This window comes from Acomys minous (assembly GCF_964271855.1).
Source record: "Acomys minous genome assembly, chromosome: 9".
In the NCBI taxonomy this organism is placed as follows: Eukaryota; Metazoa; Chordata; class Mammalia; order Rodentia; family Muridae; genus Acomys; species Acomys minous.
The window spans coordinates 8,806,175-9,068,580 of record NC_140490.1 but is presented as its reverse complement, the minus strand read 5'-3'; the positions used below and the strand labels follow the sequence as shown (position 1 = coordinate 9,068,580).

At 52.5% G+C, this 262,406-nt stretch overlaps 2 protein-coding genes, 1 long non-coding RNA gene and 1 pseudogene across 17 annotated transcripts; 1 reads left to right on the top strand and 3 right to left on the bottom strand.

The window, feature by feature from the left end:
* Positions 1 to 9,086: 9,086 nt before the first annotated feature.
* PPIF (peptidylprolyl isomerase F) lies at positions 9,087 to 15,169 on the bottom strand. Its single transcript, XM_084794823.1, has 6 exons — positions 14,872 to 15,169; positions 13,732 to 13,762; positions 13,162 to 13,250; positions 11,706 to 11,802; positions 11,177 to 11,252; positions 9,087 to 9,996 (listed from the first exon to the last, which is right to left on the bottom strand). The coding sequence occupies exons 1-6, from the start codon at positions 15,061 to 15,063 to the stop codon at positions 9,861 to 9,863; spliced, it is 621 nt and encodes a 206-aa protein (XP_084650949.1). The 5' UTR covers positions 15,064 to 15,169; the 3' UTR covers positions 9,087 to 9,860.
* A 26,260-nt stretch (positions 15,170 to 41,429) lies between these two features.
* On the bottom strand, positions 41,430 to 245,763 carry ZMIZ1 (zinc finger MIZ-type containing 1). 9 transcript variants are annotated; one of them, XM_084795985.1, is made up of 24 exons: positions 245,475 to 245,763; positions 201,786 to 201,912; positions 167,948 to 168,027; positions 136,747 to 136,855; positions 132,481 to 132,594; positions 127,147 to 127,252; positions 72,393 to 72,537; positions 65,131 to 65,245; positions 64,046 to 64,263; positions 63,032 to 63,230; positions 61,840 to 62,130; positions 58,910 to 59,092; positions 58,139 to 58,216; positions 57,321 to 57,495; positions 56,731 to 56,872; positions 54,994 to 55,204; positions 53,806 to 53,911; positions 53,143 to 53,303; positions 52,216 to 52,283; positions 51,888 to 51,956; positions 51,271 to 51,515; positions 49,873 to 50,039; positions 46,679 to 46,933; positions 41,430 to 45,245 (listed from the first exon to the last, which is right to left on the bottom strand). In XM_084795985.1, exons 4-24 carry the CDS (start codon positions 136,804 to 136,806, stop codon positions 45,138 to 45,140), a joined length of 3,216 nt encoding a protein of 1,071 aa, XP_084652111.1. In that variant the 5' UTR covers positions 136,807 to 136,855; positions 167,948 to 168,027; positions 201,786 to 201,912; positions 245,475 to 245,763; the 3' UTR covers positions 41,430 to 45,137. The 9 variants fall into 9 exon arrangements, with proteins under 9 accessions (XP_084652111.1, XP_084652115.1, XP_084652112.1 ...); XM_084795989.1 differs by having other exon boundaries at positions 61,840 to 62,112; positions 245,475 to 245,762; XM_084795986.1 differs by lacking the exon at positions 245,475 to 245,763 and adding an exon at positions 224,978 to 224,997.
* Positions 105,520 to 107,727, bottom strand: LOC311604999 (annotated as a pseudogene). Its single transcript has 2 exons — positions 107,668 to 107,727; positions 105,520 to 105,874 (listed from the first exon to the last, which is right to left on the bottom strand). The product of its transcript is annotated as an uncharacterized misc_RNA (transcript).
* LOC311605462 lies at positions 245,650 to 254,055 on the top strand. 6 transcript variants are annotated; one of them, XR_014781960.1, is made up of 3 exons: positions 245,680 to 245,768; positions 247,202 to 247,251; positions 251,899 to 254,055. It is a non-coding gene; the product is annotated as an uncharacterized lncRNA (long non-coding RNA). The 6 variants fall into 6 exon arrangements; XR_014781961.1 differs by lacking the exon at positions 245,680 to 245,768 and adding an exon at positions 246,214 to 246,679; XR_014781959.1 differs by lacking the exon at positions 247,202 to 247,251 and having other exon boundaries at positions 245,650 to 245,768.
* Positions 254,056 to 262,406: the final 8,351 nt, after the last annotated feature.

Sequence of the window (262,406 nt, the reverse complement as noted above, 5' to 3'; positions counted from 1 at the left end):
CAAGAAGAGGATTTCCACTCATCCTTGGATGTGTAAACGTCAGGCAGGCTGAGGTCGGGTCAGTTTAGCCATGTAGGGAAGTGGAGGGGACCTGACAGTGCAGAGCGAACAAAGGACTGAATGACTCTTGTGTGAGCAACTCCGCAGCTGGTCACTTGCCAACTGCTGGGGCCTCAACTAGCACCTAGAGGGGTGCCCAGCGGAGCATATGCGATGTCTGTCTGAGAGCACCCTATGCTCTGCAGGGCTGCCTTCTAGGCCAGGACTGCCTCCCCCATCACCCATCTCTCTGAGGCGCCACTCCCTCAGCATGCTATGCAGATAAAAGAGGCCAGGGAACATGAGTTCCAACAGCTGCTAGGCAGCAGGACAGGCCTAGGGGAGGTGACCCCTGTCTGCAGCTTAACTAGCAACACTTAGCTCAAGGCAGTATGAGGGAGTGGGAAGGAGAGTGAGCCTTAAACCCAGGACCCCTGTGATTTCTGCTCACTGGGTGCCCAGCCTCCTCCCTATCTGTTCCAGGAATGCCCCGTGCACGTCTGTACGTGAGTGTTTGCAAGTGCACTCAGTGCCCAAGCATGTGTATGTGCATGTGTGCACATGCACGAACATGTGTGTGTGTGTGTGTGTGTGTGTGTGTGTACACGCTTGTGTGTACATGCAGTGGAGGGTGCTTTGTGTTCCATGGAAAGAAAACAAACCCAAAGCAAACACAGGCTGGATTTCGACACTTCCCGAAGCTGTGGAAACCAATAATTCCCCTGGATAGGAAGGATTTCCGGCTGGACTTAATGTTCATGTCCAGAGGCAACAGCCACTAAGGGCCTAGAAGAGAGCAGCAGCCACCAAAGAAGGGGTCTTGGAGGGATGTGAGAAGCCAGCTCAGCTCTAAGGACAAGCTAGGGTGCCCAGAAAGGACAATCCTTCCTGATGTCACACACTGATTGGGCTTGTGGCAGAAGCAGGAGTTGATCCTCTAGTTGTCCCCTCCCTCCCAGGCTCTGGCAGCTATCTGCCATAAAAGGGGGAAATATGCCAGTGGGGCAGGTGGAGAAACTGAGGCTGGAGAGTCCTGATGCCTACAACTGTAGTGGGGTCTCCAATTATCATCAGCTTCTTTGGGGCCAGGCTTGGTACCCCAGAATTGAGCTGGATCCAGCGTAAGATGAGCAGCCAGGACCCACGGGTGTCCAGGTGTCCTGACCCCCAGTTCTTTATGACCTGGAGGCACCAGGGTTGGGCATCCAAGCAGCTACTGGCTGGCCAGAGTGCCTGAGCCTGTCCCCCCTGGCTGGTGGAAGAGAGGCTGAGATGGAGGCGGGGGCGGGGGGTGATGGCTGGGGGTGGGCTTGCTTCTCAGGAGTCAGGCCTTCTGGCTGTTCCCTCAGAGCTCTGGCCGCAGCTAGGAACAGCCTGTCCTGGGCTCAGGGCCCCTTAGCACTTCCCCCTTCATCTATCCTGATGCTGGAGTCCCAGGGGAGGTGTTAGAGGTCTTGGCTCCCATGCTCTACCCTCACTCTCAACCCTCCCCCACTTGTGTGCATAAGCACACAAACTCACACTGCAGGCCAGCTAGCCTCCTGCAGCAGTCTGAGAACCCTTGGGAGGTGGGGGTTGGGGTGCTCTTGGTGGCGGGGCTCTAACTGATGGGGGAGACTACCAGCCAGTATGCCCAAACAAGCCTTCCCCTTCCCCTCCTAACCAATGCTTTCTCTCAGGAGTAAGGAAGCTTTGGAGCATAAGGGAAATGAACTTCCTGTGGACCCAGCTACCTCTGTTCCCACAGGCTGCAAGTCCCTGGGCATCAGTGGAAGATCTGAGATAGGGAGGAAAGCCAGGGCCGGGCCCTGAGCCCAGCGGAGGGAGAAATCTCCTCCACAGTTGAAGGAATCATCTTTGGGGAGCTGTGATGTCATCGGGTTCACATCTACTGGCTACTGGAGTGTCCTAGGTGAAATGAGACAACTCCTTGCCTTGCTATCCGATGCCAGGGAGCTCTGAAAAGAGACTGGCAAACAGATGGCAGTGACTCAGAGCCGGTCTGGTAACAGGTTGGTTGTGCTGCTGTCACCATCTCTGTTGCCATTCCTGGGTCAGAGGTGAACCCAAGGCAAGCCAAGCCAACTAGGTCCAAAGTGGCCAAGGGGCAGGAAGTGAGGTGGGCCAGATACCGGGCTATCCAATTCATACATATCATCTGTTTTGGTTCTTGTAGTCACTTGTGAATAGGGGGTGGGGGAGGGTAGGATAGAGGTGGGAAAGCTAAGGGTCAAAGGGGTTGGGGGGCTTGAAAAGCCCCTTTCTACAACCTCTCAAAATTGCTTCTCCACCTTCACCTCTACCTCCAGGAAACAGCAGAGCCCAAGGCTTCTTCCCAGGTGGCCCTAAATTCCACTGGCCTTCCCCCAGCCCCCTGTGCCCTGTCCTGATCCCACACTCCTTCACTCACCCTGCTCACTGGGAGGCTGACTTCCTGCCTTGCTCAGGGAAGAAAGAGCCTTGGACCTGTCAGCTCTCTTTGGCCCACAGACTGTTCTCACTTCGCCAGGCACACACCCTGTTAGTTCCATTCTTCTGCCTATTTCCCTGTTGGTGTTTGGCAAAGAACCTTTGCCCAGCATGTCATAGAGACTTCCATGTGTTCCTTGCTCTTCCACACATGCCAGACCTGAATTTACCCTGCTTTGGGAGTTGAGCTGGTGTGCGTGCTCTCTCTCTCTCTCTCTCTCTCTCTCTCTCTCTCTCTCTCTCTCTCTCTCTCTCTCTCTCTCCCCCTCTCCCTCTCCCTCTCCCTCTCCCTCTCCCTCTCCCCCTCCCTCTCCCCCTCCCCTCACCCCCCTCTCCTTTTGTACCAACTAGCTAGTCTTTTGCTGCCCTCTGGTGGCTAAATCTAAGAGCTGCCATTTCCTGCCGGCAGGCAAGTTTAATCTGTAAAAGACAAAAGGGAAGTTCCTCTCTTGTTTAGGGAAATGTGTGCGTGTGCAGGTAAGTGCTAACAGGTTGATCCTGAATGGCTCATTTGTAACCTCATTATCTTCCTCCTTATCTGTCCCCAGCACACAGATCTATGTCTCTCATCTAGCCGCTGGCAGCGTCTCTTTGACAGATACTCTATCAACAGAACCTCAAGAGAGAACCTTCAGCATTCTCTTCCCCCCTCAGATATCGCTTTCCCTGTGCAAACAACTGTGCTCTTTCCACCTCCTGATGGGGTTCCATCTTGTAGGCTCACCACTAGGAGGAGTGGTACCAGGAAAACCCTCCAGAAACTGGATCTGGGACTTGGAGGAATAGCTGGACTAACCTGCCAGTGGGAAATGGCATGCTAGCAATCCACGGCACTCAGTGACATCACAATTAACCATGGGATCACCTATGATCACGTGACAGGAGAAGAATGTACCTTGAGAGGCCAGCTGTCTATGGCAGCTGACCATATGACAGTAGGGATGACCATAAGGTCTGTGATGTGTGAGTTCTTTTGAGGATGCTTGGTTGATTACCGATAGAAAAGGAAGCATTTTTACCCTTCAGTTCTCAGCATAAGTTCAGACTGAGGGAGGACCCAAAGTCTTCTGTAACAGGAAAAGACTCTCTTGCACACACTGGGCTGATTTCACTAAACATGAAACACAATCGTAACTGTGTAGGTGGCTGAACCATCGAGGCCTTTTGAAGTCATGGTCTCATCAAGATTTTGATGTGAAAGACCATGACGAATGGAGTCCTGAATTTTAGAATGGGGACATGTGGATGGATCCTAACAAAACCAACAACCTGAACTCTCAAGGACCTGTCTCACCCTTGCTCATCTGTGTCGGAGGAGAACCAATTGCTTTGTGTAAAAATATCATAATTAGGGCTGGAGAGATGGCTCAGCAGCTAGGAGCCCTTGCTGCTCTTACCGGGGTGGGGGTGGGGTTCCCCGCACCAATACCATGCAGCTTACAACTATTTGCAGCTCTAGTTCCAGGGGGATCCGACGCCCTCTTCTGGCCTCTGCAGGAATTTCATACACACAGTGTACGTACATACACGCAGTTCCCACCGCCATCACCACAGAAATCTTTTTCTAAAAATCCCATGATAAACTTATGTGGGCCAGACACTTTGAAAGAGGATGCCAAAGACCCTCCACAGACCCCGTAAGTTGGTCAAAAGTTAGCCTCTTCCAGAAGTGCAGAAGGATCCCAGAGGAAGCAATTTGCATACCAAAAGTATTAGAAGACCCTGCTAAGACTTATTTTTAGCAGACTTGGTAAGAAACAGTTCACATTCCATTCAATTCACACATCAAATGGTTGTTAATATGGTCACGGTCATATGCAAGAGCTAACTCTTGAGCATTCCCGCATTGTATAAAGAAAGCTCATCGTGCTTGCTGCTCTCACAGAGGACCCAAGTTCGGTTCCCAACACCCATGTCTGGTGGCTCACAACCGCATTCAACTCTAACTGCTGGGGATCTGACACCCCTCTTTTGCCTGTGAAGATACTCACAGCCCTTATATGCCGTTGTGAGAAGTTTTGCCCTGGAAATAACTAAGCCGTGCCTCACCTCTCCTCTCTTCTCCTTCTATAATCCTAATGACAAACCAGAGTTTGATTCCACCACAGACCCCCCTGGGGGAGCCAGCAAGTTTATTAGGGTTATTTATAGAGTGCAGGAGAGAGCTTATGGGCTGGAGTAGGGGGCATCTAAAGGAGCTGCACTGGAAGGTCTATGTCTAACATAGGTTGATAGCTTCCCTGTGGCTTTACAGATGGAGACCCCCCTCCTTCTAATCCTCCCCAGCCTATACACCAGCCCTTTCCTGAGACCCCCCAAGGCCATGTACAGTTTAGGGTGGAGCTTCACACAGAGAAAGTGACTGGAACTCAGGAAAGGGGTCCCCTGACTGTCAACAGTCAACAAGCCCAGCTGTGATAATCTTTCCTAAGCAGGTACAGCTGAACTCATTTTTGGGTGTCTTCAATTTCTGGTCGGAATTAGTAACTGTGCCTGAACATCCACACAACTTTTAGTATGGGTTGGCATTTCTCTTGGGTAAATGATGACCCTGTTTAATCATCCAAGGGACCATCAGGCTGGACCATCAGTGCCTGAATGTACCCACATCCTTCCAGACACTTGCTACTCTCTGACCTTTTCTATTACCCATCCCAGTGGGTGTGAAGCATCTCATTGTAGTTTTGATTGCATTTCCCTGATAACTAACGATGTGCCGTGTCTTCTCGTGGGCTTACGGCCACCTGTATATCTTTAAAAAAAAAAAAAACCATTTATCTGCTGTTAATATGTATTATAAGCACACAAATGTGTGGAGGGCAGAAGACAACTTTCAGGAGTTAGTCCTCTCCTTCCTTCATGCAGGGCCTAGGGAGTCAACCTGTCATCAGGTGTGAGAACAAGGCTTCGCCTACAGAGCCAGGTTTCCCTCTGATCTCCAAATGATGCCCTATTCTAACACACACATCTCTGCCTCTTGGAATCCTTCCATCTCATCTTCCACTTATTCCCTGAGCCCCCTGGGGAGGGAGTGGAATGCAGATGTACCATTTAAGGCTGAGCACTCCACAGTCACCTGGTCTCTGTGCTTTGACCAACTGTGCTCGGAATTAACTGACATCCTTTATGGACTGCATAAAGACGCTTCTCTGAGCCGGGAGGCGGCAGTGCACACCTTTAATCCCAGCACTCTAGAGGCAGAGGCAGGTGGATCTCTGTGAGTTTGAGGCCAGCCTGGCCTACAAAGCGAGTCCAGGACAGCCAAGGCTACACAGAGGAACCCTGTCTTGAAAAAATAAAAAGAAGCTTCTCTGATGAGGGGTGAGAGTTGCACTAGTCTATGTGTATAACAAGTATTTAGAAGGCAGCTTGAGACTATGTTTCTGTGTTTTGCAAGTGTTTCTTCTGTTGTGTCAAGATCCTGCAACCCACACAAGTGTGTGTATGTAAAATTACAATGTAATATTAATTGATCTTTCTGATGTTAAGCCAGCTTAGCATCCCTGAGTTAAATCACTGGTTTTGCCTTTAGTAGGCTCCAGCTGGGCTAAGTTGTAGTTCAGTGGCAGAATGCTTGTATAAGGCCTTGAGTTTTGACCCCCAGTACCACAAAATACACACACACCACCATAAATAAATAAATGACTCAAGAGCAAAGTGCTTTTTACTGTGTCCCATGGCATGCACCCACAGTCCCTGCTATTTGGGAAGCTGAGGCAAACTGATCTGAGGGCATGAGTTCAAAACTAGCTGAGGCAACAGAGTGAGACCCCATCCTAGTACTTGGGGAGGCAGAGGTAGGTGGACCTCTGTGAGTTCGAGGCCAACCTGGTCTACAAAGCAAGTCCAGGACAGCCTCGGAAAACAAAGAGAAAGAAAGAAAGAAAGAAAGAAACAAAGAAACAAAGAAAGAAAGAAAGAGAAAGCCGGTTCGGGATCTGCATACTCTCCCAGGATCCTGAGTCCCAGGTTTTAACCCTTGTTACATTTAGGAAACATTTACTAAAATGGTTTTTCATGGAGCAAACTCCCAAAGAATCCAGAAATGTGTTAGAGCAATGGCTCCCAACCTTTGTAAATGCTGTGACCCTTTAATACAGTTCCTCATGCGACAGTGAGCCCCAACCATAACATTTCCCTACTGTTACGAGTCATAATGCAAATATATGACGTGTGACCCCATGTGAAAGGGTCGTGACCCACAGGTTGAGGAGGCTGTGTTAGAGTCTCACCTGCGCTGTACTCGAAATGCCAGGCCCCTGTTTAACCCATTTCTACTCAAGGTCCGGAAACAGGCAAAGGTCATTGTGTGGTGACAGAACTCAGTGGCTACCTAGATGTCTAGGGTCTGAAAAGACAGTGACGCTTTGTGTCTTAGCCGATGCTCATTTGTCAGTGGATAGATGTAGTCTTCAAAATTCACAGATGGTACAAGTAAAAGGTGTGAGTTTTACTCTATGCAAATGTTACCTCAGTGAAGTCATTATGAAAAGCTACCATGCATCTCAGGAAACTGATGTTTTGGATTTTTTTGAAACATAAGGTATCACATGCAGGCTCACCACTTGATGCATGCATTAGGTACTGAGGGCTTACTGGCCAGCAACAAGCCAGGGTTTTCTGTGTTACTTATAATGGTGCTGTGTGTGTGTATGCACGCGCGCGCGCGCACACACACACACACACACAGGCACACATACATGACCTCTGCAGAGTACCAAGAGAACTGCAGAGGATGACTTTGCTTTTGCCTTTAGGGAATGGTTTCTAGAAAAATCTGCCCCCTGCCCCCATGTGTTATCTTGGTGGTCCTGAACTCACTTTGTAGACCAGGCTGGCCTGGAACCCACAGCGATCTGCCTGCCTCTGCCTCCCGAGTGCTGAGATTAAAGGCATGTGCCACCACGCCTGGCTTTAGAAAATTCTTGTATGCTTGCTGGGCCCCTAGATTCCACTGGATGGAGATACAGCCCATACATTCTCAGGAAACACAAACTCTCCCATCTTCCAACTCTGAGACCCCTCAGAAATTGACAATAGGCAGGTCACAGCTCAAGGAGCACTGGCTTTCCCTTTAACTTATCACTGGTTACCTGGGGCTGCCTAGGTCAGCAGAGAACTCTAGAGACAGCAACAGCACACCTTTGACCTGTGCTCTGGGAAACAGTAGCCTCAACAACAGACCACCCACCCACCTAGCATCGGCAAGGCCTGGACTTCACTCCAAAGTACTAGGGGGAAAAAGCATAAATTTTAACGTGAGTAAATATATAGATTTATAAATAAATAAATATTTTAAAAAACACTATTTTTTAAAGTACATGGCTTAATGGGGCTGGAGGCTGGAGACAGGCCTACAATGCCAGCTACTCAAGGCAGCCACAATCCAACCTGCAGCCTCCTTTACTCATCTGTCAGCTGCTGTGTGACACGAGCAGTTATCAGCCTATTATTCAGCAGAGACTGCTTCTCAAATGGAACCCCTTGGCAGCTTCAGCATAGAAAGAACTGGAGAGCAACACGAGGACACGGGCCTCGGGCCACACCATCACACCCAGGTGTTCTGAGGATGCCTGATACTCTCAGAATTGCTTTGAAACTACTAGTCCAGCCAAGCTCCCAACCCATGTAGCTGAGTTGACTTCATGGAAACTCCATGATTCTGAGGAACTCAGCCTAGCCACTATGACCTCAGAGTGACCACACCCACCCATAGCTGCCCATCGCCTGACTCAGGGATTCTATACGAATGAATGCATCATTCACCCCAGCCACAGCCCAAATTCCTTGTCCAGGAGCTCCTGACTTGCCATGTCCCTGCCTACCTACGCAAACTCTTAGTCATGGACTTGCTCCAACCTTGCCTTCCCCCAGACTTCAGCAATATGAAGAAGTCCAAGTTTCAGCGGCCTGGCCCAAGAATGGCCAAGGAAACTCATGCCTAACCTTTGGTGAGCTCAGCTCCTTGCTGAGGCCAGCACCCTTCCCTAAGGATCTCTGACACATGGGAGATGTCATCTCTTGTCATTACCCAGAGCTTGCTATGATGACACATCCATGCACCTGACATGAGTCTGCACACATTCTGCAGCCGAGGGAAACTGAAGCTTGTTCGCTGGGCAGAACTGGGACTCTGCCAGGAGGCAGCGCTCATGGTGGGGGACTGTGGAGGCTGCGTCCGGATCCTCCCTCCAGCAAGATGGCAGCCAGGATGCTCTCACTGGTCTCCAATCCAGTAGCTGGGATCACTACACAGAATGTTCTACCCTCCTTAGCACAGGGCTGAGGGTGTGGCTTATATACAGAAAGGCCTTAGCACCATAAAACAACAAAACAAATTGTTCAAAGCCCAGAACTTTACACATGGCGACTCAGGGTTAGCTCCCACTGGATACAATGGTGCATGCCTGGAATCCCAGCAACGTGCAGGAGGATCAGGAGACATTAAGGTTAACCAAGGCTACACAGAAAGTTCTAGGCCAGTCTAGACCACAGCAAGACCCTGTCTCAAAACACAAAAAAACAAAACAAGCCCCAAATACTTAGGTTTCTGATTTCCTTCTAAAACCAGAGACAACTTTTTTTTTTTTATAGAAAATAGGATTTATTATCACATTCGGGATAAATACAAAGGATTGTTCCAGAAATCCTTTGCATATATTATTGATAGATTAGGTTTATTCAACATACAGAAAAAGCAAAACCTGCCAGAAAACACTTTCTTCCTGAGAACAGCATGGACATGGGCAGTTTCTGTAAGTTTTCAACATGGAAATTCACATTGAGCAGACAGACCCGGATGATCACAGGTCTGTTCCCAGGTCCAGCTGTTTCCATAAATCACAGCAGCCAACCAGCAGGATTCACAGTAGCCGGGAGGAACTTTCACAAGAGCCCTGAGTTATGTTTCAGAAGCCAGGCTCAGGGGGTTGTGGCTTGCGCCAACTCAGGCCACACACGGTACAGTGCAGTTAGTGTCACAGCTTTGTTTCTGTGAGTTCTTATTAAATTATTGCAACAAGGAAGACAACAATAAATAGCAACTGCTGTTCCCACTGGTCTAGGAAAAGTCAAGATCCTAGCTGGTCAGTGGTGCCAATGTCCAAGGCACACATAAATTGCAATAGGGGGGACACTTGTTGAGGGTACTTGGCCCGATGGCCACACTGATGCTCAGATATAGGATCTGAGGAAGGACAGACAGTTGAGAGCAGTTGGTCCTGTGGAGGACCATGTGGCCTTCCTCGTACTCAGTAAGGGGATATGGGCACAAACAGTTCTTTGGAGTACCCGGATGAACTGACACATGGGAGGCTGCTTGGCTGCTACTGCCCTAGCACCTGGGCTGTGAGTTAGCTTAACTGGCCACAGTCCGTGATGACAATCTTCTTAGACGTCTTTCCACTTTTTGAGCCGAAGGATTCTATCTTCTTCACAACATCCATGCCCTCTTTGACATGGCCGAACACGACGTGCTTGCCATCCAGCCTGTGGGGAAAGTTGAGCCAAATAAGGAGACACCCAGCGCCCTGGCCACTCAGCACAGAGGTCTTTGCCAAAGGTACTAATTCCCAAAGGAATAGCCTGCCCCCCCCCCCAAAAGCTTAGTCAAGCTTTGTGAGCTCCTTAACTACACTCCAGTGGATGCCTGGCTCCCAAGACAAGCTCTGTCACCCTGGGCTTAGACCTGGCCGATTGGTCTGAATCTTGGTGACCTTACTGGTGAGAAGTGGGCTATTCTCGCTACCCAGGAAAATGACAGGCATGGACACTCAAAGGAGCAAGACTTTTGTGTAATGGACACAAGGCACGGCTTCAGCAGGCAGGCTGGGCACTAGGACACGTGTGGGAAGCCTGAAGGTGTTGGGCAGCTCCTGATTTGTGAGTTCCAAGAACACAAAAGGGACTTAGCTCAGCTCCAGCAAAGCCAAGAATGACAATGGCAGGGGGTGAGCGTGGGGGTAGGGGTGGGGGTGAGCGTGGGGGTAGGGGTGGGGGTGAGGGGCAGAATCGCAAGGTCCATTAAAGCTTCCACAGAAAGAGCAAAGAAGATGGAGCCAGCAGCCGCACGTCCAGCCCTGACAGCTTTGTGTGGCTTGGAAGATGGAGAAGGCTAGCAAATGTCATCCTATCACTTAGGATCAGCCGTTGCCTCTGAACTCCAGGGGCCTGAGGTCTGGAACACTGAGGACTACGCAGAGAAAGGTGCTGCTTAGTGGAAGCGGCATTCCTAGACAACACAGGCCTGTGGGAGAGGAGGCTGGGAGCCATGTGCAGCCACGCTAATGGTATGTGAGGAAAACCTGCTGCAATACCCAGGCCTCCATAAGCACATTCTGTGAAGGTGAGCCACAAAAACACTACGCCAGGCAAAGCAGCTTCTGCTGGGACCACCAGGGGTCACCTACTGAGACATGACCCAAATGCGCCTGCAGGTGTGACACCAATCAAATTCTAGCCCACGGCACCACTGGGAAGCACAGGTGTGACAGAGCCACAGAACAACTCAAACTGTCCCCCCAATTCTTCCCCTATCTCTCAGACAGACACACAATAAGAAGAAAGCTGCTGGCCGACAGCAGCTGATCCAGCTACACGTCGCCCTCCCGTCTACGCACAGACTTCCTGTAGCTTCGTTCTCAGAGGTCCTGTACCAGGAAGTACTCACCAGTCTGTCTTTATTGTGCAGATGAAGAACTGAGAGCCATTGGTGTTGGGGCCTGCGTTCGCCATGGACAGGACACCTGTAAGACAGGCACAGGTGAGCTGTGTCACTCCGGAGGCATCTCACCTGAGAGGCTGCTCGGAATAGCAGGTGGCTCGCACTCCATCAAGGACAGATGAACCTGCAGATCTTGGGACCCGAGAGAACCAGTGCTGACATCAGTCCCTGGAGCCTCCTGTGCTTTCACTTCCAGGTAGCTTTCAAAGGGGGGAGGCTGGGGTGAAAGGGACTTTGGGGAATCTCAGTGGGGGAGCTGATGGAACCCCAGCTATGGTCTCTGGACTCTCCCACACTCCACCTCGGGTTCTGCTTAAGGATTCCCCGACCAAGTCCCCATAGGGACATCTGTCTGGTTTTTGTTTGTGGAGACAAGTGTCGCTATGTAGCCCAAGATGGCCTTAACCTTTGGAGTCTCTTGCCTCAGCTTCCCGGAACTGCAGAGAGCAGCGGAGAGGGGCTCAGCCCCACGTACCTGGCCCCACGTGCTTCAGCGTGAAGTTCTCGTCAGGAAAGCGGCTCCCGTAGATGGACTTGCCTCCTGTGCCATTGTGGTTGGTGAAGTCGCCAGCCTGTGCACAGAATACCTTGTAACTGGTTACCAGACAGCGGCAGAGGGACAGTGAGTCCCCTAAGAAGGCAGCCCTCCAACCCACTCAAGGTCTACCTCAGGCAAAAGGGCCACAACAGCCATCCAGTGACTGAGACAAAATGGGCAAAACTGAAGCCAAGCTTCTCTATCTAGAACCATGCCATAATGAGTCTGGCTTCCGAACAATACGTTTCTTGTCTGAGCTGGTTTTTCGGTAAACCTCAAGAATCAAGCCTGAGGTGTTCTGATTTTCAACCCACAATTCCTAAGGGGGCCACAAGCACGTGGCCAGGGCTCCTGTTCTCAGAGCCTGGGCTGGAGGAGAAAACCAGTTCCCTTTCTTTGCCCCAACATCACCCTCCCCAAGCCCAAGGGTTGGGTTCGTAGGGGCTGGGAACTTTCCTCAGAGCCTGCCCGAGGTCCCGGCAGCCTGGGAAAGAGCTGCATGGAGATCCTGCCCAAAAGAGGACAGGAGCAGTCCTGTGACGCGCTGGCCACGACCACACTGTGGTTTCCTTGAGATGGGACCCTTAAGTGAGAGGTGCAAACTGCCCTGTCCAGCTAAAACATCAAATAAGATATCCCCAGTCACCTTGCCTGTGCCTCCAGAGACCACCATTCCAAGCCATAATGGGCTTCCCCAACTTCCAAGCCCCTTCCGGACTCCAGTTGCCCACCTTAGTGCCCTACCTCACCCACCAACCCCAAGTAGAGCTGAGAGCCCCTGTAGCAGAAAGGTCACAGGGCTTGGGTGGGTTCAGCCACAGCCCTGTCCGCCTCTCCTTCTTCACTTCATCATACCCAATGTGTAACCAAGCACTGCAGAGTGACAGCAGGCACAATCCCAAGCCACTGCTACTTGGTTACAGTGGAGGGAATAGGCAGATAGAACTTCAGAGAGACCATGGCATCTGTGCCCGCCTGCAGCTCTCCTGGTTTCCACACGCCAACCTCTGACCTTGAGTCTGCATGTGAAGTCTGTATTGCCAACACCTATCCCCAAACCAGATGCAGCAATATTTACATGTTTATAATACAAGAAGAGCATATGAACTAAGCAACCTGCTCATTTAGCCAAGAAAAGACACCTTCAAAGTCTGGGCATGTGTAATGCTGCCTGAGCCAACTTCTCCCCACACTCTGTCTTGTTCTATGCCCAGCACTCAGGGGCACCACAGAATGCCAAGACTAGAGGCTGTCCAACCCTTCGAAGCCTCAAGGCCCACCCCACCAGCAGCCCTCTGCTGTGCCCTTCCCAGGGCCAGGCTTATCAGTGATCCCAGGCTCCCTTCGCCCCCACTGCTGGCTGCACTCACAGTGGAGGCTGTGTTCCTATTACCTGGCACATGAAGGCTGGGATCACCCTGTGGAAGGTGGAGCCTTTGTAGCCGAAGCCCTTTTCCCCAGTGCACAGGGCTCTGAAGTTCTCTGAAGAAAGAGGGAGAGGCAGTTAACGGCAGGCCAGCCCTCTCCCTGCCAGTCCCCCAGGTGAGGAGTGTGTGGAATGACCCTGCCGCTCCTCCGGAGTCCGTTCCTGAGCACACACTTCCCTGCCTTGCGCCAGCAGCAACCACTGTGACTAGAACACAAGCTCTAAGCTGTGCTAGCCAGGATAACAGGGCCAGGAGCCCAAAGACTATGTACCTGCCCTGCGCTGCGCTGTGCTGTGCTGTCGTAAAGGAGGAGGCTATCTCTGGGAGTTTACACGGGTCTTCTGGTTCTGAGATGTCTAGCAACTCTCAGATTGGCTAGCAGAGCTGACAGCAAGGTCCAGAGAGGGACAAAATGCTGTCTCGGGACACCCAGCAGCTGTGCTTACTTTGAAACGTCCATTGTCATAGCCTGAGCTCTAACTGCCCCTCCCTCCCCTAAGCCCATCAGCCTTGCTCACTTTCCACCTCAGCCTTACCTGCTGTCTTTGGCACGACATCTGCCTTTAGCTACGGGGAAGGAAAAGGAACAAAAAAGGATGGTTAGTCCGGAAGCAAGTACAGGCAAGAGCTCCCTCACCATGAACACCCAGTGGCCAAGGAATCATGAGGACGAACCACAGGCCCATTCCTTTCCTGTGACCACCAACCCTCCTAGGAACAGCCAGGGAAGCTATCGTTTCTGGCAGCTGCTTCCTGAACCCAAGGCTTGCCTCGGTTTCTTATCTATCAAAAGAGACCAGTGTCATCCTGGCCCACTTCTGGGACCGAATTGGCAGCTGGAGGCCCTAAGTATGAGTCCCCAGGGCCAAGAGTATTATATCAGAACCAGTTGACGTTCCTCAGCGCAGAGGAACCTCACAGGAGGGAAGAGGAGACAGTTAAGGGACATTTACAGCTTCATCTAAGCCTGCCTCTTTCTCTCAGCTTCTCTTAAGAATTCTTCTTCACCATATGGGGTTGGGGAGTGCTCCTCTTTTTTTCCATACGGGGAAACCGAGGCATAACAATACATATCAGCGCCCCCTAAATAAATCAGTCAATCAACACAACTGGTCCTAAAGGCAACACTAGGGCCTCCCCTGATACCTTGGCGACTGTTTCCTGCTTTTCTTTTTAACGGTGGAACAGGGACCTAGTGCTGAGTGTCCAACCTAACCTCAAAGTATGGAGAGGGTTGGGCTCACAGTCCAGAACCTTCTCTCTTGCATTCCCTGGTACCTCTCCTCCAATGTAGCCAGGCCTTGGGGGTGGATCCGGAGTGCACTGGCCAAGCTCAAGCCACCACGTGAGCACGTGGGCAACACCTGGACCTTGACACCCACCTCAGAGCTGTGGGTACAGCCTGGGACCCAGAGGGGCTAGGGAACCCACCGTCCACCCTGTGGGCTGTCACGCAGTGCGATCTGACCTTGACCTTTTCCTCCGCACCAGCCCACCCTCTCCCCCCCACACCCCCCAGGGGTTTGAAGAACCCTGGAACACACCAAGCTGGGCCTCCTTCTCTGAGACAGGGAAACTGAGGGCCAAGGTTTGGAACTGTGAGACCCAAGGTCACCCGGTGTGCCAGGCACAGTACACAAGGGAAATCCCATGTTTGCCCTACGCCCAAGCCTCACCTCCAGAACCACGCGGCCGAGCGGCTGCCCATCGGCGCCCACGTCCAAGTACACAAGCGGGTTCCGGGAGGATGAGTTCGGGTCTCGGGCTCCGCCGTCGCTGCACGCGCGGGTCGCGGAGAGAAGCAGCGGCGCGGAGCGCGGGCTGGTGAGTAGACCGAACAAGCGGGGGCCACAACGCAGAGCCAGCATCGCAGTCGCGGGTCCGGGCAAGGGCGCGCGGAAGAACTCACTGGAGCCACAACCAAGGTCGTACGACCCAGGAAGCGATACGAAGGCCCTGCGTCGCCGCCTTTATTGGTAGGCTGTCTTCGGGACCACGCCTCCGCCACGCCCCCTAAGAATCTATTCGCTAGCGTCCCCTGCTGGTTGCAGAAGGCGGCCGCAATTAGCTCGTGCATTGTGCCCTACTCCAACACACAGAGTGGGAAGTCCTTTCAAAGCACCTCCCCACTGAAAGACGTGGGGGATATGAGGTGGATTAGAAAGGGAGAGATAACAGAAAGAACAGAGAAGCAGAGATACCTTCCAAGACATGCACAAGGTGGCCTCAGGTCTCCTGTTCCTGGCCTGAGTCTGTCTCCATTTGTTTCTAGAGACCTGACTCTGGGCCAGCAGGACTGAAAATGCAGTTTGCCCAATTTGCCAGATTTATCTGCCAGGCCTCGTTCCCAGGGTGACTCCTCCTCCCCGGCCCACACTGACAGCCCTTGTCGTCCCCACTATCTCTAGCCAGGCCAGGAAAGTGCTGGGCTAGATCTACACCCACTAGCACTCACTGGGAATACGCCTCCTTGCCAGCTGCACCACACCTGCAGGTAACTTGTTAGGTAAACGTCTTAAGCAACCATTCTTAAGAGATGCCAGGAAGTCGGCAGTACACAGGAAAGGAGCCTGCAGCAGAGCCACAGCCAGGCATTTGACCCTTTGCCTATTGGGCATAACAGCAAACCCTGGTTCCCTGCCTTTGGCTTGCACCAGTCCCTGGGCACTTCCATCAAGGGAGCAATGTACCCTGCTTTCTAGTCACACCTGTTCTAGGTAACTGTTAACTGTTAAATGATGCGCCACGGACAACAGTGATGGGCCTAACCTAGACTGAATGCAGACAGTATGTATTAAGAGTGGGGGGGCCTGGGGGTAGGGGGGAAGATTTCTACTGCAAGGTCTCAAAGGTCTATGAGAGGAGAGGAGAGGAGAGGAGAGGAGAGGAACTGAGCCTTGGGAGTTGGGGAGCCTGGCCTGCCCCATCCAAGAGTCAACGTGTGGGAATGTGTGCAGGAGCCAGGCTGGTCCAAGCAAGTCCGTGAAGTCAGGACACGCTCCCTGCCTCACACACATGTCAACCTGACCCCTCCCCCCCCCTTGTGAGGGTTCACAGCCCTCTGCTTTGTGCTACCGGCCTGATGGGTTCTTTGCCAGGCCCTAGTCTAGGCTGGGCCTCAGTCAACGCCACAGAGTGCCCCGTCTCTTCTTGTCAGTGTGTATATCAATATTAGCTGCCTGCATGGTTCTCTGCGCTGGCTCTCTGCTCTGCCTGAGTCATTGGCACATTTCCTACAACTATGCCACAGCAGTGCACACTTGGACTTGAAAAGAGTGCGGAGGGATCACCACACTTGCCCTGCTAGGCAGCATCCTAAAGCTCCCAGGCTTCCTGGAGCCAATTGACTCCTATAGCCTTTAACATACACAAAACGGGAATCATGGAAACTAGTTGTCTTTCAAGCCTGCAGAGGTGGGGCTGGGGCTCAATCTATCTCCTACTGTGATAAAGTATGTCCAAGCCCATCCCAGAAGAGAGCAAGCCTTCATTCGCATGTCTCCTTCCTCTCGCACAGCCTCCCCTAGCCTAGACCTCACCCACCAGCTTAGCATACAGCCTGGGAAGAGGAACCCTTTCCCAGGCCCCACACTGTGGCAGTGTGTTGGGCCTCTGAGACCAGTCTGTGTGACTTCAAGGTCAGCGGTATTGCATGCCAAGGCCTCCTGACTGTCATGGGGAGCTAAACTAGGACAGGGAGAAAGAGAAGCCTTGGAGGGACAGTGCAGGAAGACAGAAAATGAGGTAGCCAGGAGTTGTAAAGCCCAGAGGACAAGGGAGGTGATTTCTACCTCGGGGGATCAGCCTGGACATGACCACCTCTGAGTACGATGGGGACACAAGAATGTGAAGACATCATTCTGGGGTGGGGGAATGAGGCAGCAACAGCCCAGGCTGGGGTTAGTCAGGGCATCTTTGAGAAAAGGCTGTGATCTTAAACACGAACTGAAAATGCCATGAGAGGCTAATCGTGGAGGTCTCTAAAGGCCAGGCTGAGGCTGGATGTTGTGGGTGACACTGGGGAGCCCTAGATGGGACAATGCTCCCACTTCTACTTTCTTTCATTTGTGCTACTCCTTCACACTCGTTGGCAAACATATCATCACTCCCCTTGTGTGTGCCAGAAAAAACTTCCATTGTCACCACAGGCTGGGCTCTGATTTCATTCCTGCCTGTCCTGCCCTCGGTGGTATCAGGAGAGGCAGTCCCTCAGCTGAGCTGTGGTTAAGGACATGCCCAGCCCTGAAGACAATAGGCCCAGCTGAGATGACATACTCCGCTGGCTCCCCAGCTGCTTATAGACTAGGCCATCTTCAGAAGTTTCTCCCCAGACTGCCCAGGTGGCTTCTTATTCAAGAGTGCTGACAGCTGATGGCCCCAGGGACCCTGTAACAACAACATGCTTGGACCTCATGGAGCCAAAGAAACAATCAGGAGAGACTGGGGTCAAATTTGTCTTCTGGAGTTGCAAACTCAGGTGCTCATGGGAGCCAGGAGTAATGGGAGCTGGGAAAACCAAGAACCCAGTGGCTGAGGCATGCTCCAACTCAAGAGGCTTCGGAGGTAGAACTCTGGGAGCAGCATGGCCAACTAGGCCTTCACATTGTCCAGGAAGAGCGGAACATTTCATGTACCAACAAATCTCTTTTTAAAAATTTGTATGTAGGTGAATCACTGTGAGTTCGAGGCCAGCCTGGTCTACAAAGCGAGTCCAGGACAGCCAAGGCTACACAGAGAAACCCTGTCTCAAAAAACCAAAAATAAATGAAATAAATTAAATAAAAATGTATATGTATGTGTGTATTTCTGTGTGGGTATGCACATATGAGTGCAGGCACCCATAGTGACCAAAAAAGGGCATCAGATCCCCTGAACAATTGTAAGCCACCTAAGTTAGGTGCTGGAAACTGAACTTGGGTCCTCTGGAAGAACAGCAAATGCCCTTAATGATTGAGCCATCTCTCCAGAGCCTCTCACCTTTTGAGTCAGGCTCTATGTAACCAGTGATGACCTTGAATTTCAGACCATCCTGTCTCTCTGATCAATGTTGGGATTAAAATTATGTACCATCACACCTAGTTTAAATTGTGTTGGGGACCAAACCCAGGCTTCATGGACGCTAGGCAAACATTGTGACAATTGAACCACATTTCCAGGCTCAAAATCTAATTTTAAGGATGTTGGAAACTATTTCCTTTTTCCTTCCTTTCTTTTCTTTTTCTTTGGTCATTTGAGACAGCTTCCTGCTGTACAGTGCTGAATGGCCGAAAACTCACTAAGTATATCAGGCTGGTCTTGAACATATATAAATTCTCCTGCCTGTGCCTCCCAAGTATAGGGACTTCAGGCGTTTGCCACTTGGCTTAGCTTGAGAATTAATTTTAAAGTAAGATTACACACACAATGAGCCATGAAAAACGGAGCCAGCACATATACATGAGGCAGGTGCAGTGCGGTGCGGTGCGTGCAGGGGTGTGCGGCACAGGTGAATGCTACAGCCATCATGTGACTCGGGGTTGTCTAGAGAGGCTGTGCACAAAGCTCTAGGGTGGCAACAGGTGCCCGGTGTGGGCACAGGGTGTGGTTTTGTCCTGAAGGCTGTGTAAGTTCACAGAGGCGTTTTGCTTCCTTTTGCTCCTTTGAGCCTCCGTTTCCTCATCTGTACAGAAGAGTTAGTAATACTGATCTCAGAGGATTGCCCCTGTTAAAGAGAATGGAACTTGAACAGATGAGGGGCTCAGTGAAGGGATACGTGAGAAATGAATGAGTAAATGAATGAATACCTTTCTGTCCAGGCCAGGGGAGGAATTAGATAAGGGTGGGGTCTCATTGCTTCTTGGTGTTTGAGAGTCTCATCCCATTATGTAGCCCTCGTCAGCTCCAAACCTATGGTCCTCCTGTTCCTTGAGCACTGGACTCGTAGGGTGTCCCGCCACGTGGATAGGAGGTGGATTTGAAAACATGATGTTAGCCGGGCATGGTGGCGCACGCCTTTAAGCCCAGCACTTGGGAGGCAGAGGCAGGCGGATCACTAGTCCGGCTGATCTCTGCGAGATATACACATCTCTCTGTTATATCTTATTTAATATATAGTGTATATTATATATTGTATGATGCATAATGTATATCTTATCTAATCTAATGCATATGCCTTATCTAATGACCTGATTGTAATGAACAGAACACAGCCTATGGAAAAGGATTACCCAAGTTCATCTGCGAATCTGTGATTTCTTCTCTGACCTTGTGTTTTGCCCACCCACCTTCTTTCACTGTCTCCCTTCTGAGTCCCTCTTTCTCTTACACACACACACACACACACACACACACACACACACACACACACCATGGGGTGGTGGACAAAAGCACCCTAGCAGGAGGCCCTGTGCAGAGGGGCCAAAGCCTTACAGGATTTACACACAATCCTTGTATCTTCTGCGGCCTTCCAACCATCATGTGTGTTTAGAAGTTGATCCTCCACTCCAGAAGAGCCTTGGGGTCACTGGAGCCCCAGGGCCCTCTGTCCTATAGCCTCCTGAGCAAAAGCCCCCAGCTGACCCATAGCTAGATGCGTGAGCTGCAGAAACTGGAATAAAGCATATTTGTCACTTGAAGCCACTAAGTGTTAGGTCACTTGCTCTGCAGCGAAGGCAGCTTAGCTAATCTCCAAAGCATCCTGCCCAGCCACAGCCCTTGGAGGATCCCATTGCTCCATACCTGCCACCTCAGCAGGTGCTGTCACCAGCTGCTCTTGACGGGAGCACATGGGCACAGGCAGGGAGAACGGGCTCAGCAAGACAAGACTTGCTTATCTCTGGGAAAGCATGGAGCCCATTTGTCTTGTTTTTCTACAGGAAATGAGCAGGGGGTGGGGAAAGGGAGAGTGCTGCAGGAAGCCTAAAGGAGGCTAAGCTGAACTGATTGGAGTAGCACCTAATTTATTGACACCATGCTAGGCTTTGGAACAAGATGCCATCCCAAGCCTCAGAACAGCCTTGGAGAGTACTGTCCCTGTCCTACAAGTGAAGGAATGGAGGCCCAGAGAGGGTTAGCTATTTATTCAAAGTCTCACTAGGATGAAGTGGAAAGCGGAGTTCTTCCCAGCTTGTCTCAATTGCGTGTCTTTCTGGAGAGCTGGTGGGTCCTCTGAGGTACAGGATGTCAGATGCCATCGCTCCATATAGCCTGGCATTACTTAGTCACATAGATTCATGGTCTCAGTTAGTCTTTTTGGGGGAAGTGGTGGTGGTGGTTGTGGGGGACAGAGTTTCTCTATGCAGCTCTGACTGTCCTGGAACTTACTTGAAACTTACTAAACACACAGAGATGCACTTGCCTCTGACTCCTGAGTGCTGGGATAAAAGCTGTGTACCACACCTAGCCCAGCTAGTCTTGATAACTCTGTAAGGAGGGGTTCCAGGAGGTTGGGTTAGACTTGAACCCAGGCCCAGTTCAGTGCATGCTCCTCTTAGGGCCACACTTTCTTGTCCTCGAGAATGTATATTACCAGTCCTCAGCCATGTGGCCTCCAACAGCAACACAGCACATAAGCCTGCTGCCCTGGATACACACAGTTCACACCCAGAGCCAACAGAAAGAGCCAGCTCAGATTTATTCTTTGCAGGCAACATCCCCACCTTTATTTACTTTTTATGCTTTATAGTAGCTCTTTCAGTGTGCTGGTATCCCAAAACAAGGGTCCCACTGCCAGGTTGCCTAGGTATGAGGCTTGGGCCTTTGCCAGTGCTATTTCATCAGAATTTGCCTGAGCTCTGCCCAGCACCACAGAAATCCACAGCCTGCAATTCTGCAGCCTCCCTCCCTCCCTCCCTATGGTCTGCTGGCACAGGCGGTTTTCTTCAGTCTACAGGCTTGGTCCTCTCAGTGTAGCTTACTAATAGCAACATTGGAGGCCTCTCCTTACTCTGCTAGAATAACCCTCCTTCTCTCCACAATGTAGAGAGTATTGTCTACTTTCAAATCACTACTACCCACCATTGGCCACCAGTATCTGTCTTTTCTTCCCATTAGAATAAGCTCTGCAGGCTAAGGTCTGGGTAAAAATAATAACAGGTGCCCATTGTATATAGCTTCAAAAAGTGCACACCACAAGCACTTGCACTTTTTCTCAACCCCTGCCTGGCCCTAGAGAACACATACTAATGCAATGAAGCTTTCTAAATGTGGCCTCTAAAACTTATGGGAGTGACATGAGCCAGCCAAGGCTAACTGGCTTTTCCTAACAGTCTGTGTCTAGGCCAGCTCTGCCTAGGGCCTGAACTTTACTCTTCCTGCTAATGCTGTTGGTGTTGAATTTTAGTTGAATCTCAATCTCCGTGACAGACATCTCTAATATTTAACTATCAAGGGCTATATTCCTAAGATAGAATGTGTATATCACAGGTCCTGAGCTCACCCAGGTACCTCGGGAGACCACATAGAGGCCTCAGCTCCATGAAGGCTGTCCAATGCTTCAGCCAAAGTCCCCAGGGGAGGGAAACAAGGACCCTGTGAATAAGAATGTGGAGATCAGGCTGCACTTATCTGTTTGCTGAAGGGGGGTGGGTGGGGGTGGGGCAGGCTGCCACCTCCAGAGAGACAAGAGCTACAAGGAGACAGAGTCACAGTGGTCCACCATAGACCGGACGATTAAGTTTGCATTAATTTAGCTGAAAGAGCTTCACATCAGTTGGCAATACTGCTGCACTTTGCAGTTGTAAGCTCCCCATGGCTGAAGGTGTGCAAGAAAATACTACAGATGGGATGCTTGTCTAGGGTGTGGGGTAGTCCAAGGTGACCTGGGAAGTGCCAGTTCAGTGAAGCTTCCCTGGAGGAGCATCAAGTGCAGAGTATGGCCTCCAAGTGCGCGCTTAAAGCCTTCCACTGGCAGATTGGCCAACAAAATACAATATGAAACCATAAAAGCTGGGAGGAGATGCTGGTCCAGTTGGCGGTTTCTAAAGAGCCCGTGCTTTCGAAGCATGAGGTATAAGCATGGGGGCTGTTTGGAGACACTGTTAGTTTCCCTTCTCACGACTGTGGCAGAACACCTAACAGACACAGCTTAAGGGAAAGGGGCTTGTTCTAGGTACAGCCCTTTATGACAGGAAGCCATGGCTGCCAGGGACAATGCTGGCCAAGGCAGAAGGAGACTTGGTGGCAAGTCTTATATCTTGGTTGATCAGAAAACAGAATAAGACTGGAAGCAGGGTCACTTTCAGTGTCTACTTTCACCAGCCAGGACCTCCCCAAAACAGGGTCACTATCTGGTAACCAAGTGTTCAAACCCATCAGGCTGTATGGGATATTTCAGGCCCAACCCCAATGGTGGCACACCTTTTCAAAACATCTATGTTGCAACAGGTGCCACAGGCACGACGGGGGCAGAGCAACCTGGGTTTCTATCTTTCTTGTTTTCCAGTCCCTCCGTGTTAGGAGTCAACACCCTTCAGAACAATGTCAAGGATGCCAGTGTATAGTATTGAGATTTGAATAAAACTTCAGGATCCAGATAATCGGTTTGAAAGTTAGTCGTGCTTGCTCGGCCACCCTTCCTGGCTGACTTGCATCTTCATCCACCCTAGACCTGCCGAAGACTCTCAGGTGGAAGGAAGAAGGGGGTGGGAGGGAAGAGAGCGCATCTGACCCATGGGAAAGAGTGCCAAGAGAACCCCAAACAGATACATCCATGCCCTTGTTTCTGTGCAGATCCTAGGTAGGCCAAAGTTGCAGCGTACCCTTCCCTGTGTATCCGGCCACGTAGGCATCCAATACTTCCCCGGTGTATTAGTTACTTTTCTGTCACTGGGATAAAACACCATGATCAGAAACCATTTATAAAGGAGGGGTGCATTTGGGCTTAGGGTTTTCAGAGGGATTAGTGGCCATCGTGGTGGGGACACAGAACACCAAGCAGAAGGCACAGCAGCAGGAGCAGGAAGCTGAGGGAGTTCCTGTCCTCTAACAGAAGGAGAGAGAGAGAGAGAGAGAGAGAGAGAGAGAGAGAGAGAGAGAGAGAGAGAGAGGTGTGACACAAGGTTTTAAACTCTCAAAGCTCACCTCTAGTGATGTGCTTTCCCAACAAGGCTATCAGGTATGATAGTGCACAGCTTTAATCCCATTACTGGGAAGGCAGGCAGATCTCTCTAAGTTTGAAGCCAGTCTGGTCTACACAATGAATTAAGACAGTCAGAGAGAGACCCTGCCTCAAACAAACAAGAGCAGTGCCACCAACTAGGTCCAAGTGTTCAAATATGGAGCCCAGTCAAGCTCCCCAGGAATAGTCTCCCAAATGGTCCAAGAAAACTCTGAGTAGACCATAAACCTGGAGCCTTGGAAGCCTTGTGCTTGGGTCAGATGACAGTAGAGACTATGCAAATGGACCAGGACCAGATGGGAACAAGGACCTTGGATGGAACCCTCTAGGCATCAGCAAGGACAGCTTTAACCAGTGCTGCAGCCACATCGCCTTGCCCTTCTTGAGCTGTCAAGGGCTGAGAGGCGATGTTGGTGGAAAGACAGAAAAAGATGCTGAGCGACCCCAGATGCCAAATCAGCATCCCTGGAAAGCATCGAGTCTCATTTGACACCATTGGCCTGGACACTGGTTCACCATTTCCCCCTAAAATGCCTTTGCCCTGTCTGTGGCTTTCATCTGCGGCCGGAGGCTTCCTTTGAGACAAGATGGCAGTCACGCGAGTCCCTTGCTCATACACTCCCTGTCCGTAAAAGCCCGGGATATTCTCGGAAGCTCACAGTCCAAGTGTTTGGCCCTGAGATGTGCCCCCCCCCCCACAGGACAATAACAGTGGCAGAGGTGCTATGCCATCCCTCCCAGAGAATCTCTGATGGTTGGCTTTGGCTAGAGGGCTCCCAAAAGAGTTGTGAACCTATCCAGATTTGGGTCATCCTAAAGACACATTCCCATAAGCCATCACCCTTGGTATTGAAATCCTTAAACGTGAACATCTCTAAAGTATAAAATCCAGAAAGACTAAAATCTTAAAATTATAATTCCAGAAAAAAAAAAGATTTAAAGAAACTCTTTTTAAAAAACTATTTGCCTTTATTTTATGTGTATTGGTGTTTTGTCTATGTGTATGTCTATGTGAGAGTGTCAGCTCTTGGAGCTAGAGACAGTTGTGAGCTATCATGTGGGTGCTGGGATTTGAACTCAGGACTTCTGGAAGAGCAGTCAGTGCCCCTAACCTCTGAGCCATCTCTCCAGCCCTTATTTTGACAAACATGAAACTATAACAGAATGCTTCATCAGCCACTTTATACAAGACTACACACAATAATATCATGCATTTTGTGGTGTAGGAGAAGGGTGTATGTGGGTATATGTCCATGTAGGTGCACATGTACATGTATGATCATAAATGTGAGGGCCAGAGGTCAACCTTGGATGTCATCCTCAGGAGCTGTCTACCTTATTCCTTTGAGATAGTCTCCCATTGGCTCAAAGCTCATTGAGGTCACTTGCTGTCCAGTGGGCCCCAGGTATCCATCCTCCTGCCTCTGTCCTCTGGCTCTGGGACTACACGTACACAACCCCTACATATGGACTTTTAAAAAAATGGGTTCTAGGGATTAAACTCCAGTCCTCAGGGGCTGGAGAGATAGCTCAGAGGTTAAGAGCACTGTTTGTTCTTCCAAAAGTCGTAAGTTCAATTCCCAGCAACCACATGGTGGCTCACAAGCATTTATAATGAGGTCTGGCGTTCTCTTCGGCTGTGAGGGATCACATGCATGATAAATAAGTAAATCTTAAGACAAACCAAACCAAACCAAACCAAACCCTCCCATCCTCATGCTTTCATGACAAGTACTTGCACGGTCAGCCCTGACATGCTTTTTTTTTTTTCTCCAAGCATAAATACTCAGGGAAAAAAACAATGACAGGCACACAGTTATAATCATGATGAAAAGATAAACTTATTATACAGAATAAGTTCAACAAGCTGATGTATGAACGCACATCACTAGGGTTGGTAGTTGTGCACATCTACACTTATAGCTGGGCTATCTGGACCACTGTGATACACAGTCTGTATTTTGATGAATTCAATTAAAAAAAACACTCTACTGGTCACCACTGTGTAAACAGATCATTACAGAGCTGAGATCTTTGATAAATGCTACCTACACCAGGAACTTCTTTTTCCTGTATGGACGACCTTTCAACAAAATGAATCAACTTCTCTAAAGTCATTCTATAATTTGTAACTTGAGTATTAGAAATGCTTCGGAGATAAATAAATAGCACAGTGAATCGTGAAACTGAATGTTGGTGGTTAAAGCAGTAGGGAAACAAAATCATAAAAATAGCAAAAAACTAAAATGGAAATTAGCCACATGACACAGTGCGTTACCGGAACAAGTTACAGACAGATGTAGAGTCCGTTGCTGACAGCTGCCTGACTTCATGGTCAGATTTTGTAGTATTGCTGGGTAGTTGTTTTATTACTGTTTTAGGGCTCAACTCCCCACAGATGGCACATTTACACTCACTGTCTATGTGACTGTTGTTTTTGAAACTCCTCTGTGATTTGACGTACGTTGACAGGAGCATTCTCTGTGACATTTTCCCATCTCCCATGCCATGTTGTTTAAGTCGTGTGAACATCCATGCCCTGGCCCTTACATGAAGACCACAGAGGTGGCAGAGGCGTTGCTGCTGACAGAGGGAACACGGCACATGTGCCATCACCTCCTGTGTACATGGCTATGTTCCAGCCAGTCAGAAGCTTCTAGAATTCCATCTGCTGGGAGGACAAGAGAGACTTTGGGGCATGGATGGGGTGTGGTGTTTGAGATAGACTCTAATATGCAGGCTGGTGTGGCCTGGAACTTAATCTTTTGGGGTACTGGGGATTACAAGTGTGGGCCACCATGCTGGCTCCAAACAGCACTTTTAAAGCCCATTGAAAAAATCCTATGTATGTGTGTGTTTGTGTGTAGGTTTTTATATGTGATTGTTGGTTTCCCATAGAGATCAGGAGGCACAGGACTCTCCAGAACTGGAGTTACTGGTGGTTATGAGCAAACTGACATAGGTTCGGGGAGTAGAAGTGGGGTCTTCTGCAAGAACACCAAGCTCTCTCTCTGTCTCTGTCTCTCTGTCTCTGTCTCTCTGTCTCTCTCTGTCTCTGTCTCTGTCTCTCTCTCTCTCTCTCTCTGAAAGAGCAGTCAGTACTCTTAACCCCTGAATGCCAAGCTCCCATAATTGCTAAATCTCTCCAGCCTCTAGAGGGTACATTTTTTAGACTGAAGTTTTCTTAGTTGCCTTGTTGCATAACCAACCCCATCCTCAGAATGCAGCTTTTTGCCCTTTTATCCACTCCCTTTTCTTTCTCTGCAGGAATTGTGGTTTTTCAGGATTTGAGCTTTCTGGATTTCAACATTCCAGATTTCAGTCTTTCCAAATTGTGATTTTCAGGATTTAGGAATTTCTATTTCAAAGGCTTTCAGTTTCTGAGATTACGACATTCTGGACTGTGAAGATTAGGATCAGCTCCACAGGCAGAGGAGCCTGCTTCTTCCTCTTTCCCTTCCTCCTTCCTCCTACCCCGGCCTTCTCTTCCCATTCCTGCCACTCAGTGTCAGCCTTGACTCACGGCCTGGCCTCTCCCCAACTCTCCTTCTCCCACCTACCTCTTCCTCTTATGTAAATTTCCCTCAGGTTAACCCTGGAGAAGGCTGGCTACCACTCAGCCCTGGCTACTGCTCACAAGGGATGCTTGCCTAATGGGCCCTGCCAGATGCAGCGCCACACCGAAACGGACCCCAATGAATTGGCTCGTGAGCAGCATAGTGACATGAAAGACATTTCAGGTTCTGCCTTACTTGCTCACCTGAGAAGTGCTAGCCTTCCTGCCTTATGCTCACCCCAAACTGCTCTGTCCCCAGCCCTCACCACCACCCCACCTGCACCAGCCGGCTCTTCTCTGCTGGGGTGCCCCCACAGGCCTGCGAAGAGCTCCCTGTCAGTCTTTGGAGGTCCTGGATTGTCTTGCTGGAGAATGCTGGCATGCTATAACTGAGTGACACATGGGAGGAGGTTTAAACCTCAGAAGCATATTGTTGCCCAGTGCTGGGGGGCTGGGAGTGAGGACCCTGCCCCAACGTCTCTCCTAGTATCTCTTTACATCTCTTTCTGAATGCCAGCCTGACCTAAGGTCCAAATTTCCTCTTCTTAATTTATCTCTGTTTGGTCATGAGACAGGCCCCTGGGATTTGTCTCCTTTCAGAATTAGCCTTCCTTCTGATGGCAGATTCATTCAAGTCTTTGCCCAGGAGGTTCCTTAGCTCCCCGGAAGGATGCCATTTGTAAATGTGTGAAATGTATGGTCTTTTCTATCAAAGGGTAAAACAAGACACAGAGAAGGCATTGCCATAACCCAGGTCCAGCCTCAAAGTGGGCGTGGCCTTTGGCTCCTCCCTCTCTCTGACCAGACTTCATCCAACTCACTCTAGCCCATTTACCCCCTCTCTTTGGTGTCAGGCTTTGTGCCGGGTTCTACACATGCCGCTAAGCGAGACAGGCCAGGTCCCTGCTCCCAGAAAGCTTATAGTGAAAGCAAGAGGAATGTGCTGATTAAGTGATGTTAAAACCTAATAACAGAAGGTGTTAATTAGACACCAGTTGAGGTATTCCCCATTCGCTGAATACTGGCGCCCCATTAGTAAAGAAAGGTGGCAAGATAATTAGCTCCAAAGTTTACCAGCTCCATTGTACAGATGAAAAAACTGAGTCACTGAGGTTAGCCTTGATGTCCTAGTCCTTTCCTCCTCCATTGCTGTACTTGGGCTCCATGCCAGGGAGCAGGAAACAGAGGCTGTGACTGAGCTGGGAATCCAAGAGAATGGCAGGGGCGGCTGTCTGTGAGGTAGAAAGGACAGCTGAGACAGGAAGTGGGGCTGCCCCTGTTGCCCGCAGCAATCCCAGCATAAATTGTGTTGGAAGCACTTTGTGGGATCCAGCAGATAGGTCCTATGGTTCTTTTGTGGTGGGGGTGACAGCTCACCTGACATACTGAAGGGTCACCACAAAGCTAAGGTCCTGAAGTGAGACCCCCAGGATCACCCACTGTGATTGACACCTGGACTATCCGATGAGTCTTCTCTATGGTCCCTGTACCTGTGGGAACAGCCCTTGGCTGAAACTCTGTATCAAGAAAGATGGTCCTAAAACACAGTCTGCTCCCCTGTGACTATGATACACATCTGTGGGATGGGGGCAGATGGGTCCCTTCTTGGACATTGTCCTTCCACTGCAGGGACCATGGAGAGGCATGGGTTAGGGGGTCAGATGGCCTGATGCACACCTAGGTCCTTCCTGGTTCCCTTGGTGACTTGTTGAGAGTCAGTTTGTATTGCCTTAATCATCCTAGAATCAGGCCATCCTCTTAAGGTTGCTGGGGTGATGGGGAGGCTATGAGTCAAGCATTCAGTTTGAAGCCTGTTTAGAGAAAGGTTAGGAATGATCCTTGGTTCTTGCTCTGGTCCAACACATCTCTCAGTCAGCCATGGACTTGTAAAGGGGCTGGCAGCAAGCCAAGGGGGCTTTGTCATCCCGATGCTCTGAAAGAGTGAGCAGGGCTCACTCTCAGGTGATCTGCTTGTTTGAGGCATCCAGTCACCAATGACATGAGTGGATGTGGTTCAGATCTGGCAGCACCAGAGCGAGAGGGGCTATGTAGAAAGTTGTTCCACCCCCCCACCCTATGCCACCCCCGGTGTAGATAGCCGGGCAAGGGGAGAGGGAAGAATTGTAGAGTCTGAGGTATAAGCAGCCAGCTCAGCTTCCCCAGTGTTGACTTGTCCTCATCTCACAAGTCACTGAGGTGTTGGACTGTCACTCAGTCCACCCTACCCCCACCTGCTTGTCACACTGATCACTGTGTAAAAGTCTTGTTTGCCAAGGCTCCTGTCCTGCCTGGCGCCAGCCTGGCCATTGGGTTCAGCTGCTGCCTAGGGCTGTTCCCACAAGCCATCTCTCCAACAAAGGGCCAGTGTCCTCAGAGGACAGGTGCCACCCAGGCGAGATGAGAAGGAGGCCTGTCAGGGAGCTTTGGGCAACAGGACCTGCCTGGTAGAAGATGAGGCCTGTGTGTTATTTGTGGGTTTCTTGACTTTGAGCCTCTGTCCCTAGGAAGAGGTCATAATGTGGGGGCAGGGGCTAGGGCTGGGCCATTGAGCTGTATCTGCCAAACTGGTGTCCAGAGCCTTCCAGGAGTAGCACCTCGGGCCCAGGGCCCTTTCTCAAGCCTCCAAGATCTACTATGACCTGAGACTAGAAGCAAAGAGCTGAGAAGGACACCCTATTTTTTAGCCAGGAAGGAGACCTCACACCCTCATGAGAGGGTGGTCCCCTCCCATGGGGGGGAGAGATGGTCCCCATTTCTTCTCTCCGCTCCTTCTTGTTTTCTTTATCAGCTTTCTCTGTTTGTTTGCTGAAACTCCTGAGCCTTTTCTGCTACTACAATGGGTCCCACAGGACCAGCCTTCAAATGTTCACAAGTGATCTGTCACTGTGCCCCACTGGGAAATACTTCTCTAAATACAGCCTGGTCGCAGCCAGGCTTAGCTCACTGCTTGGGTAGTGCTACCCACTTACTTCAGGTCACATCAATAAAGGCTAAGCATCTAAAATGATAGCGGTAGGGATCAGCTTTTCTGTGTGAAGCTCAGACCTGGGGGAATTGGACTTTACAAATATTGGGAGCAATGTCACAAATCAAGGACAAATAAATGGATCTTTCAGAGAGCAGTGACTGATAGTCACAGACTTCACAGGACAACATGACAGGATCAAAATCTGTTCAGAATTTTGTTGATGTTGTATTTCAACCCCCCCCCCCCAGTACGTCGTAAGCTCCTTGAAGCTGTGTTTATCTTACTAACTCCTCTACCATCTCGAGCTTACCTCTGGCCATCATTCACCTCAGGGTGGGATATAATACACAGCCAGATAAACCAATGGATGGATGGATGAATGGATGGATGGATGGATGGATGGATGGATGGATGGCAATGGAGGTGAATGGAATGGGGGAAGTGGATGGATGAGTGGGCAGGTAAACTGATGGGCAGAAGGATGCATGGGTCAGCTTAGATAAAGAAATGTCTCAGGTACAGAAAGAAGGAAGGAAGGAAGGACAGAAGGATGAATGGAAACTAGAGTGAACCTGGCCAGCACAAAGCCTGGGCTTCTCAAAGATTATCTACAGAGGGTGCAAAAGACACTAAAAGAGGCAAGATGGGCAGCTTAGACTCCTGACACCAGTGACTTCCATTATCAAAAGACTCAGAAACTGAGGTTAGGGGTTGGGGGTGTAGCTCAGTTTGTTGAGCGTTTGCCTAGGATGCACAAAGGCCTGGGTTGTTCCTCAGCACCGCACCGAGTTGGCACGGTGGTGCATAGCTACACTCTTAGCTCTCGGGAGGTGGAGGCAAGGTCACTTTTGACTATGGGGCAGTCTGAGGCCAGTTTGGGTTGCCTGAGACCCTATTAGAGGTGGGGTCAGGGTTAGGGTAATGAATAAAAAGAAGAAGAAAAAAACCAGTGAAGTTAAGAAAGAAAGCCACAAGGGAGGAGATGGATATTCAAGATCCATCCATCCATCCGACCAAAGGCCTATGCAGTATAAATAAAAAACTATGATCATCAAGGAGGGTATCAAGAAAAGGTCAGGTTAGTGGTGGCGCACACCTTTAATGCCAGCACTCCAGAGGCAGAGGCAGGCAGATCTCTGTGAGTTCTAGGCCAGCATGGTCTACACACTGCATTTCAGGACAGCCAGGGCTGTTACACAGAGAAACTCTGTCTGGAAAAACAAAGCAAAATATGAAAAGAAAGGAAAAAAAAAGAAAGAAAGAAAGAAAGAAAGAAAGAAAGAAAAGAAAAGAAAAGGAAAAGGAAAGCAAGGAGCCATGCAGAAAGACTTGAGTCTCTAATGACTGCTCACAAAAAGCACTTAGGTGACTCTTAAGCACATGAGAGGAAGCCACATAGCATCCTTAGTCATCAAGCAAAGCAAAGCGAGGCCCACTGAGGTCACCTTAGACATCTGCACAACAGCCAGAATGGACAAATGCTGGTGGGCTGTGTATAGCTGGAACTACCCTACATCGTAAGTGTGAGTATGCACAGGTACAGTTACTATAGGAAATCCTTAGAGTTATCTAGTACAGCCAGAAAATGTGCTCATGTAAGTCCCAGAAATCCCACTCCTAGGCACACATCAAGAGAAGTGTCTTTATGTAGACAAGTGTCTCTACATAAAGTTAATAAGAACCCCAAATGGGGATCAGCCCAAATGCCCATGAACAGTATGGTGCTATCACTTCCACACAACAGACTACTGCTCAGCAAGAAGGGATGCACTGAGACACAGCAGCGTGGATGACATTCATATAAGCACTATAAGGGAAGAAAAATAGCCTGTGTTGGATCTCTGTGAGTTCCAGGCTCTACAGAGCAAGTTCCTGGACAACCAGGGCTGCACAGAGAAACCTTGCCTCGAAAAACCAAAAACCAAAACCAACCAACCAACCAACCAACCAAAAACTCCCCAAAGCAAAACTTGTGTGTTCATCTTGAGAAGTACAAGAGCTAATACTAACCTGTGGCAACATAAGTCAGAAATAATGGGTTGGGGGCTGCCTAGAAGTATCACAGGGGACACTTCTGGAATCTTGGGATTGTCTCCATATTGGGGAGTATGTGTGTATGTGTTTTATCAGACTTGGCTCTGAAGATCTGTGTCCTCTGTGTATTTTCATACTAGACCTCAAACTCTTCCTTTAACCTAGGGGAATTCAGTGTGTGGTGTGGAAAGGGAGAAAGATGGTGGAGCCCGAGTGCTCTCTTACCCTCCGAAGACTTGTGGTTCTCAGGAAGGAAACCCAGGGCATCTTGACACGAGGTCTATTGTATGAGAAGAGACTGAGTTTTGTTGGAGGCCAGAGGGCTGGACAGATGCTGAGGTCCTGTAGGAAAGCCTATGGGATGGGGAAAGGTCATCACACTTGGGACTTTCCCCGAGGCCTGCGCCCCAGGGATGCTCACCTCACTTGGAGAGGCATGCACGCAGAACTGGGCACCTCATGCCCCACCTTGCCCTGCCCCAGAGGCCTCATGAGCTTCCGCTTCTCTCCCGGGACTCTGGATCTATGCTGGCTGCTGTGTTGGCAGGCTGGAATAAAGGCCAGGTGTCCCTCTCCTACCACAGGCTGTCTTAGGACGCCAAGGATGAGACGTAGATCCAAGAGGCTCCATTCACAGGCTCTAGGGACCCCAACTATCAGTTAGCCCAGGGCCCTGGCAAGTCCATGCTGCTTCTCCCAGCAGGAGGCACATCTTGGAAACTCTGATGATGTCATGGAGGCCACCTGGGCTGTTCTTCTCGTGAATCAGGTTGTGTCACAGGATGCTGACCCAGATGGCAGCCTGTAAAACTTCCCTGTTAAAAGAGCAGAGGGCCTGGTTTCTTTTGGCAAGAAGCCACAGTAGTAAGGGACTGGCTGAGGGATTTTCATGGGTGCTAAGAGGGAAGGCTTGGTACCCCAACTTCCTTCTTCAGCTGATCAGACTAGAGCCTACACTGTCCCCAAACCTCCATAGCAGCCTCTCGTCCATCCTTTCTCCCCATCATACCCACAAACCAGTCCAGGTTGCAGCCAGCTCTGCGCGTTGGAACTGCAGGAGGTCCTTTGCTGTACCCAGCCCTAGCTTCTCAGTGCTCTCATGGGATCATCCCCTTCCTTTGTTCAGGGAAAATTGACAGTCGGGACATGTAAAAAGCTTAATAGCGGAGCTTTTAATAAGTGCATACTCTTGGCCAATCAGTCCAAGCCCAGACTGCTTCTGTGACAGGGGAAGAGGCCCTGTGCCCTCTTTTAAGCATGCACCCTGTACCCTCAACAACCTATGTGTTGACTTTCACCCCACAAATGAAGTTAGCTTGTTTGTAAGTACTACTAAAATAAATAAATAAATAAATAAATAAATAAATAAATAAAATTTAAAAGGGGCCCTTAGCCAGGGTCAGTGGCAAACACCTGTAATCCCAGTGCTCAGGGAGGCAGGGGCATTTGGATTGATGTGAGTTCGAAGCCAGCCTGGTCTACTGAGTGAGTTCCAGGACAGCCAAGGATACAGAGTGAAATCCTGTCTCAACAAAACAAAACAAAACGATTCTCAAAGCCGGATTCATCACCATCATTGTCCTCGTCTACAGGCAGAGCAGGCTTCCTGCCACCTTCAGATACTCTATGTAGCATCACAGCTCCGAGCACTTGCCCACATGCTTTCTTCTCCAGGAATGCTGTTCACCTCATCTCTGACTCATATTTGATGACCCAAGTCCCCTGACAGCCTTCTCTTCTTGCTTCATTTGGATGACACGCAATTATCAGGCATCTGCCACGTGCTGGGTTCTAGGTTAGGGACCAGGAAATAAACAGGAAATAAAACAGGCTAAGCATCTCATGAACTGATGCGTTGAACAGATAGTGACTACATACTTAGTAACATGCCTGGCACCCAAGTCTCTGTTCTGCTCTCCCACGTGGCTCTGTGTGTATCTTATTTCCTCTCTGCCTTCTCTGGATGTGTGTAAGTCAGCAGTGGGTCTCTGTGCCATGGCTGAGGGCTCCCTAGGGGGTAAGGACAGGCCCAGGTCTCCTGGGCATGAGAGCAGGGGCGATGTCAACCCGCACAGGTACAGAGCCCTGCCATGGCTCTGGTTCACCTATTTGTATACTTCCCCTCTTCGGCAAGTGCTGACGACGTGGAGAGAAGCTGAGAACACAGGATGATGGCTGCCTGGAAGGGTTCAGAGGCCTTGAGAATGACTAGAGCCCACAAGGCCACAGATCTGAAGAGCTGGGACAAGAAGATGACTTAGCTCATTGACTAACATGGGCAGTTAGCTCTCAGTAGCCTGGCTCCCTCTGGAAGCTGAAGACTAGAGTTTTCTACCCCATTCCTCAATCGGTGACTTGAGACTTGAACTCCTGTCTCTGTGTAGCCAGTTGCTTGTGAATAAACTCTTTCTTTGCAAAGCTGGTTGTCTTAGAGTTTCTATTGCTGTGACAAAGCACCATGACCAAAAAGCAAGTTGGGGAGGAAAGGGTTTATTTTGTTTACACTTCCATAACATAGTCAGTCATTGAAGGCACTCAAGCACGGCAGGAACCTGGAGGCAGGAACTGATGCAGAGGTCATGGGAGGGGGGTGCTGCTTGTTCTTCATGGTTTGCTCAGCATCCACTTTTGTTTTTCTTTTTTGTTGTTGTTGTTTGTTTTTTTGTTTTGTTTTGTTTTGGTGTTTTGAGACAAGATTTCTCTATGTAGCCCTGGATGTCCTGGAACTGGCTCTGTAGAGCAGTCTGGCCTTGAATTCAGAGAGATCTGCTTTGCCTCTGCCTCCTAAGTGCTGGGCCACAATGGGCTGGGCCATCCCCGATCAATCATGATAGCCTGACCTCCAGTCCAACTGTATGGAGGCATTTTCTCAATTGAAGTTTACTCCACTCAGACGACTATAGTTTGTGTCCAGTTGATGTAAATCTGAACAGCACACATGTCATCCCAGGGATGGATGGGTCAAACAGGCCTGATTGGCTTGCAGGAGACAGCTCTCTGAGCCTAAAGCTCCAGTCTCTTCCCTGCCTGCCTTTGCATGCAGACCCTGTGCTACAGAGGATGGATGCCAGTGTAGTCTCAGAGATGGTAGGTTAAGGAGAGGGAACAGACACTGAGCCCATGGAAAGTATCACATGCTTCCAGGGGCCTCTGAAAGCGTCCACAGCCACTTCCTGCCACCTTCTCCTCCCACCATCCCACTCACGCCCTGCCTGCTTCTGGGACATTCCATCTTTCTTCAAAAGCATATCAAAACCTGGTACCTTTCTGGATATGCACTCTGCCATTGGGCTCAAGCATCTAACCTGGACTGTACCTGGGGAGGGGAGGGGAAGACAGGAGGAAGTCCCCCCCCATCTTCTTTGAACTGTGCCCTTTTGAGATTGCTGCCACGTCTAGCATGGCAAAGATGGACTCCCTTCTAGGGAAGGGCTTGTTTCCCTGCAGTCAGAGCTTCAAGCAATAACTACTGCTGGGTGTGTGGCCGGGCAACGAGACTGATTCAGCTAGTGGCTCTCTTTTGAGATTTCATATGAGATCAGCCATATGTAGGTGACTCACACGCAGGTGACCTCTCACACTTGGCTAGTGAAAAGAATACAGGCTCCACGGGCATCACACTCTTTCTTTGGGGTCTTGCCACATGACAGCTGTAGACACCTGAACTTAAACATTGGGGGGGGGCTGAAAGTGAGACATTTCATTTCTCTGCTCCACACAAGGGTAACCCCTTTTCTGAGGATGAGTTTGAGTGTCTGTGCTCAGAGAGTTTCCACTTCTGTCTGCTCTGAATCAAATTGTAAGGACTCTTCTCCTTGAATCCAAAAACAAAATGGGGGGCATCCTAGAAAAATACTTTGCTTAATTCTTGGGTTTCCTCCTAAGTGACAGCAATGGAGAGACGTCTCAGTATGAAGATATATATGTGTACCTACACACACACACACACACACACACACACACACACACACACTCACTCACTCACTCACTCCCCTCTGTTATTACGGTCACTCAGAACTTTTCTGATTCTCATATTTGTTTCTGGTGGCCAGTGTATCCAGGTGGTCAAGCCTTGCTCTCTAAGCCAAGAGCTTGTAGCCTTTTCTTTCTGAAGTCAGTTCTTACCTATGGGCCAAAGGACAAATTGAAAGCATTACATAGGCGTTTATATACTTATTAATAACAGAACAGCTTAAAAGCAAAACCTTTGTTATTGTTATTCTCTGTGTGTGCCTGCATGTTCATGTGTGTGATGTATGTATGAATGCATGTCATGGTATGCTTGTGGAGGTCAGAGGAATATTTTCAGGAGTTGATTTTCTCCCTCCACCTTGGGCTCCATCCTGGGCTGAGAACTCTGGTCTTCAGGCTTGCAAGGCAAGCACTTGCACCACTGGCCCATCTTATCAGCCCCATAAGCACCACTTTTTTTCTTTTTAAAAAATTGTTTATGTATTTTTATGTATATAAGTGCTCTGTCTTAATGTCAGAAGAGGGATCAGATCCCATTACAGATGGTTGTGAGCCACCATGTGGTTGCTGGGAATTGAACTCAGGACTTTTGGAAGAGCGAGCAGCTGGGGCTCTTAATTACTACACCATCTTTCCAGTTCCCATAAAAAGTATTTCTAATGTGGGGATGCCAATGCTAGAAATCTGGTTAGACGTGGAGCCCAGACTTTTTGTTGTTATTGTTGGTTCTTGCCACCCACCAAGAGAGTCCTTGAGGCATCTTCTGGTAGGCCTGCCTTTTACTACAGTGATGGAGGTCTATGGTGGTGGGGAACAGCTTTACCTATACCTTTAACAAGACCAATTGATGGCTTTCAGTAGGAGGTGAGGTCAGAACTGTACTGCGGGGTGCAGTGGGGGTAGAAGGACGGAGCTGACATTCATCTCTCCTGTACCAGTCCTGAGCCTGGGCAGGTCCTGCTTACTTTCCAAGCTTGTTTTCTAATTCTCCTCCACAGCCTGTCAGCTCATTAACCATCACATATCTTTTCCCCTCAAGGTAATTACAGCTGTTTTCAGTCGCTGCCTCCCAGAGCTCCTTGATTGATGGACAGCATAGGAGATTCACTTGTCCGTCCCGGTCAATCTCAGGATCCTGGATTTCCACACTCACTTTTCCTGGGATAGCTGCTGTGGTCCCAGGACCTGAGACCCTCCTCAATGTGGTCTGGGCTTACTTGAGTGCTTGGGTGGGCCCAGGAAACTCATCCCTTCTTATTGAGGTGGGATGACACCACTGCAGTAGTCATCCATGGGCTCAGCCTGACTGAATAAATGAGGGGGTCTGTTTGTGCAATTGTCTCTCCAGTGGGTGAAGCAGACTATGGCGGAGACTCATGTCATCCTTGTTTATAGAAAAGGGACACCACTGGCTCCTGTCACTGAAGAAGACACGAATGGGTATAAGTAGGGACATGGCTACAGCAGGGGCAGCTGCTCCGTGGTCCATCTCAGTTTACCTCAGGGACAGGCTGCCACCCAATGCCTGGGGGCTGCCAACGTCTATCTGCTACTGATGCTGAGTCTTCATTGTCACTGGGTTGGTGGTTCATCTCTGGGATCAGAGCCTGCTTCTGAGGGACGATCGCAGTGTCTCTTACCTATGGCCCCTAGGAGCAGAACTGAAGCAGGTGTTTAATTCAGGGTCTTTAGGTTGTGACACCCTTTGTTGACTGAAAAGGAAATAGATGGGAAGAGAAATGACATTGATTGCATGCCTCCTTCACTGGGTCTAGGCATTACCCAAACAGGTCTCCCTCAGGAAGTTCTAATTGGGTTAAAAGAAATGTGGGAGAGTTCCAGGAGGTCAAGCTGTGACTGTGAGACGAGAGCCATTGTGTCTGTCTACAGAGTCCCTGCGGATTGGGCCAGCAGGGTTTATCTACTGTCACCCCCCCCCCCACATCCCGCCAAACCCCACCCCGAAGTGTTGTATAAGGTAATCACACTGAGGTCCAAGGAGGAAGTGAAATACTAGGAATGGTTCCAAATGGAACTGAGCTCACTTTGAGGATGAGCACTGAACGTATGTATGTACGTATGTATGTATACGTGTATGTTTTTGTTTTGTTTTGTTTTGTTTTGTTTGAGACAGGGTTTCTCTGTGTAGCTCTGGCTATCCTAGACTCACTTTGTAGACCAGGCTGGCTTCAAACCCACACAGAGCCAGGTGTGGTGGCACATGCCTTAATCTCAGCACGTGGGAGGCAGAGGCAGGCAGACGACTATGAGTTCGAGGCCAGCCTGGTCTACAAAGCAAGTCCAGGACAGCCAGGACTATACAGAGAAACCCTGTCTCAAAAACAAACAAACAAACAAACCAAAAAACCAAAACCCAAACCAAACAAGAACAATAACAAAAAATCCAACCAAACAAAAAACAAACCCACACATATCTGCCTACCTCTCCTGAGTGCTGGGATTAAAGCTGTGTACCACCACACCTTGCTGAATCAATATTCTAAATGGGTGCCAAGGCAACATAGTAAGATCTCACTGTGCAGACATGAAGGTATTTGCTGAGATCTTGAGAAGGGTGGGTCTGTAACCCTGACTGGGGAGGCCAGGGAATGAAGAATGGCTAGACACTAAAGAAATGAGATACACATGGATACAGAAATGCTAGGATCAGGTGGGCTATGTGCATTCTGAGTGCACTAACGACTGCAACCACAGGGACCCTCAGCCATTTATTATGCACAGCACAGAGGGCTGGGTTAGCTAGTGTTAGTAGGAGGCCTCTGAAGTGTGAGTCTCGGGCTGTAGACAGGAGGAAGTGGCCGTTGCTAGTTTCCATGCACATCGGAACACTAGTAAAACAACACAAGCCTTTGCCTTTCCAAACGACCCAGGGAAAAGGCTTGGCTAATTACTTCTCCTGAGTCCATTTCCTGGTCGTTGACATGGCTGTCTCACGTAAAACCATACACATTCACTCAGAACTCCACTCCCTCCCTACAGGTGTTTATGCTTTATCAGAGGGGGGGGGGAATGGAGGGGGAAAAGGTAGGGGTGGGGGAGGGAGTTGGGAGACACTTAGGAGGAAGGCAGAGCAGGCAGAGGAGAAAGGAGCAGGCACAGGGTTTTGGTGAGTCTCAGGAAGGTCTGCTGGGGGACTGAGCTCACCCTGTTGAGGGGTCACCCTTTGGTTCCTTTTTGCAGTCAGTTGCTGGGTGTGGGCGGGTGGGGTGATGGAAGGCAGCAACCCCCCAGGCACTCCCTGCCTGTACTACACAGGGTGACTGTACTATACAGGGACCTGGTGGGCTCCCAACAGTGGAGAACAGGAGGGTCACAGTAACGAAGGTCTCACTGGGCTGGAGAGGTGGCTCAGCAGTTGGGAGAGCTTGTTGCTATTGCAGAGGACCTGGGTTCAATTCCTTGCACACACAGTGGCTTACAACTGTTTATAACCCCAGTTCCAGGGGATCCAAGGCCATCTTCTGGCTTTCATGAGCACACATGGTGCATATAAAATACATGCAGGCAAAACACTCAGACACATAAAAGAATTTTTTAAAAGTCTCACCAGACCAAATAATGGTGGCCAAAGTCCTTCATCCCCACACTCAAGAGGCAGGTGCAGGCAGATCTCTGAGCTTGGGGCCAGCCTGACCTACATTGAAAGTTTCAGGCTAGCCAGGGATACATAGAGAGAGCTTATCTTTGGATTTAAAAAAAAAAAAAAAAAGAGTTCCACTCTAGGACTAGGTGTGTGGAGGATGGCCCCAGGGGTGAGCCCCTGTTGCTAGAGACTGGCCTTTTTGCTCCCCTCCTCATTAGATTTATTATTTTTAACTTTGCCTTGGATGATTTTTCTCACCTCACAGTTAGGCCTCCCATTCCACAAGAAGGCTGCCTGTCTCCCTAGGCATAGGCTGGCCCAAGTCTGCCGTGAGGGCTTGGGGAAGCCACAGGCCTGTGTGTCTCTGACAGCAGACTGTTAAGCTAAAAGAGGCAAGTCTTGTCTTTAAAGCGAAGGCAGTCTCCTACTTCTCTGCTCAGTTCCTGTCTTGAAGGCCATGGGGCTCACAAGTTTTGTTTTTAACCACAACCCACAAGAAGAGCAGCAAGTGCTCTCAACCACTGAGCCATCTCTCTAACACAACCTGAAGAAGCAAGTATGCAGACACTCCCATCCCCAACCCTCATAGCTGCCTGACATCCTTTCCTTTCCCTGTAGGGACCCTCCTTCTTGTCTGTTTTACTTAAAGGGCCTGTCATGCTCCAATGTGCTTATTTCTCAACTCCTTGTAAAGTCACTGATCTAAGGCATCTAAGGGATGCCCGGTGTAGAGCTCCCCTTATACCCAGGAAACTCTCCAGATATCCTAGGCTGCTAAGGACAAGGCTGCCAATGCTGCCAGATGCTGCCAGAAGGCTGCAGCTTAGCAGCAACTAGGACTTCACTTTTAATGCAACTCTTACTCTTTTAATCTCTGGTTTTTTTTGTTGTTGTTGTTTTGTTTTGGTTCTTTTTTTTTTTTTTTTTTTTGAGACAGGGTTTCTCTGTGTAGCCTTGGCTGTCCTGAACTCCCTTTGTAGACCAGGCTGGCTTTGAACTCACAGAGATCTGCCTGCTTCTGCCTCCCGAGGGCTGGGACTAAAGAGGTGTGCTACCACACCTGGCTTTCTCTTCTAATCTCATCTCCCATTCAAACTCTGGCCACCTTATCAGTCCCTGTTTTCCGTGGAGGTGGTGCTTCTCAGCGCTCCAGGTCCCCACAGGCAGCCAGCCAGCCTTTCAGCCTCCCTGGCTCTTGTGAACACCCACCCACGCCACCCCACCGTTCTCAGACACCTGATTCACACTAGTGGATCTATTTGGGAAGCCTGCTGAGCTGTCACTTCCAGTCTTTGCGGGGTGGGGTGGGGTGGGGTGGTGGGGGGAGGCTAAGGGCAATGACAGCTACTGGCCCTGCCAATCAGATCTACTTCCTTCTGTGTTGCATACACAGAAGTACAGTCTGTGCTGAGTGTTAGAAATGTGGCCTGGAAGAGGTGGGAACCCATGTAAAGTGCAGTCACAAAGTAAACTCAAGTCTGTTTGCAGTAGAGCAGGGAAACCACTAGTGGGGAGAAGCCAGGTGGCCAAGCCGGGCTCTGCAGCCTTCTGGGAGAGTGGTTATTAAGGCATTTATGAACTATAAGGCATTTATGACTTGACATGGACAGGCTCCTGTTCCTGGTCTTTCAGAGACTCTGCAAGGGCTCTTAGGCAGCCTGACTCACAGATGGCTTAAGGATGTAGCACCCCTCCAGGACCTGGCTCTGTCTAGGGTCCCATATTTAGCCAGTCATCACGGATTTTTGTCCCACAAGCTCTCAGCAGGGCTAGGTGGAGATAGGGTCACAGCAGGAGGGACCAATGCCTGGGGCTCTTTATATTCACATGGGTTCCTGGACCTCAGATAGGGGCACTAGGGCAAAATTCTTCCAAGCCAACACCCAAAGCATTCATTGCTTCTGTTTGTGCACAGACCAACAGGATAGGGTGGTGGTTTAAAACCAGAGCCCGTTCCCTCAGACCAGTCCTTAACACCCACAAAATAGCTAACTCACCAGAACCTTCGTTTTTGTCAATTTATTTAGAAAAAAATTAACATGAGCAAATGAGATACCTCAGTGTTACAACAGAGTATAGAAATGCCTAGCAATAATCAAATAATTTGATCTTTAAATACAAAATAACCACATGAACACCTAATATACAGGTTTCATCTGAATACATATTTATTAGATAAATATTAGAGGTCACATCATCTAACTACATACAGCTTTGCAAGACTAGAAATCACAATTAGTTTTCTGACCAGTCGAAAGTATGAAATGATTGCAGTGTACATACGATGTACAAAGACAATGGCGGTTTCCGTGGACATCACTTCAGGCTGCACGTGTGGGTGTGGATGTGTGTACGTGTGAATCACCTGTGATCATGATATCAAAAACTTATACAAAGTATGAATTTGGTTACAATTTTCTTCTGAAATCCCCGTTTCCTCTTCATTGTTTCCATAGCACCCTAAAAATACACAGGTGGCAGGGCTAGGACACCGAAGGTAAATAGTACATGTAGGTAGGTAAAATAAAAACAGAACAGAACAAAAATGCCTTTCCACACAGGGGCAGAGTATATTACATGAGACAAAGGCGGAGTCACAAACGCTAACAAACGGGATCTAGTATTCCACATAAGATGGAGTTCCAAGCCTTTTGTTGTTTTGTTTCGTAAAATAAAAACAATACACATTCCGAGAGAAATGAATGCATCTTGTTGACATGTCTATTTCTCATTTACATATGTACACACGTCCCTTGAGTCGCCCGCTGCTCACACTGTCTTATCTGGATGGGTCAGGCCCGAGGGCCCACTGGGAGCAGACCTGTAACTCTCTGGGGCTTAGGGCTTCCGTTAGGGAGAAAGTATTAGGAATCTTTTAAAAAATAAAATGGCTACAGGGGATATGAGACATGAATAAAGCTTCAAACCAAGAAGATGGGGGTGATCGCCTGTGCGGGGCCTTCCCATCTGCCCATGGACTGCCAGCCCGTTTTGTTGAGTGGTGGCCAGTACATGCCTATGGGTGAGTTGCTCATTGCGGTAAAGTGGCTTTGCTGAGACCTCATTTCTGAGGCTCTTATGGCTCCAAGTTATTGTCAGAAAGGTCTTAGGATCTTTCCAGAGCCTAGGCCGGCCTCTGCTTAGAGATGATGTCATCTTTACCTGCAGCTGTCACTACCAAGGCATGGCTCCGGTCCCAGATATCTTTGTGCCTCTCTCAAACCCTGGATGAGCGCCAACACCTCTCTGGAAGGATATTGCCAGAGTGTGGGCTTCAGGCTCTGTGGTGAACTTGCTGGTGGACACTGGCCTGGGAGGCAGCCTAGGAGATCAGCCTCAGGTGTGAACGGAGAGATGACAGGAGAGGCCAGGGCTACAGGGAGTGTCAAGGCCATTTGCATTGGAAAGCTGTGGGAAACCTGGCCATGCTTTGACAAGAACCAACAGGGACCCCAGGCTGTTCTGGGGCACAGTATCACGGCAAGAAGCAGGAACTTGTGAGAAAGGCATCTTTTCAGTGGGAAGCTGAACAGTCTATACGGTCCGACAGAGCATGGCCATGTGCCAGGACACAGGCGCTGGGCAGGGACAGCCACACGGTCCCCGATGTAGCATTGCCTCTACCATCTGACTGAGAGTGGTTCTCAGCAGCGGCTTGCCTGGTCTCCCAACTTGAGCGTGGCCGCCTCTTCTGCTCCTCCCTCATCTGTACAAATAGCCCTGGTTGGTTGGTTTTGTTTGTTTGTTTGTTTTTTGTTGTTTGTTTTTATTTTATTTTATTTTTTTAAAAAAGGACTCAGGTTTTGTCATCGAGTCAAGATATTTTAAAAACACCAGCAAAGGCTATAACCAGGTCATGAAAATGTTGAATATTATCAAAGACGATACTAAAATATTCACAAAGATATTTACAAAAGCGATTCTTAAAATAATTGATTTGCATACTGAACACAGTTTGAAAAAACCTCAACAACAGGACAAAGGAAGAAAAGGGGTAGGGTGATGGCAGCTTTCCTTGTGCCGTTTTTTAGGGTGACAGTAATTCAACAGTTAGGGTCACCTTTCTGGTTCAATCTATTTAAGAGTACCAGGGAGCACAGAGGGAGACCAATGAGTGATGACAAATGGAGGACACTGACAGTGGACAGGAGGCAGGAGAGGGCCCTGGGTGGCAGCATCTGAGAAAGGAGGAAAGAATTTACAGATGGGACTCAGACTACTGGACAATCCGGCATCACCATAGGCCATGGGGCTCAGGGGACACAGACCAGCCTGGAACAAAGCAGGCGAATGACAAGCCAACAGGGGGACTCTTGAAGCTGAGTGGAGTCCAACAGCACAGGGCCAGAGGCTGCACTTGCTGGGTGAGCAGGAGTGTGGAGCGAGCTCTGGGAGGAGGGGCAAATGCTGTAAGCTGCCTGCCAAGATATCCTGGTACACACAGCAATGGCCTGGGGCTGGAGACAGAGGCGGCCTTGAGTTGAGAACCTGCTGGACCAGACTGATAGGCTTGGAGAGACATGGATGCGCTGGACTCTTGTTGTGAGTCCAGTTTCTGACTGAGTGCCTGTGCTGCCCAGCCTCTCTACCATGTACCCCACAGCTATCTGGGGGAGGGAGAAGTAGGACCCAGAGCGAAGTGGGGTCCCACTGAATAGTCTTGGAGAGGGAGGGTATGAGAGGAAGGAGGAAGGAAAGAGAACACGGAGGGAAATGGTTTGCTTGCTGCTCAGATGAAAACTTCCTTTTTCTTCAGTGACTTCAGAGCTTTCCGCTGTGGTCATTTAAAAGCAGGGAGTGGCTTGGGGCAAAGTTGCAAGGCTTTGGCTGCTCCTGCTGGGTTCTGGCTGACATCTTCCTAGAGCACCCCATAGAGGGCGCGTTTTGGTGTGGTGCATACTTGCTTGCGCACGTGCTCTCTGCTCCCCAAAAGGCGTAGTCGAGGAGCCCACCCTATGCATTGTCTTGGCTTCTGGGAAGGCCCTGACCTGTTTCCCATCAGTCCCTACACAGGAGTGGCAAGCCCTCTCAGACACAGCACTTTGTCCCTGTTCTGCTGAGAGAGTGTTTACAGGGCATCTTGGCTTAGAAGTCAGAGGCCAAAGCCACGACCCTTGGCCCTGAGGGATGTTTTCCTTCCTTCCCAGAGGTTTGTGCTTTTCTGTGTGTGTGTGTGTGTGTGTGTGTGTGTGTGTGTGTGTGTGTGTGTGTGTGTGTGTGTGGTCTTTCTCACTGCTGCAAACTGTCACCACTCTTCCAAGGCTTGTCCACTGCTCTGGCCTCGGGGAGGGAGCGCAGGCTTCTCTTGGGTTCCAGTCATTTGAAGGAGGCTCTGGGCCAGGAGGCAGGGCTATGGTTTCAAAACATGGAAGAACTTTGGGACACTGGAAGGTCGGTCGTTTGGAGTCAGCACACATGGAGGGGCCTAAGTTGCCATCGGCATGTCTCTTGCTGGGCCTGGATTCCCTCAGCTGGGGTTCGTCTTCCAGGGGCCGTCTTCGGGCTTGCTCTGGGCACAGGTCCCAGAGCATTCAGGCAAAGAGGACTGCAGACCCACATGGCCTTCCCTGCCTAGTGTGCTCTGCTCAGCCCCCCAGCCTGAGGTCCTGGTGTGGGAGGTCCTGAGCCTGGGCTCCTGGGAGGAAAAATATGTGGGACGGCTGGGGTAGGAGGGCGTAGTGGGGAGGGCTGGCCCCAGGGGGAGGGTGGCCTTCAGTTGTTCTCAAAGAGAGACAGGAGGTCATCGTTGCTATTGCTTGGAAGGTCGGGGGGGTCCAGGTAGGACAGGAGCTCATCAGGGTTTGTGAGTTCCGGCAGTAGCTAGAAAAGAAGAAGCCCAATTGAGGTGGCTGAGGGTGGTCCAGAAAAAGGAGAGAGGGGTCTCTCTGGCCTGCTCACTTCCTTCCACTTGTCTCCTGGGGGGTTCTACCTCAAAGACGGAAAACTAACAGTGTCAAGACTGGGTCTGAAGCTGGCTACAAAACCAGTCCAGACCATTACACCTCTCCTGGGGTAGGCAAGCCTATCCTCAGCAAACGCCAAGGGCAGGGAAAACCTCAGCCTATCACTGGAGACCCACTGGGCTGATCTCTTCTCTCAGTGTCAGCCTGAAGGCAGGGTAAGGGCTGGGTTTCCTTTTGGTTGTTCCTCTGTCCTCTCAGACCCCTCCCATGAGCAGCTTTGGGTCACCCAGCTCGCTGGCATAAGCCATCTGGCTCTAACCACGAACACAAGGCAGGACGTGGGAAGACCAGGTGGTCTCCACAGTGCTCGCCTGCCCTAGACTTCTCCCAGAATCTAAGTGAGTTTATGGCTGTCTGTCTGTCCTGTCTTGTTCCTATGGTCCCTACATCCTATGTGACACCCTTGGAGTATGTATGCCACGTAGGGGCAGAGGAGCTCCTGACTCGAGAAGCATCTTACTCACTGGTCTGGCTAAGGGAGGAGAAACCAAATCTTGGGTGGGAAACCAAGATTATCTGCAAACCAAAGACAGCCAAATTCTCCCGGCTAAGAGCTCTTTGATGCCACTGGGGTGGATGCCCAGTATCTAGAGATGCAGACTAACTACAGCTCGTAGCTCCGGGAGGGGGCAGAAAGGGCAGATGTCTGGCCCCGCTCCTTCTAGACCACCGAGAACTAAAGATGATGAGAAGCCCTTGAGTCTCAGCTTCCAACTTTGACCTTGTCTCCCCAAGTCATGCCCTCCCCCCACCCCCACCCCCCACCTCCTGTCCTCCCACATGGAGGCTTCTTGGAGTGAGCAATGGAGCAAGCGGAAGCAGGGAATGGAAACACATGGACAAGGAAACCGCAGGCAGACAAGACCAGCATGGACGATGGTGGGGGCGTTATTCTTAGCCCTTCCCCTGCCCAGGCCAGAAGGTAGATACAGAAATAGCAAGCTCGACATGGGGGTGTGGGGAAGGGGGTGGGAAGAAAGGCAAGGACCCTCCTGCACTATCTCCAAGGCCTCGGCCAGAGGGACCCTGCAAGGGCCTAGGGAGAAGATGGGTAGGTCTGGGGAACAGCATTATGGGGCCAAGGGGCTGATGGGTAAGGGTGGGCCTTGCATGACACTGCCCCATATGGGACATCCTAGTGCTAGAGTCAGGGGAGACTGGCTGGGGCCCACCCACCGCCCACCCACCTTTCCACCCGGGGCCTTGAGCCCATAAGTACCCCCCTTCTCTCGGGAAGGTCCTGGTGCCATGCCTGGCCCCAGACCAAGGTGTGTGGTGACCCCAACTTACATCCAGTGAAGGTTCCGGCATGTCGGATGCTCCCTGTGCTCCGGCCTGACCCTCTAAGGCTGAGGAGGGGTTAAAGGTCAGGTCGCTGTGTGGATGGTTGCTGGGAGCGGCCTGTGGCGGCTGCCGGGGAGGCTGGGAAGGAGGAGGAGCCCCACTGTGATGTAATGGAGGCCCTGCCTGGCTGCTGGGGTGTGGTACGTGCAAACCTTGTTGTATGGAGGGGTGGGGCTGGTCAGAACTGCCAGCATGGGGCATCTGTGGAGGAGGAGAGAGTAGGAGAAAAGAGAGGTGAGGTGACAAGGCACAACGACGGGATGCCTGGAGAAAATGAAAACCAAACAAACCGGGAAGTAACGGACCCCAAACAAGGGCACCCCTCACAAAGAACAATGGTCTGGAGTACGGTAGAAAAAAAACAAAAACAAAAAAACAAGAAAGAAAGAAAAAAACTTATCCTCTCCAGAAACTGACAACCAGGAAGGCTGTGAAGGGACACGTGGGGAAGAGGCCTCACTCTGCACAAAGCCTGGGAAGGGCCTTGAGCCAGGCACAGACCAGAGAGCCTCCCACCCCCACACTGTCACAACGAACAACAGCGAGGGCAGAATGGACAAGCAAATGGACGTGTTTCTGGGAAGCGGGTAGCTGCTGGCAGCGTGGTGCAGGCCCCCCCAAGGACCAGGGCAGTGCAGAGCAGGCGTGGACACGGCACGGGCAGGCGTGCAGCTCAGGATTGGGAGTTTGACCCCCAAGTGGGACCCTGGCTTGTCAGTAAGGAGGAGACAGGTGTTCTGCCTGCCTCCCTCCCAGGACAGAACTCATCTGAGGTCAAAATGGCAGACTGGGGGTGGGGGGCATTTCAGGGTACTGCCTTCTCCTTGATTAGCAATGGGCTTCATGCTGGGGATGGCGAGGAACAGGGCTGGGCAACTCTAAAAGGTTAGCTAGGGAATTTTATCTCTTTTATTTTACAATGCACTGAAAATCAGCTAGCTGTGGGTATACGGGTCTTTATGTAAACTTGTGTCTGGTAATTGCCATTTGCTGTTCTAAGAAGACCCTTCAAAGCAGAAGGCCTGAGGCTGTTCAGTACATCTCCAGCCAAGGCCCCAGTCTGCTCTGTACATTTGAACAGGGCCACCATCCCCCCGCCTCCCACCCCCCACATACTGTGGAAAAATAAATCAGCTTGGTGACCAAATGCTTCCTTGGTCTCAGGTGACTTTCATCCCTGCCCTATCTCCATTTCTGGGTTCTTCCTTGCACGGTTGGCAAGGGGCAATCATGTCACCCTTGGTCTCCCAGACCTCTGTTCTTCCTCCCATTTCTGCTAGAAGCCGTTCCCTATGTCTGCTGTGATCTGGTCTCTACCAAAAATCCTGGTTGTACCCTTTCTTAGTGGGGACGCAGGGCTCCAATGTGACACCAGTATCACAGTGCTCCTCCAGCCCAGGTCCCCAGGTGACCCACATGTGTCATGAGATGAAGGGGCTGGAAGAAAAGGCCACATAGTGGTCAGCTGAGGGTCCTCCACTTGTCCTAGTGGTACCCATCCTGAGGAGGCAGGGAGGAACTCCACACTCCCATCAACAGCTCAGCTCAGGGCAGAAACCTCAGGTCCTATCATATGGCTGTCTCCTTGACCTTGAAAAGAGCTAGACTGTTTCACGGCTCAGAGACCTGCTGTTGCATGTGCCAATCTACCGCCTGGTGTGGGAGAATTCTTGGGCAAGTCAATGGTTGGCTGGAACCCTCTAGCCAATCCCGGGCTGCCTGAGAACCCTCCGGCCACCTGCTCAGCCCCCATGGTACAAATGCATTCCTGGGTCTGGTTGCTTTCTGGTGAGTTAAAAGAGCTGAGAAAGGACCAGGAACACCTTTGAAGAATCCCGGGGTGACCTCTGAGGTTGATTCAGCTTTGTAGAGTTTTGGGGGCAGGATGAGCCAGAAGCAAAAATGCTTTGCTTGTATGGCCTTCCCTACCGTCTTCCAGGACTAGTGGCTGTGAGGGCTTAGGGTATACAGTATGTGTGGGTGACTCCTAGCTGTGGAATGCTGCGGTCCTGGGGAGCTTAGAGACCAGTGGCTACAAGTTGAAAACCTCACAGGGCACTTTTTTTCCTCTGTCTTTTTCCCTTTGAGGCAGGCTCTCACGTATCCCAGGCTGACCTCAGACTTGCTACGTAGCCAAGGATGACTCTGAACTTTGGACGCTCCTTCCTCTGAGTTTTGAGACTGCAAGTGTGTACCGTGTCCTGACTGCTTACGCAGGGCTGGGGGAAGCACTCTAGCAATGGAGCTGTATCGCCAGCCACAGTACTCATTCTTAGAGGGAGTCAGGGATGTGAGTGTGACACCTTCCTTCTAGGCCGTGTGAGAGATGAGAGGGCTCCTGTAAGTTTTCTGACAGAGGTCCTCCAACCCCACTACCAGGCACTGTGGAAACTCTGGACCCCTCTCTGGCTGGTATTCTATCTGTGGCCCTTAAGGTGAGAGACCAACATGACTGAGGCCTTACAGAACCCACGTTAGCCACTGGTTATCCCGACCCAAGGGGCATTTGCTACACAGAACATTCAAACAGAGGAAGGGATCAACGGGATGGCTAGCTCTCTTGCCACTGTTGCCAGAGCCACAGGCAGGCATGGCTTGTGCTTAGCTCTGGGCATCTTGCTCCAAGGAGGGTGTCTCCAGTCATAGGGAACATTCCAATAAGTGGGAGACGAGACAAAGCAGGGCAAGTCGTCAGGGAGGTCAGATGTCCTGGGACCTCCTTTTTGGAAGGTGCTGGAGAGACCATGCACGAATGAAGACTCAGTCCCAGAGACTAAATGCCCGAGCATGGGAGCTAACTTCAGGGGGCTGGGATCACAGGCATCAGTGGAAGAGGAGCTTGGAGGTGCTACATGTGGATGCAGGCAGCAGCCTGGAACTCACTGAATTTCAAGAGGGTCCAGCATCCTCAAAGAAACAGCCAAGTTGACAGGTACAGACCAACCATGTCAGCTTCTCTCACTTCCTCCTGAGCCCCCACATTTAATTCTTAGCTTTCTTTTTCATTGAGGAGGGAGCCAGGTTACCCACATCACACAAAGATCCCAAGGGAAAGCCCTCTGCCCCAGTTAGCCTCAGGTGAGGCTGGCAGGAGAACATGGGCGAATGGGAAGGTTGAGGTACGAGCTGAAGGTACTCACAGTTTCCTGCATGGGGTGACTGAGGGGTTTCTCAAGGGCGGCCATGTTGTTGGGCATGTCCGGTGGGTGGGAGAGCTGGGGGGGCCCGTGCATGAAGTCATTCATAGATGTCCCTCCGGGATTCCCATGGGGGAAGTCAAAATTGCCATGGCCCTGGTAGTTGTTTCCTGGGATGGGAATAAGATGGGGATGGGGAGAGGTCAGCCAGAGGGAAGGTGGCTACCCTCAGCTGACAAGAGTATCAAAGCCAAGTTCTTCCCTTCCCTCGAGACAGGCATGGCTCCTGAACCATTGTTTCTAGTTAAATGATGGGCAGTCATGCTTTTATCTCATGGGCTGTGGCATCCGATGTATGTGGTAAAGCACCCCAAAAGGTGTGTGCTAAAGCCACCCACCAGGTGTGTGTGCAGCTCTGCTGTGACAAAAGGTCAAGCAAGAAGACGACACTGGAAAGAGGCTCAGGCTCAGCCTATAGCAGAAGCTGCAGGCTGTTGTCTATTGGGACCACATTTCCTACCAAGCCCAGGCCCAGGGGCTGTTCTGCTCTCTCCAAGAACACCAGGTCTAGGTGACAACCCAGCCTGTCCTGCCACTGTACTCACACCCACAGTGAGACACAGAGAGTCGGAATGCTGGGGTGTTGGGGCCCTTGGCATAGGCTGTAGGACTCACACCAGTAAACTAATGACTTGAGTCTGCTAATCAGTCACCCGGGCACCTTGGAGACCTAAGGTTAGGGATCTGAGTGACGGGGCCATCATCCTCAGGCAGAGGGTAGGATGTTTTCTGGGAACCAAGTGGAAGGCAGCAGGGGTGATGTCTGAAGTCTAGAACAGCTGAGAGTAGGGCCAAGTGATAGCAGCCTGGGTAAGCAAATGCTGGGCCTCTGGTACCTAGGCTCTCTCTCTGGGCGAGTGGGAGAGTCCAGAGGGTTTGGCTGATAGCCTGGCAGAGCAGGCTTAGAGCAGGCAAGACCTTTGGGCTTAGATCACTATTCTCCCACGTCTAGGGAGCTGAGAACTATTTTTAGAGGGTGTGTCCCCTCGGGTTCTCGCTTTCATTTTTAAGACTTACTTAACGTGTATATGAGTAATGTGGGTATGGGTGGCATCTTTTGCCAGCCTGAGGGAGCCTTGGGTCCCCTTGAACTGGAGTTATGGTCAGCCGTGAGTCCTTATGTGGTCCTGAGAATGGAACCCAGGCCCTTTGCAAGAGCCACAAGTGCTCTTAACCATTGAGCCGTTTCTCTAGGCCCACCCTGCCTTTCCTTTCCCATTCGGTACCCGCTAGCATCAGCCCAGAAATCCCAAGGCCCTGATGGACCCCCGGCTGTCCTCTTCTCCCTCCCTCCCTCCCTGCCTGCCTCCCTCCCTCCCTGGCCAGCATCACCTTACATACCTTGGCTGCTGTAGTCGTTGGAACCGGTGCCCCCAGGAGGAGGTGGGAGGGGGTAGGGTGAGGGGCCAGGGCCCAGAGCGGCAATCATCTCCATGACATTGGGCATGATCATCTGGCTGGGGCTCATGGTTTTGAACCGCTTCGAGGGGATGCCATCAGGGTCGTCCTTGATGTGGAGGTCTGACTTGATGGGCACTGGCCGCCAGCTGCACGTGGGGTCAATGGTGACCTCTTCAAACTCGGAGCTGGCGGGGAGAGCAATGGTGGAGGGACTGAGGCTTAAAGTGGCTAGCTTTGGAGACAAGAGGCCAATGCCTACACATCTCCTCTGTGTCAGGACTGTGCACACCCAGGACAGAGGCCTGGAAGAGGTATTCACATCTTGTTTGGTGAGATGACAATATCGAGGCTTAGAAAAACAAAGGGGTTGAGCCTGGGGCTACTGACCCCAAGACATTACCCGTGTCCCCCAAAGAGGAGTTCCTGCACTGGCTGAGTTCTGTCCCTAAGGTCAGGCTGCAGATTGGTGCCTGGACAGGGAAGTACTCAGGACTGTCTGTGTCTCCCCTCTCTCCTCCAAGCCAGGCCGCACCTCTCTAGTAGGGGGCTTCACTTACTGTTGGATGGCATTCAGGATCCCCCACATATACTGATCCACCTCCAGACCTTCGAGCAGAGCAGTTTTACTGGAAGAGAAGAACAAGGCTTGGTCTTTGCTCCTGGAGACAGGACACAGCCCACCCATCTCCACTGTCCTGCCTCTGATGACACAATGGAGGTTGTATACATGTGTATATGCGGCACACCTGAGTGCTGTCTATTAGTGAAATCCCAGAGCCACGCCTTTGTAGGGGGCTCATTTTGTCTGAAGGGTGGGTAAAGCAGCTTAGAGCCCTAAGAAGAGACCAGAGGGTACCTCCTCTCTGCAAAGTGGGTATCGCTTACTTGCACACAGGACACCTCCAGGTCCCTCGCTCGCAATTCAGTTGGAGGTATGACTCCAGGTCAAAGCACTGTAAACGTAGGTGACAGAGAGATAAGTAAGATCAGCATTGTCAGAACATGCTTTGCCATCGCGCTGGACTCCTAGGACTGTCGGAAAACACTTTGCCATGGTTCTGGACCCTCAGGAAGGCTTCAGTAACCAGGAAGAGCTCTTCTGTTGCTCACCCCACAGGACAGCCATGCCGTGCCTGCCACTTCCACGCACCAGCCCTCACACATCACTTCCCTGTCTTCAAAGAAGCCCTTCTGGCCTCTGCACCCCAGGCAATTCTCACTGCCTTTGCCTCTTACTGAGGGCAGGGACTGTGGATTCTGGCATTCTCCTTAGTGCAGGGACCCAGGGTGAATCTGATCAAGGCCATCAGTCTGTATCAGATAAAGCAACCATATCGCATGTCCACACCTCCGCACTCAGCGGGAGGCAAGTCCTGTCTGCCACTCAGCTTACAGGATGAACTGTGCTTCACCGTGAGGCAGACGATGGTGTACCTGGGCCCTGTGATTCTGTTCTGGGACACACATCCTGGGCAGCCCCTGCACAATGGGTCTTTGCTAGCTTGGGTTGTCGCTTTCCCAAACTTGCTCAGAGCAGGTTCCTAACTGCCCTGTGGTGTCCAGCCAGGAGCCTCTACTGGTCTTCAATTTTTGTTTGTCTAAAACTATTTCTGCACCATTATCCCTCCCCGGAGCCCCAGAGATGGGCCCGAAGGAGAAAAGAAGACCCAGAGAGCAAGTAGAATTGGGTGCCAATGGCCACACTGACCTTCAGGGTGAGCAACAGGCCCCATGGGCCCCTCATCCTACCCCTTGTCACCCTGCCAACTCTGTGCAGCCTGCCTCAGAGGTGCACTTCCTGGGACTGCTCACCTGCACGTGCTTGCAGTCATGGCCTCGAGCAGGCAGCTGTATGCGCCGGAAGGTGATGGGGCACTTCAGAGACACCTTGATGGCGGTCTGCTCCACACCGTCCTCCCCGTTGAGAGTTGTGTTGCCCGAGGAGGCAGCCACACTGCTGAAATTCCGCTTGACTGTGGGGTAGGAGGCACAGGGTGAGGGCTGGGTGTTCTGCTCAGGGGTTGGAGCTAAGCGAGCTCCTGAACACGTCCTGGATTCCCCGCACCTGCATTCCACATGTGATGCATGCAGTGTGCATGTGGGGGAGAAAGGCTTGAGGAGATTCCCTTTTCTGAAGAACAGACCCCACCCCTCGATAGGAGCAGGGACTTTCTGCAAAGCTTGCAGAAACCCAGTCTGGTGCTGCTCCTCTGATTTAACTGGGTCAGCAAAAAGCCCCCTCAGGCGCTTTCGCACTTAGTACTGCAAGTATGGGAATAGAAATCAGACGGCATGGTGGTGTTCAAGGTCCTGAGGTGGGGAAACACTAAGGGACAGAGCTATAGGGAAGTGGGGGGTGGGGTGGGGGGGTGGGGGCTCCCACCTCCCACAAGAGGTGCTCCAGGGCTTGGCATCCTGCATTTTCACCTCTTGAGGCCGGCCCCAGCCAACCTGTCCCAAGCCACCCAAACTCACTTTTTGTGATGCAGTGCTCAGCAGGCAGTAGGCGCTTCTTGAGGAGGCCCTGCAGCACAGAGCGCACGGAGGGCCGGTGTACCAGCTGCAGCACGAACAGGTGGGACTGCAGAGAGAACAGAGGGGCTCAGTGCGGCCCACAGTTCCCACACCTGCCTCATCCGGAGCATATATGGTCCAGGCTACCCCATGCCCAAAGATCTTCAGGATCTCAATGACACCTCTCTAGAAGAGGGTATCCCCACGACCCCGGGAGGAGGAGGGGCCTGGAAATCAGAATTAGGCCCAGGGCTGAGAGTGTGGGCCTCTAGAACAACTGTCCTAGGCTAACATGGTGGATTTTTTTTTTCCACCGAAAAGCCTCCTGGCTGAGGTCACAGTACACATGGCACCAGGACGAGAACCCAGTAAATTTACTGTTTTCCTATTGTAACCTTCTTGTCAAGTGGGCCCATCTCTGCCATCCCTCCTCCAGGAAGCCTTCTAGGACTGTGCACCCCAACTCTTCATGCTATGGCGGTGCAGCCTCATGAAGCACCCCCATCTTAAGTAGTGTCTGATCTCTGTGGCCTCATCGCCTCTGCATAGACAGATGAGACCAGAGTGTTTCCTTTTGGACTCTTCAGAGACACCAGCAGAGGAAGGCAGGCAACTTATTGCCCTGTAAGTATCCCAGGGAAGGCCTGTGTCTCAGGCTCTAGGGACAGGAGGAGAGTTCCCCCCAAGCCATGTGTATAGGAGGGATATGCATATGTGCCTGTGTATGCATGTACGTGTGTGTCCATGTGCACACGTGGGAGTGCATGCATATATATCCTCCCCACAGGCCCCACTGGATAACAGGAATTGATTTAAATTCACATTTAGCAGAGGTGGGTCTGGTGGGGAAAGGTGGTGGGAATATGAAAATTTCATGCAAACGGGTCAAGAGTAGATCACAGCTTTGGCCTGGCCATTAGAATAGGGATGGTTGTGCCTGAGATGGAGGCTGCAGTGGACCAGCATGGACGTATGCAGAGGACCAGTGGAGGCTGAGTGCAAAGGGGAAATGGCTGAGTCTAATGGAAGTGGCCAGAGTACTGCAGCTTAGATCACTTTGAAGATACTGAACAATGTCCCAGGGTTTGGTTGGGGCCTCCCAGGGAGGCTGACGGTGTGCTCTGTGTCCTGACTGCCCGTTCTACTCACACAGCAGCAGGCGGTGACAGTGATCTGGATGGTGTTGCGTCCAGGCTGGCACACATGCTTGAGGTGCAGGGGCTTGTGGGAGGTCTTGTTGTCACCTCGCTCGATGGTGAGGGGTGTGGCGTTGACGCTGACCTGCACCGAGGCTGGCCAGTTGGTGTTCATCTGCCGGTCCTCGTGGTGGTAGCACTTGAACTGCAGCTCCAGGTCTGACCTGGGGAAGGCAGAGTGGGCATCAGGATCCTGAGTTCTCAGGGACCCTAGTCCTTGGCCACAGCCTTTCCCTGCTCCCTCAACCTAGAGTGGTGGTTCTCAATCTTTCTAAAGCTGTGACCCTTTAATACAGTTCCTCATGTTGTGGTGACCTGCCCAACCATACAATTATTCTTGTTGCTACTGTTATAGATCTTTTCTCTTCTTTTTTCTTTTTTTTTTTTAAGATTTATTTATTATGTATACAGTGCGCATTAGATCACATGATAGATGGTTGTGAGCCACCATGTGGTTGCTGGGGATTGAACTCAGGGCCCCTGGAAGAGCAGACAGTGCTCTTATCCGCTGAACCATCTCTCCAGCCCCATAGATCTTAATGTAAATATCTGATATACAGGATGTCTGATATACACTCCCCTCAAAGGGGTCGTGACCCACAGGTTGAGAACCACTGCCCTTGAGAGTCTCCCCTTCCTACAAATTGACATCCATCCTAATATCCTAAGCCCTTGCATTTCCATATCCTACACCTCAGCCACACCCACATCCCAGGATGCCCTGCCTGCCTAAGAGTGACTCCTTCCTTAAGCCAGGGTCAGAAGGACAAAAGGACAGATTTTGTGGGACAAGACAGGCAGCAACACCAACTGTGGCCCTCTTCAGGCGGTGGCAGGAGCAGCATCTGTGTTTGTCTGTGTGCCCTGAAGTCTCGGGGCCTCCTCACTTAGCGTCTCAGCTCCTGTGTCCTGAGAGCCTACTTGGTTTTTGTTTTTGTTTTTTTGCCCACTGATTGTCCAAAGCTGTGAGAGTTTGAACAGAGGCCCACTTCCAGCCCTGAGGAGGCCTTCCTAGGCAGCTGTGTTGGGATGAGGCTCCATGCCAAGCTTTGGGTGATCCTTGCTTAATGACCAAAGACCTAGGAAGGGGTTTTGGAATCTAGAAGCCCCCAGTTCAAACCTTAGCTCTACTTCTTGTTGTGAGAACTCACATTCTTTAAAATACTGCTCTAGTCTCAGTTTCCCCTTCAATCAAAAGGAAAAGCATTGCCTCTTTCAAGATCTTGGAGGTCACACACAGAGCCTGGCCCATGCAACTTGAGCACAACCCTGTGGGTTGTCACATCCTTGCAATATACAGAGATTAATAGGCCTACCTAGCCCCCTGTTCTTGGCAGCCTCTTCTCCTCAGACTGCCAGCTCTGACCACATGAGCCATGTTCGAGTTGATGTTTTTCCCTTTCGCTAACGCATCACCTTGGGATACTCTCTTCCCAGCCTTCAGGGCTCTGCTAGCCTCCTCACCCTCCAAAACGTCCAGCCAACACTAAGGACTTGGGTAACAGCTGTTCCCAGCTGTTGATGCTCGGTCCCTCTCCAGTGGGTTCCCCGTGACATTTTCAGGGCCTTGCCTAGCACAGGGCCCTATTGACGATGCTGAAGAGGTGACAGTGACAGGAAGCTACTGCCAGCACCTGTGCAAGACCACTCCAGAGCCTGGGGTAGGAAGTCACCATGCAGGTTACCTCACCTCCACATCAGCGTCTGGTGAACCGTGGGCCGCAGGTGGAACACGTGGTTGCTGACGGCCAGGTTGTGCTCCAGGCGGAAGGGCTCCAGAACCACGCCATCCCGCACGGGGAACGTGAGCCGTAGCTCATCATTGTGGTTGGCTGGGCAAAGACAAGGACCATATGAGTGGCAAGCACCCCTACCTTACAGTGCTGGGGACGGATGGGACTCACTCACCCATGCGACACTGCCTTGGGAAGCATGCTCAAAGACCACAAACGTGGGCCAAGAGTCACAGAAAGCGTGGTGTGTCCGACCACATGGCTGAGAGCCTGTGGCTTCCTGTAGCTGAGCTGGCTCACCCTGCCCTGCAATCCCATTTCTCTCACTGGCCTCTCCGTACCTGAAGACCTAGGATCTTCCTGGTGGCCAGAGGCAAGGGTACCACCACACTAGATGTCGCTGAGAGAAAAGGATGCTTATTCTCAGCCCTCCTGCCCTTTCTGCATAGCTCCCACGCTGGGTAGCTGGCTTCTGAGCCCTCTGACCTTGCTCATTGGAGGCCTCCAGACAGAGGCAACGGAAGAACGGGTACTGTGGACTCCTCACCTGGGGGTGGTGGCAGAGCGCTCATATTTGGCTTGATGTCAGGTGGGAAAGGTGGCTTGACATCTTGGCTGGGGGATAGGTAGGGAGGTATGCTACTCCCGGGCGTCATGGGGGGCGTTGGGTTCCCTGGAACGGGTGAGTGGGGGTAATTTGCCACAGGAACTGGCCTGGGAGGCTGGAAAAAGACACCAGAAATAGGTTATGAACTCACGGGGAGGTAAGTCAAGGGAAGGGAAGGTCAAGCTGTGGATATATACTCTATCTGTGTTAAAGTCCTAGCCTAGGGCTACCCCTCATCCCAACGGGGGGGGGGGGGGGCTCTCTCCTGCAGGATCCTCCTCCTTTTGGAGGACAGGAGGGACTGGGAAGGACCTTGTCCTTGTCCCTTTTCAAAGTCCACTCTGTCAAGCCCTTCAGTGTCAGGTACATTTGGGGGTTCCCACAGTCAGGGGTCAAGGAGACACAGGCTCAGTGTGCTAGGGACTTGTTTAACCTACACCAGGAGGAAAGGGCAGCTGCCCCCCGCCCCCCCATTGCAGTTCTAGGTCACATTCCTTGGCCCTGTTTGGGGGAGGAGTCCCAGTCCCTGGGGTCCTTTCTCCTCACTGTCTTTGTCTGGTTTTCTATAGGGCCCATTCTTGTCCTTGTCACTCATTAAGGCAGTGAACTCTAGGTCCTGGGTAAAGCTTTGCCTCAGCAGATGGCCAGGGAGTACACCTCTCTCCTACCGTGGACCCCTGAAAACATGCAGAGATGCTGGTGCAGGAAGGCAAGGAGTGCTCGCTCGAGCCTGCTGATAGCTGCTGAGGGTCACTCACCCTGTTGACGCTCCCTTGGCTGTAGCTGCTGTAGCTGCCTCCAGAGAAGGTGTTGTTCTGCCCATTAAACTGTTCTGGCTGTTGAAATAAAACAAGACAGTGCAATGAACAGAGGGCAGAATAGGCGTCCATGGCCCGACTCCCTGGGAGACATGCGTGTGCTGGGGAAGAGGGTACTAGAATGGGGTCTCCAGGACCAGGGTGGAAAGCAGAGGGGCCTGAGCTTTGCCTCTTTTGTTCACAGACACAACTTCAGCAAAAAGACTCCAAAATAGCAACAGATAGGGGTGCTGCAGTCTGAGCCAAGTGGTAAGCATAGGCTGCCGCATAAAGTACGGAGGGGTTTTCCCTTCTGAGAACGTATTTCGCAATAACCCACTGGAAAAGGTTAAACGCCCGAAGATCTTTATCACAGCAGCATTGTAAAAGTGAAAAATGAGAAGTGAACCTCCAACACAGAGAGCAGGGCAAGCTATGGTGCTGATCGCCTCCATGGGCCGCTAGCCAGCCATTGAGACAAGGATGGAGACAGACCATAGCAACAAGCGTACAAGTGTTGGGGGTGGGGGCAGGTGGGGGGGGACCTCAAGATCACAGTGGCACTTACACGTTCTGTGAATATAGAAAGGAAAGCTACTGCCCGAGCCCATGGACACAGCTGAGCTCCCGGAGAAAGGCAGGAATGTCAACCCCCCCCCCGCCTCGATTTTAGGAATATATAGAGCGTTAGAGCACTGCTGAGAGTGGGGGTGCCCTGAAGATGGGACTCACCTTGTAATACTGCCCCATGTTGACTGTGGGGGGTGGGTACTGCCCGGTGCTGGGTTGGCTCGGCATCCTTTGTCCAGGGTAGTTGGGAGATGTGAGTGGCCTTGGGGGGTTAGGGGTGGGGTACTGGCCTGGCTGGGTGGGGAACTGGCTGTTTGGTCCATATTGCTGGTTTCCATAGTTGGGCTGTAGGAATGGAGAAGGGACAGGGGCAGGTCAGTGGTGATGTACTCATGCGGCAGGTCTGGGCCCGGCTTTTTTCTTTTTTTAAGATTTATTTTATTGGTGGGCATGGTGGCGCACACCTGTAATCCCAGCACTCGGAGGGTGAGGTGGGGGTGGGCAGGCATGTGGCTCTCTGCGAGTTCGAGGACAACATGGTCTACAAAGTGTGTCCAGGACAGCCAGGGCTACACAGAGAAACAATGTCTCAACACGGAACAGATTTATTTTATTGCCTGCATATATGTATGTGCAGTATGTGCATGTCTTGTGTCTGTGAAGGTCAGAAGAAGGTATCAGAATCCCCAGATTTATGGATTTATGGGGGTCCTGGGAACTGAACCTGGCTCCTCTGCAAGAGCAATTAGTGTTCTTAATCATTGAGCCACCTCTCAGCTCCCCAACTCTCTTCTTAGCTATGTTGTCTCCTACCCACAAGATGCCCTCTCTACCTGTCATAGGGAGAGAATGAACCAGAAAGTACTGGAAGCCTTTGCCTGCACTGACATCCAGGGACACCACATTCTGCATGTCCGGATCATAGGCCACCTCTCCATAAAACTATTCTTCTGGAAGCCTATGCCCTAAGAACTCCATGGATGTTTAGGGCTCCTCAGCAGCATGCCTTAGGGGTTCAATCCTAAAGCACTCCTCTGTTTCTCCCAAAGCCTGTGTCTCCTAAGGCTGTGTTCCCCATTGTATGTCCCAATGTGCCAGGGAGATGCAGGTAACAGAATTTTCTTCCAAGAGGTGACAAGCCCTACAGAGAGGCTGATGTGGAGAGTACTGTCCCTATGTCCTACACTGAGCAAAACATATACCCAGTGTCCCGTTCTTAGCAGTGTCAACCCACTATCTACACAGCTGCGGGAGAACTAGTCAGTGAGGGCGATGGCATGACAGCCCCTCCTGGAGAGGTGACTCAGAACAGAGGCAGTAGCACCTTCTGCCAACTACCCTGGAACAGTGGATGACCCGAGCCTTCCTGTAACTTAGGTAGCCAGAGCCAATGGTTCCCTGCCTGTCTACTCAAGAATATTCAGTCTAAGAGTCTCTCATCCTCTAGGCTCAAACCTAGTTGGTAGCAATGCTCCACTGCCTTGAAGTACACATCAGAGTGGGCAGTGCTCGAGAACTTTCCATGACTCTCACTGTGGGGTGAAGGGCCTGGTACTTGTGTGTCCACCAGGCTACAGAAGTGTTAAAGGGGACCAGATAACATGACTCCACCTGCACTAAGGTGGTACCTCTGTGTGTGTGTGTGTGTGTGTGTGTGTGTGTGTGTGTGTGTGTGTGTGTCTACTGCCTTGAAGTACACATCAGAGTGGGCAGTGCTCGAGAACTTTCCATGACTCTCACTGTGGGGTGAAGGGCCTGGTACCTGTGTGTCCACCAGGCTACAGAAGTGTTAAAGGGGACCAGATAACATGACTCTGCCTGCACTAAGGTGGTACCTCTGTGTGTGTGTGTGTGTGTGTGTGTGTGTGTGTTTGAGATAGGGTTCTCTGTATAGCCCTGGTTGTCCAGGAACTTGCTCTGTAGACAAGGCTGGCCTTGAACTCACAGAGATCCACCTGCCTCTGTCTCCTGAGTGCTGCCATTAGAGGCGTGCATCACCACCACTTGGCTAGGTTGTACCATTTCTATCAAGGGATGAGCATGCCGCCATGAGGCGGAGGCCAGAGCTCCAGACAGGGCCCCACCCAGCCTTTACAACACGAACCGGCTGGGCAGCAGCAGGGTTTTGTGGCAGACTCCTTTAGTGAGAGCAGAGGGCCTCAATGCAGGGCTCTCGATAACCAGTTCTTCTACAGCCTCACCTCAGCTCAGCAGCCTGAGGCGCAGACATGCATGCCCAGTGCAGCCAACAGACTATCAGGAGGGTGAGGGTGTTAAGCGGAACAACTGTGTGGGGCTGTGCTCTGGGAATGAAGCCAGTGGCTTAAGGCCCCACCCCAAGGGTAGCCAGGGATAGGAGGGGGCCCATTGGCCTGTGAATTTCTCTCCCTGAACAGGTACCCTCTGGGTTGAGGCTCAGGGCTTGAGTGAGCCTCCTGGGCATATTGGAAGCATGCAGCCTCGTGTTCTTGAGACTCAGGCTTAGGACACCTGCACCAGTTATCACATCTAAACTCTGTGAAAGAGGCTGCTGAAGGGACCTGTGTCGACAGAGAACTTATGCTTCTGGGGATTAGAAATCTGCTGAAGGCCACAGCCTTCACCAGCCAGAAGGATGTGATCCGAGAAGATGAAGAGCTGGGGTGCCATGCTTAAAAAGGAGCATCATGGGGCATGCATGCTAAAGACAAGCTTTACTGGGGTGAGGTGGTGACACCTGCCGGGCCAGGATCCTGGTTTCTGTGCTGCTTAGTTTTCTGAGTGTCACTGAGACCCGGTGATATCTGGTACCTCTGCTGGGAGACCCCAGAGTAGGTATCTCGCCCAGTAGAGCAACTATGATGGAAGTAAGCCCAAGCGACACACTGCCTGCCATCTGATGGCCTCCCTGACACAGTCTGTACTAGAGGGTTTGTTTGGCAGCAGCGTTCACTCTCTAGTGGCTCTCTGCATTGGGTCCTCACCCAAAGTCATCCAGTTAGTATTGAGCCTGGACAGGAGTGAGTAGTCATCACAGTGTCTGCTTCTACACTTTACCACAGTCCCTGTGTCAATCCCCTCCTCTCCCGTCCCCCACCTGTTGTCACACTTACCTCTCCCGGGTATGGCCTCTTTATGCTCTGAATAGGAAGGGACTGGGGCCGGGGGCCTGGGTAGGTCTGCTGGGGCATCCTTTGCCCGTGTGTGCCAAAGGGGCTGATGCCAGGTGGTCGGGGCTGGTTCATGCCCATGGGAGGGCCGCTCATCCCCGAGGGTGTCATGCCAGCTGCCATGCTGGCAGGGTTCATGCTGCCCCCCATGGAGGCAGGCCCCCGAGGCCCGGGTTGGTTCATGAATTGGCTGTTATACGCCTGGGTGGGACCCATCTGGAAAGAGGAACACACCTTCAACGGGAGAAGAAGAAAAAAAAAGAATAAAATGCCACATGCATTGAAAGTGCAGGAAGGGAAGGTTAAGGGGCTGAGGGGAAGGGACACTTTCTCATGTGCCTGCAGCTAGGAACCAGGAGGTCTCAAAGGACCCAGTCCTCCAGGGCTCACTACTGCCCTCTGCAGGTCTCATGGGAAAATGCAGCTGGGGGTTTAGATAGGGCAGGGAGCAGTCACTCTGATGCACAGGCAGCATTCCCAGGGAAGCAGGCAGGAGACAGGGAAGAAGGCAGGAGACAGGGAAGAGGGCAGGGATGGGAGGGGTACAGGGAGGACACAGGAAGAGGCGGATGAGGATGGAGGCTGAAGCCCTTTCCTGAAAGCCTTGGCCTTGCCTTTGGTCAGCGGCCAATGGAGATACCTCCCACACTCCCACCCCACCCATACACTAAGTGTGATTAACCCAGCCCGCTTCCTCCTGCCCACCCCATACCCTTCCTCTGTGCTTCTGCCCTGCATGGTTGTGGGGTTCCCCTTTTCACACCCCACCCTGTCCTTCTGAAGGTCATAGGATCTATGATGAGGCCTAGGTGAAATCCACAGAATAGGTTAACAGACAATAACGGCCTCAGAGGTGATTGGGAACACACTAGTAACAAAGCCATTTTAGGCACGGAGCCCACTGTTTGGGTAGCAGGAACTGAGACCAACAGGGTACTTCTTCCTCCAAATACACACATGAGCTACCAACCCATGCAGAGCAAAGCACGTCAAACACCCCTGCCACACCCAACCATATCACCACACCCATGCCCTGACATACACCCTTCTAGGGGCTTCCAAGGTACCCATGGCACCTTATATTCAAGATCTCCCCAGACTGGGTGAGGCCAGACCAGGAGGCAGGAACCCTTACCGGTCCATACTGGTTTATATCCTTGTTCTGTGTCTCTTGCAAGGCTGCCACTGTAGCTGTGGCAGTGGCCGTGGCTGTGGCGGCTGCTGCTGCTACTGCAGCTGCTGCAGCAGCAGCAGCTGGTTGGGTGAAATCAGCAGGAGGTCGGGTGTGTGGAGGGATGCCCATGCCTGCAGGGGCACTAGGACCCCCAGGGTAACTGTGGAGAAGGAGGGAGGGGTCAGAGAGTGATCTCAGGCTGACCCTGGGACAAGCCCGGGGGCCAGGAGGAAGTCTACGGCTGTAGCCACACAGGCTGTGCACCTAGCTTGCAGATGTGAGGCCCTGGATGGGATCTGGGACTCCTGGGGTTGGCAGCTGTTCTTGCTACTAGTGATGACGAGGCCACTTGTTCCCTGAACCTTTGCTGGTGCTAGGACATTTCTGCAGCCTCTCCACTTTCCCTTGGCCACCACAGCTTAACTTCTAGTGGACCTGAGCAACGTATGGTGATGTGCGTGTGGCAGAGGTGTGGACATGCACTGGGGAGTGTGAGACTCTTGTTTTGAACTACAAGGAACCTAGCAATTTTGTCCCTAGAGCTAGGTGGACTGAGGTCAAGGTGGCTTAGACAGGGGAGGACAGCTTGCCTGTTTCTGCCCCTTCCTCACAGCAGTCTGAGGCTGGAGACTCTAGTTTCCATTTCATCCTTCCTCTATAGGTCAGAGGCAGAGGGCTTTCTGAAGAAACTTTGGACAGGAGGGGCCCACTGTCACTGCTCTTCAATTCTCCCAATTCACCACATTGTCTTATAAATCACAAAGACACAAGGCTAAGAAGGAAGTGACAATGTAGCCTTTGTGCCCCTGTGGGGCTGATGACAGCCTGATTTAAGACACATGGCAGAACTGTCTTCCTATCCTGGGCCAGGCAATGTGGAGTTGGAATTCAGAGTCAGAGTCCTTCCTGGATTTGGGAGGAAGGCAGGGCTAACATTCCACCAGAGAAGGGCACCACACCAGGTTGGTCACTTACCTGGCTCCGAAGCCCCCGCTACCAGGGTAGCCGGGCCGGCCATACATGTTGGGCTGGATATAGGGCTGTGCGGGGCCAGCTTTGGTGGAGAACTGCTGCTGCTGCCCTGCGAACTGCGGGGAGTTGAGGCCGGGGTTGCTGGTGCTCATGCCCGATGCCATGGGGTTGCCACCTGGGTTCATAGGGTTGTTGGCATTGGCCATAGGGTTCCCAAGGACCTGCAAGCAGAGAGAATGGCTGTTATCGAGGTCAGTACCTGAGGCAGTGTGGAGAAAGAGGAACAAGAAAAGAGTGAAACATGGCAGGGAGGACACAATGGAGTAGGGGGTAGGGGTGGGGGTGGGGTGGGGGGGCGGTGTGAATAGTCCGCAGATCACACAAGGGATCAAAAGGAGTGGGCTGAGAACTTCAGCCAGGATGGAGTGAGGCAAAGGCATAGCCAAGGTTCACAAAGCTAGCTCAAGTGGCCCCCAGGGCTCCAGAGAGGGCTATGAGGCAGGTCAGTGGCACTTGGCATACACTAGCCTACTCAGGCCCAGCTCTGCAACCGGGCCCGGGGGCCTGGGGGCTGGACACAGAGGTCCTGAGCTGCTGCTCTGAGGGTCTTGGTCCAGAGTTATCTGTGGAGACCCCAGGGAGGCATGATAGCCTCCTCCAGGGTGGCCTGGCCCAGGTCCAGCCGCGGGAGACCCTCTGTTAGGACAGAGGTGAGGAGAGAGAAAAGAAGAAAGAAAATAGGCTTGTTGGGTTAAGGCACACTTTACTGAAAGGCAACATCATGGTTCTGTTGTTTACACAACTCTGAGTAAACCTGGTCTCAGAAGAGCACTTGTGGCCAGGCAGTTGAAAAGCTCCCTTTTCTATCCCACAAGGCCCTACAATGGGGATGGTGTCCCTCATGAGGCAGATGTGTACCCTTCCTAGAGTGATGTGGTCTGCACCCAGATATGTCGTGAGACTCTCCTCAGACAGTGAGGAGGGCTGTCATGGCGTGGCTCACTGGAGAATCTCCCTCTCCACCTTGGGGAAGAGTGAGACACCTATGCCTAGAAGGGGCCATGGCAGGGGATGGGACAGGTTCTTACCTGACTCTGGGATGTGTTGGTCACTCCCCACACTGTGGTGACCACGGAGAGGGAGCCAGGAGGCTGATTGGTGTTCTGCTGCCACGGGACAGAGTCATAAGGAAATGACCCATCACTGCAGAGAGAGAAGAGGTCTTTAGAGCTAGGGCAGGGATGAGGTGGCTTCACCTCAGCATCCCAGATGACCAAGCTCCAGGAAGCCCCAGGACTCCAGGCTTATGACAGCACTTGATACATAAAAGATGCACTTTCCACGGAAAAGGGCCAGACAAAAGGACCCTCCCCCGTCACTGCAGGGACCATCCCTGTTAGGTTGCTGCCTTCACTGGGCCCACAGAGCAGTGTGGCCTGAGAGCTCACTCTAAGCCCCCTCTTCAAGCATGCTGACTGCTTATGACCCTCCAGAAACAGTCAGGGCCTTGGCACTGTCTCCACCGGGGGACAGCCTGGTTCCAACTTTACAGAGGCTGGAAGGGCCTATGGTGGATCTTGCTTTCGGCACCTCGTGACAAATTAGCTGCTGAGTCTCACTGACCTGGCTTTGGAATTCAGGTTTAGGTCACCCTGTTACCCTTCCTCTGGGCCCAGGACCAAGCCTGCTTGGGAGCCCCTTCCCCCACCCCTTAGTCTTGTATACACCCCTGCTTGGCTAAGACCTTCCTTTACCTACAAGTCAGCACCATCAGCTTCCAGTGCATTCCAGAATGATCTATCCCACCAACTCATTCCCAGGCCTGCACCACGCCTCCTCATCCATCCCTGCGCTGGCCACTGATACAGGGAGCTTTCCAGGGAGCCCACACACATTAGAAGCCAGGAATCAACCTCCTCTACTCCAGGCTCAGGCTAGGAAGGCCTTCCGGGCAGCCAGGGTGGTGTGGGAGGAGCTAGAAGGGCCCAATGTGATTCATAGCATTAAGACTTGCCAGGGTCCCCAGGCTCACTGTAGTTGACCTGCACTTCCTCTGTGAGAGCCATAAAACACTGTACCTGTGCCTCAGAGCAGCAGAGCATCATCTCTGACACCCTCTCCCCTGGATCCACCTCCACTGGTCTGAGCTCACTTCCTTCCTGTTTCTCTGGAAAGCCACCTCTTTGGACAGCCTTCCCGTTTCTCGTAACATAGAGAAGCACCCAGCCTTGTCTTTTACGTATTTTTCACAGCACCACACCATGTTCTTACTACACCTTTGATTATTATCTTCCCAGCCTCTACTCCAGAGTCTAGAGTGAGATGAATCCAGCAGTTTTGTGGGACAGAGGGCAGTAAAGGTCAACGCACAAACTAGCCGGCCGGCGGCCAAACCTTGAACAAGTCCTGAGCATGGAAAAGCAAAACTTGTATTTTCTAGTGACTGAGCTCTGTGGCCTCGGCTCTTGTTTTTTCATGGTGGTAACAGAGTAACTCTACCTCAAACTCTTTTGGATCCCTGCTGCCTGGCCAGGTATCAGCCAACCTGGAAAGCAGTCCTGGACTCACCCCTCACGAGCTCACCCACAGGTCTCCCTTGGGGGCAGGTTCCGGCATTCTCATTTGTGAGAAGAGCCTTCAGTGCCACCCCCAAATACAAAAGTGGGTCCTGATGCCCAGTAGCATGACGGAGCAGATGACAGTGATGAATGGGGTTGTAGCTCTGTTGGGAGAGTGCTTGCCTCGCATGCACAAAGCCCGGGCTTTGATCTCCAGCACTGCGCAAACATCTTTAATCACTTTATGATCTCAGAGGAGGAGACAGGCTAACCAGAGGTTCAGGTCATCCTTGGCTACATAGAAAGTTTGAGTCTAGCCTGGGTTGTATGAGGCCCTGTCTCAAAAACCAAAACCAACCAACCAACGAACCAACCAAACAAACAAAATCCTAAACCCAAACTACACAACACAGAACACAATAGCCCATGGTGCGGATCAATACTGTTCTCTCAACATATCTGCCACAGTGGAGCATCAGTACCAGGAGGCTCAGTCAAGCACCTAAGTATGAGCACAGACCTTGGGGGCTGAGCAGGACATACTCCAAGAGAGTAAAGAGCTGTCCTTAAAGTGACACAGGCTCATTATTCTCAGAGTCCAAGGGGGAAAGAGCAGGGATAGAATGGGGAGAGAAACAGGGCATTGCTGACTGGACAGAACAGGGCCCGGTGGCACAGGTAGCTGACTGGGGACTAAGTGAAGCTTAAGGCCAGGCTAGAAGGGGCATCTCCAGGGAGGGGCTGAGCCACAGCTTGCACAAGGGGTCTGGCTGGGAGACCCTTCAGGACATGTTTTCCCAAAATAAAGAGGAGACCCCTGGCCATCCTTTGTCCTGCTATACTCCCATTTTGGGTGTGCTGGACAGACACAGGCTCTGGAGCAACCTAAGAAAGCAAAAGTCCCTCGCCCCGCCCCCCCCAACTGCTTCACAAACTTCCTACACCCTTCCAGGCCAGGGTTGGGCTCATGGCAGCTGGGCAGGTTGGGGGGGGGTGCCTGTCTCTCACCACCTTGGTTCCCAGGCTACTGCATCTAAGGCCCCTACCACCTTCAGCACCACAGCTGAGCCTTGTGGGAGGAAATCAGCCTCTTCCTGTCCCACCCACAACCAACAGAGAACAAAGCGAGCCAACATTCCCAAAGTGGGCACTCCCCTGCCTGGCTAGCAGGTTCACTGTCCCAGAACAAAGGTGGCCATATTCTCAGAACGCACAGGGCCTATTGACTGCTGGATGCATACTGGAGAAGCAAGTGACAGGCACAGAGGAGGGTGGCCTCAGGTCTCACGACAGAAGTGGCATCCACCTTCACACTGTGACTCATCGTCTTGTAAGGGCTCTCAACTCTATAGGCACTCACAGCATCGGGCCTGTGATGTGTCACCTCTACCCCTGTCCCTGTGTCCAAGACCAAGGACAAACCAAGCTCTTGTGCTAGTAGGAAAAAAGAGCTGGCTGGGGAGGAGACCAAGTGACAAAAAGACTTGGGGAGGGGGTGGGGAAGGGGGTGTTGCTCTGGGAAATATGTCCCAAGGCCTTTGGGAGAGGATGTAAGTACAGCCCAGCAGGAAGCCAGATAGAACTCTGGACTCTCGGTGGCCCCAGCTTTCTTCTCTGGCCTTAAAAGAAATACAGGCAGTGCAGTAGTGCACAGCTTTCATCCCAGCACTCAGGAGGCAGAGGCAGGTGGATTCCTATAGGTCAGAGGCCAGCCTGGTTTACATAGTGGGTTCCAGGTCAGCCAGAGTTACATTAGTAATACCCTGTCTTGGAAAAAAAAAATTATTTTGCGTTTGCACAAGTGTGGGGACATGTACGTCACAATAAACATGCGGAAGTCAGAGGACAACTTGCAGGAGCTGGTGCTCTCCTTCCACCATGTCGGTTCCGGGAGATCAAACAATCTAGTTGTCAGACTTGATGACAGGTACCTTCGTCCACTGGGCTATCTCAGTGATAGCCCATTTTGCTTTCCTTTTAAAAACAATTTTCTGGGGGGCAAGAAGGGTCTATTACCAACAGAGGCCGGCACGGCTATGCAAAAAGAACTATGCATAAGAGTTGAATATTTTAATCTTTTTGTTTTTTTAGGCAGGGGTCTCACTATGTAGCCCAGGCTGGCCTTGGATTTCTGATCTTCCCGCATCAGCCTCCACTGTGCTGGGACTATTGGTAGGAGTGCCTTTGGTTTGCTTTCTGTAGTGCTGGCAATCAAACCCAGGGCCCAGGGTCACTTTACCACTGACCCACACCCTCTGTCTGTTCTAAAGGGGCAGTTTTCACCCATCTTACCTATTAGCTGGCAATGTCACAGGGCCTATCACGGGGGATATCAAGCTAATGTTTGCTGGACACACAAGTCCCTGGGGCTCCCTATGTACCAAACTCAGTCCTGATATTCTTCGTACAGATGAGGAAACTGGGGGTCAGAAACTGGTGCCCAGTCTCACAGCAGGCAGCAGCCTGGCTCCAGCCCATGTCTCTATCCAGCACACAGGGCCTTCCTTTGGATGTCGCAAATCCCTGCCCCTAGAGGTGGAGCGAGATCACCCCTGATCTCAGAGGCTCCCGCGGCTTTGATTGTAATCAAATTAATAGATAAACAAGATTTATTAGACTCTTAATTAGCTTTGCAACACCGATTTGCATAGAGACAATGTGCTAATCACAAATGGCTTTTTAAAACCACTCATTAGAAACCTGGATGAGGAAGCGGAAGTTGGGATGAAATCCAGATCACCTCAGGGACACTGAAGGTGCCCTTCTGCCCTGGCAATGGCCAGATCCTCCAGGCTCCTCCTGGCTTCCATACTGGAGTTATGGGGCGGGGGGGGGGGGGGGGGGGGCGGGAAGGCCTGTAAGATGTTTCTGTGGCTCTTTGCTGAGTGGAAGATGACCTTGGTATGGTCAGCGGTGAAGCTAAGTCAGGAGCTGAGGGCTTTTATAAGCTATAGTTGGTTCACATTCTTCATGAGGTCACAGTTACACTCACAAAATGCTTTGGGAGCAGCCTGGCTCCTCCCTACATTTCTCTCATGGTGATGGATAGCATCATATCTCTTTGGGACTTCAGGAGCTCAGAGAGGTCAAAGGCTTTGGCTGGAGGCACAGAACAGTCCAACGGGAGAGAACTTGGGTTCCAATTTGTGGCCTCACACTGTGGCACCACTGCATCTCCATGGCTTGCAGTGGATATGGTAGTGGCTGAGCCATGACAATACTGAGGTCCCCAGGGGGCCCTCCAGACCTCCAGGTGTAGGTAGGATTTCCAGTGCCCCGGTTCCTCCCCTCTGCTTGTCTTCAGAGCCTTCAGTTGAGGATCCAGAGTCTCTAAACCCCTGGCTCCTCTGGGTACCACATTCCAGACTCCCAGTGTACAGACTGCATTCCATCCTCAGTAAGAAGACAACAGCCTCTTTGAAGATACCAGAGTCAGTTTCTCAACTGTTCTCTCTTCCACTATGCTTCCGTGTTTAAGAATTTACATTAGAGGTTTAGTAGGTGCTGGGGCCCTCCAGAGTTCCCCTGGAAATGAGAGATTTCTTCCAGAGGAAGATGCATGAACTTTACGAGGAAAGGCCACTGAGTGTTCTCACCACAGTCTTGGGTTTGAAGAAGGGTCAGGTACTGGCCATTGTCTACCAGCTGCCCTCCTGTAATGTGGCAGCAGTATGGTAATTACCTAGGGCAAGTCTCCAGCTCCCCAGGCTGTCTCTGAAAGGCCACTGGAGGCCACAGAATACATGCCTCTCTGATCTTGAATCTTGTAGACATCTCAATGGACCTTTAAGGGCCCAAACCTGTCATGGTAGCAGAGGCACCAGGACCCTGGGTGCTGGCCAGTGGCTTTTCACACACACAGTGCTTTTAGCAAAGCCAGTTTGAGGTCACAGAATGCAAACTGCCTCTCCTCAGCCTTGGCTCCTCCATGGCCAGGGTACCTTTTGGAACCCTCTAACATTCAGCCCCATCTACTCTCCTCATAGACTCAGGACCCAGGCTTCCCTCTTTGGGCCAGGATCCTTCCCCTTCTGCTGGTAGATTGAGCTTCTAAGTTAAGAGACTCCTCGCCTTTGTTTAATGACAAATAATCCGTAGGAAGTCAACTTGATGAAGACCTAGCAATGGACTGGTTGTGGTCAAAACCTGCTACACTCCAGGGCTAGAATAGCCCTGGCCAAGCAGCTCTGAGATAGGTCACTAGTGGGAAGCTACAATGCTCTGGCCTATCACCATCACCCTCAGTAAAATGACTTGGGCAAGAAAGTTGGGAGGGGCCTGTTAATGGGGGGATGAGAGTCAGGATGGTTCTAAAGAGCAGAGGGCTCTGCCGAATTAGCAAGACATAGCTGAGTATGAAAACACGCACGCACGCGCGCGCACACACACACACACACACACACACACACACACACACACACACACACACACACCCACCCCTGTAATCCTAGCACTAGAAGGCAGAGGCAGGAGGATCAGGAGTTGGAGATCAGCCTAAGCTATTGACGGAGACTGCCTTTAAACACCAAATGAAGCTGTCAAGCTAAAACATCATCAGATCAACTGTCAAAGTCCTGTTCACCGACAGCCTGACCAGGGATAAGGACTGGAAGGTAGAAGGAAGCAGGTTTGTCTCTTGACAGCAATGGCTGTCAACTAAGGGGGCATCCCTACTCTTCCAAATGTGCTGGGTGTTCTTGCTGCTGCAATGCTTAGGGATGGGGAGGCAGCCATCAGAGAAGCAAGGTAGGCAGAGGGGGGCGCATGATGCCAAACACCTTACACGACCCCACTGCATATAGCTACTTAGGCCAAGTGCCAACCCTTAGGAAACACTGTCACAGAAGGAAGAGTCTGGAGTATCAGAGCCTTGTGAGGCAGTGTACTGGACAAGATAAGGGCTTGCTGTGCTCGTGGTAGGTAAACACATAGCTGGGCCATCCCGGCCAGGCAGGACACTTGGCTTTGATGAGCGCTGAGGTCCTCTTTGGTTCTGACAGTTAATTCGATTTAGAAGACAAGGTTGACACTGAATTCTGGCAGCGCCTGGGCCATGCAGTCCAGAACTGACTACAGCATGTTCTGGGCTGTGAGTCTTTCGGCCAGGCAGGATAATGAGAGCTGAGCTGACTGCAGAGGCCCCAGTCATTAGCGAGGACCCACAAGGGGAGTGCAGACAGCATGACGGGCCCTGTTGTTGCAGGGTCAGCCCACATAATACGCAGAGCATCAGCTCAGCAAGGCGCCTGCGAGATAATTAACAGGGAATTGCCAGTCTCGCCACGTGCTTTTCTGAGCTGGTGTAGGGCAGCCCGGCCAGTTCCTAGGTGCTTGGCAGCCCCTGGCAAGCCTGTTCCTGCCTAGAATCCAGGGTTTTGGCAGACCCAGCTCAGCTTCACTTGCTCCAGTATGATGGGTGTACACTGGTCCTGTTCCATTCTGAGGTGGGACCACCAGCCCTGGGATGTCCCAAGATCCTACTTGGTTTCCCTGAGAGTGCCCAAGTACCAGCTCTGGATAGAGGGAAAGCTCTGAACCCATAATACTTAATGTTGTACTGGAAGCTATGTATCTGAAGGACAAAGTGGCAGGGAGCAGGGAAAACCAGCCCCCTCATCCCTGCCCCATGGGAAGAAGCTACACCATTTAGGAGGATTTAAAGGCTTCTCAGAAGCCCCGCCTCCAGGGCTTGCACTACAGGAGGTTTCTAAGCAGACCCGGGTACCAAGAAGCTAGACATGCTCAGTGCCTGTCTGCGTGTAGCCCATCCCTGGAGGCACGTGGACACTCACCTGTGCGACAGAGTGGGTTTCATGGAGCTCAGGGAGTTGAGGGGGGGCTGCATGGGGAGTTTCCCAGGGGGGTCGTTCTGGCGGCTCTTCTGATGTCGGAGCAGCAGCAGACGGCCAAGTTCTTCACACCAGGAGGACAGCAGGGCTGCAAGAAAGGACAGATGGTCAGTGGGCACACTCAAGCCTCCTCTGCACACTTCCCACACAGGGTGTTTATGACGCTGGTTTTGCTCCTGGGAAACTTGCTAAGGTTCCTTTCGGGGGGGGGGGTCTCAGTGTTTAAACTACGAAATGGGCTAATGCTCTTGAAGGAGAAATCAAAACCATCTGTGCCAAGAGTCCACCAGAGGGGCCAGTTGGAATGGCCACCAGGTGGAGAGGCACCAACGAACAGTCTGGACAATGAAGAGGACGGTATAGAGACGGAGCCAAGGGTGGGGTGAGGAAAAGGGCCAACAGTGGCCTTGAATCAGGATAGGCACTGCTGCCCCCCACAGACTTCCAGGGGACCCCATTACGCCAAACTCAAAACATTTAGTGTTACCTGGCTTCTCACCTTGGAGATGTTAGAAACTGTAAGGTGCAGATACAACTTATGTCTTTTTTAGAGCAACTGAGGACCCAGGGGCATTCACCATGCTGTCTGAAACCCCTAGCCAGAACTCTCCTGCTGAGTACACATTGGTCTGTCTCTCTCTCTTCTCTGTCTCTGTCTCTGTCTCTGTCTCTCTCTCTCTCACACACACACACACACAAACACTGTTGGACTCAAATGCTTGGAAGGATGAGAAGTTTCCATAGCAGAGGGTGGCTGTGTGTGTGTGTGTGTGTGTGTGTATACACGTGCACATGTGCCTATGTGTGTGTGTGTATGTGCTAAAGATGGCCAAGTCAGTGTGTGCAAGTGTCTCTGTTACCAGCCCGAGTCTCCAGTGAACCAATGCTGGGGAAAGAGTTTTCCTCTTAGCATCCCAACATACCCACTAGGTACTAAAAGCCTCCTAAGATCTTTCCACGATACAGTCAAGTGGAGGGGCGGGACATGGTAAGGCTGGGCTTGTCACTGCCTTTCTGTATGATCTACCTCTAAGCCCCAGATTGCTTGAAGAGAAAGAGGGGTGCAGATTCTTGTCCTGTGGCTTGGGCATATGATGTCACTCACAGTAGTCAAAAAGAGAGTGATTAGTAGAGATGGTGTCCCTGCCCTGGGAGAGACCCTACAGAAGATGAAATGTCTTCAACAGCTCAGACTCTACTTGGCCTTCACCTCCTGGCTCCTCCTGCTTAAATAAGGAGCCTGAAGTCACCACTGCCAGTCCAGGAAGAATATGCCCAAAGGCACGATGACCAGGAATGCTGAGTATTTCAAACTGCAAGGCCCTGTTAGGTCCTCCCACCACTCCAACTGGTCTCACTGGGGCTGCCAGGTGCTCACTCCACTTGGAGGTGCACAAAAGTGCCTTACCAAGGAGGGAAGTGGGGTACCTCTTTCATCCCTAGAGACTGAATGTGCAGATGTACTTGTCCCTCTCTGTGGTGCCCTCGCCATCACCAGCACAGGGAGGAAAGCGAGTATAAGCACAGGACCTTAGCCCCAATATCCATCTGCTGGGAAGTGAGTGAGACTCTGAGTAACTCCTAGAGGCTCTTACCCAGCACACACCGGACATGGCAAGAGGGAAAGCTGACCATCCAGAAAGGCTGGGGCCAGGCACAAGTGTGTTTTCAGATTGCTCCAATCTTGTCCAGGCCCTGGTTATGCTTCTTGCACAGGGGACCTGGCCTCTGGAAGCTCCGGCATTTGCATGCCAAGCATGAGGCCCGAAGGGTTGCAGCTCCAAGAGGCTTGCTGCCAGCACAAAGGACAGATGCATATTGGCTGCTTGAGCCCTGCCTCACTCTCTTAGCCTTCCCTGCTCCTCTGGGTGCCAGGGAGGCCACTGTGGGATTCAGGGCTTTCCTTGGTTACCACAGACTACCCTACAGGTGAAGGGCAGGCTTGTTCGCCTGTCCTAAGTAGTGTAGTTTCTGGAAAGACAATTAAGGTATAGTATTGGCCATGGAAACCGGAAGGCAGTTGGTGGGATATGTGTTAGCTTCATGCCTGGAAGGCCACAATCCTGTGACCAAGAGGGAAAGAGGACCCTTTTATTCCCACCTTGGCTGAGAGCCTGGGGAGCACAGAAGTTGACAGCAGTCCCCTCACAATGGCCAGGAGCAATACGCAGGCTTATGAGGGCGCAAACCAACAGGCGCTATTTGGAGACAAACACCACATGGAAATTGACAGCCAAAAAGGGAGTATGGGTCTATTTAGAGACAGGCCAGGCAGAAGCCCATGGGGATCGAATGACCTAGCCAGATGGGTCGAGCACACTTTGACCTGGGAAGGGGCCCCCTGCTTCCCTAAGGCAAGTTTTGCCTGCTTGTCTCAGCACTGGCTTCAGCCTGTGTACTAGCTGGTGAAGCTGTCCCAGGAGGGGTAGCAGAGACAGTTCTGGTCATACCATGTACCCCTTTCTGTGGTAGATTGTTCAAAACTGCCCCATCAACTATCCAGACAGTCAACACTGCTGGCCCTTGCCTTATCCCAAGACACATGTTCATACAGGCACATGAATACACTGTCAACAACAGCTAGGGTCCAGGGAGGCCTGCGGTCTAAGACCCAGTAACATTCAGAGACATGAAGACAGTGGCACCCACTGCCCCCTCTGTTCTGGAAGATTCCATGGCAGGGTTTGACTGTCCTGAGGGTAGGATATATCCACCTACAAACTTGTCTCTTGTATACAATGCTTGGGGAGAGGTCCCCACAGGTCCCTTTCTTGATGCCTGCCTGGGGCAGGCTTTGCACACCTTCCAAGCACTGAGGTGGGTAAGCCCTAGGAGTCCGGCCTCTTGGATTGGAGGGGCCCAGTTTCCCTCACTAGCTTTTCGGAACACTGTAGCAGGCGTTGCTCTAGCTAACTTCACCATGTGAGCAATGGGGGGGCTGCTTTGGACCCCAACTGCCTCCTCGGAGACTCAACCCAGACTTCAAACCATTTCCAAACACACATAACACAGACACATCTAAAATGACCAAACGAGGGCTGGCAAGCTGACGCAGGGGTTGATGGCTTGAATTTCATGACTGAGACCCACATGCTAGAAGAAGAATCCACGCATGCATTGCCTTCTGATCTCCTCATGTGTGCTGTCTCTCTCTCTCTCTCTCTCTCTCTCTCTCTCTCTCTCTCTCTCTCTCTCTCTCTCTCTCTCTCTCACACACACACACACACACACAAATGTCGATAATTAAAACAAATGATCCATTGGACACCATGGGGGCAATCTCTGGCTGACCCAGTACTCACTCTGCAGAGCAGGCTGACCTTGAACTCAAGTTCTGCCTGCCTCTCTCTCCTTAGCACTGGCATTAAAGGCATACCGCCTCCATGTGTGTGACTGCCCACAAATACTAGCTGGCATTTTATTACTAGGCTCCATACCAATCCATTCCCATCTTAGGCGCCAGAGTGCCTGTTTTAATTTGACAAACAGCTGCTGAACACCTACTGAGTAGAGGGCTTTCTACACTAGGTAAGACTCCCTCGTATAAGCCAGCATGCTCGGAGGCTCCTCTGTACACACCTATAGGGGCCAGCTGCATTCAGGGCAATCTAGGATCAAAACAGTTCTACCTGACAGCTCTGAGGCCTTTAACTAAGCACTCATTTGTTCTCTCTAGGCCTTTATCTGCCAGCGGGTCTAACACTAATGCCTGTTCTTCAGGGTCACTATGATGCTTCAATGACACTGATACAGATAAAGTACTTAAAACAGTGGCTGGTAGATAGAGGGGTCTGGGTACCATGCGGGTGGTTGCTACAGTGCCCCTAGGTGGACACCTGCAAATGCATCCACCCTGCTTGGGCAGGCAGGAGAGTGTCTTGGAAATGGAAGATGGTCTCTCATTTCCTCATTCCTAGTGTTTATTTTGTCCAGCAGCTTCCAGGCCTCCCACTCCAACACACCATGACATTCAGGTCTTTTGGCCTGAATATTCTGCCCAGAAAATACTTCTTTTTGTCCTCCCTTGCAATGTTGTGCTCCTCTGATGGCGGCTTCCCCAGGAAGGCCTGGGGTCCCTTCCAAAGGTGCTCACATAGCCCCCGGTGGGTACTAGTGGGGAGCAGTAGCTGGGAGCGCTATGCCCGAAGTCCTATTGTTTTCTAGCTACAGTGCACCACATGGATTGTGTCTCAGCTTAGGGCTCATTTCCAATCTAGAAGACAGACTTGCCTGCTCTGCAGAGCAGATGTGATGCATCGTATCCCTAGGAAAGTGCAAGTAGATAGAAGCCAAGAAGGTGATGGGATGGGAATGGGGTTAGAGGGCCAAGGATTCCATGGTGCATGTTGTCAAGAAAGGCAGCCCTAGCAACCTAGCAGTCACCACGTAACCGGTGGGAGACCAACACTGAGGAACCAGACCACTACTGTGTGACACCTAGACAAGGTCACAGGGCGCTGCGAGGATGGTCTGAGTCACGACCCGGAAGTACAGGACGATGGCAGGCACACGGTCGGTGATTGTGTGCTCGGCAGATGATGATTAGCATCGTTCCCCCATAGCTGGGGTGACAATAAGGCAGGCCCTGGGGTCTTGGCATATCTGTCTACTTCTGATCGCAGGGCAGAGTCAATGTCCTGGGTGGGTATGAGCTCCAGACACTCACAGGAGACCTGTGGCTAGACTGAGGCCTCGGGGCAGATGATGGGGCCATCTGTTCATTCAACACAGGCTCTGCATTCGGCCCTGCTCTCCCTCTTCTCCCTGAGCTGCCAAAGGGCAGAAGAAGGGCAGCCAGTGTCCTACTGTGAGACAGAGAGTGAAGGGCAGATTCCTATCCAGGTGCAGCTGTGCCTCTTCAGCTGACACAAAGCCATTTGTTGTCCCAGAAGAAAGGTGTTTCTGTTCTCCTGTGTCCCTGAGGAGATAGCTAGGTTCTTTATACCGGTGGTCCTGGGGAGTACAGTAAGGTGGCATGCTCATGGCTTCTGAAAATGAAGACAGAGAGATGATGACTAGGCTCCAGGAAGTGCGTCTGAGAGGGTATGGAAGAGCCAGGTTCTCCACATCTACCTCTTCAAGATCTTTCTAGCAACAACTCTCACAAGCAGGTACCACTTTGTCCCTTAGGGCAAAGAAAAGGGAATCTAGGGTAAAGGTAAGGCAGGGTGGAATGCAGAGCCCTAGGCCCTGACTAAGCTCGTGACCGACCCTAGGTGTGCCTTCCCTGGGGACATGGACAGGCCCCATATCTGCTTCTGTATCTGCCCCTCCTAGCAGAGAGAGATGGGGGAGGAGGCAAAAGGCAGAGGCAGCAAGGCTCTAATTTGGGAACTGCCTGGACACCTGGTGGAGCTTCAGAGACCAGCCTTTGGGTGGCCAGTGAGGCTGGGATCCAGTTGGGGTACAGGGAGCAAAGGCTGGGTTTTAGCATCTAAGACAGCAAGCACATGGGGGGAGGGGAGGAGGGAGAGGAGAGGTTGCCTCTCACCAGGCTGGGTTGGGCTTGAGCTTGAAATGTTGCAAAATACCAGAGGCAGCCAGGACAGTCACAGGGAAACAGGCTCCTGTGCAGCCAGGCAAGGCGCTCTGGACACAGGCCTGGGCAGGACCAGATGCAGGGCCTGAGCGGCACTCTGGAGGTGATCAGAGAGCCCGGGGTGAAGCTGAATACAATAATCTTTATCCAACACGCTGCCACCAGGGAATGCAGAGTGAAAACAAAGGCATTCTGAGGAGCACAAAGCCTTCCTACGGCTAGAAGACAGCTGGGAAAGAGGGATGTATGTGTGCATGGGTCACAGCAGGGACAGCAGGAGTGGCTTCTGAGACTCAGGACACTCAGGAAGGACTCTGAAGCGGCCAGGAAAAGGTCTGCAAGACACAGGAGACTCCTTCTCCATACATCATAACCTAGGAAGACGAGGAAGCTAGGAAGGGTCGTTACTCCAATAGATAGCTCAGTCACACATTTCAGATGCACAGGGGACGATGACACAGCAGCAGGATGAGCTAGGCACTTCCTGGTGAGTCAGAGACAGCAGAGCCCCCACCAACATGTCCACTCCAGGCCCAGAAGCATCCCTAGCTATCTCAAGAATTTGTACCACTGCCCTTGTGTAGCCAAATGGTCACGGTGTGCTGATGGTCTCAGCAACCAGTTCTCTTAACGCCTTGCCTGCTCCAAGCTCTGCAATGGTTCGCAACAGGACCACCCACCACGTGCCATGAGTCACATGTCTGTCTCCCAACTTGCCTGTCAATAACCCACCCTGCTTTGCATAGTCAGGATAAGCTGCATGGACGCAATTGGGCCCATGAGTTGGGCCACCCAGGAGACAGACATGAGACTGGAGGGGCGCAATTCCATAGTCCCCAGCTCTCAGCGTAGCATTTAGTAAGAACTACGCAGCTAACACATGACTAACAGGTTGCAGTGAGTCACAGACAGAAATAGCTCAGTACGTGAGAGTATGGAAGACGGTCAGCCACCAAGCACTCTATCTGAAACCCAGGCTGTAGACTGACTGACTGTAAGGCCCCTGAATGCGATCCAATCTCCACGGCGCTGTCCCCATATTAAAGTCTACTACAGAGTCCACTGACACAGGTCATGCCATGCACACCCACAGGGTAATGAGACCAAATGTAAGTGCCCTAGAGAAACATCAGTGTAGGTGACATGAGGACAACTGCCACCTTCATGTCATCTGCTCATGGGCTGGCACTAGTGCTCATGGTGTCTGTACATCTCCCACGGTTGGGGTTGGGAGATAAGCTCTTATCCCTTTATGTAGGGTCAGGTAACACTCTCACATCCTCCTCTTTCATCTACCAAGCACAAGGTCCCTGTCCTACGACTGGAGCGTTTGCGAGCCTCTTGCTTGGGCCAGATCCGCTAGAACTCACCAGGGATACACTGGCCTGGGATCATCCCTTCCTTCTGTATGTAAAGATGAGGAGACAGTAAGAATTCCTCTTGTTTACAGGCCTACTCTGAGGAGCCCCAAGACAACAGACCAGACTGAACTTTGGATGCTCAGGTGAGAAGCAGCAAGTCCCCTCCCTCCGGAGGTTGACATTGAGCAAGTTCACAGACAAATGCTGATACCACACTGGCAGGTAGAATATCCTGCAGGATAAGTCGGACTGGTTTTCCCTGCTGAGCTCCTCCTCTGTAAGGCCTTCCAATGCTGAGACACCTGACAAATAGAAAAATGGACCTGGTCCTTTGTGGATCTGTCTTTCTCAAACTCTAGAAGAATCACACAGATGTACACAGATGCTAAAAACTGCCCACTTGGCACCTTTATGCTTAATGCTCTCTGGGGTGGGCAGTGCCATCTCTGGCACCTAACAGGGTCCACACCCAGTGCTTCTCTACAAGGCTGTACACCACCCCACATCTCACCTTAACACCTACCTATTCTTGCCTCAGCTCCTGTACCCAGAGTGCCAGGGATCAAGCTGGTGACACCCACCCTCTGTAAGGGCACTGAGCACAGGGCCTGGGACAACCTCTACAGCCACTCTCTCTGGCAGAGCAGCTTTGGGAGGCTCTCAGCATCCACCTAACTGTGCCCTGAAAGAAGCGGGAGGGTGACAGGAGCCAGGGCTCTTCTCCCAGTGGAGTCGGGCAGTTGGACCCATAACCTGAAGAACAGAAATGTCCACAGAATTGTCACTCGGTTTCCTTGCCACAGCAATGACTGGCTGTTTCCTGCTGGTCTCTGGAGGCCCCCTCTGCTGGGCACCTCAGAAATGGAGAGACATGACTCCACTCCCTGCCGGAGAAGGAACCCACAGAGGAAGCACGTGACTATGAGACAAGATTCTAGTCTTGGGCTGGGGCAGGTTGCTCTGAGTCACTGACTCTCGGTAATGCAGCCTTAGGCTGTGCAGGCACATCTGTCTACAGGTGGCCTTTCTGACCCTGCTCACCCTGCTGCGGGATGGTGAGGATCTGCCAGGGGACACAGAGACAGTACTTCCTTCTCTTCCCAGCTACGTCACGCCCTCAGCTTCTCAGTCTCACCTCCTGTGCCTCAAAGGCTGCCTGAGGACGATACTGTATTGGAGGAAGGGGGGGGGGGGTAACTGGTAGATTCAAAGATGACTGTAAGACAGTGGCTCTGCCACTGGTGCACAGGTCTTCCCTTTAATGTCCATGGTGCGTGACATCATATCTGAGAGCAGACCTGTCACTAGGAGACACTGAAGTACCATCCTAGTTTCTCATCTGAGCTGAGCTCCACACCAACTTCCTGTGTGACCATGAGCAACTTTTGTCCTTTTTCTAAGTGCAGAAGAGCATGCGGTTGGGTGGGAGGGAAGTACTCTGCAGCCTTAGCAAAAGGGGTCGGGATTTCTCCATGGTCACCGGGAGCTGGACTTTGGTGGTGCTGACAATAGGCCCTGGTTTTCTGTGCTGGAAGCTCTGAGGGGGGGGCGGGGCGGGGGGGGGGGCGGGGCGACGGACTGCTACACTGTTGCCCTGCCTCTCTCTGTAAGGCCCTGGCCTGAGCTTCAACAGCTCCTGTTTTCTCAGACATCCTCATCGTCTGTTCCCTGTTCTACCATCCCCATCACCATGAGGCAAGAAGGGCAAACCCAGGAGGAGCTGCTTGCTGGCACACTAGCCGAGAACGCTATCATTTACCCCTCACTCTGAAAGGAGCTTAGGCTCCACAGGTAAGGACTGGCTAGGTGTGCAGCCTGCCTGGGACATACACATGAGTTCTCTGACAGCTCCTCAGGCTGCGGCAGTGTGGGCTCAAAGGATCCTGTGGTGTGGCCCTGCCTTGGGTAGCTTCAGGCCATCCCCACCTCCACCCCCACCCCAGCTTCCAGAACACTCCTGCTCACACCCACGCCCCTTTCCCAAGGGCTCTATGGTTGGCAGAAGCTGGAGTCTCAAGGTGTGTGAACACACCCTGGGAACTGAACTCTGAGAGACCTTGGAGCCTGCAGGGCTGATTCCCAAACCGGTTTGGCCATTCCTTGCGTTGTGGAGGCTGTCCAGGCGGAGCAAGAAGGGACCCAAGGAGATTGCAGAGGAGCTGAGCCTCTTGGGGCCTCAGAAGCACCCGGTCTGAAAAGTGCCCTGCCCACCTCCCAGTTCCATCGGGCTAGCCTTATATAATTCAGGCTCAAATCCTGAGACCCGCCAGTGCAACGTCAAGAAAGAGTGTGCTTTCATCAGGAAGAGAGTGTCCTACCCTTAAGACGGTTCCACCTCTGCAAAGTGTCCTCTCAAAGTGCTGTGGACCTGAAGATGGGCTTAGGCTGGGATGTGAGCCAGCAAGCTGCTGCTGTTGGCTGAGAACAGCTGGCAGGGAGCCACTTCTGGAGACTTCCCTTTTGAAGCAGTGGCTCACTGGGTCCTCCCACAGATCCTCCTGTGGGCGGACAGTTCCAGCTCCTATCCAGCACAAGTCAGGAGCCTGACTCAGGCCACTGCTTAGTGTGTGACAGGTCGTGACCTTTGTCATCTTAGGCTGTAGGGATGGACATTTGCTGGCTAGGGGTTGCAGGCAACTACAATGGGAAGTGAAGGAACATTTATAACACAGCAAGGGGCCTAGTGAGATGGTTCAGTGGGTGAGGGTGCTTGCTGCCAGGCCTAACAACTTGAGTTCAAATCAGCTGTCCTTTGATTTCCACACACAAACATATAAACGTAAAAAAAAAAACAAAAAAGACAACAGGCCGGGCCTTAAGTCCCAACACTCAGGAGGCAGTGGCAGAGGCGGGACAATTTCTCTGAGATTGAGGCCAGCCTGGTCTACATAGAAAATTCCAGGCCAGCCAGGCTACATAAACCGTATCTTAAAAACAAACCAACAGCAATGCAAGCACTGGAAATGGTAGCTCAGTTGTAGAACATGGCTGAGGCTCTAGGTTCAATCCCAATTACTACAACAGACAGACAGACAGACAGACAGACAGACAAAACAAGTGTGCAGCAGAGAGGAGGAGACCCCGAGGAGGGAGGTGACTATGGTCTGCCTTTTAGAGCCTTGGGCCGATGCCCATGACAGACCTCCTCTTAGGACACTTCAGTGTTCTTGAGGGGCTACTTGAGGATTCTTGTCCTGCCCCCCTGCAAGCCCTTCTTGCCCTAAGGAGCACCTGGCTCAGCGGCCCTGAGGTGGCAATGAGGCAGGAGAGGGATGAAGTCAGCCGGCCTGGGAGACCATGACACCCTCTCACCCAGGCCTGGATCTCTAAGGTGAGAAAGGAGCCCTGCTTTGTTTTGCCTAGACCTGCAGCAGGAATAGTCTCAAGAGGCATTTTCCTTTCTGCACACGCTCTCTCCTGCAGGCTAAAACACCACTATCCTCTGCTCAGGGAACTGGGGAGCTAAGTAAGTGCTATGGGGGCCTCTCTCTCCCTGGGTAATTTGAGACATCTCAGTACCCTGAGGTAAGAGGCTGGAGTGAGCCCCACTTCTTCCTCAGCACAGAACCCCAAAATTTCAACACAGCAGTAGCTGTATGACAACAGACCACACTTTTGTGTGCCGGCTTACACTGTGTCCAATCCCAGGGGAGCCAGCGACCAATGGTTACTCCAGGGCTCCCCAAATGGCAGAGCTCATGACACCAACAGAGAGGCTATCTGGGGTAACTAAGCCTTGGGAAGATGATCACCCCACAGCAAACTTAACCATCAAGGCAGTTCCCCAAACTCAGGGGGCATGGAGCGTGGTGACAGGTATAGGTGAGATTTGGGTGGCAGCACTCACGAGTGACTGAGTTTGGGTAGACTCAGGAGCACTTGCTGGCCAGACCCTGTACTATCTGCCCTCTGTCTTTAGGCCTCACCCACCACCTCCTGCTCTGCCTGGTGCCAATTAAGTTTTAGACTTTTGGGATCCTGGTGCGAAACACAGATGGGCCCCCACCCCCAGGCTATGAGGTTGGCTACAGTCACTATGGGACAGACAGATGTGCTTCTTTAGGCAACCTCACAGTCCTGGGGCTCCAAATGTGGCCAGCAGGGGTGCCTCAGAGGCTCCCTCTTGCCCAGTCTTCAGGTGGGTTCTCCACCCAGAACTGCGTGGCTATGGCCGGCTTCCTACACACCAAACGAGAGCACAGTCTCATTTCTACACCCTCTCTGCTGGACTTTTCTACATCTTTCTGAAAAAGCCTGATGGAGACACTTGACTGGGAACCACCTGTGTCTGGCTGTGTCCCCCTTCTCTCCAGCTGCCCATCAGGGTTGGTAGGTCGGTAGTCTGCTGCAAGAAAATGCCAGACTCACCTCTTTATGCCACTGGATCTTCTTCTAAACCACAGCAGTCCCTTTTATAGCCCGGAGAAACATTCTGGGACATGTCCCAGAATGCCAACTACCTGTTCAGTCATAGACAGCCATGGTTTTAGATAGTTGTCACCTCAAGCAGACCCTCAAAGAGAGCTTGTATAATACAGTGGAGGGTGGAGCAAGCAAAGCGATTTTTAAGTTTTTTTTTAACCTAATATACTTCTCTGTGGGCTTCTTTAAATATGCAGTCATCTTGTTGCAGTGAAAGTAACTCTACTGACACCAGGGGTGGGGCTTCCTGGCTAACCCTGTCACTCAGCATGCAACACACCAGTGTGACCTGGACAGGGATATCCCAGAGCAAGACTGAGCCATCTGGATTTCCGGGTCAGACTTTCTTCTTGTCCAGTCCTTCGGATCGTCTGGAAGGCTGGTTACAGGGCAAGCACTAGACTCCCATCCCTGTGTGCTTTCTGACTCAGTACGACCGAGGTCAAGAATCTGCATTGCCATCAGGTTACAGCGAGGTGGATGCTCTCACTTAGAAGAGCTGCGTGAAATGTTCCCTCAAGTGCCTCGGGAGTGGATCTGAGCGACTCACCCTTCTCTCACTCACTGACGAATGTTCAAACGGCCTCTTGGGTTGCTGTTGACCTCCCCTGACCTTTGCATCCTGTCTGCAGAGGTTTGACCTTGGACCCTCTCTGAAAGAAAGCATCCTGGGCTGGAGACAGGAGTGGGTGGAGCCCTGGTTTTACGGAACAAGGCTTAGGTGGGGTATGTACCTGCCTCACCTGCAGGTGACCTTCCTGTCTACACAGGCGTTCTGGTGGCATGGTGGCACTAGAGGTGGAGAGCTTGACTCAAGTCAGGTCCTATTCTGGTGACTCTGCCTGATTGAAACAGTCTGACTGAAGCTTCTCTATTTGGGAACCATGGGTCTGTCCCTAGCAGCTCTCAGTGCCACCATCAATAGCTGGTGGAGTGGCACTGAGTACTCTGCCTTGTGGCCACAGGGCTGAGTCAGCTGTGGGGTCTCAGGAGGGGCCCCAGGTAAGGCAGGTTGTGATGGGGGAGGGCAGACCCAAGACAGACAGCAGACCGGGCCATCTGCTGTTCAGTCATTCTCAGCTCCTGGTTCCTCTTCAGAGCCTCTGGAGGAGGCGACCGTCATTTGTTTAGGCCTCTGCAGTGTTTAATCACCACACAGCACTCCCTCCGCCCCTCCAGCTCCTGCTCCTGCAGGAAACAGCTTTTGCTTCTGCCTCTGATGGAGGCCATGAAAAATTAACAGAGCTTGAGGAGAGAGAGAGAGAGAGAGAGAGAGAGAGAGAGAGAGAGAGAGGGACAGAGAGAGAGAGAGAGAGACAGAGAGAGAGAGAGAGAGACAGAGAGACAGAGAGACAGAGAGACAGAGAGACAGACAGAGACAGAGACAAAAACACTGTGGCGGGAGGGTCTGGGGCTGGATGGCCAGCTGCTCAAGCTGAGTGGGCCAGCAGGGCAAGCTTGAGGCCAGAGGCGCTGGTCTGGCCAGACAACTGGCAACCTAGCAAGGCCACAGGGTCATGGATGGTGGTCAGTCGGCCGGAGCAAGTCCAGGGACTCTCGGGGAGCCAGACTTTACAGTTTGGAGAATCTGAGGATGAGAATTCTTCCTCTGACCTTAAAAGAGCCAGGTCACGCAGGCATGTGCCCTCAGAAGGTCAGCTGCAGATGCCTGACAAATCAGAACATCCCTCTGCTGCAGTGTCCTGACAGTCCTGGGAACCACTGATCACTATGACTATTCACCTGGCCCCCAGAGACATTAAGGGACCTGCTGAAGGACAACCAGCAAGAACAAATGGCAGGGGCATCTATCCTCTTTGAAGGAGAAAAACTACGTTTTATTTGCAAAGTCCATAAATATATGCCCCTTCCAGAGCAGACACTCACAAAGGCAGGAAGAGGGAGTAGGCTTGAGACCCAGTGTTCTTCCAGTACCCGATCCGCCTCCCTGCCCTCTCTCTGAAGAGGCCATGCATGCGCACAGAGTAGCGGAAACAGTGCCATTCGACCCCTCTCCCCAGTTCCTCTCCCCAGGGACTATAGCTGCTGCAGGCTACCCCTCACCCCCCTTGCAGGGTCTTTCTATCATAGACTCAGAGCAAAACTTTTGAACTCTACCCAGACACTCATTTTGGGGTGTTCCTTCACCAGCTGACCTCAGCCAGGGCTTCCTCCCAGGCACTGGACTCACCTGCCTGCCAGCCCCTGCTTCATTGTCTGCTGCCATCTGGTCACCTGCTTCTTAAAACTTCATCTTAGCTGAGGGATTCCAGTCCCTACCTGAATGACAGCTTTCCAGTGACAAAGTTTCTCTGTGCGGCTTCTACCACCACTTTCACAGTGACGAAGGAACAAGCACTACTGGAGGCTGCGAGGTGTGTGGCAAGGCAGGAAGAAGTCCTTTCTACGAGTTGCATGAATCCCTTTTCAAGAATGGGGACCTGAGGCCAAATACATCGTCAATTCCAGAGGACAGGACTCTCTCTTCTATGCTCTCTATACACCTTGTCTCTTTCAAGACCCAGCCTTGGGACTCTGCTTGTAATTCTTTCCTCATGACACACACACACACACACACACACACACACACACACACACACACACCACACACCATTGTCCAGATGGTAAGATTGGAAGACTCCCTTGTCTGAGGTTCACAGAAGACTCTCCAGGAAGGTTCCCTGCACTAACGCAAAGTTGAACATTTGTCAACTACAGAGAAAAACTACAACTGAAATGTCCCATTAAGAAAGTGAAAAGGAAGCTGAGTGTGTGTGTGTGTGTGTGTGTGTGTGTGTGTGTGTGTGTTGTGGCAGTGCACACCTTTAATCCCAGTGCTGGGGAGGCAGAGACAGGCAGATCTCTGTGAGTTCGAGGCCAGCCTGGTCTACACAGTGAGTCCAGGACAGCAGGAATACAAGAGAAACCCTGTCTTGAAAAACAAACAAATAAACAAAAAAAAAAGGAAGGAAGGAAGGATGGATGGAAAGAAGAAAGGAAATGAAAAGGCCAGCTGACTGAAGCAAAGGGCAGAGACTTGAGACAGAAGAGAGGAGCCCATGTTGAAGAGCTTGTCTCCCCAAGACAGTGCAATGACTCAGGAAGGCTTCTGGAAAGAGGTGGAAGTGGATTTCATGTTAGCCACTTCACGTCTCCTCTTCAGCCTCTGAAAACCCAAGACAAAGAGCCCAGGCCCCACTTCCCTGCTCCACACAGAGATAACCAAGCAAGGAAAAACAAACTAAAGAGCTCAGGAGCCTGGTGGGGCTTTAGGAAGTTTGACTCGACAGGGCAACAGCATTTAACAAGGCTCACGTCATCTATCACTTGGGCCCAGACATTTAGATACCCGGCATTTGATTAAACTAATATAGGCGGCTGGGCGAGGCATGGCTGGGCGCTCCCTACCCTCGCCTACAAATTAGACCGTCACACACAATCCGATTACCTCGACTGCTGCATTTATCTTGAGAGAGGGGGCCATCCATCACTCCTCACGGCTGACTCTACCCGCCCCATGCTAATTCCATCAGGATGGGAGTCAAGTTTGTCCCAAAGCTGCATTCAGGTGATGTTTACTCATTCATTTATTCATTCGACATTGGTTCAACACCTCAAGTTACCCAGGAAGGGTAGTACAGGCTGTGCCTTCAGTGAGCCCCCTCAAGTGTCGTGGGAGAGGAAGGCTCTACACTGGTCAAAAGGCAGAGTGCAGCAGGCAGACCTACCTGTGTCCCAGCTTGCCTCCAGCTCAGACCGCCCATGGCATGTCACCCACCTAGTCCTCAACGTCACACTTGGGAAATGGTTCAATAGCATAGTACAGCACTGCCATGGAATTTCCCCAACTGTGGAGATGTTCTAGCTCTGTGCTGCCCACAGCCAAGTGGTGGGGCTACGTGTGGTTGTGGAGTACTTCGTCTGTGGCCTGCGACAGAGGGGTCAAGCTTAAGTCTCTTTAGGTTTAATTCACTGAATTCAACTGTCGATGGCCACCTGGGGCCCCTGCCTCTCAGTTTGCCAAGCTAGATCCATCAGCTACTGGGAAAGAGAAAGCTCAGTCCTCAGCATGCCCAGGGCAGAACGGGACCCCAGACGAATGCTCACAAAGCCTGGATCCTTCCTTTCTGGATCTCAGGCCAAAGATGGCTATTCACTGTCTCACTCACTTGTTGGTCAGGAGAAAGTCAGCAGGACCAGAGGCTAAGTGCACTGTGCACAGAGGCCACACAGCCGGCCTTTCAATGCCAGAGCAAAGCTGGTGGTGGCTGCCGCTACCCCCTTTCCACACCAAGCCTGCTCTAGTTCTCAGGCCAAAGCTTTGCAGTCCAGGACAGAGATGGAGAAGCCACCACAACGTTTAGTTGTACCAGGTACAGATGGGTCTTCATCCTGAGGCCGAGCAAGAACTCTTGGAGAACGGCAAGCCCAGCTCTGATGTCTAGCAGGTAGGTGGAGCTTTGGCTAACAAGGACCTGAGGCCTGTTGGGAATTCTGGGCCTGACTCTGACCCTCAGGCTACCCCTGGAGAAAACCACTGTATCTTCAGGATACTGGGGATGAACTGGTGAAAGAGCAAGTGTGTACTTACTACTGAGAACTCTCTGAGGCCGTGGGCAGGGCACGCACCAGGCAAAGACCAGGCCTTGCTGAGGGCTGCGACAGTAGAGAGATGGCGACTAGGGACAAGCTGTAGAATGTCATTCTGATGACCCCACTCCTCACATAGATGGACCATATGGCCTGGACCAACCCACCTCATCTGGCAGCTTTTAGAACTATAAACCAGGGCATAGTCACAAGTATGCTTGAACCTTCCTGTGAGGACCAGACAAGACGTGCCAAGCAGTCATTGTCAGGGGTGGATTTGGCTCCACCTGGCAGAACAGGAAGACTGTTCTTGGTTCCTGGGAACTTCAATGCAGTCCCCTCCCCCTCTCTCCCGCCCTCCTCCTCTCCTCTCTCTCTCTCTCTCTCTCTCTCTCTCTCTCTCTCTCTCTCTCTCTCTCTCTCTCTCTCTCTCTCTCACACACACACACACACACACACACACACACACACACACACAGTCAAGACTTAGACCTAAATGCATCCCGCTGTCGGAGACTTCTCAGAAACACATGCTGGAAAGGAGCAGGCTTGAACTACTGAGGCTACCAGCAAGCCACTCCTCAGGATGCTGCCCTAGATGGTGTGTGGGAGAGACCTGGATGGAGCCCTACCACTGGGCTAGGAGATGGAGAGGGAAGGATGTGGAGAAGGGGCAGATCAGAAAAGCCTAGAGAGAGGAGCTGACCTGAAGAGTCGCAGGTGAAAAGGATGCTGGGAGAAAGGACTGTAGGCGATTAGGCTTTCAGAGAGCACACTCCCACAGGTTCACTTCTTTATTCTGTCCCGGTTTCAAGGAATACTTAGTCACTCACACATTAATATAAACAAGTTTACAACAAGTTGTGCCAACACAGGCAAGGAGCAGTAGTTGAAGGGGGAAACTGGGTATGGGGGAAAAGCGGTAGCTCTCCCTGTACTTTCTTAATTTCCAAGGAGGCACTAGGGAGTGCCTTAGTGGAGGCCCTCTGCTACCAGGACCACCAGAATTCCCTCACCCTTCCCCAAAATGCCAACACTCCTTTGTTGCCACTTAAACCAATTTGGGGGTAATTCTGCAGGCAATTGTCTTCCGATTTACAGCTCGGCTCTGTGATTGCATCCAGGCTGATGGTTCAGGCCGTAATTGTATGGTAATCACTTCTGTTTATGATCGATGCGGAAATCACTATTGTTTTCCAGCAGGCTTGTTAAATCCAAGAAGTGCAGGGGTGGGCAGGGAGGGTTTATTTCTGAGTTGGAGCCTAGAGAAGATGAAATTAAGTGTAGCAGACCAATGTGGGGGGGAAGACACCCTTGTCTCAGAAGCACAGGCAGTGATAGGCAGAACACAGGAAGGCAACGGAGAACAAGTTGAGACACAAGGTGCCCCTGCTAAACAGTTTGATAACTAGTCTGAAACTCAGATCCACAGAGAGATGTCTAGAGGGAGCCCACAGTCATACAGTAAGAGGTGAACATGGGGGTCCACTGTGGGGGCTCTTTGGTACACCCACCCCCATGCTCACACTTATGAGCCCTACAGAGACACAGAACAATGAAGCTGCCAGATAGCAGGTGGGCTACCGGCTGCCCCACTTGCAACCTCATGCCTTCCCCGTCCTAGGACTACACACGTTTTTCTTGCCCTTGTCCTGAGATCGCCTACCTGCTGTCTGAAACAAGGTGGCAGATGGCACCTGGGGGCCCATGTGGCAGGAACAGGGCAGTGTTGTGAGCCAAGCTGCTGTCTGGGGGAGGGAGGACAAGGGGAGCTGCCCACCTGGTGGGCAGAAACCTGAACCTCCCAGAGGCCATCGGGAATGGCCCTGTGATGGTTGGGAGGGGTGGGGAAGGCCAGGCAAAGCCTTCCAAGGCCGTTGTAGACACCTTGAGGCACAGAAGGATGGAACCAGCCCAGGTTGGAGGCCAACAGCCCTGCAGGACATGAGCAGGCACCAGCTGTCATGTGCAGCTCAGGCAAACCTGGATGTTGCAGGCTGAGCTTGGCCGCGAGGCAGATGGTTTTATGAATGCACAGCCTTCCTTGCAAGCAAGAGCGAATGAGACCATGGCACTCTGGACTGAAGACTGGAAATAGGGAGGCACACTGCTTTCCAAAGACCTCAAAGCAACACTTCTGGCCTCTGTCATGTCTTCTCTGAGGAGTCTTGCTCACCCACTGGACGCCACAGCACCAACTGTCATCATTAGCATTGGGTAACTGTGGTAGGCTGCTTCCCCTTGGCTCAGCAGTGAACCTCAGTAAGTTCCTAGCTGCAAAGAAATGTGCTTTCACTAGCTGCCTTCCCAATGGCAACCTGGGCCCAACGCCACCCAGATCTCACTCTGTGCCTTTGCTCACAGCCTGAGTGCTAGGCTCTGCTTCTGTGTCCTGTGCTGTCATAATAATGATAGGCGGGGACCTGAGATCATGGGCAATAATCTGAGTTTGTGTATTGGCAGCGTTGGGCCCAAAACTCGAGCATGTTGGGCAAGAGTGCTCTGCCAGTGAGCTACATCCCAGCTCTTATTTACTTTGACTTAAAGTTGTTACAAACAACTATTTTAGCCCATTCCCCTGCCTCAGCCCATTCTTGAATGGAGAGGGCTACCCCCAGTAGCCCATTAGGCTCCAGACCCCAAATTTCCACCACTTAGTCCTCCCACAGGCACCCCATCTATGCTGTACCACGCTGGACCCGTGTGTGTGTGTGTGTGTGTGTGTGTGTGTGTGTGTGTGTGTGTGTGTCTAGCTGCCTTTCAGAGCATAGCAGGGCATGGCAGAACACTCCAAAAAATCCTAGAAGTAGAATGAAAGTTCTTCACTGAACTCATAAGATTCATCTTAAACAGGCTACTTCTCCCTAGGGGACTTTTGTTTTCTGAAGTATGTAAAACACGACATAGTTATTTAATATTCAAAACAAAATCAGTTTAAAAACATGAATTTTAGCTACAATTAAGCTTTCTAAGTGGAGAGATAAAACCCAAGGTGGGGAGCAGCATAGCTTTTGTTTTTGTTTTCCTTTTCTTTGGAGGTTGGAGTGCACTTGTGTGTAAAAGCAGTGTGTGCTTGGCTGTTTGTAAGTGGTGTGTGTGTGTGTGTGTGTGTGTATGTATGTATGTGTGCGCGCGCACACATGCACGCACTGGGGCATCCACATGGACCATATTTGATACAGTGTCATGACTATCGTCTTTTGGGGTCATGGTGTCATCCTCTCCTGAATATAGGGGCTCCTATCCAAGTCCCAGACCCCAGTGGAAATTCCGTTGTCTGGATTGCCAGGTCTTTGGGCACTGCCAGGGAAGCAGACAGAACTTGCCAGGGTCTCTTGATGGTGTGGGACAGAATATGTGAATTGAGAAAGCTAGACAGCCTGCGGCTCTACCTGACCGTCCACACGCCCTGGCCCCACATGCCCCATTAGTCCACATGAATACCTCCTTGTCTGCTGATAGGAAAGTCCCTTTTGAACCATGAAGAGCTCTAGGAACATCTACTGTGGCAACTTGTCACTGATCTCTGACCTCAACTTGTAATCTGGAGCTTTGGGTCAGGTTTAAGATAAGGCCAAATGAGTGCTGTCTCTCCTTATGCCCTGTGGTAAGAAGACTCAAGGTAAGATGCTGAATTACTATGGAGAGACTCCCTCCATCCCAGGCCTCCCCAGGTGGCCATGTCCAGAGGCACTGAGTTTTAAGGGCTCAGAGACCCGCCTCACCAGTGTCTTTTTAATTCTAGTGTTAAGCAGGAAGAGGAATGGACAGGTCCATTTTTCAGATGGGGAAAACAGAGGCCCTGTGATGGAAGCACCTTCTGTTGGATGTCCAGGTGCTCTGATATAAAAATGTGGAAAGTATCTCTGCACAGGTGGCTGTGATGACATGCACAGTTATCTTCCAGTCACTGGAGATGGGAGAGGAAACTGTGGGTACCAAGACATGGTCGGAAAAGCCATAGGATACTCTTTCCCAAGGCCCGAGAGGATCACAGTGCAGTAAGATCCCCAAAGATGAGGCAGCCTACCTCAGCCTTTCTATTCCTGAAGTCACCCTAGCTTCCTAGGCTCCCTGCCCCCATTCTGAGAGCCACCTCTGGGAGCAGTACCCATAGGAATACTTCTCCTAGAGTAGCGGCAGGCCTGCCTTCCTGTGGGCGTGGTTCAGGGATTGCTAGCACAGAGAAATGGGCAGCTGGGGCTCATTCCTCTAGCCTTACACTGTGGTACCCACACACTGCATCCTTTGTGCCAGGCACACTGATTGGTCACATCCAAGTGTGCACAAATCCATGCCACCACCACCCCAGAGCCATCTAATGGATTCAACTTGGAAATGTCCTTTGCTCATCTCTATGGACACACACACACACACACACACACACACACACACACACACACACACACACACACTCACACTCACACAGAAACCCATGTAACACTTGCAAATGACCTTCTTATCTAGCTCATCTCTAGCACACACTCTCTGCAACAAGCCTGCCCACTTTGCCTCCTGATTTGAGTGCTGCCCTGCACATCATGTGCCTTCCAGTGGCCCTGGGGACTTTAAACTCCCAAGAGGGCAGAGGCCCCACCCAGACCCTGTTCTTTGTTTATTCACACATTCAAAAACATAACTGCTTGCAGTTCACCCACCTGGATGCTAAACACACAAACGTGGATGAGTTACATTGATGCACTTGGAAAACACTGTTCCTGCACAAACCCAGGGAATACTGAACAGTAGTAACAAACTGAGTGCCTTATGGGGGCCACAGGTATGAGTCAGGAATAAGGCAGGACAGAAAGGGCATCCAGGGTCCCCAGCAGAATGTCAGGGACACACACTGGGAGGGTTATACTTTACTGGGGAGGCACGGCTGAAGGCATGCTGTTAAGATCTCAAGTTCCAGGTTATCTGAGTGGGGGACAGCAAAGTTTCGGTTAACAAGACCCAAGGCCAAGGAAGCTGGTCTGCGCAGGCCTTTATAGGGGCTGGACGTCTATTAGGAAAGAGTTCATGGGGTACTCTTGTAGGTGGAAGATCCCACAACCTGGGAAGAGACCCAGATAAATCTGTCCCAGGGGTTGCCACTGGAGAAGAGGGATTTTACCTAGGTCATTAAAGAACCTTCCATGAGAGAGCCAAGCACAAAAAGCTGAGAGGATTACCAGCCCCCGATCAGCTTGGCCCTGGTGAGACTTGATTCTAGCTCAGGTGGGTAGGCTGGAGAGACCCAGAAGGGGTGTTTTTCCTGTACCCCAGTCTTCCTGCTCCCCTGGGCGTTTGGGTGGCAGCAGGACTAGGAAGGAGACAGATCCTATGCTGTGCCCATAAGGGAGGCAAATGGAAGGGCCCTTGCTCCTTTCCACATCCCAATGATGTCTGGGAGCCTCTTCAGTCCCCAGTTCCCAGTTCCTAGTTACTAGAGACCCAGTGGTCATGGCTGGGTGTGGCCCCCAGCGGGTTGACCAGGGGTTTTATGTACTGGGCGCTGACTTCTGCCAGGGAACACTGGAGGACAATGGCTGATAAATAAGAAGCACCCCTCCCCAAACTGTCCTCAGCTCTCTGCAGAAAAGACACAACGCTTTCCCCTGCAGACACTGTAGGAGCCCTGAACTCACAGTGACAGGCCTGGGGGGACCCTAGGGCAAGCAAGGCACCCAAATTCTCAGGTTCAATGGAAGGTAGGAATTCTGCATGGCCACTAGTCCATGTCAGTGCTTGGCAAAGCAACAATCTTAGAGGAGAACAGAGGATGCGTGGCTAGGCAGTGTGTGGGGCAGGAGGGTGGTGCACTTCCAGAGGGTTCTATACAAATACAGAGATTTATTGCAGAGCTAGAAGGACAGCTAATGGTTTATCAGAACTGACCAGGTTTTTGCCCTTACCTCTTTAGGGGTACAGGATAAAAAGAATCACCTCAACATAGCTCAGCTCACAGATCTTCTGCCTAGGTAGCCATAGGGTTCCAGACCATGATGGGCCACAAATAGATCCCAGAAAGATGCTCATGTGAAGAATGCCAGAGGGCCTTAGGAGCCCAATGTGTACACTCCCACCCAGCTCATGCCTCAGGAAGGAAATGAAAGTGGCTGCCAGCATTTGGGTACTTCCTCCACAGCTAGGACATGAGTTGGGACTTCCCAGGCCTAACCAGTCCCCAGTTTTGGCCCTGCAGCTTTACACCAGGACGGTAGGCAACAAGAACACTGTCACTCTCTCCCACACCACTCGGGGATGTCCAGGTGTGGTGGCCATTCAGAAGAAAGGGATGGCACTTCTATACACAGGAAACTGAGGCCCAGACAAGGCTGTGGGCAAGGCAGGTCAAGAGAAAACCTGATCTTTCACGCTTAGGAGCAGCTACTTTTGAAACTACAAGAGAGATCTGAGTAGAGCTGTCATTTACTGGGTAACTGCTATATTCCAGACACAGAGCTAAGTGCTCCACAGCCCTAGGGCCCACTGTAACCTGCCAGGCAGGCTGCGCAGCTGTTTTATTGATCAGGAAACAAGCTTGAATTAGGTGACCTACCCAAAGTCACCCAGGAAGCTACAGATGTGGGTTTCATAATTACTTTCTAACACGGCTTAGGAATACACTGGGTGAGCCTGTTTTAAGAGGCTTACATGTGGTGGAATGACGGTGGTGACAGGGGTGGGTGTGTGTGTGGGGGTGTGTGTGGGGTGGAGCAGGCAGGTAGGTTCTAGCTTGTGAGTCTGAGGCCCCCTGCAGATCCTACTTCCCACAGAGCTCATAAGATCTCTTTGAGAGCCCTCAGTAACTCTGAGACATCAGAACTTCCTGCCTTTTTGCATGGTTGCTACCCCATTCAATGTGGTGTCCACCAAGAACTTCAAATGGAGGGATTGAGGAACTGAAGACTCAAAATGATCTCATTTTAACTAATACATGTAAATAGCTACACATGCCCGGCCATTGGTGGCACGTGCTTAAGTCAGCCTGGGCTACAGAGTGAGAACCTGTCTCAAAAACATAACCCCCAAATTTAAACGAAACACAACAGGTAGCTACGGAAACCACTTGGGGTAGTGTAATAAATCATGAAAAATGGGGTCTCCAAGACATCACAAGTGCACAAGACATCTTGGCACTCAGAGCTTAGATCAAGAACCCAGCTACACGCACATGCATACTCTACAGTGATCCCGCCAACTTTTGTGGCTGTTGTTGTTTCAGACAGGGTCTCTGTGACCTACCCCAGCATCAAACTCATGGCAATCTTCTTGGCTCTGCAGGATTTCAGGCCTCTCCTTTACTTCCTGGATGACCACTTCACTCATCACCAGCCTGTGTGCCCTGGGCTGGCCATGTAACACAATTATGAGGCACCCAATATTGACATCCCTCATACATAACCTGTCTGCCATTACAGTCAGGCAGCAAGGTGACACCCTGTGGGTATGTGATCACAGGCTGGCATGTCTAACCTTTTGAGATTGTGACACAACAGTCATTACAAAGCTTACACTTGAAAACCGTATGATAATATCACACACACACACACACACACACACACACACGCACGCACGCACGCACCCTGCAAACATATCTCTTAATGTTTTAAGTAATTTAATGTGTTGGGCTGTATTCATTCTGCACTATCCTCAGCTGCCTGTGCCGCAAGTGGCTCTGTGTGTGCTAGTGGCCAGAGGTAGCTTCCTGGGTGGCGGCCTTTGAGCAGTGCCTCCACCCAGCAGAACTGAGAGAGGAAAGGGGGCTCCTACTTTGGTCTGATCTCTGCCAAGTACGGAAGGTGTGAAGTGTTACTCTGTATCCAGTGAATCCCATTGTTTACTGACTATGTGTCAATCACGAATAAACAGAAGGCCAAGGGCAGTACAGTCTGCTTAGCTTGTGAGGAGAGGCCACACAGGTTCAACCTCCAGCATTGCAAAGAGAAGAAAACGCCAGAGAGGAAGGAAGAACGAAAAATATGGGAATGTGGAGGGGAGGCAGGAAGGGAAGAAGGAAGTAAAGGAGGAAGAAGGAAAGAAAATCAGGCAGGTTCTGGGGCTTGCTTCTTCCTTCCTCTTTGAAAGCTGCCTCTCCTCTTTTTAAAAAACCCTACCAAGGGTAACTAGGGATGGAACCAGATGTTGTAGAATGTTCTCTGTATATGGTGATTCTACGACAAACTCTTGGGAGACAGACGAGGTCCTATAGATCATGAGTTGCCTCAGGCTCTGACCCTGGAGACAGGGATTAAATCCTGAGCCACACTGGGAAGTGCTCTTTTACCTGTCCCAGCCCTAGCCTTGGGGAAATGCCTTCGCTGCAATAAAACTTCCCAGACCTGCTTGGAACCCAAGGGGCTACATGTCCACACAAAAAAGACCCTGTTCTCCCTCTCTACCACCAGCCCCCCTCTCTTCAGGAGAGCTGCCAGGGGTGGGGGTGGGGTGGGGTGCAGATCTGGACAAGTTCCAGCAAGTTCCCAGAGTTCTGGGGAGGTAGAGCACCGCTTTTGACCTTTACCATGACAACTACAAAACAGGAACCCTGTGACTAGAGAGGGCTTTTCACCGTCAGCGGATGTTAACTGCCCTTTTCTGCGATTCATGCCTGTAGCTCAGCAATACTACCTGGACTTCTTGGGAACTGCAACTCCAGGGGCCTCGGTGGCTCCAAAGCCTTCCAAGGCTCCCCACTGTCCCAGGGAATCAAGCCTGCGAGGGCTTCAGGTTACTAAGCTTCCTTTGGAGGTTCTGGTCTTCCTCCAGGCTCCTCAAGCACCACGCCTTAAGCCACACTCACCCACACGACATTTACTACTACCCTGCTCACTCATTTCTGGGAAAGTTCAAGCTGATCCCAGCCCCAAAGTCAGCATTTCCTGCTACATTCTACAACCCCCCACCCCTGTACGGGCAGGATAGAGCCGTCATATCAGAGCCCTCTGCCCCACCCTCATCCCAAGGTGACTTGTCAAAGGTCACGCACTAACGCTACACCACACTTCAGATACGATGATTACATTGTGTTATCCCGAGCAAAGAATATGTGGGAAGCTCTTCCCAGCTAAAAACAACCATGGGGGTTGATGGGGGGGGGGAGGTCCAGCCTCAGAGGCAGGGCTGTCCTGTACAAGCTCTCTCACCTCCCACCCCCAATTCCTCATGCACCAAATACAGGAAGCATCCACTGTTGCCCTAGACTAGGCCTCACCTCCTGAAAGTAGGGTTGTGGAAGAATCCATAGGATTATGCAGGTCCAAAGATGGCCCAAAGCGGGCTTCTGGCAAAAGTCAGGGACACAGCTAGGCTGGCCTCTGTAAGAGGAAATTTGGACCCCTCCTGAACTTCCTGGATGGCCATTGGCAGATAACCCAGTCCCAGGACGCTCATATAGTATAGGAAGGCAGGGCTTGGCTTCCGGAATCTCCTTGGAGGGGTCCATAGCCAGTGAGACTGAAGAAAAAAAGATCAGCCTGTAGCGGGCCCGTTAACAGGGCTACAACCTGAGTGTGCAAACAAAGCCCCTCTCAGCCTTCATATTCCCCTAGATGGGTCTGGAAGACTCCCTTTCAGGTGTGCAGAAAGCCATCCATCCCTTCAGCTAGCCCAGGGCCTGGGGAGGTCAAGACTAGAGTGGGGTGAAGTGCTGAAAGGTGGAAGGCTCAGGACACAGGGACAAGGCTGCCAGCCACTAACCTTGCCGGGCTGAAGCAAGGGAACAGGAAAAGAAAGCAGCAATAGTTAGCTTCCAGCTCTCAGGGAGGGATCTGTAGAAGACCCTCGCTCCATCCTAGGCCTGCCCTGCTATGACCTTGGTCCCTTGTCCCTGGGTGGTGGCTGTCATCTGTCCTTCCCAGCCTAGAGGCACTGCTCACGAGCTCCCTTGGAAGCTGGATGTGCGTTGAGGGTGGGGGCCTTGTTTTTCCCTGAGCATGCTCCCTTGGGAGGTGGCTGCTGTTTGAAGGCTCTGGAGAGGTTCCCAGGCAGCTGAGGCTTCTGGGGAGTGCCAGGGCAAGCAAAGCCCAGAGGGTATGCTATGATACCAGCGGCAGTAGGCCCTGGTGGACGACAGCAAGGTGTGCACTGTACCATTTGCCAGACCTCTCTCTCCCTGGGGCTCTCTCTGTTGGTCTCTCTTTCCTTCTTTCTCTGGGGGTGGCTTCAAGCAACCGGGCTACCTACTCAGAGATGAATCCCTTTCCTTGTGGAGGAGTTGGTCTCTCCCGAGGGACCAAAGCCTCATCCAGCAAGGTAAACACCTCCCAGGTCCAGAGTACCTTTCCCTTTGCTTCCAGCCCTGCCAGTTCAGAACTGTCTGTTCCCAGGACCGCCCGATCGATACATGACTTCACAGAGCCTGACGCCTTGCCGGCACCACGACAGTCCTCAGGGAGGCTGCTCCTGGAACTGCTGCCCATCCATGGCCCCTGGCTGACCTCTGTTGCGCAGCAGAGCACTGGCAACCAGGGGCTCACACCTTCTGGCAAAATTGAACCCCCACCCCACCCCCGGTGTTAATTGGGAGCCCTGGCTAGTCTATACCTGCCCCCACACAGAGGCTGCCATGACTCAAAATGTTCAGAACATAGAAAGCTTTATCTTGCACTGTTTCAGGGTGGGTTTCTACTTGAGGGTAGAAAACCTCAAGTTTTCTACCACTAGGAGGCTGTTTTTATAACCCATGGTGCTCAGTAAACTGGCCACTAGCCTGTGTGGCTAGTGAGCATCGGAAGTAAAGCCAGTGCCAGTAAGAAAATGACTCCAGCTAGGGATGTAGCTCAGTTGATACAGTGCTTGTCTACTGTGCAAAGAGCACTTGGTTAAGCACTAGTCACAAATCGAACAGGACCTGGACACACATGCCTATAATCCCAACACTCAGGAGGAAAAGAAAAGAACTAAACAAATCTTTTATTCTTAAGACAGTTTAAACGTAGAGGCAGCCATATATGGTTAGAGGCCACCATATTGGATGGTAGTTTTCCACTGAGCTCAGCCTCATGGGGGTGACCTAGCAAAGGCCACCGAGAAAGAGTCAAAGTAAGACTCTGGTTAACTACTCTTCCCCCCCCCTCACCCCCCAACCGGGGAACATGGCTTTCAGTCTGAGCACCTGACGTCAGCTCAGAGACCCATCTTAGACTTCCTAGGATCTGCAAATAGCTGGGAGTTCAGTAGGCTCTCAGCCCACACCCGACAGAGATATGGGTGTGCTCTTTCAACCCTGCCGTGTGGGCTCTGCACCTTCATGCAATCGCTCAGCAGTCACTGAGGATCCACTCACTGGCAAGCACTGTGGTGAGCAGTGGGGTGTACACGGTGGCAAGGACTCAAGGCTCTTGCCTTTAAGAGGCTTGATCATAAAGTCAAGGCCTTGCTCCAGCAGAAGTTATGGCACATTATTATTCCCCCACAGCCGAGACTGCTTTCTGGAGTGCATGAGGCTGTGAGGGGAAGTGCTCATGGCTGAGGGAGGCAGTGCAGGGGAGAGTAAGAACAAGCAACATTAGGAAGCAAGCCTCAAACTCTGTGCAGGCGGTTGTTTCCGGTACAGACTCAGATTCTCACCAAAGCTTCGCCGTTTGGTGGTTTCTCACTAAGGAAGTTTGGGGTAAAAATAGCCCCAGAGGGACTCGATTCCAGCTACTCATAGGGTAGTCACTGCCTAGTTAAGAAATAAAGGTGGGGGCAACTTACTATAAGCCATATAGACCTTAAATCTCAATACATTGTGCAGTGGGAGATGAGCTTTGGACCTGGAGCCCCTGAAATGGAGAAGTCTCTCTATACCCTATCCATGTTTCCTGGTGACATGGCCTTGTGCCCTCCTTGGCCTGATTTCTGGCCCACTCTCAAGGATGGGCTGTTGTGAAATACTGGTACCAACACTTTGGCAGCTGTCTCACAAAATCTCCCTCTTAGGAAAAAAACCACCTGCTATGCCCAGGCCCATTGACAGTTAAACCTGGTAGTGAAGGACAGGGCACCTGGGTGGGGGTGGGGAGGGGATGGGGGGGGCGCTGTAAGACCTGATGCTCTCCTGAAGCCCATCTCAGGAAAGCTATCTGCCTCCTAGTCTTACTGCAGTTGGCTTACAGGTGAATGAATCAGGGACTGGGAATGGGAATTATCCATGCCCTGGGCACAATAAACACTAAAGCCATATGCTGGGGACTTCAGGCAGCTGCTTCTTAGCCCCTGCAGTGCTCTCAGAAACCTCTCTGCAAGGTCTTGTAGAGGATCCGCACAGCCAGATGTCAGCCACCACCACCCCATACACAGACAGGGCCCCCTCTTGGGTCTCTAGTGCAGACTGACCTTCCTCTTCCTCCTCCTCCTCCAGCAGCAGCAGCAGCAGCAGCACCCCCCTTTCCAACAAACACTTGTCAGACTCTGTTGTGGACCCATCACCTCCGGGAAGGGAGCCCAGGAGGGATGGGAGCCTATGGGTCTCTCCAGCACCAAGGATTCTTTCGGACAAAGGAGTAGCTTTAAGTTCAAACCCTTAGCCACTGCCTCTAACCAAAGGCTTCTGGGCTAGTTCTTTTTTTGTTGTTTGTTTTTTGTTTCTTTTCAAAGGAAACCTACCCAGGGATGAAGCATTGTAAAATGTCTGCTGAGGAACCAACACTTCACCTTTAGGAAGGAGGTGTGGGGAGTACTCTGTCTGGTGCCCCCATCCACCCTCGCATCCAGAGGAGGAACCAAGGTCTCCTCATTGGGTGAACAAAATGGGCCTGATGCACGCTGAAGCCACTCTCTCGGCCAAGCCTCAGGCTGACACCATGCAGCACACGGTGCTACCCACAATGCACCGGCTCTCTGTCACACACACGCACGCACACTCACCCCTGCGCCCGGAGGGAGCCGGGGGGCTCAGCCCGCGGGCGCCCCGCGCCGACCCCTCCAGCCCTACACTCACCTAGAAGTTGCACGGTCCGCGGTCCCGCCCTGGCACCCCCGGAGGCTGGAGCCCAGCCCGCGGCGACCGCGGCGAGCGACTCCCGTCAGGGATCAGCCGGCACCGAACAAAGGCTGCAGGCAGGCAGCGGGCGCCGCCTGCATCCCCGCTCCGCGCCGGGGCGGCGGCAGCGGCGGCGGCGCGGGGGCCCCGGGCGGCTCCGGCGACCGCTCGCTGCGCGCTGCCCGCTCCGAGGGCGCTTCGGCTCCCGCGCTCCCGCTAGCTGCCGCCCGCCACCGCCGCCGCTGTCCGGCTACCGCACCGCACACATCAATTATTCATCGCCCGTCTCCAGCTTCCCGGGCGAAGCCAATCACAGGCGGAGGCTCCGCTAATGGGGCCGCCGCCGCCGAGGAGGCAGCCAGCCGCGCGCCCGGGCGCAAGCGACAGCCCTTCGGGGACGGGGATGGGGACCGGGGGCGCGCGGGGGGCGGGGGCGCACTGGGCGCGCAGGAGAAACTTCCCACGGCCCGCTGCGCTGCGCCGCGCTCCCGGACCCCGCGGGCGTGACCACCCAGCCTGCGTGCCGCCGCGTGGGGCCGGGGGCTCGGGGGAAGCCGGGCGCGCCGCGACGCGGGGGAGGGGAGGGAGGAGGAGCGCGGGAGGACGATGAAAGGCGAGCGGCCCTGCCTCGGCGTCTCGGGGGAGCCCTCCCCGCCCCGCGAGCCTCGCGCCCGCACCCCCGCCCCGCAGCCCGCACTCACTCGCGTGCGCAGCTCGCTGGCCCAGCTACTTCACTGCGAGGGAGCGCTAGTGACTAGGGATCGGAGGCAGCTCACATTTCAAACTTGCAGGCAGGGGTGGTGCTGGTGCACGCCACCGCCAGAGCAAACGCACTACCCGACGAGTGGAGCTCCAGCCTCAGGGCGGGGGCGGCGACCAGGCCCCTCTCCCTCCCCCGCCTAGGCAATTAATTGGAAGCAACACTTGTGAGAGTGGGGCTCCTGGAGTGCTGTCACCTGAGGGGGCCTTCGGGAAGGCGCTAGCAGTAGATGACTTCGGGTGCCTCCCGCCCCAGCCGGCGAAGCTTCCCAAGTGGTTATGCTAATGAGGGTCCGCAGCCGGGCCCGGGTGGCCTCTGCCGGGGGAGGGGCGGGGCAGGCTCGGGACATCTAGTTGCAACCTGAGTTTAAGGGGTTTTCTGAACTGGTTAGTGGGGGCGGAGAAAGTCTCCAGCTTGGCTTCTTACTACCCTGGCACAGAGGGTCCCTATCGCCCCTGGGATTCCCCGAACACTGGGCCCAGGGTAGGGTGAACCAGGGCACGTACTCTTTGGCTCCCGGACTTTGGGAGTTCCTGTGCCCCGCAGCTGACGGCAGGAGGGAAGCCGGGGGCGGCTACTGTGTACGGCCCCGCCCCAGCTCTGGGAGCTGCCGCCTTCCTGACACTGCATCCTGTGGTGGCCACGGCCTCTTCCTTCCAACCAGTAGTCGCAAGGGCTCCAGGCTTTCGGTGCTTGTCCCTCCCACTCCTCTGCACCACAGCACTCCTGGAAACCCTTTTGCTGTCCTGCCCAAAGAGGTCGGCTCCCCTCCCTCTTTGGAGGGCTCTACCCACCTAGATCACTCACTAGGGAGAAACTGTTTTATAACAACCCCCTTCCCGCCCACTCGCCAGTGAAAGTTGTTTGAATGAGCTCCTAACTGCCCCAATTAGGAAAGTAGGTAAGGCCGGTCACTCACCCTCAAGAAAGGCAGCCAAGAGAGGCTTTAAATTCTCTGCATTTGGACACTGATCTCGCCAGCATGGGGAATTGACGACCCCCCCCCCCCGCCTTTGCCTTTGAGGGTCCTCGTTATGGCACACGCCCCTCCACTCTGAGTTCCTGACTTGCCCCTCAGCGTTTCTGCTTGATTTGCTGCCCGCCGCGGAAGCGGCAAGACAAATCACTCATCTAGATATTATGCTCTGGCTCCTTGTTTGACATCAGTCGTTAGCAGGCTCTAATCCCACCCACTGCCACTTGAAATATCACTTTCGGGATGGCATTTGGAAATGCAGTTGTCATGGGCTTTCCCTCCCAGGAGCTGGTTAAATGGATTAATTCCTACTTCATAACTGGTTTTTTTTTTTCCTCCCCCCACAAGAACCAGCTTCTCCAAGCGAGATTAATTAGCATCTCCTTCCTGCAGGGCCAACCTTGGGGCAGTGGCAGGGATGGACTGCTCTCTGCTGTGCTCACATTTCAGGTGGGGCTCACTCTCATCCCCTCCTGTATTATTATGGCGTATTCGAGGACATTCATGTACTCACTGGGGTATTTACTGACCACAGAGATCTGGGGCTCCAAGAAGATGGGTGAAGAGTCATCTTCCCCCACTGCTCAGCATAGTCAACAAACAGTGCAGGGGAAGCTTGGAGACACAGGTCCCCCAAGGCAGACTTAACAATATCAGGACTCAAGTCTTAATTAACCAGACTCCAAACACCAAAGACCCTAAATAACCAGGAACTGCGCCCTCCCAATCATCCTAAAGTTTTGTACAATTACATTTTACAATTTTCATCTGATTCTTAGGGTCTTTTTGGTCGCCAAGGGCTTACCATATGTGGCAGCAGGATGCACTAATTTTACAAAGATAATTCTGGAGCAGGGGAGATGGCTCAGAAGTTAAAAGCATTTACTGCTCTTGTAGAGGACCTGGGTTCTGTTCTCAGCACCCACACGGCAGCTCACAATCATCTGTAACTCCAGTTTTAGGGGGATCCACTGCCCTCTTCTGGCCTCTGAGGACACCAGGAACACAAGTGGAATACAGACATACTAGCAGACAAACACATTTATACTAACACACACACACACACACACACACACACACACACACATAATCATTTCTACAGGTTGAGTGAGAATTCATGCTGGAACTGAGCAAAGTTTACACTTAGGGACAGAGACTTGGAGGTGACAACCCTTTAGAAACTACAAAGAGACAATCTCCAGTTGTCTTTGCCTCCTGATTGCACCTCCTAGTTCTCCTAGGGACCCACTTCAGAAGCACCAGAGTGGGGCCCAGAGGAGAGAATTAATATGCAAGATTCAGGGTTTTCCGAGGTAACCCAACGTGTGCATGCTCTTCAATAGCATATTTACATACTTAAGAAAACAAATTGTTTTCAAGCACCCATTCATCAGTCCAAACTAGCCCCTTTCACTTGCTAATTTCTAGGCTCTCAGCTCCAGAATCAAGTCCCTAGCGGCCCTCTTGGTTAGCAGCCTCCTTTTAGGATTGCCGCTTGGAGTCTACAGAAACGCCAGCACTCTACACACTATCTTCTTTAGAAGGACTTTCCCGGACATGCTCCAAGTTCCACTTCTCTAACTTCCAAAGATTTGCTCAAAAGCCCGGGGCTCACAGGCGCTGCTCCACCCCCCACTCCCCCACCCGGGCTTGCCTTGATAAGGATCTACAGCAAAGAGGCCCGCAGACAAAGGCATCCCGCGACTCCACTCACTGGAGCTCAGCAGCTCTCTGAGTGACCTCAGCAAGTCCGTCGCCTCCCGCCCCCCCCCTCCCCACTCTCCCCCGGGGCACACGGGGGCGGGGGGAATGACTAGGGAGGAAGAAGAAAGGAAGAAGAAAAGAAAAAGGCGAACTGTAGCCCCATGCTGTGGCTCCTTGATAAATGTCCGCCAGGCTCGCGAGGGCTGACCAGGATCAATAGCGAGTGTCTGAACTCCAGTTGTGGGCCAATAAATACAGTGCTCGGGCATGGCTGGCTGGCTCGGGAGAGGGAACGCTTTATCCTCTAGTGTGGCTGTTGGGAGTGGGGTGTGGGGTGTGGAGTGGAGGAGTCCACCTCTGCAGGACCCAGAGAGGAGGGGTGCTAAGGGAGATAGAAGCCAGGACACCACTCCCAAGCTTGGGTCAAAGGAGGGACGTTCTCCACCTCATTGGTTAGCTGGAATCAGTCTAGAAAGAAAAGGAACCAAGACATCTACTTGGAATGCAGGCGACCCAGGGGCCAAAAGTGGTTGCAAGTTGGGTCACCTCTCATATATAGCTTTTTTTTTTTTTAATAGTGGGAGGCTTAGGGGCTCAAAGGCCACTAGAAGTTAGGAGAATGAAGGAAGGAAGGAAGGAAAGAAGGAAGGCAGGAAGGCAGCAGGCCTGGCATGCACAGTCCAAACTCTCAAGACAAGGAAAGACCAGGAGAGGCAGAACCATGGGCCATGCTGTGGCTCAGATTCTGAGCATTGGGTTCTGAGCCTCAGACATGAAGTAGTTTGCGGACCCAGTGGGGTTGAACGAGGATCCTGATGACCTGGAGATGTCACTTTTGTGGACTCGGGCACCCAGTGGAAAGAAAGGTAGGGTGAAAAGGGAAGTCCCAGGTGGGTGTGTACCTGGTCCTTGGGAAGCTTGAAGAAGGGGGGGGGGGGTAGACAGAAGGGAGCGCTGCTCTGAAGCACCAGTGCAGAGAAAGGGTCACAGGGCACCAGGCACAGACAGCTAAGGATCAAATGACAGCATTGAATATGAGTCACCTCCTGGGCTCTGCCTCTAGGGACCACCGCTCCTGGGCTTCGGTCTCCTTTTGCATGGTTAGGACACAAGGACACACCCTCGAATTATGCTGTCCCCCGTCCTTAGCCCTGGCGAGCCCTTCTTAGTTCTGAAGATAGAAAGCACAGGTAAGGTTTGATTTGTGACCACTACGGGGGCCTAGAAGTTCACCTACACCAGGGGCACAGGGCAGGGGCACCCGAGACTGGGTTCCCCCTCTAACACCTGGCCACTGAATGATTGATGGCCACCATGTAGGTCCCAGCAGTTTCTGAGCACAGACACACAGCATCCCTACTGCCTTCTTTGGTTAGGGGATTACTATTTGTCATACAGAAGATAAAATAGGGCTAGAGAGGCCAGGTAAAGTTTGGAAAGTATCTAAGCTACTTGTGAGCCTTGATATACCCTCAGCATCCTACAGATGACACTGCCCAACATGGGGAGGCCTAGATTCAACACTGATTGTGCCCACTTGGGCCACACAGCCGGTGGCGTAGTGAGCAGAACTCTAAGATTGCTCCTAGAGTACCTCTTTGTAAAGCCCAGCACTTCACCTACTTGCTGTTGGCAGGGTCGGCTCCACCTGAGATCACGTGGGAAGGAGACCTCATTACTTCCCTCCTCCCATCATAGTGCCCCCTGGCTCTTCCTGGAATCGCCTCTGGCATGGCTCCTCATCCCAGACCCAGGCGGCATTCTCAGAACCCTGCATTTGGCTTCTACCCAAATCCTATAATCATTTCATTTTGAAAACAACACCAGCCCCCTGTCCCTCACCTCCACTCAGCACGTCCGAGAAACCCTACAATTTGCAGGTTATTGGAGATCCAGGAAAGCCTCCCGCAGGGCTGTCAGTGGCGGGGACGGGGTGGGGTGGGGGGGGTGGGGGGTGGGTGGGACACGCTTCATGCGCTAGCTCAGAATGGCCCCTTTAGGCTTGGGGGACTGCTTGCCTCCTGAAGTGCTCAGCTGCCAAGGAGGCCAGACCGAAGCTCTACACTTGTGAGGACCACTGCTGATGGTGCGCCTGACAGGCGAGGGCGGGAACTGGCCCCAGGGCTGGTGTGGAGGCAGGAGGAGAGCCGGTGTGTTCTTGGACTCACTGAGGGACTCGGGAGGCAGAGGATTTTAGAACCAAACATTGGACGAGACAAGGGCTTTCAGAGTCTACTAGACCAAAGAAGACAACCGAGATAGGCTGAGAAGCCATGGTGTTGGGGTGGGCTAGATGCCTCCCCAAATGTTGAAGTCCCCAGGACCTGTAAAGGAAACCCAATTTAGAAACAGAGTTGTGGCTGAAGATCAAGTTAAGATGAGGTCATGAGTGTGGGCCCTGGTCCAGCATGGCTGGTGTTCTTGAGAAAAGGGGACATTCGGATACAGCAAGCAGACACGCGTATCCTTTTCAAGGAGGAATGGGAAAGAGTGTGGAGGCCTCAGAGACTGCAGCAGCCTCATAGGCCTAGCTGAGGAGTTCCTAGTAGCCTGGAGAGGGGGCCTAGGGTTGCTCCTTCCCTGGCACCTACACAGTGGCTTGATAGGACCCACACTTTTGGTCTTGGGTCTTCTGGTCCCCCAAAATGTGAGATGGGTAATGTGCCATAATGGTGCCAAAGCACCATTATGGTATGTGCTTTGAGGCCTTTATTAATGGCAGCCCAGAAAAGTAATACAAGGTGATCCTTTTGAAAGCTAAGGCTCAGCCCATCCTGATTGCAGAGATTCTGGCCCAGTCAGTTCTGATTATCACCCATGATGTGGGTCTCAGTCCCTATGGCCAGTCACTGCTCTAAACCTAGCGCTCTGTTGACACCGCTGCAGGCTTCCTGCTTCAGACAGCAGAGTTTACCATCAGGACTTTGCTACTTGATGCAGGTTCTCCCTTCGCAGGGGAGCCTTCCTCAGCCATACTGTCTCACACTGCATTCCTTCCTGCTTCATCCTGTGCTTCTTTCCTGTCTTAGCTTTGCCACTCAGATGTTTCAAGTATTTTTTTTTTTTTTTTTTTTTGGTTTTGTTTAACTCTGTCTCTCTGGCCAAAAGGCAAGTTCTTTGTCAACCAGTCCGTTGTCTGGTATGAGTTGTGTTGAAAATATATAAACGTGTCCCTCGGATGCTTAATAAATTCTCTCTGTATAAAGGAGACCAAGAAAGGCTGCCTGAATTAATGAGGGAGTGAAGAAATGAATGAATGTGCAGTGGTTAATCACAGGCTCCAGAGATCTGCATGTCCTCACTACCTGGGCCTGCCTACCCAGGGACTAGGCGGCTAGCCTGCTGTCTGGCAGAACACACTCTATTTCCCAAGGAGGAAGTCTGTTTGGACAGGAAGCTCAGACAAAGGGGCCGGGAAGTGGTGGGTGCATGCCACATGAGCCAGGCTGCTAATGAATCTTTTCCCATTGCTAGAGTTGCCTTTGAAGGGAGGGGCACAGAGGCAGCTCGGATGTTCATGCTTCGGCAGTCCTGGAGGTTTTATTGCTTCTCCCAGGACGCGGCTTTGATGGAGGTTTCCAGATGGCTCCAGGCCTGGACCCACGTAAGTTCCTTGGAGCTGGAAATGCAATTTCCTTTTCCTCCAGAGCTGTCTGTCTGTCTGTCTGTCTCCTTGCGTTATTGAACACCTTCTAGTCTGTGCAAGACAGCCTGGGGGATAGCACCTACTTTGTACAGGATGAAAGTGAGGTTTAGATAGGGAAAAGACTCGATGTTACAACACACACTGGTCAGGCTGCGGACCCGGCAGGGCTGCAACACAGGCTACCCAGCAGCTCATCTTTTTAAATGAGGAAGCAGAGCTCAGAGAGGCCCAGGGGCTGCTTCCCATCACACAGCAAATTAGCAGCTAGGAGACATTCTGCATCCCTGAGCCACTTTTCCTAGCGCTGTGCTTTTTGCTAAGACCCCATGTAAAGAGTGGGGGGTCTTCCTGGGAATGGTGGTGACTGGCTTGTTAGCCCAAGTGTGTAAGTTGAGGGTGGAAGTGGGGGCCGGGTGGGAAGGAAAAGGTGGGGACAACACAGGAGTACCTGTCCTGGAAGGCTTAGTTTCTGAAGGCTTGGGGTGCCAGAGATGGAGACCACAGAGGTGAATTGAGTAGGGGAGCATGCCCCAACACCTCAGGCTTCTGGGAAGAAGTTTCAGAACTCTGCAGGCCCATGACGTTTGCCAGGAACCTACACCTGGCACCACTTCTCCCTCTTCTCTCTCTGTCTGGGGTGAGAAGGGGGTCGCCTGCCTTCGGCTTCTTTCCAGTCCTATTTCCAACCGTGGCTCAGGTGAGCCAGCCGCTTCTTCCTCTCCCCAGTGTGGTCCCAGATGTCCCCCACCTCCAGTGGCTCTGGACGTGACCAGACAGGCCATGCAGGAATGTCTGTCTGGGGAAAATCTGAAGGTGGCTGCCAGGGCAGGGCAAGGAGTGGGAGGCCCGATGTTGAAATCAGGATCCTTGGAGCTGAGCTCAGCCTAGCAGCAGATGCCTGGCAGGGAGAAAGCTCTGTGGGTCTGCTGGGGGACCAAGAGTGGGCCACCATCCTTCTCTGGGCCCTGGTCTCCTTTCACTGACAGGGAAGACAGCTAGTATGGTTTCTGTACACCTCTCTTTCTGATGAAGGACGCTGGCTTCCCTAAGTCTGGTTGGGGAAGCCCCAAGAAGCAGTCACCTCATTGAGGTGACCTTGCTCACTTCCTGGGAAGGTGGCACTGGGCTAGGCAAGAGACCCACAGCATACATCATTCTGTCAGGACCAAGAGGCTGCCTCCAAAGTAGCAGACTCACATGATTCTTTTCCCTTTCCGTCTCTCAGAGCTTGTTTATGGGGATCTAATTCTGTTAGACTAGGGACTCCATAGAGGTAGGAGCTCGCTCTATCTGTTTTGTTCACTGCCACATCCCTGATGATTTTGTGCCCAGAGCAAAACAGGTACTGGACAAATGCTTATTGAATGACCAATAGCTTAGTGATAGAATTTCAGCTTTACCTTTTACTGTCTATATTCCATGATTATCCTATAAATGATATGTATTTTTTTTAGGACTAAAAAAATAATCAACTTTCATTTTAGAATTAGTTAAATCTAAAGTAAAGACTTTTTTTCCTTTGTAAAAAGTGCTATATATAGTATTCATAACCAGTAACTTGGGTACACGTATGAAACAACTTATCACCAACTGAGTTGCATATTGATGGCCTGGGGTGAGGTGTGGCCAGTGAACATGGTGGAGAGCTGCCCTCTATCTCTCCCACATGTCCGGCTTCCACCCCTGTAGAGTCCCATCCATCCCAGTCTCTAAACTGTTTTCTGCCTCTGGTCCTCTAGCTCGCTCTTACCGGCTAAGGCTTCTTCTAAAAGTTGAAGCTGACCATGTCACTCAACTTGTCTAAACAGTGCCCTTGCTTTCTACAGCTGCAAGGACCAAGTTCCGAGGTCCAGCTTCTTAGACTGGCATCCATGGCCTCAAATGGTGTGGTCCTTGGCTTGCACGGCTCTTGTCTGATTCTTGCTCACTGTAATGCTTGTGTGTATGGACCCCGCCTTGCCTACTCTATTCGTGTTACTGCTCTCTCTACATTCCAGTTAATGTGCTGGACAACAGCTGTTGGCCATGTAGGAGTGGCAGGGCAGAGGAGCCTCTCAGCCCCCTGTCCACCAAGCTCTGGGATGTTCCAAGGGTCGACGAACAATGAGTCCCCGCCAGCAACCCAGGCTGTCGAAGAGGCCTCACCTGTGGGCCACTGTGGTCTGGGTACACTATTGTCTGTGCACAATGTCCCTCTGGAATTTGTGTGTCCCTCTAGAAATCTACTGTTATGAGACTATGGAGAGGCGGGGCCTTTGGAAGGTGAGAAGGTCATGAGGCTACCCTCAGGGAGGAGAAGATTTCCCTGATGAAGTGGATCGAGGGAGCCCTGTCATTCCACCTGCTGGGAGAGGTTGCAGGAAGAAGGTGCCACCAGACGCCAAGGGCTCTCATCAGGCCCATATCACAGCCTCTGTGTCATGAGTTGGACACTTCTGTTGTCCACCCAGGCTGAAGGGTTTTGTTATAGCATGTTGCACACTGCCTGCTTTCCACTTCAGTTTACTCAACTGGGATGCGCAGCATGGCAGCCTTGGGATTCTAGTCATTTCTGCTGAATGCTCTGGAACACAGAGGGCTCACGCCCACCTTGGGTTCCAGACAGACCTGGGAGCATGGCATGTAATTGAATTTGGTCTAATTAACTCATTGAGCCAAGGAACAACCATTATTGACAGAGCCCTGGGTATCAGGGGTGGCTGGAAATTAGGAGCCGGGAGATAGCAACCAGCTTCTCCAGGCACCCACACCCTCGGAACCCTCACACCTCCTCAGATGCTAGGAACCCCAGAGGTAGGTGGCACTGCTCTTAGTATACAAAACACAGTAAAGAGATTGGAACTCACATCCTTTGTACCCGGGGGCCTCCGGCATGTGTTCTCCCTCTTCCTCACCCCCCTCTCAGAGCAACTTTGCTTTTGGGGGCATATTCTAGCAATAGTTACTTCCTCGGCCATGGCTTCCCAAGTTTTCAGCCACCAGCTGCCTTTACTGCCCTTTGTAGAAGCATCATTAGAAAGCTTGCTGTAGGGCGGGGATGTGCCTCACTCACAGTGTACGCTGTGTCCAGCATAGGGCCCGGCTCACAGGCCTGTCAGGATGGGGCAGGGGCTGCTTCAAGGCCAAGCGCTTCTTCAGATACGAGCCCTCAACCTGAGGTGAGGAAGAAAGGCTTGGAGTCCCACATGAACTGCATGAGTCTGGGAACCCGCAGCCTCTGTGTCTTCTCTGAGGTCACGTGAGCCAGCAGGCTCATTAAGCAGAGACAAGCCTCTGCATCCTGACTGGTATATGGAAGAAGTTCAGGACAGGTCAGTCTGAGTCGGTGGTCCACTGGCCCACTTCAGCCCCTCTGGATGTTCCCAGACTTCCAAGCATCTTCCTCCCTCCTTTAAGGATACAGCCTGAGCTGGGGCTCAAGTGTGCCTGGGTGTGAATTCTAGTCCTGCCATTTGCTCCTTGGGGGCTCTCCAGCATGCCACTTGCCTCCCTGTGCCCCAGCTTAAGATTTTTATAAGAAACAAAGGAGAGAATGAATGTGTCATGCTTGCACAGCACCTACAGCACGGTGAGGAGTCAATAAAACCTGCGAACTAAGCAGCCTGACACCAGAAGTAGCTCAGATTTCTAGGTTTAAGGGGCAGTAAAATATGTGCATGTATATACCCTTGGAAGGGGGCTGAAGTCTAACGCTAAATTAATTCCCAAATCAAGGCACCCTATATGTAAACAAGATGAAGGGAAAAATTTTAACAACACAGTGTACTTGTTAAAAATCTAAAGACAGGGGCTTATATAGGGAGGTAACCACAGGATGTAGCCGAGGGTGACTCTGTATTCCTAGCTTTCCCACCTCTACTGTTGGAGTGCTGGGATGGCAGGTGTATGACACCAAGTTTGGTTTTTTGATGTCCTGGGGTTCAAACCCAGGGCTTTGCGCATGCCAGGCAAGTGCTTTATCAACCAAACCACATGTCCAGTCCTGTCCTGGCTTTTGTGACCTGTCTCATGGGTTTGGGTGTGGAATTTTCCATCTATGAGCATTTAACAGCCAGGCATGGTGGTGTTGGCCTGTAATTCCAGAGTCTGGGAGAAGATATTAGGAAGACCAGGAGGAGTTCAAGGCTAGCCTGGATTATATAAAATCTTGGCTCAAAAACAAAAAACAAAACACAAAGAAACAAAACAAACAAACAAAAAACAACCCCCCAAAACAAAAACAAAAACCAGACAACAACAACAAAACCCCCCCAAAACAAACAAACAAACAAAGAAAAGGCCCCCACCACTTTAAAAACAAACAAACAACTCTTAAAATACTTGGGACTGTTAGCAGTGACAGGAAAAACAAAGGTAGTAGCCATTGTATGGTGTTAATCTAGCTCTACAAGGGTCAGGGATGTGGGGGAGACCTTGTTTCACTGTTTGTCTCTGCTCAGATCAGATAGGAGTTGGGTCACAAACCCTCTGCACCCCAACGCTCCTGCCAGAGAGTAACAGAAGCAGGAAGTCCATCATGTCATCACGACACTCATTATGTCATCCCCAGCAAGACGTTGCTGTCCTGCCTGACCTTCCTGTTACCCAGGGTCTCCTCTCTCACAAGAGATTCTTTCTAGTGGGTGAAGGAAAGTATCCTGTACCTGTCAGTCTCGGCGGCAGAGAAAGCACAGTGTACCCCCACAGCATCCCATTCCATCTTCCACAAACACAACCCCAGGAGGGAGGGATCATAGTTCTGTTTCTTGATACACCAGAGTTGGTGCAGAGTGGTAACGGTAGTTTTCTAAAGATACACAGCAGCGAGGGCTGGGGCTGTGTGCCCTGGCAGGTTGTGTGCTCAGTATGTTTGAGGTTCTAGGTTTGAGCTTCAGCACCAGTTAAGTAGGTAAGTAAAGTCACATCTCAAAAGCAGACGGGAAGCTAAGGGCAGCCGCCACCGCTATGAGCTTCCCCAGATGGAGCCTCCTTGTCTCATCCTTGTCTCTCAAATCCTTTAAGTCCAGTGGCTGCACCCTGGTCACGGAGAATCAATACACTGCGGTGGTCAGGACATGGCCGACAACAAGAGACCTATTTACTTCCTTATAGAATCTGAAGTCCTGGCAGTTCTGTGGGGGGGGGGGGGGGCGGGGAGGCATGTGCACTGTACCCTGTTGTTCACTGCACAAGGATGCTCACTGCAGGCGATCAGAACGCCAGCTCACTTCTGGAACCTTCAGCTGAGACGCCTTCTTTGGGTTGCTTGCTCAGCTAGGTGATAGGAGTCGCACATAGAGCTAAGGGAGCTCTCCCTTCCCAAGGGAGGAGCCTAGGACTAAAGCCTTAAAATTAACCAGGGTCCAATTTGGGTTCTAAGGCCCTGGGGCTTGGCATCCTGCTTCCATATTCAAAGGGAGAGCCTCTCTTTCTTTTTCTCTACAAGGTCTAGCCTTAGAAAAGGGGCGGGGGCACTTGAATCTCTCTCCAGAGATCACCAAGTTGCCTCTGCACACAGGAGAGCGCACACGGATGCCTGGCCATCCTCACTGGACTTCACAGCAGTGCATCCGGCTGCACTCCTCAGGGAAGGCAGCATCTCCATCTTCTCCCCCAAACCTGTCTGCATAGTTATGCATCCTGACTTCAGGGAGGGAGTGACTGCAAATATCTGGGGCATATCTGAGAGCCTGAGAGCGGGCGGGGGGGGGGGGTGTGTGTGTGGAGGGGTTAGGCCCAGGGAAAAAAAAAGACTTTAGGGACTAGGACTATATGTTTGCTGTGTTACTTCTGTGGCTGAAAGCAGTCAGGAATAGGCAGAGCTAAGCAGCAGTGGGCATCCTGGGGTTGTCCCTCAGTCAGAGGAACAAGATGTGATGGTGACTTCAAGGTGGCGCATAGCTGAGCCAGCAGGGCCATGACTGCAGAGCGCTGAGATCCCTGGGGGACAGGGGAAGACAAAGAAGATGAACAGAGTGGGCTGGGCGGGGTTGGGGCAGGGACAGAGGTAAGAAAAGAAATAGAAACTACAAGAGGAAGGGACATGGAGAGAGGGGAAGGAGGGGCAGGGAGAGGTGGGGGGGGGTTCTCAGAAAGAAGCCTCAGGCTCCCCCAGGAAATGGAGCCTCCCCTGGCAACCCCAACATGAGAGTAGCACACCATCAGGGTGCAGTCACTTGGTTTTGCCTCCACCTAGTCCATCTCCACCCATGTGACCCTGAGCATTAGACCGTACTCCTATGGGCCTAAGTTTCCGCATCCAGAAAAGGCCAAGTGTTCCATCACAAGCTGCTATGGTAGAATGTCAGAGGACTGTTTCCCCACGCCCACAACGGTCTCATCCCCTTTGGCTCCATCCTAGTCTGGGTTAGCTTCTTGCTAGACAGCCCGCAGGAGCTTCTCCATACCCCCTACACCACCCTACCTGGGCCATGTGGCCATGTTCCTCCTAAGCATGTCCCTGCCTAGTCCCAGTGTGTGAGCTCTTTGAAGGTGCAGACAATCTCGGGGCACACAGGTGCTTACGTTGCAGGGGTGATTTCAGCTTATTTTCAGCAGCGAGTTTCTGCTGACTATAATTACGAGGCAGTTTGAAAGGCAGGCTCCTGGTAATTCCTGTTTCCTGCCAGAGACAATGGTGTCTCTTCATTCCAAACAGGTGAGACTGGGTCCTCTGGAATTCCCTGCAAGGAGTCCAGCCCCTGGGCAGTGTTTCCCAGCTGGCCAGCCTCAACAAGCCTCCATGTTCCTAGGAAGGTTATGAGGCATCTGCTAATGACAAGCCATTGGCCAGAGCTCTCCTCCTGTTACAGCAAAGGCAACTGACACAGTCAAGGTGGTCCTGCTCCCTTCCAGCCACCTGCCTGGCCACCACCCTGTCCCCAGAGAGGAAATTATCACTATGCAGAGCTTCCACTGCAAAACACAAACACCTGGTTGCCTGGGCAGCACCTTGCCAGGGTGACAGGATCCAGATGGTCCCTCGAGAGATAGCAGGGTTGCCACGGAAACAGAATTGCCGCTTCTCTAGCTGGAGACCTGGATTCTAGATGTACTGGACTCCAAATTGAGAGAACGGAGGTGATTTCCACGAGGCAGGATCAGTAGCTTTCTGGCCTGGACCACAAAGCAGGGCTTTATAAATGAGCAGCCCTCTGGTATCCAGTGCTTTTGGTAGATGCCACCTCCCGTGGCATACTTTGTCACACACTAGGAAAGACTGGGGCTTCAGGATAAGGCAAGGGTCAGGAAGATGGGGGCGGGGGGAGGATGATGCATCAGGTTGACCCCACAGCCTGAGCAGGACCCCTGCTCTAGGTGGGCCTCACTTTGTTTTCTCCTTCTGAGTTTGAGTATCCTATGAGCATCCCTGTCACAGAAGCCACTGGGATCTGAGGAAGATCACTGGAAAGAGGCAAAAGAAGGGCTGAGGCCCCCAGGCCAGCATCCAGTCTCCAGGACCTAGTTTCTGACATCAGTCTGCATCAGCTGGAGAGAAGGCAGATGTGCTTCCTCCTTGACACAGTGACTGATCCCAGGGAGGGAGGGGAAAGAGGGAGGGGCCAAGGAACAGGAGGCGGAACGCTGTGGCTGGAGTCAGCAGGCCAAAGCGACACCCTCATTGGTACTGGCTTCTTTCTGGCCTTGTTATCAGCATGCCCACTTTCCAAAGCCCTGTAATAGGTTGGGTAGGATTGTGATGTCCAGCCCCAAGGTTGATTAAAGAAAGAAAGAAACAAACAAACGAAAACATAAGACAAAAACAAGCAAAACACCCAGCATGGCACCAGACAGGAGCTCAATAAATGTTACTGCCTCCCTCCTTCCAATCTTGAGTTCTGAGAACGTTGCTGGGAACACCTGTTGAGACAGAGCTCTTGCCTAGGGCACAGACTGGGCACTGCTGGCCCTGTCCTGCCTCCCACGCTAGGCCTGGCCTCCTCTTCACCAAGGGAGGAGATACATACTGAACTCCATGGAAACCACAGCCTAGAGCTTTCTGTACTTGGAGTCACAGAGAGTGCCCACTCCTGTGCCTCCCCTAGATAGGTGCAGCTAGCATTTTACCTTGCTTGCCACTGATGCAAACAGGCCCTTTGCGTGTCAGCCCCCAGCTTTAGTGCTCCCCTAGGTACCACAGGAGACTGGATACCAGTGTGCTGGGTAAAAAAAAAAAAAAAATGGATGACAACACATAGCCATCACCAGACACCAGGCTCTGTTCTAAGCAACTCTGCACAGGCCAATCAGTCCAAACCTGTGATGTTGGCACTGTTAACAGTCTCCCTTCTCAAATCCACACAAAGGTTGGTAACTTTTTCAAGATTACACAGCTGGTAAGTAGGGAGCTGGGTGGCATTCAGAGACTGCATGCTTTACTGCTCCTCTTCTGTATGAACTAGTTCAGTGGTTGCTAAAACGAGTTCTTGATGCCAATTAGTGCCATCCCAGTCTCTCTGTCCTTCACCATGAGTACCAAATGACCCCAAAGATGGGAAGGTGTTTAACCTATAGCAGAGACAAATCTCTGCCATATGCAAGAAATTAAGGCCATCTGGATAGCTGGAGTCATTAACATTTCTTATTATTTCTTATTCATTTATTTTATGTAGCCCAGGCTGGCCCTGAACTTCGTATCCTCCAGCTGGCCCATATTCTTTTCTTTTTCCATTTTTCTGTGAATATGTGAGGGTGTGTGCATACATTCCATGGCATGCATGTGGAGGTCAGAGGACAACCTGCACCATTTGATTTCCTCCATCTACCACGTGGGTTCCAGTAATGGACTCAGATCATCAGACCTAGTGACAGCCACTTTTACCAGCTCAGCATCTTGCCTTATCACCACTGTTAGAGAGAGAGAGAGAGAGAGAGAGAGAGAGAGAGAGAGAGAGAGAGAGAGAGAGAGAGACAAAGAGAGAGACAAAGAGAGAGAAAGAAAGTGTGTGTGCATGCATATATTTGTATGATAAGGATGGCTATATGTGTGTACATGTTCATATGTTAATGAATGTGCATGCTATAGCACACACATGGAGTCAGAGAACAACTCCGAGTCTCAGTCTTTGCCTTTCACCTTGTTTGAGTTGCTGGAATCCTACAAGCTTCCGTCTCCCACCTTGGCCTCCCATCATGCTACAGGGACACTGGGATTATAAACAGATGTTGCCGCACTCATCTGTATGTGGGTGCTGGGGATTAGAACCCAGGTTCTCAAGCTCTCCTTGCAAGTGCTACCCCAGGGCCATGTGCCCAGCCCCACTTCTTTTTGAGAAAGGGTCTCCTGCTACCCAGAGTGGCCTCAATCAAGTCTTTATGTTGCTGAGACCGGTCTTGAACTCCTGAGCCTCCTGCTTCTATAACCAAGTGCTGGGGTCACAGGTGTTCCCCACCATACCCAGCAGACAGTCTTGCTTGATTGAGATCCGGCTCACATTAACCTCTCTAAACTTCAGCCTGCTCACCTACGCCGGGCAATGGATGAGAGCAGCAGGCACCACGGCAAGGATGAGTGACGGCTGCCCACTGATCTAAGGTTTGCTGTGTTACGGCTGAAAGGGGATATAAACTAGATTCTGTCCTAATCCAGATGCCCTTTCCTGACCTGCCCTGGCTGTACATCTAAACAGGCAAGACAGATAATAACTGCTGATTCTTGTCTGCCTCTTGCAGAAGGTATTTACAAGGCTGCCGACTCGCAACACTTGCTAGGAAAGTTCCCATCCCAACTTGCCCACTTCCTGCCAAGCCCCGGATCCATTTCACCCTCCTGTCCTGGAAGCCCCAAGAGTCCCTCTACTCTGTGAATGCTAAACCTACCTTAGGTCAAAGCCTTGGCTTACTTGATCCTCTTACATTCCTGGTTAGCATTAATGGCTGTGGTTGGCTTTATTAAGCCACACCACCTTGCAGTACCAGGGGACATCAGAAGGGAACTGTCAGGACCTGTGTCCTGAGGGTACCTTTGGGTTGGGAAGCTGAAGGCGGGTATAGAAAGGAGTCACCTGTAGGGTGACAGTGCTTTGGGTTCTGCATCACCAGAGCGCCCTTCTAGCTACTTGGAGTTCCTTGCACCTACAGAGAAGCAAAGGTGGCCTGGCCAGAGCTCTGTCCCCACTTCTGTGCCTGTTACCTGGGGAGAACTTCAGTGTCTTCCTTAAAGCCTACCTTGGGGCCTGAAGACTAGTGAAGAGCTGTGGTGTGTGTGGCACTCCTGTTATCCGTCACCCACAGAACAGAAGCATTCATTTATTTCAAACCTCAAGAGCTTGGCCCCCCATTCCCCACCCCATCCCACCCCCGATACGCATCTGCACCCTGTGCTTATAGTGGGAGCCCCAACACTCTTTTCCTGTTTGGTATTTTTCAGGCTGAAAAGCACTCAACAACTCCTGGCTCTTTCTTTCTCTTGCAGCCATGAAATGGTATGGATGGCTCATATGGTAGGAGAACTCGAAGCCGGATGGAATATATGTCCAGTAAACTGCCATCAACCACAAGACACGATTTAAATAAATGGTCCCAAGTCCCCATGAGAAGAAAGTGGCTTTCACTGGTTTTTTTTTTTTTTTTAAACAATTTCTGAATGTCGAAAGGGTGGCTACTCCATTGTAGCTAGTGACATATAAAGCAAAACTCTCAGTAATGCAATCAAATTTGACTAGACTGGAATCCATCCAGGTCATGAGAGGGGTAAGAGGAGTCTTATGGGGCCATATTTGCTCCCTGCCACACTGCACACAGTGACCTAGCAAGTGCCTTTACCCTCAGACAGAGCTAACTCTGTGTTGGAAGGCCTATCCACCTCCTCTCTGACCTCAGACAGCCATCCACTAACGAGAGCCAAGGGATGGTGGATAAGTTCTTCCCCCATGGCTCCTAACTGGTAAGGGCGAGGACTGAGTTCTGCCTATCAGAGTTGCAGGCAGACTGAGCCTCAGGAGTCCACAGCAGATAGCATGCCTAACAGCCATATTTCACTGAGGCCTCTCTCTCTCTCACCCATGCTATTTCTCCCATCATGCTTTCTACAACATCCCTTTACACCCCCCACCCCCCACCCCCCCCACCCCCCGCCACCTCCGAAGAGGGGGTGGGATCATCACTGCAGGATCTGCTTTCGGGTGGGGGTGGGGGGACCCATGTCAGACACATGCTGCCCAGCAGGAAACCTTCAGTAGCCTGGCCTCCGCTACCCCAAATATCCTTGATCCCTTCCCCTCTGCTAACAGATCCCAGCGTGCTTCTAGCTGAGAAAGCTTGGCATCACCTGGCAGGGTCACAGCCACAGACACCTCCTACCGTGGGTGGATGCCCTCATCTCCTCCCTATTCCCTTTGGCCTCTCGGTTAAGATGAGCCTGCCTTGTAGACACCTGGCTGAGCCTCAGGCGGCCCTGGTCTTGCACAAGTCTCTGTTGCAGGGTGGGGAGGACTGAGCTAATTCCATGAGAGGCAGGAAGAATGGCCTCCTGACAAGAAGAGGCCTGTCCCCTCCGGCTCTTGGGGCACCAATGCATGCTGCCTTGTGTAGGAAAATAGCCGAAGCACCCAGGGGTTGGTTCTGTTCTCACCACCCCTACCAACTCCAATGAGCTCAGCACAAGGGAAAGGTCACACACTCAGCTGCCTTGTACTAGATCTATTTTGTACATTAATATTTTGGGGCAGTACCTATTTTCTGGGCCTAGTGTACTCATAGGCAATTTCTGTACCTGACAGGTCCCCCCGCCCCTGTGTGTGTGTGTGTGTGTGTGTGTGTGTGTGTGTGTGTGTGTGTGTGTTTACATACACATGAGAGAGAGAGAGAGAACATGTATTCCTAAATAAATAAATACAATCTGCTGGGTCCATATAATGCTACTTGTACACATGTTTTCAGGGCTGACCTTTAGTGTTAGACAACCAATTGATGCGCTCTTCCTTGGTAAAGTTGGATGTTCTTAAAAGGTGAACCTGATGACGTCCCAGGCACTTCCACACAGCTCTTGTTTTTAGTGGCCACTGTGGCTGTGGGGAAACTCAGCTTTTTCCCTGAGTGCAATGCTTTTCCCACATCTGCCCCATTTCTGACATGGATCTGCCCCTTCTGCAACGTGAGGTTTTAATACCCCGGGGAGCATCCTCCCCCCGCCCCCCCAGTTCCTTAGCCTGGGAATGCTGGGTCCACTGGTTTCCTCCCACTGTCCCTCTTTCTGAAGAGCAGAACAAGGTCATCGGGTCCCAGGCCACATTCCCTCAGGGAACTGGGAGTTGGGGGTTGGGGAGGAACCAGGGCCATTGCCCCAGGACAACCTGTCTTCTTGGGTCACTCATGATCATTCAGAAGGAGGGATAGTTTCCTGGAGCCCAAAGGTGACTCTTTGGCAAGCAGATTTGGTCACTAGCACCGAGAACCACACAACTATACTCTGTCTGGCCCTCTCAGAGCCTCAGTTTCCTCCTCTGTAAATGGGTGTGCTAATGAGAGTCCCAGTGACCTCTCGCATGGCACTGGGCACATAGGTTTTGACCACTACACATATTAGTCAGTTCTCAAACTGGCAATAAAATCCAAAGCCAATTCCATGGGACCTGGCCTGAGAGGGACAGAAGGTCCTGCAGGAGGAAGGAAACCACGTCCTCCCCCACATCCCAGCTCTGCAGAGAGTCCACGTGGTGTCCAGGAGGAAATCTGTCCCTGGCCTTGAGAAGGTGCCCCAGCCTGCCAGGCGGCTGGTGTTTCAAGGACAAGGCCTTGCCTTCCTGCTATCTCTGGGGGAGCTGGCAGCCGGTAACAAATCCCCTGCAATTTGCACCCACCAATCCCGCTTGCTCACTGGGCGGCCGCGAGCCGTTTTTCACGCGGAGCTGCACACAGCTTTGTCTTATGGAGACAGCTGTGGCGGGTGTCCCTGAATGGGGCTATTTGTCCTCCATGCTGAAGGAAGGAAGCTGAGTGCTCTGTTGGGGTGGGCAGAGACAGAGAGTGGGGAAAGGCTGTAGGGGGAGCATGAAGGTAGAGACAGCAGCCATGACACTAAGAGAGACCAGAAGTGCTGGCCACCATGGAGGTGTCTTAGAGCCATTATTTAGCTAGGTGGCTGCAAGAAGGCTTGTTTTCCAAGACAGCGGGGCCCTGGTTTATGACCTGCTTTCCCTATTGTAAGGAGTCCTGTGTGCAAGAAAGTTGAAATGACCTGACTGGCTTTGGGAGCCTGTGTCCCATCCCAGCCCCACAACAAATGAACTAAAGGGCTGCCACACAAGCTAGTGTAGAAGGCTCCATTCCAGCCCTCCCAATATCCCTGAATTAAGGGCTCTAGGATGGGACCAGTGTCTCTTAAGAGCTTTTTCCATATGTCACAGGCAGAGAGGGGAAAGGCACGTCTCAATGCCTTGCCTCTGCCCAGCTGACATCTCCCGTGGAGGTGATGAACACATCACACACCAGGGAAGAGGAGCAGGAATATATCTGGGGGACTTAAAGCCAGCAAGCTGCATTGTTTCCACTCCTGTTTTGGGGCCTGGGCTGCTGTGCTGGTAGGTGAGAAGGAGTGCTTAGAACCAGACATAGGCACGCCCACAGTGCCAGGCTGGGGGTCAGATAGTAGGTAGGAGGTTAAGGCACATCACTTGTCTCAAAGGGGGGAGCCCACTAGCCCTTATCTATCTTGAGAATGCAGACCCAAGGTTCCTGTCCGAAGGAATTGAAAGGTTTGCGGGACAGTGCTAGCCCACAAAGAGCAAAGGCAGGCAACTAACTAACAGGCATTTTCTAAAGCCACCTAGCGGTTCGGTGTTCACATCCAGTCCTGGGCAGCCTGGCTGTGCTCTGGTTGGCAAACATGCTCTGCCTGTCAGGGTGGCCCTGGGTATCCTTGATGCCTCCCACACTAGCTGGGTGCCCACACTTCCATTCTGCCAGTAACACCCTTAAGAACCCACAGTCTTGGCTATGTCAGGGAGAAAGAAGAGGGCAAGAAGAAGGAGAAGGAGAAGAAGAAGAAGAAGAAGAAGAAGAAGGAGAAGGAGAAGGAGAAGGAGAAGGAGAAGGAGAAGGAGAAGGAGAAAAAGAAGAAGAGGAAGAAGAAGAGGAAGAAGAAGAGGAAGAAGAAGAAGAAGAAGAAGAAGAAGAAAAGCAGCCTGCATTCCTGTCTATGTCCCAGGCCCACTGTGGCTTGGGTGCATCTTTCCTTTGGTCTCTGGGCTGCTTTCCTTATGGGCTCTGACATTCTCTATTCTGTTATTTTGTTGTGTGCTTTGGCAGCTGAGAGAGTCAACTGAGGTTACATAGATATACTTAAGCACAGATACCAGCAGAGGCATGCAGACGACTCTTAGAGACCTCGGACATGGCGACTGTCTGGTACTTGCACCCATGTAGGCTGAACAGAAGGCTGAACCACTGAGTGCCTAAGAGGCTGGCATTTCAGTACAGTCTGCCAAGTGACTCTGGGCTGGCATGTGGTGGTGGAGGGGGGGCTGGCGGGCACTGCTGTAGTCTGGGAGGTGTCAGGTGTGGGGGGCGGGGGAGCTGGGCAGGTGACCTTCTATGCTGGGAAAGGGTAGGGGGTGGGTGGGAGGGTGCAGCTGGCCCCTCAGGAGCCTCAAGATGAAGATGCTGAGTGCATGTGCGCACGCGTGCTCCTGCTCCCGTGTGCGCAGAGGCTAAAGGCTGCAGCAGAACAAAGAGCTGGGGGCTGGGCATCAGAGGGCCCCACGTGGAGGCAGCTGCCTGCTGTAGTGTCTGGGCTCTGCTCTTTCGTCTCTGTCTCTCTCACGTCTTTGCCATACAGTGCTGCCCCCAGGCTTGAGCCTGCTCACAGTCACCACCCTGCTCACTGTCACAACCACACATGCAGCCCAACTCTCTGCCAGCATTCTTGACAAAGCATCTCTCCTCACGGCATGATCTTATTGCGTGGCCTTCTTGGGCCCCAGCCCTGGCCTCCTGACAGGAGAGACAGACGGCAGAGGGGTGGGAGAGGTGCCTCTAGATGCATCCAGCCGCAGACACACACACTGCTCAGCTATTCACAGTTACAGTCATGCACCACCCCCAGAGCCCACACACAGCTGTGCATACCCACAGGTCTACATGCATGAAACCCCTCCACTATACACGGAAAGTCTCATCAGACACAAAAATGTGTACACACTCCACACAGCCAGACATACCAGGCATGAGCATACAGGCAGATGGTATTGCAAACAAAATGACCAACATACATACAATGTACCCACACATCACACACACACACACACACACACACACACACACACACACACACACACAGAGCCAGAAATATCAGGCAGGAAGATGCCTTGAACACACTAATAGTAACACACACACACACACACACACACACACACACACAATGCACATGTGCCTGATTCATAGCCACATACCACACATACTTGACATAAAGTCACGCATGCACGTACAGCCACACACATGTACAGCCACATGTACCTACTGTGGGGATAAAGTCTGAGATGCAGAGAAACTCAAAAAGGCATAGAAAGTTAAGGAGGATAGATATGGTCAAGAATAATAAGGAAGGGACAGCCAGCAGAGGCCCCTGGGGAGGAAGGACAATGCCCCTTCATAGGTAAGCTAGATAGAATGGTACCTAGGCAAATGGAGGAAGACAGCAGGGAGATCATCTCGGGTGGCACAGGCTGTGAGCACAGAGTGCCAGGGCCAAGGCATCTTGGGAGGTTAGGAAGGCCACATGCACCTGAAGGAGGTTACATCTGGCAATGGACCCACTTATCTACAGAGCTAAAGGAAGAGAGGTGCCTTTTGGCCAAAGGAGAGGTCAGGAGATATGTTGGGGACAGACACATGGAGAAGAATGGCATCTACTGGTGCTCACTCTGTCAGGTGCCATCTGGCCTTCTTTCTCAGCCCACACTGAGGGAGCCCTCTGAGTTCCCACAGGCAGCTGCGCAGCAGGTGGGCAGGCCTCGGACCCCAACTCTGAGGCAGGCAAGGTGGCTGAGACATCGAGTCTGTGCCCTGGCAAGTCCTTCACCCTCTGAAAGAAACTAGTTGTTGGGACCTCCCAAGGCTGGCCTCTCCTCCCAAGCAGGGGATGCCCTTGCTTCTTAAAGGCACCCCTAGGAAAGGTGGCGAGTCACGGCTGTCCGTTCCGATAGGTTTGACTCCTGACAAGGGAACAGTCTATGGTTGCCAAGCCACAGGCATGCTGCACTACCAGCTCCCAAAGGAATACACAGACAAAGGAGTACAGGGACACCAGGCCCAGCCCAGGAAAGGGGTGCTGCGAACTGTGACCTTGCACTGCTGGTATGCAGACAGAGGAGAGAACAAATCCCCATTTCAGAATCGTGCTGCAGAGGCCTGTGCCAAGTGAAGAAGAGCTTGGGTCCTAGACGAGGAGAACAGAGACCCCTCAGGGGTCCCCCTAGATCCAGTCACATCTAGGGTCAGCTGTGACGGAGCAGGCAAAGCCCTCAGGGGAGGCTGGAGTTCTAGTCCCAGCCGGATCATTTGGGAACTGTGTGACCGCACACAAGCCACGAGACCTCTCTGAACTTCTGCGTCCTCATCCATAAATGTAGACAATCTGTGTCTTACAAAGCTGAGGTTTACAGTACTCCATGGCCTATTGTATGAGCCATCAGGAGAGGTGTTCAGGGGCCCCAGGGGGCAGGTCTCATAGGGCTTGAATCCTCCCTCCCCCTGCACTAAGGAGTAGCTCTGGCTTCCAGAACAGCCTATCTTGCCATTGGCATTTTTCCTCTCTGCCTATATCATCTTTCTTGACATTTGTCTGTTATCTATCTATCTGTCTTCCATCCATCTATGTATCTATCAGTGTATCTATCTATCTATCTATCTATCTATCTATCTATCTATCTATCATCTATCTAGCTATCTTCCATACAAGGGAGATGGAACCCAGGATCTCTCTCATACATGCTAGGTGTCCTGGTTAGTTTTCTGTGAACTTGACACAGCTAGGGTTATCTGAGAAGGAAGAACTTCACTTGAGAATATGACTCCATCAGATTAGCCTGCGGACAAGTCTGTGGGACATTTTGTTGGTTAATGATTCATGTGGGAAGGCCCAGTTCACTGTGGGTGGTGCCATCCCCATGCGCCGCATGGTCCTGGATTGCATAAATACTGAGCAAGCCGTGAGAAGCAAGCCAATAAGCAGCATTACTTCATGGCCTTTACTTCAGTTCTTGCCTTGAACTTCCAGCCGGCAATTCTTCCTGATGGCATAGGGTTCTCGGGAAGTGGAAATGACTCCTTTACTCTCCAAGTTGCTTTTGAGCATCGTAGTTTATCACAGCAATAGAAAGCAATAAGATACTAGGCAAACACTGTACCACTATGCCATGCCCCAGTGCTCTCCCTAGAGCTCTGCTGCTGGCCCCTGTGTCCACACTGCCCCCTGCCCCCATGCAATTTACTCCTAGTACTAGCAGAGATGGTTGTCACAGAGTGGAGATTTAGGCATGTTCCCATTACCCTCAGGATGGAGAACACAACCTTTAAGACAGGGTCTACGCGATTCAGCTGCCACGGACTTCACCAGCCTCCCTCTGGCCATGTGCTCTTCTTGCCTCTAGGTTTCAGAAGCACCATCCTTGCTTTAGTTGTGACACAAAGCCCTGCTCCCCCCCACCCAAGGCCCTTTGCGCAGAATGCTCCTTTCACCCTTGAAGCTGTCGTCACATATTCAATTCTTTCTCAACTCCGGGAAGCTTCCCTTGACCCAGCAGAGTGTGCGCCTTCCAAGCCTTCTCCTACACTCTTCTCTCATAGCCCTCAGCACAGCTTGAACGTGCAGACACTTCAACACATGTGCACAGCTGCACGTGCACGCGCCTGCACCCTCCCACACACATCGTAGTCATTTGTCCACTTACTCTGGATCAATAAAGAATGCTAGTATTACCCTGACACGATATTGGGCACTTTACTTGTTTCTAGAACCTGCCGTGACCCCTGCAAGGCAGGTCTCACTACCATTCCTGCTTTCCCAAGGAGATCAAACACTCAGCAAGAACAGACCAGATACTCAGCTGTCTGAGTTGTTTAAAATCCCAATGTACCTGTTGCCCACACACATTTAGGAGGCTGACAGCAGATGCAAAAGTGGAATTTTAAAAAATTGAGATGGGGGGGTCTATCTTTTTTGCCCAGGTTGCCCCCAAATTTCAGTAACTGTAATGCGGTCCCTCCGAGACAGAATGCAGGCCAGCACCTCCCCCAACCTCTGTAAAACATGGGCTCAGGAGCCCCATGCTGTGGCCAAGTCTAAATAAACAAGGTTTGGCAGAAAACATTTTTAGAAACGCTAGATTGACAGGCTCTTTTTTTGTTTTGCTTTAAGTGGGTGTTGAGTGAGCGAGTGAGTGAGTGATGTGTAAGGATCACTGTGCATGCTAGCTCTGCAGTAAAGACCTGGCTATGTGTAGCTCCACGACCAGGAAAACTTCTGCTTCTCTGAACCTCAGTCTCCTCACTGGTGCAATTAGATAAATAACACAAAGCTTCTGCCAAGTGCTCACTGCAGTGACGGAATGACAAGATGCCTGACTTGCCTTCAGCACAGTGCCTATACTGGCGTGCAGGCTTCCTGAGAGTGGTGTGCTGTGCTGGGAGACAAACAGGGCTGAGCCCCACCTGTAGGCTGTAGAGCTGATGGCCTCAGCCACTCCTCCTCAGAGGCTTGAATCATCCCTGGGCCCATGGAGGCTCTCCCCACCTTCCAGTTCACCTGTGGAGCCCCAGACAGGTACTTACCAGCAGACTTGGGGGTGAACTTGTCTCGATTGGCAGCACACACAGCCAAAAGTCTGTAGCCCAGGTCTAGGTCAAACCCTTGTTGGGCAGCCACGCGGCTGACAACCTGACAGCAGGGAAAGAGGAAATTCAGGTGAGTTACCATTCCCTCAGAGCTCTGAACATGAGTAAAGACATATACCCACTGCATAATGAGACAGGGGAAGCAGCCAGGCTATGGCAGGGGCGGAAAGCCAGCCAGGACTCTAGTCGGTCTCTTTCAGTGGCTTGGATGATGACCTAGCTAGCCATTAGCTGGAGCTGTAGTATCATCTTCACTAGTCGGGCCCCTGGCTAGGCTCTCCACATCATCATATGGCTCCTCAACTGACCTCCCAAGTCCTGGGGCCCAGGATGTTTCTTTCCCTTCAGCCTTCCCCCAGCATGTGAGAGCTTCTGTCTCTACCTCTGCAGGTGCTCAAGACCTCAGCTGCTCCCAGGCATCAGCACATTTTGGGGTGTCTCCTGGAGATGCCCCACATCCCCTACTGTCCCGCATCAACAGCCACAGTGTGAAAAGCAGGGACTAGGGATTTGCTGTTCTTCCCACGGTTTATAGGCAGTTTCCTAGTGTATACCAAGGGCTCCTGGACCAGGGAGATACCTGTTTCTGCAGATCATCACATCTCAGCCTAGAAACGCAAGCTCCTATATTCTGGATCTCAGCCTGGGATCTGACTCAGCACCAGGCCCTTAGAGTAAGCTTCTCCATCTCATCCATCTTGAGAGATGGGAGCCTTGTAGGGTACTGTGTGGAGCCGGGGTGCTCCAGGAACTGAAGAGAGAGAGAGAGGCCCTGGAGGCTCCTGCATCTGACTTTGTCCCTGGGTGACCCACTGCTTGCAGATTTGCACTCCCACCTCATTAACAGTGGCAAAAAGGAAGGAGCTTAGAAAATGTAGTCGTGCAGGAGAGCAGCTGGGGAGGCCATGGCTGAGTGGGAAGGAATCTTTCCTCACGCAGTAGCTCCAGCTGCTGAGGAAGGGAGCCTCAGTCCTCAGGTCTCTGAGGGGCTACCTGCTTGGATGCTGTCAAGGTTACAGTGGGTTTGGCCTGGTATCCAGGGCCATCACAATAGCATCCTACTGTTGCTATTTTTTCTGTCCACTTTGGGGGCTTGCCACAAGGGCTCTGTGGCTGAAAGGGAGGACCCGTTTGATGCCCGTGAGGGCATCTCTCCTTTTCCTTTCTTCCCCCACCCTGGTCTTTCTTTCTTTGGAAGGGTATCCTGACGTAGCTCAGTTTGGCTTTCAGCTTTTGATCCTCTTGAGTGCTGAGACTGCATAGGTACCACCATGCCTGCCTCCATCTCCTCATTTAAAGGGAAGGGACACAGAAGGTCAGATGGAGTGTAACAGAATAAGGGAGGAGCCAGCAGAGTGCCTTTTCCTAGGACCTGCCACAGCAGACCTCTGGACCCTCTGTCCCTTCTCCTGGGAACCCCCTGCAGGGCCAATGCCAGCCAGGATGCAAACAGAATCCTTCCATGTTCCCCGGCCTCCTTGCTGGGCTCCCTGGTTCTGTGCTTGTACCTGAGTCTCTAGCCACCTAGAGTGGGGCCTCCTCACTGTCTGACTCAGCCTGGATCCCTAATGCAATCTCGCTTATGGAGGTTTTCAAGTTTGTAATCAGGTTTTCAAGGGAGCGGGGAAGGTTCTGGACTTTCTGAGCTGTAGTGTAGATGTTGCCTGTGGTGCTTTCCCCTTCTGGCACAATCAAGGAGTGCAACCATGAAGTCACAGTGTTTGGACTGGTACAATGCTGAGGTCTACGCTGGGGGACTGTTGATGCCATTAACAGTATCCTGAGAACTTGGCTCCCAGGGGACGAGGGTGCAAGATGTGCGTGTGGTCCAGGTAGTTTAGTCAATGAAGGGTTAAAGCTGTCTCCACCTCCAAGGGAGGCCCTTGGGCCTTGGGTCAGGAAAGCAAGGCAAAGGTTTCCCTGCCTGGCCGGATACTGGCCAGTCTTGTTGCTCTGGTTTAGAAAACTAATTCTAGCTGAGTTGAGCAAGAGAGGCCAATGAGCCAGTGGGTCTGCTCTGGCCAAGTCTGGCATACTAAAGGGTCTTTGGGCTCAGGCTGTGTATTTTTGTTGCTGAAAGAAAGGTTCTGCTCAAGATTGTACAATAAAGGTGTGACAGAGCAAGCAAGCTGGAGCCAGTGACACTAAAAAGCCTCGTGTGTTGCCCAGACCCTGTCTGAGTCTAAGCCCCCAGGAGAGTCTCATAAGGTATGGCCCATTTGGCCATTGGCAAGGTGTAGCTTTCTGGGCATCTTGTATCTCAGAGAGGCCTGCTGTACTCTAGTGAGGGCCCTGTGGTTGCCCTAGACTGGATGCATGCTAGAAACCAGCTAGTCTAAGGCCGGTCTGCTGGGCCTACCTGCCAGGTACCGAGACCTTGAGAGGGGTCACAGGCTGAAAACAGTGTACCAGAGACAGGATCAGGAGGGAACTTGTCTACGGGAGTATATGGTCCTGCTGTTGCAGCTGCTTTTCTAAAGTTAGGTATGAATCTGGGGTCTGCACGTGCCCCTTGCCAGTCATCTCACTTTACTCGATTACCTACTTCCTGGGCCTCAGTTCCTTCACCTGTGAAATGGGTACAAATGCTCCCATGGCTGGTGGATTGGAATGAGTTCAGACAGGCCTCCAGGGCTTGGTTCAGGTGCCCTGTGGCCCCACAGCCCCACATTTGAATTGAGCCGGGGCAGCTTAGAGGTTGGTGGCAAAGCAAAAACAAAAAATCAAAAACCAAACCAAAACAAGATAAAACAAAACACCTGAAAAATCAAAACCAAAACAACAAAAACCCCCTCCATGCCCATTTGTTGCCTGCTGCTGAGTGGTTTTTAATTTATATCCTCAAAGTAAGCCGATCTGGAGGAATTTGGAACCAGCTCCCAGAGGTCACTGAGGGAACTGTGTCAACCTTCAGGCTTAGCTGCCCCTGGCTAGGGAGGAACCCAAGCCTGCAGTCTAGTGTGTGTCTGGGAGGGCTTAGCTTCCTTGCCTTAGCATTTCTCTCTTCCTGTGGCAGCACTGGGATGAAGGCGGTGACTTCCTTCTCCGCCTACCTGGAAGGTTCTTCTTTAGACACCATGAAGAAAGAGCCTCAGAAAACCGATTGGACTGCCAAGGTCAACTTCTGTGACCTTCCTCTCTCCAATTCCTGCTACAGCAGGCTCTCCTAAACTCACCGGGGGCTGTGCAGTGGGAGGCCATGTTTGTGGGAGTGTCAGAGGGGCTTTCAAGGGCTTGCTTTGGTTGGGAGGCATGCAACTGGGGGGTGGGTGGGGGAGGCGGGGAAGGAGCAAGCACATCCTGGGCAGGTAGTGAGGGAGCCCAGAGAACTGACATAGAGTCTCTGTCCACAGTGTCCTCTGCCTGGAAAAACATATCTTCTCTACCCAGGCAGCTTTCAAGGGGTCCTCCTCAGGGAGCCCCTCCTCCAGGAAGTCCTGTGTTGCTGCTCATTCCCAGGAGACATGCCCCCCCCACAGGAAGCCCTGCTTTGCTGCTTACACACAGGTCAGAACCCCCCCACAGCTCCTCCTAACTTGAGCACAGCTCTCAGTCCCCTGCTTCTTTGCTACCCGAACCTGTCCCTTCCAGCTGACATGGAGGCTCTGTCCTCCTAGCCTGTGGGTTCTTTCCAGGGAACAAGAGCTTCTGAATTCCTACTGTGTTCCAGGGCTACTGTGGTAGTCCACTGAAGGCACCTGGTAAGTGTCCGCTGAATGAATAGATGAATGACAAAGCCGAGGCAGTCCATCCAGGCTGGCCTAGGCCAGTGTCTCCCCTCAGGTCCATGATCTAGGCAAGGCCAAGCTTGGGGTGGTATGCTGGGGTAGCATATTAGATCGTTTGATGACATACTGTGCATGGCCCCCACCCTCTCTTCCCACTACAGTTACAGGAAACTAGGGTAGGAACTGGGGCCTGGGCAACATCTGGCCCTCTCTATGGGGCTTAGGCTGGACCCAGATCCCACAAAGAGGATTAGGCAGTTGTGGGGAGAGGGGAGCTTGGGGGCTGAAGGACGAGGAAGACAGGGCCATGCGGGTGGCTTCAGTGAGACAGATGGGGCGGCTTCTGAGGGAAGAGCCCTGGCAGGAGGGACTGCAGCATCCCCTCTTGCCTCAGAGAGGCCCCACTCAGCTAGAGACTAAGCCGCCTTTAAGACTGGGTGGCATAGCAGTCAGTTCGGAGTCTGAGCATCCTCCTCTGGGCAACTGGAGGGACAGGTGGATTCTGGGAGGTGCCATGTGCTACAGGCAGCTTAGCCGTTCTCAGAACGAGAGAGGCCAGGGTGGCCACTCGGGCTTCTCCTCCTTAGCCACAGCTAAGGCTGGGCTCTTTGCCTCCCTCCCACCTGGAGCACCTCAAGAGACACCATTTCTGCTTGACTATGCATCTATCTCCAGTCTCCATTCTGCCCTCAGGACATGCAGGCTCCCCACAGTGTCAGCCACACTCCCTTTCCAAGCCCATTACAGGCATTCTGAGGGACTGTCCATGCAGGCTTCATACTTACAAATTCAGGGCACATGGTTGCGGGACACTGAAAAGCTACGGGAGACTCCCAGATGGTTCTATTTAGCCTCATGTTCTGGGCCTCAGGTTCAAGATCCTGCCCAGTTTTCTGGATACCAAGGGCCTTTGCACATGCTGCTTTGTGGCCCAGGGATACCCTGGCTGAGGCCAGCAGCCTGGTAAGCTGTGGCATATGGATGCATGGTTTTGCATGACTAGCCCCACCTCCCAGCTGGCAAAGACCCATGTTCCATTCTTGTCACCTACTCCGTTTTCACAGTCATCTCTCCACACTGCCGCCCCTTATTAAGAAATCAAATTTAATAATGTTTTATTTATCTTGGGGCGTCCAGAACTTGGCAGAGGGGACCACACATGATAAATGAGGGATGAATCATGGTCTATTTGTCCAGATGGATGAATGTAACAGGGGTTCAATACATGCTCTTGAGTGGACAGGACAGGTGAGCACAGGGGCGCTCAATAGATATACAGTAAATGAAGGAACAAATGGCTCTGGAAAAGGAAGGCAGAGTCCTTCCAAAGTCAAGCTGCTCTGCTTCTGACGGAGCGAGGAAGCCACACACCCCATGAAGACTGTCTCCATATCAGACCTGGGTGGGGTGTACCTGCAGGGCCAGCTTGCAGCATGGGCAGCTGTGCCCGGCATTTGAGGTCCACAGAAAGGCATGTGGACAGGGTTTCTGGCTCTGCATCCATGCTTCCCAGTGTGCTAGGTGGGGAGAGGAGAAGACTCACCGTCAGGCAGCCCATGAGGCTCTGCTCAAAGGGCCGCTGGAAGGCTCGAGGGTCTCCACACCAATCCAGGAGCTCCGTAGCAGCATTGTGGAAGTTGGCGGGGTTCTGTAAGTGCTGTGAAAGAAGAGCAAAAAGCTTGAAGCTGCAAGAGGAGGCCAGGGAACAGATGACCCCTAGGACTGGCCAGAAACAAGACACACAGAAAGGGGCAAAAGGTAAGCTGGGCTCTCCAGCTTTCTCAAGCACCCTCTATGCAAAGCCTGGCCCACTGCAGCAGGATGAGAGCCAGGGCTAGTAAAGGCCAGGGCCACCAGACGTTCAAGTGGATGCAGGGGGCTGGGAATGAGTCTTAGAGTGGTTGGAAGGTGGTACGTAGTCTCCGTACTTGAGACCAGCAGGCCCTGGAGATGCCTTCCTAACAACGCATCACCTCTCACCCAGGTCCTCCCTTTGAGTGTCAGGGGAGGGGAACCATGCAACTGGGAAGGACTCGGCACATCGTGTATGCTATATGGTGTATGTGGCTTCGTGCTCTTAGCTTCCAAGCACCTCCGGCTCTCTAGGCCTAGGTTTTCTGGGCACTTTGGGAGCCTCTTCCCCCTGCCTCACATAGAGGAAGTCAGAATCCTGGGGCCTTTAGAATTACTTCAGGCCAGCAGGCTGCCAGCCTGGAGAAATTAAAAGTTCTCACTTCCTCCTTAACACTGACCCTCGGCTTCCTGGGTCCTTGTCATTTGGCACTGGGACCAGGAGATGGAAGATCAGGGCCAGGAGGCGAGTTAGAGTCACAGCTGTGATTTACAGCTGACACTTGGTCTAGTGGCAGGTGTGGTCGGTCCTACAGTGTACTGCCAAGGTCCAATAGAAACCAGGTGCACCCAGACAGGATGCTAGCATCTCCAGACCCCTTGGTATTGGTAGGGCAGCAGGACCTCACTGGCCTAGATAGGCCTGTAATTCCCTGGTAGCATGGGTCCGTTCATAGCCAGGGCAGCATGGGCCTTGGAGCTGGCATCTCTAAATGAGGCTGTGGGAGCTCCTCTGGGATCAGGGCTGTGGGATCACTCTGCCTGTGCCCCTTATTAATCTAGAATGGTCCCTCCACCCCTCCCAGATCCAACCATCCATCTGTAAGATGAGGCTGAGAGACCCCCATGTGATCATGGGAATTTTGGTTCCTTGTGCTTGTCACAGTGTGGTTCATGCAGGGACAGGCTTACAGTGAGGAGGAAGTGGACTCAGTGAGAGCATCCCTCTATACAGATAAAAAGACAGCTAGAGGGGAGAAAAGGGGCAGGTGACCAGTAATAGAGCCTGTGCTACAGGGACCGGGTGAGGATTAAACAAGACTGGGCTAGGGGTATGTGGTCTGGATAGAGTGCCTGGCAGGTGAGGTGGTTCCACACGGGGCTAACCTGGGCTCTGCCTCAGGCTCTCAGAGGCTCCCAGCCTCCCCTGAGGAGCCCAGCTGTGTGAGCCTCCCAGGCTTAGCTCTCTAAAGGTAAAGATCACCAAGGCAGGAGGGACCGATGCATACACCGTCATGCCTTTGGGAGGGTGGCTGCCTGGCCTTGCTTCTGCTTCTGAATCTGCCTCTACGGAGGCTCTATGGAACTCTGAGGGCTCTGATGGAACAATGCTGCCCAGAAGCTCCTTCTGGCTTGCACTCCGCCTGACAACCAGGTGTTTCATTTATTTATGTGATGCCACAACCAATCAGCAGTGTCAGCAACCTCCGCACACGCCACTCTCAGGTGGCCATAGTAATGTCACTTAGAGATCTGAGCTCCTGAATGGCCTCTGATGCTGATCCCCCCAAGCCTGCTCTTGCTCAGGCTCTAGTTGAGCACAGCATTCTGTCTCTTGCCAGCCTGTATCTCCCTCCTTGCCAGTCACAGCTGGCTCATTATGAGGTGCATCTCATAGATGAGGTGAATAGTAGCACCCCTTTAGTTGGCTGTTGCCTGGAGCTCTGTGGCCTCAGCTGAGGCCCTTCTCTCTGCTCTGGTTGCTGGTCTCTGCGTCTTATGGCTTAAGTACATAAAAGGACACAAGGTGCACACCTGGCTCAAACCCCACCTCAGCCACGGAGTCATGCAGCCCCAAAGACATTACTGATCCTCAGAGCTCTAATCTGTCAAATAGTGGTAGGGATTGGGGTGGTGGTGGTGGTGGTGGCGGCAGCTTTTAGGGCTGTGACCAAGTGTAGAAATGTGAGAGAAGCCTGTTACAGAGTGGGGACAGATACGGCTGACGGCAACTGGTGTTTTCATGCAGGGCCCTCCAGAGCACAGAGGCAACTTCCTAGGAAGCCCTGGCTCCTCGACTGAACCCGGGAAAGGTCTGAAAGGAGCGGTGCATGAGTATCCACCTCTCCTAATGACAGCGCCTCTCCTGAGGCCAAGCCACCTGGCCACTTTACAAGGGACCCCAGTGGCCAAGGGAGTGGCCAGGTGAGGGTTAGGATGAACAGCCTATAGTAGGGACACACTTTGAGCCATTGGCAGAGGCTTCAAGCTGTGGCTGGTACCAGAGATCAATGGCCCGTTTCCCATCAGAAAGCTCACCCATCTCCAGAATTCCTCAGGGGACTGGAACTATATCCACAATTACAGAGTGTGGTGGGTGGGCAGTGGGCATGCCAATGCTCCCCAAGCAGGGCTGGCTCCCCAGGAGGTGACAGATTTGCCATATCAATCCAGCTGCCCGCCGGCCTCTCTGTGATTCACACAATTCATCCAAGTGTCTATCCATCCACCCAGAACAAATCCATCCATATATCTACCTGCCCATCTGCCCATTCGTCCATTCATCACTTTATCTATCCCTTTGCCATCCACTCATTCATCTGCCCATTCATCTAGAAGCCAATTTATCGAGCCAGCCACCCATCCATCCATCCATCATCTCTATCCTCTCACGTATCTAACTCCCCGGCCATATGTCCATCTACCTACTCATCAACCATCCTCTTATGTGACCGCTTATTGGTCCACCCGAAAGACTATGGCCCCATCCTGGATGGACACACTATGAACTTTGAGACCCTCAAAGGAGGAGCAGTATATGGTAAGGTTCTGGATGATGACCAGGACGCCCCTGAGCTCAGGCAGAGGGTGTGTGCTGATGCTCCTAAGGCTGTCTAGGGTCTGGGGAGGTTGCTGGGCCTAAAAAAACCTAATTCACAGAGCGGGGTTCCCCCTGTGGCACTGAGCATCAGGAGTTAAGACTCACACCTGGTGAAGAGGAAGCCTTTGTTCTCCCACCACCAAGAGGCTAAAGAAGAGGAGCAGCCAACCAAGAGGGCTGCACTGTGCCAAGGCGTTCGACGCCAGGGGCTGACGGAGACTGGGATATGGCTGGGAAGGGTGAGGTAGGTGCTGAAGGTCCAAGATTGTGAGGCCCGGGGTGGGAGCCACAGCCTGCATCGGCCAGAGCCCAGCCAGCAGACACATTTGCCACTCGTACATGCAAACACTCGCCTTTCTATTCTGATTAGGTTTTGATGCCTGAGACTCCACAGGCCTTGGCTGGATCCAAAGGTAGAGCATCATTCACAGTCATCTCTTAGGCTGTCTAGTGAGAGGTTCCCTGTTTCCCAACAAACCCATGCCAGGGATGCTGGAGGTGAATTGCCTCTGGGACTCAGAGTGTGGGTAAGCTGGGGTAACCCCTGACAACAGGGTGAAGTTGTCTTAATACCACTGAAGCAATGTTCCTGTTCTGTGTCTCAGTTTCCTTTCCTGTAAAATGACTTGAGTTTCCTAGAACTCTTCCTTTCCTTGTAACTTTTTGACACAGAGTCTCATACAGACCATGCTGGCCCCAAACATGCTGTGTAGCTGGATATTGTCTTGAGCTCTGCTTCTATCTACCTAGTGCTAGGGATCACTGAAGTGTGTCACGGAAAGGCCATACCAGGCCCTTTCTGTTTACTGTTAGCAAACAGCTGGAGCAGGGAGGGGCCTGGGAGCATAGGTCTGGGAAGGGAGGTAGCAGAAGGTGGACCCTTGTGTTAGGGACCTCACTGTGCGCCCACACCCACCACAACTCAAAGCATGGAAGGCCAAGCTCAGAGATGGCAGGGCACTGGTCCAAAGTCACACAGCTGGGTACAAGTGAGGCAGGGCTAGCATTCATATGTGTGTGAATCTAGAGCTAGGCTGGTACCCAGGGACTGTCCTGCTGCAGCACAGGCCTACCCCCTGCCTTTCCCATCCACCCTGCTAGCTGGCCACACCCACCCTGCCAACTGGCCACACCCACCTGCTTGATGCACTGCAGACGGTCATTGGTCTGCTGGATGTGCCTATCCATAGAATTCATTCTGGCCGGTTCGCTAGGTTCTACCCGAGAGCCATGAACGTGGTCCAGCCTGAGGAGAGAGGAAAGAAAGTGTCACTTGGGTGGGGCTTCACCTGACAGCCTCACACAGCTTCTCAGCTACCCTCCCACTTCAACATCAGCAGCCCCTGCCCTAGAGGCCCTGGGTGCCCAGCTTTATCTTAAAGAGTTTGCCAGCAAGAAGGTAAAGGTGGGGGGTGGGGGGTGGGGGGTAGGGGTTGTGCTTGTATTATTCCTCCATCTTTGCACGTCCTGCCCTCCTTTCACTGTCCTGGCACCTGTCAAATCGTTCTACTCCCTGACACCCAACTCCTTGTTCATCATGTCTTTATCATTTCAATGACTGTCTGTCTGTTGACGTGCTGGATAGTTTTTATGTCAACCTGACACAAGCTAAAGTCGTTTCAGAGAAGGGAACCTCAGTTGGAAAAAGGGCCTCCATAAGGTTGGGCTATAAGCAGGAGAGCCCCTGGGGCAGTCTCTTAATTGGTGATTGATGAGGGAGGGCCCAGCCCATTGTGGGTGGTGCCATCCCCGGGGCTGGTGGTCCTAGGTTCTAAAAGAAAGCAGGCTAAGCAAGCCATAGGAAGCAAGCCAGTTAGCAGCGCTTGTGTGCCCACCCCAACCCCCACCCACACCCCCTCTTGGTTTCCTGCTTTGGCTTCCCTCCATGAGCTGTGATTCAATGTATATAACCTAAATAAACCCTTTCCTCCCCAAGCTGGTTTTGGTCGTGGTGTTTCATCACAGCCATGGAAACCTGACTTAGATAACTGGTCCATCCATCCATCCATAGATCCCTATACCCATCGCCCACACTGTGAGCTTCCATCTTCTACGCACTCTGCTTCTACTTGCTTGGGAATGCTGCAGGATCTCCAGGGCTGAGGCCAGGGTTAGGCCTACGAAAATGATACGATCGGCCGGGCGTGGTGGTGCACGCTTTTAATCCCAGCACTTGGGAGGCAGAGGCAGGCAGATCGCTGTGAGTTAGAGGCCAGCCGGGTCTACAAAGTGAGTCCAGGACAGCCAACGCTACACAGAGAGACCCTATATCGAAAAACCAAAAACCAAAATAAAAAAAAAAAGAAAAGAAAAGAAAAGAAAATGACACGATCTTCCAATGTTTAAGGAATTCTTGGCACACATGTGCGTAATCGCAGCATTTGCAAGGCTGAGGCAGGAGGATCAGTTTTGCTGAGACTCTATCTCAAAAGAAAAAAGCCTGCATTTACCCTAGGTCATGCCTAGGTGACAATGGGTTGAGCTTCTCCCACCAATGGTCAAGGCCCAGAGCATTGACAGATGCCACAACTGTCTCATGCTTAGTACGGATGAGGACACTGAGACTCAGTGTATCCAGGACAGAATCCTGGCTTTCCTCTTCCAACCTATGAAATAGGTTCTGGGCAGTGCCTGGGGCGGCAGTGGCGGATGTGTGTGTGTGTGTGTGTGTGTGTGTGTGTGTGTGTGTGTGTGTGTGTGTGTCCTTGCTGGAGGCGAGTAGGGGTGCAGAATACCTTGGCATCTTTAGGAGTCCTTCAAGCACAGGCTGTCTCCTTCTGAGTACATATGCACAGACACTCAGTCCGGATTCAGGTGACCAAGAAAGGCTCTTGGGGCTCGGAACAAACCACAAGGAAAGCAGGAACAAGGGGAGGCCCGGAGGAGAAGTAGGCCAATGGTACACCGTCTCCCAGGTTACCTTGGCTCTTGGCAATATTTGAGGGTCTGTGAATGATCATCCCACTCTAAATATGGTCAAGTAATGGCATCCAGGGTCCCTGTAAAGTGTGTGATTTCTAGGGCTGGAGAGATGGTTCAGTGGTTAAGAGTATTTGCTGTTCTTGCAGAGGACTTGGGTTTGGTTCCCAACACTCATATGATGGCTCACATCCATCTGTAATTAAAGTTTTATGGTATCTGACACCCTCTTCTGGCTTCCTTGGGTACTAGGCATGCACGTGGTATAAGGTGTGTGTGTGTGTGTGTGTGTGTGTGTGTGTGTCTGTCTGTCTGTCTGTCTGTCTGCCTGCCTGTCTGTCTTCTGAAGCTTGCTAGGACAAGGACACTGAGTCAAAGGAACCCAGAAAACCAAGGCCAGGTCAGCTGAATAAGTGGCTGGGGGGAAGGACAGGAGGGAAGCACAAAGAAGCCCCAGGTTTGGGGCTGGAGAGATGGCTCAGCAGTTAAGAGTACTGACTGCTCTTCCAGAGGTCATGAGTTCAATTCCCAGCAACCACAGGATGGCTCACAACCATCTACATCTATGTGATCTGATGCCCTCCTCTGGCCCGCAGGTGTACATGCAGGCAGAGCACTATATACATAATAATAAATAAAAAAAGTATTTAATTAAAAAAGAAAGAAACCCCGGGTTTGGAATAACCAGCACCCCAGTTCATAAAATGGACTAAGCAGCCAGCAGGGGGCACTGTAGGCAAAGCACAGCACCCTGGGGACAGGAAACTGACGCTGCAGACTCTCAAGTCCTCTGGGCACCTCTTCCCATCACTCCAAAAGCTGAGAGATGCCCTTAGCCAGGAGGAGCCCCCTGAACAGTCCTCTTTGGCCTCAAAGCTTCGGTTTCCCCATGAAGAGTAGACAAGAGCATGATGGAGGCCCCGTCAAGCTCTGCCTCCGAGGAAGATCTTCCAGGATGACCATGCCACTTAGGGCCAGGAACACTGAGAGGCCTTGACACATGCCTGCACATGTCTATAGTTTCTGTAGTCTAAGGGTGCTCTGCCCATCCAAAGAAGCTTCTAGCAAATATGAGGAGCTTGCATCTCCCTGGCCAGCAACCTTTGGGCCACAAGGTCTCACTTCAAGAGGCAAAGAGCAAAGAGACACAGGACCATTCTAGATCAGGCTAGCCTCTACAGGGTCTGTGGACTCACAGATCCACAGGACATCAGTGGGGCAAAGTTGTTCCCAACCTGGGAGTCCATTTGGGAAACCCAAAACCCACAATGATTTTGTCCAACGTGATATGGTCTATGTCTGTCCAGGTCAGGGTTCCAGGCCAGGCTCCATTTTATGAAATCAAGATGTGACCAGCTGCACTTCCAACACCTGTGAGACCCATAGGACAGCAGCTGTCAGGAGACATTAGAGACAGGAAACAGGAAGGTCCCTCCCTACAATACACACAATCTTTTTGTAGCTCGGATTGGTCTCAAACTCACGGGCAATCCTCCCTCACCTCCCCAGAGCTGGAATTACAAACACTCAGCTATCACATGTTTCTATTTATAAAATAAAGTATCTGGCTGAAGAAAGAGACCCACACAGGTCAGGTGACATGCAGTACACTTATTTTCCTTTTTTTTTTTTTTCCCCAGACAAGGTCTTTCTATGTAGCTCAGGCTGGCCTTGAACTCATAAAACTCCTACTTCAGCTTCTTGAGCCATCATACTTAGCTGAGTTGTCATTTTTTAAACTGCTCATATTGACAGTGTAGAATGGGGTCATTAATATCAGGAATGAATGGATATGATGGGTCTGAATTCCATACGTCACAGGGCAAGGGCTTGGAAGCTAAGGGCCTGAGGAGTGGTTAGCACCAGGCAGAAGAAACGGGACATGGAGGGGACAGTCTGACTTCCGTACATGCTGTTTTTATTGGCAGCCCAGTTCTGAGGCAGGGCTGATTTTTCTCAATTCGCAAAGCCTTCAGGAGGCGAAGTGCAAGGAAGCTGCTGGCTGGGCTAACTTCTGCCGCCGTAACCGTTAACACACTGTTCTTTGCATGCCTCCCAGACTGATGGCCACAGGCCCCTGTATAGTCCCAATCTCAAGCCATGACTGCGACCCAAAGGGTGTCCTTGTTCCCCTCAACCTGTCAGAAGCCAGTTGTTTGCAAGGCGACCCCAGCATAGCACCCTGCTGTTGGGAAGTGGTGAGCCCTCGGCAGCCAGCAGAGGTCGCCACACTGCCACAGAAGCACTGCTCAGCTGGGTTCGCCTCCAGCTGCCTTTGAAGTCCTGACAAAACCCACAGTGGCTGCTGCTCTAGCACCCAGGCAGATCCAGGCTCTCTACCAAGCAAGAGCAAGGTCTGGCAGCCTCTTCTACTCGGCTGCCCTCTGAGTGAGCATGGGCTCAGCCGGGGCAAAGCCTTTCCAGTTAGCCTAGGTCTGCAATGGGTGCCTGCCCTGCCACCCTCCCACTGTGTGAACAGGGCAAGAAGCCTGGGCCTCAGTTTCTCTGTCTGTAAAATGAAAGACTGGGCTAGCCATCGTCCCCTGGCAGCTTGCCAAACTCCAGCATCTCAGGCCTTTAGCTGCCTGGAAACTCCACCTCAGTGGGAGCAGAACATTCAACTTTAAAAATGCTGGGGAGCCTGCAGCCTGGAAAGCTCCGTGAATGCCAGCCCCGCCACTCTCCCACCCCACTGCCAGATGGCCCAACACCCCAGTCACTGCCTCTCTTGAAGAGATGCCTGGCCAGGGCTCATTACGTGTATGGAAGCTTTCAGGTGATGCCACGGTAGTCGGGCTGAGTCTTTTCAGTCTCCAGGGGGTGGCCATGCTGCGAGAAGCTTCTGTTCCACTTGTCATCTCCTAGCGAGGCTCAGATCAAGCCTGCCCTGTGTGCCTCTCTGAGAATGAACCACAGAGAGCAGAAGGAACTAAGAAGTCAACTTCTCCAACTACATCTGCAGCAGAAGAGAGGAGACAGAAGCCTTAAATAGGCAAGAACCCTCTGGCTGTCTTACACACAGGGCTCTGCCCTGGGGTCTTCCCTGGATACAGGAACAGAGAATTTTTACTGTACCACAAGCCCCTGGAGCCCTTTACAGCACCCCGGTGTGGCAGGACCACTTCACGAGCATCTTATAAACAATGTGTTTTCTTTTCTTACTTTTTAGCCCTAGCTAGGAAACCTGAGCACCTCCAGGTGTAGGTGGTTTTGCGCTGTGCTCGCACGTGCTTACCCCTCTGCACACTTCATAGCTAGTATGTGCACACATGGGCTGCTGGCCCAGATGCACTCGAGCACACACATCTCCTGACAGCTTGCACAGCCAAGTAGCACATCTCTGGGGAGCTGTGTGAGCAACGGTGTGCAGAAATGATTCAATCACCACGCGCATCTGCAGCTCCAGTGGGGAGGGGGAGGGGGAAAGGGAGGCCGCAGGGGTGGGAGGTTCTACCCACAGCCTGAGTAGACACTGTGCTCTAAAACAGGACCAGGGCTAGTCAGCCGGGATGGCCTTGCTCTGGGGGAGAGAGGGGGTGGGAGAGAGAGAGAGAGAGAGAGAGAGAGAGAGAGAGAGAGACAGAGACAGAGACAGAGAGAGAGGAGAGATATTGAGATTGGGGAAAGAGAGGGGAGGGGAGGGGAGGGGAGGGGAGAGGTGGGGAGGGGACGGGAGGGGAGGGGTAGGCTCTAGGGTACCATCTGAAGCTGTCCCTTCAGCTGCTTTAGGTTTTAAAAGGGATAGAACTGATGGAGCCTGGGGATGTAGCAGCATCACCCATGGCCTTCCCTGGCCTAGTCCCCACCTCCCACCGCTCTTAGCTCACATCCCAAGCCCCTCAATTGGGCGGCTGGCTGACTGACTCCTAGTCTGAGCTCAGAAGACACTCCTACAGCTTTGACTCGGCCTGGCCATCAGGTCAGAATGCCTGCCTTTTCATTCATCAAGGTCCAGCGAACTGTGACCTGCCAAGTGGCACTACTCACTCACTCTACTCCTATCCCTTCAGCATCCTTGTCACACACCTGTCCCCCCTTCATCTGAGATGTCTGGCAGTTATGCATCTTAAAGCTGTCACCGAGAATGTGCTCACCTGAAGGACAGACAAAGGTAAATGTGTGCCTATCGGCTATCGCTAAGGTACTGAGAACTGAAATCTTAGCTGTAACCAGGGGATCTTGGGACTGGGAAGTACTAGCCATCTAGGACAGTGTTCTTAAGGAGTGACTCGTGTCCTGTGGGTGAAAAGGGTGACTTCAGGTAGTCTATGGGCAACCGCTTTCCATTTTCATAGTCAAGTCTTGGGTTTAGGAAAATGACCAAGAGTGAGTTCATGGGCCTTATTTAAGATGGAGCTAAACTACTTACCCGCGCCTGACCTAAGTGAGCTCAAAGGTCATTTTGAGTGTAGTCATAGTTGAGAGTCCGGTGGGGTGGAATGGATGGGACTGAGGTTAGGGAAGCTCTGATGTAGACTTCTGCCCTCCTCATCTTAAAAGGGAAGCCATGGAAATTCAGAGAAGCGTGTGGGAAGCCAAGGCAGATGGCGGGAGTGACTGTCTTTGGTGTTCTACTCCAGGGGAAGGAGGGCAGGCAGGAGCCAGAGGAGCTGCTGGGGACCAGCTGTCCTTCACTGTAGCAGGCGGTGAGGACAGGCTTTGGGTAGGCAGGAGGCCTGTACAGGGCGGGGCTCCAGTGGGTGGTGGGCTGTGAGCCAGGCCTTCCTGGCTGTGGGCTGTGGGAAGGCCCTTTCACCTCCTGAGCCTGTGTCTTCTATGGGAGGACAGGAAATCTCCCTTCCCTGCTGGGCGGAGAAGCTGAGTGAGCAGAGACCCTTAGGAGAGGATTCTGAATGGCCCACACCTGCTTCCTCTACCCAAGCAGGGCGAGCACCCGGTGACCAGGCTCCATAAGGCCCGCACCATCTGGCCAGTGGCTCCAGATGCTTCGAGTCCATATTGGAGGTTTCTGGAAGGGTGGGCCCTCTTCTCTTAGTGACCAAATCTCCCAGCACCCACCTATCCACAGGAGAATCCACTGTTGATGTTTGTTAAAGAAAAACCAGTACAGCCTTGGCTTTCAGCATTAGGGTCTTGAAGGGCGGTCCCACCTCGCTATGTCTAGCATTCTAGTCTAAAGGAGTGACACACACTGGAACATGGCCCTGAGAATTGGCAGCCACTGTCCTTACCCACACTAGGCTGAAAACTGCACTACATCTGGGCTCTTTGTCCTCTGGGCACAGGATGCCTTAGCAGCCTTGTAGACCTTCAAGCCCAGCCCTCCTGTTCCCTCTGGGCACATTCTACGTCCTTGCCTTGCCCTGTCTCCCTCAGTAGGCAAAGAAGAGCTGGTCAAGCCTTGGACAAGGCCTTTGGGGCTCCTCTTCTCCCCAGAGCCAGTCCCCTCACTGAGCCTGCAAGGAGCAGACACTAGGTTCTTTGTGCCACCTCACTTAGTGTCACCTCTGCTTTGACTTATGTCCCAGTTATCATGGTCCAGCCACAGAGAGGAAACCGAGGCTCTGAGAGGCCCAGTGGCTTGCTTAAGGCCACAGTGCTGGGAAGTGGCGCCGGGATTCTGCCCCTGTTCTGACCACAAGAGCCTCTGTTGCACAGGAGCAAGGTGGGTCTTCCTCAGCTGGACGCTTCCTTCCCAGCCCACTGCCCAGAGCAAGGAAGTGACCATCACTGCTGCACACAGACTAAAAGGTCTGACACCGTCCAGGCCACAGTGTCTCCCAGAACAGCAGTAAGCGCACAGAGGCCCTGACCTGGCTCTGCCTCAGGCTCCCGTGGCCATTCCAAAGTCTCAGATGCCAGGAAGTGGGGAGGGGCTGGGGAGGCTCTCAGGGACAGAGAAGCTCGAGTCTTCCTTCTGAGGAGTATGCTCAGGGCAGACGCTCCTACAGCTCTAGCTCTGGGCATAGAAGTTATTCTGACTGTCTTCCTACCTCTGGCTCCCCACACCTTTAGCTCTGTAAGGGTTAGTAGGACTGAGAGCAAGACTGAAAGTAGAACCATCCCCAACTCCTGCACCCTGGACAGACATGGCTAATCAATTACGGCACTCTTCTTGCTTAGCCGGGCCAGACATTGACAGAGGATTGTCTACCAAACCATTTGCCCATCCACTCTTCGCTAACCCAGAAAATGAAGACTTTCAGGTGAGTCATCTTTGTGTGTGTGTGTTGTGTGTGGTGCTAGTGTATGTTTGTGAGTATTCAAATGGAGTCAAAAGGTTTACATGGGGCGCCTTTCTTCAGTTTCTTTCCACCACTACCACCACCACTACTATTGTTTATTATTATTATTATTATTATTATTATTATTATTATTATTATTATTATTTTATTATTATTATTATTATTATTATTATTCAGAATCTCTCACTGGAGCCAATGAGCTTTAGGGATCTGCCTGTCTCTCTTGCTGCCACACACCAATGCTGGGTGATAGGCTTGCACCACTGTAAATGGCTTTTATGGAGGTTCTAGGGGTCTGATCTCAGGTCCTTGTACTTGTGTGGCAGGCATCTTACTGACTGAGCCATCTTTGCAGCCCTGACTGACTCATCTCTAAAAGGAGAGTGAAAAGGCCATCAGGTAGCCCACACACCTACTTCCAGATTCCTGACTCAGTGTGCTTTCCTGATCCCAGAGTGCGACCAAGGCTCTTTTGAAGCCTAGAGCTCCTGCACAGAGGGGTTACACAGCCAAGCAGCCTCACAGCACAGCTGCACATCTGGCCTTATTATTCCATTTTGCAGATGGGAAAACTGAGGCTTGTCACGACTGTGCTATTTCTCTCAGCCAGACAGAGGTGTGGCTGTCCAGTGGAGCAGCTTCATGAGTGGAGGCCAGAAAAAGAGGACAGTTGAGAGGTGAGTGCGGGGAAGGCAGTATGAGTTTTTAACCAGTGCCATCTCTCTAGCCCCTCTAGCAGCTTCTGTCTACCTCTGCCTGTCAAATTTCTCAAAGACTATTTTTGTTTTTAAAAGGAAAAGTATCAGAAGGGAGACAGATTTGTGCTAAAAGTGGCAGAGAAAAGGCAAGCAACAATTCTCATGGCTTAGACCTGGAAGGGCTCTGGGGAAGCGGTCAGCCTACCTGACATTCACAGCTGAGGAAACAGACCTAGGAGAGGTGGGTACTGGCACAGGAGAACCTAGGCCCGAGTGCCCAGCTGCCTCGAGCGTCTCAGCTCTCCCTAGCCCCTCACAATCCCAGTTGGCCCTTGCAGATGCCGGTCTAGGCTAGGCTGCAGTCACTCCACAGTCAGCTGCCACAGTGGGATGCCTGGAACTGCCAGCCCATCGGGTAGGGCTATGTGCCCACGCCAAGGGTGGCAGGATCAAAAACCCTGTGCCCACAGTGAAGCAGCAGTGCTTTCCCTGCAGAGCTGTGAGCCCAAGCTGTCTCTAGCCCCATCATACTGTCTAGCATCTTGTTAAAGCTCAGGGAGTCTCTGGGGTGTGAGGATCTCAGGGGACCAAACCACTGCTGTCTCTGTTGGGGGGGGGGAGGGGTGCGGGGATAAGTGAGACCTTACTTCCTGCCTGGCAACAGCAATAAGAGCTTCCACTAGCTGCATCCTGTGGTTCAGAGAACACTGGGGTGTTCTGACCTTCCTGTCATCACCCAGTCTTAGATAGGCAGAGTGGCTTAGTGGTAAGGGCAATAGGCCACTGAGTTCAAATCCTGCCCCTATTATTTGTTGGCCTCTGAGGCCTGGGCTGGGCTGCAAACATGAAGTAGTGATGACAGCAGCCACCCAGGGTGCTGGGCTCACTCAGTCAGTGAGCTACTGAACACGAATCTCCATCCAGCCCCACCTACCAGCTCTGCACAGGGCCCCTGGCCCTTCTGGACAGTATCTGTGAAGGGAGGGGACAGCAAAGCCTGGCGCCTGCTGGGCAAGGCTTACATGCCATTACTCTGAATGCTAAACATTCTAAATCGGAGAAAACCCAACAACCTAGTTTTTAAGCCTGGTTCCTAAACTTGCTCAGCTTGTAAACTGAGGCTGCCAGGAGGAGGGACTAAAGCAGCATCCCTCTTTTTAAAGATTTATTTTTATTATTTTAATTATGTGTACATATGTGTGTGGGGGGGTGGGAGGGTATATGTCTATGAATGCAAGTAGCCACAGAGGTCAGAGGGGTCAGAGTCCCCTGGAGCTGGGTTTACAGACAGTTGTAAACTTCCTGCTGTATGTGCTGGGAATCAAACTCAGGTCCTCAGGAAGAGCAATATGTGTGTTTAACCACTGAGCCATCGCTCTAGGCCCCCGACCCTCATATCTCTTAAGAGAGCCTCCACAGGGTCTTGGGGGATGTGGGCGAGTGGAAATAAAAGTGAGGCAAGGCCAGCTCACCAGCAGGAATACTAGGCAGAGGCACTGAGTGGGAAAGGGCAGGTCTGTAAGGTTTCAGTGTGGATATGAAATACAGCAGGAACTGTGAGACTCGTGAGCTCTCCAGGCCGGGGCCTGGGACTCACGTGGAGCGTCTCCAGGCAGGCAGTGTCTGCCTTGAGGAAAGGAAGCCAGAAAAGGCCCACTGAAGGGTTTAGTTAAGAGGGGGGTTGGTCAGTGGCTGTGATCTGTCCGTTGTAACAGGATCCCTGGAGGTCACTGTGAAGAACTGAGGCCCAGGTCAGATGAGACGCTCTAGGTTTTGTCTTCCTGGGATATAGTCCTCTGCATGTTCCCACACTGCTTTGAATGCTCGCCATCTCCACGGGGTTTGCATTGTAAGAAACACACCCCTTTCCCTGGACACATTAAAAAACTACATAAGCATGATGCCCCCAGAACTCACTTTGAGAAATGCTGACCACCCCTCCTACCACCCTTCAACACCCCCTTCCCCACCCCCACTCCAAAGTCTCTCTGGGAAAGAGAAGCCCTGGGAAGAGCTGAACCCTGGGTCCTGGATCTAAGACTGTGAGAAACTTCATGAGTGACCACTCCTCATGGAAATCCGTTCCCCAGCAGGGCTGCCTCAGGCTGGGAACAGAACATCAGCCACTTCCTGGACCGGCAAAGGCCCTATGAGCTAGCTAAGGAGCAGACCAGAGCTGCTGAGGCTCCTATCCCTCCCTCTCCCACCCAGGCAAAGGACACAGGAGCCAGGTGTATGAGGCCCAGTGGCCCAAAGAGAGAAAGCTTTCTCCCCAAGGCTGTATGTGTGTGTGTGGGTGGGTGGGTGGCCACTCTGCAGCCTCGGCTAACTGTGAATAGCAATGCGAACAGGTACACCTTAGCCACCACTGCCAGGCTCACATTTGACATTTCATATAAATTGTAACAACACAGCCAAAGGCAGGTCGACTAGTGCCATCTACTGATGGGAATGCACAGGCAGCAGAGAATAAAGGAGCATAAAGCCTGCCCCCGATCAGGAAGCAACACTAGGATTTGAACCCAGGTCTCTCAGGTGAGTGCAACAATCTGTATGTGGCCCCCACGGTCAGGAGAAGTCAGTCACAAAGAGCCAGCTCAGGTTAGGATCCACGGACAGGGGTCCATAAATGGGTGTTCGTGGTTTTAGGGGGTGAGGGATGTCACAAACACACCTGCCTATGTGCTGTGTTGTGGACATGCCCTTGACCTCTCTGACCCCATTCCCTTAGCTTAGATGGCACTATACATAGTGTTTGCGCCGACAAGCTCCTTGGGGGTACATCTTCTCACCCAGTTCTCACTCCAGCCCATTGGGGGGGTGGATCTCACTGCCTGTTCCTTATAGTAACCAAGGCCCAGAGACATCATATAACCTTGCCAAGAACACATAACTGGTGTGTGTGTGTGTGTGTGGCTGGCTGTCTGACTGGCTCCAAGGGCTCTGGCTTAATCCCACAGCGACAACAACTGCATCTACTTGTCTGGTAGCAGCCTATGGCAGAAAGGGGAGTGTTTGAGGGCTTCCTGATGGGCTCATCCCCATGTTATCGATGGCTGAGGTGTTTAGCCCCTTGACTCTGGCCTTGGTGTGAGGAGGGGTCTGGGTAGGATAATTTCTAAGGAATCTTCTAGATTTAAAACTTTGAGATAGGCCAGAGAATGATAAGATTGAATAAAAACGACCATGGACTGGGGCTGGAGAGATGGCTCAATGGTTAAGAGCACTGTCTGCTCTTCCAAAGGTCCTGAGTTCAATTCCCAGCAACCACATGGTGGCTCACAACGATCTGTAATGTGATCTGATGCCCTCTTCCGGACTGCAGGTATACATGCAGGCAGAGCACTGTATACATAATAATAAATAAAGATTAAAAAAAAAACAAAAACACACAAACGACCATGGACTCCTGTGACTTCTAGAAGCCTAAAATGCAGATGAGGCAGGGGAGTTGTCCAGAGGAGGCAGGGTACCCCACAGGCTTTCTGGAAGAGGAAAGGGTACAGCTAGGCTCCAAGGGCCAACGCATGGGATGGGCAGGAAGGTGAGGTCTGTCCTAGTTTTGCAAATACAAAGCTCAGGGGCTGTTTTGGCTAATCCTGACTGATCAACCTGGCAAATGCTACGGGGTCTTTGTTAAAGGAGAAGGTGAAGAATGAAAACAGGGCTCTCGCTATTCTCCATCTTTTAATTAACACGCCCCGTGGCCTTGCATGATCCCCTGTTTCCACTCAGTCTTCTAAAAATCCCGAAGCCCGTTTCTGACCTGTGATTTCCTATTGCTGTACGTCTCTATAAGCAGTGTTTTAGCTTAAGTGGCAGTTGCATATTAATTACAAAGTTAATTATGTGCTGTGTAATCATGCTGTAATTCATTAGTTTACTCTACATTCTGAGAGCCTTGTGCTAATAGCAAGAGCTGACAGGGCGTCAGGAACATCCACGTGAGCCTAGAATGAGGGTGCAAAGGCCTGGAGACCCCAAGACACTTCCTTGAGCTCTCTTGTGGTGCCTGTGCCTGACTGAGTGCTTCACATGGCTGGAGCTTGGGGCTCTTGCTGCCTGACTGATGGTCACACTTCCTGGACCACATGCTGTCTACAAGCCTGCTCCCGACAGGGGAAAACCCAGCTGGGGCATGTTTGCTTCCCGAGGAAGTTTAGGAACAGGAAAGGGTTTGTTTAAAATGACTTATGGAACAGGGAGTCACTTGTAGGTGACAAATTAACTCCTCAGATCTCCAAAACAAAGTGGTCCGGGGAGCTCAGGTCAGGGAGAAAGGCTGAACGACAAATTGGTTCAGGCTCTAAGGAGGGAGGGTCTGACTGCTGTTTGGACCAAGGGCTCTTTGTAGCTTCACTCTCTTCTACTGAACCCTAAAAGTCACTAGCAACCCTCTTCTAGCCAGTCTGAGTCTCTTTCTCTTTGCTTCCCTGCTTTGTTTAGTCCTCTCTCAGCAGTGCCCAAGGAGAACAATGGGTCCTTCCTCAGGATTCTTTTTAGAGCAGGACAGTGGAAGGCAGAGAGAGGCAGGAGGATCTCTGTGAGTTCAAGGCCAGCCTGGTCTACAAAATTGAGTCCAGGACAGCCAGGTCTACACAGAGAAACCCTGCCTCGAAAAACAGCAGCAGCAGCAGCAACAACGATTCTCTTTAGAGGATGTGGTGATGTCCTCATAGGCCCAGGTCTATCTGTGACCATCCTGTGACAGGAATAAGGCACTCCTGTTCACAGCTTGCCAGCTCTGGGATGTCCCCAGCTAGTCTTTCTAATAACCAGCTCTTCCAAGGCCCCGTGTTGCCAGCAGCTGGAGAATCATAGTGACCCTCCAATGGCTTTTAAATGCCTATGTGAATAAAGACCCCCCCCACACACACACACACAGACCTACACCCACACACACACAGCTCTGCAAATCTGCAGGTCAGATTTCAAACTCCAGTTGCAGGAGAGGGAACGACCAAGGCTGTGACCTGCCCCGGACATAGCAATCTGGTGGCCAAGACCCTCTGTTTTCCAAATATAAAGCGGCTTGTTTATTTTTTGCTGACAGCTGAAGGGGAGAAAGAGGTGGAAGGCCTTTCCCTTCTGGCTCTAGTCAACAAGAGCAGAGAAAGACTCAGAATCCCAGCTGGCACGGGAGGGAGATAAATAAGAAAAAACAAAAACCGCGTCCTTGCACTACAATGGAATGTTTTAAAGAGAGGTGGAAAATGCAAGGTCAGGGGCAGAGCTCATTTTCGGGCATCTCAGTGGGCTCGGGGAGGAGGCGGGATGCTGCCGCCTGGGCGCTTTCAGGGGCAATCAGTTTTGAAGGGAACTCATTTGGGGGTGGGGGTGGGGGTCGCAGGGAGGGGATGCATCTCAGCAGCTAAAGCACTGGTGTTGATTTCCTTTCCAGGGAATACTGGTTTCCCTGGCAACAGAAAAGTCCAGCCCCCAAAGTTCTGACTGGGAGACTAGGCTTGGCCTGGGATGCTCCCCGACAATTATCTGAGGCCAAGGCTTCCCTGTCCCGCTTGCCCCAGCAGCGAGATGGGGAGAGAGAGGTGTGAAAGTGCCAGCTCTGCAAAAATATAGCCACTGCGCCCCATCTCGCCCCCACCCCAATGCTTGTGCGAGCGGCTACTCATCCTTAGATTCATCGCTTTCCAAGGCTTTATGGCTGAGCAGGTAAAAATGCCAGCAGCAGCTTGGAAGCAAGCCCACATCGACAGCACCTGTGGACCCCAGGAGGCAGTAAAGGCACAGGAGTGGGAGGCAGCTCTGGGCCATTAAGGGCTGGGCTTTGTGCATGGTACACTTGAGCTCTGACACAATGACAAGAGGACCTGTGTGGGAGCAGAGCAGGTCTGATTCCTCCGCCCCCCCCCCCCGCCCCTCTATCCGTGCTCCTAGATGTCCCGGATTTAAAGCTCATTTTCCCAGAGAGAAATATTACAAGGTCTGGCCCGAGAAGATGCCATCCGTGCATCAGGTGCTGGAGGAAGGAGACGAGCCCTGATGGTATTTGCAGAGCACTTATCCTGAGGCTGCCACCGGGCGCTGGGCTAAGTGCTTGACATGCATTATCTCATTTAACACGCTCTCCAGCTGCCCGGCAAGGCAGGCACAATTATCCCTCACTGGAAGGATTATATGACCTGCCCAAGGCCACCCAGTAAGTGCATGGCACAGCCGTGACTCACACCTGCCCCTCTCCAAGGCCCATTCTCACGGGAAAGGGGAGGGCAATTGGGACGGGAGAGACAATATGGCTAGTGGTTTCTTCCTCTGTGGAGAAAGGGAGACAGATGTTCCTAGACTTTCCCCGTGGCTCCCCTCCCCAGAGCGTTTCCCTGTCCTCTGAACATTCGGTACACTGTCCTTCTCCAGGAAGACAGGCCACAGAACAGGGCCACCTGGAGGCTTCAAAGCAAAGCTCCAGTCCCTGAGGCCACCTCCAGCACACACAGTAATGGTGGCCATGTACCAAGGGCCTCTTACTGCATGGTCACAATCCAGCTCATAGGGCAAGGGCTGGGTGCTCAGATAGGGCCAATAGATGATGACGATCAAACCTTCGCAAGCTCCCATTGTGTTTCCTGTGTTGTTGTTAGCATCCTGTAATCATCTTTTATTTTATTCTTTCAACTATGCCATGAAATAATACCATAAGTAGTAGCCTCATTTCAGAAATGGGGAAACTGAGGTAGGAAGCTTTAAAAGCCATACAGCCAAGAGCACACGAGTAATCCTGCCTATCTCAGTCTTGTCTCTCTGGTTCTGGGCCCATTAGGTGGCAGCTAGGATCTCTAGGTTTTCCCTCCACAATGTTCCCCTCCCTTATGAAGTCTTTGTTGTGCTCTAGAGAACACCAAACAGGGATGGCACTTGTGTGTGTTCCCGTGTGCATGCTCCTGTGCGTGCTCCTGAGCCTCCAGCCAATGCTGCATGCAAGATGTGTGTGCCACTGATTTATAACCATCAGAGAAAACAGAATTGCAAATCTCACCCACAATTTTTCCTTATCGGGATGCTTGCAACAAGCAGACACATCATGAATTCTCAAGAAAACAGGCGGGTCTCCCCCAGCCTTGGCTCCCTCCACCTCCCTGTTCCCCTTAGCCTGTAGTGAGTCATAGGTTGGCTCCATGAGGTCCCTCTGGCTGCCATCAGAAGGCCACACAGGCTCACACAGGAAGTGGTGGTCTGTCAGGACTACTAGATCTTCAGTGGCACAGTCCAGGAGGGCCTTAAATACCAGCAGCCAGCAGAGCAAAGGCCCCCTGAACAAGCATTACAGTCAGCCAGCACCAAGGGGCCAGTTGCGGCTCCATCACTTCTTCTAACATGACTTTACGTGACTTGGGTTCCAGACTTGAGCAGAGAGAGAGCCTTCACTCAGAACCATTCTACCATGTTCCTTGAGTCACGGGTTCTTCAAGTTTTCAAGCCCCTTAGGCATCCTCAGGCCCTACCATAGGCATATATATTTTGCTGTATCCTTTAGAGGGACTGGGTCACTCCACAGGTGTGTGGCCCCACCCCAATTGGTATGTGATGGGCCCCTGGGAGACTTTTCAGATCACACTGAGTGATCACACTGACTGCAGTTGACATCGTCTCCTTCAAGCTCACCCTAGGTCTCTGCAACTGAAGGGGAAAGAGAGGCTCAGTCCAGGTGGGGTAAACCAATCAAACACCACCTTCCCCAGCATCTTGGGATGCCGAGTGGCCCAGGATGAGGCTGCCCATTGGGCACCAGGAATGGCCTGATCCTGGCTCTGCCTTACCTGCTGTAAATAAGGCCAGGCGGATGAGTCTGATGCCCTTTCTAAGTTTTATCATGTGATGCGATGTGTGTGTGTGTGTGTGTGTGTGTGTGTGTGTGTGTGCGCGCGCGCGCGCGCGCGCGCGCGCACAGATGTGTAGTTTTGTGTGCATTTGTATGTGCAGGTCACAGGACAACTTTAGGCATCATTCCTCAGGCACATCCTCCCTTTTCTCTGAGACAGGGTCCTCATTGTCCTGGAACTTTGCAGAGTGGGCTAGGCTACCTGGTTAGTGAGCTCCAGTGACCTGCCCGTCTCTGCGTCTCACCTCGACACACCTGGGATTACAAGTAAGTACCACGGCACCCAGCTGCTTCTGTGGGGTCCTGGGATCTGAACCCAGGTCCTCAGAGCTTCATGGCAAGGGCTTCACTGAGTGAGTCACTTTCCAGCCACAGTCCTGTCTTTTTTGAATTTGGAAAAATCTGAAACTAGATTTGTCCTTGGGTTCATTGAGAGGATTAAATCATCAGAGTAAAGAGAGACCCTGGCCTTCAGGAGAGGCATGGATAAACCTAACACACACACACACACACACACACACACACACACCAGAGAGAGAGGGGAGGGGAGGGAGGAGAGAGAGAAGGATAGCATTCAGTCAAGTTGCAGGAGTCACGAGCCAAGCCCAAACAGCACCACTCCCCACCCAGAGTGAGGTGTCTCTCTCTGGCATTGCACCAGGGTCTGGGCTCCTCCTCCCCAAGACGCCCTAAACCCCAAACCTATAATCCCCAGCTGGGAAAATGACAGGCTTGCCCAGCAGCCGCCCTCCAAAGTCCTGTGGGTGGGGAGCCGAGCTGTAGCCCTGGTGGTGACTAGGAGGAAGGCCCAGGATACACAGCCGTGGAGTCATGGGAGGTCAACAGCAGAGGAAGATGCCATGGGGATTGTGGGGAGAGAAGAAATGATGGACGAGGCCTGGGCAGGGTCAGCAGAGGCTTGTCACGCTTGATCTGAGACTAAAGCTCAGGGTACAGGCCTCAGACTCTTGAGGCAGGATGGCCAGCCTGTGGGGGCAAAGTCAAAGCACTGCTCTCTGGCTTGTCCCTGGGTCTCTAGATGGGCTCCAGAGCCTGCATTTGACAACAGCCTCTGGGATGGATTTGCAGCTTGCTTGGGAACCCTGAGTGGCCTCTCTGCAGTCTTTCCCGTTCACATATCCCACTTGGCAGAAGGGTGGGGCAACTCCAGGCCATCCACTCTGCCTCTGCCTGCCTCCTTAGAAGTCATAGGCCCATTTGTGGGTGGGGCCACAGGGATGACCCCTTGCCCCACCCCTATGCTCAGAGAGAAGAGTTCAGGCCCGGAGCACACACAAGAGTTCCTCCCTAGCAGGGAAGGCCACCAAAAACCTCTCAAACCTGGTACTGTAGGATCCGTCTCCTGCAACCAGCAGTGGTAGAGAAGCTATTACCAGACCTAGAGGAGGTTGGCTTGGCTCATCACAGTGGGTACCAAGGGCCTGGCTTGAAAAGAGATAGCCCATGTCAGGCTGGGTTGCCCTGACCTCTGCCCCCTGCCTCAACCACCCCACTCTCCCCCGCCAATAGCCATAGACAAGTCATTTCCTTTCCGAGCCTCAGTTTCTCATTGAAGTTGACATAGTAAGAGGCAGGATCCAGAGGCGGGGCCTGGGAGCTACTCCATGGAGGGAAAGGCTGGAGTAGAAGCTAGGCAATGAGAAAGTGGCCTGTGTGCAAGGGGGGCCGGCCAGGCTGCTGCTGGGGTCAGCTGGGGTCAGCACTCGGGTTCTCAGCGGTCTGTCTGATGGCACTGCCCTGTGGGCATACACGGTGGTGTATGGAAACAAGGTGGTACCCCCAGTGTCTGGATCACAGGGAGGGACATCTGAGGCTTCCAGATAAGACAAAATTGCATTGGTTGCCCGGGGTCCCTCCAGGTGAACAGCTGTAGTTCTTCAGAGGAGGAAGGACTACAGCTGGCCACCGTTGAGCGAGGCTGAGCAGAGGGTAGCAGGACAGGGTTTATCTGGGGGTAACTTTCTGTGGGGGTGGATGGGCAGGTGCATCCAGGCCCCAGGTAGAGAAGGGCCCCTTATAGGCGTCAGGATACTATACTCGGCTCTGCCAGGGTCACAGGAAATGGACAAGCTCAGGGCTGGATGCGAGAAGGCTCCACAGCCACCATCACCTGCCTTGTTCCATTCATGCCTCCCAGGGCAGTTATGTGAGTTTGCGAGCTTTCTCATAACCTGTCATTGCACTCGAGTGTGCTCAGGCACTTCCTCTGAATCATGCACCCAGGAGGCTAGTGGAGGCCCTTGGCTGGTCTCTGCTGGGAAGCGAGCCCACTGAATGGCTCTGGGTATGGGCCCACCACAACCCTGGCACTCTTCCATGAAAGGCATAGGAACGAGGGGCAAGTTAGGGAAGGATGCTGCTGCCTTCTCGGTCCATGTTGCCTCTCCCCATGCAAGACTGTTGATCAGAAGCCAGGGGCCTCAAAAAGAGAGAGAGAGTGTGTGGCATAAATGACAATTGTTCCCGTGGCCTGCCCACCCGATGTGCCTGCTCACCCGCTGCCCGGTCCCCACTTGCTTCGGTCTCACCAACCCCTTCCCTGCCCCCTTGCTGGCCTGAGATGGCTGTTGCCATAGCAACCCTGCTCATTCAATCCGAGGATAATGAAGCCAATGTGTTTTTCATTCCCATGAGCTAGAGTGCAGGAGCAGCGTGGTGGTTGTGGTGGTGGTGGTGGTGGGGTTTCCTCCCACCCCCTCCTTCCTGGCTGGGGAAGAGACAGCAGGTGGGGTCGGACTAGCAGAGGGTCAGGCACTGGCTTGTGAGAAACAGACAAACCTTGAAGCCACCATGCTCTTAGTCCACCATGGCAAGCACCGGCTGGGTGATGCCAGCTGGAATGGCAAGCCCTTCTTGCCAACAGTCAGATGAGAAGTGGCTTGCTGCCACAGAGAACAAGTAGGCTATAGGAGGCAGGCGGAAGAGGGCTCTACGTCTAGCTGTGTGACTTCAGGTTGCCCTTTTCACTTCTCTGATCTCTCTTTGGTATAATCAAATTCCCTAAGCTCTTTTTTGAATTCCGCCTCATTGTCTAACCTTCTGTAGTCCCCAGGGACTCATAATCCCAATCTTGGCAAGAAAGCCACACAAACTTGTAACCCGAGTACTCAGAAGCTGACACAGTAGGACCGATACAAGTTGTGGGTTATCCTGGGCTACCCACTGCCTCTGAGTCAGGCTTGGGTACATAACAAGACTGTATATAAGAAAAAAACTAAAACAAAGAAAACCCACCAACCTGACAAAAAAAAATTCTGACCTGTTGCTACCAGTAACTATCTCTTTAGGTTGCTGTTTGGGGGGGGGGGGCTGCACACAGTAGGCTCTTTATAAATATATACCTCCAGTTTCTTCTTCTTCCATGTGTCTCTGATCCCCAGCTCAGAGACAGAAATGGTTAGGAAGTTTTCCATGATGAGTAAGTAGTCAGCTGCTCTGACACCTTGCCTTCCTCCAGCTCTGGGCCTGCCCATTCCTCCCTCAGGAAGGGAAACTGAGGCCTGAGCAGGACTGCCCTGGTCAACAGGCAGGGTTGTCTCAAAGAGGTGGAGCCATATTGGGGATCTGTGGCCCACAGTCACCACCTTTCCAGCCTCCCAAGCTTCTGGAAGGCAGGATGCCAAAAGTACTCCAGCAAAGCTGGCCTGCCTCCCCCATAACTCAATCACCTGGGAGGCCAGTGGCCCTCTGCCTAGCCAGGCTGACAGATGAGGGGGAGGGAGAGGAAGCTTGCCAGGGAGCCAGTGGGGGTAGGGAGGCCAAGGTGGAAAAATCAGAGCAGGGTTTGAAAGATGAAGAAATAAACCTGCCAGGAGGGAGACAGCCTCAATCTGTCCTCCATAAAGCTGTCTCAGGGCCACCAAGGATGCCGGTGGCGGGGGAGGGGACCGGAGCTAGCTCCTCTTGGGACCTCTGCTGCCCTCACAGCCCAGCTGGCCTCCAGATCTGTCTTGGTGAGGATCTTAAAGAGGGGGCTGGGAGGGTTACAGAGTAGAACGGGTGACAGGAGGGGCAGGCAAGGGGCTTGAGACCTTTGTTTGGATTTCCTAACCATTTACACGCAGTAGCCACTCAATATTGACTTCTGGACCAAGGGAGGAAAAGAAGGTACGGTCATGTCTGTAGTCAACTCACGGACAGAGTGTGGGCACAGTCGAGCTGGCCCCAGGGTGATCCCCAGGCAACCTGTGTCAAACTGTAAGGCAGAACACTTCTTGGTACCTAGCTCCCGGGCCCAAATCTACTTTCCCTAGAAGCGTCTCTCCAGGGTAAGGTACCTCCTCATGACATCCTCAGTAGCACCCATCCTAGCCATCTGGGCAGGGGCAAAGTCACTGTCAAGTAAGCGGGAGTGCCCTGGCTTGCCCTCAACCCCTCAAGGGGCTGTGAAGAACCCTGGCTTCTAGAAACAGTAACAGCCTCCACTCCAAAAAAGAGGCTGCTGATGGCATAAGACCAATAGACAAAAGGATCTTAGAAAGAGATGAGAGATGAGAGATGAGAGATGAGAGAGAAAAAGAGAGAGAGAGAGAGAGAGAGAGAGAGAGAGAGAGAGAGAGAGAGAGGGAGGGAGGGAGGGAGGGAGGAGAGATGGGGGAGGGGGTGGAATCAAGTGCTGAGCAAGAGGACTTCTGTGGGCAGAGTTGGGGTAGTTCTGTTTTTCCCATTTCACTTCTGTGACTTCCAAGCTGGCTACAAGCAACGTGCGTTACTAAGGAAAACAGGACATTATTAAAATTGAAAATGAAGATGTTGCTTCCCGCTAAATGCTGCCCACTTCCTTCACTTATGAGGTAAAGTCAAAGAAACTCAGGTTGCATCAGGCAGTGAACGCCACACGGAATCTTTCTCTGAGACTGGCAATCCCGGAAGAAGACTGGGTCTGTCTTGTCCTTGCTGTGTGACACTGGCCATGCTTCTCAGTGTACTGCTGTACTTCCTGGAGGACCTCCTGCCTTCACAGGCCTCCTGTGAAGACTAAGGGTCTCGGCATGTCTGAACTGTAAGTAAGGCCCAGAGACTGTCGGGATAGAGGGCAGCTGAGGTGCTTCACAGGGGGGGTGGGGTGGAGGAGGCTGGCTCTGACTCAGGAGGCTGGGGACCAGCTGAAGAGCCACTGTTTACAGTGGAAACAGCCTTGGAGCAGGCTCACTTTTCCACTGTTTTTGTGGCACTGCTTGGGGGGGGGGGCTTCCTGAGAGCGGGGCCAGCTTACCAAGGCCACATGGAGCCCAGCCCTGTGTTAGCCTCCAGCAGGAAACAGCGTGTTTTCATTTCACAGGCTGGACTGCACATGGAGTCAGGGTCCCCCTCCCCCCTTGGGACATTACTCCCCCAGCAGCTATGGCCACAGGTCCCCAACACACTTCACGCTCCTAGCAACTGAGCACTCAGGACCACTCCACAGACCACAGCCCAGATTGGCATATTTCCAACCAAGTGAAATTGTTGTATGGCCCAGGAGGACAGCAATGGCAGATGACCGCTGGATACTAGCAACAGCACAGATGTGGCCGCCTCAATATCTAGGGGCAAAAGAAGGCTTTCCCTGTCTCCTGGAGGATGCTCTTGCTCAGATCCTGTGAGCTATTCCAGGTCTCAGGCATCGTCTTCTTACTTTGGCTTGAGGTCAGAAGCATGCAGGAAGAGCCCTCCCTCAGGAGAGCAGGTGCAGGCCGGAGCTGTGTCAGATCAAGGCCAGAGCTAGGCATTTACTGCAAAGACTCTGGACCTTTTCAAGACAAGCCCTTCTCAGATCTGGGCCTTTGTTCCCACCAATGCAGAAGACATGGGGCTGGCTGCATCCTCAGAGCCCCTGGCCCTTAACTTCTCCAGAATTCTGCATTTGGCTTGCTCGGTGGGCTCTGCACCACCCTGGCACCCTGTTTCTGATCAACAGTTTGAACATCCTAATCGGCACCCTCACTGGACTAGCCTTTTAAATTCTTGATTCTTGGCTTGCCAGAGGGCAACTCTGCTACAGAAGGGCTCCCCAACATGAATATCCTCCCATGAAAACCAAGGGAGAAATGGCCTCACTGACTTTTTTTTTAACTAATCCAACTTCCACTGGCTCCCCACCATTGGCACACCCACAAAAGTATGCTCAGAGGATCTCGTCTCATGACATGCCTCTCATGGATCCTTCTGGAGCTACACCTGAGTGCTCAGCTACAGGGCTGGCTTTGGCTTTCCTCCCGATGTCTTCTTGTGTTCTGCACACTTCAGCATGGCCTCTCTCTGCCCCTCTCATAGGAGCTGTGGGTCCCCAGACAGCCCTACAGTGACTCACTTTGGTTCTGCAGCTATAGTAAACTGGGTGCATTAACTATCCTAGGGGATGCCAAGAAGGCTCCCACGTGGATGGCCTGTGCCACAGCTGGTAGCGTGGGATATGCTGGCCATTTTGGCATTGCTGGCTGAGTCTGGGCTCACTGGATGAGAAGGCACCATTCTCCCTCTCCCATGGTCTGAAAATAAGTAAGAGCGCAGGCTTTGTGCAGACAACACTGCCGTGGACCTCCAAGCAGTCACCTGTCGTTTTGGAAGCTAGAAGGGATCTCTGTCCTTGCATAGCTTGGGGTGGCTCCCATGCCTATGGTTAAGGCTGAGGGCTCAGGTCGGAAGTCAGGAGAGGTCACTTCAGATTCTGGCCTCCCCTTCAAGTGGGTGTGTGGCCACAGGTGAGTACTTCCCTTGTCAGTTCCTTAGTTTACAGTTTGTGGTGGCTATTTAGTTTTCTGAGGCAGAGTCTGGACATGTAGCCCAAGCTGGCCTCAAACTTGAAGTGACCCTGGTTTGGAGTCATGGGTACTTGAATTGCAGGAGCGGACCACTGCTCCAGGCTTAAAACAAACTGGTATGAAGTTTAAATTAGACAGTGTATGTAAAGCAATCGGAGCAAGTAGCAATTAATACAGGTACCATTAAGGCTCCTCTAAGACACACCACATAATCTTAAGCAGGCTCGTGCACTCCACATTGTGACACCACGATTAACAGCAAAGACTGGGCCTTAAATTTGGGTTCAGGGGCCATGGGCAAGCCACTTGCTCTGACTATTTAGCCACCAAGGTAGATTCTTAAAATTCTTCTTTAGTCCCCTCCTATGCATCGGGTTATCTCGGTTGCACAGCCAGCAGGGTGTCCTCTGGCCCTGTGGCCTTTACTCTGTTTTCCCAGGTGCCACATCACTTCCTGTGCCTTCACAGGCTAGAGGCCTCTGATGAAGGAAGTCTGAGCACTGGTCAGCTCATTCGGAGGCAGAGCCGGGAGATGTGGGAAAGCCGCACAGTCTGGTGACAGTCTCTCTCCGTCTGGCCCCGTGTTATCATTGAAGCACCTGAATTATCACACTGCCCAGAACTCACTTCCTTTCTGCTATAAAGGGCTTGTTTCCAGGAAGAAACATTGTACCTAGTTGGGGGGGGGGGCGGGGAAGTCCAGCAAGAAAGTTGGTAGAGTAATAAAGGAGCCTTATTGATTTGATTGGCAGGGTAGCCCAGGCTAGCCTCAATCTCCTATACCAAATAATGGACGATATCAGCTTTTAACAGCCTGTGCCCCCCTTCAGATTTGTGTCCAAAGAGCTGCTTGAGGGTCCTGCACTACATTTCATCATCAAGGGCTAGAGAAGAGGAGTTTAGCCTAGAGTTACATAGCATCACTCAGTTTCCTCATCTACAAACCAGGGATGCCTCTAATCCTCACCTGCCAGGGGGCTGACGGTGTGGAGAGGATGATGTCATTACCGTTTTCATCACTAATGACTACTCTCTTAGGGATCTATGGCTCCGCTGGACTCTGCCCTTCAGTGACAGGGTGCTATAAAAGCTGTTTTTCTCCTGTCCTGGAGTCTGTAGGGTGAGTGTCTCTGGGGTACCAAATACTGTGTACAAATCACCCCAGAGAGGCTGCCCCACTCCGAAGCCAAGCTCTGAGCATCTCTTCTCCCATGAGCCTCTTAGGCAGGTGCCACACTGGGTCTTTGGGAGAAAGATGGCTTGGGAGGGAGATGTTGGGCCTGGAGGAAGTGGTGCTGTGGCCTAGGAGGGTGGCCCCAGCAGGCATTGCCTACCTTGAGCTCCAGTGAAGTATGTTGAGTGGCCCTTGCTTCTGTCCCTGTCACCTAGGCGTGGCTTCATATCTTCTTGTAGCTCTGATGCTTTCTGGTCTGGCTTTCCAGTTTCTCCACAGATACCGCAGTGTATGTTCTCAACCCTTGCTTCCATCAGCGTTTATACAGTGTCTACTGTATGCCCCGCTCTTTCCCATTGCACGTAACATACGAAATACAACCCATACAAACACAGGTTCCCATGCACACTAAGGTGGAGGGTGCAAGAGGAAGAGACTAGTTGTGCAGGGTAGTGGTCCTGCATCAAGCACTGGGTTGGGGTTCCCTCCTGGGAATGAGCCATAGTCATTCACAAGGCTCCATACCCCAAGGCTGGATCTATAAGCAGATGCTGGTGGCCCAAGGAGCTCTGGCCTATCTTCAAGTTATAGTACCACTCAGGCCTCTATTGTCCCAAACCACAGAGGTAAAACTGGTATTGAGTTCTCCAGTGACCAAGCAGCCACTGGAGATGGCTATAAGACAAGTAACCCATAGTAGCCCTCTTTGAGGCCAAATGGGACAAGCTACATAGCCCAAAGGATGCAAAGATCATCCACTAAGAGAAAGCACCCTACATGCTGTGCTCAGGTTCTGGCTCATCAGTCTTCCAGGGGCACTCCTTGCCACCCTAAAAGCTTTTGGACCCAGGACTGTGGTGACCAGGGGACAGCAGAGTATAGAATGCTGGCTCTCACTGGAGAGAAAGGCAGGGTGGAGTGGCTTCAAGTGGGCATCTGGTGGGGACAGGGCCTCTCCATGGGAGTCACTTTGAGCTAGACTGTCCCTCAGAGTAGGGCGACCAGATGGAAGGGTGCTGGTGGAACATGCCACAGAGATGATCCCTCTGGAATTGTCCCTCAGGCTCTGAACAAAGCCTTCAACGATGCCTTGGGGGACACAGCAGAGGGTCTCTGATATCTTAAAGAAAAGATGTGCTCTTACCAGACAAACGGCAGAGGATGAGACATGCTGGACGGGAGATACAGAGATAAGGCGTGAGCTTCTGAAAGACCCAAGGCCCTGCTCTCTATTAAGAGGCACACTCTGGGGCAGAGTTGCCCAGCAGTCAGAGTGAATACATGGCCTTGGGGCCCCATAGATGGCACTGCCCTTTCCTTTCCTTTGTACTGACATAGACCAGAACTGAGGAACCCACTGAGGCACCCAGCCCTAGGAAGCAGGAGCTGGACAGGCAGATGTGTGCCTTGGAGTACTCATACTGCTTCCTGCAGAGTCTACACGCGGCCTCAGAGCCCTTCTTAGTTCTGTCCCCCAAGCTGGGAAAGAGCTAAACAGAGGAAGCCTCACTGCCACCCCCGGGGGGCTGAGGACACATGGGCTTCCTGAGACCCCTCAGCACTGGAGAGCCGGGTACCATGTTGGGAGTGTGGCTCAGAGCGGCACATACCTTTAAATCCCATGAGGCTGGAAGGCGACAAAGTCAAGGCCTGCCTGGACTACACAGCACAGTTTGAGGCTTGCCTGGCAGAGTAGAAAGAACTTATCTCAAAATTTACACGAAAAACAAAGCTAAGGCTTCAAGTGTAGCTCCGTGGTAGACCATGGTAGACCTCTTACCAAGCATATACAAAGTCCTGAGTGGAATCACTAGTACTCAAAGGAAAAGACAGCAGACAGCTGGCTTAAAGGAACAGAAGTAAGCAATTGCCAAGAGATTGAGGTTCGAGGGCTTTAGAAGTAAGGTCTGTGAATCTGAGCAGGCAGACAGGGAAAGGGGGGTTTTCAGCTCAGCATACACTGAACACAGTGAGAAGAGGCAGGCCCAAGGCAGAGGAAGCCCTCTGGAGGAGAGTGGGTCAGCATCTGACCCGGCCATGGCTCATCACACTGCCTGAGCAGAGGCAGTCAGGAGAGCTGAGGAAATAGCGGCCAGGTGCAGTGGGTGGGGCTTGATAGCAACAAAGACAAAAATGGGCTGCACTGCCAGCCTGACCTGGGAAATACCCACATCTGAAGAGCACACCCCCTTACCCCCACCCCCACCCACGCTCTGACCCCAGCAGGCGAGGTCCCTTTTCCCTTTTTGGATCATGAAGTCTTCCCTGATACCAGCAATATCTATCTTCCTGGAAGCCTGGAACACCTCTGCAGTTTAGAATGCTTGCTTGAGGTGACAGGCATGAAGGTCAGACGTGCTCCTTTCCTGAGAAGTCAGGGTTCAACTAAGCACCCTGTTTAGATGCTGAAAGGGATGAGGGTAAGACCAGAACCATGCGTCCATGCCTATAATGGTTATTTGGAGTAGGGAGGCAGTCCCCACATACCTGAGCTCACTGTGGACAGAGCCCACCCGAGGTCTCCCCTCTAGGCATAGTGGGTTTTTTTCCCAAGCATTTCAGCCATGGTCCTGCTGGCCTCATCCAACTTTCATGACCTCAGCTCCTGCCCTGCCAGCTTTCCCTCCCCTCACTCCTAACTGCAGAATGAAGAAGTCAGACCCTCCAAGCCTGCACTGGCTGCTGTGTCCTCAAGAGCCATGGTGGTGGCTGAACAGTGAGAGCTGCGTATACTTAGCAAGTGCACACCAGACTGTGAAGACTCAATATAAAGAACAAATGTAAAACATCTGCCCTGGGAACCCAATAGATTATCATTCCAATACACGATCAATGTGAAACTTTGCGGCAGGTCCCAAGAGGATGTGATGAGAGCACAGGACAGGAAGGGTCTGGACTTGAGAAGAGGGAGCAAGTGCTCAGGGTTGAAGCAGGCACCAAAGAGGCCACTGCAAAGAGGAAGGGGACACGGCTGGATGAGGGCCGCCCGGCAAGGCGCAGTGTGGGGAGACATAGTGAGGGCCAATGGAGCTCCAGCTCAGGGCACTGGCAGAGGCTGGTCTGTGATGCTGTTAGGAAAGGAGGTAGTGGCCAGAGGGTAGCAGCTACCAAGCCAGGCTGACTATGCTATGTGCTCAGTAGGCACTTCCGGGAAGATACTGGCCAGAGACTCTCCCAAGGGTGACCAGGTCACTGATACTCCTAGGCTTGTAGTTTTATGGGAGCTCACCCTCCAGCTCTCTTTCCCTTGGGACTTCCCTTTGGGAGAGCACAATTTACTTATTCATGAGCGCGCGCGCGCGCGCGCACACACACACACACACACACACACACACACACACACACACTCCCACCAGTTCCTGCACACCTCACTTCTAATTATAGTGAAAATTTCAATAATGCCTCAGGGAAATGCCTGGTTTTCAAAGACCCTGCTGGTGGGTACAGGCCCCTCATCTCTGGGCTATGGAGGAGGAATAGAGGTCCAAACCCTGAGGGAGGGGCTAGTGCAGTCCCACTGCCAGCCACATAAGCAATGCTGCCTCCTAGCATCTGTGAATGGCAGAGCCGGCCCTGTGCACCCATGCTGCACCTTGTGCAATGGCCAGAAGCACCTGAGACTGGCAGTTCAGGAACACAGGAGGTATCTGCTGCGCTGAGACCAAATGCAAAGAGAGAGCAGAGATACTCTTGGGTGCCTGGCAAGGAGCATCTCTGATGATAAAGGAGAACAGAAGTGAGGAGAGCCTGGGCTTAGCTGGCCAGTCTGGGCAGAGTGGGGAGAGTGGCCATGCTAAGGAGGAGAAGTTCATGTGTGGTCACTGGGCAAAGGACAGCCAAGGAGAACGATGGGGACAATGCAGTCATTGAGAGAGGTGGGGGTGGAGATGGAAATGGTGTCATCACACCAAATGTGGCCAGCAGATGTGACCTAGGTTTGAGACTCTACCTCTAAGATGCAGACGCTGTTCCATGGATACCCAATGCATATCTTTGGCCCAGACCAGCATCAGGAGCTTAGACCTTTGTCCCTCTCTGTTCAGTTCTGGTACCCAGACCACAGGGCCAGTGCAGGCAGCAGCTACTGTGGCACTGCATTCTGCCAGGGTCATCTTCCTGTGGCCCTCCCCCAGGGTCCACTATGGAGACTGTCGTGCTCCCGCTTAGACTCAGGGATGCTCCAAGGAACTAGGCCACAGTCTGAATGCCCCGAGGACCACAACTCCAGCTTACACGCTCTGACTCCTAGAAGGTTGGAGTTGAAGGTGCCAAGGGGTTCTGGCCCTCCTGCCCCTGAGCCAAACTGTCCTTCTGTCATTTAGAAAATGACTGAAGGAGCACATGACCCTGCTGTCTGTGCCACCACCTTCTCTGATGTCAGCTCACTAGGAACCAAGTGACTAGACAGTCACTCAGAAAAATATCTCCAGGGCAGCCCCTGTGTGCTAGGCACTGGGTCACAGCCATGGACACACTTGTCTCGTCCACATCTTCCCTTAACCTACTTCACATTGGCAAACCTGAGTTCAGAGGGTGGCAGTGACTTCCCAGGGTTACCTGGGTGATGGCTACAAGTGAGATTTCTCCCTGCTGCAGGTGCTGACCACAGCTTCTGGCCGCCACCCAGTGGCCGGCCCACTGTTTCTAGGACAAAGAGGTATTGATTACCAGCACCACTTTGGAAAAGATTTCTTTTCTTTTTCCACCATGGCTTTCTGTTCCTGTTTTTCCTTTTTTTTTAAAGAGAATAAACTTGAAGCCATTCCCATGATTAATTACCAGCTGCCTAATGTTCTGCCACTGGCAATTTCTGGAAAGAGAATGAATTACCTTGAAAAACATCCGAAAAGAGAACCCACCATGAAGGAGAGTCAAAAAGGTTACCTGGCAGTTAGCATGGATTCCTCTAGCCAGACTGGACTGCTGGTAGGCCCCACTGGAGAGGGGAGCAGTGTGGTAGGCCCCACTGGAGAGGGGAGCAGTGTGGTAGGCCGCACTGCAGAGGGGAGCAGTGTGGTAGGTCGCACTGCAGAGGGGAGCAGTGTGGTAGGCCACACTGGAGAGGGGAGCAGTGTGGTAGGTCGCACTGCAGAGGGGAGCAGTGTGGTAGGCCGCACTGCAGAGGGGAGCAGTGTGGTAGGCCGCACTGGAGAGGGGAGCAGTGTGGTAGGCCGCACTGCAGAGGGGAGCAGTGTGGTAGGCCGCACTGCAGAGGGGAGCAGTGTGGTAGGCCGCACTGCAGAGGGGAGCAGTGTGGTAGGCCGCACTGCAGAGGGGAGCAGTGTGGTAGGCTGCACTGGACAGGAGAACATCTGTGGCTATTGGGAGACGGGCATGTGCAGCCTGTCAGGTAGTGGGCAAGGCTTCTGGCTCCAGAGAGTAATATTGGGAGGCTGAAGAAGCAGAGGTGAAGGTGACTTTCCCTGCATCTTTACACAACCTCCCTGGTCTCTGACCTCAATATCACAAGTTCCTTAATTCCGACAGACCTCAGTTCAAATCCCCACTCCACCACTTACAGCTCAATGCTTTTTTTTTGTTTTGTTTTGTTTGTTTTTGTTTTTGTTTTTTAACCACAGAGGCTCTGGTAAACAAGGCATTACACAAGCCTCCTCTAGAGGCTCTCAGGAGGGTGTAGGGGGAGAAAGTGTGTTCTATGTGCACAATCCAGGTACCAGAAGAGGCAAAATTTAATACCACTAGAGGCTTCTAACCTTCCTAGCAGGCCTGCCTGCCATGGTGCACATGTTCATTTGGGAATAGGGACACTTGCCCTTGCTATTGGGGCTTTACCCACCTACAGTCACATATCTGAGAAGCAGGGATCTGGGGCTCCTGCACAGAAAAGGGGGCATAGCCCAGGGACTCCTAGAATACTGTACTCCAGGGAAAAGCTGGCAGGGATCTCCACTCTCCCAGGGTGGCCCAGGGCCATGATGCCCTGAGACAAGGGCTCTGGGCCAATGAGCATCTGTGTAAGACTTCTGAACCCTCAGGGTTGAGAGCCAAAAAGTAAATAGAGATTACACAGGTGTCTCTGGTAGAGAGCCAAGTGTGATCAACCCTGAAATGCCATCCTGGGATGAAACACTCTGATGTCCAGGCCAGAAGCTCTGTCCTGAGCCTTGGTCCCTACCACTCTCAGGAGCATCCTGAAGGACAGACCTAAGCTCTCCATCAGGCAGGTGGCCTGACTGTACCCACCCTGGCACTGGAAGGTCCTCAGAGGAAGGGAATGATGTGGGTGTCATGTGGGGTATGTGAGGAGGGGGTCCCTGTGCGCATCCCTGTCATGCTACTCCCATTTGACAGACAGGTAAACCAAGGTACAGAGCCATTCTTCAAGGTTCCAGTGGACAAGTGTCAAAGTCACACTCTGCAGCTAGCAGTGGTCACTGTGGCTGGCTGGTGAACATGCCTCTCTGCCATCCAGGCCTGCATTCCATTTGGGTTCAGGAGTTACCACTGTGCGTAATGTTGCTGTGCCAAGGCTGGGAATGTCAGGCCTGTGTCCCAGCACTCATCACCTTGTCTCAGCGGCTACATAAGAAACATCAAGCCAGAGGCCGTGGGGCATGAGATGTAGGGAATACTTGTCAGGGCACAACAACATCTGGCAAAGATGGTGGCACTGGACCCCACTGTGGGGGCTCAGTATGGCTCAGACTAACATGGGACCCCCCTCCCCAGCCCTGCCTCTCATTTGCACCTAGGAGCCATAAGCAGAAATGTGCACCTACCTCAGTGAGCCAAGAGTCACTAGTGTTCCTGTGCTGGTCAGCTGCTCACAGCCCCTCCACTTCACTCAAGGTCCATCCTCCTGCAATGAGAGGGGGTGGTCAGCGTGCTTTGCTCCTGCAGAACCTGCAGCGATGAACACACTGTCACATCTGATACCAGAGGGAAAGCTTAGCAGGCCAGCTGACAGACGGGAGCTGCAAGGGGGAGTTGTGGGGGTGATGCAGGCAGGCCGAGACACCCCATCTCTGCAGACTTCAGTCTCCCTGCCTAATAGTGCCAATAGTGTCTCTCTCTCTCTCTCTCTCTCTCTCTCTCTCTCTCTCTCTCTCTCTCTCTCTCTCTCTCTCTCTCTCTCCCTCTCTCCTCTCTTTCTCTCTCCCCTAAGAGAAAGTGGTGATAGCCACTCACTCAACAAACACGGTATGAACACCCAGGCTGTGATAGTGGTTGCTGCTTCAGTGCCTAAGAACGGAGCACCAGACCTATCTGTAGAAGCTTCCCTTACAGCGACGCAAAGGGCGGAGCGGCCTCTTCAGGAAGGGGGAGTTAAAGGGTGGACCAGAAATGCAGGCTAAGAGCCAGGGAACTGTCTACTGTGTAGACAGATAGTATAAACCAAGGGGGGCAAAGCGTGGCATAGAGAAAGACCCGAGAATGGGAGGCCTGAGCTCCTGGCAGAGCTGGAGGGAGGGCAGGGTGAACAGCACTGGGCAGAAACATTACAGAGGGAGAATGACCCTAGGTCCAGTTCGGGAAGAGTTCCCATGGCTGCTGAGGGAGAAGACCTTAGTGGGAAGACGGAGGTAGGGAGAGCAGCAAGGGGGCTGCTTCAAGATCTGCGGTGGGGGGGGGGAGATGGCAGGGCACAGGGAAGGACTAGCCTCACTGCGTGGACTCTGGCTGCCCACCACTGCCCAGGAGGTACATAGGTACCCAGGAGGCTCTCTGGTAAGAGATGCAGATCCCATCTCCCATCCAGGCTCTAGAAAGCAGGTCTATGGCTGCAAGCAAGCCTTGTACCTCCTTGGGCCGGCACACTTGCCTCTGCGTCCTAGGAATGCTGGCTACAGGGTGGCATGCCTCTCAGAGCAGGGAGGCCTGGCTGATGGTGGGACAGGCGGTGCCAAGCCCTGCATCCTGGCTTTGACTCCTGTCTGGCCCAGCTTTCTCGCTGCCCAGCAGGCACAGCTGCCAGAGATTCCTGAATCCTGGGGTGTAAGGTCTGCTCTTTAATCAGAACTCATTTCAAACGCCAGGTTCACCCTTTCTCTAAATACGTGTGCATGGCACATAGTTCTTAAACCTCCCTGTCTGTTTCTTCAATTGCAGGGACATGGGCACCCCAATTAGAGACACCGACCATGTAAGGCAGTAGATATAGGGCATGAACCCTTGTCCAGCAGATGGGATATGAATCACACTGTAGGGGCCAGGACAGGGTTCCATATAGCACAGACTCCCAGAGCCACCACAGTCACCTCTCAGCCTCCAGCTCTGCGAGTCCCTTTACTACAAATAGTCTATAAATAGTCCTTGGCTTCTGTAGCCACACTGTTCCATTTTACAGAGGAAGAAACTGAGGACCAGGGTCCTATACACAGCAGCCACTGGGCTGGGGTGGGAGGGGACTGGGCCTCCTGCCTCCTGCCACCCACAGCCCAGGCGGTTCCCCGAGTCTAGTTGGCCAGCAGAGCCGCTGACAAAGAGAAAATGATTATTTTGGCAGCAGAGACAGAAGCCAGAGTGGGAAGGCCTTGCTCACTTGGTGAGTGTTGTCCAGGCAGGCCTTAAGGATCCTCGCCTGCCAGGCCTGCTGCTCAGGGTGCGTGGCTTTCCCTCAGGCACCTGGTCCAGCATAGACACATGTCCCCAACCCCTGCAGCCCTAGACTTGTGCAAAGGGGCAAACAGGCCAGAGAGGGAAGGGTGACAAGTGGAGGACACTGGAATTTGAGCTCTAGCCTGGGTGAGGGGTGTGAGCCTGCATTATATCTGAAGAGAAAGGAGCAGGAAGCTGGCATTTATCGACTCTATACTGTGGGGTCACAATGGCTGGAATTAGCCTCAGGGGGAAAATGCTCTTTAATTTATGCTTAAGGCCCAGAGAAGTTCCCTAACTGCCTCAGGTCACGCAGCTACTACAGAGTCAATAAATGGAACAGCCTGGCCCTGGAGTCTAGCCCTACTTAGAGCAAGTGGGTCTGAGGCCCCTCCCCCTGCAGAAAGAGGCTCAGGAAACCAGGCATTAGGCTGTGGACACAGAAGCGATAGGGTGCCTGACCCACTCTCTCAGTCTCACTGGCGTCCTCTGCTCTGGCTCCCAGCTTGCCGTGAGCTTGGACACCTAGGAAGGCCAAGGACAGAAGGCAAGAGGTGACTCGTCCTTGGCTGCTCCCAGACAGTACAAACCACAGGGTAAATAACAGGTCTGAGAGGCACTGTTTTCTTCCTCAAAGGCCTTTGGTATCGTGAAGAGCTGTGGGCAGCAGACGCTCACCCTGGTTTCCTGTGGATGGAGACCCTTTGGGGGGTATATGGATGGGACTCCAGCCACAAGGCAGCTCCATCAGTGACACAGAGCAGGGCCACGCCCATCTTGGTGAGCTGGATTCCAAAGCTCCAGACAGGAAATGTGGTCATCTGAGGTTCCATCATAGCTGGAGAGTGGGCGTACCCTGGTGGGTCTTGCATAAGGCAGAGATCATTTGGGGATGAAACTGTCCCAGGGCTACGACAGATTCCCCCAACCATTTGTCGATTTCCCGTTCCCACCTACTCCAGGGGTTCCCCAGAACTGGGGGTTGTTTTGGTGGAGAGCACAATCTGGATTGGCACCCTGGCTTAGCCTCTGTGGTTACATCAGAGGGCAGGGATGGGTAGCGCTGTGCTGAGTTCCTGCCTTTGCTGTTTACTGCTGGGTCACTTTGAGCAGGCCGCTCAGCCTCTCTGAGACCCTCTCTGAGAAAGGAGCCCCTTTCTCAATGAGGGACAGCTTTTCGTCCAGCTACTCATGCGCAAGGGAGGCTCCAGGCTGCTGTGGATCCTGGCCTGAGCGTAAATGTATCTAGATCAAGAGTAGGTAGAGAGCCCTTACAGTGTGCGGGCGGGGCAGCCCAGCCTGCAACCCTGAGGGCTGCACCAGACATGGAAGTGCTCACAAGGTGTGGAGGAAGAGTCCAAAGAATGGCGACAAGGCACCTTTGGTGAGTACAGAGTGCTGCAGTCACAAGTGGCTAACAGGGCACAGAACCTCCATCGTACAGGCAGGCACACCCATCCCTGGCAGACCTGGTATAATGACCTGACCACCCTTGCGGGGGGGCCCACCCCCACCCCCTGGAGCCTGATATGGATAGAGCAGTTGTCCTACATCTACTCTATAGATGGGGCAGATGCTGCAGAGCTGCTATGTCAGGGGCTGGAGGTGGGGAACGGGTCCTCCCTTAGGCCCACACAAACTCTTCAGGAGGACAGGGATTTCCTTACCTGGGAGATTTTCATAGACACACATCTCCTGAGGTGACCCTGAGCCCAGGCCCTGGTCTTTCCTTGGAGGCCAGGGCTGGCTCCAGAAACAAGGCAAATATTTACCCCAGATGGTTATCCAAACCTTATCTGAAGCTCTGCCTCCTGCATTCTTGGAATACATGTTCCCTGACCTCACCCTCGCTGAGCTGAGCTGTGGGTTGGGGATCTGGACTGGGATGGCCTGACTCAGGCTGCAGAGCTAGGGGAGCCAAGGTCGGCTGGCTAGGCCAGAGCTGCCTCAAACCTTCCCCCCATGCACCCACAAGGGATGTTCCAGGATGTTCTTGGAGAAGTGCACATTGGCAGGAGCCACCCACGGGCCTACCACCACAGACTTCTGGCAGGTGGCTGGCTTTGCCCAGAGACGGGTATGGGATGAGATCTGTGTTGATAGTGCTGGTATGTGTGTGTGTGCGCGTACACACACACACACACACACACACACGCACGCACGCACGCACGCACGCACGCAGTGTGGTCCATTCTGCTACCACAAGGACTCTCCCACCTGCTGGCCCATCTTCAACAACTCTATCCATTCCCTTAGCATGGCCCTGGGGCCCATAACGGGAAGGGTCCCATTGAGCAGACCTGAAACTGCACATCTAAAAGTGGAAGCCTTTGGCCCAAAGTAGCAGAATTTTGAGGTCCCACCTCACACCGCACCTTCAGCATCTGTCATTGATCTATGGGCCCTGGCCACCTTCACTCTCTGAAGGGCCACCTGCAGTCATGCTGCCTTCACAGGTGTCCCTCCCTATCCAAGACTTTTCCAGAGCTTTCGAACACACAGTGTCTCTTTCTCTTTGCACAATTAGAACTGGGTAGTCGTCTATAATTTGAGCCACAAAGGCCACAAGGAAGGAAGGACTTGGCTGTCCTCATTCCAGGCAGGGTGGAGTTGTACCCAGGCTGGGGACAACTGAGCCTCTCAGAGTCTGCTGCGCCTCAATGGCCTCCAGGTGACAAGCAGGTGGGCTGGCCACTGAGGTTGGGAACTCATGGGCACGGATGCCTGAGAATAATTATTGGGAGGCCTTTGGCCTAAGAATTGCTCAGAGTGTCAACCAGCCCAGGGAAGCCTGCTGTCAAGCCCTGCCCTGCATCAGGTCCAGGTTCTCTGACCAAGGAGCCAGGGAAGGGGCCAGAGCAGCGGGCTGACTTGCTGGGCAGGTGACAATTGCAGACCAGGGCAGTTACCTGCCTCCTGGGCCCTCATAGGTGCCTCTGAGCATCAAGGGATGTTCCAGACTGTTCTTGGAGAAGTGTACATTGGCAGGAACCACCCACAGGAGAGGCATCCCGTGAAACTCGGGTTCATACTCAGGGGCGCTCAGGAACCCAAAGATACAGTACTAGAGGAGAGACACTGAGACTAGCCTCTCATTTTAAAATGGCAACTGGCTTCTGGGCCCTGGCATTCACTCATTTTCTCCCTCAGAAACTTCCTTCCTTCCCTTAACAAATGACTCTGGACACCACATGCAAGAGGAGCAGAACAGAAGCGACGGAAGGCGAGGAGGGAAGCAGAGCTGGAAGCCAGCATCCGGCCGCTTCTCTGCCTGACAGAGTGTTCGTGCTCCCATTTTGAGCTGAACTGGGAAGGCAGGTAGATGGGGGTTCCAGGGTATCTTGGGGCACGGGAACAGAGAGGAGTGTGTGTGTCTTCTAGTCTGTCCATCTGTCCATCTATCCAGGCCATACATCATCCATCTGGGCTGGGGATTACACTGGGGCTTGTGGGCATACCACTTTGGGTGTAGACTGAGTCTATCAGTAGAGGGTAACTCCTGGGGCACAGTCCCAGGGCTGGGGCTAGAGTCCAAGGCATGTCAGGGAGAGGGACAGCTGTATGCATGAGGCAGAGGCTCAGGCTAACTCTGTTCTTGCAACCCTGACTTGCTGTGGTTTGAATGACTCTGCACAATCTTGCAGAGAACCTTGCTGACCAGAAATCCCTTGCTCGCCCTGAGTATTGCTCTGCCCATCCTTCCTCTTGGAAGTGCTCTGGCCCATGGGACATACACAGCTTGCTGTCCTTTGCCCTAGCCACCCTAACTTCTGAATAGGGGGCTCATCCAGAGAGAGGAAAAGCCTACCCAAAGTCACACAGGATGAAAGAGAACCCTAAGGTTGGAATTTGGGCCCAGGTTGAGAATGGACTTTCTTCTTGAGACTTCAGCACCAGATCCCACCAAGGGCAAGAGGAGGAATGCAAGACTCACCAGAAAGCCCCCAAGTGCCACAGCCAACACTCCTAAGCAGCAGAGCCTCTGGCATGTGGCTCCTCATACTGGGGAAGGGACAGGCCTGCCTTTCTCCAGTCCATAAAAAAAGAAAAAAAAAATCAATTCTTCCTTTGGCCCAGGCACAGAACACAGGACGGACAGCATGGTATGACTAGATGGGTACTTCCTCTTCGCCACTTCCTGGGCTATGTGGTGCTGGGCAAGGAACTTCTTCTAGGGACTGTCTCCTCATCTGTAAGAGGGGCTCCATGAGAGCCTTCCTGTGCTGTAGGATACCATGCAAGGCTAAGAGATGCTTAGGGCAACATTTACTATAGCTGTTAGCGGCAGAAAGAGGATCCTGCTCAGTGGAAGCCTCTGGGCCCCAATCACAGGGATAGAGACCTAGTTCCTCCCATGGCTGCCCCAGGAGCAGGTCCAGATTGTCTGTGTCAGGGCTGTTTGTTCCCGGAAGAAGTGCCTACTTCCCTCTCCACTGGATCAGCCGCAGGCTCTAGGCAACCTCCAGCCGCACATTGGGTGGTAGTTCCCTTTGGCATTGGCTATTGCAACACGCCCCAAGGATGCCGCAGTCACCTCTCCTCTTCTAGGAGCCACAGACTTGCTCAGAAGGGGGCCTGGTCCAAGGTGGGGAAAACAGGGGCCTTGGAACCCACTCAGGTACTTCAATTCCAGGGACCATAAAAGGAATTTTATCTCTTGGCATTGCTTGCCACCTCTCTCCCCTACTGCTGTCCTGGGGTTGCTCAGGAGATGCACATTCTCCCCTCCTCTGGGACCTTCAAAATGTTGCATTAAAGGCCTGGCAGAAGCTCTGAGAAGCGCTGTTTTCAAGTGGCTCTGAACCTGCACACCTTACACAGTTGGAGGCAGGAACACAGATGAATGAGGGAGGTCTGAGGCCAGAGCTAGAGTCCTATGCGTGGGGTAGCTGGTCCTTCTAGACCTCAGTCTCATCTGGGGCTATGGATGATGGCTAAAGACCTAGATGAGTTGGTTACACAATCAAAATTGGTACAGGAAGCTCAAGAATCTTGGGTACTGGGTACTGGGTGGTCCCCATGACTTCCACCCTGATCCTAGGTGGTCATATTCCCTAGCAGGCATCCCTTGAGGACTCTAGCCACATGTGCCTGGAAGTGGTGGCTGGAGCCTAGATTTATACATTCCAGACAAAGGAAAGCCCTGCTCTTAAGGCTCTAGCATCCCCCAGGCCTGGATAGAATCCTGCCTCTCCTATGGCCTTACTCTTCATGGCCCTGAGCCTCAGTTTCCTCAGTGGTGAGATGAGGAGAGAGAAAATACCATTGGGTGATCCAGCCTTCCCTCCACAGGTGGCCAGTGAGTCTGTAGGAGTCAGCTGAAAGACCAAAGGAGAAAGGGTCATTGCACTTCACCCCACAGTTTGTCCCCAGGCACTTCGCCAACTCAACCTTGCCCATCAGCACCTCGTTTAGCCAGTGCTGGGGTCCATGTCCAGCCTTTACCTTTTACCTTTCCCTAACCTAGGCCAGCTGCCTCCCATCCCCTGAGATTTCCAGCTGGCCAACTGCTGGGGAAGAAGAGTGATGCCTATGTAGTGCCAGGGGGCTGGGGGTTGGGGGGGTTGGGGGATGGGGAGCAGGGGCGGGTGGAGCTGGACAAACCCAAGGAGAACAGCACTCAGCAGAGTGATCAGCAGAAAAGGGCATCCCTGACCTGCTTTACTGTGCATGGCCAGAAACTAGCCAGGCCTGCCTTCCTGGGTGCCCTGGGACCAGCCCTAGACAGTACCAGTATATTTCAGCCTCTGCATCTTCCTGCACCAATTATGAGTGTGACATCAGCTCATCCATTCCCTTAGCCAGGGCACACCCAGAGCAGGTTGCCTCCCTGTCCTGGAGGTGTTGATGATCCCTAAGAGCGTGCTAGCCAGGTCTTCTTGGAGGCATAAGGTGCCTTTCTCCACAGAAGCTAGGATCCCCTGTTCTTCCAGGAGGAGAGGCTCTCATCCCAGTGACTTGAACATCAGAGAGAGAAGTGATACCCTCACCTGCCCATTCATGCTTAAAACTCACATTCTGAGGACCTGGAAGGCACAAGGATATCCCCTGAGGTGAACAGTCTCTTCGTGGTGCTCTAGCACCCAAAGACTAGGCTTGCAGATACCCCAATATTACAGTCTGAATATGTCCCCACGGTCTATGTATTAATGACTTGGAGGTGGGGCCTTCATGATGGCATTAGTGCCTTCACAGCAGAGCTCAGTCTTGCCATGCAACACCTCATTGGGAAGCCCATAGCAGATAGATGTTAACACTATACACTTGGACTCCCCAGACTCCAGAACCATGGGTCTCAAGTAGTTTGCTATAGCAACGGAAACTGACAGAGCAAGGTGAGGACTTAGCTGGATGCAAAGGAGTAGTGAGCAGCTGACACCCACACGGTGTTTGCTGCCCCTGCCCCAGGCCTAGTCTAAAGACATTGGTTATACATATGAGTCCACTGTGAAAACACTTATACCTCCCCCCACACCAATCTTATGAGGCAGGCAACGACATCCTCATTGTGCAAAAGAGGAAAATGGGCTCAGGTACTGGAGGCCACTTGCTTAGAGTCAACAAGTGGCAGAAAGTGGTCAGCACTGGCTCTAGGCTCTGTGACCTGAGTCCACAGGACTGTCTTCCCAGGGGCCCTTGGAGAGAGTAGAGAAGGCAGCCACCAGGGGCTATCCAAACCAGAGCAGCCCAGCCTGCTGCAGGCTACACTCAAAGACCTGTCTTCACTGGTCTGAGGCTGTTATCACTCAAAACTCAAAACTGTCTGGAGTCTCCCCCGAGGCCAGGGCTGAGAGCTCGGACTTGCCCATGATCAGTCCATTCCACTGGGAGTAGTAGACCTTGAGGATGGAGGGTACCACTCTGGGTTGGGAGAATCCTGGGGCCTGGAGCTGAGCTTCCAGCTCTTCTGACCTGAGTTGTTTTGAGCTTTTGGACTCAGAGGAGTGGCCCCATGTGTGTGGGTGGGAGAGAAGCGGCAGCCAGCCAGTAGGGGAAGTCAGCCCGGCATGCAGGCCGATGATACACAAGCTCAGCAAAACTGACTCACAAGCATCCATCCCATCAGTGCTTCTGGGTTGTGGCCAAAACTTGGTGGGGTGCAGGGAGGGTAATGGGACCCACCTAAGGCTAGGTGGGACAGGAGACACCCAAAGGAACAGGTGAGGGACATAGTGTCAGCCTGGGACAAGCAGTCCAGTCCCCCGGAGAGGCCAAGGCTGGCCTTGGCCCCTGCTGCTGGCTTCCACTCAGGTTAATTTTATCTCCTCGTGACTCAGGGGCCCCATGCTGATGCACATGCAGACTGGTTATTGCCAACTTCTCTCCCCAAGAGCCCACGGCGTCTCAGTCTCCGAACCTTAGGGGTATCATGTCTGCCTCCCTCTGCACTTCTGTTCCTGGGAAGGCTCAGGTCTCCCTGATATGACTTGCAGGGATCACCCCACACCACCAAGTGACAGAGGCTCTGTGAGGCCTAGTTGACGGCGTGGATCCTAAGGTGGAGGGGTTTCTGTGTTAGGGACTTCACCACTGTTCATCAACAGGCACATGAGTTCAAGGTGCCCCCCATCTCCCTTAACCCTTCCAAGTCACAATAACCGGAACCCACTTTCCTTGGCTACCTTGGGACCACACACCTATGTACACACTGTACTGGGCTGGGCTGGTGCTACCCAGCTTGAGGACATGTCCCAGGTGTGAGAGTATCTGCGATCTGCTCACAACACACACACACACACACACACACACACACACACACACACACACACACACATACACACTTACAGATCCACTGATCTGATGTACCTGCCTAAGCAAGGATGGGTAAGACATGTTCCACCTCGTGGGCTGAGAGATGGAATGTGTGAGGGGCTTGTGAGCACTCACCCAAGCCAGACTGTCCTCATCCCCCGCCATGGGTTTCATTTCACCGACGGCTTACCCTAGGCAGAGAGTCTATTTCTCCCTGGCTTTTTACACATGAGGCCCAGAGTGGACAAGTGACTTGCCCAGTTGGACCACCAAAGCAGTGGCCGATCCTGGACATAGGATCTGCATTCTGGGCCTTTGGCTTGCAGGCCTACCCTGAGGGCCTCAAGGCCAGTGACTGTCTGAAGGAGCCCAGTCATACACATGGAGGGTGAGGGCTGGTGCAGGCAGAGAGCCTCTACCCGTGGGACAGCCTGGAAGGAGTCAGAACAGGTCAGGGCCAGGGCAGTCCTTCCTTTCTCAAGAGGGTTAGGACCCTTGGTGGTGGCTCCCACGGGAATAGGAACTTTGGGGGGGCCAAGGTAGTGCTTGGGTAGGGCTTCCTGTGGGGGTGATCTTGTGCCTGTGGCCCTGAGGACAGGACACGCTTCATTGTACCTCATCCCTGGGCTAGACCTATCCTCCCACTTGCCCTGGCTTCCTGTCCCATCCGCTCCACCGGGCCCAGGGGGTTGGGAGTGTCTCCGAGGCCTCTGCATGAAGGCTGACGATTTCTGGAGGCCCACAGATTAGGAAGCCTGACAGGCTTGGCCACCGTGGCTTTTGACCTCTGGGCTTCTGCCCATTTGTTTTACAGGATGAGGCCATGATAAAAGTACCACTGGGTTTCTTCCCTGTGCCTGCAACCTTGGACATGGCTGGGCAGGGCCTTTCGGAACTAGCTTTGCCTAGTGCGGACACGTCAGCCCACCCGAGAAGCATGCTGGTAAGGCCCACGGAGTCACCCGTGCACACGGACTATAGCAGTGTAGGCGACCCCAGCCCACTCTCTATGACTCAGGAGTTGGAGACACACCCACTCAGGCTGCTGTTACAGCATAAAAGGAAGTCCATGGCCTGTCCTGGAGACTTGGGGGATATAAGCACAGCCCTCACTCCCTCCCTGGCCCCTCACGGCTCCCCAGCCAATGGGTCTCCATCAGGCTGCTAGACACCAGAGTGAGCAAGGTCTCCTAGCTGGCCCCTAGGCCCACGGCTCTCTCTTGTTCACTGAGAGTAGAAGGGACCAGGCCTCCTCTGGAACCTAGTTTTCATATCTATACATGGTAGTCCAAGCACCTTCCAAGTAAGGGTTACCCTAGCAAGCCTCCTGGCCCTAGAAATCCTCACAGGTAGGAAGGTTCATCTGCTAAGCTTCGGCAGAACCCATGTGAGTCACACTCTGGCTACCAGTTGTGGACGAGGGGCCTGATCTAGACTGCTGGGACTTCTGAGGCAGGAAGCCTGGGAGGGGCTCAGAGATGCTGAAGGCCCATGGTCTGTGGCCTCAGACTAGTGGGTCGGAGGACAGAGGTCAGGCTTCAGCCTGGCACGTGGCCAGCACACTGGAGCTACCAGATGACCGTGGGCAGTGGAAGCCCAACCCTGGAGGTGTGGCGTGCGAGCCAGAGCTGGGAATAAGGTCCAGATGGCAATGTGGGCTCTAGCCTTATTGCCCCACGGCCACCCTGCCTAGCACTCACATTCAGATGTGAGCGGTAAGATGGCAGCCACTGGCTACACCCCTCTACCTCTTCTCTGCACAGAAGTTCTGCATTTATCTTCCTCGCACTGAATACGGTACCCTTAACCGTTGTCTGGGCAAAGCCTGGAGATGCCCTGCAGGCTCTGAGGTGGTCCTCGGTACCTCCTCATGTGGACACCAAGTACCACAAATCCCTCTCCCTCCCAGAGCCTGGGTATTTCTAGCCCAATTCCTATCCACAGCCACCTCTGACATGCCTTGCCTTCTTGACCCTGTTGGCCCATCTGGAAAGCCACCATTGATTTCGCAATTAGAACCTTAAGGGCTGTTTTTCCTGGAGCACATGGCCAAGAAATGCTCATCAAAGAAAGGAGAGAGGAGAAGAATCAGGCAAGAAGGGGATACAGACACGAACACAGGCAGCTCACCTAATATGACTCCCTTATCACCCAAAGGCCACTACAGTGCTTCTCCTTCCAGGCCTGGGAGAATAGCACCAGCGTTCCTACAAAGACTGGTAAACGTGGTAAAGACCACAGGAAGCCCATTCTGAGTGATTTCAGGGTTGTCTTTTCCCGCCTCGAGGGTTCATAGAAGGCCCCAGATGTGCAGAGGTCATCTTGGCCTGCATAGCTGCCAGCTGCACACAGCTGCTCTCGCTCTACCTCCCTGGAGGAAAGGGCACCTCCTCAGCTAGAAACACCTGCTCTGTCCTCAGTCCTTGAGGAATACGAGCCTCTCGATGGGCCTTAGTGAGCCCCGACCAAACACTGGGGCTTCAGCCTCCTGAGTGGTAGAAGGTAGGACAGGGCATCTCATGACAATGTCATAGGGTCCTCAACATGGAAGGGGGGGGTGATATCAATCCTCTAACAGAAAGGAAACATGTCAGACATGGGGTCCCCCGGAGGCCCTAGGGAAACCCTTTATCTCCACATAGACCAGGGCCTGACACACAGTAGGTACTTAACACACACTCAGTGGCTTTCTGGGTATGTGTGGTACCACAATAGTTGGGGGCAGCTTTTATATACAGCCCCCCATCTCTCTGGTAGGATGTTGCCTTTTGGAGCTCTGCCTTGTCAGAGCTGCCAGCCTCTCTGTGTTGGGGCTGGGATGGCTTCTGTGGTCGGATAGGGCAGGAGCAGGCTGGAGATCCTGCTGGAGAGGACATGTACAGAGCTGTTCCCAGCCTAGTCTTCTCCAGGACTAGGAGAACACTTGGCTCAGGACCCTCCACTGCACTACAGCTCCTGTCCTCTGTCCTTTGCTGTTTGTCACAGCCTCCTTGCTTCAGCTGGCCTGAACTGCTTACTTAGACAAACAGGGGGAAAGCAGCCACGTGATGGTCAAGGTTTCCTTGCACTTACACGCATGTAGGCATACACACCCACTGTGGGTCAGGTGGCCACAAGGCTCAGCAGGGCAGGCTGGGCCAGCTCAGGTTTCTGAGTTTCTGAAGGACAAGTGACCAGTTGCCTTTTCTCACTTAGAGAAGTGATCCTTGCGGGTGTTTGTTTTCTGTTTCCTGGCCATGCTGGGTGGGAAGCCAGGACTATGGGGGACAAGGAGGACAGGATGAAGACGAGGAGGGACACATGCCCACCCAGGCCTCTGTCTGCTGTCTTCCTTCCTCCCTCTGCCCGCCAAGGGCAGACACATGCCAGGTAGCCCCTTGGACTATCAAGGGGAACCCAGAGCCAGGGCTGGACTCAAGGCCAAGAAAGGAGGCCTCAGGGACTTAGAAACATAATGTAAGTGTCATAGCTAGACTCCACGGCATGACTCTGGGCATGTTAGAGGTCAAGGTGGGGGCGCCTGCTGTCACCTAGAAGGTAGACATCTGCCTTTGTGCTTTGCTTGCCAGAATTCCATGGGGCAAAGTCTCAAAAGTCCCCCTCCTCGTGTGTGTGTGTGTGTGTGTGTGTGTGTGTGTGTGTGTGTGTGTGTGTATGTGTGTGTGTATGTATGTGTGTATGTATGTGTGTCACTACACAGAGACATTCTGACTCTGTCCTTGTTGATAGTTGTGTGAGTGCCGGCAGCTAGCTTCCACCTACCCTGGCTTAGGCCTGGTCTGTATATCAGTTCAGAAGTTGCCTATAAGAGCAACCAGAGAAAGCCATAGAAAAAAGTGAGAGGCGTGGCCGAGGGTTCCCAGATAAAGGCCATCTCCATCTGGCCCCAGTAAGCTCTTTGAGGAAGTCACCTTATCTATCCTCACAATGGCTGAGCATAAGGACTCCCATCACAGATAGTGGTGGGGTGGGGACGAGGCAGGAGAAACAACACTAACAAGAAGGCTGTTGCCTATCCTGGTCAGATCCCATGTTTCTCACCCACGTCCCACTGCACAGCCTCAGGAGCTATTTACCCTAGCGTTGGTCCAGGCCCCTTACCTAGCAAGTTCCTGACCACATTTCCAAGACCAGACCCTGGTTTCTGGAGAGACACTCAGGGTCCATATCCAGTAACCTCACTTTCTCCTGAGTGTTGGGGACCCTAGGAACCAGCCCTTACACTTGCCTCATAATGATTCAGGGCACAAGGGGAAGGAGAAAGGGAGTAGGGGGAACAGAGAGAGAATTGAGGAAGGAGAAACACTTACTGGGCTACAAATGGAGAATACGAGAGAGAGAGAGAGAGAGAGAGAGAGAGAGAGAGAGAGAGAGAGAGAGAGAGAGAGAGAGAGGTGGGCAGAGGGCCCGGGACACGAAGAGTGAGGAAGGTCTGGGAGAATGAAAAATAAGAACTGGTAGGAGGAAGAAAGAAGAGGGGGAGGGGATGACTCAAAAATTGAAAGAGCAAGATAAAAGGCACCCCGTGAATGAGGAGGGGACGGGGAAGGATGGACAGGAGAGCAGGGGAGGAGATGGGGGAAAGGCAGGCAGGTCGGCAGGGAGTGGGTGCTGGGAAACGGAGAGCCGGTAGAAAGCAAGCCTGCCCACCAATCGTTAAATACCTAACAGGAGATGACAAATCAAATGGGAATTACTGCGGTAAAAACATAATTAGAAACTTGATTGAAGTTAAACAGAATTTACATAACACTGCAAATTAACTTTACACAACTATTCACTGGGTAGGCGAAGAAAAGGCATTTCATTAGTAATCTATATTTAAACAATGGGCACCAGAGAGCTTTGGGGTTCAGAAATGGGTACCTTCAAAAGGGAAGGATTACTGGAGAGTTTCAATGCAGCAGGTGCTACAGGCAGTGCACAGCAGAGTGTGAGGTGAACTGTGCCTTCTCCCGGGGAGCAGGGTACCAGGTGGGATCCTAATGCTAGGCCTGGTTGATTGCTATTCAGTCAACTCTGGGCCAGTGTCCTGCTTTCTCTGGTCCTCCATTTTCTTACTGGCAGGGCGAATGCCAAAAGGTGGTTTATACCTGGATATTCTAGAAGAATGTGGGAGACGGTAGAGCTTGTTTTAAGTTCCTAGACTTTGGGCCCAGGTGGCTTAGGGAAAAAGCCTCCTTTCGTCACCCCCTGCCCTTGCCCCCCCCCCCCCGACAAATTAGCTCTGGCATCCTACACACTTTGTCCTCTCCAGCCCTGGTTTACCAATCTGTTCAATGGCGATAAGTTCAGCCCTGCCAGAGATCAGGAGAGGAGGGGATTAAGACAGAGACAGGTGGAAGGGGGCTTAAAGAAAGTGACTCTGAAGGCCTGGGATTACTTTAGCCATCCACAGGGGCACGCTAATTAGATTACCCACAGTCTCCTGCCATGGAGGCGACACAGAGCCTTATAGCATCAAAGCAGCTTTGGCTGGCTTCCCTAATCCTAATGCAGAATCACAGGACACCCCCCCTCTCACTCTGTCCCAAGAGAGATGGGGTCACCAAGTCCTCACCTAGATTCCACACAACTCTCTAGATTTAGAAATGTCAGAAGCCAACAACTTACCACCACTGCCAGTGTCAGCTCCAGCTTGGGGCCGGCCTCAGTCCTGTAGCTCCATGTCTAATGTCCAAAGCTCTGTCCTACTGAGCCCATGCCCCAGCTAGGGCCACAGGCAGTGCAGCACTCCTCTCTAAAGAGTTCCAGGCCTGCTCTGGTATGCTGCAGGTTACTAGTTAGCGCCACCCGCACCCCACCAGCCTCAACTGCACTTCCAAAAGCTCTGGGGGATGGGAGGGGGTGGAGACCCACTGTTATCCCCTTTGTCTATTTGCCCTGAGGCACATAAGGAAGCTGGCAGGGTCATTAGAGAGAAAGGAGATGGCTCAGGGACTCTCAGTGTGCTGGGTCCTGCCCACTGCCAGCGTGGGGGCAGTTCCAGCTTCCAAAGTCCTGCCATGGTAGCAAGGGGGGAGCACCTCCCCTAGAACCCCACCCCTGGTCCTCAAACCAACAAGTGCTCTTTTTGTGTCTCATCAGCCTTGTTCTGGCCCAGAGGGGACATCCTGAGACAGAGCTTAGGTAAGAAAAGAAAATGACAATGGGATGGAACCCAGTCCCCTGCCATGGCAGAGTGCCATGACTACCAGGCTGGCACTCCAACCCTCCGGCAGCCCCGGAAAGTGGTTCTCTCTCTCTCTCTCTCTCTCTCTCTCTCTCTCTCTCTCTCTCTCTCTCTGTCTCTCTAAGCAAAGATCTGTTCCTGCCCAGAGAGGCAATTGGGGGCTGTTTCTGTCTTTCCATGCACTCTCCTCGAGTCCTGTCCTCCAGAGAAATGCTACAGGAAGAGGCCTTACCATGGCTCAAGACCTTAGGGCTAGAGACATGGTGGACTTTGACAGATAGACACAAGACCAGGACATGGGCTCACTGGCAGCCCAGTGGGATGCCTAGGGTCCCCTCCACCTGTGTAGCAGGAGGAAGTCTGTACTCTCTCTTCCCACTTTAACCGCCATTTCAGAGCACTGCTTCCCTATTAAGACTTCTGAACCTTTGCGTATGTTCCCTCTGTATTGCGGTGGCCTTTCCAGCTTTCCGATGACATCTTCGTGTGTCCACTTAGAGCTGGCTCTGCTCTCCTCTGCCTCGCTGGCCGCACCCCCTGACATGACATCCATTCCTGTCCCCATCCCCATCTGTGCTCCTCCCCAGGGCCAGATGGCTGTGACTCAGACTCAGACTCCTAGCCTTCATGCTCTCAACAAGCGCTCTCTTAGGGGTGACCTCATTGGCTACGTCTCTTGCAACACCGGTTACAAACAATTCCCGAATGTGTATCTCCAACCGCAGCCTCCCTTGCCAGACTCAGGTCTGGCTGCTTCCTGGCTTTGCCCTTTGTGGCTCAAAGGTACAGGGCCTCCACTCTCCCAGAGCAGGGTGCATGCTTGTGTCCCACTCTGTACTCCCAACAGTTCAGGGATGAGAAAATGACAATCTCTCTCCTCAGGCTCTGCACCAAACCCACCAGTCTGCCCTGACCAACTCTGATCCACAGGATCCACTTGAGTCCACAGTAAGCCTGATGCAGGGTTTCAGAAACATTTAGACTTGGGGGCAGCTCATCTCTTCCTCAGCACCCCCATGCCAAGCCAACTGCCAGCTTTCTTAGGACCTGGCAACCAGCCTCCAAGACTCCATGATCTACAGTTGCTGCCTCCACATCTCTAATCCCCTCTCTTGTCCCCAACTGAAACCCTCCTCCTCCTCCCGCCTCCCTGCCCACCCCACCCCGCGGCACTAGCCTCCAAGTGCACATGCACACAAGGCCTTCCTTAACTAGCCATCAGATCCCCTGTCCCAAGCTACTGGGGCTTCTCTTTCCTAAGCCACTTGTGTAGGTCTCTGTCAGGTGCCCATGGAGGCCGGAGGCCAGAGTCATTGGATCCCCCCCCCCCCCAACACTAAGAGCAGTTGTGAGCCATCTGATGTGTGTGCTGGAAAGCAAAGCTAGGTCCTCTAAAGAGTATTATACGTTTTTAACCACTGAGCCATTTCTACACCCAACCCCCGCCCTTTTGGAAAATTTTTGTACATGTGTATGTGTACAAGCTGAAGGTCAGTGTTGAGTGTCTTCCATATTCACTCACCATCTTTTTTTGTTGGTTTGTTTGTTACATTTTTGAGACATGGTGTTACTAAGCAGCTCTGACTGGCCTGGAAACTCACTTACGAAGACCAGGCTAGCCTTGAATTCACTGCACTCTGCCTGCTTCTGCCTCCAAAGATGTGCGCCACAACACCTGGTCGTCCACATTGTTTTGTTTTGAGGCAGGATCTCTCCCTGAACCTGGACTAGCTGGCTGCTGAGCCCCACGGATCCACCGGTCTCCGTCTCCCCATCCTCCAGAAGCAGCATACAGCAGAGGAGAGGCACAAAGTAATGGGCCTGACATATAGTTAGGCATTTCTAGTGTGTTTCTCATACACGTTAATAAATACATAACCAATAAGACAAAAATATATATGTCCTTTCTGGTTCTGGTTTTAGAATCCGGTCACAAACTTCTAGAGTTTTCTGGGCCAAGTTTCTGGTAACTCACCCCAGCGAATCAGGTCTGTCTGCAGGGAAAACAAGGCAGAGAGGTAAATGCTTGGCCCAAGCATCAGGACCAAGGGATGTGACAGCATGCTGGAAGCTTGTAGCCATAGCCTCTCTCTCCAGCCCATGTCCAGCTCCACACAATCTCAGGGGATGGTGCAGGGCCTCCAGAGAATGAGGGGACAGAATGAAGGGGGCAATGCGGAAGCCTGTGATCCAAGATGGTCTCTCCCCCTCACCAGTCCCTGACGCTCTCCCTCTCTTCCATCAGACTTCTCTGGGCTGGAGCAGTCACCTCAGGGATTAGAAGCACCAATGTCTCTTTGGATCATATTGGGAGCTCCCAGCATGCCTCTGACCCTACAACCTGTACTCCTGATCCTTGCTCCTTCAGCCTCTGGGGCCGCCACCAGGCCTCTGTTGACCTTGGTCTCCCTATATATTTGTCTTTGGGACAGGTTTGATGAGGTTGGTGGCCTCCCTGTTCTAGGGCCATCCTGGTGCTTTGCAGCTGGAGACCCTGGCTGGGCCCCACTGCCTGCCCTCCGGCTGAGAACAGGATGTGGGTGTCAGGAGGTGAGGAGAGTTGGGAGTGGCCTTGGGTTGGGACTTCCTGAAGCCAGATCGGTTTACCGCAGTCAGTTGGGCTCAGGACCGCACAGCTGTGAGTTATAAATGTCCCTCTCAGAGCAGGGTCTAGAGGCCCCGATGCCAGTGGAGGCAGCAAGTGTCCATGGTGCCTACTCAGGGGTCTTCCCCACCTAACGGCCTGAAAGCTAGTTCCATCCGCCCTGAGCTATGGTTTTCTGTACTCCTCACTTTGAGATTACTGATAAGACTGACTGACCCCCATCTTCTCCTGTCTGCTCCTTACCCTTCATGTGAGAATTCTGTGGTCTTGGTAGCCAAAAAGATCCTTGAGAGCAAAGCCAGTCCTGAGTCCCCTACCTGACATTAAACCCAGAACCTGGCACAGAGTCGCTCCAGTGACAATCTTACAACTGAGCAACCTGCCTCCCATAGCCTAACTGACCTCCACTGCCCACACCAGGGCATACACAGGGTGTGTGTGTGTGTGTGTGTGTGTGTGTGTGTGTGTGTGTGTGTGTGTGTGTGTCGGGGGGTGGGGTGGGGTTGTACTAGCTTACGTGCAATGATCCTCAGCTCAGAAAGGCAGTGGCAACGGGACCTAGCACCGCCTTTCTTGGTGTCCTGCACGTCCCTGGCAGGAGATGTTCTGGGGTCCCTTTTCTCCCTGTGGGATGCCTGGAATCCTTCAGGCCACACTCAGCCTAGAGGACTGCATTTAAAAGGCCAGCTTGCACACCAGCCTGGTGTCTAAGGCTCAGAGTGACAGTGCCACCTCCTGCTGGGACCACTGAAGAGGAAGAAACAGGCCCATGGACAAACTGTAGTTCAGGTCTATAGGGAGGAAGATTATGCAATTTTGGTGGCCCTCTTGAAAAATGTATTTCAATTGTAAATGTCTTGTTAGAGTTAGAAAAAAAAAATCAGAAGGAAAACAAAACAAAACAAACAAACAAACAAACAAAAACCTCCTGAATCCTAAGGGATCCAAGTCCTGCTTCTGGTGACGCTTCTTTAAACAATTTCTCAGAAATGCTTTATAATAAAAAGCTCCAGATCACAGCTCGCTGCGCCTCTCTACCTCTAACGTTCCATATCTCCCAGGGCCTCCAAGACTCCATCCAGCGTCTCTCTGTCCTCTGCTGACCACCACAGTGCTGGGCAAAGTGTTACTAACAGCTAACTTTAAAGGGCCTGTGGCTGTATCATTATGCACTTTATGTCAACTGATTCATTTCATCTCATGGCATCCTAGGAAGACGAGGAAACAGAGAAAGACACGAAGAAAACACCTCAAGGTCACAGCCAGGATATGAACCCAGACAGGCTGGCACTGTGCCGTGGCCAGTCCTTGGCCAGTCCTCCCGTCCACTGCTCTGAGAAGCTGGAGAGACTCCAATGGCGGCAGCAACCAAGGGCGGATGCTAAGTATACCCGTTCGTGTATGCATTCACCCATGAATGAAATCACTTACTCATCCCACCCTGCACCGGCACCCCAGCAAGTGAGCAGGCCCCCTGCTTGCCTCACCACGCTGGGTCTTCTGCGCAGGCAGAAGTGGACACTGCCTCTGCTTGCCAGGACAGGTAGACAGGGCTTGGAGTGGCAGAGGCCTTAGAGATGGACTGGGCTGGCACAGTGGCGATCATAGTGAGGCTCAAGGTCACCCAGCAGCTTGGCAGATTGTCTCCCATGTCATAGTCAAGAGGTAGCTGGAGTGTAGTGTGCACAGGGGCTCACCCGCAATTACAGTGAGTTCCTGAGAGGGTTGTAGCTAGTCTTTTGGGGGGCAGGCCAAATGATGGTGGAACAGGCTGGCTGATGGCTGATGGCGGAGTGAGAGGAGGAAGAGATGGCAGGGACAGGTGTCTTTGGCCACACAGGCCATGTCCCTTTGTTCTTCCCCTTTGTCTCCCATTTGCCCCAAAGGCTTCCAGGATCACCAAAGAGTTGACGAGGTATCTGGCAGCACTGGGGTCCCCTACCACAGATATTAGGAGTTGGGCGGCTCCGGGCTCCACCCAGGACCCACAATAGACCATGGCCAAGCTGAGTACTTTCCAAGGAACACATTCTGCACATGGCTCTCAAGAGTGCCTCAGCCCCGCCATCTCCTATTGAACAGAGGAGGAGGTCAAGGTCTCAGAAGCATCAGGCAGGATGGAAACCCTGGCTAGAAGCCACCGGAGTCTTGGAGCTGTCCAGCCCTTGTGTCTTGAGTCTGGCCTGGAAGACAGACAGATAGTAGGGAGCCAGCCAGGGGCTCAGTGACCCTCCTATCTACAACCTATGACACCATGGAGGCCGGGATATGGATGGGCCTGTGCCCTGTGTCATGTGACCTTGGGCAGGAAGCCACTTCACAGGCCCTCCCACTTATACTGGTTTTTTTTTGTTTTTGTTTTTGTTTTTTTAGGGGTTACTGCTTATGGCCAATAAAGTTAGGGAGACTCTGGGATGACCCAGGTGAGCTATCAGCTCCTAGGATGAGGCAGGGTATCTATAGGTCAGGAAATAGCAGGCAGGACTTAGGACTCTACAGCCCCAGTGCCAGGGCCTGGCTCTGACTTGGCAGTCATTGTCATTCAGACTCTTTCACTGTGCCCCTTCCTCTGTCACAAGATAGCACAAGCCCATCTGTGTTCTACCGTAATAATTCGTGTATCTTTATTTAAATCATTTTAAACGCACCACCTTCTTTTTGCTTAGCCTCATTTAAAGCACTATCATCTGCCAAATCATGGGTCTTATATACTAATTATACAGGTTTTCTAATCCACATGAAAATAAATACATAATATTAAAAATGTAAAACCAGCCCCACACCTGCTTCCTGGTACATCAGTGTGCAAGGCCTGGGCGGGGTGCAGGCTTGTCATGGGGGAGCCTCTGTCCAGGTGGGGAGGGTGCCTCCATGAGCACAGGGGCTGCTGGGGAGCTGCAGCACAGATGGGAAGTAAGAAGAGGCAGAGAATTCTAGAAGGGCTTGGGGGGGGGCATCTTCCACAGGAGGGACAGTTTGGGCCCCACAGAGTGCACAGCACCCTGGGTGAGTACTAGAATGGAGCCCACACAGCAGAAGTGGAGTCTACCTCTTGCTGGGAGGCGTGGGTCTCAATTTCCTTATATGTATAGGGGTGTGAGCCAGGGGTTCCCCCAGCTCTATCACTCAGACTGAAGCCCAAGCACTCATGGTATCCGACATGCCTGGTGACCCCCCCCCCCCAAGCCCCAGACAGGCCTTCTGATCATCCTCCCCCAACACCCAGCCAGGAGCCTTCAGGGCATCTGGGTTCTGGGGAGGGGGGGGAGGGGAGACAAGGTCATAATGTGTGACAGCTACGAGATTAGACAGTCAGCTAATCACCAGCAAATTTGAATCCCATCTTTACATAGAACAAATATATATTTACGTAAAAGTTGTTAGGAGTTCCTCTCTTCTTAATTAGCAGAAATAAATGCGAAATGAATGGTAACTAGGCAGCTGATGGATATGATAGCACAATTATGCCAACAGTAGTGCTCCAATCCTTACACACGCACTCCTGGGGTGCAGCAGACGCTACTTATACACCATGTTTACACTAGGCAAAGTAAGCAGGGACAGAAAGCATGGCCTGGACCTACTGGCTGGCAAGGGTCCTGGCACTAAGCAGGGGCCAGGAGGGGAGGAGCCAAGGTGCCCAGCAGGGAGGAGGGACGGTGAAGACACCACCAAGGCCCCATGGGTCTATTTCTGGCCTGGCATGTGGCAAGAGAAGCTGGGAATGGACCTCCCCGGCAGGAAGTGGGCTGAAGCGTGCGTGGAGATGGTAGCAGCTGTCCTGACCCTCCTGGCTGTCCCTTTCTCTCCCCTGGTTGCTTATTTCCTTGGCTGGCTCCGGCCATTTATTGGGTATTTCTCAAGCTGCCACCTGAGGTACAGAGAAAGGGAGTGTTTTTCTTTTATTTCTGAACCTCTTGAGAAACTAGATCCAAGCATAATGCTCTCTGAACACACTGGCACTGAAAAGTTCCAGGACAGAAAGGGCACCCGGTGCAGGTGGGGGCCCGGGAAGCAGTTCAGTGGAAGAGATAGGAATTGGGTTTCCAAGGACACATAGAAGTTTTCTAAGAACTATATAGCAAAGGGGTCCTCTAGTGAAGAGGGGCAGCCACTGCATTCATGGGTGCCCCAGGGGCATGAGGTGAGAGAGGAAAGCAGGGTCTTAGTTGTCAGCCTTGGACTCCTAGAGAGAGGTCTGCTGCGAGGGATGCTCAGCCTCCTCTTTGTCAGTTCTTTCCTCAGTTCCCCCGCCCCCACCCCAGCACCACAGAGAGGGCCAGGTGGAAGGCCATTAGAGGCAGCTGGTCTGGCTCAGCAGAGCAAGCCCTGAGCAGAGGGCAGCTAACCTGATTACAGGAGCTGTCAGTCTGCAGGAAGGGAGGTGGCTGGGGTGGATGCTGGGAATGCCCAGGAAGGGTGCACAATGGACTGGCCTGGGGTCCTCAGTGAGGGGTGGCCTCGAAGCCTGGGAAGCACAGGACAGCCATACCCAAGCCTCTACTCCGACTCCAACTGCAGCCACTGCAGCCTGAGGTGCTGGCTGCTAAAACAAAGTGAGCTAGCAGAGGGGAGGGGCGGCGAATTAGCCCCTTGGAGTTATGTGCCACCATTGTCAGCATTCAGAGGAAGTCAGGCCAGGCAGGAGCACCGACCTTCACCACACTCCCCACCACTCCCTCTTGTCTCCCACCAGCCCAGTTCACGGGCCCTTCGGTGTGCTGCTGTGGACAGCTAAGTCTGAAATCTGCAAGGGGCCTGGCGTCAAGCAGACAGAATAAGCCCAGGCCAGATAAGAGAAAGCTGGCAGTGAGGGCAGCCTCCCTGTCACTGTGACATGCACACAAGTATTGGCTCTCATCCTCCGTCATGACAGGCAGGAGACCCCTCTACCCTGGGAACCCCCCTACCCCAGGAACCCAGAGAAGCAGGCAAGGGTGGGGGGTATCTGAGAGCCAAAGTTTAACAATGCCTTAGAACACCATGGGTTCTGCTGGATTCCCCAAAGGAAAATCCTTTCAACCTCTCCCATACAGAGGGCTCTGGACCCTCCCTTACCTCCCTTTCCCAAAGCAGCTCAAATGGCTTGTACTGGCAGCTCCACCACATCTAAGAACCAGGTGCCAACTCCTAAGGAGGCGCTTAGGATTTCTAGCCAGTCAGGATCACACCTGGAAGCTTCTCTGCTCTGTAAGTCGTGCCTTGGGCCAAAATCAATAATAAATAAAAAAAAATTTCTCTGTGTCACTGGAACAGGAGCAGGCCCTGCCATGACATTCCTTCCAGCCAGGGAGGGGCTTGGGGTCTCCTTTGGCCCATGACCTCTGTCCCAACTGCAGGCAGCAGCTGAGGGCGGAGTGGGGCGGTGTCCCTGGGAAGCTTGAGGCACATGCAGGGCTGCCTAAGTGCCTCTCCAAAGAAGCACTGGGTGCCATTCATCAGCTGGTTTTCAGGGCTGTGAGAAATCAATGGCATCTGCACTGCAAACTCATCATTAGGACGGGAAAACTCTGCAATGGAATTGATTTGTTTAAATATAATAACACAATTTAACAGAGGACTGTGGGGGTGGGGCAGGACCTCAGCAAACAAAACAGAGCTCAGAGAGAGGCTCTGAACCATACGGGGAGCCAGCTGCAAATCACCTTCCACAGTGCCTGATGAGCCCCCATGAAACTAGGGTGGGTGCTGTCCCTGGTTCCAGGTGGCCTAGATATGTCCGGAGCCGCCTATGGGTAGACACAGAATCCTGGCTGGCCACAGCTGTGTTGCTCTTGGAGATGATTTTGCTTGAACATGGGTTCACCCAACACACTGTCATCAGCTCCCACCCCTGGGGTCCAGACACCTGTGAGGAGAAAAATAAATGAACCCTGGGGGTTCCGATCAGAAGGTGCTCGGGTGTAGATGGGGTGACAAAGTGACAACACAGACCAGCAAGCACTGGCTGGGATTCTTGGGGTGTCAGGAGCCCTAGCGATAGAACGCTAGGACAGAACAAAGGTGGGGATGGGCAGAAAGGCAAGTTACATCACAGACTGGGTAAGGCTTTTTTGAAAGATGGCTGACAGCTCAAGAACAAAGTACTTCCCTGTTCTGGGGCAGGGGGAGATAAACACTGTTCTGCCACCCTTACAATGTCCTAGGACCCTGTACACGTTCATTATGTGTCCCTTCATTTGACTCCAATATCCTGTGATGAAGGCACTATTGTTACCACATGTCATAAATTATACTACGGAGGCTTATCTGGGCTGTACAAAGTCACATAGCTGCGGAGCTGGGAGGGAGCACATGCCTGTTTTTACCACATAAACCTACTGACTCCCCACTGTGCAATTCTCCCCTCTCTGAAACCGAGCATCCATGCAGGCAGCCAGGCAGCTTCTGCCTCCGGAAGCTGGGGCCCAAGCCACACTGGGTAGCTGGGGGCAGCAGTTCCAGGTGGTGTCTGAGAAGGCTGTGGGGGTGAAAACTTTGCTGTTCTGGTCCTGAACACACCGTGTCCACAGTGAGGGTGGGCATGGACAAAACCAGGCCCTCACAAAGGGGCCACACCACCCATACTACCAAAAGTGGGAGGCTCAGAAGTCTTAGGTAGGCTGAGAGACCCAAACAGCTCTCAGACGGCCTTGATGCTATCTTGTAATTTGGACTTTTCCTCTGGTGGCAATGGGAAGCTGGGGGCACAAGAGAGGGTTGGAAAGGGCGACAGAGAGGCAGGAACATGGTAAAGCCTGGCTCAGACTCAGAGATAATTTAAAGGGCACATGGATGACAGAGAGAGGAGAGTGATCGCAGGCTTCTTCCACAAGAGACTCAGCCTCAACGTGCACAGAGTTCTGTATCAGTAAGAATTGACCAAGGACCCCCCAAATCACTGGCTCTTCACCCAGGGGAGGGGCAACATAGGCTAGCAGCTGTCTCCAGCTCTGCTCTGTCCGTCCGCTGACAGTTCTCCTTTGTCAATGGCGTTCTCCATCACTGCACCAGAAAAGCCCTGCTGGGGTTGGGGCTGGGCTCCTTCTGCCTTCCCTCTTAAGTTTTAGGGCTAGAGAGATGGAGGAGTCCTTAGGTAAAGCAGTGCGCAAGTGTGAGGACCTGAGTCCCATACCGAGCGAGAGGCGGTAGTGCGCACCTGTAATTCCAATGCTCGGATAGCAAGACGCGAGACTCCCCAGAAGCTCGCAAGCCAGCCAAGTCTAGTGTGCACAGGGGCAAACATTGAGAACCTGTCTCAAACAAGGCGGAAGGAAGGCGGCCTCCGCATGTGACCATGGCCCTTGAACACCTTGAACGCGCATCACATACATGATGTCCCAGAAATCTTCAGAAGGATGGGAGGAGAGCTGTGCAAATTGGGAAACTGAGGCCTGAGAAGCTGCAACCCAGGATCAATCAGGCTGCTACTGTTGCAACCTGGGAAAAGACCCAACTGGCATGGTCTAGAACAGGGTGAGGAAGAGCAGTCGGAGAGGAACACAGTGGTAGAGGTCTGGAGACACGGGCAGAGGTGACCATCACATAGCAGGGAGCAGTCTATAAGGCACGGGAAGGGCCAAGTCCACACAGACCCAGCAAGTAAGTCCAAGCTGAGAGAGATCCAAGTGGGCCTGTGTAGAGGAGGCACTCTGACTAGCCAGAGCTCGACATGTCACCTGGCCTGTGTCACCCAGAAGAGAGACAAAATCTCTAGGATGTGGCACTTGTGTTACTAAACTGACACCGGGGCAGTGCTAGGCACGCTCAGCTGCTGGTCACGCTAGCTGGGCTGTTCTTGATTCTGGTTTCCAATTCCACCCCTTTCCAACTGTGGGTGGCCTCTTTGTGCCTCAGTTTCCTCATCTGGAACACAGTGTATAATAAGACCTTGTATGGGGAGGTCTGGAGCCTGAAGTCAGCATCCCATGTGCTGTGCTCAGCAGCTGACACCAGCCACTCAACACAGCAGGTGGTCACTTGTCATTACTACCAACTGTGCCACTAGCCTCACTAGCAGGAGGCCCAGCCGATGTGTCCTGCATGCTGACTAGACACACGCTCTTCTGCGTGCTCACGTGTTAATGATTGAACCCTCGGATTACTTAGGGTTAGTTAGATCATTATATTGGTTCAGCTGTGGAAACCGAGGCACAGTGGAGAAGACCGTGTGCCAGGCACAAGCCCAAACTTGGGAAACCATTTCTGTTTCTATTGGGCTGAGTCCAAAGCCAGCTAGCCACTGGATGAAGGTCAGTGTCCACACACTTCTGGTCATGCTGACCCAGGACATGAACCAGACAAACGCTGGCTAGGCAGGCATGGCAGGCCATGCTGGAAGTGCACGGGGAATGGGCAAGAGGCTCTGATCTGAAGGATGACAAGTTGCCAATCCTTAGCCTGTTCTGGAACGTTCCTTTCCTGTTCCCGCATATCCTTCTCATTTATTAGGTTCCCAGAGTAGCTGTATGAGAAAAGCCCCAAGAGGGGCTCAGCTCCTGACCCAGCCTTTTCTGTATGTTGCCTCAGTACGTCCTTGCTATACTCTAGTCACGCGGTGCTGTCCATTTCAGAGGTGGAGATGCACTCTGGGTCTCAACATCCATGTCAAAGCCTGGCCCCTCTTTATTGCTGGAGCGGCAAGGATGGAGAAACAGCACTGGGATAAAGGCCTCACTGTGACTGGATCCACCATAGATCACTATAGAGAATTGAGCACCAGCTCACTGGGGAACAGAGCATGCTCCTTGCTGGAGCCCAGGGATGGAGTGACCACTGTAGACAGGGAGTGCCCACAGGGAGGCAAGGAAAGGGAGGCGGGGTTCCAGCAGGGCCTCTGCCTGACAGCTGGAGGATGTGGAGACCTGATGGAGTCTCATCAGACTGCAAGGCGGAACCTAATGCAAGCCCAGGAAAAAGGTCAGTGAGGTGGGGAGCAAGTGTAGGCTGGGCAGGGGATGTGGGAAGCTGGCCCGAGCTATTTTTAGTATCTTGATGCAACAGGGGCAGGCCCTTCTCCTTACCAGGTAAATGTCAGCACCACCAGTACCATGTGGCCAATCAGAGCAGATGATGAAGCCCAGGAGGAAGAGAAAGGCCTTGCTTCCTGCAGGCCTCCAGCAGCGGTAGCCAATGGCTCCCCTAACACATAGGCAACGTTTGCTTAGTCCTCAGAGAAGTATGACCAGCCCCCCCCACCCCCCACCCCTGAGCCTCAGTTTGATTTTGGATTGGCTGTGTGACCTTGGCCAAATGTCCTGTCTTCTCTGACTCTAGTTTGCCCCATTGGGATCAGGCTTATACCCAGCTGGGTTTGTTGAGAATGACATTGAGTCAAGGAGTCATGGAGAGGCTTTGAGTTCAGGGACTTCTGTCCCCACTTGCTGTAGGCAGCTGTGCACACTGTTAGGGTGCACGAGAGTCATGCCATTCCAGGACCTGGAGTCCAAGGGGCCTGTGGCTGTAGCTACAGACAGGAGAGAGTTGAGTACAAGCACTTGTCACACAATGTGGAGTGATCAGGGAGGAGTCCACAGGGCCCCAGCACTCTTACTGATTGGAGACTGGTGGCAGCCATGGAGGTCTCCCCATGTACTGTACTTGCATCAGAGCCTGGGCCACCTGGCACAGCCTTAGGAGGACCACCCTCTGCATACCACCAGCTCCCCCCCCCCAGAAGCAGCTGGTCAGAGGAAAGATAGGATGTCCAAGTCAGGCGATCCCCCCAAACCCACGCAGGGAACAAGATCCATAGCCCACAGGTAGAATTACAGTAAGGCCGGTGTCGACCATCCCTGGATGGTTGAGGCTGGGAAACTCAGAGTTTTAAGCTGGCCTACAGAAGCCAGGGATAAGCCAGAGTCTGGCTGCAATTTCTGTAGCCAGCTGCTCTCCTAAGGACCTAGGCAGTTCAGTCGCTACCTCAGCAAAAACCCAAGCACAGCTTGTGCTGACCAAAGGCAGATGTTCTCACCCAAGCCTGGAGGTGACTCCTCAGTGCCTGAAGCCCAGAGAAAACGCAAGGCAAACTGAGGCACAGAGCTGGAACATTAGGGAGTTAGAAGGAAAAAAAAAAAAGTACAAACTCCATTCTTCGGCATCTGCACATCCAAGACCATTTCCCACCCTTTCCTTTTTCACCTGCCCCCACCAGCCCTCTCCACGATCCTCGGGGCAGCCTCTCTGTGGCTTGGGCGCTGGCAGACCAGTTCAAGCTCATTCTTTAGGCCCAGCTGAAGGCCCTTACCCGAGGCAACAGGGACGCCATACCACAGCCTCCTAAGATGCAGGGTGGGGGAGCGCTTGGTGTCCCTCTGCGAAGGGAGCTGCTGGGGACTGACGGTAAGCTCTCATCTCCAGCCCACTTCTGTCCTCAAATGGGTCAGGGTGGAGGAGCTGTCACTACTGGAAGGACCATGACAGAAGGCAGTGATGAGTTTTCACAGAGCTGGGCGTCTCAGCCCCTTCTAGGTGAGTTTCCACAGACAACTGAGCTTCCTTCCCTGGTCCCATTCTCTGCAGCCATAGCTCCTCAGTTGACTTTGGTCTTCTGTAAACACAGTGCTGGTCCCCATTGTCAGCGTCACCACCTTCCACACAGACAGAGTAGTTTAGGGGGCAGTGTGCATGGGTAGAAGGCTGGAGTGCCGTGCTGTGTGACTGTGTATATCTCTACCTCTGGGCCTCAGGTCTCTGTACACCACGAGGCACTTGGCCAAGTGGCTTCTGAAGAACACTCCTTCCTTGGGAGAGAGTGTGACATTTTGATGATTCAAGACAGTAAGCAGCCAGCTCAGGGTCTTCTCCTTTCCTATGAGGAATGTGAGGGCTTTGGACCCAGAGACAAAAGGCACAGGCAGATCTGTCCTTTACAAGTGTGGCTGAAGTGTGTATCTCACAGACGAAAGCAAGGTGGACTCCAGGCAAACCTCAGTGGGAGGAAAAACTGCTTGTATTAAACTCTGAGTTCTTTTTTTTTTTAAAGATTTATTTATTTATTATTATGTATACAGTGCTCTGCATGTACACCTGCCCACCAGATCACATTATAGATGGTTGTGAGCCACCATGTGGTTGCTGGGAATTGAACTCAGGACCTCTGGAAGAACATTCAGTGCTCTTAATCTCTGAGCCATCTCTCCAGCCCTTCTTTTTTTTTTTTTTAATATTTATTTATTATTCTTATTATGTATTGAGTGTTCTTCCTGCATGTACACCTGTAGGCCAGAAGAGGGCATCAGATCATATTACAGATGGTTCTGAACCACCATGTGGTTGCTGGGAATTGAATTCAGGACCTTTGGAAGAGCAGGCGGTGCTCTTAACCACTAAGCCATCTCTCCAGCCCCTAAACTCTGAGTTCTTTATGGGCCCTCATCCCTACATAAATAGGTAAGTGGTAAAGCTAGAGAGAAACCCAAGCTTCCCCACCGTGGGAAGGATGACACCTACATGTATCCTCTTGTGTCTGCAACAACAAAGCAGTGTGTACTCAGGCTGGTTTCTGGGCTTCTGCAATCCTAACCTGTCCATCAGGAACATTCACTGCAAGCTCCTGAGCTGAGTTTGGGCCCCTGAGGACTGAATGACCAACAGATGTGCAGAGGGTGGCAGAAGAGGGTGGCACTTGGTTCCTCTTTGGACTAGCTTCCTGTCTTTGAGTAGGTGGGATTTTCTCTCCCAGAAAAGGTACTGGGGGCTTCAAGACCTGGTGGATCCGAGAGTCTGGCTCTATCCAGTGTGGGGCCTGAGGCTGGATCCTAAGTTCCCAGGCTGTTGCTCCCATTACAGAAGAAAGAAGCCAGGCCAAACTGGCTGGGCTCTGGGGCCCTGGGAGCTGCTGCCGCACCTGCTTCCAGTTGTGGCTAAACAGATCTTCCCGGCTGGTTTGAGGCTTCCAGGACACACAGACACACAGACTGTGTGTGCACAGACACACAGTGCAAGGAATGCTGCACTCCTCCCCTTCCTCCAGACAGACTTTTTGGCTGCTTCTTTGGTCCTCATCCTCACTGGCTGGCATTTCTGTGCCCATGCACTGCAGGTCTGTGACTGCTGCCTTGGACTCACCGCTTACCCAGCTGCCTTAACCACCATTTGCATTTAGCATGAGGGCCCAGCGTGGTGCCAGTACCTGTGAGAGCCAGTCTGACAGCAGGGAGAACATATGGTTTCAGAGGAAACTGGGCTTGCTCCCAGCTCCATCAATGGCTGTGTGACTCTGGGTAGGTTTCTTAGTCTCTCTGTGTTGTGAGTTTCCTCACCTGTACAATAGGACAAATTTGGCTTTCACTGGCTTGTTGATGCCTTTAAAAGCTTCGCCTTCTGGTTGTATAGGCTAAGGAACAGCATCAGAGAAAGGTAGGGACTTATCCGAGGTCACACAGCAGGTCTGGCGGAAAGGCAGCCCCACCCTGTTGACCCACAGGGGCAGGAATGAGCAGCAGGTTGTAGACTATTTCCAGCTCCAGGCTGGAGTAACTGGATTGGGGGGTGGGGGTGGGGGGCAGGGCAGGCTACAGAGGCTGCTGGTGGAGGGGTGGCCCAGAGGCCACAAATTCCGGGCAGGGGCTGGGGCATGCATTCTCAGCTGGACTGAAGACTGACAGGCATGCCACAGGCGGCCCTGGAAGTCCAGTTCTGCATGACCTCAGGCTGGGTCCAGCCAGCCTTCTGTGTGTTGGCCTTGGTACCCAAGGTCTGTTCAGGCAGCCCACACTGTGCTCAACCTATGAAACGCACAGACTACAGGTGATTGCCAGGCTGGAGACCTGATGTCATACCCTGGAGCCTGGGGGCTGGTGGGGCAGGAGTGTGGCTCTTGTCATGTGGCTGCTCACGGAATATGCACTAGATCACTTCCTCCACCGGATCTCTACCACCCTTTCCACTGTGTTTTCTCAGCGATTCCACAGGCAAGCCTCTCTCTAGGAACTGCCCCCCCCACTCCTCTCCCCCCCATGTAGCCACACAGCTGGGGTCAACCACGTCACATACCCTACCTGCTACCCACCACCCATCCACAGGCCCTGTTGGAAGCAAAGCAAACACTGGACATCTCCCTCATCTGCATGTGATAAAGTGGGGTTCACTAGAAGGAGGCAATAATAAATGGGAAAAAGGAGCTACAGACACCCCCAAAGCCTAGGCCTTAAGCCTACATTCTTTTTTTGTTTGTTTGAGACAGGATTTCTCTGGGTAGCCTTGGCTGTCCTGGACTCCCTTTGTAGACCAGGCTGGCCTCGAACTCACAGAGATCCACCTGCCTCTGCCTCCTGAGTGCTGGGATTAAAGGCGTGTGCCATCACTCCCGGCACCCATGCCTACATTCTTAACCCTGTAGAGGTCGATGCATTCATCCAGTGTGCCTTTGATACACTCCAGCCACAACCTGACAGGACAGTCTCTCTTCTGCATCTGGCCTTTACAACTGTAATGGTTAGAAGCAACTCAAGTCTTTTCTCTTCTGCCCAGTAAGTGGCTTGCCCAAGCTTTGTGTGTGGGCCAAGCCTCATCCCCTCTCAATGACCAAGACTCTTGTGGGCCAGATCTTCCAGGACCTGCCAGGTCATCTTAAGCAGCCTCGAACCTGGAGCCTCTCTAGTACCAGGGGTTGAAGTTACATTTACCAAGAGGAAAATGTCAGCTTCTAGGGCAGAGCTCAGGTGTGGCCCCTCTACGGCCATTAGCCATCTCATGACCTGAGTGGATCTCACCACAGCCCAGAAGCTCAGAGTGGGCTTAGGCCTCACAGTCTCTGTTTTGGCATCCAGCCAATAGGAATAATGCCTTTTATGAGAGCTAATGAGTTGTGCGAGCACTTTGCCTGCTGCAGAGAACCATAAGAAATAGCACCTGGTTGAAGCACTGAGTCACGGAAGGCTCCAGGCATCCAACCCACAAGAGCAAGTGGGCAGAAACAGGCAGAGGGTAGAGTGGGGGGAGGCAGTGCAGACAGGAAGCTCTGCAAACAGAAAGTTCTGGACTTTGCTGGAGCTCTGCTGCTGACACATCTTCCCTTCTCTCTGTCCCTTGTCAGACATGCTGCCTGGTTTGGCTGACTTGAGAAAAGGCCAAAACCCAGGCTGCCAGTTTTAGGAAGGATGGGACTTGGGAGCAGAGACTGTAGGGCAGGCTCAAACAGCGCACCCAAGAGAGATCCCACACAACCAGTGGCCCCAGCTGCTTGAGAGAACTTGGACCCTGATATTACAGGATCTCCTGCTGTGAGAGGGGCACACCACTGTTCATGTAGTGGACGAGGCTCAGAGACCAAGGGTCTCCATGCAGGGTCAGCAGGCCTGCATATGGCTTGTAAGTGATGGAGCCTACACACGCGCTTGATTGCTTCCACGTCCTCCCAATTCTATGTAGGCCTGGCTTCATGGGCTGGCCTTTGGCACACTAGTCCTCCAGCTGTAAGGAACCTCACTGCGCCATCACTGTCAGGAAGTCCTTGATAATCTGTGATTTTTATTTTTCACCCGGCCCTGCAAATGATACAGCTGGTCTGACTCTAACAGAGTCTCACGGGCACTCAGGTGCAGGTGGGAACGGCTAGGACTCAGCTTTCCTGGGAGTCTTTCTTTAGGAGCTGCGTCCCCAGCTTAGTCTTCCTGTTTCCCCTCTATAGCAACATAGTAACATTCCTTCCTTCTCTAGGCTCTCTCACCCACCACTTCCCAGGGTTCATTCCTAGGCCTTCTACCCTCCTATAGATGCTATTCTTAATGCCAGGGAGGGATCCTAGCAGAAAGGGGGGTTTGGGTACAGTGTGGTCAGTCCATACCAGTTCTGGCCCTGTCATTTCCTGCCTGTGTAGCCTACCCTCGCTAGGCCTCAGTTACCCCATCCAATGTGAAACGGCCAGAGGGAGCCGGAGCAGAGAAAGCTAGATCACAGCAACCAGCGGCCACTGTCACTTTGTAGAAGGCATCTCCTTTTGCACCATGTTGCGTCTTCTGAGGACACCCAGCACCACCATCAAAACGGTGCCATAGATGGGGGACCAGGACAGAGCTCAAAGGTGCCCAGATCTGAACCAAAGCAAAGTATGTGGACACGTACTTCCTGATCAAGGTTCAGTTTCCCTGTCTGTACAATGGTGATGGTGACAGCCATTCTCTCAAGGGCAGTTATGGAGAGAAAATGTTTGTCATGGTACCAGTACACAGTCAAGTACCCACAGGAGACATCACTGATGCTGGGACTACTGTTATGATCTCCGTGAACTAGATTAGAAGGCAAAAGCCCTTAGCAGGAGGGAAAGAGCTACCTAGCACGACTACAAAGGGCACTGACAGCAGACAAGAACCATGCGTCCAACACACAGCCCAGGCCCGTGCCCTCTTCTCTCTGGCTTGGGATTCCATGAACAAAACAGAAACTGGGAAATGCACCATTTCCCCATCCAGCTCCCCAAGGCACATTGCCTATTTCAGGTGGCCACATACACCTGCCCACCCCTGAGCGGCAGATTCCCAGTACCAAGATACTTGGCCCATCCACTCACCTGCCCAGGCCTCTGGCAGTCGGTCACAACTCAAGGCTGTTGCAATGTTGGGAGAGGTAGGCCGTGGTGAAGGGGGTGCCGAGTCGGTTCTGTGCTGTCTGAGCTCAGTGCTGTCTCTTGCACAGTCCTGCAAGAGAAAGCAGAGTAGACTGAGCTACGGTTCAGGCCTGCAGGCAAGGCCCAGGTCCCCTAGCTGACCTCTGGGTCCAGCCTGCCTAGGTTCCTTAAACTACCTCCTAGAAAATACAGCCACATGCCCAAGAGGAGAGCTCCATGGAAACTGGGCACAGGGTCCTGAAATCATACTCAAGAGGTCAGATCGGTCTCAGTGGCCTCTAGCCTGTATGCAGCAGTGGCAGTCACACCTCCGTGCACACCACCACTATACCCCACCAGCAGGCCTCCCAGCAGCCTCCAGCGGGAGCTCCTTTGTCTTTCCAAGCCTGAGTGGCCTAGGAGCCCACGCTAGGGTCTTCTGGGAGGCCCTCTCTGACCACCTGCCTCTGTTCTCTGCAGGCTTGCGGCAGATTGACCAAATCTCTCCCAGATTTCCAAAGCCTCATCAGAAGGTCCAGCGTACCTTTCCTCTGACATTATTATCAAGGGTCCCAGGGACCATTCGGTATTGGATAGAGAGGAGGTGTATGGGGAGGGGTGAGTAATGAGATCAGCGATCCTGGCACAGTGAGGGTGAACCTGTGGCCCAGGTACCATGTGCCTTTAGTTAGGAGGCCTCCAGAGCATCCCCAAAGGCTCCCTGCTGTCTGGTTCCAGAACATGGTGGTTATGGTGATGGCTGTGGCAGGTGTGATGTGTGTGTGTGTGTGTGTGTGTGTGAGAGAGAGAGAGAGAGAGAGAGAGAGAGAAGAGAGAGAGAGAGAGAGAGAGAGAGAGAGAGACAGACAGACAGACAGACAGACAGAGAGAGAGAGACAGAGAGACAGAGACAGAGAGACAGAGACAGAGACAGAGAGAGACAGAGAAACAGAGAGATTCTCTGCTATTTTACAAATGAGGAAACTGAGGTTCTTCCCAGTAAGTAAGAGGCGCAAGGTCAGAAGTACCCCATGTCTTCTAGTTTTGCCCACTGCTGACAAAGTCTGGTACAGAGGTGGCTCTGACAGACTCCTCTAAGCTGTGTCTCCAGACAGCCGACTGTTGAGGGTCAGCTGTGGAAGATAAGAAGTCCTGAGGGCTGGAAAAAGTGCCACAGGGAAGAAAGATTTTTTTCAGGACAAACTGCCCAGCCTGCTAGCTGTACTTCCTTCAGCCTGGACACCCAAGGCTAGGGCCCAGAGAGGGCTGCACAGGGAGCCTCTTGCAGCATCTCCACAGCTGTCAATGAGCAAAGATGTGGATGAACATCAGGCCTTTCTAAAACTCCCTTCTGGACCCTAAATACTGCTGGTGGAGCACACACTAGGATCGCCATTTTTAGAGGAGGGTGTGGAAACGCAGTCTGGTGGGCTATCCCTCAAAGCATCGAGAGGATGGGACCCTTAGCCATATCCAGCAACTCGGGTAACTCCCACCAACAGAGCACTGATCTGGAAGCCAGACATGGGAGGGAACACATTTGGAGACCACTCAGACCAAGGTCAAGTAGAACCAAGGGGACTTGGTGCTGTAGCATAGGCACGCTCTTCACCTGTGACCTCTGTGGGCTTTCAAGCTCGCTTTGAGGAAGCAGGATTCAGGGAATGTGACAGTTCACTGGGGCGTAAAACACCTAGCTACAGGAGGTTCTACCTTCTGACCTTGACTCTCTCTGGAAAGCCTTGAGACCTCAGAAGAAAACATTCCACTTCACTAGAGGGAGAGGAAGGCGCAGCCAGCAGCCCAACCCACTGCTGGGTGGGGCAGAGGCCTCTACCTCAGGTGACTTGGGGGGGGGCGGGGTGCAGGGGATCCATAGACAAGTGGGAGGGGCCTCTTACAGATTACTTCTCTCCCCCCTCCCCCACCCCCAGATCACTCCTTTTAGAGTGTCATTCTTCCCAAATCATAACCCTTTGCACGGCGGGAGTGGTAACTGAAAGGTACACAGGGCACTCTGGGGAGTAGGGAACGCTGCATTTCTCCGTGGCACAGAGGTTACACAAGCATCTTCACTTTGAGATAGTTTATCCAGCTACATGAGTAGGGTAGAACACTTTTCTAAGTAGTTGTAACTTCAATAGCAGCTGGAAAAAAAAATAAAATAAAATCCTGAAGCCCTGGCCTGAGTGACAGGCCTAGGCCCTCCCTGGACTGTCCTGCTGCCCTACCTCCCTGTCCTCCACACTCCACAGCTGCCTTACCTGGGATGTCCTGGCCCTTCCCACCACGCCAGCAGCTGCCTCCTCCAGGAAGCCTCTCTGGATCTCCCTCCCATCCTTTTCTGGGCTCACAGGTGCCTATACAGTTCTGGGTGGGAAGGGACAGAGCCTGTCTTAGGAGGCTTAAGTCTTTCACTTCTGACTCCAAAGGTTCTTCAGGCAGAGGGCCCTCGGGGTAAAGTGGGGTTAGGTGGTACTCTCTACCTCCTTTTCCCCCCCAGGGAAGAGTCTCTCCCCACCCCCACCCACCCCCATCCTGTGGTGATCAGTCTCCAGGCGGCACAGATCATAGGCCAGCTCAGACAAGGCAACGCTCACTCCTTCACCATCATCTTCATGTGCAGTGAAGATCAAAGGCGGGGGGGCTGAACTTGGGGATGCAAAGAGGTTCAAGGGGTTCTCTTGTTGTAGATGGAACCATAAATGTATGCCATTTCCCCATAATTATTTATTTACACTAAGACCACAAGACCTTCGAAAGGCAAAGGAAGAGGTGTGGGACTTTGACTTCTCTGAGGTCCTTCCGGGTAGCCCTCCAGGCTACCTGCACGGCAGCCTCCCCACTCCGCTAGGGGTAACAGTTGAGCCCCAATGCTAGGTCCTAGGTGCATACAACCAACCCACTGTGGACCTCTTATCTTCATCTTCCCAGTTCCAGCTCTGTTCTAAGTGTATGTGTGATCACTAGCCCCTTAGCTCACCACCTATCTGGTGGTGGTAGGCTAATTGAGCCATCTTTGATGGGTCTGTTTTCCTTCTCCAGTGGAAGGCATGAATCCCAATAGGTCAAGGAGATTGTGAGTCTCAGGTCACCTTGTCCCCACTGTGGCCAGCAACAGTTCCTGCTAGCAGCAATCTGATTCAGCCACCTCGCTCCACACAGGCCATAACACCTACTCCTTGCCTCAGACACCCGTTGCTAAGAAAGGAAGTCCCTACTGAGCAGAGGCGTAGGTGAGCCAAAGTATGGTCAGGATGGGTGAGGGAAGGACACCAGGTCCTGGGGGCGCAGGGAGGTCTGTCCTACAGGAGAGAAGACAGCCAGCTATACAAAAGCAGCAGGAACGGCAGCTGTTTGTATATGTAGGGGTGGGTGAGGTAAGTACACCATCCCTAAAGGTATGCAAGCAGAGGGAGGGCCTATGAGGTCATAGGTAGATCAGCAGCAAGCTGGACTTCAATTTCTCAGACTTCCCTGAGGACCAAATCACTCAGATGACTAGCCTGATTGCTGAGCCCACAGCGCCCTGTCCTCTCTCCCCAGAGAGAATGTGGGTCTGGAAGACGGCCCAGAAATTTAAATTGTTAACAAGACCTCCCAGGTGATCCTCAGCATTTGGAAAGATGGGAGACACTGGTAGGTGACCTTCCAGGTCCTTCTGGGGCCCGGAGATTATCAGCTTTGAATATCTCTCTCCACCGCCCCAAACCCCTCTGGAAGATAGCAGCCCTCCAGGGCAGTGGCCTGAGCACATCATTAACAACGATTTAAAAGCTTCAGGATGTGGGGGGAGAGGTAGGGTTGCAAGGGGGATCCGTCCCACAGTGGTGGTACTAGCCCAGCTCCTCCTCAGCCCCTCAGCCCCCCAGAGCCACAAGCTTAGTATGGGGCAGGGGAGCAACAGCTGTTGGGCTGCTGCTCAGTGAGGCTCCAGAAAAAGCAATTATCTTGCTCTTAGCAGAAATGCATTGGCCCTGTTACACACACACACACACACACACACACACACTCAGCCAGGCCAAGAGGCTGTGGTGGTCCTCATTACCACCCACTCCAGACTCCAGATTTCTGACTCCCTCCACCTCACTCCTCTGAGCACACTTCCAACACTTAAATCATTTAGCCCGCTAAACCGGAGACGGCAAAATGGGTGCTATTTCTTAAAAACATACAGAGAGCGTATTAAATTATTGATAGCCATTAAACAGGAGGAAAATATTAAACAGCTCTCAGCCCTTATCAATCATTCATGCAGTTTCCACTGGGGTGTTTTCTGGAGTGATCACTCAGGCAGCCCGGGGAGCTGGCTCCTGCCAGCAAGGAAGGCAGTGGCTGGAGAGAGGCCAGCAGCAGGCTGGTCCCAGCCCCAGCAGTCACCTTGGGTAAGGGTATGTGGGGGCAAGGAGGTGAGGCTTTCACTTGCAAATGGGAAATCTTCTGCTTTTCCCTACATATCATTAACAAAGGGAGACTCCAGCACTGCCTTCAGGAGCCTCTTAATTAAATCCAGCCTGCTTTTATTGGGCACCTACTATAAGTCAGGCCTGAGGGATACACAAATAACCAAGCCTCAAGGCCCCCAGGGGCTAACGGGAGGTGGTGAGGACCCATTGCCAGGCAGTGTGACTGCACTACACAATGACGGAGCCCAAACTAGAGGTCCATGGGGGAGGTAATACAGAGAAGAGGGGACGGCCGTGGCGGCATGAGGCTGCCAAGGAAGGATACATTGAAGTAATTCCTGGGGAAATTCTTAGATAGGATTGGAAAATAGCCCTGAGGGTAAGTGGGGAGTAGCACTACAGGGATAGCTCAGACCTGCGTGAGTGGCAGCTGCTGACTAGGCGGGATGGGAGCTTGGGCCCACGGAGTAGAAGGCATAATAGGTAGGAGGCCAGCATCCTTCGTATACACAGGCAGGAGCTTGGGGTTTACCCCAGCTGCCCGGGCTGGTATCCCCACCACGCTGGTATGGCAGATCCATTTCCTGGCTCTGATTCAGGACACCTAAGCCAGTGTGTGACGCAGGCCTGGAGGCTGTAGGTCCAAGGCCCTGCTGCGTTCAGCTACAGACAGGCCTGGCAATACTACCCTTGGGAGACAGGCTCCTCACTGCTGCCTAACCGTGCCAAACACCAGGGCTGTGGGAGCCAGCAGACACCTGATACTGCCCCACCTCATAGTGCAGGGACCAGCCACAGCCAGAGGCCATGTGAGGATCCCAGACCCAGCTGGGCTGCTCAGCCAGACCCTGCCCAGCTCCTCTCGCCATGCCCAGCACATATTGGTCTTCCTAAATGTTTTTCAGGGCTGTCACTTGAGGCAGAGGCCCTGCCAAGAGTGGATCACACCCTTGTCAGAGCAAGCTGCTGTCTCAGGGAGATGTTTTATGGAGAGTAGATGTTTACCATCACACTAAGGACTCTTAAGGCATCACCAGGAGGATTTCAGTCTGCCAAGTGGGGATCGGAAAAGGGTCCCTTTCTCAGATGTTCGGACCTTCGTGCAGAAAGAGCTGCCTGGGATTCAGGGAATATCCTTCAGGCTGCAGGAACCTGTGGAGTAGGGGTATGGGCACATGAAGCTAGTGGAGAGGAGGGACCCTGAATCCAGGCCCTGCTATGCCATCAATTGTCCCCTCCTGGGCTCTGCCTGTACACAGGTTGGGGAAAGCAACATGGCTCCCATGAGACAGGGGTGACCTCCAGGGTAGCTGCCTGCAGCCTGCCAGGCACATGGAATTCCTGAAACCAACACGGCGTTGTTCACCCTAAGACTCAGAGTGACGTCATGCTCTGGCTGCTCCCTCGCTTGTGCTTTTGCCAATGTCTCCGGGCTCCTGTGTGGCCCTGTCACCACTCACCTGGGCTGTTACATATGCCCTCTTCTCTCTAACCCTGGGCAGAACCTGGGATCAGGCTATCTAGAGAGTCCTGCGGACCAGCAAAAGCAAGACTCAGACAGGCAAATGACTCCACAGTCCAAAACACACACACACAGCCTGCTCTAGCTTTGACTTCCTAGGACTAGCACTTGTTGCTGTCAAGATTCCTGTTCTTCACTCACTGCTGTGTTCACAGAAGTCTCTGTGCCCCAGTCATACCACAATAACTCAACCTTCCTGGACTGTCATGCCCCCGGGCCTTTGCACATGACAGTGTGTTCTCTACCCGGCCAAACCCTGCTCTCTCCGGTTGTAACCACTGCACGAATTACACATTACCCGAGACGGGATTCTGGTCACATCTGTTCTGAGCTAAGTGGGGGACATGATGAATGCAAACAGGGTTCCTTTCATCAGCCCTTGGCACACAGGGTCAGAGCACTCAACATCTCCACGCCAGTCCCCAGCCCACCACCTGGAACCGGTTCTTCCTAACAGATAACCAGCATAGGTCTCAGGGCAATTTTAAAAGCTAGTACCCAGAGAGTGGGTGAGATGCTCTCAGCCAAAAGTAATGAGACTGTATTCTTGGAGTTCCCAAGCCAAAGGAAGGGGCAGGCTTGGGAATTTCCAGGCAAATGCCAACAGAAATTGGCCACAAATGAATCATTAACTTTCAAGTTGAGAGCTCAAGTGCTTGTGCCAAGGTCTTCCTTCGACTCTGGCCTATGTGGGCCACTTGGCTCAGCTTGGCTCAGGCCTGAGGGCACCCCCGCCCCTGCCCCCACCGGCCATCTGCTTTACCCCGTGGCCTCTGTTCACCAAGAGGCAAGAGCATCTGAGCCAGGGCATCCCTGATGTCTAAGGGAAGAGGGTTTGCCTTTCTCCGAGAGCCATTCCAAACCTTCGTCCTCACACCCACAACCTTCCGTCACACTGCCCTCTCCAGCTAGCCTTTGCTGTCCTTTGAGGTCTGCGTGCATTCTAACCTGCCTTCCACCTCAGCTCCAAATGCCTGTAGCCCTGCTTATGTCTCTGTGAGGGCTACCTGAATTGCCCTGGGTGCCTGGGACTCATTTCTGCTAGGAACGTTGTCTATTCCACTGCACCCTTGCAGCTGCCAGGAAGCTGGCATCCCCAGGGACCCACCTGACACAGGGCTCTGTTTGAATCCCACAGCTCTAAGTCCAGAGCTGGCCGCTGGCTGGGTTGGTATAGGGCCTCAGCTCTCACCAGATTAAGATGGGATGTGATCTGCTCCCCACCGCCTCAGGCTTCTTTTCAGGGCCTGTGTCCAACCGCCATGTGGGCCAAAGGTAGTAGATAAAGGTGACCTCAGGCCTCGATTGGTGGAGTTGGGTGGTGCCAAATGCCACTTCCCTTGCAACCAGCAAAGACCAGAACCAACAGGTTCATTCTTCAGTGTGCCACCCTGCAAAGGGCTAGACATCACATAGCTGGTTCTAGCATACTTAAAAGGCATAGACAGAACCTCACACATAAGCATCCTTTCCTGGTGTGGTGCTGTTCAGCATGCGCTCACCTGCATTTCCAGATTCAGAGCTACCTGTATAGCAACAGGCCACGAAACAGTGATGGATGCCACTGCCTTGAGCGGTCACTATATGTGACGCATCCCCCTTATCCTTCTTCCAGTGAATGGGGGGAAAGGGTGGGGGGAGTGAGAGGGAGGATGTGCACCGCAGCAGCAGCAGCAGCAGCATGAAAGGTGGACTCCAAGTTCCACAGAGACTTGGATGGAGCTAAAGAGAAAGGCACTGTCTGGGATACGCCTCAGAACTGCTGTTTGAGAATTTGGGCCCAGGCCTCCATCACGAATGCCCCCACTCTCCTCATTGCTCATGTTCAGAGCTTTTGACAAGTGCTGTGGGCACCATCTCAGCCGTCATCTCATCTTCTTGTCAGAGCCCGTTGTTCCTCTGGTCCTCAAAATGATCCTTGGAAGTTAGGCAGGCCGGCTCAGGACTGTAACCCTAGCACTCAGGAGGCCGAGGCAGGAGAATTTCAAGTCTGAGATCAGACGGGGTAAGTTATTAAGATTCTGTCTGAAGAAAGAGTGCTTGCTTTGCATGGTGAGGCCCCGTGTTCCATCCCTAGCACCACAAACAGGGCACAGTGAAAAGCTCCTCAAGGCAGCTGGTGAGGGTCAATGTTACCATATGACTGATAGGAAACCCCAAGCCTCACTGAGAAGGAGCATGGCCAACACAGTGGTCTAGCTAGCAACCCCTTAAAGCTAACAGCAAACAGGAAAACATGGGATGAAGAGCCACATGCTCCTGACAGTACCCCGGCTGGTGCCCTCATCTGCCTGATTTGGGAATGGGCTTTTGCGACACAGTGCTTTTCTTATGGCCTGGATCACAGTTGGTAGACATGGTAGGAGAGAAACTGAGACTATGTGGGGCTTTGGGGGTGGGGATAAGGAGCAGGGGCAAGAAAGATGGGTAAAGGGTTTCAAGGATAAATGAGGCTATCTCTACTGCCTTCAGGGTTCCTGGTATGGCCACTCTTTCCTAATGATAAGGGCAGAAGGCCTTATCCATGAACCTATGATCAGGCCAGATGCACACTGAATATTGTGTGTGTGTATGTGTGTGTGTGTGTGTGTGTGTGTGTGTGTGTGTGTGTGTGTGTGTGTATGCGTGTGCATGTGCATAGACAGACCAGCCTCTGGTGCACATAGCACAGGGTCCCAGACACAGTAGTTCCAAAGGTGGCTGGGACAGGGAGACAAACAAAGAGAGCAGGTAGCAGGCAGCCATCTACAGGACTGGGTGAGGAACCCTTACTGCTGGGGTGCTGAGTGGACGGGACTGCTTACAGCAGCCCCATAAATCAGGAAGCCACTTGCCACAGCTGTTTAAATCACCATTGCTGGACTTGGCACTCAGGTCAAAGGGCCAGCAGCTGGGGACAGAAAAGAGGGAAGATGTTGGCATTTGGCATTCCCCACCCCCCAACACACACACTCCAGGACTGCCTCCCCACCTGCACCTGAGCTAGACCCCTTTGCCTGCTAGCTGCTAGGCCCTCCTTACTCTAACCTAGCTTCCTCCATGTTCGGCCAAGCCTTGGAGTGAACTCACAGTTTGGGCACTGGCTTCCAGTTCCTAGCACTGACAGCTTCTACCAGGGACTATCCTATGGGTACATGAGGGTGGGGGAGGGGAGACAGCCAGTCCATTCTTCAACAGGAACCCTGTGGGTTTGTCACCAGATGGGGCATTTAAGCAGGGATCCACAGTCAATTCCACCCAAGGGGAGTCCCCTCCCTTGGCCCACATCACTTCCTGTCTGTAAAGTGGGGATGGGCGCAGGGGCCTCCAGGGCTGCTCAAGCTGAGGATCTGCTGCTGGGGAAAAGATCTCGTGGATGCTGATTAATTATGACTATTAATAATACAGCCATCTGTAGCTCATGGTAGAGCACATATGATTAAAACCGGGCCCGGTGCCCCGGCGGCAGAATGAATAGGTCTCTGAATGGGCTGCCGGTGTCACCACCAGCCTGAGAGTGGATGCCTGTGGTGATGGAGCACAGGGGAGGAGCTGTTTGTGCTGCTCAGACAGATGAGGAAAGCGGAGACAGCCAGGAAGGCAGACAGGCAGGCAGACAGACAGACGGCGAGGACCTGTTCATCAGACAGTGAACACCAGACAGTCCCTGAGGCTTGGCCTCAGGGAAGGACTCTCTGTGTCTGCCCCCAGGGGGAAAAGCTTGTTAAGCTTTAGCTCCTCAGCTTTGCCCTGCTGCCTAGAGGCCCGAGCTTTATTCAAAGACGCATCAGATGCGGTGGGTGCGAGACTGGGTCAGCCCTGGGACAGATGCTGGCCACATCATTTTACACCTGTCAGTTGTCCTCCTCGCTGGCCCCCCACCCCATCCCTACTCCAAGCTGTCTCCCTGCACAGCTTGAGTCTTTCTGCCACACCTTCCTCCCCACAGTGGGGACAGTGGGGACAGCCACCATCTCTCTGTCCTGTGGGCTCAGGCCCTCTAGCCTTGATGTGAACATGAACACACTCGAGCTGTTTATGTGGCTGCCCAGTGGTCAGACCACAAGCCGTTCCTGCTGAGTGCCCTACCCCACTTCTACAGTGTAGGGAAGTGGATGGCGCTGGGGCCTCCAGGCCCGACTACCCTGCACGTATACACACCATGCAGACTTTCCCAGCAGCCCATGTGCTGGTGATGCCCCATCTGACGGAGCAAGAAACTGAGGGAAAGGAAGCTGGCAGAGTGCACATTAGGCCATTTGCTTGCAGAGGTATCACTTTTCAGGCCACCAAGACTTGAAGGTAATGAGCCAGCCAAGGTCAAACACCATTGGTGGGGACCGAGCCACCATCTTTTGAGCTGTCAGCGTAAGTGGATGGTGAAGGGGTCCCGAGATGAGGGCCGTGGGTTCAGGCCAGGTTTCTGCATTCACCTTTGGTGTGATCTTAAGCAAGTCCCTTGCCAACTCCGGGGCCTTATTTCTTCATCTGTTAGACGGGATGAATGGGGCCTGTCCTCCCGCCACAGGCACGAAGGCAATGGTGGAGTCAAAGGCTCTCAGAAGGACAAAAGGACAGCTGGGGTCCCCCAAACCACAGCTCAAATGCTGCTGGGTCCGCTGAAAACATTCACGGATCTGAAACAGGGGTACCCTGAAAAAATCTGGGGCACTTGTGCACCCAGAAGCCCATTGAGGTGAGGAGCCTAGTGAACATGAAGACTAGATGACCAGCCCCTCCCCCACAGTACTCCCCATGACTGCACCTCTGTAGCACTTCCTGACCATGAGCTGATCCTTCTAGACTCTGGCTGACATACTTCCTGGTCACCCACATGTATCCAGCTCCAGGGCGACCCCCAAGGGCTACTCCAGGGGCAGCTCACAAGAGCTTTTAGGTTCTATCACTTGCTAGCTAATCCCAGTGGCCATGGGGTCCAGCCACAAGATCCAGGCTAACGAGTGATAGCACAAGTATCCCCGAGTTCCTGTCCCACACCTATGGCAGGCATTGCTAATCAATCCCTGTGCTCTCTTGCAGAGTTCCAGTGTGGCCTTAGAATTATTAGTCTACATGGTACTCTGGGCTATCACTCCTAGAAGGGATATAACACAAAGTGACATCCCTGTTGGAGGAGTGACAATCACACCATGGCCAACGTAGGTGAGGCCTAGTTCTGGTTCTGGAGTAGGAGACATCAGCTGGCAGGTGCAAGCTTGAGACCCTGGTTTGAGATTTATAGGAGAGACACACTGTGGGTGTAAAGGCAGGAGACAGTTTTGCTGCTGGATCCTTCCAGACTGTTGGCTCAAACTCTGTAGGAGCACAGCAGCTTCCCTCTGCCTGGACGCTGGGCATGGATTTCTCCATGTGTTGTTGGGGAGTCTATTCTTCCCGTAGTCCTCTTTAGCCACAGCTGCAAGACCGTGCATGAGCCCTCAGAGAAAGAGCATCCCACCAGCATCCCATCCCAGGTATAATCCCATCCATCGTCACGGCTCCCACCCTCCTAATGGCCGTTCTCAGAATGTTCTACTTGAAGTCAACTCACAATTCTTATTAGAATACATTTCTAAAAAAAAAAATAAAAATAAAAATAAAAAAAATTCCCAGTACTACTTTAATATGAAATTAGCTTTAGCCACCATGAATACAAGTTAAAGATGAGAGCAGACTCAGGGACAGTGATGCCCCCAGCAGCCCAGCTCCGTTAGAAGAAGATGATGACAAGTGTTTTGAGCATCGGAAGCTATCCTTGACATGGCCTGAGAGGTGGAGTGGTTTGGGGACAGACAAGCTTCCTTGGTCCTGATTAACACAACACAGCCTGGACCTTTTGGGGGTGTGAGGTCATCTCACCAAGGCTCACCAGATCTGAGGGGTGGCCACTAGCAGCACTCTGTTGACAAATGAGGAGGCTCAGAGACGTGGACTCACTGACTCGAAATCACTCAGCAGTGAGTGGCTGAGCCCTGTTACTGAAGCCTTCTGAGGAGTCAACCACGGTGTCCCCTCTCTGCTGCACTGCCATGTCTGGGCTGCACAGTCACTTAGGCAGAATGGAGTCACCCTGACCCGTGGCTGTGCTAACAGCTTTTACACCTGAGGTTAACAACTATGATTTAAGAGGTTGTTTGTCTTAATTTTCAGGAATCAGCTTCTGAACAGGTACTAATGCATCAGCCTGGGAAGTTTGTCTTTTAGAAAAATATTTATAGCATTTCAAGACAGTTTGGTGACAAGTGGATGTAACATCTGCTCTCTTCCTCACATTCAACTGCGGCACAAACCCAGAGCGGCAAACACAACACGCGCTGCATGAGATTCGCAGAGACAACACAAACTGTCCTCAAAGCTACCACAAGAGTCAGTGAGGTTCACAGCCTCCTTGTTAGGTTTGGAAGGCATCCTGGGCCTGGGATTATGACTCTTAGAGAGGAACCCCAACAGTCAAGGAGCCCTCCCACCGAATTTAGATTCTAGTTGGAGTGTAGGACTGGGGAAAGGCAGCTGGAGCTGGGCGAACCAGGCACTTGCTAATGGCTTGCAGAAGTGTGACCTCCATAGTAACCATGGCCACAGCAAGGCATCAGCATCATCAAGGGTGGGGGTGGGGTGGGGGCTTTTGCAATGAGCAAAAGTAACAAGCTGTCACAGCTCTCCCTGCTCTATCTATCCCATACTAACTGGCTCCCATGGGCTCTGCCAGGCCCAGCCCACTGGCCCTGACTGACTCACAAAATGACCTTTCCAGTCCCAAAGCCCTGAGGATCTACCACTGCATTTTGGAGACTCAGGTAGAAACTCTAAGGCTCTAGAAGGAGATGGACATGTCCAAGACGCTGGCCACCACACGACACAGGCCAACAGTCTGCTGTGAAAAGCCCCACACCCCAGTGGGCACAGCAGAGACAGCTGCTGTGGCACAAGCAGAAGTTGCCAGTGGAGAGCAGGGAGCAGCAGCGACACCCAGGGCCCAGGGCCAGGAGAAAGTGAACAGTGTTCCATGCACAAGGCACGCAACCTTCTGAGTGTGCCAGGGCTACACTTCCTGGTGGGGCTTCTAACCCTTGGCACCAAGGCTGCAGACTCCACCCACTACACACAGCTCCACCCAGCCCAGGCAAGCTAGAAGCCAAGCTTCAGAGAAGCCATGGTTCCAGATGCACCGAAACAAAGGCCAGGTCTGTCCTGCCCACACTGTTCCAGGAGGTTGGCAGAGCGCCCCAGGCAGTGGAGCCTGCTAGCGTAGGGTTTGATCCGTAAAGTTAATCTCTGTCTACAACAGACACGGCAAGCCAGTGCATCCACCATGACACCGCCCTTGCACTGTCCCCTTCTCCCCCAATCCAGTTTCCCCCCTCCTTCTCCACAGTTCCTTCTAGATCAACTAATGTCTGTCCCACAGGGGTCCAGGACCCAGACTCCTAGGGAGGACCCTGAAACCAAGCAGTTGTCCTTAACTCTGAGGCTGTCCTCAGCCAAGCTACTTACCACCTGATAGACCCTCATATTGGGTGATTACCTGCCCACTGTGCCCCCCCCAACCCCCACCCTGCCGACTTCCATTGCTGGCAGGAGGGCACCATCTTGTCACTGGCTCCCAGGCTCACCCATTTCCTTGTCCCTGCACTGGTATAACATGTCCTGTTTGCCGCCTCCACCCTGTGTGCTCCTGGTCCCTGTTCACCTCATTTTATAAATGCCTCTCCATTGCTGTCCACGCCACAAGTCCCTTCAGACACCAAATGAATTCCTGCCCCAGGGCCTTTGCACAGTGACCACGCGTGGTGACCAGCTCTACAGTTTCCCAAGAAGTCCCTCCCTGTGGTGCTCTGATCTGAAACATGCCTTTCCGTAACCACACTCAATGCCGCCATTCCTATGCTGCATGCCCCCAAAGCTGACTCCTTACGTACACGTTTGTTCTGCCCTCTATGGTCCCATCCCATCTCTGCCCCACAACAGCAGTCCAAGAGTGTAGGCATCTAGTCAGGCTGATGATCTCTGCGGTCATGTCCAGTGGCTGGCACAAAATGGTAGCTCAGGGTTTGCTGAAAGAAAAAAAGTGAATGGACATCTGCCAGCTCCACTACTCCCTGGATGAAGGTGCTGAGAACTGAGAACAGCTACAGCTGGCTGGGTATCTGTGAGGTGGGGGGGGGGGGGGTGCAGGGGTAGGGGCATGGGGGGTGGGGGGCGACGGGGCCCAGGCTTCCTGAGGCCCACCCAGACCAGAAGGGTAGTCAGCACCACAGAGAAAAACAGTATACAACAGATGCCTTGCCCATCTCTGAGACTTGATTGCCACCTCTCTGCCTACCACATCCTGTCCTTGGAGCCCAAGCTAGCCTCCCCATGGGACTGACTGGATGATCGTGGCCATCCTTTCGAGGACCCCTGCTTGAGCGGGTCCCCTTCCTCAGCATGCCCAGTAAGTCTCATATCTGCCTTGAGCTGACCGGGAGAGTCAGGGGCAGGAGAGGCCTGCTGTCCTGGGGTGGGGCAGGATGAGGGGGGCAAGCCAAATTCAGGTCACATTGCTGCACTCACAGCCCTGTGAGGGCTAAAAATAGCCATGTTTATGCTTGCAGGGCTGGGACTCTGCCTCTCAGTCAGCGGGCTCGGGAACTTTACTGCCATCCCAGGAGACCTGGTCCAAGCCAGACTTTGGCCCAGCCCTCGTGGGTTGGTTGCTGCCTCTGTTTTTAGGTAGGGTAAAGACACGCTGAGTAGGCACATGGCCCTGCATGTGTGTTTTGAGGGAAGTGTGTTTTGAATGATAGGGGAGTTGGCCAGATCCTGGCTCAACCAGTTTATCCCAAAGCCTCCAGTATCATAGTGGCATGGGACTCCGGGTGGCAAATGGAAGATTTGTGTGCTGTGTGGCTAGCGCAGTTTACTAGCTTTCTCTGGTCCTTGGGGATTGGGCACCTGCTCCTCACAGGGCATGCTACTAGCTACCCAGAGCACCACGTATGTATATGTTGGCAGCCAGGAGCTAGGTGAGAAATGAGGCCACCCTTGGGCCCCACAGCAGTCTTCATGCCAGATAATGGCACACCTGCCAGGACAGCTGTCACCTGACCCTGTGCCTCCCTCCCTGACCTGGTTTACCCTGGACTTTAACATCCAAGAGGCAGGTGGTGGACCCGACCTAGAGAGAGCACCTCCCTCTGTGCACAGTTGACATACTCTCTGGCCTGTAGTTCCACGAATCTGGCTGCACCATGCAAAAGCACACACATGGGTCACTGTCACCCAAGCACTGACCTCCCGGAAGCATCCAAGGGCACAGCACCTTGGGTCCAGGCACAGACACTGGGATCTTTAATCTCTGTCTGGGAGGCCTGGCTGACTCCCTACTTCTACAGGTGTACCCCCATTCACCAATTCTCCTATTGCCTGTGCTTCTACGCCCCTCCCTCACCTTCTTGCCCGGGAATCCCCCTTACTTCCCACGTTCCCACCAGTGAGCTCAGCTCCCTGCCTGCACTGCACACACCTCTCCAGGAGACAGACAGTAGCTTCCTTGGGCTGAGGCCTTTCCCTCTTCAACCGAACTGCACAGGGCTGCACATATCTGTGTTGAATCACCCTCAAGGGAAGAGCTTGCTCCTCCTTTCTCTTTGCTCCAGCCAAGTGTGCACCCCGCAGCCCCCTCCAACGCTCCCTCAAGATTCTTCTGTAGACACACTCAGCTCCTGCTCTGCCCCTTCCCTCAGTGGCTACTAGGATTCGGGCATCACTCTTTACCTGTACCCTCTGAGGAACAGTTGCTACTCAAGGCCACCGTGATGTATACCAAGGCCTCAGTTCTGTGGATGAAAAGCTGATGTCCTCTCTAGACCTTTTCTGCTGGAAACAGGGCATCCTTCAGGTTGCAGCTCAAAGGCCTCCTCCTCTGGGAAGCCCTCCCTGACTACCCTTCCCTAACAGGCCTGCTCCCTTGGCAGAGCTCACCAGACAGCCATGTTGTGGGGAGCTCCTGACCTGTCTTGTTCCCAGTGAGTCTCTGAGATCCTGGGCTGGGCTCCTCCTCCAGGGCCTGGCACATGTTATCAACAGCAGTTGGGCTGTTGCAGCTCTTCTCCTGACTTGCCCCTTGGGGGTAAGGGGAAGGCGACTGACCCCTACAATGTTCCTACAGCCACCTTCCCTTCCACAGCACAGGAGTGAGCGTTTTGGTGAGAAGGGTGACTTCCTTAAGCTAAGGACACAAGGACCTTAGGGTAAGAGTCTTCCAGAGCTGTGGGATAGAGATAAGCAAGGCTCCCAGCCTCCACACAGAAGCTCCCTGCTGGCATGTAGTAGAGGACCCATCTTCCTGAGGCTTCCGTAGGCCTTGCGCACTGCCCTCTTGAAGAGCAAACACAGGCTAAGCATCTAGAGGCACGTCCTGGGGTTCCACAGAGACTGGGGAGGGAAAAGCACCTCGCAGGCAGCCTGGGGGAGAAAGGCCCAAGAGCACCTTGTTCAGAGTGTGAGACGCCCCTCTTCTAGAATGTCCCCCAAACCATGGGTCTCCCAGCACCAGCACAGTGAACACCTTCCTAGGCCATGTCAGGTCTCAGCAGGTCGGTGACGCTGTGGCTCGGGCAGAGGGACCCCCTGCTCCAGTTCTCCCTGCAACCCAAGAGTCCTTCCTTAGTTTCCGGTTTCCAGAGACTGGGCCTCTCGGGGCCTGCTTCAAATTGTGCACGGGATATGACAGGAATATCCAAGCCCCCGCCCTGCTCTATTTGGCCTTTGTTTAGCTCATATGTCTGGCACCCCTGCCATCTTCATTCAAGTTCCTTATGGACTGACACTCTGGTCCTTGAGAGCCTGAATCCCTCCCTCATGGTCTCCTCCCACAACTAACCTCCTTGCTGGTGACATTGGGTTCAGAGCTCCGAAGAGAGCTGAGACCTCATTCCTTTGTGTGTGTGTGTGAGTTTGTGTATGTGCCCATGCGTGTGCGTGTCTGCATGTGCACTGGTACATACATGCGTGTGTGTGTGCGTGTGTGTGTGTGTGTGTGTGTGTGTGTGTGTGTGTGTGTGTCCCCTCATAAGCACTCCAACCTCAGCAGCCTCCTCAAGCTTCCAGGCTTTGAGGGTCCCTTGAGCTCAAACCCCAGCTCTGTGTCTGACCAGATGAATGAGCTTGGGGCATCCTACAAATATTCACTCATGTTCAGTCACAAGAGCCTTCGAGGCATGTGGTGCTTCCATTCCTGTTCCCCATCTAATGAAGGAAGGAACCCGAACAAGGCTGTCTAGTTAGCAAACACAAGCGCTGAGGCCTGGCTCCAGAACGCACTCACCGACCATCACATTATGCTGCATCTAAAAATCTACTCTCCTTTTCACTTATGCATCTAGGCTCAGCCTGGTCCATTTCCTCACTCCCCAAAACTTCGGGGTTTATCTGCAGTTCCAAGCCGGGATCCACATAGGTTCTCCTAGCTAACGTGCCCTACTTGTAATTCACCCGGACATTTCCACTCTAGTTCTGATCCCCACACCCATAAGCTCAAACTTTTACTCCAGGCTTTCATCTGGGAGTCCGAGTCTCTTTAAACCAGTGGTTCCCAACCTCTGGGTCACCACCCTCCACTGGGGATAGAACGACCCTTTCACAAGGGTCACCTACGACCATCAGAAAACACCGATATTTACATTGATGGCTCATAACAGTAGCAAAGGTAGCGTTATGAAGCAGCAACGAGAATAATTTTATGGTTGCGGGGGTGGGGGGGTGGGGTGGGGGGCGGGTCACAACACGAGGAGCCGTACTGAAGGGTCACAGCCTCAGGAAGGCTGAGAATTACTGCGATGGACAGACTCTCACTCAGAGCTGACGTGGTGGCTGAATGATCCATGAGGCCAGTGCAGAGGCCTCTGGTGCCGCCTGCCTGGGTTGATCTGAGCAACTCTGAATAACAGGCCCCAGGGGAAAGGCTCTGGGAGGCCCCTGTAAACAACCCCTCTTCCTCACACTAATGTGGAGGCATAGCCAGCATCCAAACAGCCCACGGAGAGGAGCCATGCAGACCACATATGTAGCGTGCACAAAAGCCCAAAGTGACAGAAATTGATAAAAACTTCACGGTGCCACTGACACCCCATATATCAAAGGCCCCAAATCTCATTCTCTCCTTTGCCTCCAATTTCTATCAGAGCTTGCCAGCTGCACATTTATTGAGAAGTTTGTGAGCTGACAGGCACTGTATTACCAACATTAATGATGCATCAGTCTCTGGAATTACTGGGGAAACAGTCCAGTTGATTTCATTATCATCCCCAGCTCTCCACATTTCATTTGACACAGCTCCCCTACACAGGCCTGAACAAGGACCAAAGTCAATAAACAAAGGTGCAGGGCCAGGTGACCCCAGGCAGGAGAACCCAAACTTACACAGAGAATGTATTGGACATGGGTCCCACCGCCCCCTCCCCCCCCCCACACACACACCCTCTGTGACAGCTGAAGGTCCTTGGGCATGGCAGGTGGTATTCACAAGGACAATAGAACAAGGGCCAAGGTCAGGCTTTCCATTCATGCCTCAAAGAAGGAGGTGGCCTTCAGGAGGCATAAATAGACAGTGATGTCATCTTTAGGTGCCTCTTAGCTGAGCAGGAAGCTGGCCCCGTGTACAACCCATCATCATCTATGGGCCACACCCCAGCTGGATCCACGCCTGTGACAGACTCATCACTCTGCCAGCTCTCCAGGGACAAATGGGACTGAAGATGCGCAAGATGTTTATCTCACTCCTACTTCGTCCTTTGCCCGCTGCTGTCCCCTGCCACACAGGTCTCCTTTTCAACTTCCCAGTCTTTTCTCGCAGTTACTCTCCACCCTCATCGGGCCCCTGCAACCCACCTCCAGGAGTTTCCTGTCAGGCACTTGTTTCTCCATTGGCACTCACTATGGTTAGTAAAGGCGTGGACGGGCAATCGGCTCTTTACCTGTGCTTTCTCTCTGCCTCCCCACAGACAAGTATCTTGTCCTCAGTGCCTAGCAGAGACTGGGTCACAGTAGACCCCCCAAGCCCCTGCCCATCCCTGAATGCAGTGATTTAGGATAAAGAAATTCTTGGGGGAAAAAAAAATATCAGTTGTTTCAGAGCTGAACTGCCTCTCCTGGCAGCCAGAAGCTGTGTCACACCTTCTCATCCCTAGCTCGCTGTGGAGACTTGTCCTCTCCTTCCCCCGCTCCCCCCCCCTTCCCCTCCCCATTCTCTACATTCAGCTTTCCCTAGAAACATACTGGACAGCAGGGCCAGTCGGCAGCTGAGGACCTGAGGTCAGGAGCTGGGATCCAATTCTGCTCCCGTCAATTAAGCAAAACACATAATAGCAGTAAGTTCTGCCAATCCTCTGACCCATATATAAGCCAGGAGCGAGAGGAGGCCTGTGGTCCTGGCTGTTCCTGAGGACTTTTGGGTTCCTCAACAGGAAAGACGGGTCCCTAGCTCGCCATGAGCAGTGCATACTTACTGTATATGTTTCAAGCCGACCATGGGGGGAGGGGGTGATATCTGGGGACCCAGAAAGAGAACCCAGAATGGTTTGGGTCCATGAGAGCTGGCCTCTGGGGAAGACAGACTCATTGCCCTGCAATGGAACAGACGCCCCTGGCATCTCTGGGTGAAAAGATGTCCAGGGTGTCCTCTTCATGGCTGTGGTTGCTTCAGCCACAGAAATGCAGGTCCTGAGATGGTGATGAGGAAGCTGCACCCAGCAGAGCATCAGAAAGACAAAAGCACCTGCAGCTGCCCTATAGACCAGCTGGACAGCAGGAAGGCCCAGGCAGCCAGGAAACAATAGGCCAGGCAGGCTCTCAGGGCTGTCTCTGCACAAGAGCCCCCATCAGGAAGCAAGCTCAGAGGCACAGCCCTGGACCTCTTGGGGCAGTCTCCAAACCATGGCTATTATGGCGATTATTGTTATTTAGTGCTATCTGGAATTAAATCAGGGGAACATTTGACTTAATAGATAGTGTTCTGACTTGAAAATAGAGTTTTCCCCTGAAATAAATATTACTGACATAATTTATTTACAAGCATTCACCATGGGACTGGCTCAACAGTGAGCACTAAGCATACATTATTGTATTTCATCTCCTAACAACTCCACTATCCCCAGGAAATGAATATGCCACACTGCCCAAGAGCCTGCACGTGTCAAGTGCAGTGTGAATCTAGGGCGGCCAGGGCCACGTGCCCTGCGCCCTGAGGGTCAGAGACTCTCACCGGCATTCAGGCTAGTCACTTCCTGCATGAGCAAGTGCATGTGTGAGAACAGGTGGGAGTGCACATGCATGCAGGTCCCCAGGCCTCACACCAGCATTCAGCCTTCGCTCGCTTCCCCCGCCCCCTCCCTCTCTGTCTCTCTGTCTCCCTCTCTCTGTCTTTGTCTGTCTCTGTCTCTGTCTCTTTGTCTCTCTGCCTTTGTCTCTCTGTCTCTGTCTCTCTCTGTCTCTCTCTGTCTCCCTCTCTCTATTTCTGTCTCTCTGTCTCTGTCTCCCTCTCTGTCTCTGTCTCTCTGTCTGTCTCTGTCTGTCTCTGTCTCTGTCTCTGTCTCTGTCTCTGTCTCTCTCCATACGGCAGGTGTGAATGGGTGTGTGTTCAGGTGTATGTCTATGAGCACACTTGTAGCCAGAAGTCAAACTTGAGTGTCATTTCTTAGGAGCTGTCAAGCACCTTGGTGTTTTTGAAGATTATTATTGTTGTTGTTGTTGTTAGTATTGTTGCTATTGTTGTTGTTGGGGCAGGACGCATGCCACAGGATATAGGTGGAGGTCAGAGGACAACTTTTGGGAGTGGGTTGTCTCTTTTTACCTTTATGTGTGTTCCAGGACTGAAACCCAGGTTGCCAGGCTTGAGTGGCAAGCTCCTTTATTCACTGAGTCAACTGTCTAGCCCACAACCTTGGTGTGTGTGTGTGTGTGTGTGTGTGTGTGTGTGTGTGTGTGTGTGTGTGTGTAGCCCAGGGCTCAATAATTAGGCTAAACTGGTTGGTCACCAAAGTCCAGGGGTCCTCCCACCTCTGTTGTCCCAGTGCTGAGTTACAAGGCACCATACCACCATACCTGGCTTTTCCCTTGAGTGCCTGTCCTCATGTTTGCGTGACAAGCGCTTTACTGACGGAGGGATTTCCCAGGCCACACACTTTCTAAAGAGGACATTGAAGCTCAGAAAGGCGTTGGACTTGTACCAAAATCACCCACCCAGCTGACAGGGCCAGGCCACCTGATGCAGCCACTGTGGGCTTCCATTTTCAAAAGAGCCTGGGAAGCAGGCAGCCGACATAGCTTCCCAGCTAACGAGAGGAGGCACCAAACTCAGGAGAGCCTGGAGTGGTGGTGGAAGTTGGGGTCTGCCTGCCCCTTCTGGAGAATGCTAACCACTTGGGGCAACTGGGCACTTCATACTCCTAGGACCCAGCTCAGGTGCTCCCTCAAGGCTGTGAAAAGGGCAAAGGCTGCCTAATCCAGCCCTCACAGCACAAGTCAGTACCAGCACGGGCAGGCTGTATATCTCGTGCTCCTTGAACACTTAGGGCACCAGGCTGCGGCCTCAGGAAGCAGGCCCAGTGGCAGCTGGACTCACCCAGCAGGCTTGTTCTGGGGAAGCCAGTCGGAGAAAGGGCTCCTTGGCATTTCAGTAGCGCTCTCTTACCCAAGCAGGTCTTTCTGTCCAAAGGGCAGCTCTGACGTGCAGAACAGGCTGTGGTGTCAATATGAGTCCAGCATTGTCCGGCTGGGGACAGACAATGCCCTCGGCAGACTGTTTATTTATAAACCTACCCAGTGCTCACTGCTGCCCTTCTCTCTCCAAATGCAAATTGAGCGGCCTTCTTCCTGTAAGTCAAGCAGGCTTGCTCAGGCTGATAAAAATCATCCTGAAAGTGCTCTTTATCTCCCCAATACAGAAAGCCTCCCACCCACAGCTAGAAAGAGGAAGATGCTTTCCCATTGCTTTCTGGGGCTGGCCTAAGAAGTAGGCCCAGGGCAGGGGCCACCAAGGGGGCAACGGGAGAGAGCCTTCTTATAGAGAGACTTGCACTCAAGTCCTGCTGTGGACACCATCTCCCTTTGCGGCTGTGATCAAGCCGTGACATCACACCATTAAGTCGGTGTGTCAAATGACGATGTGACACTTCCGTCTCTACAGTTCCCTGGAGAATAAATTGAGATAATCACAGAAGTTGTGTGGTACTGTGAGAGAACCTAGTAAGTGTACTACTGCCTGTAATGGTGGCTAAGACTGAAAAATGACAGACACCATCGAGTAGGGCCTGGACCTGCCACCCATTTGCATCTTGCTGGGCAGCTGCCAAATGACACCATCCGCTCTTTTGGGCTTTAGTTTCTTCCACTGTTCATGAATTACTAAGGAGCCAGTCTCCTATTGGCTGGCAACTCAGCCCCTCAACTGCCAGTATTATAATCTAATTTTTGTATGGTGGGGGGGGGCTGATAAATACTCAGAGCTCTAGAGGTGACAGTGAAGAAAAACATGGACAGGAGTGGCTAGGGAGGGCCACCGGGAGGAAGGGGCATTTTAGCTTTAAAAATGGAGTTTCCTCTTCCTCCATCATGAAAAACAAAATTTATTACAAAGCAAAACAAAAAACCCACCTCAACTCCCACCTTATAGACAAGCTGCCTAGAAAGCCTCTGCTCTTAGAATCTAGACCAGCACTTAGGGGCTCGTGCCTTGTACCAGGCTTGTCGGGGACTGGAACCATGAAGGCCTCCAAGATCTGCACAGGAGGCACAAGCAAACATGACAAAGTCACCAGAGACCAAGAGGAGCACATCAGAACCTCTTGTCTGAGAGTCGAAGGCTGTGGATCAAGAGTTGAAATGCTGGTGTGACAACGCGCATGCGGGGTGACTGGAGTCCTGTCAACAGAAAACAAGCCTTTAAACCTTGGAAGTTGGGTCTCCTAGCAGTAGCATGCTCACCTGGAGCCAGGACTCTCAGCACAGATTCATTCATGGAAGGGAACACGGATAAAGCCCAAGGGATGCAGGCAGCCATGAAATGACCGCACCAACATGGGCCTGCTTTCCAGACAGATAAAAACATGCCAATGTCAACTCACAGAGATGTTCTCTCTTGACTCCTCATGGCACCCCACAGGATACCAGATCAGACATACAAAACATTCCTCTACTTCCGGAGGCGGAGCCATTCCCTAGCTCCACCCCTGACAACCCTCCTCCCACCCAGTACAGGGCTTGGGACTCACTGTGTAATTATCAGGGCTCCAGTCTCCTCCTCCAGCCTTGGCGGCTCCCTGCCACCGCATTAATCTCCTAAAATGGAGCTCATCCCCCTGCCCTCCCGGTTGGAGCCCCAACTCCTACTCAGACAGCACCTTACTCGTTGGGTGGTGCTGACCATTCCAGGAGACTTGACAGTTAGTTCCTTAGAGTCCACAGCACTGGTCGAACTGCCTGAATCCCCACGTGTTCCAGTCCCTCCCTTCCCTCATGCGGTTCCATCCCACAAGTACCTTTCTTCTCCCATCTTGCCAAAGCCACTCCATTTTTTGTTTGTTTTGTTTTGTTTTTGTTTTTGTTTTTCCGAGACAGGGTCTCTCTGTGTTAGCCTTGACTGTCCTGGACTCACTTTGTAGACCAGGCTGGCCTCAAACTCACTGCGATCCGCCTGCCTCTGCCTCCCAAGTGCTGTGATGAAAGGTGTGCGCCACCATGCCCGGCTTATTTTTAAAGCATTCCTTAACTGTCCCTTCCTCCAGTTGGCTCGCGCTGGCCACTCTGGTCCATGTTCTTCTCACTCTTGTGAACCTTGTCGCTGTCACCTGTAGAGCTCTGCGTATTTATCTTCTCTGCTCTTCCCAGTGGCCCAAGGCTTAACTTCCCATTTAAACTATGAGACCCACGGTCCAGGTCTTGATATTCATGTGCCCATCCTCCACTCAATGCTAGACCCTGACGCCCCCACCCCCCCACCCCCCACCCCCACCCCGTGCCAGCGGAGACAGCAGGCAAGCCTAGAAGCTGCTGGTGGTGAGAGGAACACAGGAGTGAGCGAGAACCAGTAGGAGTTTCCCATGGGAGCCCACTGGACTAAGCACAGGGCCCCACTTGAGTGGGTTCTCCCAATGGGGTGACACTCTGTCAGGGTTCAAGACAAAGAAGCTGGGCGTGTGCTGACCCTCTGTCCAATATGGTGACAGCTTCGGCAGAGTGACAGAAACATCACCAGCACAGACTGCTCGGGAAGCCCTGACTTCCAGCAAGACCACCTATCTCCATGGATGAGAAAAAGCGGAAGGCAAGATGGCTGGCCAGAGCGGGTCACCAGGGACCTGGATTTAGGCAGCAACCACAAGCCTCATCCACTTCTGCTATGGTAGCAGCCTACAGGGTTGGCACTCTTGTGCCTCCCCAGATGGATTGGTTGTGAGAGATGTACTTGGGTTAGCTGGAGGCCTGGCAGCCTGGTCCTTCTGAGTAACTCTCAGCAGCTTCATCAACGGTTCCATTGTGCTGGTGCTAAAGGGCTCCTCCTGAGCTGGGCAGAGTTCTGGAGGGGTAAACAAATGGGATCCTATATGCCAGAGGATATAGGATCTCTGATATGGCATCTCATACCACGTTCCCATCTCCAGCTGTACCCCTGCTTTCCAGGCCACCCCTGCTCACCCACCCCTGCTCACCCACCCCTGCTCACCCACCCCTGCTCACCCACCCTGGCCCGGGATGGGACAGAAAGGCCTTCTCTTGCTCCTCGCAGCTCTTCTGATCTAAAGTAGACCCCCCATAGGTCTGGAGCACGCATGCCACAGCCCCAGGAGATGCCCGCTCTGCTTGGGTGCTGGGGACAACCCCCGCCATCTCAGTGCCCCATGCCCTCTGGCTCCCAGAGCCTCCACACTTCAGGGACTTTTTGGAATAACAGGCATTCAAGGAACTGACTGTGAACCCCAAAATCCCATGTTTTCCCATTCGTGGGACAAGGTAGCTAACTGAGCAGTGTCACATTGTGTCCTGGGTCCCATATGCAATCTAGCTGACCATGCCTAAAGAAAACAGCAGCAGGGCTTGCCTGGGGCATTAGAGGTTCCTCAGGCAGGCAGGAGGGAGAGAAGGCGGCAGCATAGGGGCAAAGTGGGCTGTCCGTGGCTGCAGAAGCCTTAAAAGCTAGTAAAAGGTTTAATTCTGCATAATGACTTACAAAGTGACAAGTAAAATAGATTTACCATGACAGCTTGAAAGGAAAACCACAGAAATAAAATTACACTCCAGCTCTTCCCGGATCTTTGCAACCTGTCCCCTCCCTTCAGAAAACCAGGAGCTCCGGAGGGCCTACATGGTCAAGGGGACATGAGAGTGGCAGCCTGGCAGTGGGGAGTGGGACAGAGACAAAGGCAGGAGTTGGGCCACAGTTCCAGGTACAGCTAGGGGTCAGAGTTGGGTGCTAGCTCTCCAGATAATGAGTTCTTAGCCTGCCAAGCCAAGGTCTATGATGGAGTGGCAAAGGCATTTTGCTGGTGCCCCTGAGTGCGTAGGCACACATATCACAAGCCTTTCTCCGTCCACCAGGACCCAGGACATCCAATTCCTACCAGCCTCCTATGGGGTCTAAGAGAGTGATCCCAAGGAACCTCTGAGCCTTCAAGACCATAAGGAAGCTTCACTGCTTACGCGGCCACAAGCCAAGGATGCCACATTAGCCCTACATTGCAGAAGACAGGCAAGATCAAGGAAGGCCCAGCAAGTATATCTTGGGAAGGCACATGAGCTGGGGTGCCAGCCCTGTTCTCTGTCCCCAAAGGTGCCTTGGAATCTGTTCACACGAGGGTCAAGGGCTATGGAGCAAGACCATTCAGCTCCATGGATGGGAACAGAGTGCCTGGAATAGTTCCGCCTCCGTCACAAACCATAGAAGCTTTCCAAATAGGCAACGACAGCCCAGACAATACTCAGGGCTCTCCATGCTGGCAACTCTGGTCACTCCGCCCAGAATGTTACTCAGGCACACCAACAGACAGATCAAAACAGAGTCAGGCCAGAGATGGCTCAGCAGGTACTGACACGCCACTGAGCCTAGTGAAAGGAAAGAACTAACTCCTAAAAGTTGTCCCTCTGACCTCCACACACAAGCTGAGGCATGTGTGCAACACACACACACACACACACACACACACACACACACACACACACACAGAGTCAGCAGAAGGCCTCATGTCAGGAGAAAGATCTGGAGACATGGTGCAGAGCTCCACTCCAAGCCTAGTAAATGGATGAGATCTCCAAGAACAAGTCCAAAAAAAAAACTCTGCCTAGAGCCCAGTGGGCGTCCCAACAAATGAGGAGCCACCTTAGGTGGCTGGGTATCTCCTTGGGTGGGAGATACTGGACTGTATCTCCAATGAGACTCACACCTGGCTTAACCCTCCCCCCGGGGCCCAGGAGCAGCCAACAGAGAAACGATGGTAGTAATGGGAGGGACTGAAGTCAGAGGCTGGCCCAGGGACACGGTCCCCCCTACAGCCTGTGCCCGAGTCTGGTAAGAACTGGCAGGATTGAGTCCAGCAAGGGTTCTAGATTACCTCATGTCCCTGCCTGTCACTTTTCATTGCCACCCAGCAACTCCAGCCTTGGTGGAATGAAATGCTGTCCTGTGTCTTTAACCGAAAGAGCCAGGGACGTGCCCAGGCAGGCCTGGACACCATGTTTACCCAGTAGAAGGTGGCCCTCCCTCTACCCTCCCCAGAGCTGGCAAGGCAGGGCTATTTACTATAGACTCGCCTGGTGTGTAGGCTGCCTATGTGGCCCAGGCCCCAGATCTGCCCAAGGTCTTGCCCAAGAGGCCCTTCAGCCTAGCCAGGCTGCTAAAACTAAGACAGCTCTCCAAGCCAGCAAAACCAGGGCAGTCGGCAAGGCGGAGACAACTGAAGTACAGGTGTCTACAGACCTGGTCACTTTGCACATAACAACCTTGCCCTGAAGGTGCTCCGAGAGCCAGGCTTGGCCCTCTGCTCCAAAAGGGAAGGGGAAGAAGGTTAAGGAGAAGCACGGAGCGGTTGGGCCAGGCTCATGGGTCCAGCTGCGATCCCAACTCTGAGGTCGTTCATTCCTCTTGAATTCGAGGACGTGCATTCCAAACCGCAAAACCCACCAGCACCGTGTCAAAGGTGGCGTCACTTATTATTCACTGTGCGGAGAGCATTCTGGAATGCCTGCTAGCTGCCAGACATAGTGCAGGGTGTGTTGGCGAGGAGAAGCTGAAAGTGGCGGCCATCCTGACAGCAGAGGCTGCCACAGAAGTCAGCAAGCAGAGCTTGGGGAATCAGGGCAAGGCGGGGGGTGGGGGGGGCATACACCTGACCTGGCTGGTCACTACGGCAGGCTGAGGCTTGAAGTAGGCTCTGCAGGATACCCCAGGCAGACAGCACAGAGGAAACAGATATATATGCACAAAGCATATGCGAGTGGCTAGGGCTGGATACCAGGCAGCCTCGAAGGCCAGGCTTTGGTGTGGTAAGGCACAGAGAAGAAATAAGCAAAAGGGGCAGGTGGCACTAGCTCAGGTATCTTTTATTTTGACCCACTCAGGTGCCTGAGGGCAGAGAGGACAGGGACAGAGTATATGGAGGACACAGCCAAGGGCTTTGGAAGTCAGAAGGTCTCATCCGGAGCTCCTGTGTCTTCCCACAAGATAAGCTTCTGGGACAGAAACTCAATCTCATGGTTGCAGTCCTAGGGTGACATCAATGTGACTTCCAAGTTGCAGCCAGAGCAGTGAGTCGATGACAACCCTAGTCTGAGTCTTTATGCAAATCAGAATAAAGGCTTACCTCCTCCCAAAACACTCTACCACCATTTTCCAGGATGTTATTTAATAAATGTATAATCTGTGGGGAGCTACAACATAAGCACCACCTGTGCAGTGAGCAACCTGATCTACCACGCATAGCCATACTAGTACACACATTCCTGTGAGTAATGGAAAAGGTCAGAGGCCTGGGGCTCACGGGTAAAAAGAAACAGCAGGTAAGATCCTACACACAGAGGTAAAGTCCAAAACCAACCAAGCAACAACAGCCTCTTACCAAAGCGAAGAACAACCAAGGCAGAGTTTACTAACCCTTCCTGCTTTTTTGGCATAAGAAATATAAATAAAATGAGGTGTGTATTTATTACTATATGGAATCCAAAAGAAGAAAAAAAAAAGTAGCTGGTCAAACAAGGCAAATAAAGGAAATACTCAACCAGGAAACAGAAAGCACCGGTTTGACAGCTAGATACTAGCCAAAGGTAAAGAAATCAGCGATAGCTCGGGGCTTCCAAAAAAAAAAAGATAACTTTTTTTTTAAATCCCCCAAAGCATAATGTTAGTGAGAAAACATGTTAAAGACCCCGCACTCTGAGAGTCTGGGGGGTTTGTGCATTAGAGTCATCTGAGTGATGGTAGATAATTCCTTCCAACCACTCTAGGCTACACCCAGCTTGACTCAGGGCTTCTGTGCTCCAGGCACTGTCTGGGGACATACCTCAAAGCAGGAAGAAGGGGGAGCGCTGGTGGGCCCCCAAAGGGACCTCAGCAAACAGAGAAGTAAGAGGTTCCATCTCACAGGGCCAAACTGTGAAGAGCTGGTTTCTGTGGCTGTGCGCAAACCCTGGGACCGGGAAGATAGCTCCAAGGACTAAGAGCTTAGGGGTCTGAGTTTATTCCCCAGAGCCCATGAGAAAAAAGGCTTGTTCACTTGTCATTCCAGTACTGCCAGCCAGCCTAGGCCAGTGAGAGACCCTGACTCAAACAAACAAACAAACAAACAAACAAACAACAAACAAGCCCCGCAAGAAGGCTGGGGAGGTAAAGGCTGCTGCTGGTACAAGCCTGGTGATCCTGAGTTCGTTCCCAGGATTCAAACTCCATAGAGCTGGCCTCAGACCCCTGACCATCACATATACACTGTAGTGTGCGCGTCCACATATGAACACACAGGCGCACGCACACACACGCACACACACACACACACACACACACACACACACACACACACATATATATATATACTCACTAATAAAAAAATTTTTTTTAAACAACAAAAGACAAACAGCACCTGAGGAATGACATCTGAGGTGGTCTTCTGGCCTCAGTAAGCAAGGTGCACAAACTCACACTCACCCACAAAATGAGAATCTCCTGCAAGTGAAACCTGACATGAAACCTGAGGGGGGGGGTGTCCAGTGTGATGACTCTGCCTACTCGGCCAACAAAACAGCTCAAACAGGCTTCCAAAAGCATTCCAGATGCAGGCATGGACTCAGTGTCCCATGGTGCAGGGAGAGCATAGGGTTTGTCCAGATCACGAGGCTGAGAGGCAGCAAGAGTAGGGGCAACTAGTCAGTAGATCCTGGCCAGAGCTGCTCCCGGATTCCAGTACTGCCCCAGGGATAAGACACACAGCTGGCAACAGCAGGGAGGGAAGACCTGGCTGGACCTCTGCAGAGCCCCTAAGTCAGAAACAGAGGAAAACCAGGACTGCTTTTTCCTTCTTTTTTTTCCCTCCCTCCCTCCCTCCCTCCCTCCCTCCCTCCCTCTCTCCTTCCTATCTCTTTCTCCCCCTCCGACTCCCTCTCCTTCCATTTGTGCTGGAGTGGATCTCTGACTCAAGTCAGCTAAGTAAATATTTTACCACTGAGCTACACACACCACAGCACTTGGACTTACATTCCCCCCTCCCCCCAAAAAAATTCTAGGGACTGACAGTCCCACTGAGTGTGCCTGGGATCCAGAGAACTCAGGCAGCCTTCCTCAGCCTCATGTCCTGTCCTGCCTATATTATAGATTAGTAAGCTGATCTGGAGAGGATGCGAAACCTTTTCCTGCAGATCCTACCGGCCCCAGGTGTAGGGGAGAGCTGGTCTGCTTTTCAAAGTCACCCTACTTAGCTCAGTATCAGGGATGCATGGCAGTGGGGTCTGGGCTAGGCTGCTTGACTCTCAGCCTGGGTTCTCCGTCATGTGTGGACACAGCTGAGCCCAGATGCACCTGCCTGCACTGCTGGGCTGAGGGGGAGACTGCAGCTTGAGCTTGGATGACTTGAGGCTCCAAGCAATGAGGCAGAGAGAAAAAACAGAATGTGCTGCTCTCCTACTGCTGTGGGCAGGAGACATTATGTCAGACCTCAGAGGACAGGGCAGGGCAGGGTCCCCATAGCATGACACCAGAAGGCAAAGCTGGCAGTGCCCAGCATAGTCAAGGGCCACTCTGACCCATGCTGGCTTAGGCCACCCTTGGGGCAAGGGAAAGTGACCCAGTGTGTGTTGGCTCAGACCAGAGTCAGCTGACCTGCTTTGCTCACAACCCTTCCACCTACCTCGTGCTCTATTCTCTGCCACCCAGGCCATGGGGACTTCCTTCTTTGTGTCCCTGCAGTCACAGGAATCTTGGTGCAGGCAAGGACAGTCAGGCTACAGAGACTTGGGTCTAGGCACTGCATAAAGTATCTTGTTAGGTAAAAGATGAGCAAAGTAGGGAAACTGAGGCCTCAAGAGGGCAAAGGGACTGTCTGCCACATGAGAAGACAGATTAATTTAAAGCTGCAAACTAAGTATCCAATGGCTCTACTTTCCTGAAGGGTAAACTGAGGCTCAGAGACAGGAAAGTGGCTGCCACAGGCAACTTCGAGCTATGAAGAACCCCAGGACAGTCATCCTGGGTCCATCTCATGGAACCAAGATAGAGTTGCCTACTCTGACCCCAACCTCAAGTTCAGGAAGTTGCAACACTTCCTTGTTTCCATAGTAACCAGCTACTGCTCCAGGAATACACTGAAATGTTTTCCTTACCTCCTCAGTGCCAGCCCTGGGTCAACCTGTGAGGACATGGGCGGAAAGAGGGGGTGTGAAGGGAGGCACAGTACCAGCCCCAGCCCCAGCCTAGGATGAGGGCAAGCAACTGAGAAAGAGAGTAGAGGGGAGGGCAGGGGGAGGGAGAATCTTCAGCAGAGGGCTTCCCAGCACCCCACACTCTCAGAGGAAGGAGCTCCCAGTTTGACCTGCTTCTCAGGGATGAACAGGAGTTCACTAGACTGAATGAAGAGGCTAGAGAAAAATGTCAAGGCTCGAGGCTTGGGGTAATTGGCACATAAGAACACTGTGCTGTGCTGTGTGAGCCTGGTGGCTCAGCTGCTTGGGAGGCTGAGCCAGTGGGAAGGTAAGTGAGAGGCCCTCCTGTACTGACTGTAGAGTAAGTTCAAGGTCAGCTTGGGCAAGGTATTGGGATCATGTCTCCAAATCAGAAATTTATAGGGATTGAGGTGCAGCTCAATATACAAAACTCTGGGCCTGACCCCCACCCCTTGAACCCTGAATAACCTATATGTGGTGGTGCTTGCCTACAGTCCCACCACTTGGAAGGAAGCAGCTGCGGGACCAGGAGTTCAAGGACATCCTCAGCTACAGAGTGAATTCCAGACCAGAAACCAGTCTCAAAAAGTCGGGGAGGGGACTTCAATGGTAGAGTGCTCACCTAGGATGGGTAAGGCCCTGGGTTTAGTCGTTAGTACTACAAAGGAAAGAGGGAAGGAAGCAAGAATGGGGCAGGGGACTGGTACTCAGTGCAGAAAGCAGAAAGGATGAAGGCTTGAACACTGGCTACAAAGGAAGACAAGAGACCAGATGCCAAGTGTAGGCCAGATGCCCAGGACACTTGCCATTTGCAAGTGTTTAATGGGCATGGAGACAGAGTAGGCACTGAAGCAGGAGAGGTGACGATCCTAAAGGGTTACAGATACCACTCTTTCCCGGGGATGAGGACTGGGGATGGACCAAAGATCCACAGCCTAGTTCTCAGACTAGTGAGACACAACCCTACTGCCCCTGCTCCCTAACCCTCATGGGGAAGCAGGGTTGGCCTACGTGATGAAGACTTTAAGAGCTTTGAGAACCACACAGAGGGTTGCTGTTCTGTCTGTGCTCCCTTATGCTGTGTGCGCTTGGTCCAGCAGGGATGAGGCCAGCCTCAGAGAGTGGAGAATGGAGGCAAAGGGAGGCCAGACTGCTAAGGTAGGAGCAGCCAGCATCTTGCTAGCTTTGCTTCCCCTCTCTGGGCCTCAGTTTCCTAACTGGAAAGTAGGGACAAGGAAGGTGAGATGGACAGGCTCCCACACTCCCTCCTGATCGTACCCCCCCCCCCACTAGCCACCTTTGGATCTGGGAGGGGCTGTGTCACCTGATACTGTAGCAACAAATCCAAACTGTCATCTAGAACAAGGCAACATTTTGTGGCCACATAGGCCATACATGAGGGCAAGGAGTCTCAGAAGGCAACAGTTTCTGGGGCTCTGGCTCTACTCAAAGTGCCAGCTGGCAAAATACAAGACAGCCCCATATGCACTGAGAAGTATCTTGCTATAGGATGGCAGCCAGGGCAGACCATGACCAAGGGACCAGCAGTACCCCAGAGACAACAGTGAATAAAAACCTTCATGCTTGCCCTGGGCCCTACAGCTCTGGAGAGAAGATTCAGAGGTACAGGGCCCAGACCTCTGTGAGACAAAGCAGAAATCCCAAGCAGGTTAGCACCACTGTTGACAGCCATAGAGGACTCTGTCCCTGAGCCTCACTTACTCTGGTGGGGGAGGGCCCTTGTGTAGGGACAGATGCACGGGGCCAACATGCTGCATGCTTGGGATACCTAGGGTCCTATCCCTCTGGGTTTAGACTTAGTGGACAGATGAGAGGTCAGCCTAGGCTGGGCATGTGGTAATACTACGCTCTGCTGCCTGACACAGGGATTCTGCACAGCATCCAACAAGGGTAGGGGCTCCCATCTAATGCCCCTAATGGATGCCACAGCAGGAAGCAGGATGCCAAAAGTTGTGATTCTTGTTTGGGGGGGATATGCCTAGAGAGATGGCTGTGAAAAGTGGGGGACAACTGGCCTCAATGGAGTGCCAGTGAGAGGCAAGCATCCATACTGCCCCCACCTTCCTGGACAGGGCTCTGCCTCTAGTGGTGAATGAATATGGCAGTAAGGGCCCAAAGGACAAAATCACCCTCCAAAAGCACCCAGTACAGGATCCTGCTTGCTCAGCCAAGGCCAGCCACTTTCTTCCCCCTAAGTCCCAACAATCTGCCCCTAGTACCTCCCTAGCCACTCCCACATCCCCACGCCCCAAGTGTGTTACTTCCCCCACCCAGCCTGAAGTCTTCAAGCTGCCCTGACGCAAAGAAAATAAAAGGGCCCTGTGCACTGGCTAGTTTTATTTCAACTTGACACAAGCTAGAGTCATTTGGGAAAAGTGACTCTCCGTTGAGAAAATGGCTCCATAAGATTACCATATAGCCAAGTCTGTAATGCATTTTCTTAACTTAGTGATCAGTGTGGGAGGGACCCAGCCTTATGTGGGTGGGGCTATCACTGGGCTGGTGGGTGCTCTGAAGAAAGCAAGCTAGATAAGCCCTGAGAAGCAGCAAGGCGTTGTTCAGCACTCCTCCATGGAGTCAGCATCAGTTCCTGCCTCCAGGTTGCTGCGCTGAGTTCTGGCCCTGAATTTCCTGGATGGTGGACTGCCAGCTGTAAGATGAAATAAACTCTTTCTTCTCCATGTTGCTTTGGTCACGGTGTTTTAGCAAGGCAACAGAAGCCCTAACTAAGAAACTCGGAGCCAAAAGAAAGCCATATCTCCTCCTGGGAGTCCATCCTGCTTACTCCCGCCTTAGGTTCCGTTGAGGAAGGCTCGGGTGATACAGTTCTGCTGTGTAAGAGAGGGCTGAGTTCTGGATTCTTCATGGTTCTGGTATGAGAATTGGGTCTCGAGAGCCCTTCTAAGCTTCACAGAACACGGAACTTTTCCACGGGAAAGAACTGCTGAGGAGTACGAAGCGGCTCTACTCCTGCAGGCGCACAAGGCCACATAGGACACTATGGGGATGCCATGCACAGGCTTAAGTCTGTATGACAGGCATCAGAGGATGTGGCTGCCAAGGTAGCTTGAGGACTTGGGACACAAAGGTCCCAGGAGTACTGGAAATAGAGGTGTGAGGAGCCCATGAGTGGCACAGATCGTGCCACCTAGGCAGCTCCAGGGAACAGGCAAAGAGGGAAACTATCCAAGACAGGAAACCCAAGAATTCTCAGGCCTGGAAGGATTCGAACTCTCCATGAAGGCCCGCCCCTGCATATAGAGAGCAGCTAGGCTGAAAAAGAACAGGCTGGGTAGGAGCCCCGAAGACTCTTTCCCCTCCATTCAGCAGAGAGGCCCATCATCAAAACAAAACTAGAGTTTCCCCCTGGACTTTCAGGCCTTCTTCCAGGATCTGAGACACAATGAGGCGCCGGGGCTCCAATGGTCCACGCACAATGAGCAGGGAGGCTGATGGCCAGTGAATACCCTCCTCTCTCTGCCTACCACCCAGTCCACTTCCCAGAGTCCAGAAAGTCAGAAACATGTGACTTTCTGTGAGCCAGGGAAATGATGTGTTGACCACAGTGGCAGGTCGGGGTCACATCCCTCCTCAAGGCCTTACCCAAACTGCCTCTCTGCATGCCAAGCATGTCCCCAGAGAAGACCACCTCACGGTCTCATGGCAGCCAGCTCTTCTACCGGCTGAACATCCTTCTTGGCAGTGGCAGGGCTCCTAACCCCAGGAAGAGATGACCCACATCAGCTCTGATCTGCTCTGCTCCCTTCCTAGGAGAGAGAGAGTTAAAGGAAATCCTCCCCATCTAATCCCCCTAAAGAGCTGGGGACTGAATCCAGACAAAGCACAGCCCATGCCGCAGAAGACAGGACTAAGTTCCCAGGGACATCAGCCTACCCCAGAAGGCCATACTCGTGACTATTCACCCTACATTCCCTGGGACCACGCAAGTCCCGGGCCAGGTAATATGTGTCAGGAGACCTCTTCTGTTAGGGACCTTAGTCAGGTCCTTTCTCTTCCTTCAACCTCAGTTTTCTCACCAGCAAAATGTCAACTTGGATGAGAAGCCTCTAAAGACAACATCTCTGAAGGGAGAGGTCACACACGGAGCTCAGATGTGGCCAAGAGGAGCTTCAAGACACGTCCAGCTACTCCTCTCCTGGCCAGGGACTCCAGCTCTGTGAGCAAGGGCATCTTTCTGATACTGCTCCTGGGTGTCGACACTGCATCAAGCTGTGGGCCATCTCTCCAGAAGATGGATACCGGAATGAGGCCGAGCACTCTTCACTCTAAGAGTTCCTTCTCAGGCAAACTAGGTTGACAGTTTTCCAGGAGAGGGGGGATTGTGGTATCCCACCAACCCGCATGAGGATGCTGTGATGTCATTTGTAGTTGCTGGGTAAGGAAACTGAAGCCCAGCGGGCCCCAGCCAAAGGTACCGTTCTCTGCCCTCCTTCACAGCTGCCCTGCTCAGAGTTGAGCAGGTGGGGTGGGAGGGCTGGTCCACCCTGGCTCTTACCACAGGGACAGAAGCCAAAAAGGAAGTTTTGGCATCTCCCGCCTCAGTTTGCCCAAAGGGAAACAAGGCTCTCAAAATAGGAAGCCAGATGACTTAGAACATACTCCAGGGACAACAGGCTTCTTGGTGGGTTGAATCAGAAAGCTTTGGTTGGTCCCGAGTCACTCTGACCTTGAGCAAGCAGTACCTTGTGCGCGAGGCTTTGGGAGGACACTCATGACAGTGACTAAGGCTACCGTTCCTTAAGCCCTTACACTACACGCCAGGCACTGGGCACTTTCTGGCTTCTTAACCTATGAGGAGGGCAATGTGTTAGTGACTGTTAGAGCATGAATAACTCTTTTACGGATGCGGAGGCCAAGGTCAGAGATGTCAAACATAAAATGCGGAGTTGAAAGCTGACTCCAGGAAGCCAGAGAAAAATCCTGAAACAAAGCTGGGGAGACAGGTACCCCCATCCCTGATGCGCTCCATTAGAATATGAAAAGGACTTAGTTCAGTCTCCAGGACCCACGTATAAAAAGGCAAGTGGGGGGGGCACCTTATGGCCCCAGGGCTGGTAGGCAGAAACAGTAAGATCCCTGAGGCTCTATGGTCAACCAACTTGGCCTAATCAGCTAAGGTCCCTGTCTCCAAACACAAAGTGGATGGCTGTCCTGAGGAGAAATAACTAAGATTAGATTCTGGCCTGCCTAAACACACACACACACACACACACACACACACACACACACACACACACACAAATACACAGGCACATACACAGTGGAGTAACAGCAGGGATTGAGGGCTTTCAGTAAATTATTTCAAGTGTGCAAACAACAGCAACCTCAGCGACACACAAGCCTCTCTGCCTGAACCCGCCCCTCTCCAGCTTCCTTGCTGTGACACCCTGCTGTAGGAAAGCCATCCCATTGGACCTAGGGCCCATCCCTGAACCCCTCCAGGCTTAGGCTTTCCCCAACCGCCATCCAGAAAGACAAAAACAGAGACTCTGGAAGGACTCCCTGCAATTCCAAACACCAGGAGAAAAAGTCAAGGCTCTTTCCCGAGAGCTCTTGGTTGTGTTTGTCTCTTGGTAGGGCTCCTTGCCTGCTATTGGAATGGTGTTCTGAGCTTCTCTATTGACCTAGTTGAGGTCAAGGTCCACCCAGGGAGCAGGAATCAGGGAGCAGGGAGCAGGGAGCAGGGAGCAGGGAGCAGCCTTGGGGACAGGGCAAGGTTCAGACAATTGCATCTAGAGCCCAGTCCCTTTTTCCTCCTGCAGCTGTCACCTCGACCTGACACAGGTGACTCTGAGGGTGGAGCAGGCAAGTTCCAACCTTGCTTCCTGGTCCACAGAGGAAACAACAGTAGGCAAACAAGCCATCAGCCATACAAGCTCAAAGTCAGCATAAAATTGGTTGGGGGAGGGAGGGGAAAGGGGTGCATTGAGGGGAAGAGAGAGGAAGTCTTGGTAGTTGAAAGCTTGGGCTTTCCCAAGAGGAGCTTGATTCCATTTCCCTAACCTCAGCATTGTACTCAACCTATAAACATATACCCACATGCATATGCTGCAGCTTGTGTGATAGAAGAGGTTTAGAGGCTATCCCTAAAATGAACTCAGGGGCCACCCTATTCTCCTTCAGTTCAGCTGGGCTCCTGAGCTAGGTTACAAACTGCCTTTATTGAAGTGCATGAAAGGCTGGAGCTCGGCCTGGCCCCAGCAGATGTCCAGGCAACGTCTAATGAACTCATGAACTGGCAGAGCCCAATTCAGCTGTGCTGCTAACCTTGAATGAAGCTACTCATTGCTTTCTAAGGTTCCATTTCTTGGGCTAGAAAAAGACGGACAGTCCCCCAACTTGATAGGCTTAAGGGTCCAAAGTCCAGAGAAGTGGGTTCTGAGGTAGACGGGGCATTTCCTCCTATGGTCCAGAGCTAAGATTATAGAGTGAGCCTTCTGGGGTTTAGGGGAGCCTCCAGGGAGGGGTTCTGCAGACCACAGAGGAATCCCTTCTTGTTTCCATTCAAGCCAGACACCCCAAAGGATTTTTGGACAGCACTTGGAGCCTTTGAAAGCACAAAGAGTTACATTCTGACACTGTTTCCCCATCAGTGGCCTGGCGGTGTCCTGCTCTGCATTGAATTTGACAAGGATGTGGGGAAGACGGCTAGACAAGAGGAATCCAACGCTCCCGTATTTGAGGGAAAGGGAGGGAGATAGGCAGAGCTCAGCATGTGTGCCCACCTGCATGTGTGCTTAAGGGGGAGGGAGGAGTGGAGTGGGTAGCCAGCAACAAGGGAACAGGCCCCCTCAATCCCTGTCTCTGGGGACCTGCCCTGATGCTCCCAGAAACAAGCTACTCCAGCTATTGAAGCCCTCTGTCATTTTCTGTGACTCTTCAGCCTCAGTTTCCTCACTGGTTCTGACAGCTTGGGATACAGACATGCTATCGAAACACACCTCCCATCACCACCCAAGACACCAGGAAAGGCAGTCCTTATCCCCAGCTGGCTGGCTAGGGCTAGAGCTGGGCAGAACAGAGTCTCCACACACCGTCTGTCCTCAACAGCCTGCCATGGCCAAAACCTTGAAGTGGTTACAATTACAGCCAGGCTAACAGGATTAGGGGAGCGTTGAAATCTAAGAAATCTAATTAGCTCAGACACCCCGGCCTCCCCCAGCACAATCCTGTAGTAACCCTGGCAGCTGGGCCTAATAGGAGGGGCAGGCTCCTAGCCCTCCAGGCTATAATCATTACCTGTACAGGTGTGCCTGACCAGGCCAGGTCAGATGTCCTGGGGAGGTGCCACCTCAGCCTGTCCAGTTACCCACTGCCCACAGCCCCACCAACCAAAGTGGGTGTCAAAGGGTGGCACTCAGCTAGGCTCCAGATGACCAAATGCAAGCAAGGGTGTCGGCTATGGGGATTGAGGGTGGGGGTGGGGAAAGAATCCAGGGGCCCTATAGGGCAACCACCCTACATAGTGTAGGAGACTGACTCAGCCAGAGGAGGGGCAGTTTGAGTCACACTTTGTATCTATAGAAACCATAGCAGCCCAGGGACAATTTTGCTTCCTTCTCCAGGGTCAGGCAGAGCTGAGCTTGGTGCATACATACATATATCTAGGCAGGCAGCATCTGCAGCTCAGTGTAAGTCCTAGATGGTCCAGAGAAAGAGACAGAGACAGAGACAGAGACAGACAGACAGACAGACAGACAGACACACACACACACACACACACAGAGAGAGAGAGAGAGAGAGAGAGAGAGAGAGAGAGAGAGAGAGAGAGAGAGAGAGAGAGAGAGAGAGAGAGCGCAAGCTGCTAGGGACATAGACCATGTATTGCCCACCTGTGACCCTTCCTGGAAACTGCTGTTTATGCTCATTCCCTCACTCCCATGCCTGAGGCCCACACAGGTTTCTGGGGCACATCCCAGCATAGTTGGGGGCTATTGTTCAATGCACTGTGATGTAGGGGTCTGTAAGGCTTAGCCACAGTCTCTTGGCCTCTCTCTGAGCTTTAGTTTTCTTCTCTGGTAAATGAAAGTAATTCTGTACAGTAGCTGACACCATTGTTAATGGGATCAAACACATTTGAAAAATGATTCTAGATGGGCCATGCCAGGCAAAGGAAGGGGCTATGGCCACACCCTTCTCATGTGCACATGGCAGGCAGCCAGAGGCGGGTGGGTAATTATTTATTTGGACTGGTCTTTCTTTCCTTGCTGGACAAAAGCTCCTAAGAGTGTCTTGCATGGTTCTGGGTCTCTGAGCCACTGTCTTCACTCTGCGGACTCTCATTAAGCACATGAATAGTCAATCCTGGGTCCCTGACCTGACCAGATCCTCATTATGCAGCTCCTCCCAGGTCATAAGCAATTCAAGGAAAGAAGGCAGGCCTAGTGCCCTAGAGCCAAAGGAAGAGAACCTCTTGGGCAGCCCCTTCCCTGCACTTCTATCCCCCCCCTCCCCCATGCACACATATCACTGTAGGCTGGATACAGGACTTGGACCTCAGGATCATTAAGGAAAAATGAGTCCGTGGCTGGGAGAGGCCCCAGCATCTTAAGCCCAAAGTCAGGATCAATCCAGAAGGCACACAACTCACAGCTGGCCAGTGAGTACAGAGGCTGCCCAGAGATGGTGAGCATTCTGTCACAGGAGGCAGGCAACCTGAGGCTGAGCTGTCAGCTATAAGGGAGGTTAAGTAAGGATAATGAAGCAACTTCTGGAAAAGATCTCTAGCATCCCTTACCTTCAACCTGGTCCTTTTGACATCTATCAGAGTCTGCCTAAACTCAGGATGAAGACTCAAATGCTGTATCTGCCTCATCCTCCTAGGAACCATGTAGGACTACAGGAGTTCTGTGTTTGAACCCATTTTACCAAGCAGGAGACTGAGGCCCAGCAGAGTCTGCCTCCTGTCCCACATGGCCAGCAAGCTGCCGCCACTTGAGACCTTTTTCTCTCTCCCCCTGTCTTGTGTCTGGGTTGCTGTGTGCTGCCTCCCTGAGGGAAGGCCTAACCTCAGACTCGTGACTGGAGCATCCAAGGCCAGGTTCCATGCACCCAGGCAGACTGCCACAACCCCAGCCTCAGGGTATCTTGAGGACAAAGATTCCCCCTCTTTCCCCCCAGAGAGGGCTTGGACAAAGATTCACTCCCCTCCCCCCCCCCACCCAGGAGAGGGCCTGGGTAGAGGCCACTGTGTCCTGCTGAGAGGATCCAACAGTTACCAGGAGAAACTGCAGCAGCAGGGTCAGGGTCAGGGGTAATTAGGGCGGCAGCCTTTGTTGTCTACACAAAACCCAAGGGATCTCATAAAGATGCAAGAGAGGCAGGGGCCTGGCAAGGACCCATGGGAGCAGTTATGAATGAAAATGTATGGGACCCAGTCACCATTCGGCAGACCCTACATCCTGGTACCAGGCCACATCGTGCCCACAGACACTTCCCCCAGTTCACTTGGTGCTCCACCGATTTCTTACAGCATTGTGCCCTAAGACTTTGGGTCAAGCCACCCAATGGACCTTGGCCTGGCCCTAGGTAGTCAAGTTTCCTCCACAGGGCCCCTCTTGTACCCAGACTCTGAAGATATAGGCAGGCTTCATCTCCCTTCCTTATCCACCTCCACTAGCCAGAGTGAGGAGGACATTCGTGGTGCTTTTCAGCTGGGCTCTTCCTTCAAATCTCCTGATAGGAGTGAACCTGTGGACAACTGTGCTGTGTTGGGTCATCTAAAGAGGGGCCAGGGATTAAAAAAATAAATGCGAATTTGCTGTGGCTAGGGAAGTGTTACATGTGTTAGCGTGTACACACACACACACACACACACACACACACACACACACACACGGGTGTTGGAGCCAAACCCCAGCTTCTAAGTCTTTCTTCATTTGCCCTGGACCCCCCTCCCCTTTTCCTTAGGAGGAAAAAAAAAAAAGAACATTTTGTCCCCACAAATGAGCCAGCAGCAGTTTCTGCACAGACAAGGCTATTTATTCAAAGTTTTTTCAGAGTCCAGTCCCTTCCGTGAGCCTGTGAGCAGTACTCAGAAAGTCTTACAACCACAGCTCAAGTCCTGGAAACTCTGTGGCTCCTCCCTCCAGCCCCAGTCACCAAGTGCCCAAGTCTATAACTTCTGATTATAGGAGAAAACTAGGTCTCCAAACCCTCTGACTCGGGGCCAGTGATGCTTCTGTCTTTTGAGGAAAAACAAAACAACCAAAACCATAAAACTCAGAGGAAAACACAATTTCCCTCCAAAAAGCACTCCTAGGCCCAGCTCCTAGGCAGATAGGGCTTTCAATGTGCCTTTTGTTTGATGCTGGTGTTTCGACATCCTCTTCTTGAAGAGGGAAAGGTCAGCACAAGGCTCCTGGGTGTTCACAAGCTCTCTGCCTCTGCTCAGGGGCCAGGGGTCCTGAGCAAGGAGTCAGGAAGTCCTCTGCTTTGGACCTCCTAAAAAAAAACCCAGCCTGAATAAGAAAGACCATGGGTTTGCTCCCTCATCTAAACTTCCCAAATAGCTTACAGGCAACTCTTCCACACTCCAGTCACTATGCAAGCACACACGGAGGCAGGCCGGAATTCACCAGCAGCCAAGTCGCCTGTTTCTCCAACCCAGCCACCATCCCTTCATCTGTACCTTCAAAAAAACAATAATAAGCAAAACCAGGCACCTCTGGGAACAGCCTCTGGCCTCCTGCCCTGCCCTGTGTAACCAGCCTGTCCTCACACCCACGAGGGAGGGAGGAGACCGCACTAGTTAACCCTCTGGTCTACCAGGCCCAGTTCCCAGGTTGCAGCAGAGGCAAACTGTTGCTCAAGAAAACCCTTCAGAAAACCATTGGCACCAGGAGACAGCTGGAGCCAATGGTTCTCTATGTAGCTCCACGGCAGGGGCTTCCACAGGCGCAGCCCACAGACCGCCCTTCCAAATCCCGGGGGTTGGTCCCCACTGTCCATGCCCAGGGCTGTCCACCCACGGGTCTCCAAATGTCCCTGGCAGTACAGGGAAGAGGGAAAGGCTGGCCGAGCGGTGCACTCACCCCGCCAGCCCAGCCGCCAGCCAGCTTCTTGGAGATCTCAGGGAGAACATTTGTTTGGGCTGCCAAGTTAAATCTTCCTCCCTCATGTCAGGGCATTGGAAAAGCAGTCAGGGGAAAGGGGAAGGGGGAGAGCGGGGGAAGGAGCCGCGGGAAGGAGGGCGGGAGAGAGCGAGCAAGCAATCCAGGCGGGCAGACTCTGAGCCCCAGTTACTCTAAGCTCTGCCAGCCCAAGAAGCTGCAGCTCCTAGGGCAGATGTCTCCCGGGCTCCCGGCATAAGGAAAGATTTAGCCGCCGGGACTCCCGGGTGGGGTGCAGGATAGACTCCTTGAGACCGGGTTATGAGAGAGGCCCTATCTCAGCCCGGGGCTGGAGGCACAAGGTAGAAGTGTAAAGCAGAGGAGGGAAAAGTTTGCGGCAGGTAGAGGGAAAGGCAGTGTAGCCGCGCCAATCGGCTGTCCCGGGGGAATGGTGAGGGGCCCAGACCCGCAGTCCTGGCGCGCTCTCGTCCGCTAGCCCTCCCGCCCGTGTTGTTTACATTCCTGGAGTGTCTTTTAAACCCGAGGCTGTGGCCGGCTCCAGGCCTTCTCCGGCGGCTTCGGGGCAGTCTCCCGTGAAAATCTGTTGGCGCACAATGGCCGAGAGAGGCGGTCGCCCCTCGCCCGCGCCCCCACCGCTCCAGGGCGGGGAGCCTGCCCTCTGCACCGCGCCCTCTCCCTGCCTGGGCAGCTTCCTGGACAGATGTCCCCGGCCAGGGGGCGACGCGCTCCCGTGGCCAGTACCGCGACGCCGAGGCCATGCTCCCCACTGTTTTCTCCCGGCCCTGACGCCAGGAATATGAAGCAGGCTTTCAGAGCTTCCCCATACCATCCGGACCGAGCTTCAGCTCCAGCCCAGCCCCTCAACCTCCGCCCGGGCCGGCCTCCCACTCCCCCGGGGCCACCGCCGCCGGAGACAGAGAGGAAGAAAGAACACGGAGAAATTACTTTCGTATTTGTAACGCGCGCGCGCACACACAGACACATCTTCCCCCTTGGGCTCGCCTCTCGGTTGGGGCAGCCCCAGTCAGGCGTTGGCCTGAAAGCCCCTTCAGCTTCCGAAGCCCGAACGAGAAGCCTCTACACACTATGCCCCAGCTAGCCCTGCTTCAGCCACGCGCCGCGTTTCCTTGGGCCACCCCCCCAAAAAAACACACACACACACAAGTTAACCGCGCCCCCATCTCCCATGTACAAAAGTGTGTTCTCCATAGAAATTCGGAGGCACAACTTAACACCACCAACCCTGGCCACCCTGGAATCTGGCGTCTTCCCGGTCGTTCTACGCACAGGAGAGCACAACTTCCCATCTTTCCAAAGGAGGCAAGGGAGACCCAGGCTGTCCTTCTTGGGTCCTTCCTTCCCTCCTCGCAATCAGTCTCCCGGTCGGCCCCCGACTGTTCCGAGCCGCCGCGGGAGGAGCGCCGGCAAGAGGCGGGCACCGGGTCCGCGCGCACACAACCGCACCGGTGCCCCGCACACCGAAGATCCCCCGGTCCCCGCGCTCTTCCCGCTGTGTAAAGCTGCTCTACACAGCTTGGCGCTCGCTGGTGGCTAGGGCCTCCGCCCCCGGCGATTAGGGAAGCACACGGAGCTCGGAACGGCTGGCCCCTTTCGCCTGACCAAAGTCTAAGGCTTTAAGCGGAAAGCCCCACCAGTACCCCGCGCTCGCACCCAGACGGTCTACCAGGAGCGGGTGGAAGCCTCGGTGTTAACGGGCGCCTGGCTCGGTCCCCAAACTTACCGGGCGCTGCGAGCACCAATGCCACCGCTGGAGGACGCGCCGCCGCCGCCGCCGGGTAGGGCCGGCTGGAGCCGGGAGGAGCGCAGCAAGAGCGCGGAGATTCTCTCGGCTCCGACTCCAGCTCCGGCTCCTCGCCGGCCGGGGCTGGGGTCACCGCGCTGAGCCGGCGCTGGTGGCTTGCTCTGCGGCCCGATAGCTGCCCGCCCAGCCGGCCGCTTGCTCTCCCGGGCGCCCGCCGCCGCCGCTTGCTTTTTTAATGTCCACAGACAGTGAAAAGGAACTCGGCGTTAGGGGGTGAGTAAGTGAATCAACTCGCCCGGAGCCGGGCAAGTTGAAGTGTCAGATTACATTGGCTATTCTATTTCCAAAGGGCCCCGCGCCGCCGGCCTTCCGCAAAATCCGGCACGGAGTATCGGCTGGAGCGGAGCGCCGCGCCTCCTGTGCTCAGCTCTGCTTGCTTTGGTTCGCTCTCTATCTGAGCGCCTACTGCGCTCTCCCTTTCCCTTTCCTTTCAGCCTCTCTCTCCTCCCTTCTTTTCCTCCCTTTCTTCCCTGCCCCTAGGTCTCAGCTCTCTCAAAGCTTTTCTCTTCTCGACCCTTGTAGGCTCCGCGCCACCCCCACCCCACTATGCTGCTGGTACCTCCTATCGCCACCCTTCCTTGCTCTCTAACAACGCCCCCGCCCCCCCCCCCATCCCGTAAGTTTGGAGCCCGGAGACTGATATGCCTAGGAAGGGACCGCACTGATAGCAAAATTACTGCCAGAAGACGTACCTCGCTTCCTGCTGGTCCCCTGCGGGAATGCACTGGGGCCTCAGGTGCTGTCAGCTATTCGAATTGGGGTGACTGAGTTGCTAAAGAGAGGTGTGCGAAGCTTCCCCCAGAGACTTTGGGATTATTCTTAAAACAGGGTGACAGAGAGAGGGTGGGAGGACCCTAACCTTCATCACGGGTGGCGTAGGGGAGGCTGAAGCTCGTCTCCATTGACATCTGAAGGGGAGCGGGGGGTGCGCAGAGAACCATGTGTCCCTACGGTCACTGGAAGTTCAGAGACGCGAGAATACCCTAGTGCCTCGCAGGGAGCGCTTTAGGGCGCCGCGAGCCGTGCGCTCCCGCGCTGCAGAGGTGGAAACAGCCCAACCTAGCTTCCAGCCCAGAGATGGGCACCACTCCTGTAGCGGCGATGGGCACTCAAGATGCAGTTAGGTGAGCCTACTCTCGGGGTTTCCCCCGCAGACCCGCCCCCAAGAGTATCCAAGTGCGCACTCTCTTTGGCTCACGTCCATTGCCACTCACACAGAAACTCCTACACAAACGGCACACACGTTTGCACCTACCCTCTCAGCAGAGCACGCAACCCGACCCCTCCGCAAACACACTTTTCATCCACGATTATGCCCAAGCACCCAGACTCATACAATTGTACACTCAACTATGGCTGTACACCGTCCTCGGTACGTTTTAAAAAACAAAACAGGAAGCTTTCTCATGTTCTTGTACACTTACAACACACGTTCCCCCTTACTCTTACACATCCATTCCTCAACACACACACACACACCCTCCTGATTAGAAGTACTCCAGTCCTAAAGATAGCAAGCAAGCGTCTAGGTTGGACAAGCGCGCAAGCAGGCACGCACAGCCCTCTAGGGCAGGCGGGGGAGGCTTGGGCAGGAGCCCGCTAGACAATCCAGGTGTGGTGATTACTCCGTGCTCCGCGTTTTGCAGGTAGCCACGGTGTCGGAGGCGAGGCAAGGAAGGGAGCTGGAATAACAAAGGCAAGTTGGGAAGAGCGCAAGGGGGCGCAGCCCCGGCCGGGCCGCGGGGGGAGCCCTGCTCTGCCGGGTCGTCGGAGGCAGCTTGGCCGCCAGCCGAGAGAACCGGAGGTGGGGAGGAAAGGTGGGGGGAGAGGGGCGGGGCAGGTTCGTGACGTCAGAGAACAATGACACCGCTGGGGGCGGGCTCGGGCTGGCAGCCAGGGCGGGGGTCTTCAGGGTCTGGAGCGGGTGGAAGAAGTCTCAGCCTCACCCGGGCGCAGTTTGATTGACGAGGTCCGCATGGGAGCGCAGACGTGCCACGCAGACTCACGGGTTCCTGAGCCCCTTGAGTGGTAATCATAGCGCACGGCGGGCCAACAGGGGGAGCAGGCCGGAGCGCTCCCCCCACTACAGACCCCCCATTTTAGAATATCCTTCAGAGGGCTGGCATCTCTGACCTCGGCTTGAACTCCTTCAGGGCCAGAGAGATCACCCCTTCCACCACCAAGACAAGGAGGCAAAAGGCATTTGCTAGCTTTGAATTCATTCTCAGAGCTCTGACTGCCTGGCAGCGGTGAACTCAGCCTGGAATTCCTGAGGGTAGACTTGAGCTTAGGTCCACAGGGACATGGAGTAGGGTGTCTGGGTGAGGGGAAACTACCTTTCCTGGGGCAAATTCTGCCTCCTGCTGCCATCGGGTGCAGGTGGGGGTGGGGCGGGGGCGGTGCTCTTTTCTGGCCTCAGTCCTTGGACCTGTCTTACAGGATGAACTGTTAGCAACTTGCTCCACTACCTACCCACAGGTGGCAGCTGAGGATCCGTGGGGAAAGTGGGTGGCATGAAATCACTTCCAGCCCTCTATGGACACTTGAAATGACCTGGTCCCAGTACATTTCCAAGAACACACACACACACACACACACACACACACACACACACACACACACACGTCGTGGGTGGCCCAGGATGGGGAGGGTAGTCAGAAATCCTGGAAAGCTTGAAAGATGAGAATTCAGTTTGCTGAAGGGAACCACAGCCATGCTGCCCTCAGACATCCACACCATTGGGACACCCAGAAGGTCACTTCCATCCCCAACACTACAGCCCCTGTCAGACTTGGGATGCAAGAATCCAGCCCCAACCCACACAGGGACCAGTTCCTGTTTTCTTGACGACCACCTAAGTCAGGGCACTGGACCCTCCCAGTCTTTTCTTCAAATCTGTAAGTACCCAGAGGTAGTCACCTCCAGGACCAGGAGGTGGAGAAAATGGTGACTTCTGGTCAACAGTCATGTGCAAAAAATCTCCTATCCAGAAGGCTCCATCCCCTTATGTTCTTAAAAGTTGCATTGTTTTTATTTATTTGAGGGGTGGAATGCACAGGAAGGTGACAGGACAACTTTTGGGAGTCGGCTTTCCCCTTTCTCCAACGTAGGTCCTGGGCAGGAGCTCGGTTTCTCAGGTTTGGCAGCAAAAGACTTTAGCCAATGATGAGTGTCTTGTTGGTCCCCCACCCCTTATTTCTAGCCAACATATACATCTGGCAACCCAGAGGTAGCCGCAGAGGGCAGAGGAGTCTAGCAGGACAGAGTCAGCATTGTCAGCCTTCCCAGCCCACCACACTGGGAGCAATGTGTCTGAGAAATCACACCCAGGCCTCTTGTGAGGGCCCCACACCGGAAGCAGACCCTTGTTATTCCCCCCTCCTACCCCCCACCACCCACAAAGCTGAACCAGTTGGCTCCCTCTGGAGTCTTGCACGATATAGCTTATTTAGTGCCGACTGTGTGCTGGTAAGGACATCATGAGTATTAACTTATTGCCTGCACTTAGGGACAGTACTGTACCCTCCAAAGGAAATACTGTCCCCTTGCTGCTCCGGCACTCTTTAACACAGCTGCTTGTTAGTCAACAACCCCAGCTCTGCATCCTTATGTAGAAAGTCTATGTAGCCCTAGGCAACTTGCTCTCTCCCCTTCTGGGGTTCTTTCTGAAGGAAAGGCTAGGTCTCATAGCAGGGCTCAAGCCTTGCTGTTGTCGATGGCCTGAGTTCCCAGGCTCAGCCTCAGCAGCAGTAGGCCTTGTTTGAAACAGGTGGAGGGTACACTCTGCCCAGTCAGTGCAGATTCCAGATTTCCCCTGGCGCAGAGGGCAGCTTCAGTACTCCCCCGGAGTGTGGCTTGTGCATTGCAGGCTCGGCTGACACCCACCTCTCCAGCGGGCCTGAGCGTCTCTAGTTTCCTACCCCCATGGAACTGTGGAGACTGAGAAAGAGGGCCACTGCTAAGGCGGGGCTTGACCCAGAGTGCCAGGAAGCAGGAAGTCCAAGGGCCAGGAGGAAGGCATGGGTGCTCTGAGCGTGCAGAGGATCTATCTGTGCAGGGTGCAGTGAGCATGGCCTCTGGACCGTGCTGCCATCAGTGGGTGGAGGTAGGAATAGGCACACAGGTGGCAGTTGCTGCCTCTCTACCCTCCTCCTGGCTCCAAAAGGTAAGTGAAAGTCAGCTCAATGCTCCCCCTGGGCCAGGTGCTTTGGAGCTCCTTCGCCTCCTATGTCTCCAGCTGGTATGTCCAGGATTAGGGAGGAGCACAGAGACGGACTGGCTTCTCCAGGGTAGGGTCCCAGGTCTGGTGCTCCTCTCATTTACCAGGTATGGGAGAGATGAGGTGGCCTTTAAAGTGGTTCAGGGGAAGATGTAACCATCTGCTAGGACCGGATCTCTGTCTAAGCCCTTCCTGGACAGTGAGGGATGGGAAATTAATTAGTCTTCACCTGTGGGTGACCAGGAACCTTTGGGGCCTGCCCAGCTCTGTGCCTATACCTCTCAGGAGTAGATAGTTAACCCAACACAGAAAACCTGCACCCTCTAGAACAGAGCCTCTGTGTTCCTGCTAGAGTCTCCTCCTTCTCTGAACACCAGGAAACGGGTGTACCAGAGGAGGATTCTCAGTGCAATGACCACCCAGGACTTGTTTGTTTTGGTTTCCTGGGGAGGCAGGTGTCGAGGCAGTCTTGCCATACAGCCTAGGCTGGCTTTTGAACTCAAGAGTTGTGTATTGCCTGAATGCTGGGATCCCAGCTGCGAGCCACCACACCCAGCTAGGATGTGTCATCTTGCCTTGCCATCCTCTGATCCTCACAATGGCACTTCTCTGGGTGACTAAGGTGAGCTACAGAGAGAAATGGGAGCTTTCACTGAGCCACAGGGCTGGGAAGCACAGACAAAGCACGAAGGGCGGACCACTTCCTGCAGCACCCTCTCCCTACATTAGCGCTCTACCAAGCAGCAGGCTGGGGCTGCTGTGTGAAGGACAGCTGGGGAGACAAATGCGACATGCCAAGGGTGGAGTACAATAGCTTCCTGCCACCTTCACTGTGCATAAGAGCTCGGGCCCGACATCTCACATGTGCGTGCTTTTCGCACTCTCCTGCCCTAACCTGTCTGTCTGCTCCGTGGCTTCCAGGAGTACCACCGTCACATGCATCCAACTCCTTGCCAGCTTTTGCACAAGTTCCTTTTGTCTCCTTAGACACACCCACCCCAGCCTTCCAGTCCATATTTAACAGCCACCTGCTCAGGAGCCTACCATGATGGTACCACCAGCCAAGCTGTCTACGTCATCTTCTCCATCCCTGAATGCTGCCAGAGTGCCTCCATATCAGTGTGACCATAGCGACTGCCTGTTAAGTTCCAGCTATGGGCCAGATGCTCAGTAGCTCTTACACTTGAACTCTGGTCCTCACCTGAGTTGAGAATTAGTACTAATGGCTCCTTTTTTTACTGATAAGAAAGCTGAGACCCAGGAAAGCTCAGTTTCCAGTGTAATACCTCATGGTAGAGAGCTCGTTAGTACCCAATCCCTCCACCTTTAGAGGTAGAATGGCTCATCTCTGTATGCTGTCAACTACAATGGAGATATTGGACACACAGGGACATACCAGGCTCCCAGGAAAGACTGCCCAGATCAGATACCAGTGTTCAGGTTTAGGGAAGAAAAATCACTGATGTTGAACAGGTGTCTGGAAGGCAAGCTCTCATCGAAATTATTGAAAAAAAAAGAGATGAAAGTGGAACATGGGTCTGCACAAGATCTCACAGCAAAGGTGGGATGGTATCAAGGCTTCCAAAGTGATAAGCATTTCTGCACCTTGCAACCTGCCTTGGGGCTTCTTCAATTGTGCTCTTTTTGAAGGACACATGATCCCAGACATCTTAATGATGCTGGGCTGTTAGTGGCTCTAGTCCTTCTCCCCTTAATTAAAATGAGAGAGAGAGAGAGAGAGAGAGAGAGAGAGAGAGAGAGAGAGAGAGAGAGAGAGAGAGAGAGAGAGAAAGTAAAGAGAAATCAAGGCATTGTTCCCAACTGCACCTGGTGCCAACCAGAACCAGGAATCAGCTGCATAGGATGGAGTAGGAACCAGCTGCCCAGAGACCTTGCCTCCCACCTTCTGCAAGCATCAAGTGCCATTTGGAATGGCTGGAGGACCACTGCACATTATGATGCTTTCTTCCTCATCCACCAGCAGCCTTGGGTGAGCTAGACACCTTCTCTGTTAGGCTCCCACCCTACCGATGAAGCTCCATGGTACCTGTCTGGGGTGGGGGTATTGTAAAAATCTCTCTTCTAATATCACTTTAATTTGATTCAATTCTGGTTTGGTTCCAGGGTGAACACGGGAGCCTTTCCACTACCCCCAGGAAGGAAGGCCATCTGCAGGGATAGAGGACTAGGAACCCAGAGGCACATCACACAGCTCTCTGCAGAGACAGCCACCCGTATGTTCCTTGGAAAGGGCTCCCCATGTCTCTGGTGGCTATCTCCTTTTGCTTGCACCCCTTTTGAGAACTCCCTCTTTTACCTGAACTCTGACCTTCCCAGGCCATGGGTAAAGGCTGACCCAGGTTACCCCAATGATCAGCCCTGCAGGAGCAACATGGAACACTGTGGTCACTGGCTAGGGTCTACAAGGAAGCTGCTGCCAGGGCTGCCTTCTCAAGCTCCCTCCTCCCATGGTAAAAACATTTGAGTTTGTAAAGAGCACTTTCTGTCCCATGTAAGTGCAGCAACGTCCTCAGGAGGCAGGCAGATTGCACAACCCACTTTGTGGAAGAAGAAAAATGGCCTGGTGGTTTATCCAGTATCTCACAGGTGTGTGTGGGTGTGTGGGTGTGTGTTGGGGGGGAGAGGCAGGGTCTTGTCAGGATTTGAACCCTCATCACTTGATTCCAGGTCACCAACCTGGGTAGTGATGTTTCAAAAGATGCCACTCCTAGCCCCAGATGTTGCCAGGAAACAGGCTCTCAGACACTTTGATTCATTCAACAAATAATTATTGGCTATACACTGTGTGTCGAGCACAGAGCTAAGTGCTAGGGAGCTGACAAAGAGAAGGCAGATGTGAGCCATACTGCCACCATCTGATAATTCTGATGGAAGAAACCAGCCAAACAGGCCTTGTGCAGAGAAGCCTGTTCCCAGAGGTTCAGCCCATGTGCCCCAGAAGGAGCCTAGGGCCCAGGGTCCAGGGACTTTCTTCTTTCTGGCTATGTGGACTGGAAAAGGATTTCCTGATATCCATCCCATATTTTTAGGTCCTTGCCCTACTCCCACCTTCTAGATCAAGTGGTTAATGATTTCTTGGCACAAGTAATTATCCTTGTGCAGTGTTTTCCTAAACCTAACTTTTCCTGGGCACTTGAAGGCAGAGAGGGGTTTCTTGGGTCATCTGACTTGAGCCCTCACTAAGCAAGAACACCCCTAGCCTCATCCTTTCCAGGAAGTAACAGTCTCCCTTCCCCCACCTCCCCCCTTTCCAGAGGAGATAGAATGCTCGCTCCTTCACAGAGCAGACCTCTGCCCATCGGTGTGCTAGTAAATGTTTAACATCTATCTGGCTCTCCAGACTGGGGAAAACCTGATTCGTAGTATCTGTTGATTCCCTTAGTGTAAATAGTCCTACCGTGGTGGCCTGGTGCTGCATGCTTAGCAGTTCACACAGTTGGTGAAAGTTTAACTGCTGCCTTTCCTGAGCCAGTACAAGCAGGCTACAACACAGAGTTGCCACCCCCCCCTGCCCCCCCCCCCACCCCAAGAGAAGTCTGGTGCATATTGACTTGCTGGAAAGTTCTTTGTGGTATGAAGCAAAATACCCCACTGTCCACATGCAGCCCTTCACATCTTGGTCTGAACCCCATGAGATGTGCAGACCTGGGCTTAGCGGAGATGGTATAGTCCTCTGTCCCTCTGCCCTTTCTTCCTACTTCCTGTCTTTCCTTCCTTACTCCCTTCCTTTCACAAATATTTATTGGGCCCTGGTGACGCTATGGTGCTAGGTACTGTGGCTGCACAGGCCATATCCTAGTTCCCCTGCCTCCACCTACCCTGCCTCTCCCAGACCCCACTCAGACTGACCCCCACTCTCCCAAGCTTGTGTTGACCACTACCCTTTCTCCTCCTGCCTCCCTCTCAAACCCTCCCAGAGTCTTTATCGTCCCTTTTGGCACTTATCACTTTCTACCTCGGATTACAGCTATTTGTGTACACGGCTTATCTCTCTGCCAGACAGAGAGGCAGCTCCGGCTGTTGAAAGTGTGGACTTTGGAGCCATGTGACCTGGCCTTCCATCCCAGCACTGCCACTAGGGATATGCATTCTCTGGAGCTCACACCACCTTTTGGAGCCTCAGTTACCTTATCTTCAAGGCAGGCCTGGTGATAACCACTTCCAACATGGTTTTGGCCATTTGGTGGGATTAAAATGTAACCCCCCTTTCCGGTTCCTGTCTGCTCTTCTATCTTCTTCTGTATAAAGTTTGTGCCATTGCCTCTTCTTGGTCTAATTATTAGTCTCTACTATCACTTACAGCAGACACATATGTAACAATGCAAAATACAGGGTCTTAGTCCAAGGACTTACATATGTGGATGCATTTCTTCCAAGTTTGGGACATTGGAATTCATCTGTTTCCGTGAACAGCAGACAGTGTGCTGGGTGCAGTAGCACACACCCATAATCCCAGCATGACAGAGACTGAGGCAGGAGAAACATCAGGAAATTGATGCTAGCCTGGGGACCCTTTCCCAAATCCAACCAGTCATTCAAGTTTAAAAAAATAATAAGAATAAAATTTAAGGCACAGACAGGTTACAGAATAAACTCAAGGTCACACACACTGGGTGAAGGAGCTAAGATTTGAATCCAGGACAATCTGTTTCAGAGCTCTAGCAGTTAAACTTGATGCGATATGCCAGTGCTGGGAGTGTGGCTGGGAGTCGGTGTCCATAATGTTCCCAGACTTTGCACATCCTTACCCTGGCCCAGAGAAGCAGTGGAGTGATGCAGAGAACCCGTTGATCTGCTCTTTAGGGGCTCCCAAAAGGTAAAGTGGTTAGTACCCAACAGAGGAGCACCTCTAGGCCCTTGCCTAGGGCACAGGGAGACCACTGATGGATAAAGCAATGGGAGGCTCAGTGAAAGAGATGTTTGTGACGGACCTTGACAAAAGTGGGCAGAGAAATGATGGTAGAGGGTAGTGGGAGAACACCCCGAGGTTCATCTAGGAACAAGGCAAGGGAGCAGAGGCCGTGGGGGTGTTCATGGATCTTTGAAGACAGTATAGAGCAAAGACCTGGGCCAGCCTGCCTTAAGTTGATGATATGATTCTTCGGAAGGTTCTCTGAGCTTCCATAGTCTTGGGTTCTGAATCCTAGGCTCAGAATTCACCTCTTATTGGGATCATCTTTCCATTTTTTCTGAGCCTTAATTTCTCCTGCAGAATAGGCAGGAAGAGTGGACCTTGCAGTCAGTTGAAGGATGAAACAGATGGGCCAGGGGTGGGAGCTGGGACCTCCTGAGGCAAGGGGTGGGTGGAAGTACTTGAGAGAGAGGAGATGGTTGGGCCGGAGGAGCCTAGCATGCCTGGATTACAGTGGCAGATACCAAGTCTGCCAAGTCTTTCTCACCTGTTTTCTGTTGCCAAAGGCTTGCCAGCTCTGTTGGTATGTACAGGGGCAGATCCATGCTGAGCCCTGCTCTTCCCACCAGCTCAGGACAGGCAAACCACGTCTCCTGAAGGCAGGAGACTGTAGAATACATTACCTGATTTCCTCGGTAAGTCTGCCCAAACCACTGTCCCTTCCAGCCTCCTGTAAGAACGGGGTCTCAGGTGTGTGACAGGGCCCTACAATGAAAAGTGACCCTTCCCCAACCCAGGCAGGCTCCCAGGGCCCTTGGGGGGGGGGCATGAGAGGCTGTGGGGAGAGGTGCAGTGAAAGGGTAAATTAATCCACGCTCACCCTCAGGGGCTCTCTATGATGCTACTATCTTCTGCTTTTGATCCAACACACACACACACACACACACACACACACACACACACACACACACACACCCGCCAAAGTCCCAGCCGAGTTTGAGCTGGAGTCTTAATGTTGCACTGGGGCTGGGTTTAAAGCCCTGGGTGAGGCCCAGCATATCCATAGTGAAGCAGAAGGGTTTTATCCCTGGGCAGGAGATCAGAGCCCAAGCCTCTTGCCTGGCATATGCACTGTACTCTCCTTTGCCAGAACTTTCTCACTCTCACTTTCCCTCTCCTGGAATGACCCTCTTCTCTCCAGAAGGACTCTGATGGTCCCATGTCACACAGAAGCCCAGTATGCTCTGGAGAAAGGAAACAACTAGAGGCTCTGGCCATTAAGAGCAGAGTCAGGCCATGAGCTCAGTTATTCCGGACTCCAGTCCTTACGAAGGGGCTTTGTTGAGGTAGTTTTCGTTTGGTTGGCTTTTGACCAACATTGCTAGAGGCATTATAAATGCCAGGGGTGGGGTGGGCACTAGACCTTACATGGTCTCTTACATTCCTCACAGCCACTACAATAGGGCTGCCTATGGGGAGACAGTCTCCGGAGAAACTGGGTACTAAAGTGGTACAGTCTGAGAAAACCTAGGATAGCAGCTCCTTAGAGCTCATCACTGGACAGAGAGGACAAGGCCCAGGCAGATATGCTCAGTCCATGTGAAGAATGAGCTGGCCTTCTATGCATGTCTTCCTGCCAATGCCCAGCCTTGTTCTAGACATGACCAGAATCTTCTGTGTGTTCAAGGGAGATGGGAAGAGAGCCCAGCCCTCCACACTGTTGCAGAGCAGGCTAGGGCACCTTTGAAGATGCCAGCCTCGGGGCATCATAGTGGCCTTTCAGCCAAGCCAGGCTGGCAACAGCCCTGTAAACCTGGGCCTATACACAATTAAAGTTTCATTACATTATATTTCCTACATATAAAAAACTATCTGTGAGCTATGAGCACATTGAAATGAGAGCTCCTGACCACTGTCCTTAAGAAATGGACTATTTGTGCACTAGGGAAGACCTGCCTGTGGGCCCCCTACTTCCCAGAAGGAACCAGTACCCTATATGTGGTCATTATTCCCTCTTTTAAACAAATAATTTCAGCATATATGTGCAGAACCGCTGGGCAGATTACACCTTTGAGACATGGCATTAAACTCTTCGATCCCAGAAGGCATGACTTCTTTAAGGGAAAGGGGACCTTTGAGGATCAGCCTGTACTCTCATGTCTCCCTTTTCTTCAGGGCCACTCAGAGCCTCATGCAGCAAATGCCCTGGGATGGGGCATGTGTTCCTGGTGCAGCCAGCAGGGCAGGGCAGCACCCGGCAGCTGGACATTTCTTGAGCAAGGCGCGCTACTGTGTTTGCCTGGGTGGTGCTCACTACCTGTAGGACCCCTTTCTTCCCATTTAGGATGCCTGGCTCCTCCTTCCAGCTCCAGCCCCAAGGTTCCATCGCAGGGAGGCCTCTCTTGGGAGAGCTGATCTCTGTACCCATGGGTGTCTTTGAGCACCCATTGCACTCATGGGGTAGAGATGTTAGGTAGCTAGTACCCAGATCCCAGAGGAGCTGAGCATTAGCCCCAAAGCAGACATTCTTAGAGTAGCTTTGAAGAGTGTGCATGAAGCAGGTGGCCAGCCCTGGGCATTGAGTCTCCTTGGATACAGACTTCTTCCTAGGACCTGTGGCTTAGGCTGGCCTGCGGACTTGGAGGCAAGTGTCAGGGAGGATCCTAGTAGTTGGGGTTGCTTTGATACCCACCTGCTTGGTGGATGTGTAAGTCAATAGACATGCCTACATGTAAGTGCACTTGTTAACACACAGATGTGTGTGTATGTGTGTGTGTGTATACACACGCTTACATATGTGTATAACATGATATGAAGTCCACAGGTGTGTGGAACATGATGCAGGGACTTCTCTCCGTGGACAAGCCTGTTTGATCTCTGAGCATCATACAAGGCACACATATGGAGAAACTGTCATGTACTAGACCACAGGGGCTGGCTGAGGCAGCTGGCCCTTGAGGGGACTGAATAACTTCACACGTCATCCTAGACTGCTCACCAGCCCTAAAAACCTCCAATCCCATAGCCTCCCACATACAGTCCTGACAGAATGCCTGCAGGTCAACAGTACAGCCAGGTGGCCCGTGCCAGCTTCTCAGTGCCATCAGTGCAGGGTCTGCCAGAATCCTACTTCCACAAGGAAGCTGGCAGCAGGAGGCTGCCAGCAACACCCCCTTCTTCTCTGCTTCTTGGGACCTAAGCCGTGATTTTGCCCCCCCCACCCCCACCCCTCATGACATTCCACAAGTGTCCTATAGGAGGGAGCAAGGCTATAGGCAACAGCAGAGCCTTAGGACAGCCTGGAGCAGAGTGAGCCTGGACAGGGAAGAACAGCACCACAAGATGTCTGAGCTGGGAACCAGGTCATCCCTGCCACAGTGCCACAGTGTATTCACACATGTACACACACACACACACACACACACACACACACACACACACACACACACAAGTGTGTGTGTGTGCCTAGAGAGGACATAAGAACAAGGCATACACAAAGCTTCTTCCCAGCCTTTCAGCGTATCTCTTTACTCAGGCTGCCCCCAGAGGGGACCTTCAGCTGTGGCACTTACTGCGACTGAGTTTCAAGTAGTTAGTTGTGTTTGAGGGAGATGAACTTTGGCCTGATCAGGAAGTCCTTTCTGGGTCCTTCTGGCCTTCCTTTTCAGGTGACACGGTAGTATGGGTTATTTATTAGTGTGATTACAGAGCCTGGCAGCTTCTTGTCTTATCTCCCAAAGGCCACCTAGAAGGCCTGAGTGAAAGCTCCCTTAGTGGCCCTGTGTCTTTGCAGGCAGGGAACTTTGGCAGCCTGGTGGAACCCATTACTCCTCATTTCCAGTTGTGGGGTTGTACACAAGCACCTCGCCTTACTGAAGCCTAGTCCCACACTTGTACTGCCTTAGTGGTACCTGAGATCAGCACACCAGCCCAGGATACAACTGAGACACTCAGTTGAATCTTGCAAGGCCTGTGCCTGGTGGAAGCCACTGGGTTCAGGCCACCAGCAGCGTGGGATGTGTGCTTGCCCTGGTGGTCCCAGGAGAGCCAGCATCCAGACTTGGCATTGCCTTACCAGTTGGGAGCCTTCAGCATGTCACTAGCCCCCTGTGGCTACAGCTACATCCATCTCAAAGGTGTGTGCCAACCCAAGGATTAGATGAGATAAAAACAGCAGATGGGCACCAGAAGGTTCTTGCAAGTAACACGCCTGTGCTCTTAAGGAATGACGGAGGACAGGCCACTCAGTCTTCTGGCATCCAGTTGGGCTAAGCACGCTCTATATGTCCCCACTGAGTAGTTTGAGAACCCTCTTCTGAGCTCACCAGGCCCCTGGCTGCTGGTGAAAGAAATGTTCCTTTGAGGGGAGGCTAGGTCCCTTTGAAACTGCCAGTCTACACTAGAGGGGCAAAAGGCAGCTTGCTTTCAAAGCAGCTCTTCTGGCCCTTAATTACCCTCTGTCACCCATAGGTGGAATTTCCACTCAGTTAGCTGAAGAAAGGCACCCACGGTGCTGGCTGCCACGTGCCTGTGGGAACTAGGCTTTCCTGCCGCCTTTGTGCAGCCGGCTTGGGTTTCTGATTTTAATGATTTCCTGAATTCATTCCATTTCCTACCTCGGGGAAAGGAGGAGAGGTGATCCTCTTGGAAATTCACATAATTGCTTTTATTTGATTTTTATTAAAATGCATTCAGGAATAATGTGATTGGCCCCATTATTACGTTGTTCATCAATCCTGCTCAGGGAATCTGGTGAAAAAAGCAATGGGTGCAGGAGCCTCCAGGGCATGCAGGGTGGCATGAGGGCACCTCACAGTGGCTTGGGGGCTCTTCTGCCCTGAGGACATGGAATCACAGCCCATCTATGGCTACACACACACACACACACACACACACACACACACACGGCTCCTGTCTGGAAAGCAAGGCTTGCTGCAGTCTGTGAGCATATTTTACATGTCTTCCAACTTCAGCAAACCCCTTCTCCCTCCCTGCCCACCTTGGAGACACAGAGAGTCAGAGGTGAGGTCTGTAGTGGGAGACCCCCTGGCTTCCTTTTCCCATGTCCCCAGTTCCCTCCATGCTGGTCTATTTCCCGTATAACCTTTGGCTTTTGGCTATTAGCATACAGAATTAAGAAATCAGGCACATTCCTTATGTACTTGGTGCTGTTAGAATACAGGCAGATTGGTTTGCTTTGCCCAGCCTCTGTTTACTAATGAAGGAAGTGAAATGCTGCCCAATGTTATGCTGCACTCCTGTGATTCCAGCACCAAGGGAGACTGAAGCAGGAGGAGCTCCAGTTCAATGCCTGCAGCAAAGGCCAGCTAACAGGAACATGAGGACTTCCCTTCACATAGTGACAAAACTGAGGGAGTGGGCAGCATGCCCCGTGGTGTGCACTCCCATGGATGCCCATCAGGGTGGAACGGTACCTCGTAGCCTTGCCTCATGCTTTGCTCCTCTCAGAGGAAGCTGTGCAAGAAAATCAGGGAGCATGGGGGGGGGGGGGAGGCGGGCAGACACACACTTTCAGAGCTCCTTTTGTGTAGGGGCGGGGGGAGTGCTCATTTCTGTGAAAAGCCTTTCTTCGCTTGAAAAAAAAAAAAAGCAAAGAAATCCAGCTTGCTTACTGAGCTTTCATTGTTTCTGTTTATTTTGGTGCTAGTCATTTGGCAATGGCCACAGCTAGGGAATTCAGAGAATGGAGAGAGTGGACTTTGGATTTTAGCTATTGGGGTCTTCAGTACTTACCACCCAGCTGAGCACTCAGAGGTGGCACCTGAGGCTCACTCTGTACCACTGCTGCCATTGGGATGCTGTTCCTATTATTTTCTGTCAGCCAGGCTACATACCTCCCAGATCCTCTGAGTCACAGGCTCCTGCCCCAGAGCCTACATGGGCTTCTGAGTACATGCTTGACAGTCCCAGGAGAGGCTTACTGTTGTCTCTCCAGCTAGGTTGTAGTCTGTCAAGGAGGGAGAGAGTCAGGCAGTGGGCTGGCAAGGGCCTCTAGAGTCTCAGTGAAAGAATCTGAGGCCTGAGTGTGAGGAAAGGACAGTGATAGTGAGCCTCAGCCTGGGGTTGTCCTGGGATGTAGTTCTGAATTGGGATGGTTTTGGCTTAAGCCATGGTGCTACGAACTGCATCACAGGGAGCTGCCCTCCTCCCCTGCTAGATGGTACCTCTTCAGAATTCAGATGAGATGGGTGGCCCACATGTGGCTCTGGAGGATAGTGAACCCAAAGGGGCCATAACACTTCCCAGTGCCATGAGCAGGTCAGCTGAGGAGCTGAGTAAACAGCACCATGCTCACAAGAGTCTCTGGTTAGTCCCACGCTCATTCCCATCTTTCCTCTCTGAGTAGCCCAGGCTAGGAGCAGGAGCAATCCCAGACCCTATAGATGACAACACCAACTGAAGTTGGGAGGCTTGTTCAGCCTCAGTTTCCCTTCTGTACACTGGAGGCCAAGGTCAGAGGAGTCAGTGCAAATGCCCCAGAAATCAGTTCTGGGACAGGGTTCAGATCCTCTCAAGTCTGGAACCCGGGACTTGAATGTACTGCAGGACGAGTAACACCCGGCTACCCAGCTACCCCAGCAGCTCAGAGGTCAGGAGGGCTGAGTCGTTGCTATGTCTCTAGCCTCCCAGACTTGTTGCTGCACCCCAACCTGCATGCTGCACATCAGCCTCCTGGCTACACCCCAGTCTTGCTCAGCATGCGGCTTCTTTATCAGATCTCCGTTTCTCTCCTTGGCGGCCTCAGCCTGGCCCCTGCCCCCACCCCATTGCCCTTTCCTCTCTGAAGTGATGTGTCTTTTCCTGCCGCCCCCATGTGCATGCAGCGCAGGGGAGGTGCTTGCTCCTTGTTGCTTTTAAAAAATACTTCCTTTTGGTGGTGGGGGTGGTCTACTTGACTGAGCTTCAGAGTCCTGCTGTGTGCTGGTGGTCCGTGGGCAGCATCTGGGCCTAGTGGGATTTGGGGCTACTGCAGGCACTATCCATAGCCTCGAGAACTCTAGATCTTTGTACTGGTCCAGGCTCTGGTGCAGTAGCGTCAATTCAGGCTCTTAAGGAGGCTTGTTGGTCAGAAGCTGCCAGCTGGTTCCCACTCAGGTAGCTGAGCCAGAAGAAAGCTGAGAGCCGGGCTTCTGAACTGCTAGTCTAGTCTCTACCCAGAGTACAGTGTGGTGTTAAAGCGTCCCACCCTAACTCCCCCTTCCGTGCCTGTTCCCCTAGCACAGGCAGTGCAGCAGAACCAAGCACCATGGTTCTCAGAAGCTGCTGCGTCAAGCTCGCAGGCTTCAGTGAGGTTTAGGAGCTCAAGTAGAATTTCAATTCTATTCGAATTCTGTGTGGCCTTTAGCCACGCCCTCAGCCTCTCTGAGTATCAGAAGTCATGGAGGAGACTCTCACAGCAAGACTAACAGTCTAGACTTTGGAGCTAGGATGCAAGGGGCTACAGATTTCACGTGCTGAGGAAGCTCGTGTGGTCAGCCAGGTGGAGGAACATGGCAGAGATGCTAGGGAGCTCTGAATGTGGGTGAGCCAAAGAGTGCTCTGGTTCTAGAAACATCCTGGAGGCAGCACGACAGAACAGGACTGAAGGTCACCCAGACAATTTCAACTCTTTGTAGAAAAATGTAAATGACTCACTTGCTCACCAAGAGCAAAAATCACAGAGGTCAGACTGTCCACTCCTGCCCACCTGGGGCAGAATCTCCAGTCTTTGGCCTCTTCCAGCAGGTAGGTAAGAGAT

Coding starts and splice junctions, on each gene's coding strand:
- PPIF (XM_084794823.1), bottom strand. CDS start 15,063: ATGCTGGCTCTGCGTTGTGGCCCCCGCTTGTTCGGTCTACTCACCAGC. Junction 13,251..13,731: donor TGTCGTGCCAAAGACAGCAG/GTAAGGCTGAGG, acceptor CTCTTTCTTCAG/AGAACTTCAGAGCCCTGTGC. Junction 11,803..13,161: donor TCCCAGCCTTCATGTGCCAG/GTAATAGGAACA, acceptor TTCTGTGCACAG/GCTGGCGACTTCACCAACCA.
- ZMIZ1 (XM_084795985.1), bottom strand. CDS start 136,806: ATGAATTCTATGGATAGGCACATCCAGCAGACCAATGACCGTCTGCAG. Junction 53,912..54,993: donor CTGTCACCGCCTGCTGCTGT/GTGAGTAGAACG, acceptor TTCTCTCTGCAG/TCCCACCTGTTCGTGCTGCA. Junction 51,957..52,215: donor TGGAGGTGTCCTGTGTGCAA/GTAAGCGATACC, acceptor CTTCTCTTCCAG/TAAAACTGCTCTGCTCGAAG.